The sequence below is a fragment of the Dreissena polymorpha genome, chromosome 4 (assembly GCF_020536995.1).
Source record: "Dreissena polymorpha isolate Duluth1 chromosome 4, UMN_Dpol_1.0, whole genome shotgun sequence".
In the NCBI taxonomy this organism is placed as follows: Eukaryota; Metazoa; Mollusca; class Bivalvia; order Myida; family Dreissenidae; genus Dreissena; species Dreissena polymorpha.
The window spans coordinates 43,658,357-43,946,714 of NC_068358.1; the positions used below are offsets into that span (position 1 = coordinate 43,658,357).

The following is a 288,358-nucleotide window of genomic DNA, read 5'->3' on the forward strand; positions in this document are numbered from 1 at the left end:
CTGGTCCTGCCTGTACACATACACACCAAATCCATGCAAATATAATTATTGAACAAGCAGAAGTGCACCTGCATGCAGGGAAGCGGACAACGAGCGAGGCATGGTATTGTTATGCGCATGGGGGGTTAGAGGGATAGGGTTTGGGTTAGGGTTAGCCTTAACCCTTACACTAACCATAACCCAGGGTTATCTCCCCTATACCATGCCTTGCTCGTTGTAATTGTCCTCTTCCCCTGCATTGCATGAGTATATATGATGAAACTTCAGCAAAAATTGCTCATTCCTTATTCAACCATAACGATTTTCAGAGTTAACCTCAACATGCTTCTTCGTTAATTAAATCTTTCAGAGAAAATATTTCCGTGATAAATTCTATGTGAACATGAACACATCGACCTACGACATGAATAGATACTTCCTTTAAACAATCTCATCCCGTCAACAGTTTCCTTAATATCTCAAAATATTTACTTTCCTTGTACCTAAAGACATTTTAAAGAGCTATTGGAAATACGCCGACTACCGTAAATTGTATTGAAATATTACACCGTCAATAGTTTTCAATAAATTTCACCCACCTAGCGCGGTTTACTGCATTCAACCAAGTCAATCTACAATTTGATGATATTGTTCGACACAAGGCGGGGTAGTTCGATATTCGCCGGTCGATCCGAGACACTAAAGATTAGCACATACGCCCGTGGACATTATAATGGACCTCGCAGACGATTGAAAAGTACTCACGTGCAGTTATATGATCGATTGTGTATGGGGACTAGGGGGTTGTTTAAGTGGTTTCGCATGGAATTTAATGAAGATCCGGTCGGTTGCTAGGAAACTCAATACTGTCCTGGAATTACTTGTGGGATCGCGAAATTTGGGTGCAAGTTGTGACATCTCAAGATATCACCATGGAGATGCCGAGGCTAGATCTGACCAAGTACGTAGTTTGTAGAATTGCGTTTAGCTTAGCCTATAGTGTGTCCACGGCATTTTTTTATATCATGTTAATATTTCTTGTTGTTTTATATTGAAAAATAAAATTCTTAAAAACTGCGATATTAGACCATTCATTTAATGAAAAATTTACAGCATGCGATTTACTTTTATTGTTGTAAGAAAGTCCACTGTCAAGCGCACAGAAGTTTGTAACATTAAGGCTACATAATTATGCTTATAATAAACATTTATGACATTGTGTTTCAATCGACCTGTAAATATAATACTAAATATCTTCACTTTTCTGAAATTTGACTAAAATTCTAATCATTTAACTGTGTCTTGTTTGAAATTTACCATATTATGTGAATTAACATTTTATTCGCAAAAAAACACTAATCTGACCGTTTAAGATACGTATTGACCGGTTTAATAACTGGTTGGCTTCCCTATAAATCCACGTTTAAGAATTTATTTAAATTATTCTAGTATGAACATAGCTTACTTTCTAAAATGACCATGCAATATTGACCCTTTTGACCACTTGAATGTTTTCTACACTAACGGTTTTAAGTTGTTACGGCTCACTATGGTTATGTTGTATGTACAGAATGAGTCAAAACTAAATTCAACAATAAGGTTTCATAAACATGTTGCTTTTTTTAAATCTAGGATACGGAACGAGAATTAAATAACGCATAATTTACTTTTTTAGTTTGAACTTTAAATGGAAAAGAATCCGTTCATAGTTAGGATAACAAACTCCTAATTATTAACCGGCTAATAATACATACATGTATTCATGTAAAATGGAGATCAGTTACTTGACTTGTGGTGTTAACAGCGATCTATTAGTAAAACGTTTGATCAAATATTGAGATCATGTTATCATTTCTACTATTCAAATCGATCGATCGCTTAAATTGAACATAATTAGATAATCGTGGCCTCGGCGAATGACAGTGGGAGACATGTATTCAATATCTTGTGACGGATCTGTCAAAAATAAAGTTCGAGAGGATTCAGCATTATAAATATACATTTATAAATATGTTCATATGAAATTGTAAAACTAAGTTTCTATAGCAACTATATGACTTTCTGTAACTATGGAGGTGGTTGATACAAAACTCACATATTGTGAACTAAATAATCATACACGAACTGAGGATGCAGGATCAACCCCGTTCAGGCTTTTACACGCGGACTGGTAAGAATCTAAACGCACCTTAATGAACGTTATTTTGGCAAATATCTCAAGTTATTGAAATACCTTTGCACAAATCATAAGGTCATAAAAGACTGTTTTTCTTGCAGTTTGTGACGATATCTTAAGATAAACGAATAAATCATTGAATACGTCTGAAATGGGTTCCAACATTTTACGTTGCGTGCTGCATTACTTTATACATGAGATCGAATTTTTGGTCAAGAACACAGGCTTATTAAAAAAAAGTAATTCTGATGTATTTCACATCGCCATAGCAGCGTAAAAACTGTATTTATGCACTAGTTGAAATTCTTAAAAAAACAATGTTTTAAAAAGTTATTTTAAATAAAGCACCATTGACCGCTGTGTTTATATCCATACATGTTTAATTGGGAACCCCAAAATGTCACGTGATCCTGCACCCTGGAACTGGACTACCATTTTAGAATTGTCCGGTTTTTAAACCTTGAATAATTATGTAGAATCAGTAAAACTATAATGGATTAGTTATTAACTATGGCGTACCATTTGGGTCGAAAGTCAACAAGACCTACTAGGTAAAAAGAGAAATGTACGTCGACGTACAATATGTACGTCGACGTACAAAAATTGTACTTCGACGTACAAATATGAAATACACTTCGACGCATATATTTGTACGTCGAAGTACAATTTGTACTTCGACGTACATTTTTGTACGTCGACGTACAAATTTACTGAACAGCCATTCAAAACACTTGTCTCTTGAGCCGCTTTTCCTTCAGATTTATTCATAATAAATGTTTAAAATCTCTTTTTAATTGATGATAAAGTGAATAAAAATATCAAAATTGAAAAAAATATAATAAAAATAAGTATCTACTTGACGGTATTTATTCTCAAATCTGTTTAAGTAATAAATATTATACACTTATTAGACAGCCGGCCGATGTCTGATCTATATGTCATAACTTGACGCTCAAAGGGATAGGGATCACCAGAGCAGGTTGCTAATACACAGTGTAGACTTCCGCTGTTTTATTGTGGTAACACGATTGTTTAGAAAGCATAGGCCAAATAATATGGAATCAAATTTTGAAATAAAAATCGTATAAAGAGTCTGAAAATCGCGCAGTGAATGTTTAACATGCGGTTCAAAGCAACAGATGTAAGGGGTCTTCTGATTAGCTTACACTCTTGGGTCGGTAAAACTTGTACGTCGACGTACACTTTTGTACGTCGAAGTACAAAATAATGTACGTCGACGTACATATTGTACGTCGACGTACATTTCTCTTTTTACATAGTAAGTCTTGTTGACTTTTGACCCAAATGGTACGTCAAAATAAACTACATTTATCTCAAATTCTGTTCAAACAATTATCGACTTCTTGCAAAACATGTTAAGCTTCGTACATCTACCGGTATTGTTTTTTTTAAACATGATTTACGCCTTATACATGTTAATGTTAAACTGACCTTTTACAAAATATCATGAACAATATAGCGTCTTAGAAACAAAGTCGGTTTCCGACCTTACAGAACATAATGAACAGTATCAAACCAGACATGAACATCGTTGTACCTAACAACAACCGAGAGCTGTCAGTATCTGTCCCATAGCATCATCAATCTTACCCGCCCTTACAAAACATCATGAAACATAACTGCAATTACAAAACATCATGAAACGTAACTGCCCTTACAAAACATCATGAAACATAACTGCTCTTACAAAACATCACGAAACATAACTGCCCTTACAAAACATCATGAAACATAACTGCCATTACAAAATTTTATAAATCATAACTGGCCTTACAAAACATCATGAAACATAACTGCCATAACACAATATCATAAATTATACATGGCCTTACAAAACATCATGAAACATAACTTCCATTACAAAATATCATAAATCATACCTTGCCTTACAAAACATCATGAAACATAACTGCCATTACAAAACATCATAAATCATACATGGCCTTACAAAACATCACGGAACATTACTGCGCTTACAAAACATCATGAAACATAACTGCCCTTACAAAACATCATGAAACATAACTGCCCTGACAAAACATCATGAAACATAACTTACCTTACAAAACATCATGAAATATAACTGCCCTTACAAAACATTATGAAACATAACTGCCCTTACAAAACATCATGAAACATAACTTATCTTACAAAACATCATGAAACATAACTGCCCATACAAAACATCAGGAAACATAACTGCCCTTACAATACATCATAAATCAAACCTGGTCTAACAAAACATCAGGAAACATAACTGCCCTTACAAAACATCATGAAACATAACTGCCCTTACAAAACATCATAAATCATATCTGCCCTTACAAAACATCATTAGTGATGCATGTTCCTTTAAAGCATCATGAATGCTACATGCCCCATAAAAACATCGTTTACAATACAAGTCCCTCACAGAAACTTCATGATCCATTTATGCCATATGCACACCATTTTGATCAATACCCGTCCCTAACAAAAGATCACGAAACATACAAGTCCCTTTCAAAACATCATTGGCAATACCTGCTCCTTATAAAACATTTAGAGCAATACATGTTCCTTAGTAGTTACAAAACATGAGCCAATGCAGTCCCTTTAAAAACATAAAGATTTATACCTGTCCCTTATAAAATATGAACCATTCAAGTGCCTTATAAAACGTCGTGAACCATTCAAGTCCCTTATAAAACACCATGAACCATACATATCCGTTATAAAACACCATGAACCATACCTGTCCATTATAAAACATCATGAACCTTACATGTCCCTTATAGAACATCCTGAACCATTCACGTCCCATATAAAACACCATGAACCATACATGTCCCTTATAAACATCATGGACCATACATGTCCCTTACATCTGGATATATATGGAATGATTTTCTTGTGATGGCAGAGATTGTATGTAAGAGCATGGAAGGACAACTCTGCGTGGAGGTTGATAAGTTACAAAACCTCATATGTTGTCTGTAAGATTGGCTGATGTATTTTAGATGATAAAGGGTGAAATACCAGTTATGCGACCAAAAAGCATTTCAATAAATGTTGTTGAATGGCTGTTAAAAAGTCCACAGTGAAATTTTGAATATATTGAACATTTGATCTGACAATGCATAAATATTAGTGATTTTGTCATTGACAGGGTCGTCAGTTGATTTAACAAGCACTTAAAATTACAGCGGCTGTTTTACATACGTCTTTTCAGCAGAAACACTGATATGATGAGCTTACATTCATTTACATACAAAGTTATGTTTCAATTGACTGCATTAGATATAATGCAATATGCGAATTACTGAAATGGTTAATTTGAATGCTTCCAGCGGTATTGCTTTTCTTATATGCATCTGGTTTTCTTTGGAAGACACAGACTCGTTCTCATCTTTTGATATCGCTTGGTTGATGTTTGGTGTGCTGGTTATGTAAGTGTTATCGCTTGGTTGTATTTTGTGTCGGCAGTTGTTCCACACGTACATGTTGGTAACAAAGTTTTATCTGGCTTTCCTTTTTGGAGTGAATATTAGTGAGCTTTTAAGTTTATAAACGAACTGCACTCCTGTCATATCTTGACATCTTTGGCACTGCACCGGGTCATATAATTTTTTCATCAACATGTTGAATGTAAAGTCGAATTTCTCCACCAATACGAATTTTTTTAAGAAACCCTGGCGGATATGTCATTCGGGGGACATTGGTTGATATCATTTTCGGTGCAAACACTTTTTCACTGTCATACCTTTAAAGAAATTTGTAAATAAAGTGCTAAATAGGGGACAAATCCCTGCATCGTCGACTTCAAATAGCCATATTTCAATAAATACTGAATAACAATAACCAGGATTTTTCTAACATACATGATAATACCTCCTTTGCATATACCAAAAGATATTTTAATTTAAAAAAAGCCTTTAAACAATTATGGCACTGGATTTACTTACCCTACTGAAATTCAGCCAAATTTATCGGAAACTTTTCCAAGCAGGTCGTACTTTTCACATCAGATCGGGTTTCCGGGGTTGATGAAGGGAAATTTTACTATATGGAGGTCTGCTTGCGTTGTTCCACAAAACGCGTGGCAAATGTAGGTGTTGTTCCTTAATGTAACAATACGATATATAATCATTATCCGAAATGCATATTGGAATTCTAGACAAAACCCATGTTTATGTCTTTGAAAATCGTCTGAATTGTGTACACAACAGAATAACGGACCAAGCAAATGCAGCAAATGCAGAATAGCATAAGTGTGAGGTCTTAAAACTGAAAAGATAAATAGATAGCATGAAACCAGTGTTCAAAAGGTAATCGAACTTCCCAGTTTAAAGAGAGAAAGTTGAAATGGCTATATCGATCCGATATACAAATATTGCACATGTTAAATGATAAGGCCTTTATTAATATTTCTTATTACATAATATTGAACGCTTACGACCAGCGACGAAGATCAATACTATTTATGGTTTTAAACATTAAAAAGAACGTCGTAAATTTGCATTATGATAAGTTGTAATTTTAGATTATTACATTACAAATGCAGTGTGGTAAGTTAAGCTTGTGGTGGGCTTTCCCTCCTCACCCAGCCATTGGCCCAGTGAATTAATCTGTGAATAAAATACTAAATTAATCAATCAGTCGATTGATCTCTCAATTATAGTTCGTTACTGTTAAAACACATTTCAAATTAATTGTGTTTTTATTTTGATTAGATACTTTTATTAATGTGAAACAACATGAAGACCTACATGTTAAAACGCATTCAATTAAACCGGTCTCTAAAAATAGTTTTAAGAAGTGATTATGTGGAGAACTCAATGCTAATCTCTCTCGGTTAGGGTTGCATTGGATTAATCTTTCGACCCGTCGAAATGCTGCATTAATCTTACTAGTCAGCTAAACTGGGCTTCTATTTGCGATAATCTCCTCCATACACATATCCGATACAAAATGAACAGTGAAAGAAGATTAAAAATCCGTGAATGTTAGCTTAAAGCGCTGCCGTTTGGTAGAATGACGAATTCAACGATTTGCGCTGTTCATTCGTGTAGGTCCAATAGTTGCTCTGGAATTGCTATCAGTTAGTGAACGCGTCGGATAGACATGGAAATGACCCCGAGGTTTGTTGATCTTTGGATTTATAGAGTAAAAGTGTTAATATATACATAACAATTCTTTTACAAGGTCGTCTTGGTGCTGCCGTGTTTGTTGTTACTTGTATGAATGTGATATATTATAATTTCGCACTGTGTAAATGACAATTACCATCGCGTTCCCACGGACAATTGTTCGTTTATTCGCTAATTTCAACACAGGCGGCAGTTGTTCCTACTTTGTTTTGATACCCCGGACATTCGCTTCGACGAAATTTTGACAACCGGACAATGGTTCCTTCGTTATTGTGACAGCCCGGAAATTGTTTTTTATATTGTATTTATCCCCGGACATTTGCTCCTACAATAAGTTGCACAACTTAACAACACCATAGTCGATCAAAGGTTATCACATATAGTTAGCCGATAATTCAATCCACATAACTCGTTAACAAAAAGCCAATTCAAAATGAGCAGATAAATGTGAACTAAAATAAAATGACTAATTTACAAACTGACGGACAGTTAATCGATCCTTTAATTTTAACTTAGCAAACTGTGAACAAATTATGTATGTGCAGTAATGGACCACTTCTTTAAATTCACTTCCAACATGGAACTTCTAATGGACAAATGCGGACAGTCTGGGCCATGCTTCGATGGTCGCTCGTACACTTTGAACACGCGTCTTATTCTACAGTACGATGGTTATTCTATAGGAGTCGCTCCGAGTCTTGCAAGGATAAACATTACATTTAGCTGAAAAGAGACTATCTACAGTCTTATACTCGGATTGAGTATAGCCAGATTGAAATACAAATTTTACGCCTTTAACTTGATGTTAAATTCAAAATCTACAATAGCTCGAACACCTACGATAGCTCGAACACCTACGATAGCTCGAACACCTACGATAGCTCGATAAATCTCATAATCTAAGGAAAATAACGTAATCCATCGAAAGGATATGAACACCTTTATTTCGAGCCTTCATTAACGTGTCGATTCCTAAACATATACAATATTGACATTGGGTGTCTGGTACCAATACACCGTACTGTGGAGTCAGTGGCCACATGCACGGTATATCGAGGGCGTGAAGTTATTGTAAATGCATGCACATTGGGGGTCTTTGGACCATGAACATAGACTACAGTTGTTGATTATGTCCTTAAACATCGTTCAAAACGAGGTTAATGTACAGGTGGTATTCAGGGAGTATACAAACACACTTGTAAAGCACATATCTTAACACTTCTATTCTGTATATTCAAGGTTTGGAAATGGTTGGTGAATATAGATCAGGGTTTCTCTCAAATCTTATCACACGTGTGTTTGCAGATCGACGATCACGGGGAAGATGCTGGATCGCGGACGCCAGAGTGTGAGCAGCAACCGCGGCCGGATGTCCGTCGCCTCCTCGTACTCGGTCGGCTCCATGGACCTCACATACAGGGACTACTTGTAAGTAATAATGTGACACGATGTGTTCACAATTTTGACAAAGTTTTACATTATGCACATCCTCTATGTATATGGTGGTATTAGGATGGATCCTGTTGTTGTTTTTTTAGTTTTAACGTAGCACCGTTTCTAGTAAGCCAACAATAGAAAAAGGGACTGAATCGTATTTATTCCGCACCGAATAATAATACAAGATTGATGGATAGCTTTCATAATATGTCATTACACTCAAATAAGACAACAGCCAAACAACACGGCGTATATTTATTATGAGTTAACGTTAACCATCCTGTCTCAACTTTAATACCCGTAACCATTTAGCACCGTGGTCATAGCTTTGTTACCAATAACCATTTACTACGTGGTCACAGCTTTGTTACCAGTTAACGTCAACCATCCTGGTCACAACGTTGGTACCAATAAATGTTAACAGCTGAGGGCGCAGGTTTGTTACCAATACATTCATGTTTTAGATCTACAATTTTTGGTGCATTTAAATCGATACCGGTCAATCCGTTCTAAACAATTTTCGCTTTTATGCCATGTCATTAACACTTGAGGTATAATATATTGTGGTGTTTTAATGCTGAAATATAGATAAGACACCTGTAAAGACTTAATGTAGATCATTTCCTTAGAGGAGGATATTATAGTGCATGCTCGTTCAGACGGTGCAATCCAAAATTATGGTTATAAACGTGCGTGTAAACGTTTTGAACTTCGATTGGACCGTCCGAACGTGTGACTGCGATTGTAGTATAATACCCGTTCATAAGTAAACTATTGAACCTCACCTATTTTTGACGCTTTTATCTAGACGACCGGATTGGGTCCGACATATACGAAATAGGCAGAAGAGTATATGGACCGAGTCTGCTTAGTATGGACCGCGCGCGCAAAATATTGACGTATGCCGTCACCACACTAAGTTTCTATGTGCGATAGCGCTATATTTTCTTTCTGTTGACACTGACGATTGTTTAGTATTGCCCAAATTATTTGTTATCAATTATTATTGAAATATTTTTAAAACCATGTTTTATTTCAAATGCGAATACGTTCTGTCCCATAGACTTCCAAAGATATACATTGTTTTGCAACGTATAACAGTGCTGTTTAAATCGTAGATAACTTATTGGTTGATTATTGGTTGATTAACCAAATCATGATGTTTGCCAAATTGGTACAATGTAGTAAATGGAACAAAAAACACCACTTCTGGCCTTTGACATACAAGGACCAGCTAGGCAGGTTTTGGTCCATATACAGTTTTGGGACTGCCTGCCCTGTCACTATGTTGTCATTGGACCTTCAGCTGACTTGTATATACAAATGTATCTCTTAATTACGATATCCACGGGAAATGACACTACAGGACATATCCATAGGCGCTCGTTGTCAATGACAATGTTTTATTTATTTATTTATTTTTATTTTTTTTATATTTTGTTTTTAGTTACCAGTTGTTTATTATAATGCATACACATACTAAATCAATAAAAACCTTCCGACAAAACGTCTTCTTAAAAAAGATAGTTCGACTATGTACATAGATATTTATGTACATAGTCGAACTATCTTTTTTTAAGAAAATAAAACAATAAAAAATAAATGTATAAATAAAACATTGTTATTGACATCGAGCGCCTATGGACATATCTCCGGAAATCACAGGAGTTCTATTTAAATAGGAGGGTTTCATTACATCAGAGGTTTAACCTTATATATATTTTATGTATTATTAACACTGCCGTTTTGTAATTCTGTTGTTCAATAACGTTTCCAGTGGCCCTCCAAATTACACGCCGTTTGACGAAAGCATGGTCGAGTTAGATTTCATCAAAGTTCGGACAAAAATGCACGTCAAACGAATGAATTCGTTAAAACACCAGTACGTGGATTGGTTCTCACGAAAATGCCAGACTTTCCTGGATGGAATAAAACTCACTCAAATATTATCTCAGAAACTTGTACCAGAAGTTATTTTGACAATGCAAGACTTCAAGAAAGTCCACGCGATGTCACGTCGATTTCCTAGAAACGGGACTCCTCGAGATTCCAATCCCGCGAAATTGGATGATTTTTTCATGTTCTGGATGGCGATGACCGATCTCAAAGAAGAAACGGACTCGCTCTACGAGGCTTTGTGCAAATACTGTGATAGCATTACTCGACTTAGACATCCTTTTATTAAAGAGGAGGTAGACCTTTATAAACAGAAGCTTGATGAAGCGTATTCGGAGGAGTACGATTTTTCGGATGTTAAAAATGAGCGCGACAATTTGTTCACGTATAAAGTGGCTTCTTTTGACCATAGATTCCATGGATTATTGAATTACATACCTTATCTCATGACTATGTCTGTGCGAATGTTAGCTTTGTTCGGTAAAATTCACTTAGAAAAGGAATAATAGCTTCTTTGACATGTTTTTTGGTGGCTAATATTTCGCCGCAGGAACATTGATTTACCGTCAATACACCCCTTAATACGGTATAATTTTGGTCGATTAATAAGTTAAGATTTATGCTTTATCATTCACCAAGGCCACAGTATTTTAGCACGATGTTGATACTAAGGATCAGGGACATAGATTTAATGAGTTGATAGATAGCCAAGTAAGTAAAAGATTGTTTGTTGAACCTGAGAACTTTTAAGTGGATAAAAGTGAATTAATTCATTAGGAAGAGGCCTTAACCGTAAAAGATATTTTTCACTAACCCAACCAACCCATATTTGCTGTGCCCAAACTTAACTTTTTGTATTCTAAGTTGAATTTCGATCATTTTTGCTAGATCTGCATTTTATTTTGCGAAATTTCACATCAAAGGGATGTGTTCACAGATTTACATCAAAGGGATGTGTTCACAGATTTGGTCATGTTTTGAACACATGTGGAAGTAACGTACCCTGGATAATATTTTTTTTATGGAGCCCACTGTATTCAAATAAATATATAAATTCATGTTTAATGAGAAACAAATTGACAAAGAGCCATGAAAAAATTCCCCACCTTCTGATATTGAAATCATGATTTTTTTTCATGGCTCTTTGTCAATTTGTTTCCCATTAAACATGATTTTATATATTTATTTGAATATATTGGGCTCCTAAAAAATACTATCCTGGGTACGTTACTTCCACCTGTGAGGCTGTGGTTTTGAAGTTTGTTTTAAATTGATAAATGTAAACATCGGAACTTAAGAGCTCCAGTATAAAACAAAAATAAAATTAAACAAAGAAAAAAAGTAGTCCAAATCTGGTCTCGAACCACTGACCCTTGGAGCTAACGTCTAGCGCTGAAACCACTCGGCCATTCGTGCCGGTTTGGTACATTATGTATTTTATACGTTACATAAGCAATCCTCGTAATGTCACATAATATAACGATAACAGCAAACTTTCCTTACTATTCAATCGTTTCGCGTTTGTAACGCTTTATAATTTTCAGGTTTATAAATCATAAAAAGATATATATATAATGGATATTATAGATCATATTAAATGTTTAGTATTACTGTTTCCTTTCAATAAAACAACAACACTTAACTACAACGAAATTTTGCAAATCTGAAACATTTTATTCAATTTTGTCAATTTATCAAAACGTGAACACGTCCCTTTACATATGAATATTTATTCATGCTGATAATAGCCATATTGTTCTGGCGTTTCCTGTCGTCCTTTTGTCGCTTTTGCGGGTGTACGTGATTACGAAAAAGACGTATGTATGCGTGGATTACGTTGGATGTTAATGTTTTATATCTACGGTAATTCAGTTTTAATTTTGTTTAAACATTAGACATAATTATTCGTTAGGATCTTCAATTCGCCAATCGGCCCACTGACGAAAAAGACGAAAAATATTATCTGACGAATAATAATGGTTGCACAGTATTTGGCATGTCCTGTCGCTCTTTTGTCGTTCTAGTGGGTATATTTGGCATGTCGGCGACCTTCTTTAAACCCACCAACACGCTTGAGCGCTATGACAGAAATCAGCAACTACAAGAAAGAATGTTGAATATGGCCATCACGTTTTCTTCTTAAAGTATGAAATTACTTGTCTAGTGTGTAAATGGTAAAGAACGAAAACGTTTAACCAACCTGCATATTTATTTGGAGTTTTTAGTGGATAAACCTTTTTTGTTTGACCAAGACAACTTACGTGGCCTAGATTTCTGATTGTAAGTATGCATAAATGTATCTATTAAGTAGTTACCGTAACAGTATCATTTAATTTTGTTAACAACAATTGCATGCTTGCATGTGTATAGATTCAATAGATGATTGAATAACATTCCGTGTCTAATGTCAGTGGGAATCTTGACGTTATTGGTGAAAACTGTTTCTATTGAGAAACATTAAGCAAATAACTATACTAGCCAGGACGGTCTTGTATGCCAAATAAAATATTGCCATTGGTATTTTACAGATAATTGCCGTATAAATATTGCTTCATTTTAATAGACAACGTTGACTACAACTAATACAAACTTCTATTATCGTACTTTGAATCATCGCAAATAAGCTATTATGTATTGCAAGGGCATGTTTAACGTTTTCTGTATATAGTCCGTAGAGCTATGATGCCTTACATGGTGCGGATGCCTGTAGTATTAACCGTTACAGTATCTGTTTTAATTAAAATACGAACTTGAATGAACAGTGTCGATTCGTCGTTTTAATAATGTCAATAAACTGGCTATAAAGCATTTTGGGTGAAAAGTATACAGGATGCAATTAGAAATAAGCATCCTTTATTATGACATTAAACAAAATCTTAATATTCGGGCGATATTTATTGCTGATGTAAACTTCATAATGTATAACACTAGTATACACCAAATACTAAAATAAGCAATCTTTTAGCAAACATTCAATGACCCAGAATCATGAAAATTTTGGCTGTGAATGTGTCCGTGTACGTAATAAATCGCTCAATTCGAAATTCGTCATGGGTACACATACGGACAACTGCCCTGCGTATTTTAAGTGGACTGATGTGTTATTTCATTACGAACACAGGGGGCGGATCATCGACACGGCTTAATGTTCATGCTATGTTTCTTTATGTCCTTTCTCTGTGGTCGGTTTTGGTCGAATTTCCATGTGCACGTGATACCCGGGTGCAGAAACACACTTGTCAAACTCTTATGTGCATAAAAGACAGTTTTTATTGCAGTTTGTGTCGATATCTTAAGGTATAAGAATAAATCATCGAATACATCTAAATTCGGTGACAAAATTTCACGTTGCGTGAAGCATAATCGTGAAGAATACATGGACTTTTTAAACAAGAACACAGGCTTATTAAATAAAGTAATTCTGATGTATTTCACATTGCCATAAGCAACATAAAAATCTGTCTTTTATGCACTAGTTGAAATTCTTAAGAAAAATTGTTTTAAAAAGTTTAATTGGGAACCCAACAAAGTAACCTGATCCTGCACCCTGGATACGTGTGTGTAACCTGATCCTGCACCCTGGATACGTGTTTGTAACCTGATCCTGCACCCTGGATACGTGTTTGTAACCTGATCCTGCACCCTGGATACGTGTTTGTAACCTGATCCTGCACCCTGGATACGTGTTTGTAACCTGATCCTGCACCCTGGATACGTGTTTGTAACCTGATCCTGCACCCTGGATACGTGTTTGTAACGTGATCCTGCACCCTGGATACGTGTTTGTAACGTGATCCTGCACTCTGGATACGTGTTTGTAACGTGATCCTGCACCCTGGATACGTGTTTGTAACGTGATCCTGCACTCTGGATACGTGTTTGTAACGTGATCCTGCACCCTGGATACGTGTTTGTAACCTGATCCGTTGCCCGCATGATGCTTTTTCAAATGCGCATATCCATCCTAGTGCAAAATATTTAGCATTGTTTTCAGTACATTAATTGATCTCCGTCACTATTTTTTTGTTTTTTAAATATTTTGAAAATGACCAATCCTAACATCAGTGATTAGGCCACTAAATTGGTAGGATCATGTTTTTTTGCGATTTTACCTAGGTTGAACGTGTTTGGCTTTGCTTTCGACGCATTCGCACACGTTGTCCCGGTATACATATAAAATACGTTGTTCGTTTTTTATTCTGGATTATATAGTTGCATGCTGGACACAAACTTACTGTTTATGTCTGCTTTCTAATCTTTCTGACCTTAAATTGTGGCCTTACAGTTGTCCTAGTTGACGACACTCAGCCTTATTATGCTTATATCATATATCATTTCTGGTAAGATATTTTAACATCAATCCATGGTTTGACCTTTGATTTCGGTTTTGACATTGACCTTAAACCTCTTAATGCCCCCCCCCCTTCTCGAAGAAAAAACACCGACATAAACAAACACAGACACAAACTAACATAAAAAACAACAGCAAAAAACGTAAACGCTTCTTATGTAAACAATGTAAACATCGCAAAAAATATTTCTTGTATCGTAAATATTTAAAAGCAGTCGTTACAAACCGTTTATTCTTCGACAACGATTACTGTCGATGTATGTTATAACGTATACGTTATTCGTTGTGATAAACATATTTCATGTTTGTAGACGTTTGTGTTCTGCGCATATACGTGTTGACATATATTAATACCAAGGCAACCACATGTGATGTTGGCGATGTACATTGTGCAAGTCAAATAAAATGTCTGTCTGTCTGTCATATTTTTACCTAGTGAACATGTAAAGTAACTTGACCATGCGGCGCCCCGAAAGTTCCATAAGAACACCACAGCCAAACGTTGGATTGGTTTACAATAGTGTTTTTTTTTACAAGTACATGTATTCATTAAATTATTACCTGCATTTGTTTTAATTTAAATATATATTTATCGATATCAGTTGACTGTCAGACAAGGTAACGTTCTCAAGAACGCTTTTCATGAGAACGCGATTAATGTCATTCTATGGCGACTTTTCCATACCATATTATTCAACCTATCCTTCGCTGTAAAACGTATATTTGAAGGAATTGCTAAATCGTAAACATGGATAACGCTGAGGGTGCAAACAAATTCGAAATTATGTCAGAAGGAGCTAGAATGTCACACATGTTCAGGACGAGGAACGTTAGTCGATTAATGACGCGCTTATATGAGGTATTTGCCGAGTTGTGTTCAAGCATCTCCAAACACGTACAGGAAAGTGACGGTGGAATCTCTGGGGACATGTCCTTGTATGTCCCACCGGGCCCAGTGGAATCTCGGGGACATGTCCTTGTATGTCCCACCGGGCCCAGTGGAATCTCGGGGACATGTCCTTGTTTGTCCCACCGGGCCCATGTTTCTCGGGGGACATGTCCTTGTATGTCCCACCGGGCCAATGCTTCTCGGAGGACATGTCCTTGTATGTCCCACCGGGCCCAGTGGAATCTCAGGGGACATGTCCTTGTATGTCTCAACGGGCCTAGTGGAATCTCGGGGGACATGTCCTTGTATGTCCCACCGGGCCCAGTGGAATCTCAGGGGACATGTCCTTGTATGTCCCACCGGGCAAAGTGGAATCTCGGGGGACATGTCCTTGTATGTCCCACAGGGCTCATTGGAATCTCGGGGGACATGGCCTTGTATGTCCCACCGGGCGGGCCCAGTGGAATCTCGGGGGACATGTCCTTGTATGTCCCACCGGGCCCATGTTTCTCGGTGGACATGTCCTTGTATGTCCCACCGTCCCACCGGACCGACCGGAATATCGGGGAACATGTCCTAGTATGTCCAACCGGGCCCAGTGGAATCTCGGGGGACATGTCCTTGTATATCCCATCGGGCCCAGTCGAATCTCGGAGTACATGTCCTTGTATATCCCTGCGGGCCCAGTCGAATCTCGGGGGACATGTCCTTTTATGTCCCACAGGGCCGAGTGGAATCTCGGGGGACATGTCCTTGTATGTCCCACAGGGCTCATTGGAATCTCGGAGAACATGCCCTTGTATGACCCACAGGGCTCATTGGAATCTCGGGGTACATGCCCTTGTATGTCCCACAGGGCTCATTGGAATCTCGGGGGACATATCCTTGTATGTCCCACAGGGCTCATTGGAATCTCGGGGGACATAACCTTGTATGTCCCACAGGGCTCACTGGAATCTCGGGACATGTCCTTGTATGTCCCACAGGGCTCATTGGAATCTCGGGGGACATGTCCATGTATGTCCCACAGGGCTCATTGGAATCTCGGGGGAAATGTCCTTGTATGTCCCACAGGGTTCACTGGAATCTCGGGGGACATATCCTTGTATGTCCCACAGGGCTCACTGGAATCTCGGGGGACATGTCCTTGTATGTCCCACAGGGCTCATTGGAATCTCGGGGGACATGTCCTTGTATGTCCCACAGGGCTCATTGGAATCTCGGGGGACATATCCTTGTATGTCCCACAGGGCTCAATGGAATCTCAGGGGAAATGTCCTTGTATGTCCCACAGGGCTCATTGGAATCTCGGGGAACATATCCTTGTATGTCCCACAGGGCTCACTGGAATCTCGGGGGACATGTCCTTGTATGTCCCACAGGGCTCATTGGAATCTCGGGGGACATATTCTTGTATGTCCCACAGGGCTCACTGGAATCTCGGGGGACATGTCCTTGTATGTCCCACAGGGCTCATTGGAATCTCGGGGGACATGTCCTTGTATGTCCCACAGGGCTCATTGGAATCTCGGGGGACATATCCTTGTATGTCCCACAGGGCTCAATGGAATCTCGGGGGACATGTCCTTGTATGTCCCACAGGGCTCATTGGAATCTCGGGGGACATATCCTTGTATGTCCCACAGGGCTCACTGGAATCTCGGGGGACATGTCCTTGTATGTCCCACAGGGCTCATTGGAATCTCGGGGGACATATTCTTGTATGCCCCACAGGGCTCACTTGAATATCGGGGGACATGTCCCTGTATGCCCCACAGGGCTCATTGGAATCTCGGGTGACATATCCTTGTATGTCCCACAGGGCTCATTGGAATCTCGGGGGACATGCCCTTTAATGTCCCACCGGGCCAATGGTTAGTCTTCATATTAATACCGTTTTAAAAAGAGAATGATTAAAACGTAGAGAATGGTGTTAGGAACATTGGGAATGATGTTCCTAATGATACCCAACCCTCAATAAGGCACGAATTATCAAAGAAACAGATTACACGGTCAGCATGTTAAGCATTTAAAATCCATTCATGAGCCACACAAAAACACGGAATTTCAAAGAGGATAATGCCAGGATTACTCAGCAGTCAGCACCTACGAATATTACAAGCGCGCTAGTGAAGGCTCGTACAGCGTTCTAAGCGATTCAAGTCCATTCTATGAAGTACCGGAAAGAAAGCCTACATGTGCAGATGAAGGCCGACAGTTTGTCGCAAGTCTAATAATTGTACAGAAGGCTGATAGAGGCAATATTTTCATCTGAAATTAAAAGCGCCGTCGTCCAACTTTGGGAACGGAGGTGCACGTGATATTGGCTATACTTAATTGGTTCAGTCCGCCAATGTGTTTGGTCCAAGTATACAGAAAGAGACAGCGATGGTCCGCCGATGTGTTTGGTCCGTGTATACAGAAAGAGACAGCGAGGGTCCGCCGATGTGTTTGGTCCATGTATACAGAAAGAGACAGCGAGGGTCCGCCGATGTGTTTGGTCCGTGTATACAGAAAGAGACAGTGAAGGACCGCCGATGCGTTTTGCCCGTGTATACAGAAAAAGACAGCGAGGAAGCAAGATATCGAGTAGTTATCTTGGCTCAGTCACATCAGCACTCCACAGGTATGCTCAACAGAGAAGAACTTGTGAATTGTGAGAACCAATAGTTATCCTGAAAATCCTGTATAAACATGTTAAACGTGGGTTTTGTTTGATCGTGCATAATACCGGTAATCGTTGTTTGTGGTCACTAAAATACTAATCAATTAACAAATTGTATACAAATGGCGAATTTCGGAAAGTGTGAGGACATTATTTTTTAAGTAAAACGAGTTTTATCCCACTTTTACAGCGAATTCGGTTGATTAAAGCCCCGTTTATTAAATTTCATCTATAATCAACGACACGTGCTACGTTGTTAGGCTACGTGTAAACAAATGTAGTTCCTTGTATAAAACAACTGAATGTTACATTCATGTTATAAAACTTGTAGATTTGCAATTCAATATGAATACAATTGTAATTAATAACGCACGACTCTTTGTCACAGAACGATATTCTGAGTTTAAAATATGATTATTTGATCAGCGGTTATTTTTGGAACGCGGAGTAAAAAATACCTTGGTTACACTGCAGTCATTATAAAAAAAAAACACGAAAATACGACAAACACTCATGAAAACTAATTTTGTTTAAATAAAAAAGGTTTAATGAACAAAACGTGGGATAAATAGAATAATAGGTTAATGTTGATTATAGATCAGGTTTATCATGCTCGGCACGAAAACGTGTTTTCTAAGCTTCGCATGATAAACCTGATCTATAATCAACACTAACCTATTATTCTCTACATAATCTTAACAGGTTGACGGCAACGTTATATATCAAAAGTTATTTCAACTAACAGATTTCGCGATTTTTGACGTGCGTAATGAAATGGTTTCAATAGATACATTTTAACATCGGTACTTAAGAGCTGCAGTATGATGTGAGTATAGAATTTTAAAAAGTGTGCCACTCATGGTCTCGAACCGCTGACCTTTTGATTTAACAGTTAACGCTTAAACCAATCTAAAATTCGGAATTATTAAGTAACACTTAGCTAAATATAAGTAATACTATTTTGTCACAAAATATAACCAAAAAAGGCCTGAGAGGCCGAAAGTCACTCACCTGTGATACAAAGGAACTGATCTGTTCAGCCCAATATATCATTAAAGAAATGTTCTTACCAAGTTTCATGAAAAGTGAACTATCAATGTAGCATAGAGAGCTAACAAGGATTTATTATAGCCATAAACACATGGAGACTTTTCTAACGCAACACTTTTCAAACTTGAATAGCACAGATATGAGTTAAGATTTTTATTTAAAATTTTATATGTGATCCATTGACTACATTCTGAGCAAGCTCACTATAAAAGCATTCGTCCTTGACAATCGGACGCTTTAATTAGCACGTGGGGTATGTATGGTTTAATCTTTTTTGGCAGTGGAAATGGTGAAACGCAATATTATTCTAATTTCATCATTTTAGGTGGGTTCTTATATCAGTATAACATAAAACTAGTTTAAACAAGGAACCGTCGGAGACAGGTGATGCTGCCCAAAGTGTTTTTTTGTCACAATATTGCACTATATATTCAGATAAAAGGAAACGTCTTGAGGGGCATTACTTTGGACACAATAATACGATGGATGGTTTAGCAACTTAAAAATTTCAAAGGGCCATAACTCTCTAAATAAATCTTCTAACCAGAATCCACAAATAACATGCGCATCTCCTCAAGGTAGTTAAGCTTCCCATAAAGCTTCATTGAATTCCAGTCAGTAGTTGGGGGACAAGAATTGCACTATATGTACAGTTTATAGAAAATTTCAAAGGGCCATAACTCTGTGAAAAATCATCCGACCAGAACCGGCTGATAATATGCACATCTCCTCTTGGTAGTGAAGCTTCCCATAAAGTTTAATTGAATTTCGGTCATTAATTGCTGGGAAATAGCCCGGACAAAAATTGTGCACGGACGGACACGCACGGACAGACGAAGCGGCGACTATAAGCTCCCCCCCCCAAAAAAAAAAATTTTGGGGGAGCATAAAAATGTATGTCGTATATAAATATTCAGAAGCGCAATCGCGCATTTTGGCAAGTTGTAGGTAACCTGCATGTGTATTGGAGACTTTTCTAACGCAACACTTTTCAAACTTGAATATATAACTAATAAGTGAAGATTTTGATTTAAAATTGTATATGTTATCATTTGACTACATTAGGTGCAAGCTTAATACGGTAAAATCATTCATTCGAGACGATCGGACGCTTTATTACATGGGGTAGGTAGCATGCAATTTGCCAAAATGCGCCGTAACGCTCTGAATATTCATATGAGCCATACATTAAAAAATAATGTGTTTTTTTTTGTGTAAGTACCCACCTAAAATGATGAACTTGAAATAAAGTAAGAATATTATTGTGTTTCACCATTTCCACGTGCAAAAGATGAAACTATACACATTGCACGTGCTAAAGCGTCCAATCGTGTCGGATAAATGATTTTAAAGTGAGCTTAGTCAAAATAAACTAAAATGATCACATTTGACATTTTAAATCAAAATCTCAACTCATAACGGAGATAATCAAGTTTGAAAAGTGTTGCGTTAGAAAAGTCTCCCAGTGTAAGAATAAATTGCCCGGGCCGGCCCTGGTGGCCATGTTTTTCAACAGACCAGAACCATTTTCGAACTCATCTAAGATATAATTTGAACAAATGATCTGACCAAGTTTCATGGATATGGTACTATAAATGTTACTTTTAGAGTGTTAAAAAGGTTTTACTATAGCCATATGAGGAAAATACCCCGCCCTCTGGCGGCCATGTTTTTCAACCAACCGGAACCATTGTCGAACTCGTCCAAAATATCATTGGGACAATTCAAAGACCTATAGAATACATGGATGAAAATATTGTACAATGTCGGTACAGTTTTAAGCTGTTTTACCTTACTGTACACACCTGCCGTCAAACGTGTTTTACTTTCATACAGCATTTCACCATGTTTATAACATACTATATAACATACAAACAAGTATATTAGAATCTAAAACATTTACAACAAAAACTTCCCTTAATTGGACATCAAAATGACAATTAAAGAATTAATTTGCCGGCCGCGGCCACTGATCACACAATTAAAATCAATCAACAACATAAACTGATAATTTAAGTTAGGATCCCTTCTTTTAATTAATTCCCAAGATAAAGAAAAAACAAACAAAACATATTTTACAGTTTGTAATTGATCCGACCATGTTTTTTTTTTCTTTTGCCAAATCCTAGTCCAGGAAACTTAAAGCTTTTATTAATTATGAACAGAAAAAAAACTGGATATTACAAACAAAACTTTAATATCCTATAACTCATGAATTAGATCTAAATAGAAATAAAAAGTGGATAATTAAAAAATTGAAACATCTACAGAATCAAAATTGAAATAAGTCGGACTGAAACCGTTTTTGGATCGAACGACATAGCATTTATTATACTGTAATGTTGTTTTTATCAGAAACCTCGATCTTTGTGTCCACATATATATACATCCGATTTTAAATAATATTATTATTCCCCGCCATAGGCGAAGGGATATTGTTTCGGTGTTGTCCGTCCGTCTTTCCGTCCGGAGCCATATCTTGGAAGTGCTTTGGCGGATTTCATTGAAACTTGATAAGAGTATATATATGGATAAGAGGATGATGCACGCCAAATGGCATTGTATACCATCTGTAAATAACGGAGTTATGGCCCTTTGTATCTTGAACAATGCTTTTTAATATTAGCTTAGAGCTTGATCTCCATTAAAACATGAATCAGAGCCATGAAATTTGCCATAGTTGCTCTCAATCATCTGGGGGTGCTTCACATTCAACACCCACAATCCTAGAGGCTAAAGTCAAGGTCACACATTGAGGTCAAAGTTCACACATTTGATGAATTATTCATTATTTAGTCATTCCTATACTATGCCATGAAACTTGCCATAGTTGTTCTCAATCTTCTGGGGGTGCTTCACATTCAACACCCATAATCCTAGGGACTAAGGTCAAGGTCACACATTGAGGTCAAAGTTCACACATTTGATGAATTATTCATTATTTAGTCATTCCTATACTCTTCTGGGGGTGCTTCACATTCAACACCCATAATCCTAGGGGCTAAGGTCAAGGTCACATATTGAGGTCAAAGTTCACACATTTGATGAATTATTCATTATTTAGTAATTCCTATACTATGCCATGAAACTTGCCATAGTTGTTCTCAATCTTCTGGGGGTGCTTCACATTCAACACCCATAATCCTAGGGGCTAAGGTCAAGGTCACACATTGAGGTAAAAGTTCACACATTTGATGAATTATTCATTATTAAGTCATTCCTATACTATGCCATGAAACATGCCATAGTTGTTCTCAATATTCTGGGGGTGCTTCACATTCAACACCCATAATCCTAGGGGCTAAGGTCAAGGTCACACATTGAGGTCAACGTGCATTGTCCATCCGTCTAAAAAAACTGTTGTGTCCGGATGAATATTGGCGGGGGATATCAATTCAATGAATTTGCTTGTTTTATATGTTAGAAATAAAAATGTATACAAGAATATTTTATCAGCAAAAGCCTTTCAAGTAAACTATTCAACCGCATTCTCGCCGCGATTTGGAAATTCTTATAGCGCTATTTCTTCAATCATCGCGGCATAATAAATTCTTATTCAAGCTAAATAAAATCGAGAATTTATTAAAGCATAATTACTAATGTTTCTATGAAACTTTATTTTATAAAAATCAGATCATTATTGACCAAGTTAAAGCCACATTTCTATTGCGCCGTAACATTTTCGCATAACTTTGCTCGATAATCGTAGCCATTGCTACTGACGCATTGCTATCTTATCGGTTTCTTGATCACACGACCCCCCCCCACGAGATAGAAAGATAAAGCGTGAAGTTTCCAATCTTTGTATTTTATAAGTCTATGGACAAATCTTCTGACAAAGTTTCATGATGATCGGAAATAAATGTGGCTTCTAGAGTGTTTACAAGGTTTTACTATAGCCATATAAGGAAAAATGCCCCGCCCCCTGGCGGCCATATTTTTCAACTAAATTTCATGAAAATCAGACAATAAATGTGGCCACTATATGGTTAACGAGGTTTTACTATAGACATATATAGTATAGCCTCTTAAGGAAAAATGCCCTGCCGCCTAGCGGCCATTTTTTTGCAATCAAATTGAACCATTTTTGGAACTCAACCAAGATATCAATAAGCACAAATCTACTGACCGAATTTCATGAAGATCGGACAATAAATGTTGCCTATATATTAATATCTGAATATTAACAAGGCAAATATTGACACCGCACGACGCAAAACAAACAAAAGGTGTTTACAAAAGCTCAATATGAGCACATTGTGCTCAGGTGAGCTCAAACAACAGAAGCATTCAAAATTGTCCACTCTTTTCGCATGTGTAATGCTTTATAATTTTATAAATTTTTAATGTGAATAATTTGTCTAGGAAAATGTTTTTTTAGCATGAGTTTACGTAATAATTGTTATTTTGCTCCCTGATTTTCCATGTTCTTTTTTACATTCTGTGACAATAAGTTGAACAAGAGCTCCGCATAACGGGTGCCACGCTTGGCTGCGAAAGCTTGTCAGAATTATTTTTTTTATTTTTTTAGAGGTCACAGTGACCTTGACCTTTGACCTAGTGACCCAAAAATGGGTGTGGCATGTAAAAATCATCAAGATGCATCTACATATGAAGTTTCAAAGTTGTGGTTGGAAGGACTTATATTTTAGAGCCAATGTTAAAAACCTTTACAAACCTTGACACGGACGGCGGACACGACGAGCTGGCTATGACAATACCTCGGGTTTTCTCCGAAAACAGCCGAGCTAAAAATTGACAGTTCCAAAATTCGAAAATCTGTGAATAAGTTCCTTTTTATGTTATCCAGAATGACGTAACTGAAGATCAAAGTGAAGCAACCGTGTTTCAACAGACTGATAATTTTTGATGAGACACATAATTATGAAATGAAACGTTGACCAAGTTCATGAGCAGACGACAACAACACAAACAGGAAACTTGCTTTTTCTATTAATTGTCAGTTTAAATGGATCAAACCAAACACTATTAATTATTTTGTTCTTCTTATATTCACTGTGTGACAAGGCTTTATACCTGGTTACCAATAAAGCTGTTATAGCCTCAAATTTAATGAAATATTTTTATTTAGTATATTCCCATATCATTTTAAACAATTACATTCAAAAGATCATATACAGGGAGTTTGTATTAGAGATTGTTGAAATTTAATTGTATGCAACAAAAATCTATAAATTGATCTGTGTATGCAATAATTGACTTTTAATAAAAAATCACAAACATAGTATATTATTCTTCTTCAATTTCAACAGTAGTCAAATGGACACTTAATTGCAACAACAATTCATACTTCAGCTCAATTTGCTACAATGATTTGTGAATAAAATCTATACCCACAGCAATGTTAACAAGTTTCAATAAATAAGTTGCATGCCACTATGTGAACTTAAAAATAAATGTTCCCTTCACATTCCATAGAGGAGATATAAAGGTCCATAGCTTGTGAGTAAAAGGTAACAAATGAAATAAACAATCATTATGCACAAGTCAACTACATTTTATATTATTGTTACCCATAACAATCAAAACTGTTCATAAAGTCAACATGCAACAATTAAAAGGGCTGTGTTTAAAAGGAATTGCCTCTAGCATAAGCATATTATATTATTTATATGCCACATAGACACATAGACAAAACATCACAAGGGGAATTGATCTAAGTTTAAAATCGTTTTTGTTTTAATTCAAGAACAAATTTATTATGATTAACCTCAATCATGAAAGCAAATTTCACGAATATTTGCAGAATACTTCAGTATCATTGTTTCAAAGGTCTGTTCCTGGATAATTCATACACAACAAATAAATAAATAGTCGAAAATAAACGCTTTAATCTCTATGCACATTTACATATAACTATATCAATAAAACCTGTTAGGAAAAGCTCGATGTTGGTAAACAAGCATTTTCCATCAATACGCTCTCAAACATAAAGCATCAAACAGGTTCATAGTAAGAAATGGGATAAGGTGAATAACAGTATCAGAACAAGAGCTTGTCACAGTAGTGCCAAATCCCCGCCTAAATGTGTTTGCTTGTATGACAACATTTGTTTTAGAGAGTAGAATAATATTTGTAAAAACAAATAAAGGGATTCAGTATGCTACGGACAAAAATTTACTTTGAAATGAAATAAAGGGATATAATTCAAACACTAAGGTAGATAGAGTTATGGTTCTTAGTCACTGCACTTCTCCTACTTGCCTTCTGTTAAAGTTTGAAGTTTGAAGTAAATCCCTTCAGTAGATTTAGACTTATGCTCCTGACAAAAATTTACATTAAAATTATATAAAAGGGGAGATAATTCAAAAACTAAGGTAGATAGAGTTATGGTTCTTGTTCACTGCACTTCTCCTAGTTGCCATATGTTTATATTTCAAGTTTCAAGTAAATCCCTTTCGTACATTTAGAGTTATGCTCCGGACAAAATTTACTTTAAAGTTATATAAAAGGGGAGATAATTAAAATATTAAGGTAGATAGAGTTATGGTTCTTAGTCACTGCACTTTTCCTACTTGCCATCTGTTTATATTTCAAGTTTCAAGTAAATCCCTTCAGTAGATTAAGAGTTATGCTCCGGACAAAAATTTACTTTAAAATTATATAAAAGGGGAGATAATTAAAAAACTAAGGTAGATAGAGTTATGGTTCTTGGTCACTGCACTTCTCCTAGTTGCCATCTGTTTATATTTCAAGTTTCAAGTAAATCCCTTCAGTAGATTTAGAGTTACGCTCCGGACAAAAATGTACTTTAAAATTATATAAAAGGGGAGATAATTAAAAAACTAAGGTAGATAGAGTTGTGGTTCTTGGTCACTGCACTTCTCCTAGTTGCCATCTGTTTATATTTTAAGTTTCAAGTAAATCCCTTAGTAGATTTAGAGTTATGCTCCGGACAAAAATTTACTTTAAAATCATATAAAAGGGGAGATAATTCAAAAACTAAGGTAGATAGAGTTGTGGTTCTTGGTCACTGCACTTCTCCTAGTTGCCATCTGTTTATATTTTAAGTTTCAAGTAAATCCCTTCAGTAGATTTAGAGTTATGCTCCGGACAAAAATTTACTTTAAAATCATATAAAAGGGGAGAAAATTCAAACACTAAGGTAGATAGAGTTGTGGTTCTTGGTCACTGCACTTTTTCTAGTTGCCATATGTTTATATTTCAAGTTTCAAGAAAATCCCTTTAGTATATTAAGAGCTATGCTCCGGACAAAACTTTACTTTAAAGTTAAATAACAGGGGAGATAATTCAAAAACTAAGGTAGATAGAGTTATGGTTCTTGGTCACTGCACTTCTCCTAGTTGCCATCTGTTTATATTCTAAGTTTAAAGTAAATCCATTTAATAGATTTGGAGTTATGCTCCGGACAAAGTTTCAGCCGGACGGACAGACGGACAGGACCACTTACTATATCCCCTCCGAATTTTTTTTCCGCGGGGATAAAAACAATTTCATTATTGTGAGACTTAAAAAAGAACCCATACATGTACTACAATACATTTCCAAGCAAACATTCAAATGCTCTCAAGAACCCTTGCTCAAACTCAGACTCAGAAAATCGAGTCACAGATCTCCGAGCATTTTCACAAATGTCTGTCCTTTCAGTGTCTGTGAGATTAAAAATGGTCTTTATGGCATCAGCATACGATGTGGAATCCGTTGCTAGAAAACCAGTTGGTTTGCCGTCATACAGTGTCAGTATATCCATTCTGGGTCCGGCAGAATTGTGGGCGAGTGTCAATGTGCCTGCTGCCATCAGCTCCACCACTCCTGTAAGTTCAGAGTAAATTGATAAAAGGTGCAACAGAAATAATGGTGAAAACCAAATGTTTTTTAATTTTCCTTGGGAGCAGAGAAGCAGTTCCATATTTTGTAAAAATAGTGACTCTAGTCTTATCTTACCCATACACATCCCCAAGGTAGATTGTAGATAGATGATGAAGTTGTATTAAAAATATTAATTATATATTTTTTAACAGCAATCCAAGACTGAAGTTGCCTATGTGCCAATGTCATTCACCAATTCATGGCCCCAGAGTTCTCTTTTAAAATTTACTAAATTATCAGGAAATTATACATTTTTAATGTATCGTCATATAGAATAACAGGTTATTGCCCTTTCATTTTGCATTATATCAGGTGAAGCTTAGAACAAACTAATGGCAAGGCTTTGTGAAGCCATTTTTTCATGCCGAGTCTGATACATTACAAAATAATAAGGCTGTAACATGTTTATCATACCTGTATGCCAGCATGTTTTAAGAAATAATGAAATATTATTGCTACAATGTTTCATTTTTGGCAGGAATAGAGCAGTATAGCACAGTAGGCAGTACTAGGCAATCATGAACATGAATGAACACACCATGACTAAGAATGTTTTGAGAAATATTTAACAAAAGCCTATTCATATTATAGTTGTAAGGTGTATTTCACAAAGCGGTGTACCTATGCCAAAGTGTTCATCCCTCATCGTGTGCAGTCCTATGAGTGCCTGGGACATGAGAGTCTTCAGCTCCTCAAATGAGACGTTCAGTTTGAACTCCACCCGCTCTGAGATGTGCAGCTCCTCTGCAAAGGCCTTGAGTTCTTCGACTCTTTCAGCATCCTTGCTGTCACGACAACCGCCAACCAACTGCAACTTGTACCTCGATCTATCAGTTGCATTCACGTGGCTTAGAAACTCATGGAAACTTTTCAGTTGTAGTTTGTGATCTTTTTCTGGACGGAACTGTGCTATGGACAAAATAGTTTTCACTGACTTGTTTCGATGTTTCAACAGATCTATTTTTATGAACTCAGAAATATCACAGGGTGGATAGACAAGGACGGTCTTATCAGCAACCTTCCACAGGGTCTTGATGTGTCCATAGGTCCATGAGGAATTCACCATGACAATGTCACTTCTTGCACCAACCAAGCCATACATTGAAGCAAACATCTTGTAATACAGAATCTTCAAGTTAGTTAGCAAAACACTTCTTGAAACAACAGACATGTTGTTAAATGACTCCTCCCTCTGTGATACGCGTTCCAGCATATCTGTGCTTATTGTTGGATAATGCACATAGCAACCGATTTTACATCCACCAAAGTATTTAAATAATGGAAGGGTAAAAGCATATCCCATGGTATCAATGTATACATCTGGCACGTAAGAAGTTAAGGCCTCCCAGCCCAATTTTAAAGATCCGAAACTTTGTCCGAGCAAAGTGAACATTGGATACTTGTGTGCTTCCACCCAGTTTCGACTTCTAAGGAAAATGAAGTCCACAGGCTTTGGAAGAGAAATGTTGAAGCGTTGTTGAGCTTTGAAGAGTATTTCAGCTTCTGTTGCATCACAGTCCCCAGAATACACTAAACAGCGAATATCTGGGTATCTAAAATGTGAAGCATGAATTGCCTTTAACATTGATACTGGAAGTAGAATACAAACGTATTGCATTCCAAGAAAGTGTTTTGAAATACTTAAAGAAAATAAATAAATAATCTTGATTTTCAATGCTTGACATTTTAAATTGATAAAAAGCAAGTTTAAACCTAAAATTTAAAACACTGATATTCCCATGACATGTGTTTGGACCAAAATAAAACCACAATACATTCTATAGTGAACAAAAAAGCAAAGGGAAAAATTAAGCCAAAACTGGTTGCAGCCAAAACGTCTTCCTTTTTTGATCATCTACACATTAACATAATTCAGCTGTTCAATGTTGAACAAAACCCACCAAACAGTTTGAAGTACATTGTAAACAAGAGGGCCATGATGGCCCTGTATCGCTCCACTGTTTTTTCTTTGCGAAAAAAACGTGCAATGCGCATGGGTTGAAATGTACTCAAGCATGTGACTTTCTCTATCTATCCCTCGTCCCACTGGGGGTTTAAAGTTGGAAGGGTGAGCATTTTTATATATGGAAAAAGTTACCGTGTTAACTAAACAGACTTAAAAGCCCAGGAATTGTTGACAGGTCCTTTGCTTATAACGTAGGTACATTTATCTCTCCAAAAGATATTGTTGTTCTTTCTATTTCACATATTTTTAGATGCTGAAGATCAAATCTACGCATTTGATTTGAAACAGATTCACAAGACCCATAGGAATCAAAATGCCTTAACCCTTTACCAAACAACACATTTTGGACTTGCCCAATTTGAGAGATTATTTCTTTATATTTATAAATGTATTTACTTAAGTAATACATTTGACTTCTAAGATCAATTCATAACTTATATTAAGAAAATTATAAAATGGTCAGAAATATATATGGATTGTTGAGCAATTGACAATCATATCCACAATTCATGAGTCACAAATGGAACAATGAATCATTAGTTATTAAAAAGCAGCATATACGATAGTTAAGAACATTGCACTTCATTAATTTCAACACCTTCTCTTAGCTCTTAGATACAAAGTTTGAGTTTACCGTGCAGTATCATATATTGACTTCTTGAAATAATTATGTTCATGGAAGTTGTGTTTTTAAAATCAATAATATATTATTAAACTGGTTTAAACACTACAAAAAAGACATGAAATTAACATGTCATCCAAAATATTTTCATCCGGATATATGGTCACTTTCGACATATTTAAATAAAACCCAACTTTTTTCAGTTTGTAAGAAAAACATTCATAACACATGTTCTTACTTCAATGCCTTTGTAAGCAGTCACCATCTGACCTAAAATGGCACTAAATGACAGGGTTTTATCTCATGTTTACAAGATGTTGATGTTGTTGTTGGTCACAGCCAAACGGCTGCAGTAATCTCCACTGGTAAACGTCATATGTTCAGTTTTGTGACCCCCGGGGCCGGGTCATATTTGATCCCTGGGGAATAATTTGAACAAATTTGGAAGAGGACTATTTGATATCACTACATACCAGATTTAGTAGCCCTAGGCTCTATGATTAAGAACAAGACGATTTTTAAAGTTTGCACACAATAGGCCTTATTTTAGCATATGTTCATTTTTGTGACCCCTGGGGCAAGGTCAAATTTGTTCCCAGGGGCATAATTTGAACAAACTAAGTAGAGAACTATTATATGTCACTACCTACCGAATTTGGTAGAAATAGGCCCAATGGTTATGGACAAGAAGATTTTTATAGTTTGCACAAAATGGGCCCAATATAAGCATATGTTCAATTTTGTGACCCCTGGGGAACGGTCAAATTTGATCCCAGGGGCTTAATTTGAACAAACTTGGTAGAGGACTATAAGATGTCATTACATACCAAATTTGGTAGCCCTATGCCATACGGTTATGGACAAGAAGATTTTTAAAGTTTGCACAAAATAGGCCTTATATAAGCAAATTTTCGATTTTTTGACCCCCCAGGACAGGGTCAAATTTGACCCCAGGGGTATAATTTGAACAAACTTGGTAGAGGACTATTAGATGTCACTACATACCAAATTTGGTAGCCCTAAGCCCAAAGGTTATGGACGTAAAGATTTTTAAAGTTTTCACAAAAAAAGGCCTTATATAAGCAAATGTTCAATATTTTAACCCCCAAGGCAGGGTCAAATTTGACCCCAGAGGCATAATTTGAACAAACTTGGTAGAGGACTATAATCACTTATGTAATATAATAATGTCACTACATAGCAAATTTGGTAGCCCTAGGCCCAATGGTTATAGACGAGAAGATTTTTAAAGTTTGCACAAAATAGGCCGTATATAAGCAAATTTTCAATTTTTTAACCCCCCTGGGGCAGGGTCAAATTTGACCCCAGGGGCATAATTTGAACAAACTTGGTAGAGGACTATAAGATGTCACTACAAACCAAATTTGGTAGCCCTTGGCCCAATGGTTATGGACAGTTAGATTTTTAAAGTTTTCACAAAAAAGGCCTTATATAAGCAAATGAGCAATTTTTTGAGCCCCGGGGCAGGGTCAAATTTGACCCCAGGGGCATAATTTGACCAAACTTGGTGAAGGACTATAAGATGTCACTACATACCAAATTTGGTAGCCCTAGGCCCAATGGTTATGGACAAGAAGATTTTTAAATGTTGCACAAAATAGGCCTTATATAAGCAAATTTTCAATTTTTTACCCCCCCCCCCCCCCGGGGCAGGGTCAAATTTGACCCCAGGGGCGTAATTTGAGCAAACTTGGTAGAGGACTATAAGATGTCACTACATAGCAAATTTGGTAGCCCTAGGCCCAATGGTTATGGACAAGAAGATTTTTAAAGTTTGCACAAAATAGGCCTTATATAAGCAAATTTTCGATTTTTTAACCCCCTGGGGCAGGGTCAAATTTTACCCCAGGGGCATTATTTGAACAAACTTGGTAGAGGACTATAAGATGTCACTACATAGCAAAATTGGTAGCCCTAGGCCCAATGGTTATGGACAAGAAGATTTTTAAAGTTTGCACAAAATAGGCCTTATATAAGCAAATTTTCAATTTTTTAACCCCCGGGGCAGGGTCAAATTTGACCCCAGGGGCATAATTTGAGCAAACTTGGTAAAGGACTATAAGATGTCACTACATAGCAAATTTGGTAGCCCAAGGCCCAATGGTTATGGACAAGAAGATTTTTAAAGTTTGCACAAAATAGGCCTTATATAAGCAAATTTTCGATTTTTTAACCCCCAGGGGCAGGGTCAAATTTTACCCCAGGGGCATAATTTGAACAAACTTGGTAGAGGACTATAAGATGTCACTACATAGCAAATTTGGTAGCCCTAGGCCCAATGGTTATGGACAAGAAGATTTTTAAAGTTTGCAAAAAATAGGCCTTATATAAGCAAATTTTCAATTTTTTAACCCCCGGGGCAGGGTCAAATTTGACCCCAGGGGCATAATTTAAACAAACTTGGTAGAGGACTATAAGATGTCACTACATACTAAATTTGGTAGCCCTAGGCCCAATGGTTATGGACAAGAAGATTTTTAAAGTTTGCACATAATATGCCTTATATAAGCAAAGTTTCAATTTTTTTACCCCCGGGGCTGGGTCAAATTTGACCCCAGGGGCATAATTTGAACAAATTCGAAAGAGGTTCACCACATGAACATTCCTGAGAAATTTTATCAGAATTGGACCAGTAGTTTAGGAGGGGAAGAAAAAGTTAACGCACGCCGGAGACAGGACCATGACATAAGCCCCGCTGGCTTTCGGCCAGTGGAGCTAAAAATCACAAAGATAAAATTGGTATAATAAGTTTTCTGCTTCCTGATTCAAGTACATGTAGTAAAGTAATTTAAAAAGGCAAACTAAGTGTAACAAGAGGGCCATGATGGCCCTGAATCGCTCACCTGACTAACCAAATACAATCCCAACCCAGATTTCAACAAGATAAACATTCTGACCAAATTTCATAAAGATTGGATGAAAACTGTGACCTCTATTGCCTATACAAGGTTTTTCTATTATTTGACCTAGTGACCTAGTTTTTGACCTAGTGACCTAGTTTTTGACATAGTGACCTAGTTTTTGACCCTTGATGACCCAAATACAATCCCAACCAAGATTTCATCAAGATAAACATTCTGACCAAATTTTATTAAGATTGGATGAAAACTGTGACCTCTACTGTCTACTAAGGGTGTCATGTTTACAGATTTTTCTAAACGTTTAAACGAAATGAAATAAAAGAAACTATACCGTTTAAAGGGTATCCCTATGTCCTTTTTAAAAGCATCAGTACCATCGCATTTCCAAGCCGAAAATAGTATTTTATTTACGGAAGTTATATTCAGTGCATATCCCATTCGCGCAATGACGTCATATTAAAACCATAAAATATTATAAAACAGAGCATCCGAATCACCACATGTGTATTCGTCATTCTATAAAAACAATTTAAAGAACGTCGAAAATAATGTAAAATCAATGAAAAATACGGTTTCCAAAAACGACACTCCGAAACAAATGCACGTATTTTGCATATGAAATACAATACGTATATTGTTTGACCGCAGAAAATGAAAAACCAGTTAACTAGCAAAAACGTAATCAATATATAATTTGGTTAAAATATTGCTTTTCAACATGCTACCGCAGTGTTTGACTTGGCTAATCAATCTCTTAAAATATTTCAAGATGAAGAATATGCACTGTTTCGTTGCCAAGTTGTAAGATTTTCGGAAAGTAGCGAAGATTTTCCGTTAGTTTCCGTTCATGTCTGTGCCATCCGCTTACCAATCAGAAATAAATTATTGCTGAATTCGGTAGCCCAGATTTACCGCAAGTACCCGGTTTCGCAGTTTGTCATCGATATACTTCGTACGGCTAGTCGGCTACGTTATGAGCACCCCAATATTTATTATATTGATATTGACTGTCGTTTAAACGTTTACTGTTTTGGTAAACGTTTTTCAGCAAAACACAAAACGCGACCGTTTAAACGTTTTAACGTGACACCCTTACTAACACAAACAAATTGTTGACGGTTTTTCTATTATTTGACACTAGTGACCTAGTTTTTGACCTCAGATGACCCAAATACAATGCCAACCCATATTTTATCAAGATAAACATTCTGACCAAATTTCATAAAGATTGGATGAAAACTGCGACCTCTATTGTCTTCACAAGGTTTTTCTTTTATTTGACCTAGTTTTTGACCTAGTGACCTAGTTTTTGACCCCCAGATGACCAAAATACAATCCCAACCCAGATTTCATCAAGATAAACATTCTGACCAAATTTCATAAAGATTGGATGAAAACTGTGACCTCTACTGTCTACACAAGCTTGTTCTATTATTTGACCTAGTTTTTGACCTAGTGACCTAGTTTTTGACCCCAGATGACCCAAATACAATCCCAACCCAGATTTCATCAAGATAAACATTCTGACCAAATTTCATAAAGATTGGATGAAAACTACGACCTCTATTGTCTACACAAGGTTTTTCTATAATTTGACCTATTATGTGACCTAGTTTTTGACCTAGTGACCTAGTTTTTGACCCCAGATGATCCAAATACAATCCCAACGCAGATTTCATCAAGATAAACATTCTGACCAAATTTCATAAAGATGGGATGAAAACTGTGACCTCTACTGTCTACACAAACAAATTGTTGACGGACGGACGGACGAACACACGCACACACATACGGACACCGGACATCACACGGTCACATAAGCTCACCATGTCATTTCGTGACAGGTGAGCTAAAAAGTAACAGACAAAACTATGTCACTTGTGAAAATATGATTTTCTAATAGTCATTAATTATGAAAAGGGGACCTGAAAGGCCAAAAGTTGCTAACCTAAGAACAAAAGAAACTGTACTTTTCAGCTTTTTGATGTATCAGTAGCCGTTTTAGGAATCAGCCAAGCTTTAATTAGAACAAACATTCTGAGCAAGTTTCATGAAGATTGGGCAAAAATATATTACTTTTCAGTGTTCACAAGGTTACATTATAGCCATATAAGGAAAACTGCTTAACCTTCTGATGGTCATGCTGATAAAACCAGGAATTATTTGAACAAACTTGGAAGAGGACCACCATGAAATGTTACACCCATAATACCTCAGCCTTGGGGGCTAATTTTTACCCAAGGTACATGATTTTAACAATCTTGGTAGAGGATCATCATGCTAAATATCAAACCTTTTGACCTTACAGTTTCAGGGGCATGATGTGAACAAACTAGGTTGAAGACCACTCAATGACGTCACACCACTGAGCCTAGTGGCTTCAAGGGAGATTTTTTTTAATGTATTATTGAAAATCTGTTTTTAACTATGCTGACATACATGTGCAACCGACAAGAAAAATTTGAACAACTTTGAATGAGGGTCTTTGTCTGCAAAGAATCATTAATGTGAAGTTTCGCCAAATCTGTTTAAAGGTTTAGGAGGGGAAGTTGTTACAAGAAATTTCTACACATGCACCCACTGACAGACAACTTACAACACGGTATCCTCAAAGCTCTCCATGAGCACCATGCGCTCATGTGAGCTTAAAATGCACCAAAATCAACAAATATCCACTTGTATGAGACCTACTTGTTCTGTATGGCACAAATGGCGACCCATAGAACCCGTTCCCCACCTCCTCCTGCGTTGCAATACGGATGGAAAAACCCAACCACTATGTGCCTCCCCCACCCACGACTTCTCTGTAATAAAAACAATTAACAATACGCAATGGTTGTCCTGCACTAATAGATACTTTATACACAATGATAATACTATTGCCAATTTTCTTACGATAAAAACTTCATTTCACCAACCGTAAGAGGTATCCCAACAGACAGAGAGAGTCCAGACTCACAAAGTAATGATATCAGTTTTTATAATAAAATTTTCAAATATTCTGGCACAATTTAAATATTCACTGTTACCGATATGAACAATGTACATGTAAATATGTTTATAGTCATTTATTTAGGGCTTTCCCTGGATCAAAAATTGCTCTACCCAAATATAGCATTTTACTTCAGAATTCGAATACTGTTAATTATGATTTTTTTTTCAATGCCAAATGAAAGTTTCTTCAGCTAAATTTTCTTACTTGTAGCCATTGGCCAATGTAATGAATGGCAGAGTTAGCCCTGATTAATCTACCATGTAAGCGAGTATATATGATCTTACTAAAAAACATAAACAGATATAAGTTTGATGAATTAAAAACTGAAATAAATATTCAGAAAGTGTTACCAGAAAACAAATTAGAATTAGAGTTGTATACGTTTAAAAAAAAAATTCTCTGGTACAGTAGAAAACCCAACCAAAGCATGTACACTTATTGGAAATCCCCACCATTTTGTGGAATTGTGTACAACACACATAGACAAACATACCATAGTTAAACTGTTGGTTTTACATTAACCATTGTTTATACGAATTTAATTGAAGTGATCAAAATTTGATAAATGGAAAAAATTATAAAACATTTTAATATTCCTTCCTAAAATTCATATATTTTTTTTAGATTCAGTAAATATAATGTTTGCATAGAATATATTGATATCCCTGAAATCAATTATGATCTCTTTTATAAATGTTTTCAACACAATAATTTAGTTAGGCAATCTATAGAAGATTTACTTATACTGTTTAAATAAAGATATTTACCATATGACCCTCAAACTTTTTTTTAAATTAACAAATGTTTTTTCTAAACGCACTCATAACTAAGAAATGCATACTATGGCACAACTTTTATCTACATGTAAGTTTGATGAAAGCAAGATTTTTTTTCAATACATGGGATTTCTATACAAAATAAAGAAGTAAAGCAATATAGGAATCTGTTGATAGTACTACACATTTAGCTCACTGCAAAGCAATATAGGAATCTGTTTATAGAACTATACCTTAAGCTCACTGGCTCTTTTCTTTATCAGCTGTCTAAGCACAACTACCAACACAAAGGTAACAATGATGAAGAAAACACAGATGGCTATCAGGTACAGAAACATCTCTGAGAGAAAACTGAAATACAAATGAAAACAAGAATTCTATACATATTTGGCAGTGTCAAGAAATAAATGCACTCCTGCAAGTTTTACTTAAATTTTTCCATGAAGATCCATTGCATAGTGCAATTGTATTTAACATAACAAATGATTGATCTTTACTGCATACATAGACCTTTACCATTTTTATCCATTATAGTGCTTTTCCCAGGCCCATTTTGCGTGGCACTGCGCCACGCCACCTTTCATAAACGCCACTCTGCCCTTTTCAAAGGCAAAAGCCACCATGCGCCCTTATTGATAACATCTTAATTGACCCTTAACCAAACTTCTAAGCCACTAGTATCAGAGTATGGCCGCGAAGATTCGCGCAGTTGTGATTAGTCATGCGTGAATAACCCTGTGTCAATATTAATCGATAATTTCAATGGCTTATGGACAGTTACTTTGGAGATGAAAACCTTGTTGTTATCCTCCTTGAAATTGTGCATTTCATGTATCATACAGTATCAAAACATTTATTTATACAGGTAATTGACCTTGACCTTTCACCACTCAAAATGTGCAGCTCCATGAGATACACATGCATGCCAAATATGAAGTTGCTATCTTCACTATTGCTAAAGTTATAGCAAAATGTTAAAGTTGGGGCAAACAAACACACTAACAAACCAACAGACAGGGCAAAAACAATATGACCCCCACTATAGTGGGTGGGGGACATAAAAACACACACAAACAAGTTGTATCTTTATCGTTATGGTTTGTTAGATAATTAATTATTGAAACAATTATTGTACCATATACTAATTAAACAAAATGGGAATTGCGCATTAGCCATATTAGGAAGTCATAAAATGGAAGTTATTCTTATACGGTATTTATTATATAAAATTATCAGATAATGATTATCTGATAATACCCTTTAAGAACGAGTTCCATTTTTAAAAGCTAATTCTGCAAATTCTGGCAAATATTTACAATAAAAGTGGTTAAGAATTTTACAAACACTAACACAGTCACTGGACATTATTCTGAAGAAATAAATGCATGTTAACAAATGTAACAATTTAAAGATTACATGAAACAGATGTCCGATCCCACTGAAAATGCATAGATAACCTGACCAGTGGTTTCCACAGGCCATTGAATGGTCCCACACCAGGGCGCTTGAATTTCGAAATCAAAGTCCGTGGGGCGCCTGAACAATGTATTTTTGCAGTTTCTGCAACTAGCCATTCTAAAGATCGAAGCAATAATGACTTCCCCGAACCGTTTGAAAGCGATTTCCGATCCTCTGTCAATAACATGTATCATTTTACCCAACTAAAGCCTGCTTTAAGGTGTAGCGTCATTGTATATTAAGACAATCAATATTGACCAATGAGAGCGCACGCTTTATGAGCAACAGCACTGATAGGCATGCAACACTTGTAGTTCAATCATGCAGACAACTAGTGACCTACATATAATTGCCACAGAAATCTTGGCCACTTAATTTGAAGAATGATGATGGCAACCGATTACAGCAATCCTTATGGAAATTACGCATTTCATGCATTATACTGTCAAAATATTGTTTTGACTTTTAAAGCGTTTTAACAAATAATCGTTGATTTCATTACGCATCTTATAATGCTTTGTTGAAATCTCCAATGAGCATAAATGAATATGTAATCCGAATCCCATTCCTGAATGTTAATGTTAACGCTATTGTAATCCAAAACACACTTCCGAATGTAAATGTTAACGCGAGGTTGACAAATTCTAGCTTCAAATAAACAGTAATTTATGTCCTGTTGATTTTTTGCCTCAATAGAAAAGGCATAAAATTATGCTGCATGTTCAACGTTGTGTCATTTGCATGGAAAGCGTGGGTGTATTGATTGTTGTTTAAAATCGCGCACATCACGTCACTTCACGTATAAAATTGTAGTTCAAATTGTTTATAGTGTACTGTGATAGAGACTTCACATCCGAGAAGTGAGAGTTCTAGATTGCAATAGGCATAAGGCCAACAAAACTTGAAAAATTTAATTCACTGAACATATTTATAGAAACTAAAAGATTAATTAAACTTGTTTATAACTTCTATTTACAACTTAACATGTTTCTGTTTTATGAGTCAATCTTCTTTTGAGCAACATTGACACAAAAAAGTGCTCAAGAATTGAAAAAACAAAAACAATTGTAATTCCTTCAAATAACATTTTGGAATATATGTTACTTTTAAAAGATTTGATAAAATTAGCATCCAATGGGGACAGGGTTTACCCACTGAGCATGTGTATATTGTCATGTCACCTGTTTTTGCGATGTACACGCACAAATTGGTCCATGCAACATTTTCTGGGAATCGTGAAGCAGTAAAATAATTTTTTTAATATAAATCAAATACATGAAAGTCTTGTGTTTACACTGTTGTGTTTACAGTGGTCTGCAGTTTATGTGCAATTTTAATGAAGAGAACAGAAAAATAAGATTGGAATAGGCATACATTTGGATAATTTCAGTTGAAGAAAGATTTTAAAATACAATTATACTGGCTTTTCTCTTATTTTAGTCTTTTCAGAAGTTTTCTGTATTTATTAAAGCGTAGTGATGTTAGTAAAACAAAAGAGCTCATGCGTGTGACTTTATCAAGAGAGACGCATTCTTAATGTTAACAAAGTGATCAGAATTAGGCTATGATCAAATTAAGGGAATTGTATGATATAATCATTTGCTGCTTTTCCAAATTATAATTGGATATGTACGAGGCCCGAAGACATTTCATAAGGATTGCATCTTTGGACTACATGGCATTTCTGTAATGCTAACTTAAAGGTTTCCAAAATATATACATATATATAGATTCAGAACTTACATGTAAATATGTCAATACATGCATTATAAAGGATCGTTATCTATCACTTAAACTAGCTCTTCTTGAATGCTCTGAGCTTTTATGGGTACATATGTACAGCTCATCGTTCCTCTTGATTAAACCAAATTCAATGTCAAAATAATAAGTCTCAAGTTTGTCTATAAATTCGATGTCAATCAACCTAAAACAGCGTAACAAACACAATACCTGTAACCATCGATATCAATTTGCGTTTTTTGTGTGGATAAATGCTCAAAACTAAAAGTTTATAAAAAACCGTTATAAAACCTAAAGACGAAGCTTTGAATTGACGAATTCCATCTATCTTAGGAAGGTTCTGTGGAAAGTTGGTGTATTACGATTGGTTGATTAGACATGAGTCCTCGTGGGGGACTCCAGAGATAATCGATAGAGTATTTTCTAATTCAGAATTTTCGGCTTTTTCCATTGCAACACTTTTCACATGTTCATGAACCGTTAAAGTATCTGAAACTTTGGATCAATATCATTATTATGCGAGCACACCAAATCCTTTAAGTTGTTTTATTTTGCGCATTAGTGATATATATACTCAAACCCGGTTAAGTTGCGGGTCGGGTTGAGTCGCGGTATTTCATTAGCGCCCTCTGGATTTTGTTTATTAACAATCCTGCGTGACCTACTTGTCAAATCTGACAGAAAACATGTCTCCCTACCGATTGGAATCGATTTTTGGTAATTAAATGTCGTAAAACTCAGACTTTAACAATATTTGAATTTGTATAGTTCAGTTAATTGTGGTAACGAAAAAAATACGACATTGCCTAAAAATAACTGTGCTATTTATTTAATTTGATGTTTTAAATTCCATATATTTAAATTGTTATATACTTTATTGATTGTTACTTGTCAGAGTATGTCAGAACTTTGATAATTCATGTTTAATTTAAAATTGGTGCTGTTTAACCTATTTACCGCGAATCTACCGGGAGAAAAAATAAACAACAATGGCGGACAGTGGTGTTGGATTTGTTTCTACGGCAGTCAATATTGAAGGATTTTCGCCATAAAAGGCTTTTGTCCAATAAAGTTAAGTTAAATATGATTGTCCTTTAAATCTTTTATCTGATATATGAAGATCGTTTCTAGACGCAAGTGAATTTTCTTCAAGTACCGCGAGTCAACCGTGTTGCAGTATATATGATATGTTTGTGTTTATTTATGCCAGAAAATAGTTTATGTTGCTAATATTACTGATTAAAGTACCACCCAGATTTTGGGCGGGGGACTTGACATGGAAAATGACGTAACCAGTTGCAACTCCCAGCGACCCGGAGGGTCAATAGCTGGGAGTTGGAGTATTGCATCTATCACTAAAACCAGCGATTTCCGAAAAGTCCATCCGAAATGAGATAAAATTTATGAATGCGTGGGATTGCGTTCGACAATGCGCATCTAATTAAATAACTGCATCATTGTATGTTACAACACATGAACGCTAAGCTTAGAGACATTTACATCTAGGACCTGTCTGTTTACCTCAAATATTCAAAAATAAGGAATGCCAACTCCATGACGGAAGTGACTGTACAATTTCAACATTTGACGTATTATTTGAACGGAACCGTCATATTAGAAAAGTATTTACGAGCACAATAATGTATAATTAATAGAAAAAAAACTGAAAAAAGGTGCTTATATTTAATTTTAACAAATGTTAGATAAGTTTTTTATCCGTTCTTTAATTTTTGATCATTAAATTATTGTATATGTTCGGAATTGATATATAAACACCCCTTTAATTTTTAACCAAAGATAACCAATATTCGTGACAATTAATACAACGAAATTGGCGACAGCGTTATCATTCTCTTGGCAATTTTAGATTTTTTATAGTTTTATAGGTAGATATCTATCTATATATACTGTCTAACTCTCCTTTCGGGTATTATCGGCAGGTGCGCAGTCAGTGCAGGTAAAAGTGTTAAAAGTGAGAATGTTAAAAGTATGTTAGATTTATTAAAAGGTGAAGTGATTTAAGGTTAAAAACTGATAAAAACATGTCTCCCAGAGTTCAAGGGGCAGAGCGGGAAGGCAGGGACTGCTTAAACCCTTCAAGATCAGGATGTAAAACTGTAGTGGCGGGGAGGTTGTTCCACATCACAAAAGCACTTGGAAAAAGTGAAAACTTATAATAATTTGCAGTAGTATGTATCTGTCTGTAGGAGAGGGGATGCATGTGACGAGTGAATCTGGTGGGTCGCTCGATATATGATGGTAGGGGCACAGCCACTAAACCTTGATCAATTTTGAAAAACATTATTAATGTAGTGTTATTTCGTCTTTCTTGTAGGGTCTGCCAACCAAGTTCCTGTTGCATAGAGGTGACACTGTCATATGGGGAATAGTTATGTTTGACCCAGCGGACTGCTCGTCGCTGAACATTTTCAATTTTTTGTATATTATGTAATGTGTAAGGGCTCCATACAGAAGAAGCATATTTAGCCTGTGGTCTAATCATGGTCTTGTATGCGAGCTGGCGAATGTTGGAATTTCTCGTCTGTATGTTCCTGCGGAGAAAACCAAAAGATTTATTAGCGTTATTTGTAATTCTATTTATATGGGTGTTCCAGGAAAGGTCTTTTGAAATGTCCACACCTAAATATTTTGCATTGTCAACAGTTTCTAATATTTGTCCATGGAGCCTGTAATTAAAAAAGAATTTTGCTTTATTTTGGTTATGCTTAAAACTTAACATTTACTTGGGTTGAACTCCATGTCCCAAAGATGTTCCCATTTCATTAGATTATCTAGATCTTCTTGTAGAGTGTGGCAGTCATGCATATTGTTGATTGTTAGGTATACGACAGTGTCATCTGCAAATAAGCGAACTTGAGAGGTAATAGACTTAGGTAAGTCGTTTATGTAGAGAAGAAATAGTAACGGACCAAGCACAGACCCTTGTGGTACCCCGGATGTCACTGGTACCTCGGATGATAGTTCTCCATCTAGAGCAACCCGTTGAGTGCAACCTATAAGGAATGATTTGATCCATGAAAAAGTATCTGTATCCACACCATGTTCCTGTAATTTGAAAAGCAGTTTAAGATGGTTCACTTTGTCGAACGCTTTGCTGAAATCAAGCAATATTAGATCAGTTTGTTTTCCAGATGTCATATTTCGTGCCAGGTCATCAATGAGTTGTAGAAGTTGTGTTTCGCAGGAACGCTTTTCTCTGAAACCATGCTGTATGTCATTAAGTATGTTATATTTATTGAAATGAGCTGAAAGATTAGAAGCAACTATATGTTCTAAGGATTTACATAAAATACAGGTAAGAGAGATAGGTCTGTAATTTGCTGGGTCTTCTTTGTTCCCTTTCTTGAACAGCGGTATTACATTTGCAGATGTCCATACTTTTGGGAGAATTCCGGTGTCCAAGGATTTCTGAAAAAGGAGTGTTATTATTGGAGAAATTTCTGAACTTAATTCTTTTAGAATAAGAGGTTTGATGTTGTCTGGACCTGCTGCCTTGTCTGGTTTAAGATTGGATAGCAGCTTCTGCACCCCATTGACACTGACTGTGATCTTTGGCAGTGTTGGAAATTTTCTGAAAGATGAAGATGAAATTTCATTAAGATTTCTGAAAAAGGAGAGGCATGATTGAGAAAGGGTAAGGGGGGAGATAGGTGTGAAAACGGATTGGAACTGTTGGTTCAACACATTGGCCTTTTCTTGATTCACTGAAGTTGATTTTCCTGAAACATTGTCAAAAAGAGTAGAAATACCTTGAGCGTCTTGATTGGAGTTTTTTAAGAGACTATACAGTTTCTTCGGATTAAAGTTGGATCTGTTTTCTTGGATGTCAGGGTCTTCAATGCCTAAAATAGACTCGATATATTTATTATAAGCAATTTTGGTATTTCGTTTGATAAGGTTTTTTTAATATTTAGGAACATATTTCTGGTCTTATGTCTTCCATTGTTTTTGAGTCTGAAATAAATTTCATCTCTTTTTCTCATTAGTCGTTTTATTGGTTGGGTAATCCATGGTAATGATCTTCTTGTACCTATAGTTTTTGAGGGAATAAATTGTTTAATACCAGTTGATATCTCATCTGAAAAAATTGACCAAAGTTCTTCTACCGAGGTACTTTCACCTTTTTCAAGCAGCCTGTCACTCACTCCTTTCATGTGGGTTTTGAAGGAAAACCAGTCTGCTTTTCTATACAGCGGTACAACCCTGGGTTTCTGTTTTGTTAATTTTGGTTTTAGATCTGAAATAACAGATACAATATCATGGTCTGAAATGCCTGGAAGAGTCTTTACAGAGTTAACAAGAGTATGATTAGAGGTCAGGAAAAGGTCCAAGATGTTGTTTCCTCTTGTGTTTTCAGTCACCATTTGAGTAAGGTTCAAATCTGCAAGCAAATCAATAAAATCATAATAAAGTTTTACATTACTACATCCAGGTTTAATTGTGGGTCTGTGTTCTGTATCCCAGGAGAACTTGGGGTAACTAAAATCTCTGAGTATCCAAAAATTTCCTCTCAGGTTGGCGGTTAGCTCTAGGGATTTCCTAAATTCTTCCAGATATATCTGCAGAATAATCAATATACGAACTAACAAAGGTAATGTAACTGGTTGATATGTTTGGTTTCTTAGATTGTCGACACCGTTAATTTCGGACAGGTTCGGACAATTATACTGTTTTATTTTGTGTCATTCTTTTGTGTCAGGGTTTTATTTTTGGTAACAGTGTTTGTATAGAACGTCCATACATTGCTTTTAATCAGTTTCATCAGTATCCATTTACCAGTACAAATCCCTTTCTTATGAACCTGTTAATTATAATTGATGACATAAATAAATGGGGCAATTTCATGCAGGCTTGGGGAAATTGGAAAAAATCTGCTGGTCATCCGGACAGGCATTTCAGAAAATTTGCCGGTCGGGAATTATTTTAGCTGGACCGAAAAAAACAACAAGTTGTGTTGTCAACACAACTATCATGTCTATCTATGTACATGTACAAACCTTTTATTTTAGCTCACCAAGCCACTGCCAGTGCTTTATCCTAATAAGATAACAGTTTTTCGGTGTTTAACTAATCAATTCGTCCCGATAAGTCTTGACAATCTTCTTTAATTTCCATAGAAATGTAAAAACGACATAGTGGATGATGATCATCCAATGAAATATGTAAAAGGGTATCGAATTGGTCAAACTATATTTAAATGACCAATGATATCCATTTAGGCTTTATAACAAAGTAAACTAAAGCAAGAAGAAGTATCAAACAAAAAATTAAGGTTAATGGACACTAACTTGTACATGTACATTTTTACAATGTAAAATGATAACATTTTTGGAGACCTATGACGAGTGCATGTTATATATATATCACAAGAACATTGTTTATATATAATAAACAAACTTTTTAAAGCCATGCTTCATGTAGAAATTAATATTTTAATGTCCTTAACTTCTCAAAAAATATGTCAAAGCTATCAAGAACTTTTTTGTTAGCACGCAATTGCCAATTTTGCGAAACATTTTGCCGGTCACCAGGACTGGCATTCTTCTTAAAGGGATCTTTTCACGCTTTGGTAAATTGACAAAATTGAAAAAAGTTGTTACAGATTCGTAAGTTTTCGTTTTAGTTATGATATTTGTGAGGAAACAGTAATACTGAACATTAACCATGCTCTAATATAGCCATTATATGCATCTTTTGACGATTTTAAAACCTAAAAATTATAAAGCGTTGCAACGCGAAACGATTGAATAATTTGGAGAGTTCTGTTTTTGTCGTTAAATTTTGTGAAACTACGAAGATTGCTTATATAAGGTATAAAATACGCCAAGCATGTGTACTCGGCGGAATAGCTCAGTTGGCTAAAGCGTTTTTACTTCAGGACTCTGGCAGGACTCCAGGGGTCACTGGTTCGAAACCTGCTCCGGGCAATGTTCTTTTCCTTTTTTTATTTTTTTTCTTGATTTTTTACTGAAGCTTCTACGATCCAATGTTTACATTTATCAATATAAAGCATTTAATGAATAAGTTTAAAAAATGCCAAAATCTGTGAAAAGGCCCCTTTAAACCTGCCGGACCAAACGGAAATCTGCCGGTCAGGACCGGCAGACCGGCAATTTCGCCAAGCCTGTTAATGACTGTCTACTGAACACATAGTTAAGTTTTGTAGGTTCTTGTTGAGTTGTTGGTTCTTTTGGAGTCAATGTTATAGAAATCGTATGAAAAAAGTGTTGACAAAGTCACCATTGTTTTGCTGATCAAATATGCAACAAAAACAGGTAAATATTGTAATTCATTATTACTTGATACGTTGTTATAAAATATTTCCTCCTTTATGTTTTGTTCATAACCTCCCCTGCATTGACAGTTTTCAGGCTATTTAATAATTTATAGCATGCAAGTCTTGGAATTGGAACAGCCAATCAGAATCTATGGATCAAGAAGACATCATGTTTTCAATGTGGCGGTTTGACACAATCGATTATTTTCATGTGTACAGATGATAAACCTTTTGAAAAAGAAACAAATTTGCAATGTAATATTTTTATGAAAATTACCCTCGACTCAAGCGGAATATAGCCTATAGTCATACAATAATCATGCGAGTCAGGTTATATAGCGGTATATCTTTTATGCCCCTGGCTTTTGTTGACAAACAAATCTGGGCCATCTAATTGTTAAATCTGCCAGAAAACAACTCTCGCTGTCATTATAAAGGATTCTTGGTTATTAAAGGTATTCAAACTCAGACTCTGACGCTATTTGAATTTTAAGAGTTAAATTAAATTTTTAAAGAAAAAATTGTACAGTGCTTGAAAATCACTGAGATATTTATTTTATTTGATGTCTAAAATTCTGTATATTTAAATTGTTATATACTTTATTATTTTTTACTTTGAATGGTATGTCAGATCTTTCTTCTGTTAAAATTCAAGGCTTTTCATCATAGAAAGTAAATTATCCAATAAAGTTTAAGTCAAATATGTTTGTCTGTTAAATCACTTATCTAATCAATATGAAGATATTGCTGTATATACTCAAACCAGGTATTCTCGCAGGTCTGCTTTTCTTGTGGTTTTGTAGTTATGCCCCCAGCCTTTTGTTAACAAACAAACATTTACCACTTTCATGTTAAATCTGCAAGAAAACATCTCTAGATGCCAATATCCATCAATCTAGGCAATTTTATGTCTAAAATGATAGAAAACATAATTTTAAGCCGAAATCTACAAAAAATCCATCTAGAAATGAAATTTCCCATTCAACTTCTTCACTTATTTTTCCTGGGGTTTCACACATCTTTTTATGGCCCCGAAGGAGGGCATATAGTGATCGCACTGTCCATCTGTCTGTCTGTCCGTTACACTTTGCGTTAAGGTTTCGAAAAATGCTCATAACTTCTATGTCGCTTCAGATGTACATGTACCATTCATATTTGGTATGCATGTGTATATGGACAAGGCCTTTCCATACGCACACAAATTTTGACCCCTTTGACCTTGACCTTGAACTTAGGGTCCGCGTTTAGGTTTCGAAATATGCGTTTAGGTTTTGAAAAATGCTCATAACTTCTATCAAAGCGTTTATTGGGGGTATATGTCGTCCTATGGCGAATGGCAGAGTAAGCCCTGTATAAAGGCCCTAGATGTCGCAGATGAAAAGTGGATAGTATGTCCCCCCTACCGACCGGTTGGTAAGGTGTTTGAACATCAATCTTTGAGCGTTCTTGTGATATCTTATACTGGTTCCCTGATGAAAGGGACTCAAAACTGGTTCAATATGTCTTGGGCTTTCAATGCAATTGAGCTAAAATACATACAGTGGGTTTCAACTATAAGGGCCATTTTTATTTCACTATTTTAAAGTATGTTCGAAGAACAAAAGCATGTTATTTATTTATTCATTTTATTTTTCACTATTTCAAATTATGTTCAATTTACAAAATTATGTTTGTATGGTGTGCATTTGTCTTTATTTCAGTTTATCACATGATATTTCACATTCCACAGCTAATGTAAATTTAATAGCAGTGATTTTTTATACCCAAGTCCTGCACAACTGACGCAAACATTTTCCTTAAGCACATAAATATAATTTAAGCCGATCTGTGGAATGCACAAATTTAAATTAAATGCATTTTTTATATCTCACAAATAATACGAGTTTGAAATGTATTTAAACAAATTGATTTTCTTTATAAATTTCAGACTGTACACTTGTTTAAAAAAATATACTTTTGTAGCATAATACCTGGCTGTAATTGCTGGGTTCTAACAATTGTTCTCAGTGCTCCAGGTAGGATTTGAAAAGGGCAGAGGGGGCTATTTTGTCAAAAGGGCACTTCAAGGCGTGCAGGCATATCTGGAATGCTCCCTGTTGCATATTCATTTTTAGCTCATATATTTTTTGAAAAAAAATTATGAGCTATTGTGTTCACCTTGGCGTCGGCATTGGCGTCCCGTTAATTTTTGAGTTTAGGTCAACTTTTCTCAGAAAGTATCAATGCTATTGCATTCAAACTTGGTACACTTACTAACTATCATGAGGGGACTGGGCAGGCAAAGTAAGATAACTCTGGCATGCATTTTGACAGAATTATGTGCCCTTTTTATACTTAGAAAATTGAAAATTTTGGTTAAGTTTTGTGATAAGTTCCATTTTATTCCTTAAGTATCAAAGCTATTGCTTTCATACTTGCAACACTTACTAACTATCAGAAGGGGACTGTGCAGGCAAAGTTATGTAACTCTGACTGGCATTTTGACAGAATTATGTGCCCTTTTTATACTTAGAAAATTGAAAATTTGGTTAAGTTTTGTGTTTAGGTCGACTTTATTTCTACAGTTTCAAAGCTATTGCTTTCAAACTTCAAATACTTTCATACTATCATGAGGGTACTGTACCTGGCAAGTTGATTTTGCTAAAATTGCCATAACTTCTTTATTTATGATAAGATTTGATTGAAACTATACACCCCCACCCCACCCCCCAATTTTTTTTTTTTTAAACGGTTAAAAAACACAAATATTAACAAATATTTATTTTATTATTTTATTTTTGAAATACCGTCCAACCATCGCACCCAAGTATCCCCCCCCCCTCCCCCCGGAATTTTTTTTGCATTTTTTTTCCCGCATTTTTGGAGGATAATGTAATAAATGTCCACACCCTACACTATACACCCCTCTTCACTCAACCCCTCCCTCCTTTGTGATTGAAATTGAGAGTCCCTTCACCTTTAAAAAGAAAATAGATGAGCGGTCTGCATCCGCAAGGTGGTGCTCTTGTTATGTTATTAGTAATTGTTATAATATATCATTCCCATTATTTAACCATGCAAATAAAATGTCTACAATGAGGAATAAATAAATAACAATGTAATAGTTATTTATAAATTATCATGTAAAAAAAATAAATATATATATTTTTTAAATAAAAGGGCAGGGGGGGCCTTGGAAGGCCAGGGTGGGGCTTCACAGGGCAGGGCGGAGCGCCCTTCCATTAAGGCCTAGCTGGAGCACTGGTTCTGTTTGGTGTTAAAAATTATAATAGTTAAAGCCTGCCTACCTTAACAGAGTACTAGTAAATAATTGATCTTAATTCTTTTTTCATTCGGTCTAAACAACGACAACAACGAAATTTTAGAAACAAACAGTGATATTGAAATGTCTTGCTGTAAAGCATGGAACATTTTTATACACAGTTTATCATTTATCTGAAAATAAGGCTAATTGTCAAATATAAACATAAAAGTTCAAGATGACATTATTACAATAAAAAAATACATATCAAATGTACCTGAAATAAATGATAATAAATTAACTGTAGCATTTGCTTTATCAGTGTTTTATTGTATAACAATAGAAATATCTGTTGGCCTGCAACTGTTAAATATGGCCATTACTATAAGGCCATAAGGGTCCATTTAACAGAAAATTGTGGCATGTTAAACTGACAACAATTTCCCTGCTTAAGTGTGCTTTACACATGTCTAAATTAAAAACTTGGAAACACACGATTAGTGATTTGTATGATTACTGATATAAATTGATAATAATGACAAATGTATGCAGTCATGTATTAAAGTCAGACTCTGTTGAAGAAATATTATTTTCACAAATTATATAAAGATAGAGTAACAAAGGCATGAAAAAACTGTAAGAGAATCATTAACCATCAATTTAAAAAATGTTATTCTCAAACAAAGTCTTTCAGTATCATACCAGTAAGTAGTATTAGCAAATGTACAATATCCAGCTATCATTCAATATCACTATGAAAGTGCAATAAAAACATGCTTATACATTTGCATTAAGCTTCAGATATCTGTATTTGCAAATTGCTAAAAGAGTTGCTATTTACCTGTTGATGTGACAGAAAGATTAACTACCGGTAATATTCCAACCATATGTTACAGAAGGGATTCAAATTGCTTGGTCAGAGAGACTCTTAGGGCATGAACACATATTGCTTGGTTGTTGTAAATTAGCTGTAAATCATAACACTAGCAGCTACATTAACAAACAAATTACTTTTTGATACTGATTTATATAAACAGACTTCATTAATGCTCCAGAAAATTGTCAGACATTCTTTCGGAATGTTTTGACCAGCTTTCAAAACTTGCTGGACCGTAATCTGTATTTGCTGGACCAAGAAAATCTTACGTACATGTATATAATTATATGTACATGTTAGTGTTCATGTCAATTAAGATAACATAAAATATAACAATACTACATAATTCATCAATAAATTGGAATAATATATCTATTGTTTATTTTAATCAAAATCAAACTATGATCTCATAATTGAGTATAGAAACATTAACAAAGACATAATCTTAAGCATGTTTACTGTTATAGTTGCACACATTGATAACTTTGTAAATTAAAGAGGCCTTTTCACAGATTTTGGCATGTTTTGAAGTTTGTCATTAAATGCTTTATATTGATAAATGTAAACATTAAATTTTAAAAGCTCCAGTAAAAAATCAAAAATAAAATTTAAGAAAGGAAAAAAAAAGTAGCCTGCAGCAGGGCTCGAACCAGTGACCCCCGGAATCCTGAAGTAAAAACGCATTAGCCAACTGAGCTATCCTGCCAAGCATAGATAGGATGCGTATTTTATACGTTATATTAGCAATCTTCGTAGTTTCACAAATTTAAATGACAACAACAGAACTCTACAAATTATTCAATCATTTCGCGTTGCAACGCTTTATAATTTTTAGGTTTTTAAACCGTCAAAAGATGCATTTAATGGCTATATTAGAAGATGGCAAATGTTCAGTAATACTGTTTCCTCACAAATATCATAACTAAACAGAAAATTTGCGAATCTGAAAGAACTTTTTTCAATTTTGTCAATTTACCAACCGTGAAAAGATCCCTTTAATTTTTTAATAAATTTTATGATTTTATGACTTATGCTTAAAACTTATTAAGTTAATTGTTATCCACCACCAACAATTTTTAATGCTTGATATACAACACCATTTTCCTTAATCAAATGCACTTGCTGCTCCTATAGTAACCAGAGTCTACAAGAGTTGTATGCCCCAAGAATCTGCATATGTCTTTGAACACTATCAATACACCCACATCACCTGACCACATTTTGACCTTGATATCAAGTTACTTTAGGACTCAGACTAATTCAAAGGTCCGAAGTCTTGGTAATTTCAAGATGACAGATTTCGTCTAGCACCAATAATGTTTCCTACAAAATTAGATTCCTGCATGGATGATGTAGTTGATTAATATCAACTCACCCACATCACCTGACCTCACTTTGACCTTGACATTGGCCTCCATTTGAATTGAAACTAATTTTCATGGTCTTCCATTGATTCCCCTCGCTACAAAATTGATTGATTTTCTCATCACCTGATCTCACTTTGACCTTGACATTGACCTACTTTTGGACTTAAACTTAGTCAGATAATCTAACATCGATACCGCTCTTAGTCAGATAATCTAACATCGTTACCGCTCTTAGTCAGATAATCTAACATCGATACCGCTCTTAGTCATATAATCTAACATCGATACCGCTCTTAGTCAGATAATCTAACATAGATACCGCTCTTAGTCAGATAATCTAACATCGATACCGCTCTTAGTCAGATAATCTAACATCGATACCGCTCTTAGTCAGATAATCTAACATCGATACCGCTCTTAGTCAGATAATCTAACATCGATACCGCTCTTAGTCAGATAATCTAACATCGATACCGCTCTTAGTCAGATAATCTAACATCGATACTGCTCTTAGTTAGATAATCTAACATCGATACCGCTCTCATTTTAGTCAGATAATGTAACATCGATACCGCTCTAAGTCAGATAATCTAACATCGATACCGCTCTTAGTCAGATAATCTAACATGGATACCGCTCTTAGTCAGATAATCTAACATCAATACCGCTCTTAGTCAGATAATCTAACATAGATACCGCTCTTAGTAAGATAATCTAACATTGATACCGCTCTTAGTCAGATAATCTAACATCAATACTGCTCTTAGTCAGATAATCTAACATCGATACCGCTCTTAGTCAGATAATCTAACATCGATACCGCTCTTAGTCAGATAATCTAACATCGATACCGCTCTTAGTCAGATAATCTAACATCGATACCGCTCTTAGTCAGATATTCTAACATCGATACTGCTCTTAGTCAGATAATCTAACATTGATACCACTCTAAGTCAGATAATCTAACATCAATACCGCTCTTAGTCAGATAATCTAACATCGATACCGCTCTTAGTCAGATAATCTAACATCGATACCGCTCTTAGTCAGATAATCTAACATCGATACCGCTCTTAGTCAGATAATCTAACAACGATACTGCACTTAGTCAGATGATCTAACATCGATACCGCTCTCAACTTAGTCAGATAATCTAACATTGATACCGCTCTCAACTTAGTCAGATAATCTAACATCGATACCGCTCTCAACACATATATGATAAAGGAATGGATGTTATCTATAGTCAGATAATCTAACAGCGATACCGCTCTTAACACATATATGATAAAGGAATGGATGTTATCTATGAAAATTCAAAAACTCATAAACCCACACGACCTGACCTTAATAATAATATGTTGACCATGATGTTAAGCTTCTTTGGACTTAGACTTATTCAGATGGGCCTATGAATTAATAGTGACAATGTTTCCACTGTGGGCATTTGCTGCATTTGTTAAATGCAGGATCTTATTTTAAACTTTGGATTAAATTTGTTTACTTGTAACACTTGGGATTAATTAAGGTTACTTAAATGGTAACATTTAATTTCTTAACCAAAGAACCAAACACTATTGTTTGCCTTTATCCTATGGCCATGCATTTGCTGTGTGATAGAACTATGAAGCCATTTTATGCTTCATTTTCTATTGCTTTTCCATGAATATTATTGGTGGATATTTCTGACAGACAATGCAGCCATACAGCTGGTTTTCTGTATAGCTCCTTAATAAATATTCACCTGATTAAAGGCTTTAACAGAAATGTGAGCTGTATAAGGATTTGCCAAGATTTTATGGTGACATTCTTCATTGCCAGTTCTTAACATTGATGGGAGGAGTTTTTTGAGGTTATGTGATGTTAGAGTTTTGATTTGATGTTCTGAATTTTAATTTATAGTGAATTGAATTCGGAGTGCTGTTTATACCTTTTTAAACTTGCTTTTGATTAAACTGAACATGGACAGAAAAAAGAAAGCTATGAGTATGGAGACAACAGCTTTGTTGAAGGTAGTTACAAGTACTTTGTGATTTTGATTTGTATTGTTTTAATATTGTTCTTTTGTTTATAAGCATGTGTATACCAGTTGTTGTACTTATGAGATTATTCCAATCAATTCATTTACATCTTTATGTACACACAAGTAATGCATTATTGAGTGAAGTTGGGTAATATTTACAACTTGAAATGGCTATGCAGGTTCTCATATGAAATTTAGAAAGAAACATCAAGATGTAAAAAACAAATGAGAAAACCTTGATGCATTGCTGGGTATTTCCCAATAAGATGTAACAATTTTGTTTTCATTTCATGCAACTTGACCTCTTCTGCAAAAACAACTATGGTTAAACATGTCAGTATTTGCTGTATGCGGTGACTTAATTTGTCCATTAATCATTTCAGTCATGTAATGTACAGTGAACTATTGATTCTATTTAATTTTTTTCTGTTTATATTTCCTCTTCACTGTTTTTGTTCATTGTAGGAGCAAATTTAATTTTAGTTTTGTGTTGATCCATTTTTAGGCAAGATTCAGTTTGTGCTTTTCACTGTTTTGATTTGATAAAAAACAAGTAACTTTAAATACTGTTTAGCCTTTTAACTTTTTTTAAAAATTTCATGAGATTGATGTTTTCTTTATGTAAATAGCAATATTCAGGGGTTCCCTATTACATGCACCTCAATACTAAATACAGAACGGCCATTTTTGGAATTATTTGCAGGAAAGGTAAATCTAAATAAAGCCATTCCAATCTGTAGGAACACTCATTGATTTATATTTTAGAATAAGTGAATCTTTAGTACATGTATTTAGGCTTTGAATTGGTGAGGAAAAATACATATTTATTGATAACATGTATTTAGTTTATAAAAATGCTGTAAACAGACATTGGTTGAGATGGCAACAAATAGGAAATTGTAAGATATAAATAGCACTGACCTTGCTACTATTGTGTTTGTCACGCTCATGTTCTACCGAGTCGCTAATTGCTACCAATGGATGCATTATGTATTAGCAATGGGCTTAAAAATGACCAATGCTGTTATTTTACCAAAAAAGTTTTAGATAATCATGCCAGAGTAGCTATTAAAAAGTTATTTTATTAAATAAAGGACTAATGCAATTTTATCATTAACACAAATTCACTTAACAATTGCTCATAACAATAAAATAAGGACAGTTCTTGATACTTTATTGGTTTTTGCATGATTCAGATTTTTGTTTCAACTTTTTTATGTAACAGAACCAATCACAATTTATCATGACAAAGAAACATTGCAATAATGTACACAAGCATCCCCTTTGATTTTGCGGAGGCACTGGGGTAAAGACCTTTTTAATAGATGACAATACGATTCCATTTTTGTTTAAACTCATGTCTCCAATATAAATGTCTGCATAACTTCAGACCTTAAAGGGACTGTCAACCACGAGGACGAAGAAAAGAGAAGTTGTAAAATACAGTATTATTTTACAATTATTAGCTTATATTGTATTGATTAAAATATCACGACAGGTATATTGCATTACTTGAAAAAAGTTCATATTTTCAGTATATTCGGTAATAAAATTTTGTGATGTGAAATCGAAAGTACATCGCGAAAATAGGTGACATAACGATATACACACTATAAATAACGCATGAAGATTGATCATTAACCAGGTTTTTAACCAGGTTTTCCGAAGGAAAAAACTGGTTATTAGATTGGCAAATGCGGGCGGGCTGGCTGGCTGGCTGGCGGGCTGGCCAGCTTGTCCGGGCCAGAACTATGTCGTTCATTGTCAGATTTTAAAATCATTTGGCACATTTGTTCACCATCATTGGACGGTGTGTCGCGCGAAATAATTACGTCGATATCTCCAAGGTCAAGGTCACACTTTGAGTTCAAAGGTCAAAAATGGCCATAAATGAGCTTGTCCTGGCCATAACTATGTCATTCATTGTGAGATTTTAAAATCATTTGGCACATTTGTTCACCATCATGGCACGGTGTGTCGCACGAAAGAATCACGTCAATATCTCCAATGTCAAGGTCGCCACGACTAAAAATAGATTTTTTTTAAAACAAACTTACAAAGGGGGTTAATTTTGTTTGTTCATTTCAAAAGTTCAGTTTGAGTTTTCTCCCTTTATCAGATTTTTTTTTCACAATGAAAACCTGGTTTTGTGACAATTTTGTCCCTTTGTTTTATATATAAAATATATACAATTCACTTCGCATGCACAATTTGCATTCCTGGGTTTACCACATGACGATGATAATCAATCTACTGGCGTTATATTAGTTAACTGGTAGTTACCTGGTAGACATACCCAGTAAAATGTATTACCGAATATACTGAAAATATGAAAACTTAACAACTTTTTTCAAGTAATGTAATATACCGGACGTGATATTTTAATCAATATAAACTAATAATTGAAAAAAAATACGGTATTTTACAACTTTTCTTTTCTTCGTTGTCGCGGTTGACAGTCCCTTTAAACAATTACATAATGACAAAGTTTGGAAATTAAATCACAGGGGTAAACCAGTGTGAGAATTCAAGTGCATGTGTATTCCAGATTAGGAATTCTGGCTCAGTGGCACCTCTGATTTTGTTTCATCAAAATCTTGACCTTTGTTATTGTAATACTCAGGTTATAAGGGGATTATTGTGGTAAAACAAGTTTTGGTAAAAACAAGGATGGGATTGCAACTTGTATGATAAGTTTCTGTAACAAGAATTATTATTTACATTAGTGTCAGGACAATTCATCTTATGTCAGGACAGTGGACCAACCTTCCAAAAAGCATTACTGTCCCTTTAAAATCAGAACGTACATGTATTGCATGTATGCTACTGCTGTTTTGTTTATGACAAAGCTCTTGTTGGTAGAATAAAGTATCACTAATTAATATAAGCTGCGCTGATTATTGAAAAAATCGTTCACTTAGTGATGCAAGCATGAAACTTGGCATACATAACCTTTAGGTACCCCTTTCTTCAAAAAGCACGTTAGCCACTTGAAAAATCAAAATGGCGGCATTTTTTAAAGATGGCCGCAAATACTCTGTTTTTAGCAAGAAGTACTAGTACGGTCAATATATGAAATAATACCTTCATCCACCAAAACATTGCTTAAAGGGTATTTTAACTGATTCTGGTAGGGTAGAAGGTCTTTTAACACATATCAAAAGTTTTCCACAATCGGACCTCCGGAATTTTTTTTTTTTAAAGATGGCCGCCAAGATGGCCGCCAATTACCTATTAATGATCATAACTATGTAACTATACAATCAAATTTGATGAATGTGTTGTCTATACCTAAGTTTCAAGGGGCAAAGAACACATAAAGATCATCAGACATTGTTTAAGTTTACAATAGTACACACAAATCCAACATGGCGTCCAAAATGGCCACCAAGATGGCCATCAAAACCTATAAATGATCAGGACTATGTAAATATCCACTCAAATTTGATTATTTTTGTGGTTATACATTGGTTTAAAGGGGCAAAAACACATTAAGATCATCATACATTGTTTAAGTTTATTATATTACACACAAATCCAACATGGCGTCCAAAATGGACGCCAAAATGGCCACCAAAACATATTAATGGTCATAACTATCTAACTATCCACTCAAATTTGATGAATTTGGTGTCTATACCTAGGTTTCAAGGGGCAAAGAACACATTAAGATCATCAGACATTGTTTTAAGTTTACAATAGTACACACAAATCCAAAATGGCGTCTAAAATGGCCGCCAAGATGGCCGCCAAACCCTATTAATGATCATAACTATGTAAATACATGTATCCACTCAAATTTGATTATTTTGGTGGCTATACATAGGTTTAAAGGGGCAAAGAGCACATAAGAGATCATCAGACATAGTTTAAGTTTATTATATTAAACACAAATGTCCAAGAACAGGTCCTTATGTATTCCGATGAAAAAAAGTATTTTCAATGGTCCAAAAAGTGGTCAGAGACCCCAAATGTAAGAGGATTTAGCATATTCAATGCATTTATTATTTTCACTGTTTGTAAAGCATGTACAGACTATGCTAATAATGTAGCAAGTGGCAGACTCCTATATAAGTATGTCAAGATAATTTAATAAATATTTAGTAAATAATTTATTAAAGTAAAACAATACTGTACATGTACAACTTTTCCTGAAACAAATGTAAAGTTAATAAATTTTAATTATTAATTTCTTGAAAATAATGTATTGTAAGAAAAAAATTATATGTATGAATTGTATGGTGTTATTCTCATGTCTTTTATTGAATGTAAAAGATAACTGGGTAAGGCTTTAATAAGTAAGATGTTATTGATGCCTTCCAATGCTTCTTGACAGAGTGTACTGGAGCCTGTGCTATTCATGATGGTAAGTAACAATGCCATGGGTACAGAGTTCTGGATTTTGTTTTGTTTTTATGCTCCTTGAAATTAAATTTCGGTGGAGCATATAGTTGCCAGTTTGTCCTTACTTACTTACTTACTTACTTACTTTCTTACTTCCGTCACACTTTTGCTACCGTTTCTCATAGCGCCTTCAATACTTAACCAATCGCTTTTATATTTGGCATGTAGGTACCTTGCATGGACCTCTACCTTTTGATGAGGTTTGAGGTCACTGGGGTCAAGGTCAAGGTCACCAATGCTAATAATAGACTTCCTTCTGTCACACTTTTGCTACCGTTTCTCATAGCGCCTTCAATACTTTACCAATCGCTTTCATATTTGGCATGTAGGTACCTTGCATGGACCTCTACCTTTTGATGAGGTTTGAGGTCACTGGGGTCAAGGTCACCGATGCTAATAATAGACTTCCTTCCGTCACACTTTTGCTACCGTTTCTCATAGCGCCTTCAATACTTTACCAATCGCTTTCATACTTGGCATGTAGGTACCTTGCATGGACCTCTACCTTTTGACAAGGTTTGAGGTCACTGGGGTCAAGGTCACCGAGGCTAATAATACACTTCCTTCCGTCACACTTTTGCTACCGTTTCTCATAGCGCCTTCAATACTTTACCAATCGCTTTCATATTTGGCATGTAGGTACCTTGCATGGACCTCTGCCTTTTGATGAGGTTTGAGGTCACTGGGGTCAAGGTCACAGAGGCTAATAATAGACTTCCTTCCTTCACACTTTTGCTACCGTTTCTCATAGCGCCTTCAATACTTTACCAATCGCTGTCATATTTGGCATGTAGGTACCTTGCATGGACCTCTACCTTTTGATGAGGTTTGAGGTCACTGGGTCAAGGTCACCGAGGCTAATTATAGATTTTTTAGGTGTTTATTAACACATACATTGACAAAGCGCATCATCGGGGAGCATCCATCAGTTTTACTGATATTCTTGTTTTGTTTAATTTACTCCCTTGTACATACCCTTATATCAGGTCATGGATTTTGTTCTCTGAAATATACTTTTACACATGAAAATACATGTACATTTCAAAACTTAAAGAATTTGTCTTTTGCCAGCCAGAAGTACCTCTCAGCCATGTTTCAAATATGCATATGACAGTATGTGCAAATTTCTATGTTGTCTATAGGGTCAGTATTATATGAAGGCTATTGTCATTATCTCACATCACTATGTGCCACACGTTCCATGTTTTGATGCCAAAATTAAAGTTTAATTCCATCCATATAATCCTAAGGTGTCAAGATCAGTTGTTTTAAGAAATTTGGACTCAAAACATATGAGTGAATTAGCACAATAATAATGAAAGTATTAGTATTTTCATTCCTTTTTCTATTTTATCAAAAACAAACACAAAACTCAGAAAAAATTACATATTTATTGAGCATTTTAAAAGCTGCCATTTTGTACTATTGTGATAGTATGACAAAAAGTAAACAGTCTGTGTTTTGAAATAACGGTATATAAAACAATAGAATCAATCATACCAAACAAACAAACACTAAAGCAAAAGGCGTACACTGAAATATCATCAAGTTAGTATTACTAGTCATGGAAGGAATTTGAACAGCATACATATCAAAAGTATTTGTGGAGTTACAAGGTTCAATGTTTGTCTGACCAAGTATATTAATACATTTGGATGTTTTGTTATTCTTTGCATGTTCAGTATGGCTTTTTTAAGTTCATTAAAAAAACGTTCTGCGATAATTTTTGATAAATTGTTGTGTATTCACAATTCTTTTTGTGCTCATATATATGAACGATACACTTTGACGGCAATGTGTATGTAGACTGTAAAATCATTTCTTGGTTAATTTAAAGATTTAAGCATAATTTTTTTTTCAAAACTTTCTTGTTGGTCACTTTGCCTCAGCCTTTATTTAGTATTGACATACCATATTGCTTTTGTTTTCTTAAGAAAAAGATGTGAAATGGAAATTTACATATTTTTTCAGAAAATAGTGTTCCATCAATCTTATTTCGTACAATTTTCAGTGGTTAGGTAGAACCATTATTATATAAATATTGATAGACACATGCATGTGCATTGTTTAAGGTATTATTGTTCATTTTTACCTGAGAAATATAAATACACTCAATTTCGTCTTAAAAATTCAAACATGACAATGTAAATGTAATAAAATTCAGATTTCTTTCACGTGAAGTGCAGGTAACTGTGTATCAGTAGAGGGTGATATAAGTAGTCTCCCTTTTATTTATGTTGCATTGTACAATCACAACCAATATGCTTCAATTGAAGACAGAGAATGATGCACTCTATGACAACTAAGTGTAATACTGTTGTATCTCAGTTTTAGCTTGGCTGCTTTCGGAGAAAACCTGAGGTATTGTCATAGCCAGCTAGTCGTCCACCGTCTGGCATCTACCGTCTGCCGTCCGCCGTGCTGAAACCTTAACATTGGCTCTAAAGTCAAAGTTCTTCCACCTACAACTTTGAAACTTCATATGTAGATGCACCTTGATGAGTTCTACACGCTACACCCATTTTTGGTTCACTAGGTCAAAAAAAAAATTCTGATAATCTTTCATTTATTCAAAACTGCACGCTTAGCCGAGCGTTGGCACCCGTAATGCGGTGCTCTTGTTTCTGCAAAATATTTATTTACAAGTTGCAATACTGCATGTTATGTCATTAGTATCAATAATTTTTAAAATGTTTTGTTATAACGTTTTATCCATGATTAATGGCGCTGTTTATTTTAGTTAGAGAAAAAATTGCAGTTACAAGTTTACCCTACTCATAATGATAATTATTTACTTTCAACATAATACAATAATTACACCCCCATTGCCATTGGTAATGCATTATAGGAGTCATATAGGGGGCTATATAGGAGTCACTTTGTCGGTCTGTCTGTCGGTCGGTCTGTCCCGAAATTTCATCCGATCTTCACAAAACTTGGTCACAAGTTGTATCTAGATGATGTCTAGGTCAAGTTTGAATATTGGTCATGCCTGGTCAAAAACTAGGTCACGGGGTCACTTCGTGCGTTTTAAACCGAAAGATTGTCCAGGCCATAACTATCTCATTTATCTTTAAATTTTAAAATGACTTGGTACATTTGTTCACCATCATGGGAAGGTGTGTGGTGCGAAAAAAGTATGTCAATATCTCCAAGGTAAGGTCACACTTGGAGTTCAAAGGTCAAATGCTTGTCCGGGCCATAACTTTGTCATTAATGGTGAGATTTTAAAATCATTTGTCAAATTTGTTCACCATCATTGGACGGTGTGTCGCGTGAAAGAATTACGTCAATATCTCCAAGGTCAAGGTCACACTTCAAGTTCAAAGGTAAAAAATGGCCTTAAATGAGCTTGTCTGGGCCATAACGATGTCGTTCATTGTGAGATTTAAAAGTCATTTTGAACATTTGTTCACCATCATTGGACGGTGCGTTGCGCGAAAGAATTACGTCGATATCTCCAAGGTAAAGGTCACACTTTGAGTTCAAAGGTCAAAAATGGCCATAAATGATCTTGTCCGGGCCATTAATATGTCATTCATTGTGAGATTTTAAAATTACTCGGTACATTTGTTCACAATCATTGGACGATATTTCATGCGAAAGAATTAGATTGATATCTCCAAGGTCAAGGGCACACGGAGTTCAATAGTAAAAAATGGCCATAAATGAGCTTGTCCTGGCCATAACTATGTCGTTCATTGTGAGATTTTAAAATGACTCTGTACATTTATTTTGTTCACAGCGATTGGACGGCGTGTCATGCGAACGAATTCAAGAGTTCAAAGGTCAAAACGGCCAAAAATGATAATGACAGAATAATTCTTAAAAATCGCCATAAATTAGATTCTTTTGTTTTGTGAAGACAGCATGCAAAATAGTCTGTGTCAATGCGGCATGTGGGGTCAACGTCACTTCTGTGACAAAGCTCTAGTCGAAAATTGCAGGGCAACTTGTTGAAAAGTTAAGAATTTTCTAACAAATTGTGCTAAAGTTAAGTTTTATCTTAAAAACTCGTTCTTTCATTTTGGTGAAATCATGTTTTGGTAATAACTTGTTCTTGAATAATTTTTTTTTGCAGGTTTTTGCATTTCATTTAGTGCTTTACATCCTGTTTCAGTACACTTAATTTATTATAATTTAATTCTGTAGTTGAACTTGAACGTACGCCTTTTCACTCTAGCTAGTACGAGTATAATTATTAATTTGAAAACAAAACTCAACACAAAAGGCAATATGACCTAATTAATGAAGATTAAAGGAGAGAGGTTATAACTGTTAAATTATTTTGCATGCAACAAATCCACATTTTCTACCTTCAGATCTCTATATTATCTTCTTTGGATATTGAGTTAAAACTTTACATTGTAATCAGGATCTTAAAATCATGCCAATAGTCTTTGTCCATCGTCAGTTGCCTAGAGGTTTGCACCTTCTAAGCTTTTAAGCTTGGTCAGAAAGACAATTATATCTAAGACTATATATCTAGGCCATAGTTAGAATCTTAGTCTTACAGGTAAATCAAAGTACTGACAGTACTGGTGTGATGATGCTTTTGAAGAGGATGGATATAAAAGCATAAACTTAAGTTTTTCTACATCACCACAATTGTGTATGTGCAGGGTTCGAAAATATTTTGTACAAAAATTTTGGGTCGGAAAAAATTATGCTAAAAAAATTGGGGTACGAACAAAATATTGGGTATGAAAAATAATTTGGCTACAAAAAAAATATTGGGTATGAAAAAAAATGTGGGTACGAAAAAAAATTTGAGAACAAACAAAATTGGGTACGAAAATAAAAATTGGATACTAACAATTTTGAGTACGAAAAAAAAATTGGGGGTACGGGAAGTAGTACCTGTGCGGACCTTGACCCATTAATCGAAAATGGAAGGCGGGTTACATTCTCGATCAAATAAAATAAACAACTACATTTAGGGTTTTCGCAGTGTCACAGCGTTTAAAGTGCCACCTGGCAGTTTCGGGTCTGGTTCCTGTCCCGAACCTCTCGATAAATTTGAAAGAGGACGGGAACCAAGCTGCCTTTACCTTTATCAATGATAATCAGCGAGGTATGCAGATTGAGAAAATTTAGCTAACTCAATCGGACTGGCTCGGTCTACATAGGTCGCCATTGTGAAGAATTTTTTCATGGTGTGATAACTTCGACAAGCTGCTTCACTGAAGCAGCATCATCAAAAACTAGAACACCAGATTGGTGGGAATTTCCTCTTTACCAGTGACAGTCTGTTACTGTCTTTAGAAGTCAAAGTTATTACTCATTCTTGCTGACCATTGTCAGTGAATTTATTTTACCATTCCAGGATTGGTTAAAACAAGTAACAACAAAACCTTATAAACAATTTAAATGTTTCATTTGAGATCTTATTCTGATGCAACTAAATCGGTCTGTTTGTTTTGACCATATCAAGGCCATGTACAAAAACTGAGTCATTTGAAGTGCCAAACTAGGTCAGGATGTGGTATCTTCAAATTAGATTATTGAACTAATAAGATGCCAGTATGTACATGTAAGTGTCATCCCTTTAAAACATATATTTAAGGTCAATAATTTTCTCATAACTGGTGTGATTATATTACAATTTTGCTACTTCCACTGATATTTTGGTGCCTGAGAAAAGTCTCATCATGAGAACAACTGTTTTTATTATTATAAAAACAATATTTAACTGAGACTTAAGTGTATGGCAATAATTAAATAGAAACTTGTTAACATATATTTCAAGTTTTGAAAAAAGAATATCTTTAGCTGTCAATACGTCCCTTCACAGCTTCTATTAATATGTGCAGCCATTGAAATTACAAAATTAATGCTGGTTGAATGCATTGAAACGTTACAAAATTGGCTGGTGAAAAAGTGGATTATACAAAACATTATAAAACAATGCTGACACATGCATGTATATGACTTAGAATATTTCTGTGATGTTATCAGATTGTTCCCGCAATAACATAAATTAGATTTTGGACTGGTAGTCCTCCATTATTGGGCGTGTTTTTTTTTTGTAATATGAGCGTGCATTATTATAATTTATTAATGTACAGCACATGCAAAGTGGGAATTAAGTTTTTTTGGTTTATATCTATTTCCTAACTTTAGCTGCTTTTGTGCAAAGTCATTCAAGAACATGTAGTCAGATTTCAGTTGTTGTTGAGTAATCCAATACAAACAGGGACAGATCAGATCTACTTTAAGAAAGACTTGTAAAGGGAACTATGTAATATGCTTCTATAATAGCACTTAATTCACTACAACAACACTTCTGTAATGATATTTTTAGCATGTTTATTTGGTTAATTTATTCGGTAGCATGTTTAATTTCAGCATCTTTTTGTGATGTGACTACCCTTTGTAAATTTTATTTCTTCGGGGTGTGCTACTGACTTAATTTTCATTTGGGATGCAGCTTGATAAAATGTACCAACGCAGTCCATATACACATTTTTATAAGGAGATACAATTAACAATACTTGCTTTTATACTGTCACTTTGAAGGATTAGTGTTTGCTGGATTTAAAATAGTGAATGTAAAATCTGTGTTAATTGGTACATTTTATATTGCTCCTTAAATAGTGGAATCATAAACAAAGTATATAATTATAATAATATTAAGAAGGAATATTATTTTATAGAAATTTAACGAAGAAAAGATATTCAGTGAAAAATGTTCATTGGAATTAGTATTTTTTAGCTTGGCGTCTTCGGAGAGGTATTGTCATAGCCAGCTTGTTGTGTAGTCCGCCGTCCGACATCCGCTGTCGGCGTCGTGCTAAAACCTGAACATTTTGTTAAGGTTTTGAACATTGGCTCTAAAATCAAATTGCTTCGACCTAAAACTTTGAAACTTCATTTGTAGATGCACCTTGATGAGTTCTACATACCACATCCATTTTTGGGTCACTAGGTCAAAGGTCACTGTGACCTTAAAATTTTTGTTTACAAGCTTTCTTTTCAAAACTGCCCCCGTAGCCGAGCGTGGCACCCGTTATGCGGTGCTCTTGTTTTTACCTAAATTGTTATCAACACAGTTAAAAGCTTTACACCTATATAAGACTTCATGTTGTTAAAATTGCCATAGAGTAAAATTCATCAAAGCACACTATTATTACATTTACATCTCTTAAATTGACCTTTCGTGTACCTAGTAAAGAAACAAAGCTTGTGATGAAAAATGTTGCTGTTAGATATTTGGCGTAATACAGCATTTTGTTCTCAATCAGCTGGATGCATCTAAAATAAAACTGTCTAAGAATATTCTGAATCATTGAGACAATTAAACTCCCTAATAGGCTTGACAGCTCAGCAAATAACTTTGACATAAGTACCTGTTTGAGTCATTAAGATGCCCATGTCTAAGCACTATAGTACTTATGCTATAAAACACTATAGAACTTACCTAAGCAAGTTGCTTGGGGTAGATTCCATCGTCTACAGTGTGTACAAGCGCAGAAATACTCTCCGCAAGATATAAAGGAACGTCCTGTCAAGAGGGTTGTTTACTGCACACACTTTCGTCATGATTACGTCATTCGCGCGTTCTTCGGTAAAGAGGGCAATAGGGCAAAACGGTCGGGATGGTCCACTGACAGTCCGGTCAATTTTACCATATTCCTCCCCATTTTATAGCCCTCCTCTTCACCCCACCAAGACAGTCTGCCACACCCCTATACCACGTTTCCAAGACCACACAATATGATCTCATACTTACAGAAACATTCCTGGCTAGTTTTTTCCTTTGCATTACCCACTCACCATGTGACCTTTGTATTTTATTTATTTATCACCATGTGACCTTTGTATTTTATTTATTTATTTTTAAACCCAGAGCACTCATTTGATAATTTGACCAACCGTTTCCTTAAGCATAGACCACATCACTGAATCCTGACACATTCTATTATCGACGCCCCTTGGCCAGTGTTTAACAGACATCCGACCGCCTCAATCACTAGTTAAAGGGCGCGCGCAACCGCGTCACCCTCATATGGTTCGATCCCCAACTCGCCAACAGACTATTTCCAGTATCCGACCCCTACAGGTTATAAAGACGCCTGCCGTTCTCAGCAGTAGTGCGCAATATCTCCCTGAGGGTCTCCTTTCGGATCTGGGCCACCGTATTTGCAACTTCACCCACGTACGCCGGAGTATTGTCTTTCTTACTTCGGACTCGCAAGTAAGGAGAATCGGTCTCAACTAGGAGTCGGTCGGCCGGAATCCCTCGCACAGCTGACTTTTGCACCTCATCAAAACGCGCAGCCAGACCTGAGATGCTAAAGTAGCAACGGGGAAATGCAGCGGACCAACTCAGAACCTGATCGAGAGTTCCCGTGAAGCAGTGGAGGTGTATCCGCTGAGTCGGACTAACGTTCTTCTGCATGAGTCGGAGGGCAAGGGCACTAGCCTCACAAGAGTACGTGTCCTGCCCCCGAATATGCAAAATAACTGGTCGCCTAGGGCAAGCCAGCTCCAACAGCCCTACAAACATCTCCTCCTGCCTACCCCACTCTCTTTCAGGCACGGTTCTGTCTAAACCGATCTCTCCAAGCGCTACCACCCCATCCTTCCTCAACTCTCTCTCCACCTGTCCTACCACCCCTTTAACGTCCCTTAGAGGCGCCTTAGGATGTACCCCGACAGCCGACCCGAAACCAGTGACACTGGGATATTCCCTTGGGTAGTTGGGTGGATCGCAGAAAACTGCAACTCCCCCATTTACCCGCACTGGTACCTCAGGCATTGGCCCCACGGTATGCCCCACCAACGCCTCAATAGAACCAACCTTGGTCGTCTTACAACTGCGGTCCAAGTGAAAGTGGCTGTCGAACGCGGTGAGTTCAGCATTCCTAACCGAAATCCACTCTTGAACCACAGGTGCAATTTCAAAGTCATCACCCAATTCACACTCATTCCCTAGAGACCCGGGCTCTGGGACCGACTCTGCCACTTGAGCCAACGCCATCACCTGGGCCCCTTTTTCTACACAAGTGACTGGCTCGGGTCTCTGAATCAAATCCATCTCTGGACTCGACACAGTCGCCTGAGCCTCCATGACCACACTCCGATCTGATCCAGCTCCCTGCACCAACTCAGTTGCCTGAGTCGACCCAGTAGCCTGGGCCGCCACACAACAATCTGGTCCGGATCTCTGCATCAACTCAGTTGCCTGAGTCGACCCAGTCACCTGGACCACGCCGCGCCGCCTGACAAACCTTTGGGCAAAGAAATCGTCTCTTACCTCTTGGCTGCATAGCTTCAGCAACGCGGCCAACACTCTCCAGTGGAAGAGGAGCGCTCGCGAGTTTACCCGTGCAACGTGGAATATAGGGGGAATGTAAAACATAAACCTGCGAGAGACCCTTTCTAACCAGACCTGGTCCTTGTCGTTCAGGCAGGACTGCTCCGAAATTGATAACCTCTGGCGGCCCACGAAAAGCATAGCCTCATCAAAGCTCTGGAGACCCAGACTATTGATGACGCATATTACCCCTCTAAACCGCACATGGTCCTTTTCCGGATTCTCCCATGCCTCCCGACGAAACACAGGCGGAAAATGCCGGGCCTCAACATGGTGTCTTATCGATCTTGCCCTTAATCCACACACGGGACAACCCTGGGTCTTTTTCCTCTTAAAACCCACATCATCCTGCTGGGACCGGGATCTATCCCTGGTCCCAACCCCTCCATTAAACTCTGCCCCTCTATCAAGAGGCCTGGACCGTCTCTCACACCGGTCCATACCTCTTATCATCCTACCTTGAAGTGACATTGCCCCTGCGGGCTCTGCCATTTCATCTATAGGCCGTGCAAAACCGGGTTCCCCCACAATTTCCTGGTCAAGGTTAGCCGCCAAAGGAGCATCAACCTCCATGTCTTCCTCATCAGAGATGATGATGACCCCTTCTTCGGGGCCAACCTTGCACGCAGCCTCCACCAACCTCACTGGCGACACAAGGAAGTCCAGTGCTGATGGCTGCGAGGCCATGAAGGCCTCCCCTTCAGGCTCGGCCTTGACCTCCACCAACCTCACTGGCGACTCAGGGACAACCAGCGATGTCGAATCGGAGACAAATGCCTCCTCCTCAGGTTCGACCTTCACCCTCCCACACTCCGACCCTACTGGCAACACAAGTGTGTCCAGCGAGGAAGGATTGGGCACGAGTGACTCTACCCCAGGTTCAACCTTGACCCCCTCCGATCCCAACTGTGCTGGCAACGCAGGGAAGTCCAGCGCTGTCAGGATCGGAGCCGGCTTTGGTCTCGATCTGGACAACTCTACAGTACCCCGGGGCCTCCCGCTCAGTGAAGCCCCAGGGGTCCTCCGTTGTTTTTCAGGACCGGCCAACACCCTCTTAATGAACGAATCACTAAGAATTTGATGGCCGTACTTCCTGACCTCGGATACAAACCCTAGGCGCCCTCTCCTCCTGGCCAAACTTACTTGGCCTTCCACCGCCCTTTCTACCCTACCATGGTCCAAGGGCAACATCGTCCCCAGCTCAATGACGAGGTCCCGCCCCGAACTCCAAAGCGTACCCCGACCGCTGGCCTCCTCGACCTCAATAAATATGTCACGCCCATCCATGCGACAAACCACACGTGGCGTTCTGCAAAACACCACATATTTATAATATAATGTGCCTGAGCTTCACAAGCTACCGGCATATACGATAAGTATAGACCTAACCTGTCCTACAACTTAGACATGTATACAGATCTATTTCTTCACCCTGTTCCTCCGTGACTCCCACACACTTTCCGTGGTACCACTCCTCACACACATCGCAAGCAATCATAAAGGAACCATCATCAATCCCCCTACACATACAGTATACTTGCTCATCTTGCACATCTTTCGCAAGACCGCAACTCTCTCGCTCTCGAACCACCCAGGCAGGAAGGTTGTTCAATTTACAACTTTTCAATCGGTCATGATTCACATTAACCCTCTTCCCTCGTAATCGGACCTGGTAAAGGAAATCGGTGAATTTTTTCACTACAACCCCCGGCCCAGTCCATTGTGGCGACAACTTCTTAGCTTTGCCTTTCTTTCCCGACACATTAAGCACATATACCATGTCACCAACCCGGTAGGAGTTTTGACATAACCTCACATCATGATCCCGCTTCATGTGAGCCTGATATCCGCTTAAACACTTGCGAGCGGTTTCATGGACTGACACCATACTTTGTTCTAGATTGTGGACATACTCAGTCACAGGCTGTGCCTCATGAGGTGGTAATGGGTAAACCAACTCAGCAGGAGTATAAACCTCTCTCCCTAGCATCATACGGTTAGCGGTGAAACCAGTACTCCTACACACTGATGAACGCATTGCCGCCGCGATTTGCGGTAGATTTTCGTCCCAAGTATTTTCTCGGGAACCTACATAGCAACGGACTGCATCCATGAGTGTGCGATTGTACCTTTCCACTTGACCATTGGTGCTTGGTCGATAGGCAGTTGTTCGCGTCTTATGAATGTGCAATAATTTACACATTTGCGTGAACAGAATGCTCTCAAAGTTGGTACCCCGATCAGTCATTATTTCCATAGGTACCCCATACCTACAGAACACTTGATTTACCACTGCCTCTGCAGTAACCTCAGCGGTCTGCGAAGGCAACGGTATACATTCTACCCATTTAGTGAACTGATCCACCACCATCATCACATACCGGTTTCCCTTTTTCGTTAAGGGCAAAGGACCTAGAAAGTCAATGTGCACCCTCTCCATTGGGAGTCCAGAATGAAACTTTATCATCTCGCCCTTAGCCTTACGGTTAGGTTTTTTGCTTACAGAGCAACGCGGGCAACTGGATACGTACTTGATTATGTCCTTTGACATGCGGTACCAGAAATACTTGGCCTTAACCCTTTCAATAGTACGCTGTTCGCCCTGATGTCCTGACAGAGGAATATCATGGTTCAGCACCAGGATCTCATGGCGCAATTCCCGTGGAACCAATAACTGCTGACGATCTGACTTTGGGTCGATTCGCCAAAGCAGATCCGCCTCCAATTTAAAACATTGGCGATTAATCCAATAAAACTTGGAAGGCTGCGTTTGCTAGAAACAACTCTCCATCAGGAGGCTCGGTACCATGCAATAACCACTTCCGGATAAACCGGAAGTCGTCATCCGCCCACTGATGTTCTTTAAGTAGAGCGTCCCGGTCCTGGACTGGGGCGGCTCTATCAGTACTCTCGACACCAGAGTCTTCTCCGGTTCTTACCTCCTGGATTATGACCGGTGCTAGAGAAACAACGTTATCCACCTCGCGAATAAACCCACCCCATTGTTCTTCTGCCCTAGTACATTTCGGACAACCACCACATGGCAAAACCTCAAGGGTTACACCATGCTCATAATGGTCTCCTCCATCAACCAGCAATCGTGACAATGCATCAGCATTTGCATGTTTCTTGCCAGCACGGTGGACTATGTCCATATCATACTGGCTCAACTCCTCCATCCAGCGAGCTATCTGCCCTTGTGGCTCCTTGAAATTCAATAACCAAGTAAGGCTACTGTGGTCCGTGCGAACCGTGAAACGTTTGCCCAGCAAGTAGTGGCGGAACTGTCGAGTAAACCTCACTACCGCTAGCAATTCTTTCCGCGTGGTACAATACCGCCTCTGTTCTTTAGTCAGCGCATATGACCCATAACAAACAACCCTAGGAGCCCCTGCCTGTATTTGACTGAGAACCGCACCAATTGCTTTATCAGAAGCATCGGTGTCAAGTACAAAAGGGTCATTCCGATTAGGAAGTCCTAAAACCGGGGCGGACATTAGGGCCTCCTTCAAATCAAGGAAGGCCGTATCTTGGTCATCCCCCCACTGATAGTCTTTAACTATTTCATACAGCGCCCTCGACCGTCCGGCATAATCCGATATGAACATTCGGTGGTAATTTACCAATCCCAAGAAACGTTCTACATCTTTAGAGCAGGTTGGAACTGGCCAGTCTACCACCACCCTAACGTCATTTGAGGACAACCCCAAACCCTCTGGTCCTACAGTACGCCCCAAGAACTCCACCTTATGCTGAAACAGCTCACACTTCGCGGGTTTTAATTTCAGTTGGTATTGGCGTAATCTGACGAATACCCCCCGTATTGTAAGCATATGTTCAGCGAATGTCTTGTTCATAGCAAGGATGTCGTCAAGAAAGGCTAGAACACTGTTCCAGTTCAAACCCTGCAGTACTAAGCCTACAACCCGAGAAAATGTCGCCGGTGCATTACATAGACCGAATGCCATCCGGACAAACTCAAATAGCCCATACTTAGTTGTGAAAGCAGTTTTCTTTCTGTCTGACTCCTTGATCTTAATCTGCCAATAAGCAGAATTAGCATCCAGCTTTGAAAACCACTTCTGGCCAGCTAACATGTCTATACAGTCTTCAATCAGGGGCAAAGGATACACGTCCTTCACCGTGACTGAGTTCAACCCCCTGTAATCTACACACCACCTAACGGACCCATCACGCTTTCTAACTAACACAGGCGCGGAGCACCATTCTGAGTTAGACGGCTGGATCACCCCCGCCTCTAACATCTTTTTAAGATGGTTCTCTTCCTCCGTTACAAAGGCGACAGGGGTCCTACGCATTTTCTGCCTAATGGGTTTGGCTTCCCCCGTGTCTATGCAATGCTCAACAGCAGTAAAATTGCCAAGATCATACTCGTTTTTAGCGAATACATCCTCAAACTCACGTAAGAACCCAGCCACCTGCACCTGTTCTTCATCGCTCAAGTTTAATTTCGAACGTTCATAAAGGTCTCTGAGATGGTCTGGCACCGTGATATCTTTATCACATTTTGCCGCCTCTCGTACCACCTTTACTGAGGTCAGTTCCTCGGGCAATGGTCTCACTAAACGTACCTCTTCTGCCTTTCCAACCAATTTCCCTTGCTTGAGCCTTACATGGTGACCCGACATGTTCACCATTGGTAGCCGTAGCACAGCCTCACTAACATGGACCGACATAGGCACTATCACATCACCACACTCAGCCTCCACTGCAAAGGTGCCGATTGGTTTTCCCAAAGAGCACTTTACCATGGCCACCGAGTTGGGTGGTATGACAACAGTTCGAGCGACAGTCACATTTGCCACTCTTGCCTCCACTAACTCTCCTTCTTGAGCCATGGGAACTACCTGGCCATTTAAACACATGGTGGCCCCTACGATATCGATAGTGGCTCCATGCTTTTTCAAGAAATCCAGCCCGAGCAACATGCAATCTTCAATAGGGGCTACATAAACCCTCTCTTGAAAAACCATATCACCCAGTTGGATGGTTACTGGTCCCACAATGGAACCATTCATCTGCAGACCTCTCCCTGCAGTCTTCATGTACACATGTTCCAACACCGGAACCTTTTCCGACAACTGAGCCACTACCCGGTCCGAAACCAAGGTAACCTCAGCCGCCGTATCTACTACAGCCTGTACTGCAAGGCCGTTCAGCCTCACTTTAACCCGGAACATCGAATCAGACCTTATCTGTCTGATTATGACCGGTGGGCCCCTATCATTGTGGATCAGGTCTGGACCCTCTACACTGACCCCTTGCCGTTTAAATCGGCAAAAGACACCTTCCTACCTTCTCTAGGGGTATCACCGACTTTATCACTTGCCTGTTTGGGACAATCTCTGGCCATGTGACCAAGCTCGTTACAACGGTAACAGCGGTCACCCCTAGCCGGGGACGGTGTCCTGCTCCTAAGTTTAGGACAGTCCCTTTTGAAATGCCCTGCCTCGTTGCAATTAAAACATTGGCGTCTGGCTGGGGATGGAGATTGACTTCTGGTGGGTCTTGCCAACAGTTGGTCAAGTTTACCCATCAGGATGTCCATTTTCTCCTCCAACTTGACCACCCTTTCAACCAGTCTATTCTGAGAGGCCACCTTCACCTCAGCAACCTCTACCTGCCCCTCACATTCCACTTTTCGCACCAACTTTGGTCTTCCATACATTAACCCGTGAGTATGGATAGCCCATTTAAGTTTGTCAATTGCCTGTTCTATTGACACAGGCCGCTGATTTATAACTTGTTCCCCAGCCTCTCTCTCCTTAGCTCCCATGCAGAATTTCAAAATCGCTTCCTGCACCATATACTCCTCTGGCAAACCCCTAAAGGCTTTGCCAGCAAGGGTCAAAACCCTGTCCGCCCAATCATCCACAGACTCCTCCTCTCCCTGTCGCGCACCCGAAAAGGTTACCCTTGCCGTTTCCGGCAATTCCCGGTAACCAAACCTCCTCTCGAGCTTGTCAACTACCTCTATGTAGCCCAGCTCCACCTCCCTGTCCATCACTAAGGCATAGTACTCACTTGCCTTATCGGTGAGACAGAGACACAAGAAATCCCGCTTCTCAAAGTCATCCCATTCGAAAATACCCGCGTATTTTTCAAATTTGGTCAGGAAAGCATGCCAGCTTCCCCGGCCATCATAGACCAGTGCTTTAGGTAAGGACTGGATTCTAGATTTTTGTTGACCTAAAAGCATAGCTCTCTGGCCAACAGGTGGTGCAACCGTGTTATTTGTAGCACCGCGCACCGCATGTGTAGCATGTCGCGAAACACAACGTGGGGTTGCTACGCTCCTGCACACCTGCGGTGTAGGTACCACCTGTGGCGCGGCAACATACCCTGACTGTACAGGCGAGGTCATATATGTCATATGTGGCATGGTCTACAGGGTCAATTAATTGACCCTGAGATCCAACCAACATATATTGCAGCTGACCCGCTTGTGATACCGGCACATGTGTCATGATCTGATACTGACCAGGCTGTGCCCCATGCCCCATGGCATGGAACTGAACAGGGTACGTCCCATGTGCCTGGGGCATTTGAGCCATAGCCTGGTATGAACCAGACTGCACACTATGGTTCATCGGAATATATTGTGTCGAAGTCACAGACCTATACTGTACAGGTTGCTCTAATGACCTCTGCTGACACCCTATTGCCGCACTGGGCTGAGTTGCGGCCTGGTAGTGAACAGACTTAGGCTCCATTGGCATTGGCGATGGTGTCACAGTCAGATATTGTACAGACTGTTCCACTGACCCCTGATTAAACCCTACCTCCGTCCTTTCCTGTATCACTTTTGACCTTGCCCCCTGATCCCCCTTCTTAGCATCAGATGATTTGATATATGATGCAGGAGGTCCACTGAGGGACGCACTATCAATCGCTGCCGTCACCCTCTCTATTACTCCCAAACCCAAATTGGTATCCGGCACAACGACTAGCTCACTAGCTGCCTCTAACCCCTCACCTTCATCCTCACCCTCATTCACAATTTCCAACTCATTTACGGTCCCTGACTCAGATTTGCTAAATCTTATCATATTCCACATTTGACTTGATGGTCGTATATACGGGAGTTTGACCAAAGCATCAGGTGTAATGCTACCGTGAAATTCCCGGTACGATACAATTGATTGGGCCACCCTGGCGCCGATACCCGGAACCGTTTGTAGTTCCGTTACCGGCGCCGTGTCAATATCCACTAGTTGAACACGATTCATTTTTTTGATTTATGTAATTAAAATAATGTGTGAAAGAAATAGCGGACAAATATTGCAACGCCGATTTTAATTTTATGGGTAAACAGCACACACAATGCACGTATATTATAATGAAATATAGGTCACACAAATTGAAATGTGCAAGCAGACAAAAACAATCACGGGAATATTACACATTCAAATACCCCGTAAACTTGAAATAACATTGCATTTGAAAAACACACAAACACAATGATGGCATACAATTTAATAATTCAAGCACGAATTTCAATAAAAGTAACAAGTATTGAATCTCACATGTAGTGAAATTATGTTTCAATTATACCCAACAAGAAAAGCAAAAAATTCACAAGTTATTAATTTATAACTTGTAAAAATGTGATTTAATCACAAATCAATGCATAATAATTTCTAATGATAAAATATCTGTATGAGTATATCAATACTCAAGAAAAATTTAAGAAATTCACCAGTTATTACCTTATAACTAGTGAAATTGTAATTGAGTCACAGATCAATGTTTCTAATGTTTGCTGATAAAATATCTATTTGAGTATATAGATACACCCAAAGAGAACAAGTCAGAAATTCACCAGTTATTACTCGATAACTATAGTGAAATTGTGATATAATAACAAATCAAATTTTACTGATATCTATTTGAGTATATAAATACACCCAAAGAGAGAAAAAGTTAGAAATTCACCAATTAATACTTGATAAATAGTGAATTGTTTTCACTACAATACAGTTACACAAACAAATTCAATGAAACAATCAAATTCAATACGAAGAACACTCAAATCCATCATCACTTATAGCGGAATTATTAATGATGAAAATGTGAAATTATCAGAATTAAATTGAGTAGTAGAAATACTCTACTGAAACGTTATGCTGATTACCTAAAAATGTGGCGATTCGCCTGACGATAGACAATAGACAAAACAATCACAATTCAAATGTACAGCCAGCTTAATATAGATGGCTTATATATCTGAAACAAGTTACAGATGCGACAGAGCAATGTAAATAAACACTGCTCTAAATATAAACGTGTGATGATTTAAATAGAATTCACAATTCAACACATTAAACATAAACAACCTAAAAATAGACGTCACAGATGAGCTGTTAAACGGTTCAGCGAACCGCAATATGACGTTAATAGATAAACCTAAAATTTAGGCAATAAGCTGACAAAATCCGACGAAATCGGTTTAGTTTAATGAAAAGTACTTTAAGTATATTAAAGAAATATTGTATTCACTAAAAGTGAACAAAACAACGATAGGAAACTTAAATTTAAATGAAACTTTATTTATTTTCAAGATGGCTGACTTTGAACGCTGACGGTTAAAAATAGCCGATTGTTTATAAGTGAAAATACTGCAAGTTTGGTGCTCGCAGCGCCAATTATAGTACTTATGCTATAAAACACTATAGAACTTACCTAAGCAAGTTGCTTGGGGTAGATTCCATCGTCTACAGTGTGTACAAGCGCAGAAATACTCTCCGCAAGATATAAAGGAACGTCCTGTCAAGAGGGTTGTTTACTGCACACACTTTCGTCATGATTACGTCATTCGCGCGTTCTTCGGTAAAGAGGGCAATAGGGCAAAACGGTCGGGATGGTCCACTGACAGTCCGGTCAATTTTACCATAGCACTGATCATATATTGTCATAAGATTGTCAGTATGTAATTATGCAGTGACCCAATTATTAAACACACAGTGTTCAAAAGACTATACATAATTTTGTCTGATTGGTGACTGTGAATTCAAACATTCTGTTTACTTTCAATCAGATATGGATAATACAGCCTATCAGGTGGGTATCCGGTTATCCATATATAGAAAGTAATTTATTGATCAAGGATGTGTGTTTTTATTGGTAAAGGATGTGGTTTTAATGGGTACATATGTAAGTCGGAGTTGTAGAAATCTTTTTTTAACTGCACAAATATTTGGTTTATCTTGTGAAATAGGACTTCATTTTGTTCAGTGATTGGTTGAAGTCTACTGTAAACTGATTTTCTTAAGGATTTTATTATTTTGGTATGTACTAAGAATGTTTAGTAGGTGAAAAGAATTGCTTGTTGTTTACTGATTAAAAACTTATAACTTAATTTATCTTGTTAACTGTGAACCTATTTTTTTAAGTCCAAGCTAACTTTTCACAATATAAACAAGCAAACATGTTTAAAAACAAAAACAAATAACAAATCAATGTTTGAAGCCACAATTATAGAGATTGGATTTATTGTCATACTTATAACAGAAATGCACACACAATTCTTATTAAACATTTTTATCTACTTGTTAATTATTATACTATGATATGGATTACTATAGAATACAAAATTCATCAGGACACTATCAACAGGCAGGTAACCAGGAATTATCATATTGATAAAATATTAACTCACAAAATGGTAGTTTTTCCTCATTATGTGCACATGATTTTGTGGGTTATATAAAGACAAGTATACACATGGTTTGTAAGGAATAATAAATTGTTTGTTAACAATTGTTGAGGCGAAAATTAAGGTGTCTGACAATTATAATTTTATTGAAATAAAAGCAATAAATCAATGTTAAATAATTTTAATGTGATTTATTCTTCTTTTTCTGCCTAAAAGAATTAATACTATGAATATGCTATATGCAGATATAGGTTAATCTGTTATTTTTTTAGAAACGTGTTGCATCCCAAGTAAGGTGGCATAATACACTGGAAAATTGTAAATTTTGGCCTGATCAGGCAAAAAAACACTGTTGCCTTTTATTTCACTACAATACATATCTTTAATCATAATTGCATAAATGCCTGATAAAATCCAAAAGTAGCTGATAAATCGCTGCTAAGATGTTAACGACAACACAGGGCATGCTCAATTGTTGATAATTTCGTCCATTAGGAGGCAATAAAGAGATTTACGATGGTACGTTGTTTTCTTCAAGCAGAACTTGCACTTGCATAGCGAGTTTTAGAGTAAAGTTATAGAACCAACATAGTTTTTTTATGAATGCTGGGACAAATGTCTCCAATTGGGACAGCAGGACAAACAGACCCAAAGCATAAATCTGGCCCAAATCAGAATGATCGCATTTTGATTATTTAATGCGAAACTAAGGTTTTATTTTGTTAGGGCAGAAATTGTATAGTGCTCCAATAAATTTTGTAATTTGATTAATTTTTGTTCAACATTCCGTTGGTTCATTGTGTAAAAATGGAACACATACATGCAATGTGACAAGTAAATGTGAGTGTTATTGTGCATGTTATTATAAGACACTTACTTCATGTGTATTAAAATGTAGCAACATACACATATACTAGTAATAAAGCTATTTTATATAATAAAATTAGGACATTTTTAGTGAATTCTTTAATTTCGTTTATTGGTTAAGTTCGAAGTCGTCAACATGAATTAATAGCACAATATATAAATTGTGTTAGCGTTTGGTTATTCAAGATTACAGATTTTTTCTACAAACAGTGAAAATAACCTAAAGCTTACAAATTAATTGTAAAACTTTATATTTATTTACAACATGAATTTAGTTCTTTATAGAACACATTTGTTACCTTCCAAAGCAAAATACTGTAAGATTAATACATAACTGTTTTGCTAGCAATATTTTACACAGTTGTTTCCATTGAGATATAAAGTAGTCAAAGTTCAATTGTCTCAAACTTGGAAGTGAAAACTGTGTTAAGTTCCATGCCTTTAATGTTAATGTGCTTGCCTTAATTTTTTTATGCTCCCCCCAAAATTTATTTTGGGGGGAGCATATAGTCGCCGCTTCGTCTGTCCGTCCGTGTGTCCGTCCGTGCACAATTTTTGTCCGGGCTATTTCTCAGCAACTAATGACCGGAATTCAATGAAACTTCATGGTAAGCTTCACTACCAAGATGAGATGTGCATATTAACAGCCGGTTCTTGTCAGATGATTTTTCACAGAGTTATGGCCCTTTGAAATTTTTGAAAATTCCCATTAACTGTACATATAGTGCAATTCTTGTCCGGGCTTTTTCTTAGCAACTAATGTCCGGAATTCAATGAAACTTTATGGGAAGCTTCACTACCAAGAAGAGATGTGCATATTATCAGCGGGTTCTGGTTGGATGATTTTTCACAGAGTTATGGCCCTTTGAAATTTTCTATAAAAAAATTTTTTTCCCCCCCAACTACTGTGCCCTCAAGACGTTTCCTTTTATCTGAATATATAGTGCAATATTGTGACAAAAAAACACTTTGGGGAGCATCACCCGTCTCCGACGGTTGTTTGTTTACATATGTAAATGAGTTGCGGTCTGGAAAACCCGGGTTCAGAATAGAACACACAGTAATCTGGGACAACACTTTGTGATTAGACTGTAATTTGTTTTAGAAGAGACTTTTTTAATATATTAGATACTTAAAAACAGAAAGTGTTGTCACGTATTTGTTAACCAATCATCAAGTGATTTTATTTGTTGCTAACAATATTTAGTGGTGACAAATATGTATATGGAAGTAATATTGTGCAGTAAAGACTGAAGCTTGTTTTTTATCCTTGCGTGTTTGACATAAAAAAGGTATGTGCCAAAAATGTTAATTTATCAAGTGTCAGTTGTTAAAAAATATAGCATTGTTATTATCATCTTATGTGGCATCATGTTTATAACCCAAAGGCATGCCTTGAACAAAATGTGATACGTCTCTGAAATTACTTTGCTGCTATTGCATTTTTAGACTGCATTTGCAATAAATGATGTTGATACTTATTTATACCATTTAAGTCTTAGCATATCCTTTTGCTACATTGAGTCTTTTATATCTTTTGGAGGTGGTGGAAGTGAAATATTTTGTGAAATGTGATGTAGCTTTCTTTAAAAAAAAGCACATCAATTAATTTGTTGCAATTATGTTGTGTTTTGAATGTTATTGGATCAAACTACTTCTACATTTTTAAAGCTATTGGAATATGTCATCCTCATGAAGTGTAGATGTCCTGTGATCAACGTGTTCCACATCTTCTTGAGATGTACATGCACTTGAAGTTGCACGATTTTATTGGGGAAGCATACAATGTTTTTGAAGCATACTAATTATACATGTCTCAAGTGATTAAATTCAATGAATTTTTTATAATGTGTTAACATCATGAAGTTAAGATATGCAAGACACCTTTTTCATGCCCGGTGATCCACACTTTCAAAACAGAGTTGTGTACCCTTTAACATAACAATTTTGTGATATAAGCCTAAAATGTTTTAAGTTGTGGAGGGAACTTCTACTTTTCTCAATTGATTCAATGGAAACTTATACTATGTCTCCTCATTATGAGGTGAACATGTTAAAGGTACTGTAGTGAATTGATTCAATGGAAACTTATACTAAGTCTCCTCATTATGAGGTGAACATGTTAAAGGTACTGTAGTGAATTGATTCAATGGAAACTTATACTATGTCTCCTCATTATGAGGTGAACATGTTAAAGGTACTGTAGTGAATTGATTCAATGGAAACTTATACTATGTCTCCTCATTATGAGGTGAACATGTTAAAGGTACTGTAGTGAATTGATTCAATGGAAACTTATACTATGTCTCCTCATTATGAGGTGAACATGTTAAAGGTACTGTAGTGAATTGATTCAATGGAAACTTATACTATGTCTCCTCATTATGAGGTGAACATGTTAAAGGTACTGTAGTGAATTGATTCAATGGAAACTTATACTATGTCTCCTCATTATGAGGTGAACATGTTAAAGGTACTGTAGTGAATTGATTCAATGGAAACTTATACTATGTCTCCTCATTATGAGGTGAACATGTTAAAGGTACTGTAGTGAATTGATTCAATGGAAACTTATACTATGTCTCCTCATTATGAGGTGAACATGTTAAAGGTACTGTAGTGAATTGATTCAATGGAAACTTATACTATGTCTCCTCATTATGAGGTGAACATGTTAAAGGTACTGTAGTGAATTGATTCAATGGAAACTTATACTATGTCTCCTCATTATGAGGTGAACATGTTAAAGGTACTGTAGTGAATTGATTCAATGGAAACTTATACTATGTCTCCTCATTATGAGGTGAACATGTTAAAGGTACTGTAGTGAATTGATTCAATGGAAACTTATACTATGTCATCACCATGAGGTGAACATGTTAAAGGTACTGTAGTGAATTGATTCAATGGAAACTTGTACTATGTCTCCTCATTATGAGGTGAACATGTTAAAGGTACTGTAGTGAATTGATTCAATGGAAACTTATACTATGTCTCCTCATTATGAGGTGAACATGTTAAAGGTACTGTAGTGAATTGATTCAATGGAAACTTATACTATGTCTCCTCATTATGAGGTGAACATGTTAAAGGTACTGTAGTGAATTGATTCAATGGAAACTTATACTATGTCTCCTCATTATGAGGTGAACATGTTAAAGGTACTGTAGTGAATTGATTCAATGGAAACTTATACTATGTCTCCTCATTATGAGGTGAACATGTTAAAGGTACTGTAGTGAATTGATTCAATGGAAACTTATACTATGTCTCCTCATTATGAGGTGAACATGTTAAAGGTACTGTAGTGAATTGATTCAATGGAAACTTATACTATGTCTCCTCATTATGAGGTGAACATGTTAAAGGTACTGTAGTGAATTGATTCAATGGAAACTTATACTATGTCTCCTCATTATGAGGTGAACATGTTAAAGGTACTGTAGTGAATTGATTCAATGGAAACTTATACTATGTCTCCTCATTATGAGGTGAACATGTTAAAGGTACTGTAGTGAATTGATTCAATGGAAACTTATACTATGTCTCCTCATTATGAGGTGAACATGTTAAAGGTACTGTAGTGAATTGATTCAATGGAAACTTATACTATGTCTCCTCATTATGAGGTGAACATGTTAAAGGTACTGTAGTGAATTGATTCAATGGAAACTTATACTATGTCTCCTCATTATGAGGTGAACATGTTAAAGGTACTGTAGTGAATTGATTCAATGGAAACTTATACTATGTCTCCTCATTATGAGGTGAACATGTTAAAGGTACTGTAGTGAATTGATTCAATGGAAACTTATACTATGTCTCCTCATTATGAGGTGAACATGTTAAAGGTACTGTAGTGAATTGATTCAATGGAAACTTATACTATGTCTCCTCATTATGAGGTGAACATGTTAAAGGTACTGTAGTGAATTGATTCAATGGAAACTTATACTATGTCTCCTCATTATGAGGTGAACATGTTAAAGGTACTGTAGTGAATTGATTCAATGGAAACTTATTCTATGTCTCCTCATTATGAGGTGAACATGTTAAAGGTACTGTAGTGAATTGATTCAATGGAAACTTATACTATGTCTCCTCATTATGAGGTGAACATGTTAAAGGTACTGTAGTGAATTGATTCAATGGAAACTTATACTATGTCTCCTCATTATGAGGTGAACATGTTAAAGGTACTGTAGTGAATTGATTCAATGGAAACTTATACTATGTCTCCTCATTATGAGATGAACATGTTAAAGGTACTGTAGTGAATTGATTCAATGGAAACTTATACTATGTCTCCTCATTATGAGGTGAACATGTTAAAGGTACTGTAGTGAATTGATTCAATGGAAACTTATACTATGTCTCCTCATTATGAGGTGAACATGTTAAAGGTACTGTAGTGAATTGATTCAATGGAAACTTATACTATGTCTCCTCATTATGAGGTGAACATGTTAAAGGTACTGTAGTGAATTGATTCAATGGAAACTTATACTATGTCTCCTCATTATGAGGTGAACATGTTAAAGGTACTGTAGTGGCCCTCATGATCTTAAGTTATATGCCATTGAATTTCGCCATTTTTATTGCTGGAACATAAAATGTTATTTAGTTTGTAGAGAAAATACTTCTACATTTCTCAAGAGATTAAATGTGTAATCTATATTTGTCCAGCCCAGTGATTGATATGTCCCTGAGTTATATGCCCCTACACTTGGCAATTGTTACCGCATAAGTGAAAAGTTAAGGGAGCAAACCAATTCTTTATTTCTTTGAAGTAAAACTTGAAATGTGTCATCTTTCTGAAGTGTTGATGTGTGAGACATTTCTCAGACTCATAAGCAGTATTGCACAGTCATGTTCTTGGGTTATGCGCACTTGAACTTTTACATGTCTTAAATGTTTGTAAAAGAGAATTTTGTGGGAATTATTCAATGTTCATGAACTAGTACTGTAAAAAAAGTTCTGCGTTCAATAAAAAGGTTTTATATTTGTTTGATTTAAATAGCAAAAAATAAGTTGTTTCTAGTTACCTTACCCACTCTTATTATTTGTGCCAACCCAAAACCTTTCTATATATATATATAAGTGTTCAATATTTTTGGGAGAAGTCTTAGTGTGTTTTACACTTGTTTACCATACTTATTTACTATTTTGCAGGCAGATAGAGAGGAGATGGAGCGTTCTGCGGTGATTGATGTGGTGGGGATGACGTGTCAGTCATGTGTGAAGAACATTGAGACCAACATCTCCAATATGAAGGGGGTCATCTCCATCAAGGTCTGACACAATACTTAATTGTTTGGATTCTAAAAGAAGTTTTCAGTCAGTTTAAATTAAATGAAACGTTTTGGTACTTGGATGGGGAGTCCCTTATAAGTACTGTGGCTGTATTGATGAAGGGGTAGATAGACCACACGAATAACGTAAAGACCAAGCCCCTTAACTGTAATGAGGCTGTGCTGGGGAAGGGATAGATAGACCATAGCAATAATATAATGACCAAGCCCCTTAACTGTAATGAGGCTGTGCTGGGGAAGGGGTAGATAGACCATAGCAATAATATAATGACCAAGTCCCTTAAGTGTAATGTGGCTGTGCTGGGGAAGGGGTAGATAGACCATAGCAATAATATAATATAATGACCAAGTCCCTTAAGTGTAATGAGGCTATGCTGGGGAAGGGGTAGATAGACCATAGCAATAATATAATGACCAAGTCCCTTAAGTGTAATGAGGCTGTGCTGGGGAAGGGGTAGATAGACCATAGCAATACTATAATGACCAAGTCCCTTAAGTGTAATGAGGCTGTGCTGGGGAAAGGTTAGATAGACCATAGCAATAATATACCGTATTTTACCATGTATAGCGCGCTCCCATGTATAACGCGCATGCGATTTTTTAAAGCCAAAATGGAGAAAAAAAAGAATTCAAGATCAAAAACCTGAAAATTGGGCCGAAAATGGCCGCCATTCTTATATTGCGCAATCATTTAATCTGAGTTTTTCGGGTGCTTAATGTTTTGTTTTAAAGTAGGGAGCGTTTATACGATCAGGAGCATGGGTTGCAAAGCACTATATTTTCGACAATTTTTAAGATTATTCTCTCGAGAACACCGTATATGTCCTTATTGTCGCGCACTGCGCGTGTTTTTTCAAGACCCCTGCGCGTTAAATTCGAACCACTATTACCTATTCCTCACATTTGAACAGCGTTACATTTTCATTACCTGCCGCTAACAACATCGTATGACATAGTCTTCTGCGACCCGCAACATAGCAATGTCCAATTTTACGCAAATCGTCCGTGGATCCCATTTTATTTTTCATCGACTTAAATATTTCCCCATTAAGAGATGCTCCCGATTTAATCCAGTTTGACCCGGTATTTCGCGCCGTCACTGCGTCTAGTTGATCGGTATTTTTAGTGAGTCAAACAATACACCCGAACGCTCAATTCCATACAGTTGGTGTTATCGGCGTAAAGCCATTAGCCAAATATCATTTGTTTGTCTCTATTGAAAGAAACTAAAATGAGTCTATATCTCTATTGTTGGTTTGTAACCTACGTAGTATACTCGCACGGTAGCATATTAATGCAGAGATCGGAAAATCATTGATAAATGTATTCGTCGTTTCAATGCTTAGGGCCGAGAAATTTCGGCAAATCGGAACTCAACTAACGTATAACACTTGCTCAATTAACCGTTTAACTCCACCTTCGTTCTCTGCAAAAGGTTCGAAGGCAGAGCTTTGCACGTGCTATTATTTAATTGGACGATTGCCATTGAGGAACAAACACACGATTAGTTTGGCATGTTGATTGCTAGACAAAGGAAGCCAATTTTGTCGGCGAGAAACTTGTCGCTTTATTGCTTCAGACAGGAAGCGGCTTTCCTTTGATGACGTCAAACTGTCAATTCACATAGAGTGCAAATTTTCGGAATTGCTAACAGTAAAATTTGGATTAAATTATCAAAATAAAGCAAAAGCGAAGTTGAGAAATATGATTGAAATAATTAGCGTCAGTTCAAATAAGACGTTTTGCATTGTAAATCAACGAGTTTTCATGACAACAAAATCTTAAACAAACAATACCGCGACGACGCGGGGATTGATATACCTCGATTTTTTTTAAATGAACAATCAATGAAGAAGTGTGAAAACACCAACAATGACATTTTTTCATCTTTTAATTTTTGTCAAAACTGTTACTACCCTGTTCATGCCTACCCTTTCCCGCTTTTTGTTGTTTCGACAACGGCCCCTTCAGTCTATAACATTATAGGGTGTAGTTTTCTACAATAAAAAAAATGGCGGCAATTGTGAAGATTTACGATTACGAAATGGATTTTTTGCAATTTAGCAACCAGGAAAGCGTTGTGTCAATGTATTACGCGCACTGAATTTTTATTTTGAAATTTGAAGGTAAAAAACTGCGCGCTATGCATGGTAAAATACGGTAATGACCAAGTCCCTTAAGTGTAATGTGGCTGTGCTGGGGAAGGGGTAGATAGACCATAGCAATAATATAATGACCAAGTACCTTAACTGTAATTAGGCTGTGCTGGGGAAGGGGTAGATAGACCATAGCAATAATATAATGACCAAGTCCCTTAAGTGTAATGTGGCTGTGCTGGGGAAGGGGTAGATAGACCAAAGCAATAATATAATGACCAAGTCCCTTAAGTGTAATGAGGCTGTGCTGGGGAAAGGTTAGATAGACCATAGCAATAATATAATGACCAAGTCCCTTAACTGTAATGAGGCTGTGCTGGGGAAGGGGAAGATAGACCATAGCAATAATATAATGACCAAGTCCCTTAACTGTAATGAGGCTGTGCTTGGGAAGGGGTAGATAGACCATAGCAATAATATAATGACCAAGCCCCTTAAGTGTAATGAGGCTGTGCTGGGGAAGGGGTAGATAGACCATAGCAATAATATAATGACCAAGTCCCTTAAGTGTGATGTGGCTGTGCTGGGGAAAGGTTAGATAGACCATAGCAATAATATAATGACCAACCCCCTTAACTGTAATGAGGCTGTACTGGGGAAGGGGTATATAGACCATAGCAATAATATAAGGACCAAGCCCCTTAAGTGTAATGTGGCTGTGCTGGGGAAGGGGTAGAGAGACCATAGCAATAATATAATTACCAAGCCCCTTAAGTGTAATAAGGCTGTGCTGGGGAAAGGTTAGATAGACCATAGCAATAATATAATGACCAAGTCCCTTAACTGTAATGAGGCTGTGCTGGGGAAGGGGTAGAGAGACCATAGCAATAATATAATGACCAAGTCCCTTAAGTGTAATGTGGCTGTGCTGGGAAAGGGATAGATAGACCAAAGCAATAATATAATTACTAAGTCCCTTAAGTGTAATGTGGCTGTGCTGGGGAAGGGATAGATAGACCAAAGCAATAATATAATGACCAAGTCCCTTAACTGTAATGAGGCTGTGCTGGGGAAGGGGTAGATAGACCATAGCAATAACATAATGACCAAGTCCCTTAAGTGTAATGAGGCTGTGCTGGGGAAGGGGTAGATAGACCATAGCAATAATATAATGACTAAGTCCCTTAAGTGTAATGTGGCTGTGCTGGGGAAGGGGTAGATAGACCAAAGCAATAATATAATGACCAAGTCCCTTAACTGTAATGAGGCTGTGCTGGGGAAGGGGTAGATAGACCATAGCAATAATATAATGACTAAGTCCCTTAAGTGTAATGTGGCTGTGCTGGGGAAGGGTTAGATAGACCATAGCAATAATATAATGACCAAGTCCCTTAACTGTAAAATGTGGCTGTGCTGGGGAAGGGGTAGATAGACCATAGCAATAATATAATGACTAAGTCCCTTAAGTGTAATGAGGCTGTGCTGGGAAAGGATAGATAGACCATAGCAATAATATAATGACCAAGTCCCTTAACTGTAATGAGGCTGTGCTGGGGAAAGGTTAGATAGACCATAGCAATAATATAATGACCAAGTCCCTTAACTGTAATGAGGCTGTGCTGGGGAAAGGTTAGATAGACCAAAGCAATAATATAATGACCAAGCCCCTTAACTGTAATGAGGCTATGCTGGGGAAGGGATAGATAGACCATAGCAATAATATAATGACCAAGTACCTTAACTGTAATTAGGCTGTGCTGGGGAAGGGGTAGATAGACCATAGCAATAATATAATGACCAAGTCCCTTAAGTGTAATGAGGCTGTGCTGGGGAAGGGATAGATAGACCATAGCAATAATATAAAGACCAAGTCCCTTAAGTGTAATGTGGCTGTGCTGGGGAAGGGGTAGATAGACCATAGCAATAATATAATGACCAAGTCCCTTAAGTGTAATAAGGCTGTGCTGGGGAAAGGTTAGATAGACCATAGCAATAATATAATGACCAAGTCCCTTAACTGTAATGAGGCTATGCTGGGGAAGGGGTAGATAGACCATAGCAATAATATAATGACCAAGCCCCTTAAAGGGGCCTTTTCACAGATTTTTGCATTTTTTAATTCATTCATTAAATGCTTTATATTGATAAATGTAAACATTGGATCGTAAAGGCTTCAGTAAAAAATCAAGAATAAAATTAAAAAAAGGAAAAGAACATTGCCCGGAGCAGGTTTCGAACCTGTGACCCCTGGAGTCCTGCCGGAGTCCTGAAGTAAAAACGCTTTAGCCTACTGAGCTATTCCGCCGAGTACACATACTTGACGTATTTTATACCTTATATAAGCAATCTTCGTTGTTTCACAAAATTTAACGACAAAAACAGAACTCTCCAAATTATTCAATCGTTTCGCGTTGCAACGCTTTATAATTTTTAGGTTTTAAAATCGTCAAAAGATGCATATAATGGCTATATTAGACCATGGTAAATGTTCAGTATTACTGTTTCCTCACAAATATCATAACTAAAACGAAAATTTGCGAATCTGAAACAACTTTTTTCAATTTTGTCAATTTACCAAAGCGTGAAAAGATCCCTTTAACTGTAATGAGGCTGTACGGGAAGGGGTAGATAGACCATAGCAATAATATAATGACCAAGCCCCTTAAGTGTAATGTGGCTGTGGCTGGGGAAGGGGTAGATAGACCATAGCAATAATATAATGACCAAGTCCCTTAAGTGTAATGTGGCTGTGCTGGGGTAGGGGTAGATAGACCATAGCAATAAGGCGATGATATTCCCTCACAAGTAATACTGCTGCATTGGAGTTGGAACCTTCACTATTTTTTCAATTTTATGCTCTGGTTAAAATAAATGTGCAACAACTTAATTGTACTGTTTGAATTGTGATGGGGACACACTATTTTAAGCCAGGATATGCACTTAACGCTAGCATACAGGCTTGATCTTTGTATTCACTGTGCACAGCATGTTTTGAAGTGATTGAAGTTAGATTAATGTCCAAAGACAAAAAAATAAAGTTATTGTCTAAAAACCAACCATAAGTATAAAACCAATTCTATAGCAAATATTGATTTAACATCAAAAACAGTATATAACATACTATTTCACATACATTTAAGATCGATAGGAAGTTCCAATACTGACTGTGCAATCACTTTTTTTGTCCACATAGATAAATCAGTATTTAAGATCATTTAAGTTTCACACAAAGACATAAGTCATCACATTTTCTAAAGAAATTTTGTTACAAATTCATTGGGCAACATTATCTTTTATCAACTATCATGCCTGAGTTCTGACAAAGAAATATTTCACATAAGGGCCCAATACTGATTTTATCTTTCTGAATAAAAATACCTTAATAAGCTTGTTGCAAATATGATAATTCATTAGTGAACTATGTGCTTCATCATCTAGCTAAATTGTTATCTTGGCAAACAAGATCCCATGGTATTTTCTATCAGTTGTGGATTTAAAGTAACAAGGTAATATGCAGCATTTCATATTACTTATGAAGTGAAAAATATATATAAGAATGTTACAAGTTGCTTTTGAGTTGGTGCATTGCTATATACCAGCGATTTTTTTCCTTCTTAATTAAGAAGCGGAAAATGGCATTTTCCCAATTAGAAAAAAACTACAAATTTTCCAATTGCTGTAAAAAAATCCCAATTGAAGGTTTCTAAAAAATATTTTTTTTTTTAAATAAATAAAATGCAACATTCATTTAGTTTCCCTATGCAGATCCATGGCTTGAGCCTAAATAAATATAATATTGACAGCATGTAGTTTTCAATTTTAAAGTATTTTGGAGCGAAAAATCAATAACACCAATTTCCCAATATGAATCTGCTCAACACACAATTTCCCAATTTTGCGCGTTTTTGCGCACAATTTCTCAATTGGACTGGTACCGGTAGTTTTCCCAATTGGGGAAAAAAAAATCGCTGGCTACATAATGAGGTCTATTAATGTTAATACAATCAGGTTTGGCTAGTTTTATCATGACACGATTGATAAATTATATGCATAATTTCCACACAACATTTCAATAATATCAGTACCAAAAAATGGAATTAGATTACTATACAACAAGCTGCACATGCCAATTTAATTGTGAGACTTCAAATTCCAGAAGCATCATGCTATGTTCGAAGTATTTAACATGTTGATGAATATATGTCTGCTTTAATGACAGTCATAATTTGTATTTTACTTATCATTGCTTTTAGTCTAAAAATGAAGTGTATCAAGAGATTTGCCGCCACGAATAGCAGTAAGGATTTATTGAATGAGAAATCACTGATTGCGCGACCCAGAGCCACCATGGCCCTCTTGTTTTCTTTTCCAAATAAACTGGTTAATGATAAATCAGTTTAAATTTGTTACAATCATGTGTCCAGAAGCAGACATATGTACCTTGAATACAATTTTCTTTGACAGCCATAGGTACACAGTTGTAAACTACTGTACAGGTTTCAATGAAGGCTCTTAAATCTCAAACCTTCAATCTTTTTTCACCCAATTTTGCATAACCATTTAATTGCTGATTTCACTCTTATCTTTGGATTGTGGTGTAATTGTGTGCATAGGTAGCTTAGATGCAGGCATTGCGTTTCAAGTTAATTTAACCAAATGTATTAGTATAAAGTTAAAAATCTAGTTTCTCGGTATGGTCAAATTTCCTGTTTATATTTATAAATTTGAAGCTTTCAGTTTACATATATTATATATCTGCTACATATATTCAACATTAAATATGTCTTTATCAGGTGACGTAGAGAAAATGTTCACTATACATAAAAGCAGAAGAACAGTCTAGCACGCTGTCATGCGACAGCTCTGAGTCATGAAAAGAGTGGACCATTATAAGATCACTATGTTCTTAATAAAGATATATAATGTGTTTACCTGTAAGAAGATGACACACACAAAATCCCTGAAAGTGTAGCTTTAATAATCTCTTGCAAATTTCTGTGTTACCAAAGTCCCCTGTTATGTTTTTGGTCTTCTTCAATCTTGTATACATAATCAGTGAACCTGACAAGGATCCATCTTCATTAACAATCATAGTTGGCCCTCTAAGTGGTTGGCAGTAGAGAACATCTATGTATTGTGACAGGTCAGGGAAGTAGGCTGACATATTGTGTGCCACAACATCAGATTTTGTTTGATGTCCTTTCATTATTAAAGTCTGAAGAAAGTGCTTGGTAAACTTATTTTGTGATCTAAAATGTCAAACAAAGGTGGATATAGAAGACTCCCGGTATGCCCAGCTTATTTTTCTTTAACCATATGTTTATAATTTGTACTAACTTTTGCTGTTGATAAACATGGTGGCTTTTGTTTACATAGTTGGGCGTTTTTATGAGAACATTAAATAAGGACTTTGGGGCACATTTTCCTGCAATGATGAAGATAGCCAAAATGCATTTTGTTACTTGCATTTAAGTCATGTATGTAATTAACAGTAATTAAATAATTTATATAATATTTTGAAATATATACATATTGGAAATGTGTGTCAGGTGTATGCACATAGTTAATTCTATATTTTTTTAGGGAGGGGGGTGGGGGGTATTGCTGTTATTTACTTTTTTAACCAGTTAAGGGATAGTAATGTTGACAATGTAGCATATCAATAAAACATAAAGTTGATTATGTTGTTGAACTGGATATAGTGTTCATGGGTTTGCTACCTAGTACTTAAGATCTCCCCTAAGTCATAAAGTACTGGTTCTACCCAGGAAACTGACTTGAGATTTCAGTACATCTTTTGCTTTAAACCAAGCTTTTATGAATAGATTTCAATGAATATAAAGCCACTGGTCCCTGTATTTTAAACATGCAGCATCTATTATAATTATCTGTAAACACACCAGAATCTGAACATTATATAAATTGATCACTTTTCGATCGTGTTCTTTATGCTGTGCATCAAACTGTAATTTTGAGCATTATATACATATTGTGACATTGTGAACATTTACTGTTTCCTAATCTTGATGACATTTTGGACGAACTTGACTTCTTTCAAGTACAGTCATGGCCTATGTTAGATAATCCATTTGAACACATGTTGACAAAGTCAATTGTGAGACATTGATCAGCAGTCAATATACATATACACATAACCATGTCCATTTTTATTTTCTGTACATAGGAAAATCATATATGTTTGCAAGATTAATAAAAATGTTTTATGAAGCACATGATGTTTGGAGATAATATGGTATTAAACGTTTTCTTTTAAATTATTTTTTATCAATGAACTTTATTTTAAACGTAATATTTATAAATAATTCTTCCAAACATTTTTTGTCCAATATTGTGCATATGAATTCACATCTCATGTCTGGCTAATTTGATTTGCATATTTACAATATGTTATGTTTGAGCAGTGAAATTCTGTTATTGCTGTACACATAGCCTTAGGCGGTTTAACCTTCTAGTTATTGTTGTTATTCAAATGTTGGGAATCAATTGTTGAATTGATATAAATATTTTTGCCATTTAAATAATATAAAAATTCTTAAAGGTAGTTTCTTTCAGTCTGGGCGGTATAATTTTGTCAGCCATTAAACAAAATTGCAGTGTTCTCTTAAAAACAGAAAACAACAAAAGAAAACAGGTAACCTTGGTGTGAGGATATTTAAAGTGAAATGAGTGTTCTTATTTAACTAAAGGTCATTATGATAGCTGAATAGTGGACTTTTATTTTCCGACTTAAGTTAAATAAACAAACCTGAAATCTGGTTGTTACTGTAATCAAAGAAGCTTTTTGATAGTATACGTAGGTTAGGTAGTAGTTACATTCCTTAAATGCACTGGGGAAATTATGAAAACTAGCACACAATGGTAGTGGCAATAGCTTAATAAGATCTTGTTTTGAAGCAACTTCACATTTTGAGTTACAATATAGTTTTATTCAGTGAGAAACAGTGTAATTATAAAAGTCTGCACTAATAAAATTAAAACAATCAGCATCAGTTGTTGCTTTTGCTAAGTTGTATAAATTTTATTTCATTAAAAAGGAAATGCAGGGGTAATTAATTAAGATAGATATAACATCTGCTGACCTTTCCCGTGCCTGCGCCTTCGTTATTATGAAAAAGTCTGCATGGTGCTCCTTTAGCCCCCTCGATATTCTATTTAACTGATAATATAACATTAGTATTAGATTGTTGTTTAAAATGGCATCTATAATCATATTTCAACACATGTATGTTGTGTTTATATCTGCAGGTATTCCTAGAAGCCAATGAGGCCCATGTGAGGTACAGCCCCACCGAGACCTCACCACCCATTATAGCAGATAATATTGAGAACCTTGGCTTTAACACAAAGGTCAAGGCCGTGACGCCAGTGTCAGATCCTGTAGAAGTCACACCAGCCCCTCTGCCTCTTATTGATGTGGTTGTTCACATAGATGGGATGACATGCAACTCGTGCGTTAAGAATATTGAGGGTGTTATTTCCAAAGTGGATGGTGTTGCTGGCATCAAGGTCAGCTTGGATAAGAAGGAGGGAGCCGTCTCGTTCAATCCTCTCAAACTGACCTCGGCCGAGATTGCTGACAAGATTAGCGACATGGGATTTGATGCCTATGTGGTTGGAGGGAAGTCCAATGCACTGATTGCAAAAATCACAGTCAATGGTATGACCTGTCAGAATTGCGTCAACACCATCGAGTCCTTCGTTAGCAAGAAGCAAGGTGTTCAGTTCATCAGAGTATCGTTGGAAGACAAGGAAGCGTTCATCATCTACAGCCCAGACATAACAAACCCCCTGACACTGCGGGACATCATCACTGACATGGGTTTTGAGGCCACCCTGCCGCGGGAAAACTCCGTTGAGGTGGAATTCGATAAACTGGCCAAGGCGTCCTTGAGGTCTAAGAGTAAGGAAGTGGTAGTGGACATTCAGGGGATGGTCTGCCAATCCTGTGTCAACCATATTGAGACCGCTATTGCTGGGAAGCCTGGTGTTTCAAGTATCAAGGTGTCGCTGGAGGAAAGCAACGGCAGAGTTTGCTATGATCCGCATCTCACAACGGCTGAGGACGTGGCCAAAATGATTGATGATATGGGCTTCGATGCCAAAGTTTTGAATGATAAAGATGTGTCCACCAGTAACCAGCTCCAAATGACCACTGACACAGTTGTTATCAGCATTAAAGGAATGACCTGTCAGTCATGTGTGAAGAACATCGAAGGAAATCTGTCCAAGAATCCTGCAGTAAAGAGTATCTCTGTTTCCCTCAGCAATGAGACTGGGACCATTGTGTACTATCAGGGCATGACATCCCCCAAGAGGCTGGCAGACGCCATAGATGACATGGGGTTTGAGGCTTCCCTGAAAGGTGAGCAACCCTCAAAACTCTTCAACTAAGGGTCATTGATTGATTGCTATAGAATTTATTCCATTTTTGTGATGTCAATAATGAACTTGCATTCATTAACTATAAATAAACTACTGGTTATCTTGATTGTTTCCACAATTTGGAAATACACCATTTAAACAATATGGAAAATCGCATGTGAACAAAACTCTAAAGCTTACAGAGTTACATGACTTTGAATATTAAAGACTTGAGATTTCATCTTTATTTACAGTATATAGTAAAAAGTCTTTGAAATAGACCACCTGTCTGAGGCAGGACTAGGGATGTTGATTTGCAAGTGCTCAAGATCTTTACCTGTCTTTCTGACATGGCAAGTCAACATAAAGTGATCTGAACTTTACGAATAATTATATAGATGTTGCTTGGGAAGCTTTAAAAAAAATTCTTTGTAATGTTTTAATATAATTATAGAAATTCATATTTTGCAGGAATTAATAAAATAGGCATTTTGAAAATGATTGTTGTTATTGGCAATTGCCTTTAACTGACTCTTGAAGAAATTACAGCAGCTGTCTCAAAGTTACCTTACTGCTTAACTATTCATAAAACTATTGTTTGTTTGTGTTCTACTGAAGTGACATCATGTGATTTGCCCTGCTGACATCAATTCAGTGTGTTCTAATTAATAGCACAAGTTGTTTTACATGAGTGGGTTTCTTAGTGAGAATTAGAATGATCAGGTCTCTAATAATCATTATAATTTTTTTGAAAGATCAATTTTTTGCTAAATGAAACACCTTGGCTTTATTTGAATACTAGTATGAAATTTGTTAAAATGAATACAAATCAATCAATAAAGTTAAAAGCCAAACAAAAAAAATTACTGTTTAGTAATAATTTGATGAATGTATCTGGTCCTATATGTTATATTCCATCAATTTTAGAATGTGTTAACTTACTTAAACTTAATCATAAGTCAGCCCATTCTTTAATGATCACTCCATAAACTGGGTCACAGAAAAAAATATGTTAAAATAAAAAGATTTTGTGTATGAGTAAACAAACTAAATGCAGACAAATATTAGATGATTTTTCACTTCAAAAAATGGTTTGTACATGTTGTACCAATATAAATTCAAAATATGCTTAACAATGGGTAATTGTCATTGTATGCAAAGAATTCTAAATACGCAAGCATAGCATTACAAGATTCACACATGTTCAGTGAGAGTAGCCCTGTCCAGTTTAGACATCAAGTACAGGAATATTCCACATTTTACTTTATGATTACATGAGCATTGTGCATCTGTGTGTGTTTTTCCAGAAAATGCAAACGTTTATGTATTCTTAAAAACATTAATCATCAATATTGGCCAGCATTGCTTTAAAAAATGTAAGACAGTTGTGTTTATTTTGCATTATGTAATTAGTTGTTATGCCCCCGGATCGAATGATCGGGGGCATATTGTTTTAGGCTTGTCTGTCTGTCATTCTGTCCCAAAACTTTAACCTTGGTTAAAGTTTTGCGATAACTTTTGCAATATTGAAGATAGCAACTTGATATTTGGCATGCATGTGTATCTCATGAAGCTGCACATTTTGAGTGGTGAAAGGTCAAGGTCATCCTTCAAGGTCAAAAGTAAAAAAATGCAATCCAAGGGAAGTAATAAGCTTTAAAAGGGAGATAATTTCTAAACCTGCCAAATGATACTGTAATTACTCTATGTTTTCGGACACTTAAAAATAAATAATTTTTTTTGTGTCCGAAAACTTAGAAACGAAAAATATTCACTATATACAGGTGTCCGAAAACTTAGAAAATTTAAGTGTCCGAAAAAAGCGTCAATTGTATCAATGACTACCTGTAATAGCACGTGCTTATAAAATACCATGCCGTATAGTATAAATTACAGTTATATATTTTTGCACTGCATTTTAAATAATTTAAAATGCTTTATTTATTTGACAGAAAGTTACTGCAAGGTTGTACTTTGACCAACGAGTTCAAAGATGAGCATGAGATGAGTACCGATACTCGCTAGTATGAACCTGTAATTAACGCATTAAAAAAGCAAACTATGAATTCTTTGTTTGTTCATTTCCGATAATTGTTGTCTAACTCCTTCCATTGTTCGTAAAACTTGCAATAGGGTGCATCACACTTTGAAGCGTTTAGTATTTGTCACAGTTTTTTTACTGAGAAGGGATGGTACAATTTCAGTAGATAATTGAACTGTTAATTGGCACTACCCATGATAATTGTCATAACGCTTATTATACTATTTGGTAAAATAACGCTGTAAAATATACTGTCCGAAAACTTAGAGACATTAATTATGGACGAAAACTCGTGTGTCCGAAAATTAAGAGTCACGAAAAATAATTATTTTTGCTAAAAAAAGGGGTGTCCGAAAACTTAGAGTGTTTGAAAACAAAGAGTAATTACGGTATATTGAAATTTTATTTCAAAGCGGCGCAATAGGGGGCATTGTGTTACTGACAAACACATCTCTTGTTGGTCATTATTCTAGAAGGTAAATGTCCCCACAAATGACCGAATTTTTGTGACATGTTGCAATTTAGCATGTATTGTCATAACCACTTCATAAGTCATAAGGCTATATTTTTAAAGGATTTTTAATAAGAAAAAATCTCAACTTATGACTTAGTTTTTACATTAACCACTCAAGAAGTCACATTCGTTAATGGTTTTTACATTAACCACTCAAGAAGTCACATTCGTTAATGAAACTTAGTCAGGATTAACATCTTGAAACTATCAAGGCCATGTTTGAATCTGAGTCATCGGTCAAGTCTTCGACAACTGTAAACTTAGGTGACGGCTTTTGGGCCAGTTGGGTCAAAGTCACAGTAACTTAAAGTAGCTAAAGAGTTTCTTTTGAATTACTCTAGTTTGAATTGAGATATTTTAATGTGAAGGTAGCTTATATGCTAATCTAGGGCAGGATTGTATTTTGGGCCAGTTGGGTCAAGGTCATTGGCAGTAAAAATAGATCAGTTTCAATGAAAGTGCTTTGCCATTTAAAGGAAGTGACTAAATGCAGATATATCAAAGGATCAGACAAGTAAAGGTCAATGTTACCAAATGTAGAAATAATCCACTTACTTTGCTTTGATTTACTGCCCTTAAATTTGGGGCCAGTCAGGTCAAGGTGAAGGTCACTGTTACTAAAAATAATAAATATAGAGTTGTGTTGATGGTTTTTCATTGAAGTTTGAAAGTAGGTAGCTTCTATGCATAATTTGCTAGCCTTGGGATTTCATTTACTTGGATTAAAATACATTTACGGTATTGATAGCGAATGGAAATCTAGCATGGTATTGTGACATTTCTTGTAGTAATCTTAATTCTCAGGTTTCATTTTGCATATCTCTTGCTTTCTAGCTTTTACAAATATGTCTTTACAGTCATTATATCAGATGACTGAATGTGGAAGAATATTTTAGCGCATTGCTGTCTTGGGGCAGCATTTGTTTGTGGAAATGTGCATGACTTCAATGGAGGATTTGCCTTGATCAGCTCAGCAATAAATTGTTCATTCTTAGATGATCCTCGTGAAAAGTTGCGCTCCGGGGTCCTCCATCAGAGCAACTCCTTTGGTTCTATCAAGACAGACAGCATGAAAGGGACCGTACGGTACAAGCCAGGAACCAATGAAGACGAGGAGTATGACAAGTGCTTTCTCAAGGTCAACGGTATGACTTGTGCATCCTGTGTGAACACCATTGAGAAGAACCTGGCAAAGTTGGAGGGTGAGCAGAAGCATGTATTTCTTTTCCATACCAAATATCATGCAGTTGCTTTATGTCAGTTTGCTCATACAAAAGCCTCAAAAAGGTTTTAGAAAATTTTGCTATTTGGAATATCAATGCAACTATAGGCATGGTGTGCTTATGTTATATTATATCTTATAGAAACTGTTATGCATACCCACTTGTTTTGATAAGCCCTTTTGGGTTATTATACCCCAATTACAATTGGTAATGGGGCTATATAGAAGTCACTTTGTCTGTCGGTCGGTCGGTCTGTCTGTCTCGAAAATTTCATCCAATCTTCACCAAACTTGGTCAGAAGTTGTATTTCGATGATGTTTAGGTCAAGATTGAATATTGGTCATGACGGGTAAAAAACTAGGTCACGGGGTCACTTAGTGCATTTTAAACCCAAAGTTTGTCCGGACCATAAATATGTCATTTATCGTTAGATTTTAAAATGACTTGGTACATTTGTTCACCATCATGAGACAGTGTGTCATGCAAAAGAAGTACGTCGATATCTCCAAGGTCAAGGTCACACTTGGAGTTGCCCGTAAATGAGCTTGTCCGGGGCCATAACTTTGTCATTTATTGTGAGACCTTAAAATCATTTGGTACATTTGTTCACCATCATTTGACGGTGTGTCATGCAAAAGAATTACGCTGATATCTCCAAGATCAAGGTCACACTTTGAGTTCAACGGTCGAAAATGGCCATAAATGATCTTGTCCGGACCATAGCTATGTCATTGATTGTGAGATTTTAAAATTACTTGGTACATTTGTTCACAATCATTGAACGGTGTGTCTTGCAAAAGAATTACGTCAATATCTCCAAGGTCAAGGTCACACTTTGAGTTCAAAAGTCAAAAATGGCCATAAATGAGCTTGTCCGGGCCATAACTATGTCATTCATTGTGAGATTTTAAAATGACTATGTACATTAATTTTGTTCACAGTCATGGAACGATGTGTCATGCAAAAGAGTTCAAAGGTCAAAATGGTCATAAATGATTATGGCATAATAATTCTTAAAAATCGCCAAAAATTACTTTCTCTTGTTTTGTGAAGACAGCATGCAAAATAGTCTGTGTCAATGCAGCATGTGGGGGTATACGTCATGTCCGTGACAAAGCTCTAGTTCTTAATAGAAAATTTTATTCACTGTAGTATTCAAGTAAGAATTCTCAACCACCTCTTAGGTTGGTTTCTGTGCAATAGATCACTACAGATCTGCATTTTTTTTGACAAAGGTAGTTTTTTCTAATGATTTCATGACATCAATTTGATTAAGCAACTTTGTGCTATCGTTAACTTCTGAAATACAAAGCTATTTTGAAAATAGCTCACTAATAAGACTTCAGCTCACTAATAAGACTTCAGAAATTCTGAATTTCCAATAAAAAATGATTCTGGGGAGTATTTTGATGGAAAAATGTATATTAATGATGATGAGAATGGGGTCTTATTTTATCCCCAAAACTGGATGAACGCATTCCATAGAGGATATTTGTTGGATTCGATGGAATATCAATTTTATTATATGAGTGAACATATAAAATAAAATGTAAAATTTGTATTTTTTATTATCACGAGTGAATTAAAATCAATATTCCATTAAATCCAACATATTTTCTTTTTATTTTATGCTTTTTTCACTGTTTATTCACATTGTAAAAGAGTTAAACTGGATAATTTTGCTGGATTTATGATATCATTTCGTTGAAAAAATGACTTCATTTCACAGTCAAATATTGATATTTTTATGTCCCCCACTATAGTAGTGGGGGACATTGTTTTTGCCCTGTCTGTTGGTTGGTCTGTTGGTTGGTTGGTTTGCGCCAACTTTAACGTTTTGCAATAACTTTTGCTATATTGAAGATAGCAACTTTATATTGGCATGCATGCGTATCTCATGAAGCTGCACATTTTGAGTGGTGAAAGGTCAAGGTCAAGGTCATCCTTCAAGGTCAGAGGTCAAATATATGTGGCCAAAATCGCTCATTTTATAAATACTTTTGCAATATTGATGATAGCAACTTGATATTTGGCATGCATGTGTATCTCATGGAGCTGCACATTTTGAGTGGTGAAAGGTCAAGGTCAAGGTCATCCTTCAAGGTCAGAGGTCAAATATATGTGGCCCAAATCGCTTATTTTATGAAAACTTTTGCAATATTGAAGATAGCAACTTGATATTTGGCATGCATGTGTATCTCATGGAGCTGCACATTTTGAGTGGTGAAAGGTCAAGGTCAAGGTCATCCTTCAAAGTCAGAGGTCAAATATATGTGGCCCAAATCGCTTATTTTATGAATACTTTTGCAATATGAAAGATAGCAACTTGATATTTGGCATGCATGTGTATCTAATGGAGCTGCACATTTTGAGTGGTGAAAGGTCAAGGTCATCCTTCAAGGTCAAATATTTGGGTCAAAATTGCTCATGTACATGTAATGTCCCTTCTGCAATATTGAAGCTAGCAATTTTATATTTGAAATGCGTGTGTATCTCAAGGAGCTCATATTTTGAGTGGTGAAGGGTCAAGGTCAAGGTCATCCTTCAAGGTCAAACGTCATATAGGGGGACATAGTGTTTCACAAACACATCTTGTTCACTGTTATTTTTCACAGTTTAAAACAGTAAAATATCAGTTAAATTTCACTGATATTTCTCTATAAACCACAGAAATCATAAAATAAATGTCATTATTATTCAACTTAAAGCTTGATTGTCAAATTTCATCATTCCATTGACAGGAGTAAAGAAGGTTCTGGTGTCCTTAATGGCCCAGAAGGCAGAGGTGATATATGACCCTGCGTACGTGCTGCCCAGTCAGATCGCCAACAAGGTCACCAACCTGGGCTTCAACTCCACCGTGATGGAGGTGGACGGGGCTGGCCATGGGGTCATTGACCTCACTGTGAGTGCTTGCAGTCTCTGCTTCACACAAACATTTGCAATGGTTTCATGCTATAATGAAATGTTATGTAAGTGCGTATTATGGCTTGGCACTAAAACTGAATATTTAGATGACTTTTTTTGCATAGTTGTATGCTATATTTGAGTTTCAAATAGAAATACAGATGCTAAAAAGTTGAATTCTTCTGTAAGTATTTGGCACTGTCAATGCAAACCATCATGGTCTATTTCAATGTTATACCCTTGTTTTTAAAACAATCCTAAGATCCCCTTAATGAAAGTCTAACCTCCTAACATTGCAATTTTCCAGATCACCGGAATGACTTGTGCGTCGTGTGTGTATCTGATCGAGTCCAACCTGCAGAAAGTGAAGGGTGTGACCAGCGCTTCAGTTGCCCTGGCAACCAGCAAGGGAAAGTTCACATATAACCCGGACATTATCGGGCCTAGACACATCATTGAGGCTATTAAGGTTAGGGCTAAAAAAGTTTTTTATTTTCACTAATAACGCCAAAGTATATGAAGTAGGTTTGTGAGCATTTTTTCTTAATATTTTTTTGCTTTTGGCATCTATTAATGCCAAGAGAAATATGGTAATTTGCCTGTCTATTCCTTGTCATTATTCCATCCATACAGGGTTAACCCTTGGCGATCATTGTTAAGAAAGGAATTTTGGCCTCCATGAGTTACGGCGCTTTTCTGCTTTTCCAATCTAAAATATATAGTCCACTGAAGCTTTGTCTTTTTATTCTCTCCGTTAGTACTTGATGAGTTTTTCTGAAACGTTTACAGTTCAATGGCATCGATGTGTATATGATTGTAAAAAAACAGATTTTGATTTGCTTGGGTGTTTTGTAGGCTTATTCTGGATCTTCATAACTTTGTAAAACAACCATGAAATCTATAGGTACAAACAACACTGATAGAGAATACATGGTTGGTGCGGAGAGGTTTAGAAAAAGAAAATAAAGCTCGCCCTAATTTTCTTTTTTGGGCCAAACAGGATAAACTTTCTCCATCTCAGCACCTATCATGTATTTGAATTATCCTGCTTCATGTTCACGTATGCCGTTGTCACATTTTATTGACAAATGATTAACAGACATAACAAAATAATTATTCTGGTCAGGCCTCCTACATGTACACAACATTCCTGACGACCAAATACCTACCGATTGTGTCACGTAAAAAATAGTTCCACATTAAACTTTTCCTTTTAATACTTTCCTATTAAAAAAATGAGAAGAAATACAAAACGAATCGAGAAAGTGATATTTTTCTCAGTAGAAATAGAAAATAATGCAACAGCAAAACAAAAACTCAATTTTATATGCACTTCCATTTTCTATTCTTTTATCCCTTTAGTGAAAACCATTTTATGTTCTTCCATCCCTTTATAGAGTGTATTTAAAACAACACTATATTTTTGTATTGCATTTGGATTGAATGCTAGCTACTCTGACCCAAAACACAATTTACAAAATCATAATCCTGTTGGAGCGAGTTATTTTATTCTAATTGAAGTTAACAATTATGCATGACAAACACACAATCCGAAATACATTTTGGATTGGTTTGATGCTTTAAAAATATTGACTGTTAAAAACCACCACGTCCAAATTGTTGTCCCTAAAATCCAGAGTCTTACTTTAACTAGTTTGTTTCTTCAGAGAACTTACGTCACACTCGATACGTCATAAATTGTGTAATCAAGTAAATGAAAATGAAAAAATACTGAAAGCTATAAACTAAATAGGATGAGATATAATATAACGATAAAATTCATGATGCGTCTCAATACATTTTAAAGGTCAAATATTAGAACATGTTAATCGGCTCGTAGAAATACGTACTTTGGTAGATCGTGGTCATGCGAGGTACTGTCGGAAATCAACTAGTTTATTCAACCATGCTTTATTAGTTCAATGTTTGTTACAGAGGCAGGATAAAACCAATTTATGTACCATTGTATGTTTCTTTCACATCGTTTTAGTTGACATGGTATATGATTTTGAAATGTTTAAATACAATTTGATGTAATGCTTTATACATTATTTCAATATTACATAAGGGAGTACTAGTATCATGTGGTGTACTGAATGACACATTCCAGCTATCCTAGACTTGTACATTAATGCAGCTACCAAAACATATATATCTGTAACATGTATTTGCATTTTTTCAACAACCACAACACACATGTTATAACTTTAAAATGAAATTCATCATGACTCATGTGTTTTGTAACTGTAGGATCTTGGTTTCACGGCTGAGAGGTCATCTGGTGATGAAGATAGTGCAGCTAGATATGACCATCGAGATGAAATTAAGAGGTAACATCACCATTTGGTACTGGGCTGTAAGACCTCAACTGCCAGAAAAAACTATGGTTTACATAATAACATACCTACATCATATTCTGATAACAATTATTGAAATTTATTTTCCAAGAATTTGTTAAAATTAGTGCATACTTCTTTATTATCCCCAGCCATAGGCGGAGGGATATTGTTTTGGCGTTGTCCGTCCGCCCGTCTTTCCGTCCGTCCAGAGCCATATCTTGGAAGTGCTTTGGCGGATTTCATTGAAACTTGGTATGAGTATATGTATGGATAAGAGGATGATGCACGCCAAATGGCATTGTACTCCATCTGTTAATAACGGAGTTATGGCCCTTTGTATCTTGAAAAAATGCTTTTTTGAGTGTCAAATATAACACTTTTGTGTCCAGAAGCATATTGGCGGGGGATATCAATTCAATGAATTTGCTTGTTTAGACTAATATTTGTTTATGACAAAAGGTCATGGTGCCTTTAGCCACACAGCAATTTAGTGGAAACTTAAGTCTATGTCTTAAAATCATACAAATCCGGTAGTATTCAACAAAGTCTTTAAAATTGATGGCTTTAATCCAGTAAATAATCTACAGTTGTATGAACTATTGACTTTGACAAGGACAATTAGAGTTGAATATTTGTCTTAAATATCCCTCAACTTTGATTATGCACAAGGAGCTTTGTGAACCGATGCCCTGTATGTTGAGTATATATTCCTGTGTCACAGGTGGAGGACATCATTCCTAGGTGCCCTGTATGTTGAGTATATATTCCTGTGTCACAGTTGGAGAACATCATTCCTAGGTGCCCTGTATGTTGAGTATATATTCCTGTGTCACAGTTGGAGGACATCATTCCTAGGTGCCCTGTATGTTGAGTATATATTCCTGTGTCACAGGTGGAGGACATCATTCCTAGGTGCCCTGTATGTTGAGTATATATTCCTGTGTCACAGGTGGAGGACATCATTCCTAGGTGCCCTGTATGTTGAGTATATATTCCTGTGTCACAGGTGGAGGACATCATTCCTGTGGTCCCTGATATTCGGCGTACCTTCAATGGCTGTGATGATGTACTTCATGTTTGCACCCGCACAGGAGATGAACATGGTTCATGAGGGTCACAATGGAACCAACCAATCAGAAACCTCCACCATGAGAATGTTCAGTATGATGCATATGCAGATCATCATATTCCCAGGCCTCTCTGTGGAAAACCTCCTCATGTTCATTCTTGCAACACCTGTTCAGGTAAGTGTGAATGCATCACTCTTTGTAGCTCACCTATTATGAGCTTTTGATATTGTCTTTTGTCTGTAGTTTGTTGGCATCTTCAACAATTGCCTTGATGCTGCTGCATTTATTTCAGATTCTTAGTGAAATTTGGTTAGAACATTTATCGTTCAGAATATTTTTCTAAATAAATCACAGCCTCATTAAAAAATGAGTTACTTTTTTGGGTCAAAACCAGGGCACAAGGTTAAATAAAAGAGAAAAGCTTGCAAATACTCTAGAAGCCAAATTTATTGTACCTTTTTCTAGACACTTGGTCATAACATTTGTTCCAATTAAATCTCAGCTGAGTTCAAAACTGTGTCTGGACCCAGTTTGTAATTAATTAAAGTTGGGTCAAATTATATGCCACATAGTCAAATTGAAGAAAAGCTTGTGAACACTCTAAAGGACAAACATTTATTTCCAAATGAAATGTTGGCCAAATTTTAAGCTGGGTCATGTAAAAGCTAGGTCACTATGAAAGAAAAAGCTTGTGAACCCAAAGGCCACATTAATTTAATTGTCCACCTGTCATGAAACTTGGTCAGAATATTTGTCCCAATTTGTCATAGATTAGTTCAAACTGGGTCATGTTGCATCATAAACTTGTTTTAATAGTAAAATGACAGAAAAAGCTTTTGGATACTCTTGGAGTCTTGTTTATTTGCACAATTTTTTTTAAAACTTGAATTGAATATTTATTGTATTGATTTCTCAGACAAGCGAACAGTCCAATGAAAAAATAAGCCGCCATGAGGCAGGGTAGCTTTCCATATGTGGCTTAAGTAAATCTGTTTTAATACTACACGTGAAGAAGTCACCTTTTTACCAATTTTTTATACACTCATAATTAAAATTGCTCAGAATTTTGCAAATTTTATATATTTGAAATGTGCTGAATAAGGATTGTTGGTTTTCATAAAACATTGCAGAAAAGTGTTAGAGTAATTTTTCTTGTAAGGCCATTATGAAACCTTGTGAACACTTAATGCTTAGAACAGTCAAGTTCCTTGCGGGCTAGGCTCGAGCCGTTGGCCCACATGTTGTGTACTAAGAATAATTATTACGCAAAACACAGTTTATTAACATTCAATTCCCTCTTGCAGCTATAATTAAATCAAGTATAGTTTTAAGTATAGTTACACAAAAATCGAAACTTTGATATCATATTACATTAAAATTTAGCCTAAAGTTTAAAAGTTATGTTTCTATGATGTAAAAAAGAATAAGCAATGCTATTACCTTATTGGGCACTTATTTCTCCAGGATTTACAGCAATTAAGTATTATTTTTAGTTTTTTTTTTATAAAAGCACACGGCTGCACACTCTGATGGATTACATTCAAATCTTGGGACAAAAACCTCGGACAAAGAGAATGATGTAGCAATAAATATGTTCCTCTTCTTTTAGTTTACTGTATCACTAAACACATTTTCGTTTTGGTCAAATTACAGTTTATTGGTGGGAGAATCTTCTACATCCAAGCCTACAAATCCCTGAAGCACCGTGCGGCCAACATGGATGTGCTTGTTGTGCTTGCAACCACGATCTCCTACCTGTACTCAGTGGCTGTGGTGCTGGCAGCTATAGGTCTCCGTGAACCCACGAGCCCCATGACCTTCTTTGAGACCACACCCATGCTTATGGTGTTTATTTCCCTGGGCAGATGGCTGGAACATATTGCCAAGGTAAGCTTCTTCTTTATTGCTTTGTATTCTTTAATTTTAAGTCTTTAATTTTATGCTTTGATATTCATCAAAAAGTTCAAAATATGCTTGTCCAATTGATAGTGTCTGAGTTTTCAAACATATTTTGTTCAGGCAAAAGTTGCAATATCTGCATATCACTTGTCCTGGTACATGTATTCATTTGAAACTTCTTACTTGTTTAGGGTCATTGTGTGAGGTCTCTTACCAAGTTCCTTAATGCAATTTATCAGCATTATTTTGTTGGTACTTCAGGTTTACATTTGTGTGCAACCATTCATATCTTATTATCTTACATTTGCGTGCAACTATTCTATACATACATGTACTACAGATATTAAAATAATAAGATATTGTTCAGGATTTTTATGAACATTGATTGACAAAGGCCTATTAATGTTACTATCTTTTTAGCAGAGTTATGCCCCATTTGTACTTGTCAAGTAGGTTAAGGTTTGTATGCAAGATGAAATTCAGCCATAGATCTGCATGCAACAAGTATAAATCTCTATAATCACTACAAATGTTCTATATAAACTTCGCACATGACTGTATTCATGCCAATGTTTGTACTTATAAATCTGTACACAACCTTTAAATACATAATGTGTTCTATACAGCCCATGTGCTCAAAAACCAACCAATTAATACAGATAATTATACCCCCCCTCAAATGGAGTTGTATATAAAATTATTTTATACATTTATTATAATTTACTTGTATTTGTTCACATAATGGACTATTTTATCAAGCAATTCTTTTGGCATGATAGGACTTAAAATAACTTTAACATACGTTCTGATACATGGTGCCCTGATTTTAGCATGTTTAATTGTAAATTATTTCCATGAATGCTGACTACATGATATGACCAAGTAAACATGTACACTATTCAGGGTGTATTACTGCTGACTATGTGATATGACCCAGTACACATGTACACTATTCAGGGTGTATAACTGCTGACTATGTGATATGACCACGTACACATGTACACTATTCAGGGTGTATTACTGCTGACTACGTGATATGACCCAATACACATGTACACTATTCAGGGTGAATTGCTGCTGACTATGTGATATTGACCAAGTACATGTGTACACTATTCAGGGTGTATTACTGCTGACTACGTGATATGACCAAGTACACATGTACACTATTCAGGGTGTATTACTGCTGACTATGTGATATGACCAAGTACATGTGTACACTATTCAGGGTGTATTACTGCTGACTACGTGATATGACCCAGTACACATGTACAATATCAGGGTGTATTACTGCTGAAAAACGTGATATGACCCAGTACACATGTACACTATTCAGGGTGTATTACTGCAGTGCTGCTAGTGATATGACCAAGTACACATGCACACTATTCAGGGTATTCTGCAGTGCTGCTAGTGATATGACCAAGTACACATGTACACTATTCAGGGTTGTATTACTGCAGTGCTGCCTAGTGATATGACCAAGTACACATGTACACTATTTCAGGGTGTATTACTGCAGTGCTGCTAGTGATATGACCAAGTATGCTGCTAGTGATATGACCAAGTACACATGTACACTATTCAGGGTGTATTACTGCAGTGCTGCTAGTGATATGACCAAGTACACATGTACACTATTCAGGGTGTATTACTGCAGTGCTGCTAGTGATATGACCAAGTACACATGTACACTATTCAGGGTGTATTACTTCAGTGCTGCTAGTGATATGACCCAGTGCATATGTACACTATTCAGGGTGGTATTACTGCAGTGCTGCCAGTGATATGACCAAGTACACATGTACACTATTCAGGGTGTATAACTGCAGTGCTGCTAGTGATATGACCAAGTACGCGTGTACACTATTCAGAGTGTATTACTGCTGACTACGTAATATGACCAAGGACACATGTACACTATTCAGGGTGTATTACTGCAGTGCTGCTAGTGATATGACCAAGTACACATGTACACTATTCAGGGTGTATTACTGCAGTGCTGCTAGTGATATGACCAAGGACACATGTACACTATTCAGGGTGTATTACTGCAGTGCTGCTAGTGATATGACCAAGAACATGTGTACACTATTCAGGGTGTATGACTGCAGTGCTGCCAGTGATATGACCAAGTACACATGTACACTATTCAGGGTGTATTACTTCAGTGCTGCCAGTGATATGACTCAGTACATGTGTACACTATTCAGGGTGTATTACTGCAGTGCTGCTAGTGATGTTACCAAGTACACATGTACACTTTTCAGGGTGTATTACTGCAGTGCTGCCAGTGATATGACCAAGTACACATGTACACTATTCAGGGTGTATTACTGCAGTGCTGCTAGTGATATGACCAAGTACACATGTACACTATTCAGGGTGTATTACTGCAGTGCTGCTAGTGATATGACCAAGTACACATGTACACTATTCAGGGTGTATTACTGCAGTGCTGCTAGTGATATGACCAAGTACGCGTGTACACTATTCAGAGTGTATTACTGCTGACTACGTAATATGACCAAGGACACATGTACACTATTCAGGGTGTATTACTGCAGTGCTGCTAGTGATATGACCAAGTACACATGTACACTATTCAGGGTGTATTACTGCAGTGCTGCTAGTGATATGACCAAGAACATGTGAATACTATTCAGGGTGTATTACTGCAGTGCTGCTAGTGATATGACCAAGTACACATGTACACTATTCAGGGTGTATTACTGCAGTGCTGCTAGTGATATGACCAAGTACACATGTACACTATTCAGGGTGTATTACTGCAGTGCTGCTAGTGATATGACCAAGTACACATGTACACTATTCAGGGTGTATTACTGCAGTACTGCTAGTGATATGACCAAGTACGCGTGTACACTATTCAGAGTGAATTACTGCTGACTATGTGATATGCCCAAGTACACATGTACACTATTCAGGGTGTATTACTTCAGTGCTGCTAGTGATATGACCAAGTACGCATGTACACTATTCAGAGTGTATTACTGCAGTGCTGCCAGTGATATGACCAAGTACACATGTACACTATTCAAGGTGTATTACTGCAGTGCTGCTAGTGATATGACCAAGAACATGTGTACACTATTCAGGGTGTATTACTGCAGTGCTGCTAGTGATATGTCCAAGTACACATGTACACTATTCAGGGTGTATTACTGCTGACTACATGATATGACCAAGTACACATGTACACTATTCAGGGTGTATTACTGCTGACTATGTGATATGACCCAGTACACATGTACACTATTCAGGGTGTATTACTGCTGACTATGTGATATGACCATGTACACATGTACACTATTCAGGGTGTATTACTGCTGACTACGTGATATGACCCAATACACATGTACACTATTCTGGGTGAATTGCTGCTGACTAAGTGATATGACCAAGTACATGTGTACACTATTCAGGGTGTATTACTGCTGACTACGTGATATGACCCAGTACACATGTACACTATTCAGGGTGAATTGCTGCTGACTATGTGATATGACCAAGTACACATGTACACTATTCAGGGTGAATTGCTGCTGACTATGTGATATGACCAAGTACGCGTGTACACTATTCAGAGTGTATTACTGCTGACTATGTGATATGCCCAAGTACACATGTACACTATTCAGGGTGTATTACTGCTGACTACGTGATATGCCCAAGTACACATGTACACTATTCAGGGTGTATTCTGCAGTGCTGCTAGTGATATGACCAAGTACATGTGTACACTATTCAGGGTGTATTACTGCAGTGCTGCCAGTGATATGACCAAGTACATGTGTACACTATTCAGGGTGTATTACTGCAGTGCTGCTAGTGATATGACCAAGTACATGTGTACACTTTTCAGGGTGTATTACTGCAGTGCTGCTAGTGATATGACCAAGTACACATGTACACTATTCAGGGTGTATTACTGCAGTGCTGCTAGTGATATGACCAAGTACACATGTACACTATTCAGGGTGTATTACTGCAGTGCTGCCAGTGATATGACCAAGTACACATGTACACTATTCAGGGTGTATTACTGCAGTGCTGCTAGTGATATGACCAAGTACACATTACACTATTCAGGGTGTATTACTGCAGTGCTGCCAGTGATATGACCAAGTACAAGGGGTACACTATGCAGGGGTGTAATTACTGCAAGTGCGGCCAGTGATATGACCAAGTACAAGTGGTTACCTAGTCAGGGTGTGATTACTGCAAGGTGGCTGGCTAGTGATATGGAACCCAGGTGCATGGTACCGTACACTTCAGGTGTATTACTGCAGTTGCTGCTTGTTGATATGACCAAGTACACATGTACACTAGTCAGGGTGTATTACGGCAGCGCTGTCTAAATGATATGACCCAAGTACACATGTACACTAGTCAAGTGGTGTATTACGCAGATGCTGCTAATGATATGACCACGGAAACACATGTACACAGTATTCAGGTGGTGTAATTACTGCAGTGCTGCTAGTGATGATGACCGAAGTAAACATGGTATCACTATTCAGGGTGTATTACTGCAGTGCTGCTAGTGATATGACCAAGTACACATGTACACTATTCAGGGTGTATTACTGCAGTGCTGCTAGTGATATGACCAAGTACACATGGTACACTATTCAGGGTGTATTACTGCAGTGCTGCTAGTGATATGACCAAGTACCAGTGTACACTATTCAGGGCTGTATTACTGCAGTGCTGCTAGTGATATGACCAAGTACCATGTACACTATTCAGGGTGTATTACTGCAGTGCTGCTAGTGATATGACCAAGTACACATGTACACTATTCAGGGTGTATTACTGCAGTGCTGCTAGTGATATGACCAAGTTCACATGTACACTATTCAGGGTGTATTACTGCAGTGCTGCTAGTGATATGACCAAGTACACATGTACACTATTCAGGGTGTATTACTGCAGTGCTGCTAGTGATATGACCAAGTACACATGTACACTATTCAGGGTGTATTACTGCAGTGCTGCTAGTGATATGACCAAGTACACATGTACACTATTCAGGGTGTATTACTGCAGTGCTGCTAGTGATATGACCAAGTACACATGTACACTATTCAGGGTGTATTACTGCAGTGCTGCTAGTGATATGACCCAGTACACGTGTACACTATTCAGGGTGTATTACTGCAGTGCTGCTAGTGATATGACCAAGTACACATGTACACTATTCAGGGTGTATTACTTCAGTGCTGCTAGTGATATGACCAAGTACATATGTACACTATTCAGGATGTATTACTGCAGTGCTGCTAGTGATATGACCCAGTACACGTGTACACTATTCAGGGCAAGACGTCGGAGGCGCTGGCCAAACTGCTGTCCCTGCAGGCCAATGAGGCGGTGCTGGTAGAGCTGGACAAGGCGGGAGCCATCATCAGTGAGATGACCACACCAGTGGATCTCGTCCACAGGGGCGACATACTCAAGGTGATTTAATATGCAACAATTATAGATTCATTTTACACATATCACCAGTGGCCATTGACTTCAAACTTTTTAAATTGTTTCCTTTTCAACAAATCTGATTTTAATATTTTCCACTTCCTTCTTGCACCGAGACTATACTTCCATCAACTGCAAAAAGCCCTGATAGCTTTTACTTAGATGACTAAGATAAGATCCGGAAGTGTAACTTAATTTCAGGTTCATAGATCTACTTAAATTTGCAGTTTAAAAGTTGTATTAGCCATATTAGGGATTTAATGAAATCCATAATTTTGGAACTTGAAATCTACTCAAAAGATTATAATGTTCTTTCTTATATTGTATACAAGATTACAATTTTATTCATAATAATGAATCATGTAATGTTTCTAAATCAGTTAAAGAACTTTTATCTGCAAATGATAAAGAAAATGTGTGAATCCCAAAAGATCCAAATGTTGCCCAAATGATTTTTTACCAAATAAAGTGAGTAAGAATCATGCTTAATGTCCGAGATTAGAATCAGAAAATGTTTTACAACCACCCAACCAACTTCCTTGCAATGTTGCCAGGTTGTTCCTGGAGAGAAGGTGCCAGTTGATGGAAAGGTCGTGCAGGGGTCATCAACTTGTGATGAGTCTCTCATCACTGGAGAATCCATGCCTGTCCAGAAAGAGATTGGTGAGAATCAACGTGCAGATTTTCATCGGTTGATAAGGAAAATAAGACGGGATTTATGGCTAAAGCATTTTGATGTTTTATTATGCCCCCCTTCGAAGAATAGGGGGTATATTGCTTTGCTCATGTCGGTCGGTCGGTCGGTCGGTAGGTCGGTCGGTCGGTCCGTCCACCAGGTGGTTGTCGTATGATAAGTCAAGAACGCATACGCCTAGGATCATGAAACTTCATAGGTAGATTGATCATGACTCGCAGATGACCCCTATTGATTTTGAGGTCACTAGGTCAAAGGTCAAGGTCACGGTGACCCGAAATAGTAAAATGGTTTTCGGATGATAACTCAAGAACGCATACGCCTAGGATCATGAAACTTCATGGGTAGATTGATCATGAGTCGCAGATGACCCCTATTGATTTTGAGGTCACTAGGTCAAAGGTCAAGGTCACGGTCGCCCGAAATAGTAAAATGGTTTCCGGATGATAACTCAAGAATGCATACACCTAGGATCATGAAACTTCATGGGTAGATTGATCAAGACTCGCAGATGACCCCTATTGATTTTGAGGTCACTAGGTCAAAGGTCAAGGTCACGGTGACCCGAAATAGTAAAATGGTTTTCGGATGATAACTCAAGAACGCATATGCCTAGGATCATAAACTTCATAGGTAGATTGATCATGACTCGCAGATGACCCCTATTGATTTTGAGGTCACAAGGTCAAAGGTCAAGGTCACGGTGACCCGAAATAGTAAAATGATTTTTGGATGATAACTCAAGAACGCTTTTGCCTAGGATCATGACACTTCATAGGTACATTGATCGTGACTCGCAGATGACCCCTATTGATTTTCAGGTTACTAGTTTATTCTGTTTTCACACTGTCCAGTAAAGAGACTTACAAATTGAATTTTTGACACATGTTAATTCATAATGATGTATAAGCCTTTGTTTCTGTGCCAGTAAATACTATGTTTATGGAAATGACGTGAGAATTCAACATTTAAAAAACCAATGTAATATGATATTTAATATTATATGGCAACAGGACAGTTGTGATTTGCTGGGTCAATTCTATTTAGCTTGACCATCCAAGCGGTTGATAGCTTTGACAAACTGGTGGTCTGAAACATTGAGAAAATGTCACGATTCACTGACAATAAATCAAACATGTAATTCTTGCTACGCAACTTGCATTTAATTTTGTCAATTCAAATTATACATAAAAATATAAAATTAATTTTTAATCTGCTTGTTAATTGAAAAACAGCAACACAGTTTGTATGTATAAAACAATGTTAATACATAAATAGGATCAAGCATAACAAAATATCAACTTAGATTTAGTTTCCTTTACTGTACAGGATTTGTAAAGTTACGTTAATATTTGTGTATTGAACAAAAATAACAACAGTGTAAAGAAAAGTTAATTTGGGGATTTTCTATCCAAACCCTGAGAGTTCAGATTTCCTCAAATGCCAAGTAAAGATTGTAAATTTCAACCCACTCGTCTGATTAGTTTTCAGAGGCACATATAATTAACTTTTAGGCTTAGTGTGTCATTTGTACATGCATTACTGTATTAACTCCAAATCAACTAGTACAAGTGGTAGGCCAGTATTACATGGACTGGTGTTCACTGTTTACACAGTTTCACAACCCCATCTGATACTGGTCAGTATCTTGGCAAGCGGCCAAAGTTGGGAGTGGAATTAATCATGGTCTATTACATAACTGACTTCTGTGTGTGGTAAACACATGATACTGGTCATGTGGTCAAGTTGCACTTATATACATTTGCCCAACACACAACACTAGCCTTGGCTATTTTTAATCAGATTGCATTGCTATCTATGGTGGTCATTGACTAGGGGAGTTAACTGCTATAAATAACATGTTTCATTACCATTAATAAATAAAACATAACAAATTGTGTGCACGTTTCACATATTGTCAAATAAGTCAAAATGTGTGAAAGGAATCCAAAAAATCAAAGACTCAATCATATAATGGATATAATTGATTAGTATAGGTCCTGATTGGTTTTTGCACTATTAATTGGATACATTTCACAGGTCATTGACTTAAGTGACAAAAAACATATTCACATAATGGCTGTCACTACAACGGAGAGCCCATATGGGGGGCATGCATGTTTTACAAACAGCCCTTGTTGCAATTGACAGAAAATTGGAAATTCTTGGGAAGCTATTTATGGTCTCCCTTTACTGGCAAAATATTCTCAGTTTTATTCCTAAAGCAAACAACTATTCTCTATATATTTTGTCCCCCCTTTCAAAGAAAAGGGGGTATATAGTTTTGGCACTGTCCGTCTGTCTGTCTGTCTGTCAGTCTGTCAGTCGGTCACACTTTTCGTGTCCCCTCTCTAATTCAAATAGTTTTCATCCGATCTTTACCAAACTTGGTCAGAAGTTGTATCTAGACAATATTTAGGTCAAGTTCGAATATGGGTCATGCCGAGTCAAAAACAAGGTCACGGGGTCACTTAGTGCATTTCAAGGATTTAGTATTTAGGTTTCGAAAAATGCTCATAGCTTCTATCAAAGCGTTAATAGGGGGCATATGTCATCCTATGGTGACAGCTCTTGTTGAATTTAATTATATATTGTTGTATACCCATATTGTGTTTTTCAAATGTTTAAACCAATTTTACAAATTCATTTATCATTATTCAAAGCATATCATGGTATCAAGAAAATGTTCACAGTAATCAGAATGCAGTATCAACAGGGTTTTCAGGGGTTTGCACACGGTCTGGACAAAATGTCAACACACTGTAAAGAACTTTATTTTTGCAAATATCTCAAGGTATTGAAATACATTTGCATAAAAGACATTTTTTTTTGCAGTTTGTGCTGATTTCTTTAGGTAGAAGAATAAATCCTTGAATACGTCTGAAATTGATGACAAAATTTCACGTGGCGTGAAGCATAGCCGTGTAGTATTAAAATAATTTTTTAACAAGAACACAGGCGTATTTAATATGCAGCATAAAAATCTGTCTTTTATGCACTAGGTGTAATTCTAGAGAAATATTGTTTTAAAATGTCATTTTTAAAAATGATTGTGGGACCATAGTTTCCTTATGTGGACGCAATCATGTGGTTGATTGCCTGCAGGTGATTCACTGATTGGAGGCTCCATTAACCAGAACGGCATGCTGCTCATGGAGGCCACACATGTTGGCTCTGAGACGACACTCTCCCAGATTGTGAAACTTGTAGAGGAGGCACAGACCTCCAAGGTGACATATAACTTAGTTAGAATTTCACTTCAGTCACATACTTGCAGACTTTATATGTTTATAGTCCCTGTTACTTGGGATATACTGGAATCACTATGAATGTTTGTCAGTCTGTCGGTAGACTCAAATTTGTCTGCAGGTTTTCTTTTACTTTTTGAACGTATATTGTTCAAAATTGAAGAAATTGTTCCTTTTTATATGTAGTGATGCATGTGCTACATTAACTATTACAAAATTTATATGATACATTATTTTGTGTTTCTCTGAAAAAAAATTGCAAAAATTGCCATCTGTAAAACTGTCTACATATTACTACATGCTGCACCTTTGGGTATTGATCACTACTGTGATAAGTTCTAGCCAAGGAGTCTTTTGTGTAAGTCTAGCTGTAAAATACTAGTAATAAAATCCACGTGTTATGTTATGGACTTTCATATCAGTTCAACAATGAGAACCTGAACTAAGGAATAACATAATTGTATGGAATTTCATACAAGTCCAGCTACATGTATGAGATTTGAACCAATTACCAACATTATATTATGGTATTTCATATTATTCTAGCTATGAGAACAGTGAACCAAAGTTGAACATGTAGTATGGACATTCATATTAGTCTATATGTGAGAACGGAAACCAAAGATCAACTTAATTTTATGGACTAATCAGTTTATTAAAAAAGTGCAAAGAGAGGAGTTGACAGTACATTTGCTTGTATAGAATATATTTATTGTCTCAATTCAGCACATTCTGTTGTTGGGTCCAGGCTGTTATACAATTTCTTTCATATATTAATTTTTTTTTAATGAAATGTTACTTGAAAAGATTTAGTTTTTGGCTCAATGGTGAGCTTTTGTGATCACCATTTTCTGTCATGCGGTGTGTCAGGTGCGACTTGAATCGTCAACATTTGCCTTGTTTACACTCTACAGGCATCATTTATTGCCTTATCTTCATGAGACATGTGTTCTAATGATATCTTGGGCTGCAAATAACAGATCTGTTCCTTTGTATCTCAGGTGAGAGACTTTGGGCCTTTCAGGCCCTCTTGTTTAAGGTGTTTTGCAACAAATTAATTTGTTAAGATTTTAACAACATTAATGGCAACTTTTAAGCCAGTCAGAACCAATATACTAGATGTATTTTTTCGTCTTACATTTTGATGACACAAAGGTTAAGGTTGTATAGGTTCATTTATTACCGTAATTACTCTATGTTTTCGGACACTTAAAAATAATAATTTTTGTTCGTGTCCGAAAACTTAGATACGAAAAATATTCACAAAATACAGGTGTCCAAAAACTTAGAGTCGAAAATTGAAGTGTCCAAAAATAGCTTTAATTGTATCAAGGACTACCGGTAATAGCACGCGCTTGTAAAATACCATGCTTTAAAGTATAGATTACAGTTATATATGTTTGCACTGCATTTTAAATAATTTTAAATGCTTAATTTATTTGACAGAAAGTTACTACAAGGTTGTACTTTGACCAACGAGTTCAAAGATAAGCAAGTGATGTACCGATACTCGCTATTATGAATCTGTAATTAACGCAATAAAAAATTCAAACTATGAATTCTTTGTTTGTTCCTTTCCGACAGTTGTTGTCTAACACCTTCCATTGTTCGTAAAACTTGCAAAAGGGTGCATCACATTTTGAAGCGTTTAGTATTTGTCACAGTTATTTTACTGAGAAGTGGTAGTACCATTACAGTAGATAATTTAACTGTTAATTGGCGCTTCCCCTGGCAATTGTCATAGCGCTTATGCAATCGGGCGAAACCATTGAATAATACCGGTTTACAAGGTTATTTACCCAATTACGCAAATGTAATGGTCCGTTGCCCTCAGGCATGCACCTGCCATGTTTTATGATGTTAATCTGGTTGTAAAACCCCATGACCGAAGTGTCATTAGATATCAAAAACAGGATAGAAATTGTGTAAAATAGCGCTGTGAAATATACTGTCCGAAAACTTAGAGGCATTAATTATGGACGAAAACTCGTGTGTCCGAAAATTAAGAGTCACGAAAAATAATTATTTTTGCTAAAAAAAGGGGTGTCCGAAAACTTAGAGTGTCCGAAAACATAGAGTAATTACGGTAGTTGTTATGCTCTTGTGTGTTGCAGGCCCCCATTCAAGCACTAGCAGATACCATTGCGGGCTACTTTGTTCCTATGGTGGTGGTCCTGTCTGTCCTCACCTGTGTTGTCTGGATAGCAATCGGCTATGGCAATATTCTCCTCGTGGAGCCTGGCTTCATGGTATGCTTCGATAGCTATTTGTAGTAAAGTTAGGTAACAATCAGTTTTAAAGATTCAATACAAATTCTGCAAGTAAATATACAAAATAATTTTAAAATTGTTAACTAGTGATTGCCTAAAAAATGAGTTATCATGATGGTATCTTAGAAAAGAATATCTGGAATAATTAAATCATGTGTAAGAATGATATAGGAACGATAATCCTGTATGCCCATCCAAAGGTGCGTCTCTCTGCTGCAGGAGGGTGGTGAATACACCAAGGCAGAGATCATCTTCCAGAAGGCCTTCCAGTTTGCCATCACCGTTCTGAGCATTGCCTGCCCCTGCGCCCTGGGGCTGGCCACACCCACTGCTGTCATGGTGGGCACGGGGATAGGGGCCACCAATGGGATCCTCATCAAGGGAGGGGAACCCCTGGAGATCACACACAAGGTGAGCCATCTTAAGGGCTGGGGCACTGGCAATCTGCAGAATCTGTTAAGTCGGGAAGATATGGGATTTTGACAATATGTTACAAGTAATGGATTTCAAATAACATTATTAGAACTTATCCATAAGGAAAAAGTGAAAGTGCAAATGTCATGATTTTGACATAAATGCAATAAATGACCTTTTGTGCTGAGAATACGTAGTAAACTACGTAGTAAACTGAATATGGTTATCTTAAAGTTGCTGGGAGTTCACAAATGACTTTGAGAAATCCGTAGTTCAACTCATCCCAATAAAGTGTTTTAAAATAGTATTTAGTTGTCAAATAGCGATCATGTGTACTAAAATTGCAATGAAACCAATACATTTTGTAAAAGAATTAAAATGAACATTGTTTTTGTGTTGACGTAGGGGTGTATTCCATGCCTAACAATTTGAGCTTGTTGCTGGTACATGTTTTAAAAGGCATCAACACTTCGGAGTTCAACAAATAATAATAAGTGTTAAAACACTTGTTGGATCAGAATTCCCCTTCATAATACAAGTAAAAACTTTGAGGCAACCATAGGGGTAAAGATGGGAATAACTGTCCACTTACAAATATATGCAACTTCTCTTAGGCGAATATAAGGTAACAACGTTTAGCTGTATATTATAATGGCTACAAAGGGAAATAGTGCCCCCAGCGTATAGATGTATTATAAATGCAATTTTGGTATTATTTAAATATTTTTATTTCAAATGCTGTTTTAATTGACAGTCCCACTTTCTAGCCCACCTTCTTTGATCAATCTTTCATAAACAATACGTTAAAGTGTATAAATTTGTTTAAAAGACATTTGCCCCAAAAATAGAGCTCTAGCTATCTTGCTATCCTCAACACATTTCGAATCAGATCTTGTGGATCAATTCTGTTTGAGTTTTGTAAAAAATATTAAATGCATTTTAGTTCACTATTTACAGTAAAAAACTATATCCTCTTTCAAATACATAGCTTTTTTGTAAGAAAAACAAACCAGAACATAAACTTACAGTTGTATGGTGTTTTTGCCACTTTTATTTGTATTTGACAGTTTGTATATGATTGTTTAATATGTTTTTTTTATCTTAATGTTCATATAAGGCATTTTCAATTCACCCTATGTGTCCCCCCCCCTACCCCAGGTGAAGGCGGTGGTGTTTGACAAGACCGGTACTGTGACCCACGGTGTTGCCAGGGTTGCCCGGGTTGCCATGTTTGTGGAGGAGAAGGTGTGCAGCTTCATTGAGCTCATTGCCATCGCTGGGTCTGCAGAGGCCAGCTCTGAACACCCCATCGCCTCTGCCATTGTTAAATATGCCAAAGAGGTAGAGCAATTGTGAAATATGCCAAAGAGGTAGACAAATTGTGAAATATGCCAAGAGGTAGGCAAATTGTGAAATATGCCAAAGAGGTAGGTACATGTACATTGTAAAATATGCCAAAGAGGTAGGAATATCATGAAATATGCCAAATAGGTAGGCACATTGTGAAATATGCCAAAGAGGTAGGCACATTGTGAAATATGCCAAAGAGGTAGGAACATTGTGAAATATGCCAAAGAGGTAGGAGCATTGTGAAATATGCCAAAGAGGTAGGCATATTGTGCAATATCCCAAAGAATTAGGAACATTATGAAATATGTCAAAGGTAGGCATACAGTGGACATAGAAAGTGGCTCACGTCTTGATTTCTCAAGTATTTTGTAACAAGAGTAGCTTAAGCTTTTTTTTTGTATTGCAATAAAGTGTGCAAAAACTTTATATTAAAAAATAGCAATAAATGAGAAATAAAAAACATAAATATTTTGTACAACACCTTTAACTTTCAAAACGTTGTGTTAATGAATTTAATAAGCAGCATAAGCCACTGAGTCTAAAATCATACTTAAGCATATTTGATAATTACAGGCCAGAAGATTAAGGAGCTCATGTGAAGTTTTTTCCTGACTAATTTGTATTTAGCTATTTGTCTTGGTTTACCATCCAGACAAAATGGATAGTATTGAAGTATTGTCCTTGTTCATTCCAGAAGTAGTAAATGCCTTTCTGTGATGTGTACTATTATTAAGTATACTAAAAGTTGGGACTTCAAATCTGAAGCAGCAAGCCTTTTCCCCAAAAACTGAATTCTAGTTTAATTATAGACCTTTTTCTTTAAATGTGTAAGTACTCTTCTAACACCAGCGCTTGTTCCTTGTTTGATTTTCACATCAAAGTGTTATTGAAAAGCCAGACATGACAGATGACTCCAGCTAAGAATTCTGTGCTGTTCAATTACTTGTAATTGCAGTCCAGATTGGTATTCAAACTCGCCTTCATAATTCTAATGTACCTGAACGGTTTTACATCCATAAAGCAATCACAAATGACCATTTGTTCAGGACAAGATTATATACTGTTATTATGGTATATTTCAATAAGAAAAAGAAGATAAAATACAATGTTGCAAAGACTGGAATTCCTGACTTTAAAACGATCTGATTATTATGTAATAAAATAACATATTTTGACATTTGTCTTTTTTTAGACAAAAATGTGTTATCTGGACTTCAATCACTTTATCCAATAACTTTACGAGATTATAATTGTAATCTGTAATCATATATTGTTGCTTCCTGACAGACTCTGAAGGCTGATACCCTTGGGCGAACAGGAGACTTCCAGGCAGTCCCGGGCTGTGGACTCAAGTGCAGTGTAACCAATGTGGAGTCCCTGCTCACTGACCTTGACCTTGAGGCCTTGAACAACCGCAAGAACACGCAGGGCAGCCTCAGGGTCAAGATAGACAACGTCATGTATGATACCACCATGGAAAATCTCGACATCCAAGGTTGGTTCCATCAGCTTGGTTATTGGTTGAAGAGTGGTTTTTTTTTATTTGTTTTATCAGGCTTTATTTTTTGTGCTATGTAATTGCAATTATAAGTATTTGATGATTGTGTTATGTAATGCAAAGTAATGAAATATTGAACATTATTGGAGAAATACTTCCCTATTCTCTCAGTTGCCTGACTAGAGATTACTTCTCTGAAAATTTCAATTTGAATGTGAATGTCTTGTCAGCTTTCTTCTTTCATCAAATAGAAGTGAACATAAATAGCAGTATATTTTAAAAATATAGTTTTGACACCAAAGTTCTTATTATATCTAAGAATACATGGTAATACTTTACATTTAAGGATGTTTCAAATACGTTTCCTCTTTTATCCATTTATCCCACCTCTTCACTTCTTCACAGATGCCAATAAGATTTATAGTTAAATTGGGGGACTTCTGTTATAAAGATCATTACTGTTTTGTAATTGTTTGATGGTTCTGAATTGTTGTCGACAAAGAATATTAAAATTTGTTTGGAAATTGAGACATCTTAAATTTTAATCTTGTGTTTTATAAATTGAAGATTGAAATATTTTCAAATAGGAAAAAATCTAAATTAAAATAACACAATTTCACTCGTGCAACATCTTATGGTTTTTTTTCTTTAAGGGGAATTTTTGTCATATTTTTTCATCAAACAGAACCAAATCTCCTCTGATATTTGGAATGAGAAACCTGTTTATAACAAGATCCTGTCCAATTCTACATTTTTCTGTGGTCAGTGAAAACGTGCCTTCCTAAATATGGAAAATGTAACAATCTGCAACATTTTTGAAGAAAGTATCTTTAATTGGAGTGCCTGTCTCATGATTTCCAGCGTTGAATGTTGGTGCTGCTACTGCCTCCAAGGTGTACACTGTCCTCATTGGCAACCGAGAGTGGATGAGACGTAATGGCCTGACGGTCACTGAGAAAATGGACACTACAATGTCGGGGCATGAAGAACAGGGGCACACTGCTGTACTGTGTGCAATAGATGGTACGCATAGAGACACTCGTCTTGAGTATTTCCATCTTTCTGTGTCTGCTCTCATAGAAAATAATTTTACATGCAGAGTCAGTTTAAAGCCTATAATTCTTATTATATTTTGAGGACTGTGCCTGTATGGAATGGAATTTACAATATTTACAAGATGAAAATGAGCTTGAACTTAAGCTTGTTTAAGTTCTTTTTACGAAATGTGGAGTAATTGACAGGTATAATACCGTATGTGCTGGTTTGCAGGCAACATCATAGCTATGCTGGCGGTGGCAGACACGGTGAAGTCTGAGGCTCACCTGGCCATCAGCACCCTGAAGGAGATGGGACTGCAAGTGATACTGCTGACCGGAGATAACCAGAAGACTGCCCGCGCCATCGCCAGGCAGGTAGGTGATACTGCTGACCGGATATAACCAGAAGACTGCCCGCGCCATCGCCAGACAGTTAGGTGATACTGCTGACCGGAGATAACCAGAAGACTGCCCGCGCCATCGCCAGGCAGGTAGGTGATACTGCTGACCGGAGATAACCAGAAGACTGCCCGCGCCATCGCCAAACAGGTAGGTGATACTGCTGACAGGAGATAACCAGAAGACTGCCCGTGCCATCGTCAGACAGGTAGGTGATACTGCTGACCGGAGATAACCAGAAGACTGCCCGCGCCATCGCCAGACAGGTAGGTGATACTGCTGACTGGAGATAACCAGAAGACTGCCTGCGCCATTGCCAGACAGGTAGGTGATACTGCTGACTGGAGATAACCAGAAGACTGCCCCCACCATCGCAAGACAGGTAGGTGATACTGCTGACTGGGAATAACCAGAAGACTGCCCGCGCCATTGCCAGACAGGTAGGTGATACTGCTGACTGGAGATAACCAGAAGACTGCCCGCGCCATCGCCAGACAGGTAGGTGAAACTGCTGACTGGAGATAACCAGAAGACTGCCTGCGCCATCGCCAGACAGGTAGGTGATACTGCTGACTGGAGATAACCAGAAGACTGCCCAAGCCATCGCCAGACAGGTAGGTGATACTGCTGACTGGAGATAACCAGAAGACTGCAGCGCCATTGCCAGACAGGTAGGTGATACTGCTGACTGAAGATAACCAGAAGACTGCCCGCGCCATCGCCAGACAGGTAGGTGATACTGCTGACCGGAGATAACCAGAAGACTTCCCGCGCCATCGCCAGATAGGTAGGTGATACTGCTGACTGGAGATAACCAGAGCCCGCCCTATCGCCAGACAGGTAGGTGATACTGCTGACAAGAGATAACCAGAAGACAGCCCGCGCCATCGCCAGACAGGTAGGTGATACGGCTCACTGAAGATAACCAGAAGACTGTCGCACCATCGCATGACAGGTAGGTGATACTGCTGACTGGAGATAACCCGAAGACTGCCCGCGCCATCGCCAGACAGGTAGGTGATACTGCTGACTGGAGATAACCAGAAGACTGCCCGCGCCATCGCCAGACAGGTAGGTGATACTGCTGACTGGAGATAACCAGAAGACTGCCCGCACCATCGCCAGACAGGTAGGTGAACCTGCTGACAGGAGATAACCACAAGACTGCCCGCGCCATTGCCAGACAGGTAGGTGATACTGCTGACTGCAGATAACCAGAAGACTGCCCGTGCCATCGCCAGACAGGTAGGTGATACTGCTGTCTGAAGATAACCAGAAGACTGCCCGCGTCATCGCCAGACAGGTAGGTGATACTGCTGACCGGAGATAACCAGAAGACTGCCCGCGCCATCGTCAGACAGGTAGGTGAAACTGCTGACTGGAGATAACCAGAAGACTGCCATTACCGGAAAGGTAGGTTTATAAAAAAATGTGTTTTTATACCCCCACAAACGAAGTTTAGGGGGGTATATAGGAGTGAGCTTGTCTGTCGGTCGGTCTGTCTGTCTGTCGGTCGGTCTGTATTAAGTGTCCGCTCTCTAATTCAAGTTGTTTTTATCCGATCTTCACCAAACTTGGTCAGATGTTGTATCTAGATGATGTCTAGGTCAAGTTCGAATATGGATCATGCCGGGTCAAAAATGAGGTCACGGGGTCACTTAGTGCGTTTTAAACATTGAGCATGGTGTCCGCTCTCTAATTTAAGTAGTTTTCATCAGAGCTTCACCAAACTTGGTCAGAAGTTGTATCTGGATGATGTGTAGGTCAAGTTCGAACATGGGCCATGCCTGGTCAAAAACTAGTTAATTTTTGTTGTCAGTTATTTATGTGGACATGTATTTCATTCATTGTAGTTTATGAAATGTAAACAGCTGTTTTTACACACAGAAGTTTAGAATGACTTTGTTGCAAAGCTTATAAAATAAAATGCCATGAAATTCTGCTTTTCTTCAGGTTGGTATCCAGAAGGTGTTTGCGGAGGTTCTGCCTTCGCACAAGGTCAAGAAGATCAAGCAGCTCCAGAAGCAGGGGTTAAAGGTTGCCATGGTGGGTGACGGGGTCAACGACTCGCCCGCCCTTGCCCAGGCAGACGTGGGTATCGCCATAGGAACTGGAACAGATGTCGCTGTTGAGGCAGCAGATATTGTGCTGATTAAGGTGTAAATCACAGACCTATCATACTTAACATCATTAACATTACAATGCAATCTTTGAAGAAGCATGATTTACTGTTCATTAACAACCTCTAGTATCACTTCATTTCAGTAGTTTCATCCATATCCTTGCTATCTTTCTCATTTTGTCTTTTCAGGTGCATTGATAACTTATTTTTTTAAGTACTTAGTAAAGTTGCACTAATTAAACTTTGTTGTAAGATTTAATGTAAGATTATGCATGTGCAATATTGAATAGCCTACATAAAAATTGTGTTGAGTTATGGCTCATTTTAAGCTCCGCTGTTTTCAGAGAAAACCCAAGGTATTGTCATAGCCAGCTCCTCGTCCGACTTTCGCCGTCTGCCGTCCGCCGTCCGCGTTGTGCTAAAACCTTATCATTTTGTTAAGGTTTTGAAGCTTGGCTCTAAAATCAAAGTGCTTCAACCTACAACTTTGAAACTTCATATGTAGCTGCACCTTGATAAGTTCTACATGCCACACCCATTTTTGGGTCACTAGGTCAAAGGTCAAGGTCACTGTGACCTCTAAAAAAAAAAAAAATCTGACAAGCTTTCATTTAATCAAAACTGCACTCGCAGCCAAGCGTGGCACCCGTTATGCAGTGCTCTTGTTGAACATCGGTAGTGTGATTGTTACAGTCTGCATCTGGGAGTTTTTTTATGCTCCCCCAAAAAATTTGGGGGGGAGCATATAGTCGCCGCTTTGTCTGTCCGTCCGTCGGTGTGTACGTCCATCCGTCCGTGCACAATTTTTGTCCAGGCTATTTCTCAGCAATTAATGACCGGAATTCAATGAAACTTTATGGGAAGCTTCACTACCAAGAGGAGATGTGCATATTATCAGCAGGTTCTGGTCGGATGATTTTTCACAGAGTTATGGCCCTTTGAATTTTCCATTAACTGTACATATAGTGCAATTCTTGTCCGGGCTATTTCTCAGCAATTAATGACCGGTATTCTATGAAACTTTATGGGAAGCTTCACTACCAAGAGGAGATGTGCATATAATCAGCCGGTTCTCGTCAGATGATTTTTCACAGAGATATGGCCCTTTGAAATTTTCCATTGTACATATAGTGCAATTCTTGTCCGAGCTATTTCTCAGCAACTTATTACGGGAATTCAATGAAACTTTATGGGAAGCTTCACTACCAAGAGGAGATGTGCATATTATCAGCCGGTTCTCGTCGGATGATTTTTCACAGAGTTATGGCCCTTTGAAATTTTCCATTGTACATATAGTGCAATTCTTGTCCGAGCTATTTCTCAGCAACTTATTACGGGAATTCAATAACACTTTATGGGAAGCTTCACTACCAACAGGAGATGTGCATATTATCAGCTGGTTATGGTTGGATGATTTTTCACAGAGTTATGGTCCTTTGAAATTTTCTATAAACTGTACATATGGTGCAATTCTTGTCCGGGCTATTTCTCCCCAACTACTGACTGGAATACAATGAAGCTTTATGGGAAGCTTAACTACCTTGAGGAGATGCGCATGTTATTAGTAGGTTCTGGTTAGATGATTTATTTAGAGAGTTATGGCCGTTTGAAATTTTTAAGTTGCTAAACCATCCATTGTATTATTTTGTCCAAAGTTATGCCCCTCAAGACGTTTCCTTTTATCTGAATATATAGTGCAATATTGTGACAAAAAAAAACTTTGGGGAGCATCACCCATCTCCGACGGTTTCTTGTTTCATTTCTGTGACAAGCTCTGGTTATAGCCCCTGTATCAAAAGGTATCATGGAATCACAATAGAGATCCGTCCATCCATCTGTCTGTGGGTCCTTACACTCAAACTTGTCTGCTGCCATTTTTATGTCCTCCACTATAGTAGTGGGGGACATATTGTTTTTGCCCTGTCTGTTGGTCTGTCTGTCTGTCTGTTTGCGCCAACTTTAACATTTTGCAATAACTTTTGCAATATTGAAGATAGCAACTTGATATTTGGCATGCATATGTATCTCATGGAGCTGCACATTTTGAGTGGTGAAAGGTCAAGGTCATCCTTCAAGGTCAAAGGTCAAATATATGGGTCAAAATCGCTAATTTAATTTACACTTTTGCAGTATTTCAATATTTAAGATAGCAACTTGATATTTGGCATGCATGTGTATCTCATGGAGCTGCACATTTTGAGTGGTGAAAGGTCAAGGTCATCCTTCAAGGTCAGAGGTCAAATATATGTGGCCAAAATCGCTTATTTTATGAATACTTTTGCAATATTGAAGATAGCAACTTGATATTTGGCATGCATGTGTATCTCATGGAGCTGCACATTTTGAGTGGTGAAAGGTCAAGGTCAAGGTCATCCTTCAAGGTCAGAGGTCAAATATATGTGGCCCAAATCGCTTATTTTATGAATACTTTTGCAATATGGAAGATAGCAACTTGATATTTGGCATGCATGTGTATCTCATGGAGCTGCACATTTTGAGTGGTGAAAGGTCAAGGTCAAGGTCATCCTTCAAGGTCAAGTATATGGGTCAAAATTGCGCATGTAATATCACTTCTGCAATATTGAAGCTAGCAATTTTATATTTGAAATGCATGTGTATCTCAAGGAGCTGCACATTTTGAGTGGTGAAGGGTCAAGGTCAAGGTCATCCTACGAGGTCAACATCATATACCGGGACATTGTGTTTCTCAAACACATCTTGTTAAAAACTTGTGTTCTACTTTCAACTATGCAGACATTGATCCTTATATTATGAAGTTGTGCATGTGCAATTTTTATTATTGTTATGCCCTTCGAAGAAGAGGGGGTATATTGTTTTGCACATGTCGGTCCGATGGTAGGTTGGTCGGTCCGTCCGTCCACCAGATGGTTTCCGGATAATAACTCAAGAACGCTTAGGCCTAGGATCATGAAACTTCATAGGTACATTGGTCATGACTGGCAGATGACCCCTATTGATTTTCAGGTCACTAGGTCAAAGGTCAAGGTCACAGTGACTCAAAATAGTAAAATGGTTTCCGGATGATAACTCAAGAACGCTTAGGCCTAGGATCATGAAACTTCATAGGTACATTGGTCATGACTGGCAGATGACCCCTATTGATTTTCAGGTCACTAGATCAAAGGTCAAGGTCACAGTGACTTGAAATAGTAAAATGGTTTCCAGATGATAACTCAAGAACGCTTAGGCCTAGGATGATGAAACTTCATAGGTACATTGATCATGACTCGAAGATGACCCCTATTGATTTTCAGGTCACTAGGTCAAAGGTCAGGGTGACAGTGACTCAAAATAGTAAAATGGTTTCCGGATGATAACTCAAGAATGCTTAGGCCTAGGATCATGAAACTTCATAGGTACATTGGTCATGACTGGCAGATGACCCCTATTGATTTTCAGGTCACTAGATCAAAGGTCAAGGTCACAGTGACTCGAAATAGTAAAATGGTTTCCGGATGATAACTCAAGAACGCTTAGGCCTAGGAAGATGAAACTTCATAGGTACATTGGTCATGACTGGCAGATGACCCCTATTGATTTTCAGGTCACTAGGTCAAAGGTCAAGGTCACAGTGACTCGAAACAGTAAATGGTTTCATGATGATAACTCAAGAATGCTTACGCCTAGGATCATGAAACTTCATAGGAACATTGATCATGACTGGCAGATGACCCCTATTGATTTTCAGGTCACTAGGTTAAAGGTCAAGGTCACAGTGACTTGAAACAGTAAAATGGTTTCCAGTTGATAACTCAAGAATGCTTACGCCTAGGATCATGAAACTTCATAGGTACATTGATAATGACTGGCAGATGACCCCTATTGATTTTCAGGTCACTAGGTCAAAGGTCAAGGTCACAGTGACTGGAAATAGTAAAATGGTTTCCGGATGATAACTCAAGAATGCTTAAGCCTAGGAAGATGAAACTTCATAGGTACATTGATCATGACTGGCAGATGACTGCTATTAATTGTCAGGTCACTAGGTCAAAGGTCAAGGTGACAGTGACTCGAAACAGAAAAATGGTTTCCTGATGATAACTCAAGAATAATTAGGCCTAGGATCATGAAACTTCACAGGTACATTGATCATGACTGGCAGATGACCCCTATTGATTTTCAGGTCACTAGGTCAAAGGTCAAGGTCACAGTGACAAAAAACGTATTCACACAATGGCTGCCACTACAACTGACAGCCCATATGGGGGGCATGCATGTTTTACAAACAGCCCTTGTTTGATTAAAATTAACAAATGTATGCTCTTTTTTTTCCATGTAGACATTATATGACTTCATGTATATTAATATAAACTGTAAGCACAAAATCTTTTCTGGAATTCCTGGTTTATATTTCTTATGTATAGTAGTCCTCTACACATTTGCGTAACATTATGCCCCTGAGGTAGACACAAGGGGTCGAAAATTTAGGTACACTAACATGGCATAATAACCTAGTTAATCTTTATCTCTTAAACCACATGGCCAACAGTTGAAGTATTTGGTATGTAATATTGTCTTGGGGGTCATTTTCATAATTTGTTAAAATCATGTCCCTAGTGTCCAAAGTGGCAACAGAAGAAGGTCACATGATTTATGTTAACTTGTATAAAGCATATTAAGCTCCACAGTGTACCATTGGTACATAGCATTGTATAGTGGTCCTCTGCAATCTCAACATGCCCTTTTTTTAAACCCAAGAGGTAATTTGTTGTTGTATCAACTATAGAATAGGACATGCAGGGTCACTGGTAATGCTTCTATTCTACTATAGTTTTAGACTGCAGTTTTTTGCAACCATTATAATAATGTGTGCATGTTTTAGAATGACCTGTTGGATGTGACAGCTGCCATTCAGCTCTCCAAGAAAACCGTGAACCGTATCAGGTTCAACTTCGTAGCGGCCTGTATCTACAATTTCGTGGGAATACCAATAGCTGCCGGTCAGTGGACATATGATGGCTCTATGAATATACTAGCTTTGAATTTGCTAAAATAGTCCTAAAATCAAAACAAATTAGCTTGAAGTTAAAAATGTTTAATGTCTTGCAAAGTAGCAAAATGACAATTACAAAATAACAGAATTTTGTAAGCCAATGATAATTAGCATAGGTGAGAAATGTTGCATGGTAGGCTGTATTTCAACCCAGTCCCCACTATTTTGTCCATGTTATTCCATGTTTTTGTGTGCAGGTGTCTTCGTGCCGGTGGGTCTGACACTGAAGCCCTGGATGGCTTCTGCTGCTATGGCCCTCTCCAGCGTCTCTGTTGTCTGCTCCTCACTTCTCCTCAAGACGTAAGTTCCCTTCTATATCAGGAAGTTTGGTCTGATTTCAGTTTGATAATTTGTAACATTTTAACTAGAAAAAAAGGAGGCAAATCATATTTTTATGAGACTGACTGAATTGAATATATTTAATTTGTCCCTTTTTCAAGTTGCAGTCCTACCCAATTAGGCATCTGTTTTTTACCTTTGTTTACATAACATATAAAAGCTTCTTTGTGAAATTCTTCTATATTTTGCATGCTTTTTTATGTGGGGGCCATATTGTTTTTGCCCTGTCTGTTTGTTGGTTTGTTTGCATCAAACTTAAACATTGGCCATAACTTTTGCAATAGTGAAGATAGCAACTTGATATTTGGCATGCATGTTTATCTCATGGAGCTGCACATTTTGAGTGGTGAAAGGTCAAGGTCATCCTTGAAGGTAAAATATATGGGGGGATATAGTGTTTCTCAAACACATCTTGTTTTATCAAACTTTTACATAATATTACATAATACTTATCTTCTAGTGCTAAGGACATGCTGTCAATGTTTTTGGATTGCATAATTTTTTAGCTCTGCGTTTTCGGAGAAAACCCGAGGTATTGTCATTGCCAGCTGGTCGTGTCGTCCGCGTCATGCTAAAACCTTAGATGTAACATTTTGTCATGGTTTTGAACATTGGCTCTAAAATCAAATTGCTTCCAGCTACAACTTTGAAACTTCATATGTAGATACACCTTGGTGAGTTCTACACGCCACACCCATTTTTGGGTCACTAGGTCAAAGGTCAAGGTCACTGTGACCTTTAACAAAAATTAATCAACAAATACTGACAAGCTTTCATTTATTCAAAACTGCACCCGTAGCTGAGCGTGGCACCCGTTATGCGGTGCTCTTGTTTAAGTGTTATTGCCCTTTCTTTAAAATTACATATGAAAGCTTCTGTGCACAATTCCTACATTTTGTGTGACATAATCTCCACAGTTGTACAGGATAATTATCTGTATGAGCTACATAACAGATTGTTAATGTTTCATGATTTAATTATTTTAAGGAATTGTTGTACTATGATTTAATTTGCATAATGCCAGTGCCTTGTGATTTCAGTATTATATTGTTTGTTTTTGTTAAAAATTGAATGACAAATTCTTACTATACCCTTTTGACAACAATGCACCCATGGCCCAGGCTACACAGTCTGTTACAGCTCCTTGTTACAATTTATGTTTATTCAGTATCTCTTTAAAAACAGCATACATAATAATTTCTGTTAGAATTTCTTTTCTTCACGATTAACGATTCACAAAACATATTTACTTTGATTTCAACATGTTGTACAATGTCTGCCCACATGTTGTACAATGTCTGCCCACATGTTGTACAATGTCTGTCCACATGTTGTACAATGTCTGCCAACATGTTGTACAATATCTGCCCACATGTTGTACAATGTCTGCCCACATGTTGTACAATGTCTGCCCACATGTTGTACAATGTCTGCCCACATGTTGTACAATGTCTGTCCACATGTTGTACAATGTCTGCCAACATGTTGTACAATATCTTCCCACATGTTGTACAATGTCTGCCCACATGTTGTACAATATCTGCCCACATGTTGTACAATGTCTGCCCACATGTTGTACAATGTCTGCCCACATGTTGTACAATGTCTGCCCACATGTTGTTCAATATCTGCCCACATGTTGTACAATGTCTGCCCACCAGGTATCGAAAGCCTTCCCGTGAGAGCCTGGTGACAGAGAGTTACTGGAAGAAGTTTGCCAAGGAGCAGGAAGAGGACAACGTGTCCCTGCACCGCGGTGTGGAATCCATCTCGAGTCGGGAACCAAGCAAGCAGGGCAGCATCCTGTCTCGACTGAGCGGCAAGAAGAAACAGCAGAACCAGGACCACACCAGCCTCCTCGAGGCTGGAGAGCTGTCAGACAGCGAGGAGGAGGTCACCAGGATGTAGGCCTGACCTAGTGGAACTGGGGAGGCATGAGCGGGACCGGTTGACAATAGATGCATGTTTGGTTTTTGCTGGCTCCTTTTGAACGTTACATTTCTTTTCAAAACTATGTCATGTCCCTCTTGTTAAATGTACTAACAGGATGTAAACCATTGATGATTTAGGGTATCTTTTGTAATTGACTTATATATTGTGTGCTACGCCACTTATGAAAAATATGTTTTTCTACAACCAACCATGAAATAAAACTCAAATACTAGTAGTAAACTATCCATAATGTCATGGGCATTGAGGATTAATATTTTCTTGGACAAAAAGCATTACCTGAATTCAATATAATACAGATATAAGAGAATACTTACGTGGAATTCAAAGTTGTCAGGGTCAGCAGTTTACTGTTTCTCTTTTGTAAATTGTATTTTTGTGTTGTTGCTTTTTATTTTCTTGGACAAAAAGTGTTCTTCAAACATATTTTGTTTCCTTAGCTTTATTAGTTGTAAGGATCTTAAACCTGCGAACATGTATATTGACCAAGGTCTAGCACAGTTTGCCTGTGCTCTTGTGTATTTTATTCTTTACAAAAATAATATCATGAATATTTACTTGGTTTCAAGTTTGTATTATTCTAATCTTAAATTTAATGAAATTTTATTTATTGCATAATCAGATACATTGAAATATACTGCAGTCCTCCCTAATTTATAAATATTTTGTTATGATTCAATACTAAGACTTTGTAATTTATAAAAAAAATCTTTAATTTATGTACTTTGAATATTTATAAACATCGTAATATTGAATTTATTTCCTATGTTTACATATTTCGACCAAATTTCTCATATGTTAACGTTTTACAATGACCAACAAAAGTGAAGTTCCATTTATCATGGAGCAAAACACCAGCATCCAGGCTACTTTGAAGAGGAACATTAGGCCTCGCTGTTTTTCAACTCAACTGAATAGCGCTCATAGGGAGCTTTTAGGAGACCATGTTATCCATCTTTCATTCTAACAACTTCTTCTCCTTAACCGCTAGGCAGATTTTAATGAAAATTTACAGAAAGGATCTGTGAGTGACTGTCTTAGGATATATTTTTAATCTTTCCAGACCATTGCATATGTAGGTCACTGGCGCTCAAAATAGAATTTGAAAATGAAAACTTTTAAGGGATCTTTTCACGGTTTGGTAAATTGACAAAATTGAAAAAGTTGTTTCAGATTCGCAAATTTTGGGTTTAGTTATGATATTTGTGAGGAAACAGTATTACTGAACATTTGCCATGGTCTAATATAGCCATTATATGCATCTTTTGACGATTTAAAAACCTAAAAATTATAAAGCGTTGCATCGCGAAAAGATTGAATAATTTGGAGAGTTCTGTTGTTGTCGTTTAGATTTGGGAAACTACGAAGATTGCTTATATAAGGTATAAAATATGCTTTATGTATGCTTGGCAGGATAGCTCAGTTGGTTAATGCGTTTTTACTTCAGGATTCCGGGGGTCACTGGTTTGAGCCCTGCTGCGGGCTACTTTTTTTTTCCTTTTTTAAATTTTATTTTTGATTTTTTACTGGAGCTTTTAAAATTTAATGTTTACATTTATCAATATAAAGCATTTAATTACAAACTTCAAAACATGCCAAAATCAGTGAAAAGGCACCTTTAAAATGTTCTTTGAAACCACAATAGTCAGGGATTTAATATTTGGTATAAACAATTGTCTTGTTGTCATGTATTAAGTGTGTTCAAATCATTCCCATGGGGTCAAAACTGACCATTCCCCAGGAGTCACATGATTTGTTGGGATAAAATAAATTGAAAAAATCTATAAAAGCGATAGGGTCTGAAGTCCAATTTTTTATATGGTGTCCTCTACAAAGGCGGAGAGGTTTGGTATTTGGTATGTATCACAGTACATGGTCCACTACCAAGAAACTGCTGGGCTTAGATGATTGTTATATGGCATGTAAAGCCTTATTATGGACCATTGCGAAGTTAGTTCATACTATTCCCATGGGTCAACTCTTTTGGTTACATAGTCTTGTTTTGAGCTCACCTGATTGCTCAGGTGAGCTTTTGTGACCGGTCTTTGTCCGTCCGTCTGTTAACATTTGCTCGTAAACACTCTAGAGGCCACATTTCTTGTCCCATCTTCATGAAACTTGGTCAGAAGCTTTGTCCCAATGAAATCTTGGCCAAGTTCGAAACTGGGTTGTGCCGGGTCAAAAACTAGGTCACTAGGTAAAAAAAAAGAAAAACCTTGTAAACACTGTAGAAGTCACATTTCATGCCCAATCTTCATGTAACTTTGTCAAAATGTTTGTCTTAATGATATCTTGGTTGAGTTCAAAAGTGGTTCCGATTGATGTCTCGGATGAGTTCGAAAATAGTCGAGATCGGTGAAAAAAACATGGCCGCCAGTGGGCAGGGCATTTTTCTCTATATGTATATAGTGGAAGTTTTCCCTATTTGGCTATAGAGAAACCTTGTAAACACTCTAGAAATCACAATTTTTGCCCAATCATCATGAAAGTTAGTCAAAACATTGGTTTTATTGATATCTAGGACGAGTTTGAAAATGGTCGGGATCGGTGAAAAAACATGGCCGCCAGTGGCGGGGCATTTTTCTCTATATGTATATAGTGAAAACATGTGAACACAGTAGAAGTCACATTTTTGGCCCAATTTTCATGAAATTTGCTCAGAACATTTGTTTCCTTGATACGAGATTTGAGTTCAAAAATTGTTCCGGTCAGTTGAATAACATGGCTGCTGGAAGGGGGGGCAGTTTTCTCATTATGCCCCCCCCCCCACCCCTTTCGAAGAAGAAGGGGTATATTGTTTTGCTCATGTCGGTCCATCCGTCCGCCAGATGGTTTTTGGATGATAACTCAAGAGCGCTTATGCCAAGGATCATGAAACTTCATAGGTACATTGATCATGACGCGCAGATGACCCCTATTGATTTTCAGGTCACTAGGTCAAAGGTCAAGGTCACGATGACCTGAAATAGAAGAAATGGTTTCCAGATGATAACTCAAGAACGCTTAAGCCTAGGATCATGAAACTTCATAGGTACATTGATCATGACTCGCAGATGACCCCTATTGATTTTCAGGTCACTAGGTCAAAGGTCAAGGTCACGATGACCCGAAATAGTAAAATGGTTTCCGGATGATGACTCAAGAACGCTTATGCCTAGGATCATGAAACTTAATAGATACATTGATCATGACTCGCAGATGACCCCTATTGATTTTCAGGTCACTAGGTCAAAGGTCAAGGTGACCCAAAGCAGTAAAATGGTTTCCGGATGATAACTCAAGAACACTTATGCCTAGGATCATGAAACTTCATAGATACATTGATCATGACTCGCAGATAACCCCTATCGATTTTCAGGTCACTAGGTCAAAGGTCAAGGTCACGATGACCCGAAATAGTAAAATGGTTTCCGGATGATAACTCAAGAACGCTTAGGCCTAGGATCATGAAACTTCATATGTACATTGATCATAACTCGTAGATGACCCCTATTGATTTTCAGGTCACTAGGTCAAAGGTCAAGGTCACTGTGACCCGAAATAGTAAAATGGTTTACAGATGATAACTCAAGATCGCTTATGCCTAGGATCATGAAACTTCATAGGTACATTGATCATGACTCAAAGATGACCCCTATTGATTTTCAGGTCACTAGGTCAAGTTCACGGTGACCTGAAATAGTAAAATGGTTTCTGGATGATAACTCAAGAACGCTTATGCCTAGGATCATGAAACTTCATAGGTACAATGATCATGACTCGCAGATGACCCCTATTGATTTTCAGGACACTAGGTCAAAGGTCAAGGTCATGGTGACCTGAAATATTAAAATGGTTTCTGGATGATAACTCAAGAATGCTTATGCCTAGGTTCATGAAACTTCTTAGGTACATTGATCATGACTCACAGATGACCCCTACTGATTATCAGGTCACTAGGTCAAAGGTCAAGGTCACAGTGCCAATAAACGTATTCACACAATGGCTGTCAAGGTCACGGTGACTCAACTTAGAAAAATAATTTCCGGATGATAACTCAAGAATGCTTACGCCTAGAATCATGAAACTTCATAGGTACTATGATCATGACTTGCAGATGAAATAATGTTGAAACTTGACCAGGATGTTTGTCTGGACAATATCTAGGTCAAGTTTGACATTTGGTAAAGATTGAATGAACCGACTCCTCTCAGGTGAGCGAACTAGGGCCATCTTGGCCCTCTTGTTTTGTATATCTATAAAACATAGTAAAAGAACTAGATAAAATAGTTATTACAGATTTTTAATAAAATCAAATGCACAAATACAATAAAATCTGCATACAGCAGGTTAGCTATCAAATGTCTCAGGTGAGCAACATTGGACATTTAGGCCCCCTTGTTGTAAGTCCCCTACCGGTTTCACCGGAGGGGAATTATTGTTTGCACTCCGTCTGTCAGTCAGTCAGTCAGTCTGTCACACTTTTCTGGATCCTGCGATAACTTTAAAAGTTCTTAATATTTTTTCATGAAACTTGAAACATGGATAGATGGCAATATGGGCATTATGCACGTCATTTCATTTTGTTCCTACGTCAAAAATTCTGGTTGCTATGGCAACAAAAAGACTAGAAATAGTGCTGAAAATGGTGGTTTTCTGGATCCTGCAATAACTTTAAAAGCTCTTCATATTTTTTCATGAAACTTGAAACATGGATAGATGGCAATATGGATATTATGCACCTCATTTCATTTTGTTCCTACTTCAAAAATTCTGGTTGCTAAGGCAACAAATAGATATAAAAAAAATCTGACAATGTTTGAGCCGGTAGAGGACATATATTGTTTGGCAATAGTCTTGTTCAAATATGATTTAGCAGAATTTTAACAGCTTCAATTTTTGGATTTTGATAAGAAAATATTGTTAATTGTAGGGAAAATTTTCTGTAGATCTATATCAGTTAAATTATTGGAATGACCCTTTTACATTTATCTGTTATCAAGTTACATTTATCTTTTTTCAATTTTAGATTTTGTGTTTTATATGATATTACAAAATGTATATGTTATGTTAACCAGATTGCTTTCCTTTTAATTATTGAAGCAAATGTTTTGGAATATAGAAGTCTGTAATATTTTGAGCAATAATTAATATACAAATGATTGCTGGTGGTTGAATAATACAAAGTGCCCTGCTTGTTTTTTTTTATAGTTGTACAAATAGCAACAAGTTCACTCCTATATACCCCCTAAACTTCCTTTGTGGGGGTATAATTATGAAAATATATGACAAAATTATAGATGTAAAAATATGAGACTTTAATTTTATAAGTACAATACTTTTATTTCAACAGCACTTGTGACAAATACTGTTTTGTCAATATTGAAATGTCATAACTATTATGCTACTCTTCTTCTTTGTAATTGTTATGAATCTTTTTCCTATGATAGAATTTACCGTAATTTACTGCTCTAAACGATAAGACTTATTGGAAATGCCTTACTTTTCTTTTGAATAGATATATAATAATGTCCATATATTGATCCATAATTGTAACAAAAAGATGTTGATTTAAAATGTTTGTAGTTAAATATACTGTTAAATATTTTGTACAAAGATACAATGTGATATAAAATCGAGAAGAACTGTGCTGTTTCTTAAAATAAAAATCTTTCAAAGTAACAGTAGTTTTGGTTATTGAAGTTAATTGAGATGTAAGCATGTGCATCCCTTTAAGATCGTCTTAAATTATGTGTAAATGTTATCATAAAATAGACATGGGTCACTTCACATGATCTGACTTGGAATAATCACATTCGCATATTCCCATTTTAACAAGGGCTGCTTGTAAAACATGCATGCCTCCATATGGGCTGTCCGTTGTAGTGGCAGCCATTGTGTGAATACGTTTTTTGTCACTGTGACCTTGACCTTTGACCTAGTGACCTGAAAATCGATAGGGGTCATCTGCGAGTCACGATCAATGTACCTATGAAGTGTCATGATCCTAGGCAAAAGCGTTCTTGAGTTATCATCCGAAAATCATTTTACTATTTCGGGTCACCGTGACCTTGACCTTCGACCTTGTGACCTCAAAATCAATAGGGGTCATCTGCCAGTCATGATCAATCTACCTATCAAGTTTCATGATCCTAGGCATATGCGTTCTTGAGTTATCATCCGAAAACCATTTTACTATTTTGGGTCACCGTGACCTTTGACCTAGTGACCTCAAAATCAATAGGGTCATCTGCGAGTCTTGATCAATCTACCCATGAAGTTTCATGATCCTAGGCGTATGCATTCTTGAGTTATCATCCGGAAACCATTTTACTATTTCGGGTCACAGTGACCTTGACCTTTGACCTAGTGACCTGAAAATCAATAGGGGTCATCTGCGAGTCATGATCAATCTACCCATAAAGTTTCATGATCTTAGGCGTATGCATTCTTGAGTTGTCATCCGGAAACCATTTTACTTTTTTGGGTCACCGTGACCTTGACCTTTGACCTAGTGACCTCAAAATCAATAGGGGTCATCTGCAAGTCATGATCAATCTACCCAGGAAGTTTCATGATCCTAGGCGTATGCGTTCTTGAGTTATCATCCGGAAACCATTTTACTATTTCGGGTCACCGTGACCTTGACCTTTGACCTAGTGACCTCAAAATCAATAGGGGTCATCTGCTAGTCATGATCAATCTACCTATGAAGTTTCATGATCCTAGGCTTATGCGTTCTTGAGTTATCATCCGGAAACCATCTGGTGGACAGACCGACATACCGACCGACCGACCGACTGACTTTAGCAAAGCAATATACCCCCTCTTCTTCGAAGGGGGGCATAAAAATGGGGTATGGTAGTGAACACTCCCCTAATATATGTGTCTTCAGTTAATAATGTCACAGACAGGAACGCTGTGTCTACACATGGTTGTTCAGTTAACAATGTCACAAACGGTAATGCCATCTCTACTCATGGTTGTTCAGTTAACAAAGTCACAAACAGTAATGCCATCTCTACACATGTTTGTTCAGTTAACAATGGCACAGACAGTAATGCTGTCTCTTCTCATGTTTGTTCAGATAACAATTTCACAGATAGTAATGCTGTCTCTATTCATGTTTGTTCAGATAACAATTTCACAGACAGTAATGCTGTCTCTACACATGTTTGTTCAGTTAACAATGTCACAGACAGTAATGCTGTCTCTACACATGTTTGTTTAGTTAACAATGTCACAGACAGTAATGCTGTCTCTACACATGTTTGTTCAGTTAACAATGTCACAAACAGTAATGCTGTCTCTACACATGGTTATTCAGTTAACAATGTCACAAACAGTAATGCTGTCTCTACACATGTTTGTTCAGTCAACAATGTCACAAACAGTAATGCTGTCTCTACATATGGTTATTCAGTTAACAATGTCACAGACAGTAGTGCCCTCTCTACACATGTTTGTTCAGTTAACAATGTCACAGACATTTATGCTGTCTCTACACATGTTTGTTCAGTTAACAATGACACAGACAGTAATGCTGTCTCTACACATGTTTGTTTAGTTAACAATGTCACAGACAGTAATGCTGTCACTACACATGTTTGTTTAGTTAACAATATCACAGACAGTAATGCTGTCTCCACACATGTTTGTTCAGTTAACAATGTCACAGACAGTAGTGCTGTCTCTACACATGTTTGTTTAGTTAACAATATCACAGACAGTAATGCTGTCTCTACACATGTTTGTTCAGTTAACAATGTCACAGACAGTAATGCTGTCTTTACACATGTTTATTCAGATAACAATGTCACAGACAGTAATGCTGCCTCTACACATGTTTGTTCAGTTAACAATGTCACAGACAGTAATGCTGTCTTTACACATGTTTATTCAGATAACAATGTCACAGACAGTAATGCTGCCTCTACACATGTTTGTTCAGTTAACAATGTCACAGACAGTAATGCTGTCTCTACACATGTTTGTTTAGTTAACAATGTCACAGACAGTAATGCTGTCTTTACACATGTTTGTTCCGTTAAAAATGTCACAGACAGTAATGCTGTCTTTACACATGTTTGTTCAGATAACAATGTCACAGACAGTAATGCCGTCTCTACACATGTTTGTTCAGTTAACAATGTCACAGACAGTAATGCTGTCTCTACACATGTTTGTTTAGTTAACAATGGCACAGAGAGTAATGCTGTTTTTACACATGTTTGTTTAGTTAACAATGTCGCAGAGAGTAAGGCTTCCTCTACACATGTTTATTCAGTTAAAAATGTCACAGGCAGTAATGCTGTCTTAACACATGTTTGTTTAGTTAAAAATGGCACAGAGAGTAATGCTGTCTTCACACATGTTTGTTAAGTTAACAATGTCACAGAGGGTAATGCTGTCTCAACACATGTTTGTTTATTTAACAATGTCACAGACAGTAATGCTATCTTTACACATGTTTGTTCAGTTAACAATGTCACAGACAGTTATGCTGCCTCTACACATGTTTGTTCAGTTAACAATGTCACAGACAGTAATGCTGTCTCAACACATGTTTGTTTATTTAACAATGTCACAGACAGTAATGCTGTCTTTACACATGTTTGTTCAGTTAACAATGTCACAGACAGTTATGCTTCTCTACACATGTTTGTTCAGTTAACAATGGCACAGACAGTATGCTGTCTCTACACATGTTTGTTTATTTAACAATGTCACAGACAGTAATGCTCCCGCTACTTATGTTTTGAGAAAGACTGCTGTACTGGAACCATTTGTGTGTGTCCTTGAACCTTGATGTTTCATCATCACATGCTGTGATCATGAGGTGGTTTTTTTGTTAAAGCCTTTAAGATTCTTTCAGTGACAGTCTGGACAAAATAAAAAATACACATCAAGCACATGAAAAACTAAATGGCTAACTCTCCCATGCACTTTCAAGTCAGACATATCAAAAACAGCTACATGCCTGATGGCAAAATGTCAAGAATGATTGTAACTATGCAACATATTCACTTGAGCACAAAGTTCTTAAAAAGAGCTTTTGCGATCGTCATGTTTTTTTTTTTTTTTGTTTTTTTTTAGTTTTTTTAGTTTTAACTTGTTACCACTGTAGAGAGCACATTTTCATCCAATCTTGCTGATATTGATCACAATGATCTGTTTATCTTAGGCTGAGCTTGAATCAGTCAAATGTGCGTCCTAAAACTAGTCACAAGAAACTAGTCACAAGGTCAAATTTTAGAAAAACCTTTTTACCACTCTAGAGGCTACATTTTTCCTTGTAATCTTGGTAAGAAGTGTTATCCTGACATTTTCTTGGCTGAGTTGGAATCTAATCAAGTTTTTCCAAACTAGTCACCAGATAAAATCATAGAAACTCTTGTTTCCACCATTGCAGTCACATTTATAACTCAACCTTTACTCATGGTGAGTAGTTTTATCTAGAAAATATCTAGAGTATACCAAATTTCAATCTTCATCAGGTGAGTCCAAAACCAAGGTCACCAGGTCAAATAATTTAGACTTGTTATCCCTTGAAAAAACACATTTATGACTCGGTCTTGATTTGGTGAATGTTTTGACAATATGACTGCATTGTTTGAATCTGGGACAAGTGGGGTGAAAAACTAGATCATCAGGTCAAGTCTTCAATAACTGATGTCTGTGAACTAGGTCAGTGCTTGAGGGCCATGATAGCCTTTTTGTTGGTAAATAATTTGAAAGTTGGATGATGAAATGACAGTCATGACCAGCTGTTTTATGGCCAAATTTAAAATTAATCTTTGAGGTAGGGAGATGGTTGTTACACATGACATGCAGTCTCAATATGGTGAACTTTTGTGATAATTAATTTTAAAATTGCATGACATTTTATAAAGTTAAAGTCAGAACAATCCATTTAATGGCAAAGCTTAATGTTTGACCTATATTTGTTACTTACACCTGTTAGGTAGAGCGACACGTGCTGCATACGACATGCAGTCTCCAAATGAAGGTCATTATTTTGTGTTATTTTAAAATTGCATGATAATTTTAATAGTCACAGTCTGGGGACTGTTTAATGGTTCAATTGACCTTTGCCTTAAGTGCGACCCTAACCTTTGTGTTCATTTGTGTATTTGTTTTAAATGACATGATGAATGATAAAGATTCAGTCTGGACAAGCTGCTTTATGGTAAAATGTTACCTTTGACCTCTTTAGCAAAACTTTGAACATTGAGTTAAGGCGAATTACATGCCACACTTCATCTCATGATGGTGAACATGTGTGGTATTTACTTACGATTGTCTAGACAACCTAGGACACACGCACATACACTAGACCATTGTTAATGCTTAAGAGTGTTCATCGAGCGGGCTAGATAAAAATTAATACTTATGAATGAATACTAAGTAAGTGTTTGTGATAACATTTTTATTGAATCTGAAGCATTATAAAACAGATATGAAAACTGACATTGTTCCAACAATAAACAAGAGTGCCAAACTGTCACAAGATACGCCCGCTTGAATGTTTTAGACCACTTCATAACTTTACCATTTGAGTGGCAAAATGATTTATTAAAAAAAAAATGGAAACAATTAACTTAACCGGTTGGGTGACACCATAATAAATCCTTGAAATGCACTAAGGCCAAAAAAAAAAAAAGTCTTGGTTCAGGGAACCCGACCGACCCTATTTTTTGCCCCCGACCCTAACGATTTTTTTGGTCCATGGAAAAAAATCTGATGAAGAAAATGCTAAAATCTCGTAAAATTTCATTGAAAACAGCCACCAATTAAACCTGGATTGGTTTTCTATATTTTTCTCTTTGTTTCAATGAAAGTGTTCGCAATTTGAACAGTGAACAATAACCGGTCTGCACGTGTATACGAGACATCGCTTGACCTTATTGTTATTGAAGTGCGCATGCTAGCTGGCCAATCAACATTGAGCTCGCTTACACATGAAATGACGTTGTTAAATGAAATGTAACTAGAGCTTTGTCACTGAATGTGACTTATACCCCCATACCACTTTGACGCAGGATAAAAAGTTGTTTAAAAGTTTCGGATGAATACAATTTGAATTAGAGTCCGGACAAAGTGGCGCCGTTGAAAATGCACTAATTGACCCTATGACCTAGTTCTTGACCCGACATGACCCATATTCGAACTTGACCTAGATATCAACTAGATGCAACTACTGACCAAGTTTGGTAAAGATCGGATGAATACAATTTGAATAAGAGTCCGGACAAAGTTTGGTGAAGATCGGATGAATACAATTTGAATTAGAGTCCGGACAAAGTGGCGCCGTTGAAAATGCACTAATTGACCCTATGACCTAGTTTTTGACCCGGCATGACCCATATTCGAACTTGGCCTATATATCAACTAGATGCAACTGCTGACCAAGTTTGGTGAAGATCGGATGAATACAATTTGAAATAGAGTCCGGACAAAGTGGCCCCTTTGAAAATGCACTTATTGACCCTATGACCTAGTTTTTGACCCGGCATGACCCATATTCGAACTTGGCCTAGATATCAACTAGATGCAACTGCTGACCAAGTTTGGTGAAGATCGGATGAATACAATTTGAATTAGAGTCCGGACAAAGTGATGCCTTCCGCCCGCCGCCCGCCCGCCGCCCGCCCGCCCGCCAAGGGGTTTCACATAATACGTCCCCTATTTTTGCCCCCGACCCTAACGATTTTTTTGGTCCATGGAAAAAAATCTGATGAAGAAAATGCTAAAATCACGTAAAATTTCATTGAAAACAGCCACCAATTAAACCTGGGTTGGTTTTCTATATTTTTCTCTTTGTTTCAATGAAAGTGTTCGCAATTTGAACAGTGAACAATAACCGGTCTGCACGTGTATACGAGACATCGCTTGACCTTATTGTTATTGAAGTGCGCATGCTAGCTGGCCAATCAACATTGAGCTCGCTTACACATGAAATGACGTTGTTAAATGAAATGTAACTAGAGCTTTGTCACTGAATGTGACTTATACCCCCATACCACTTTGACGCAGGATAAAAAGTTGTTTAAAAGTTTCGGATGAATACAATTTGAATTAGAGTCCGGACAAAGTGGCGCCGTTGAAAATGCACTAATTGACCCTATGACCTAGTTCTTGACCCGACATGACCCATATTCGAACTTGACCTAGATATCAACTAGATGCAACTACTGACCAAGTTTGGTAAAGATCGGATGAATACAATTTGAATAAGAGTCCGGACAAAGTGGCGCTGTTGAAAATGGACTAATTGACCCTATGACCTAGTTTTTTACCTGGCATGACCCATATTCGAACTTGGCCTAGATATCAACTAGATGCAACTACTGACCAAGTTTGGTGAAGATAAGATTTATACAATTTGAATTAGAGTCCGGACAAAGTAAAATGCACTAATTGACCCTTTGACCTAGTTTTTGACCCAGCATGACCCATATTCGGACTTGACCTAGATATCAACTAGATGCAACTACTGACCAAGTTTGGTGAAGATCGGATGAATACAATTTGAATTAGAGTCCGGACAAAGTGGCGCCGTTGAAAATGCACTAATTGACCCTATGACCTAGTTTTTGACCCGGCATGACCCATATTCGAACTTGGCCTATATATCAACTAGATGCAACTGCTGACCAAGTTTGGTGAAGATCGGATGAATACAATTTGAAATAGAGTCCGGACAAAGTGGCCCCTTTGAAAATGCACTTATTGACCCTATGACCTAGTTTTTGACCCGGCATGACCCATATTCGAACTTGGCCTAGATATCAACTAGATGCAACTGCTGACCAAGTTTGGTGAAGATCGGATGAATACAATTTGAATTAGAGTCCGGACAAAGTGATGCCTTCCGCCCGCCGCCCGCCCGCCCGCCAAGGGGTTTCACATAATACGTCCCGTATTTTATACGGGCGTATAAAAAGTAAATACTGTTCTTATCAATAAGAATGATCAAAGAATACAGGTATAGAGAAGTGTTGATATTATACAGATTTCTAACATTTTGAATATCTACATCATCTTATTTCACAATATCAATCATATGCATTAAACAGATACATATTTATTTTTCAACATTCTATTGACCGGCTGTCAACAAAGTTTTGATCAAAATATAGGAAAATTATGATCATTTTTCTGTATAAAAATGTGCAAATTGTCAAAATTAACCTTTTCTTGCGAAACAGTTTATTTTTCAATAACATATTAGAGCTGTTAAACACATTTTGAAAAAAACCAGACAGCTAAGATTATAAGAGAGGATATTTGTTGGATTCGGTGGAATATAGATTTTATTTCACAAGTGATCATAAAAAATATTATTCTAATTAAAATTGACATTCCACCGAATCCAACAAATTTTCTTTTTATTTAATGCTTCTTTTCACAGTTTATTTACATTGTAAAATAGTTTAACGGGAGAATTTCGCTTGTATAATGACGTCATTTCGTCAAAAAAAAGGTCGTCATTTCACAGTAAAACAGTGATAAAATATTGATAATTTTCACTGTTATTTTTCAGTGTTTGAAAAAGTTAAATATCAGTTTTATTTCACTGATATTTCTCTATAAACCACCGGAAAGCATAAAATAAATGTATGATGATTTAAAAAAATGATTTTTTACCAATTTTACAGGGTATATTTAGCTTACTAGCCTTTTCTTGACCGTTTAGTCTTCATTTATATTGGGGCATCTTTGCCTGAATTGTTAGCAGCTCCATGCCAGGTAAATATTGTTACTTAATGCAGTTAAATATGCTACGTAAATGAAACATATGCTGACAGTACTTAGCTTAAACTGAGCCTGAGCCACTCAGGGCTTTTGTATACTTTGAACACCGAATATTGGAATTCCCGAGCCACTGAATCTGAAAATCTTGAGGTTATAACGAAAGTAGACAGGCTTAAAATAACTTTCACAGAATATACATCTACTCCTTAACTAGAGCTATTATTTTACTTCAGTCAACTCAAAACAGTAAAAACTGAAGCAGGCGCAAGTTGGCAAACAACTTTTTAACATGCACTCTTAACACAAAGGCTAAATTTCAACATACATTACCTGATGATTAATGTTAAAAGCTGAACCAGTTCCAAAAATCCCGACTTTTATCACGTGGTTTAATTTTCCTTAGACAGAACATTCCTATTAAAACTGTTCAATTATTTAATTTATTAGTAACGGCTAGATTTATGTTATTTTGAATGGCATTAAGTTATATTGATAATTTATGTGGGATTGTACTTTAACTTCTAAAGTTTCATAGAAAATTATTAAAAGAATGATAATATATCCTATTCACTAAACCTTATACAGCTTTGACATTAATGAGTAACAGTTTTGCTGAACATGTTCACATTATTTTGCTGAACATTCACATTAATACATTTTCTCAACAGAGACATGCATACTTTGTGACTAAATATAAGTTTGATGAGAGAAAAGCGAGCAAGGAAAGTTTAAGTGTATATATTCTTGATATGCTGTTCACTGTGAAGAAAATTCTTATGAAATAAAAAAAAATATAGGATATATAAGAGTTCTAAAATATAGGATTCTGAGAAGTTTTATAGAAATAAAGGAGTTTGTTGACAGCCTGTATTTAATAATAAAAAATGTACCATTTCATATTGCTGAATTTTATACCAGTATATTTTTTGTCCTATTTGTTTATACATTTATGTAGAAATGTTCATGTAGAAAGACAAAACGTAGCTTCAAAACACATTTTCTATTTAATCAAACAATTAAATCAACTTTAAACAAAAAATCAAATAAATACAACAAGGTTATTGTCAAGCAATATGGTCCCCTACCGGCTCCACCATTGTCAGAAATTCCACCATTTTCAGATTTTTAAAAATTTTTTTTGGTTGCCATAGCAACCACAATTTTTGACATAGGAACAAAATAAAATGACGTGCATAATGTCCATATTGCCATCTATCCATGTTGCAAGTTTCATGAAAAAATATTAAGAACTTTTAAAGTTATCGCAGGATCCAGAAAACCACCATTTTCAGCAGTATTTCTAGACTATTTGTTGCCATAGCAACCAGAATTTTTGACGTAGGAACAAAATGAAATGATGTGCATAATGTCTTTATTGCCATCTATCCATGTTCCAAGTTTCATGAAAAAATATTAAGAAATCGCAGGATCCAGAAAAGTGTGACAGACAGACTCACAGACAGACAGACAGACAGACAGACAGACAGACAGACAGACAGACAGACAGACAGACAGACAGACAGACAGACAGACAGACAGACAGACAGACAGACAGACAGACAGACAGACAGACAGACAGACAGACAGACAGACAGACAGACAGACAGACAGACAGACAGACAGACAGACAGACAGACAGACAGACAGACAGACAGAGCGCAAACCATAAGTCCCCTAGGGGACAACAATCAGTTTTGTATAAGTTAAAAAGACCTTAAAGGAAAAGTATAAATTATTTACCTTGTTACAGTTTTAACTATAAAATTTGAGCAGTATACAGTGACTAGATGAAATCTGCTGTAATACACTCACTAGAGTGAGGCAAGTATGATGAAACACATTACGAGGAGTATTTTAGCTAAACAACATTGTTTTTCTAATGCAGCATTGATTACAATGACAAACTAACAGATAAAAATACTTGGATATTTAAAGATCACCTTATCTAAATATACCATATTTTTTAAAGTCAATCTTAATTCAATACTTGCTAGTTTTAAAAGAAGTAAACAAAATGAATACCAACAATTCATGACTCCTGGTCTAGTGAAATACCAACATACTACATGGATATAAGGAATTCATGCGTTTCACAAACACAAGTCAATGTATAAATCAACCATGGGAATCATTTTAAATGTGCGCACAAAACATGTACAACTTTGTGACTAAGAACTAATACAAATAACAAGAGTGCTATAACACAAACATGGTTTTCCTGTTTTACGTGTAAATCATGAAATTATGTATCACAAAAATGACTTACTGTACAAATACAGTTCAATAATAAAACTGAAAGTCATTATCACACAGGCTTTTCATGTACTTATATCACTTTATGAGAGCAATATAACCTTATCAGATAAAATGTCCCCCCGATCACACATAGCACTGCTCATTTATATCTGTCAGTCACATAGAATGTCCCCCCGATCACACATAGCACTGCTCATTTATATCTGTCAGTCACATAGAATGCCCCCCGATCACACATAGCACTGCTCATCTATATCTGTCAGAGGCTGAATACACATCTTCTGTTCATCAAACAGATTCTTTGCATAGTTGATCTGTTGGGAAACCTGTTGTAGAATAATTAGGAATGTTGTAAGCCATGTCTCAGTAGAACAATACATATTAATAAATACGCCCCTACTGGATAAACAATATACTTTGATAGACACAAGTTATATATGCACTGCTTTTATAAATACATTTTATTTGTATAAACATTCCCATAGCTTAACGCTGTAAGTAACAATACTTTTTAAAAAGGACAAACGTAAGTACTGCATATGATAAAAATTGTACACATCACTTGACATCATATCACCCAATTTTACAGTCTTAGTTATGCTTGCATGGTGTGGAAAAGAGGAAACATGCTAAGTATCATAATAACAAAAGTGTGCTTTTATTGTAATGATGTTTCTGTAATTAAACACACTTTTTCATTTATTCAGATTCTTTTATTCTTAAAAAAGTGAAATAGTTTTTAAAAATAGAATATTTGATCTATATTGATGACAGTTTTTATATTCAGTACATGCATGTAAGAGGTGAACGTTCACTGTATGGACCCTTACCCTCTGTGCAGTGGACTTGCCCTCACACCGTATCTGTGGAGTCTTATTGCTGGAGTGAGGAATACTGCTGCGGTCCTCCTTCCTGTGGATCTCTACATAGAAACGACCTTCTGAAACAGGGAACCAGACACTCCACTACAAGCAACAATGACCTTCTGAAACAGGGAACCAGACACTGCACTACAAGTAACAACGACCTTCTGAAACAGGGAACCAGACACTCCACTACAAGCAACAATGACCTTCTGAAACAGGAAACCAGACACTCCACTACAAGCAACAACGACCTTCTGAAACAGAGAAACTAACACTCCACTACAAGCAACTAACATAATAACAAGAAGCAATTACTGCTAATGGGCACAAACTGCTTATCCACTAAGTGGATTGAATCAAATATTTATCTTTGATAACTGAGTTATGAAATCTGGATAACCAAAATATGATCAACATTTTCCCACCTCTTTTAATGGATGACTACAATTAACAAGAGTATAACCTTTTTCAACAAGCAAATTCGTTGAATTGATATTCCCCCAAATAAACGTTTGGGACAATGCAAATCCCATGATATACAGTAGAATCATAAAGTGTAGGGTTATAATTAATAGGTAATAATTAAGTATTGGATAATTGATTTTATGAATTGCAATTCTCCTAATTGATATCTACACACCCATGAAGTTTCATGTTGAAATCTTGTAGTTTATCTAAGATATAGCCTTGAAAATGTACATCATACAAAAACAAAAAAGGAACTCTTAGTTAAGAATGCCCTGGGTAATGGTTCTTGTGCATGGAACTGCTTCCAATTGTTTTCTACACACACATGAGGTTATTGACAGTTCTGTGCTCTATCAAAAGGCATCATACCGACACCACAAGCCATTAACGCAAATTTTTCTAGTAAAATTCATTTTAATTAGTAATTACTTATCTGATATCATATGCTATTTACTCCAATAGGATCGTAATTTATCCGGAATTTTTCGTCCGAGGAATCCCACACTTTTCAGAAACCCGTCTAGTAGGACAGAGCGGTCACATAGTGCCGTGTAGCCGCACAACCAAAACGGGACATTACCCAGAATCCACTCTTATTCCAATAAAAAATATGAAATATTAGACGAAGAGCGGGTTGGGAGGTGGGACTTACTGATATCAGGTAAGTAATTACTAATTAAAATGAATTTTACTAGAAAAATTTGTTTTAATAGCTTAATAACGTTACCTGATATCATATGCTGAATTTGCAGCTGAGGCGGGAAGGTTCGCGAAAATCTCCCCATCACAGCGGAACCCATATCTCGGGTTCTCAGCTAATCTTCGTTATTACGGTATTAACTTAATTCACGGATAAGCGTAATATACTTATGCCGTAGAAGATACTACCGTTTGTGCAACCACAAGGGGGCCCAACAGATACAAGTTGTTCTGTTGGCACTCCAGAGAACGAAGATAAAAAGATGAAAAAGTAGTCTGATTCCTCCAGAAAGCAGCTTGAAGCACGTCAGAGAGTGGGGTATGATTAATATATGCCCACGAAGCCGACATTGCTCGTAATTCATGCGGTCTAATCTTAAAAAGGGATGAATTCCTTGAAGAAAGAGAAGAGTAAGCCCTTTTTATAGTCGAGGCTACCTAACGGGAAATAGAAGCCGCAGACACATCGCCCCCCCCCCCCCTTTTAAGGGAATGAAGAGTCTCTTACGAGAACCTCCAATAGACTTAACTCTACTAAGATAGAACTTCAAAGACCTGACAGGGCAGAGGAGTCTATCTTCATCTTCATTACCACAAGTTCTAGAAAGGGTTGGGACCTTGAAGGGTTTAGAAGCCATAGAGGGGAGTTGATTTTTAGCAAGGAATCCTGGCTGACACAACAAGGTGACAGAGCCATCGGAGGAATCAAAACGAAGATGGCTTTCTTCGATAGAAAGAGCATGAATTTCACTTCTACGTTTGGATGAAGCCATGGTAAGAAGGAAAACGGTCTTCCAGGTTAGGAACTGTAAAGAAGCCTGATTAAGGGGTTCATAGGGAGCTTTAACAAGTGATCCAAGAACACAAGCCAAATCCCATTTGGGGGTAAGAGAACGAGACACAGGACGTTTAAGTTCCATGGCTCGGATCAGTTCCGAAATGGCTGGGTCAGCACAGACTTGTGATGACTTACGAAAAGCCAAGGTATGCAAAAGCACAGATCTGTATCCTTTGATGGAGCTAAGAGAAAGTTTCTTATCATCAAAGAGATAGATTAGAAAATCTGCTATGCGTCTAGCAGAGGGATTGAGGGGATCAATTTTCCCTCGAACACACCAATTAGAGAAGAGTTTCCAGCGAGCATCATAGACTGCTCTGGTGGACTTTCTCCTTGCAGAGGCAACGAGCGTTGAAGCCCTGACAGAAAAGCGTTTCTTATGCAGGGATTGCTTGATAACGGCCAGACTTGTAAGTGGAACATGGGTGGATCCATGTGAAGTCTGCCTCTCTGAGATAGGAGATCTGACCTGTGCGGGAGTTCCCTGGGAAATTCATACAGGAGACCGAGAAGGTCGTTGAACCAGGATCTCCTGGGCCACCAAGGGGCTATCAGGAGGATCCGGCAAGAGCTCACCCTGATTTTCCCAAAGATTAGGGGAATTAGAATGGGTGGGGGATAAGCGTAAGCGTCCAGTTGATCCCAATCGAACGAAAGCGCGTCTACCGCCCAAGCTGCTGGTTCGTACACTGGACTCAAATACAGAGGAAGTCTGTGGTTGTCTCTGGTCGCAAACAGGTCGAACAGTGGATAACCAAATGTGAGGAATATCTGATTGGCCACTTCCTGATGAAGTGTCCATTCCGATGGAAGTAACTGGTGTTTGCGAGACAAACCGTCCGCCAGGGCGTTGAGACGACCTGGTATGTGTTTGGACAAGAGAGAGACGTTTAGGCTCTTGCAAAGAACAAGAAATTTCATTGTTTCCAGATACAGGGAGTGAGAGTGTGTCCCGCCCTGTTTCTGGATGTAAGCCACCACTGATGTGTTGTCTGTCGATACCATCACACAGGAGTCCCGAAGATGTGATTGGAATTGAGAAACAGCTAGAAAGACTGCTCGCATTTCGAGATTGTTTATGTGCAGGAGAGACTCCTGAGGAGACCACAATCCTGATAATGTCAGGCTGCGGGGTTCCGGGTGAGCGCCCCAACCTTCCATGCTCGCATCCGTTATGAGATGTAAAGACGGTTGCGGGGGAAGAAGCGGTACTCCTGCCAATAGGGTCTCCTCGTCTAGCCACCATTGAAGGTGGGGGACTAAGGACGGAAGGATGGGAATCTGTGTAAGCAGATTGTCTGGAGACCATTTCCATCGAGCTGAGAGATAGTGCTGAAGAGGACGTAGGAAGAGACGTCCCAACTGCACGAAGTCTGCTACAGAGCTCAGGATACCGTTGAGTGAGAGGAAATCTTGAGCTGTGGTTGAGATTGGGACAGCACCCCTCTGACCTTCAAAAGTCTGATATACGTTGCGGTGAGACCCTGACCCGATTGATGTGGGTCAGAAAATTCATTCCCACGAATATGAAATCCTGAGAGGGAATGAGGTCTGACTTGGCTACATTGAGAAGGAGTCCTAAAGAGAGGAGCTCGTTCCAAGAGAACTCTAGGTGTAGCAGAAGCAGTTGACGATAGAGCTGGTGTAAGAGCCAATCGTCGAAATACTGAAGCAGTTGAACCCCGTGTAATCGGAGGTGTGCGCTCACTGCGGCCATGAGTTTGGTGAAAACTCGTGGAGCCGTGGCCAATCCAAAGGGCATCGCCCGAAACTTGTAGACCTGGCCTCGAAAGGAGAAGCGCAGGTACTTCCGGTAGTTGGGATGGATAGGAACATGGAAGTATGCATCTTCCAGGTCCAAGGAAACCCCCCATTGCATGGGTTTGATGGAGCGCCGAATGAAGGCAGGAGTCTCCATCTTGAAAGTAGGTTTGACTAGAAACGTGTTGAACACTTTTAAGTCTATGACTGGTCTCCAGGAGCCGCTTTTCTTTTGAACAAGGAAAAGGCGACTGTAAAATCCTGGAGAACAAGGGTCGTGAACCCTTTCTACCGCCTGTTTTTCCAGGAGTCCGAGAATGGAGTCTGGAAGTTGTGGATGCGGAGATACCAGATCTATTGGGACGCGAGAGAGTGGGGGCCTTTTTTCGATTGAAAAGTGAGGCCTTGTGTGACAAGAGAATGAACCCACCCCGAAGTTATTTGGAGCCATCGATTTGCGAAGTGCATAAGTCTGGCCCCGACTGGTACCTCTGGCATAAGAGGTTGTGGCGGTAGAAAGGGGTATGACCTAGGGCTGACCTTTAGGAGGTCCACCCTTGCTGGAAGAAGGATTAAATGACTTCTGTCCGCATTGGGTTTGCCCTTACTCCAATTTTGTTTTACAGAAGGCTTCCGATAGGAAGTTGTTCTGTTCTGAAAAGGAGGCCTATTTGTGGGCTGACGTGGAGCAGACGGACGCTTAGTAGGGAAACTGTCCCTTTTAGCGTTCTTGGCCTGTGGGGCTCCTGGGGGCTTAGAAGCAGGGCACTTAAAAACCACAGGGCGCTGGCCAGAGTTGCTCCTAGCTAAGGAGGCATGTATCTGATCTTCACGATCAGCAGTAAGTGCCGACTGGATCCTCCCTCCGAAAAGAGACTCTGCGGTTAGTGGAGCAGTTCGAAGGGAGTTTACGCCTGTTTCCAAAAGGAAATTATTGGGCAAGGAAGAGAGGATAAGGTCTCTCCGAAGCCTTAACATCTCAGACATAGACGACACAGCATTGTGAGATAAACACTGCGTAGTACGTGAAAGATGTATCAACAAGGCCCGGAGCTCCTCTGGAATTGAATCAGAGAGCTCCCAAACCAAGTCTAAGGCTGTGGCTGCCATGAGATCTAGCTGGTTAACCAGACCTATGGAACGGCGTTCTCTCAGCTCCCAATTTTCCAACAGGGAAAGAGGGACTGATGTATGGGATGATGAAGGCATTGTAAGTGACAGCTTACTAATGTCAGCATCAGGAACCGGAAGTTTGGAAAGGTCCAAACCGGTAGCAGGGTCGGGTACCGGGGCCTTATAACTTTTCCCGCCGTCCATCTGTTTAGGCTCCGTCAGCTCCTTAGGGGCTTTCCATGGAGTTGGCGAAGGCTTATTGGGTGGTTCAAGTGACTGGAAAACAGCCATTGTGGAAGAGCCAATAGGAAGGCGTAGATCCACTCCGGAAGTAGCCTTACTTATCCTGCCGGGCTCTCGTCTGCGTGCTACCTGTTCTGTAACGGTAACCGCAGATCCTGTGAGAGACAAGGAAGGGCGGGGGCAGAAGTCCTCATCTAAGGTATTGAACATAAGTTCGTATACCTGATTGATGGAGGCCAAATAATAAAGTTCGGCCTCATTAGACTCCGAACCCGCCTCAATCAAACCATCTGCGGGAGCATTGGATTGATTGAAACCGGTGGATATAGGAGAAGGAATAATAGATTCATTCGCTTCTATCATGAGAGAATCGTTTTCCGGCACCATCAAAGATATAGCTGGTGAGTTAGGTCTCTCAGAGATCAAGTCAGTAGACTCACTTTGAATACCAGAGGTCGCTGGTAAAGGATCAGTCGAAAAGGGGACAAAGATTCCCGGCGACTGTTGGATCCACAAAGTATTGGGATTTGATGGTGTAGCGGCAGCCCGGGGTATACTTCTATGCAATGTGGAAGAGACCCGTGGGGCTGAAAACGCAGCCGATGTGGTTAGATTAACCCCTGTACCTTGAGCCTGATATGTATGCAAACTAGTGTTTGAATACAAATTATGCTCAGTGGTTGTAGGAACGGCTGAAGTGTGTGTTGAGGCCAAAATAGAGGCCGACACACGTGGGAGGGTGTCAATAGATTCCTCAGAGAAGGATCGACTAGGGGACCTAGGAGTCCGAGAGCGCCTAATAGAGGAAGGTCTATGTCCCTTATCCCTGCGACGCCGAGACACTGTTCGGCGGCGCTGGGAATGATGTTTCCTGATCGAACGTCTCCCCGAGCGCTGGCGTGATCGCTCTTTACGAGGCAATCTACGCCGAGAAACACTCGGTGAGCGTGAACGACGTCCCCTCCGATAATGATGAGGGCTATTTGAAGTAGACGATGAGTCATACGACGACGAGCCCGAGGTGGAGGAGTAGCCGGAAACATCAGACACTACACGTTTACGTCTGTGACTCACAGTAGAAACGCGGCTGCGTCTACCTTTGTGGAGTACTGACAAGGTAGTGTCAACATCTACGGTGACCGGAACGGTCTGTGGCACAGACCGAAACCCGATGACCGGATCGGTCATTACATGACTGGTGACCGGACCGGTCAATGACCGGTGACCGGTTGACCGGACCGGTTATAGCATGACCGGTGACCGGACCGGTCAGTGACGGGTCATAGCATGACCGGTGACCGGACCGGTCAATGTTGACCGGTGAAGTCTCCGGACCGGTCAACTGGTCATTCCCGATGAACGGACCGGGCAAATTTTGTCCGGTGTCGTCACGGGGTAGGGACCGATGCCTGGCAGCTACTGGTGGCATATGGTCAAGATCGTGTGGTGAAAAGTCCCGACACACGGAACTTTTCCTACGTTGATCTGATGCCGAGTCATTCAACTGGTCATTCCCGATGAACGGACCGGGCAAATTTTGTCCGGTTTCGTCACGGGGTAGGGACCGATGCCTGGCAGCTACTGGTGGAGTATGGTCAAGATCGTGTGGTGAAAAGTCCCGACACACGGAACTTTCCCTACTTTGATATGAACTATTCTTGTTGCGTCCACGACTCTTGAAGGGTCGACGCTTGATGGCCCAGGTATCTGCAGACAAATGCTCACAGAAAGGGCAGCAGTTATCCTGGGTACATCCTGCACACGACAGGCAGCTACCATGGTTGTCCCATGCTGCCTTTGTGTGTCCACATGAGCCACGTGTTTGAGGCATATTTTGCCTTGAACAAACAAACAAATACACAAAACGATACCGAAATACACGGATATATATACGGAGAATGTTTTAACGCAATACAAAAACTTCTCTATTCTGTTAAACAGAAGAATCCAGCGAAACAGAAGCAACAATTAAGTTAATAACAAAATGTCGGCCTTTGTATATCGCCATCCGGAATAAGAGTGAATTCTGGGTAATGTCCCGTTTTGGTTGTGCGGCTACACGGCACTATGTGACCGCTCTGTCCTACTAGACGGGTTTCTGAAAAGTGTGGGATTCCTCGGACGAAAAATTCCGGATAAATTACGATCCTATCGGAGTAAATAGCATATGATATCAGGTAACGTAATTAAGCTATTAAAATACATATAACTGCAAATTGCAAAATTTAATTGGACTAAATATTAATATGTAAAAAATTCTATTAACTAACTAAAATGAGGCTTAATAAGTTAAAAGAAGTTATGTTTTCCCTAAGAAACTGTGTGAAAATTGGCCCACAGCAGTCAGCTTTTACAACCCCCCTGCCCCTCCCCCAGCTAACCTTCCATAGTGTGGCTGGATTAAGAGTATTTAAGAGTCCAACCCCCTTGTCCCTTCCCAGTTGACCGCCAGCTTATCTTTTTCAGAGTGGCTAGAGTAGAAGTAGTCAGTATATTTAAAGCTCTTCCCCTGCCATTCCCCCTCCCCAGTTAATCCCCAGCTTACCTTCCACAGTGTGGCTGGAGTAAGAGAAGACAGTGTGTTCAAGTCCCCCCCTTTCCCCTCCCCAGTTGCCCCCCCCCCCCTCCAGCTTACCTTTCTCAGAGTGGCTCGAGTAGGAGTAGTCAGTGTATTTCAAGTCCCCCACCCCTTGCCCCTGCCCAGTTGACCCCCAGCTGACCTTTCTCAGTGTGGTTCGAGTAGGAGTAGTCAGTGTATTTCAAGTCCCCCACCCCTTGCCCCTGCCCAGTTGACCCCCAGCTGACCTTTCTCAGCGTGGTTCGAGTAGGAGTAGTCAGTGTATTTCAAGTCCCCCACCCCTTGCCCCTGCCCAGTTGACCCCCAGCTGACCTTTCTCAGTGTGGCTCGAGTAGGAGTAGTCAGTGTATTTCAAGTCCCCCACCCCTTGCCCCTGCCCAGTTGACCCCCAGCTTACCTTTCTCAGAGTGGCTCGAGTAGGAGTAGTCAGTGTATTTCAAGTTCCCCACCCCTTGCCCCTCCCCAGTTGACCCCAGCTGACCTTTCTCAGTGTGGCTCGAGTAGGAGTAGTCAGTGTATTTCAAGTCCCCCACCCCTTGCCCCTCCCCAGTTGACCCCAGCTGACCTTTCTCAGTGTGGCTAGAGTAGGAGTAGTCAGTGTATTTCAAGTCCCCCACCCCTTGCCCCTGCCCAGTTGACCCCCAGCTGACCTTTCTCAGTGTGGCTCGAGTAGGAGTAGTCAGTGTATTTCAAGTCCCCCACCCCTTGCCCCTGCCCAGTTGACCCCCAGCTGACCTTTCTCAGTGTGGCTCGAGTAGGAGTAGTCAGTGTATTTCAAGTCCCCCACCCCTTGCCCCTCCCCAGTTGACCCACAGCTGACCTTTCTCAGCGTGGTTCGAGTAGGAGTAGTCAGTGTATTTCAAGTCCCCCACCCCTTGCCCCTCCCCAGTTGACCCACAGCTGACCTTTCTCAGTGTGGTTCGAGTAAGAGTAGTCCGTGTGTTTCATGTCCCCCCCTTTGTCCTTCCCCAGTTGACCCCTAGCTAACCTTCCACAGAGTGGCTGGAGTAAGAGCAGTGTGCTTCAAGTCATCCCCACTCCCTTGCCCCTCCACAGTTGACCTTCCACAGTGTGGCTTGAGTAAGAGTATTCGGTGTGTTTCAAGTCCTACCCTCTGTCTCTCCCTAGTTGACCACTAGCTAAGCTTTCTCAGAGTTGTTGGAGTAAGAGTAGTCAGTGTGTTTCATGTCCCCCCCCCCTGCCTGTCCCTCCCCAGATGACCCCCAGCTAACCTTTCTCAGGGTGGCTCGAGTAGGAGTAGTCAGTATATTTCAAGTCTCCCCCCCTCTTTGTCCTCTCCACAGTTAACACTCTGTTAACCTTCCACAGTATGGCTAGAGTGAGAGCAGTCAGTGTGTTTCATGTCCCCCCTTTGCCCCTCTCCAGTTGACACCAAGCTAACCTTTCTCATTTAGGTTAGAGTAAGAGTAGTCAGTGTGTTTCAATCCCCTGGCCTCTTGTCCCTCCCCAGTTGACCCCCAGCTAACCTTCCACAGAATGGCTGGAGTAAGAGTAGTCAGTGTGTTTCAAGTCCCCCCTGTCCCTCCCCAATTGACCCCCAGCTCACAGAGTGGCTGGAGTAAGAGTAGTCAGTGTGTTTCAAGTCCCCCCTGTCCCTCCCCAGTTGACCCCAGCTAACCTTTCTCAGAGTGGCTGGAGTTAGAGTAGTCAGTGTGCTTCAAATCCCCCCTGTCCCTCCCCAGTTGATCCCCAGCTAACCTTTGTCAGAGTGGCTGGAGTAAGAGTAGTCAGTGTGTTTCAAGTCCTACCCCCTGTCCCTCCCCAGTTGACCCCCAGCTAACTTTTCTCAGTGTGGCTGGAGTAGTCAGTGTGCTTCAAGTCCCTCCATGTCCCTCCCAAGTTGACCCCCAGCTAACCTTTCTCAGTGTCGCTGGAGTAAGAGTAGTCAGTGTGTTTCAAGTCCCCCCCATGTCCCTCCCAAGTTGACCCCCAGCTAACCTTTCTCAGTATGGCTGGAGTAAGTGTAGTCAGTGTGCTTTAAGTCCCCCCATGTCCCTCCCAAGTTGACCCCCAGCTAACCTTTCTCAGTATGTCTGGAGTAAGTGTAGTCAGTGTGCTTCAAGTCCCCCCCATGTCCCTCCCAAGTTGACCCCAGCTAACCTTTCTCAGTATGGCTGGAGTAAGAGTAGTCAGTGTGCTTCAAATCCCCCCCATGTCCCTCCCCAGTTGACCCCCAGCTAACCTTTCTCAGTATGGCTGGAGTAAGTGTAGTCAGTGTGCTTCAAGTCCCCCCCATGTCCCTCCCAAGTTGACACCCAGCTAACCTTTCACAGTATGGCTGGAGTAAGAGTAGTCAGTGTGCTTCAAATCCTCCCTGTCCCTCCCAAGTTGACCCCCAGCTAACCTTTCTCAGTATGTTTGGAGTAAGAGTAGTCAGTGTGCTTCAAGTCCCCCCCATGTCCCTCCCCAGTTGACCCCCAGCTAACCTTTCTCAGTATGGCTGGAGTTAGAGTAGTCAGTGTGCTTCAAGTTCCCCATGTCCCTCCCAAGTTGACCCCCAGCTAACCTTTCTCAGTATGGCTGGAGTAAGAGTAGTCAGTGTGTTTCAAGTCCCCCCATGTCCCTCCCCAGTTGACCCCCAGCTAACCTTTCTCAGTATGGCTGGAGTAAGTGTAGTCAGTGTGTTTCAAGTCCACCCCATGTCCCTCCCCAAATTACCCCCAGCTTACCTTTCTCAGTATGTCTGGAGTAAGTGTAGTCAGTGTGCATCAAATCCCCCCATGTCCCTCCCAAGTTGACCCCCAGCTAATCTTTCTCAGTGTGGCTGGATTAAGAGTAGTCAGTGTGTTTCAAGTCCCCCCCATGTCCCTCCCCAGTTGACCCCCAGCTAACCTTTCTCAGTATGGCTGGAGTAAGAGTAGTCAGTGTGTTTCAAGTCCCCCCCATGTCCCTCCCAAGTTGACCCCCAGCTAACCTTTCTCAGTATGGCTGGAGTAAGAGTAGTCAGTGTGTTTCAAGTTGAGGAGGATGCTGTCTGGATGGGGCTCCAGAGTCTTCAGGATGAACAACTGGTCACTGGTGATCAGCACAAACTTCTCGTCAGCCCCAGATAGCAGGTAATCAAAGGCTATGAACCTGTAGGATAGAAGGGGAAGGGTAACCGGTCATATCTCAATAATGTGATAAAAACCAATCAACAGTTGTAAATTTGAAGTACATGCATTGTTGTTTGTTACAAATTGGACAATGCAGTCACCATCAGTAACATGGAGTAGAAGCCTATACAGTTTAAACAGTAACACTGTTAATGTGATAACTAAATATGCACATGATGAGACCCATACCTTTCTGTGAACCTGTGTTCATTGATCCTGTACAGGAGAGCCTGTGACTCAGCCTGCCTCGGATGGTACATGGGTAGCAGTCCTCCCGGCCCGTGACAGCAGCGGGGAACCCGCATCTGGTCTGGGGTCATGTGGCTGCTCCTCCTACTAACGTCACGCACTGCATTAGACATCCCAGACGCCAGGTCCAGCACCCCAGCCACAGGCTTAGTGACCAGCCCTGTCACACCTTGGTACAGACCCTTTCCAAAACCCTGTAATGCGAGGTGTAAATGATAGGTATACATTGTGTACTGATTGCAATACTTTTGAACAGGGACAACATTGGTTTTAAAGAGTGGTATTTAATCATAAACTGACTCATCAATAAAAAATCTTTGAGCTTAAATTGAACACATTTTTTATTATTTGTATATTTTTTACCTTTAACCATGACTTGTGATATTGACCTTTGATCTGGGAACTTGGTTTTATATGCTAAATTCTGTCATGTATATTACTTCAGTAAAGGTTTTCTTATGATAATTTATTGTTGCTTTTAAGTTATATGAGAATTCATCCATGCTTGACATTAAAATAATCTGCCCAAACAGAAAAAAAATGTATTGAAAACTTTTTTTGTCCGTAACTCAATGACCATAGAATAAGATAGCTATTTTTCTTTTAACATCCCAAACCTCGAGTCCCCCAGTCACTAGTCCCTCAAATGGCTTGGTGATACTGGACACTCCTCCTATCATTCCATGTGCAAACCCCTTCCATCCCGCCTTGAACTGGCCCGAACTGGACTTGGCGCTGGTACGGATCTGCTGCCTCTTCACATTGTGCTTGCTGTCCTGGTGCACTGTACTGAGACCCTCTGACAATGCACCTGTCATCTGTACACATACATTCACAGTGGATAAAGTTAACAATGCCCTGTCATCTGTACACATGCAGTCACAATGGGATAGTGTTAACAATGCCTTGTCACATGTACACATGCAGTCACAATGGGATAGTGTTAACAATGCACCTTTCATCTGTACACATAGAGTAACAATAGATAGTGTAAACAATGCACCTGTCACCTGTACACACACAGTCACAATATAGTATTAACAATGGACCTGTCACCTGTACACATACAGTCACAAGTTGATAGTGTAAACAATCCACCTGTCACATGTACACATACAGTCACAAGAGGATATTAACAATCCACCTGTAATATGTACACAGTCACAAGTTGATAGTGTAAACAATCCACCTGCCACCTGTCTACATACAGTCACAGGAGAATAGTGTTAACAATCCACCTGTTACCTGCACACAAACAGTAACAAGAGGATAGTGTGTACAATCCACTTGTCATATGTACTCAAACAGTCACAAGATGATAGTGTTAACAATCCACCTGTCACCTGTACACAAACAGTCACAAGAATATAATGTTAACAATCCACCTGTCACCTGTACAAAAACAGTCACAAGAGGATATTGTTAACAATCCACCTGTCACCTGTATACAAACAGTCACAAGAGGGTAGTGTTAACAATGCACCTGTCACATGTACACATAGCCACAAGAAGGTAGTGTTAACGATCCGTCCGTAACATGTAAACAAACAGTCACAAGAAGGTAGTGTTAACAATCCACCTGTCACCTGTACACAAAGAGTCACAAGTTGAAAAATTATAACAATCCACCTGCCATATGTACACATAGCCACAAGAGGATAGTGTTAACAATCCACCTGTCACCTGTACACAAACAGTCACAAGAGGATACTGTTAACAATGCACATGTCATCTGTACACATACAGTCACAAGAGGATAGTGTTAACAATCCACCTGCCACCTGTACAAAAACAGTCACAATATAGTTTTACAATGGACGTGTCGCCTGTACACATACAGTCAAAGTTGATAGCGTAAACAATCCACATGTCATCTGTACACAAACAATCACAAGAGGATAGTGTTAACAATCCACCTGTCACCTGTACACAAACAGTAGCAATATAGTTTTAAGAATGGACCTGTCACCTGCACACATACAGTCACAAGTTGATTATGTTAACAATCAACCTGTCATCTGTACACAAACAATCATAAGAGGATAGTGTTAACAATCCACCTGTCACCTGAAAAAATATAGAATATTATGTGAGTTTTGGATGAAGATCAAGTTTATCATGTGAGGCTTAGAACCATGTTAGCGCAAGGCTTGTCTAACACTATCATGGTTTTAGCCGAGCATGATAAACTTGATCTTTATCCAAAACTCACATAATATTCTATTTATCCTATTATTTCCTCCTTTTTTCCATTAATAATTATAAAATATCGCACTTTTTGACGATTTTTATCTTTCCGTAGTTGACAAAAACATATTCTCCAATTTTGGGAAAATCCCAAATCTGATCTAAAAATAGATAGTATAAAGCTAAAGTTTATACGATCTTTGTTATACTATCGATTTTCAACTGGTAATAGGATAAATAACAATCCACCTGTCACCTGTATACAAACAGTCACAATATAGTTTTAACAATGGACCTGTCACCTGTACACATACAGTCACACGTTGCTAGTGTTAACAATCCACCAGTCACCTGTACACAACATTGATAGTGTTAACAATCCACCTGTCACCTGTACACAGACAATCACAAGAGGATAGTTTTTAACAATGAACCTGTCACCTGTACACATAGCCACAAGAGGATAGTGTTAACAATCCACCTGTCATCTGTACACAAACAGTCTCAAGAGGATAGTGTTAACAATCCACCTGTCAACTGCACACAAACAGTCACAGTTTTAACAATGGACCGGTCACCTGTACACACACAGTCACAAGTTGACAGTGTTAACAATGGACCTGTCATCTGTACACATAGCCATAAGAGGATAGTGTTAACAATGAATCTGTCACCTGTACACATAGCCACAAGAGGATAGTGTTAACAATCCACCTGTCATCTGTACACAAACAGTCTCAAGAGGATAGTGTTAACAATCCACCTGTCAACTGCACACAAACAGTCACAGTTTTAACAATGGACCGGTCACCTGTACACACACAGTCACAAGTTGACAGTGTTAACAATGGACCTGTCATCTGTACACATAGCCATAAGAGGATAGTGTTAACAATGAACCTGTCACCTGTACAAATAGCCACAAGAGGATAGTGTTAACAATCCACCTGTCACCTGTACACAAACAGTAACAAGAGTATAGTGTTAATAATCAACCTGTCACAGGTTTTTTTTTCCATTTTTTGGGAAGATAGCCCATGGCTTTGGAATTGGGAATTTTATCGGCATTTGCATGAAATTGGGAAAATAAATTCATAAGCCTTTTTTTCCACACGAAAAGTCCGATGATTAGGGAAATGCTAAATTTGATTTAACTCTTTATAATCATTCAAATTAAAAGAAAAAAATCATATAATACTTTGTTAGATGTAATTGAATTAAAATTGAGATAAAATACACATAAGACTTCTTTCTAAAAAAAAAAAAATAAAAAAAAAATAATTTTTTTTTTGGTTTGTTGGAAATTGGGAATTTTTTGCCACATTTTGGGAAAAAAATATACTTTTTGGGATTGAAAACATAGCCGAATTTCGGTTATAAAATCGGGCCAAAAAAAACCCTGCGTCATCTGTACACATAAAGTCACAATATAGTTTTAACAATAGACCTGTCACCGGTACACAAAGAGTCATGAGTTAATAGTGTTAACAATCCCCCTGTCATCTGTTTACAAAGTCACAAGAGGGTAGTGTGAAGAAAGCAACAAGTCATCTGGAGACATCCAGTCAAGAGAGATAATCTTAACCTATATTATCAATAAATGCATACAAATTTGCCATATACTGGAAATTAATTAACAAGCATTTGTCTGTATTTAAATTTGTAGGCTACACTTCATCACTGTTATGATTGTACGCGCTTATCTAAACCATGTGTGGATAGTAGTAACATAGGGCATAAAATGGCCATAAAAGAGAAGACCCTCAGCTCTTTTTCCCAAAGTAATTGATGATGGAAACAGGATTTTTACGCAGCCAAATGTATGTCTAAGCTGTAAAAACAAAAACAGGGTTGTCTCATATTAAAACAAATTTTTATAGTAAAATTCATTTTAATTAGTAATTACTTACCTGCTATCTAATTGCTTACTTACTCCGAAGGATCGTAATTTATCCGGAAACTTTCTGTCCGAAGAATCCCACACTTTTCATGAACCCGTCAGGTCAGGTCAGAACGGTCACATAGTGCCGTGTAGCCGTATAACCAAAATGGGATATTACCCAGAAATCACTCTTATTCCAATAAACAATATGAAAATATTAGACGAAGAGCGGCGTGGGAGGTGGGACTTACCGATAGCAGGTAAGTAATTACTAATTAAAATGAATTTTACTATAAAAATTTGTTAATTACGTTACCTGCTATCTAATTGCTGACTTTGCAGCTGCGGCGGGAAGGTTCGCGAAAATCTCCCCATCACAGCGGAACCCATATCTCGGGTTCTCAGCTAATCTTCGTTATTACGGTATTAACTTAATTCACGGATAAGCGTAATATATAATTATGCCGTAGAAGATACTACCGTTTGTGCAACCACAAGGGGGCCCAACATATACAAGTTGTCCTGTTGGCACTCCAAAGAACGAAGATAAAAAGATGAAAAAGTGGTCTGATTCCTCCAGAAAGCAGCTTGAAGCACGTCGGAGAGTGGGGTATGATTAATATACGCCCACGAAGCCGACATTGCTCGTAATTCATGCGGTCTAATCTTAAAAAGGGATGAATCCCTTGAAGAAAGAGAAGAGTAAGCCCTTTTTATAGTCGAGGCTACCCATCGGGAAATAGAAGCCGCAGACACACCGCCCACCCCTTTTAAGGGAATGAAGAGTCTCTTGCGAGAACCTCGAATAGACTTAACTCTACTAAGATAGAACTTCAAAGACCTGACAGGGCAGAGGAGTCTATCTTCATCTTCATTTCCACAAGTTCTAGAAAGACTTGGGACCTTGAAGGGTTTAGAAGCCATTGAGGGGAGTTGATTTTTAGCAAGGAATCCTGGCTGACACAACAAAGTGACAGAGCCATCGGAGGAATCAAAACGAAGATGGCTTTCTTCGATAGAAAGAGCATGAATTTCACTTCAACGTTCGGATGAAGCCATGGTAAGAAGGAAAACGGTCTTCCAGGTTAGGAACCGTAAAGAAGCCTGAGTAAGGGGTTCATAGGGAGCTTTAATAAGCGATCCAAGAACACAAGCCAAATCCCATTTGGGGGTAAGAGAACGAGACACAGGACGTTAAAGTGGAACATGTCTGGATCCATGTGAAGTCTGCCTCTCTGAGATAGGAGATCTGACCTGTGCGGGAGTTCCCTGGGAAATTCGCACAGGAGACCGAGAAGGTCGTTGAACCAGGATCTCCTGGGCCACCAAGGGGCTATCAGGAGGATCCGGCAAGAGCTCACACTGATTTTCCCTAAGATTTGGGGAATTAGAATGGGTGGGGGATAAGCGTAAGCGTCCAGTTGATCCCAATCGAAAGAAAGCGCGTCTACCACCCACGCTGCTGGTTCGTACACTGGACTCACATACAGAGGAAGTCTGTGGTTGTCTCTGGTCGCAAACAGGTCGACCAGTGGATAACCGAATGTGAGGAAAATCTGGTTGGCCACTTCCTGATGAAGTGTCCACTCCGATGGAAGTAACTGGTGTTTGCGAGACAAACCGTCTGCCAGGGCGTTGAGACGACCTGGTATGTGTTTGGACAAAAGAGAGACGTTAAGGCTCTTGCAAAGAACAAGTAAGTTCATTGTTTCCAGATACAGGGAGTGAGAGTGTGTACCGCCGTGTTTCTGGATGTAAGCCACGACTGATGTGTTGTCTGTCCATACCATCACACAGGAGTCCCGAAGATGTGATTGGAATTGAGAAACAGCTAGAAAGACTGCTCGCATTTCGAGATTGTTTATGTGCAGGTGAGACTCCTGAGGAGACCACAATCCTGATAATGTCAGGCTGCGGGGTTCCAGGTGAGCGCCCCAACCTTCCATGCTCGCATCCGTTATGAGATGTAAAGAAGGTTGCTGGGGAAGAAGCGGTACTCCTGCCAACAGCGTCTCCTCGTCTAGCCACCATTGATGGTGGGGGACTAAGGATGGAAGGATGGGAATCTGTGTTAGCAGATTGTCTGGAGACCATTTCCATCGAGCTGAGAGATAGTGCTGAAGAGGACGTAGGAAGAGACGTCCCAACTGCAAGAAGTCTGCTACAGAGCTCAGGATACCGTTGAGTGAGAGGAAATCTTGAGCTGTGATATGAGATTGGGACAGCACCCATCTGACCTTTAAAAGGAGGTCTGATACACGTTGCGGTGAGACCCTGACCCGATTGATGTGGGTCAGAAAATTCATTCCCACGAATATGAAATCCTGAGAAGGAATGAGGTCTGACTTGGCTGCATTGAGACGGAGTCCTAAAGACTGGAGCTTCTTCCAAGAGAACTCTAGGTGTAGCAGAAGCAGTCGACAATCGAGCTGGTGTAAGAGCCAATCGTCGAAATACTGAAGCAGTTGAACCCCGTGTAATCGGAGGTGTGCGCTCACTGCGGCCATGAGTTTGGTGAAAACTCGTGGAGCTGTGGCCAATCCAAAGGGCATTGCCCGAAACTGGTAGACCTGGCCTCGAAAGGAGAAGCGCAGGTACTTCCAGTAGTTGGGATGGATAGGAACATGGAAGAATGCAGCTTCCAGGTCCAAGGAAACCCCCCAGTGCATGGGTTTGATGGAGCGCCGAATGAAGGCAGGAGTCTACATCTTGAAAGTAGGTTTGACTAGAAACGTGTTGAACACTTTTAAGTCTATTACTGGTCTCCAGGAGCCGCTTTTCTTTTGAACAAGGAAAAGGCGACTGTAAAATCCTGGAGAACAAGGGTCGTGAACCCTTTCTACCGCCTGTTTTTCCAGGAGTCCGAGAATAGAGTCTGGAAGTTGTGGATGCGGAGATACCAGATCTATTGGGACGCGAGAGAGTGGGGGCCTTTTTTTCGAATTGAAAAGTGAGGCCTTGTGTGACAAGGGAATGAACCCACGCGTCCAAAGTTATTTGGAGCCATTGATTTGCGAAGTGCATAAGTCTGGCCCCGACTGGTACCTCCGGCATCGGAGGTTGTGGCGGTAGAAAGGGGTATGACCTTTGGCTGACCTTTTGGAGGTCCACCCTTGCCGGAAAAAGGATTAAATGACTTCTTGTCCCCATTGGGTTTGCCCTTACTCCAATTTTGGTTTACAGAAAGCTTCCGATAGGAAGTTGTTCTGTTCTGGAAAGGAGGCCTATTTGTGGGCTGACGTGGAGCAGAAGGACGCTTAGTAGGGAAACTGTTCCTTTTAGCGTTCTTGGCCGGTGGGGCTCCTGGGGGCTTAGAAGCAGGGCGCTTAAAAACCACAGGGCGCTGGCCAGAACTGCTCCTAGCTAAGGAGGCATGTATCTGATCTTCACGATCAGCAGTAAGTGCCGACTGTATCCTCCCTCCGAAAAGAGAATCTGCTGTTAGTGGAGCAGTTCGAATGGGAGTTGATGCCTGTTTCCAAAAGGAAATTATTGGGCAAGGAAGAGGATGAGGTCTCTCCGAAGCCTTAACATCTCAGACATAGACGACGCAGCATTGTGTGATAAACACTGCGTAGTACGTGAAAGGTGTATCAACAAGGCACGAAGCTCCTCTGGGATTGAATCAGAGAGCTCCCAAACCAAGTCTAAGGCTGTGGCTGCCATGAGATCTAGCTGGTTAGCCAGACCTTTGGAACGGCGTTCTCTCAGCTCCCAATTTTCCAACAGGGAAAGAGGGACTGCTGTATGGGTAGATGATGACGGCATTGTAAGGGACAGCTTACTAATGTCAGCATCAGGAACCGGAAGTTTGGAAAGGTCCAAACCGGTAGAAGGGTCGGGTACCGGGGCCTTATAACTTTTCCCGCCGTCCATCTGTTTAGGCTCCGTCAGCTCCTTAGGGGCTTTCCATGGAGATGGCGAAGGCTTATTGGCTGGCTCAAGTGACTGGAATACAGCCATTGTGGAAGAGCCAATAGGAAGGCGGAGATCCACTCGGGAAGTCGCCTTACTTATCCTGCCGGGCTCTCGTCTGCGGGCTACCTGTTCTGTAACGGTAACCGCAGATCCTGTGAGAGACAAGGAAGGGCGGGGGCAGAAGTCCTCATCTAAGGTATTGAACATTAGTTCGTAAACCTGATTGATGGAGGCCAAATAATAAAGTTCGGCCTCATTAGACTCTGAACCCGCCTCAATCGAACCGTCTGCGGGAGCATTGGATTGATTGAAACCGGTGGATACAGAAGTAGGAATACTAGATTCATCCGCTTCTATCATGAGAGGATCGTTTTCCGGCACCATCAAAAATATAGCTGGTGAGTTAGGTCTATCAGAGATCAAGTCAGCAGACTCATTTTGAATACCAGCGGTCGCTGGTAAAGGATCAGTCAAAAAAGGGACAAAGATTCCCGGCGACTGTTGGATCCACAAAGTATTGGAATTTGATGGTGTAGCGGCAGCCCGGGGTATACTTCTATGCAATGTGGAAGAGACCCGTGGGGCTGAAAACGCAGCCGAAGTGGTTAGATTAACCCCTGTACCTTGAGCCTGATATGTATGCAAACTAGTGTTTGAATACAAATTATGCTCAGTGGTTGTAGGAACGGCTGAAGTGTGTGTTGAGGCCAAAATAGAGGCCGACACACGTGGAAGGGTGTCAATAGATTCCTCAGAGAAGGATCGACTAGGGGACCTAGGAGTCGAGAGTGCCTAATAGAGGAAGGTCTATGTCCCTTATCCCTGCAATGCCGAGACACTGTTCGGCGGCGCTGGGAATGATGTTTCCTGATCGAATGTCTCCCAGAGCGCTGGCGTGATCGCTCTTTACGAGGCAATCTACGCCGAAAAACACTCGGTGAGCGTGAACGACGTCCACTCCGATGATGATGAGGGCTAGTTGAAGTAGACGATGAGTCATACAACGACGAGCCCGAGTTGGAAGAGTAGCCGGAAACATCAGACACTACGCGTTTACGTCTGTGACTCACAGTAGAAACGTGGCTGCGTCTACCTTTGTGGAGTACTGACAAGGTAGTGTCAACATCTACGGTGACCAGAACGGTCTGTGGCACAGACCGGTACCCGGTGACCGGATCGGTCATTACATGACCGGTGACCAGACCGTCAATGAACGGTGACCGGACCGGTCATAGCATGACCGGTGACCGGACCGGTCAATGACCAGTGACAGGTGGACCGGTGACCGGACCGGTCATAGCATGACCGGTGACCGGACCGGTCAGTGACCGGACCGGTCAGTGACCGGTAACGACACCGGTCATAGCATGACCGGACCGGTCAATGTTGACCGGTGAAGTCTCCGGACCGGTCAACTGGTCGTTCCCGATGAACGGACCGGGCAAATTTTGTCCGGTGTCATCACCGGGCAAGGACTGATGCATGGCATCTCCTGATGGCATGTGGTCAAGGTCGTGTGGGGAAAAGTCACGGCTAACGGAACTTTCCCTACTTTGACCTGAACTACGCATGTTGCGTCTACGACTCTTGAAAGGTCAACGCTTGATGGCCCAGGTATCTACAGACCAATGCTCACAGAAAGGGCAGCAGTTATCCTGGGTACATCCGGCACACGAAAGGCAGCTATCATGGTTGTCCCATGCTGCTCTTATGTGGCCACATGAACCTCGTGTTTGAGGCATATTTTGCCTTGAACAAACAAACAAAAACACAAAACAATACAGAAATAATCGGATATATATACGGAGAATATTTTAACACAATTCAAAAACTTCTCTATTCTGTAAAACAGAAGAATCCAGCGAAACAGAAGCAACAATTAAGTAAATAACAAAAATGTCGGCCTTTGTATAACGCATCCGGAATAAGAGTGATTTCTGGGTAATATCCCGTTTTGGTTATACGGCTACACGGCACTATGTGACCGTTCTGACCTGACCTGACGGGTTCATGAAAAGTGTGGGATTCTTCGGACAGAAAGTTTCCTGATAAATTACGATCCTTCGGAGTAAGTAAGCAATTAGATAGCAGGTAACGAAATTAAGCTATTAAAACAAATGAAATTCTGATGTAGATGTCTATTTGCCACATATCAAGCTCATTGTAAACAAGCAAATTCGTGAATTGATATCCCCCACTCAACACAAACTTAACTTATTGATTGGAAACCACCTATTTGCTGTTTTTATTTTTATTTTGTCTCACATTGAACTAGACCCAATTGGTCTAAAAAGCAACCCAAAGCTAGGTCTTCATGTAAGCTACATATGCACTAAAGTTTTAGTGCCCTGCCTTCATCATTGAGTGAAACTGTTTATCTATTTATAGTAACAGTAACATTGACAAGCAAAGCCTAAATTGTACAACCCTAAGCTAGGTCTCCATTTAAATCTAATACTTACACACTTTTACCATATAAAATCATAGTTAAATTAAAGCTTAAACTGATCAATACAGGGCCACAATGTATGCCACAAAAAAGCTAAAACACTTACCTTAGCTGCTGAGTTTGAGACCCCATGGAAGATTCCCTTAGCAAGCCCCGCCACATTCTGATCATTTACTAGGCCTTGCATGCCCTCTTGGATGTCCTGCAGAAGGCCCATTGGGTTGCCAAGAAAATCCATAGAGCCCAGGATCTGTACAGCGTTAGCAGCCAATTCCTGGGTGTGCAAGGTAAAGGGAATAAAAAGTTGAATATTATTAACATATGAGATTAATGTTTATATGGTGAAATGAAACTGTTGATTGAAATGTTATATTGCATGGCTAACAGCTATGTGGTTGCATTGAATATGTATATATGGTACAGGGAAATCGATAAAATAGAATATCAAATGGCAGTGCAAAAAAGTAAATATGTTGACGATGATACACAATATCCATGTATAATAAAACATGCATGCCCCCCATATGGGCTGTCCGTTGTAGTGGCAGCCATTGTGTGAATATGTTTTTTGTCACTGTGACCTTGACCTTTAACCTAGTGACCTGAAAATCAATAGGAGTCATCTGCGAGTCACGATCAATGTACCTATGAAGTGTCATGATCCTAGGCAAAAGCGTTCTTGAGTTATCATCCAAAAATCATTTTACTATTTCGGGTCACCGTGACCTTGACCTTTGACTTAGTGACCTCAAAATCAATACGGGTCATCTGCGAGTCATGATCAATCTACTCATGAAGTTTCATGATCCTAGGCGTATGCATTCTTGAGTTATCATCAGGAAACCATTTTACTATTTCGGGTCACCGTGACCTTGACCTTTGACCTAGTGACCTCAAAATCAATAGGGGTCATCTGCAAGTCATGATCAATCTACCCATGAAGTTTCATGATCCTAGGCGTATGCGTTCTTGAGTTATCATTCAAAAACCATTTTACTATTTCGGGTCACCGTGACCTTGACCTTTGACCTAGTGACCTCAAAATCAATAGGGGTCATCTGCGAGTCATGATCAATGTACCTAAGAAGTTTCATGATCCTAGGCCCAAGCATTCTTGAGTTATAGTCTGACAACCACCTGGTGGACGGACCGACCGACATGAGCAAAGCAATATACCCCCTCTTCTTCGAAGGGGGGCATAATAATTCTTACACAAGTAAGTATTCAAACATGATATAGATGTAGATCAACACAATAGCTTCATTGAAAAGCACACAGCGACTCATTGTAATTCAACTAATTCTGCCAACTGTTCTCCAAGCTCAGAAATGACAAGGAGTTACACTGAGTCTCAATAGTGATGCATACTTACTTTTGAGTAATGTTTCTTGAGCTCTAACATGTAGAATTCCTTGCTGTCCATAGTGATGCATACTTACGCCTGGACAATGTTTCTTGAGCTCTAACATATAGAAATTCCTTGCTGTCCATAGTGATGCATACTTACATCTGGGCAATGTTTCTTGAGTTCTAACATGTAGAATTCCTTGCTGTCCAAAGTGATGCATACTTACTTTTGAGTAATGTTTCTTGAGCTCTAACATGTAGAATTCCTTGCTGTCCATAGTGATGCATACTTACATCTGGGCAATGTTTCTTGAGTTCTAACATGTAGAATTCCTTGCTGTCCATAGTGATGCATACTTACATTTGGGCAATGTTTCTTGAGTTCTAACATATAGAAATTCCTTGCTGTCCATAGTGATGCATACTTACATCTGGGCAATGTTTCTTGAGTTCTAACATGTAGAATTCCTTGCTGTCCATAGTGATGCATACTTACATCTGGGCAATGTTTCTTGAGTTCTAACATATAGAAATTCCTTGCTGTCCATAGTGATGCATACTTACATCTGGGCAATGTTTCTTGAGTTCTAACATGTAGAATTCCTTGCTGTCCAAAGTGATGCATACTTACTTTTGAGTAATGTTTCTTGAGTTCTAACATGTAGAATTCCTTGCTGTCCATAGTGATGCATACTTACATCTGGGCAATGTTTCTTGAGTTCTAACATGTAGAATTCCTTGCTGTCCAAAGTGATGCATACTTACTTTTGAGTAATGTTTCATGAGCTCTAACATGTAGAATTCCTTGCTGTCCATAGTGATGCATACTTACATCTGGACAATGTTTCTTGAGCTCTAACATATAGAAATTCCTTGCTGTCCATAGTGATGCATACTTACATCTGGGTAATGTTTCTTGAGTTCTAACATGTAGAATTCCTTGCATAGTGATGCATACTTACATCTGAGTAATGTTTCTTGAGCTCTTACAGGAAGAATTCATTGCTGTCGGTAATGAAGCATACTTATATCCGAGTAATGTATCCTCAGCTCTAACATGTAGAATTCCATGCTGTCAATAGTGATGCATACTTACATCTGAGTGATAATTCTTGAGCTCTAACATGAAGAATTTCTTGATGTCCATAGTAATGCATACTTACATCTGAGTAATGTTTCTTGAGCTCTAACATGTAGAATTCCTTGCTGTCAAAAGTGAGGCATACTTACATCTGAGTTATGTTTCTTGAGCTCTAACAGGTAGAATTTCTTGCTCTCCATAGCAATGCATACTTACATCTGAGTGATGTTTCATGAGCTCTAACAGGTTGAATTCCTTGCTGTCCATAGTGATGCATACTTATATCTGAGTAATGTTTCTTGAGCTCTAACATGTAGAACTCTATGCTGTCCATAGTGATGCATACTTACACCTGGGCAATGTTTCATGAGCTCAAACATGTAGAATTTCTTGCTCTCCATAGTGATGCATACTTACATCTGAGTAATGTTTCATTAGCTCTAACATGTAGAATTCCTTGCTGTCCAAAGTGATGCATACTTACATCTGGGCAATGTTTCTTCAGCTCTAACATGTAGAATTCCTTGCTGTCCATAGTGATGCATACTTACATCTGGGCAATGTTTCTTGAGCTCTAACAGGTAGAATTTCTTGCTCTCCATAGTGATGCATACTTACATCTGAGTAATGTTTCATGAGCTCTAACAGGTAGAATTCCTTGCTGTCCAAAGTGATGCATACATACATCTGGACAATGTTTCTTGAGCTATAACAGGCAGAATTACTTGCTGTTCAAAGTGAGGCATACTTACATCTGAGTGATTTTTCTTGAGCTCTAACAGGTAGAATTCCTTGCTGTCCAAGGTGATGCACACTTACATCTGGGCAATGTTTCTTGAGCTCTAACAAGTAGAATTCCATGCTGTTCAAAGTGATGCATACTTACATCTGAGTACTGTTTCTTGAGCTCTAACATGTAGAATTCCTTGCTGTCCAAAGTGATGCATACATACATCTGGACAATGTTTCTTGAGCTCTATCCGGCAGAATTCCTTGCTGTTCAAAGTGATGCATACTTGCATCTGAGTGATGTTTCTTGAGCTCTAACAGGTAGAATTCCTTGCTGTTCAAGGTGATGCATACTTACATCTGAGTATTGTTTCTTGAGTTCTAACATTTAGAATTCTTTGCAGTCAACAGTAATGCATACTTATAAGTAATGTTTCTTGAGATCAAATAGGTAGAATTCCTTGCTCTCCGTAGTGATGAATACTTATATCTGAGTAATGTTTCTTGAGCTCTTACAGGAAGAAATCCTTGCTGTCCAAAGTAATGCATACTTACATCAAGGCAATGTTTCTTAAGCTCTAACATGTAGAATTAATTGCTGTCCATAGTGATGCATACTTACATCTGAGTAATGTTTCTTGAGCTCTATCAGGTAGAATTCCTTGCTGTCAAACTTGTGCTCCTTCTTGAACTCATCTAGGGAACAAGATGCATGCAGAGTTCAGAGTTTCACTTTTAAAAAATAGAGTTTAATGCATGTGTATAAAGTGTAGTCCAAGATTCACATATTCAGTCTGCACAGGCTATTCAACGATGACACTTTCCTCTTACACAGGATTTTTTTTTAGAAAGAGACTTCTTTTAAACAAATTATAAAAGCGCAAAGAATTGGCACTTTCCTGAGGAAATATCCATTCTGCAGATCTATTGCTTCTATTTTGCTGGAAAGATGTTAAATTTGAAGTTAAATGGCCCTGTGGTGCTCAAACGGTGAGAGGTCGCCGTGGTGTAATGGATATGGTGTCCGCCTAGCAACTGGGTGGTCACGGGTTCGATCCCCACCATGGGAGCATTCCCCAAAAGACACCAAGTACTGGTTCTAGGCACAGGAAACGGACTCGAGAGCGTTTATATAAGCCGTAGGCTTTCAATGCAATCCAGCTAAAATAAATAGGTTTAAACTAAAGGGTGTTTGTTTATGATGAAATAATAAACACAACACAACCCTACATCACCTTCATTACAAACACTGTACCTAGTTTGACCTTGGCGTCTTCAAAGTTTGGCAGCTTTTTTATTCCCTTCCTCTTCTTGATGTTGTAGAGCTCAGTGGGCAGGCCGCCCGTGGGGGTGAGGAAGCTGAGGGTGATAAGGGCAGGCTGGATCTTCAACATCCCAAAGTAGTAGCGCTTTGTCTTCGCTGCCATGGAACTTGACAGTGTGCTAAATAATAAGAACATGAACAGTGAAACTGAATTCAAAAGTGTGCTGACATAGGGACATGAACAGTGCCAAAGAACTCCACAGTGTGCTTAACAATAGGGACATGAACAGTGCCATTGAACTCCAACAGTGTGCTTAACAATAGGGACATCAACAGTGCCATTGAACTACACAGTGTACTGAACAATATGGACATAAACAGTGCCATTGAACTCCACAGTGTGCTGAACAATATGGACATGAACAGTGCCATTGAACTCCACAGTGTACTGAACAATATGGACATGAACAGTGCCATTGAACTCCACAGTGTAATGAACAATATGGACATGAACAGTGCTATTGAACTCCACAGTTTCCTGAACAATATGGACATGAACAGTGCCATTGAACTCCACAGTGTGCTGAACAATATGGACATGAACAGTTCCATTGAACTCCACAGTGTGCTGAACAATAGGGGCATGAACAGTGCCATTGAACTCCACAGTGTGCTGAACAATATGGACACAAACAGTACCATTGAACTCCACAGTGTGCTGAACAATAGGGACATGAACAGTGCCATTGAACTCCACTGTGTGCTGAACAATATGGACATGAACAGTGCCACAGAACTCCACAGTGTGCTGAACAATAGGGACATGAACAGTGCCATTGAACTCCACAGTGTACTGAACAATATGGACATGAACAGTGCCATTGAAATCCACAGTGTGCTGAACAATATGGACATGAACAGTGCCATTGAACTCCACAGTGTAATGAACAATATGGACATGAACAGTGCTATTGAACTCCACAGTTTCCTGAACAATATGGACATGAACAGTGCCATTGAACTCCATAGTGTACTGAACAATAGGGACATAAACAGTGCCATTGAACTCCACAGTGTGCTGAACAATATGGACATGAACAGTGCTATTGAACTCCAGTGTCCTGAACAATATGGACATGAACAGTTCCATAGAACTCCACAGTGTGATGAACAATAGGGGCATGAACAATTCCATGGAACTCCACAGTGTGCTGAACAATATGGACATGAACAGTGCCACAGAACTCCACAAGGTGCTTAACAATAGGGACATAAACATTGCCATTGAACTCCACAGTGTGCTGAACAATAGGGACATGAACAGTGCCATCGAACTCCACAGTGTGCTGAACAATAGGGACATTAACAGTGCTATTGTACTCCACAGTGTGCTGAACAATAGGGAAATGAACAGTGCCACAGAACTCCACAGTGTGCTGAACAATAAGGACATGAACAGTGCTATTGAACTCCACAGTATGTTGAACAATATGGCCATAAACAGTGCCATTGAACTCCACAGTGTTCTGAACAATATGGACATGAACAGTGCTGTTGAACTCCACAGTGTGCAGAACAAAAGGGACATCAACAGTGCAACAGAACTCCACAGTGTGCTGGACAATAGGGACATAAACAGTGCTATTGAACTCCACAGTGTGCTGAACAATAGGGACATGAACAGTGCCACAGAACTACACAGTGTGCTGAACAATATGGACACAAACAGTACCATTGAACTCCACAGTGTGCTGAACAATAGGGACATGAACAGTGCCATTGAACTCCACAGTGTGCTCAACAATATTGACATGAACAGTGCTATTGAACTCCACAGTATGTTGAACAATATGGACATGAACAGTGCCATTGAACTCCACAGTGTGCTGAACAATATGGACATGAACAGTGCCATTGAACTCCACAGTGTGCTGAACAATAGGTACATCAACAGTGCCATTGAACTCCACAGTGTGCTCAACAATATGGACATGAACAGTGCCATTGAACTCCACAGTGTGCTGAACAATATGGACATGAAAGTGCCATTGAACTCCACAGTGTGCTGAACAATATGGACATGAACAGAGCCATTGAACTCCACAGTGTGCTGAACAATATGGACATGAACAGTGTCATTGAACTCCACAGTGTGCTGAACAATATGGACATCAACAGTGTCATTGAACTCCACAGTATGCTGAACAATATGGACATGAACAGTGCCATTGAACTCCACAGTGTGCTGAACAATAGGTACATCAACAGTGCCATTGAACTCCACTGTGTGCTGAACAATATGGACATGAACAGTGTCATTGAATTCCACAGTGTGCTGAACAATAGGGACATCAACAGTGCCATTGAACTCCACTGTGTGCTGAACAATATGGACATGAACAGTGCCACAGAATTCTACAGTGTGCTGAACAATAGGGACATGAACAGTGCCATTGAACTCCACAGTGTGCTGAACAATAGGTACATCAACAGTGCCATTGAACTCCACTGTGTGCTGAAAAATATGGACATGAACAGTGTCATTGAATTCCACAGTGTGCTGAACAATAGGGACATCAAAAGTGTCATTGAACTCCACAGTGTGCTGAACAATATGGACATGAACAGTGCCACAGAACTCCACAGTGTGCTTAACAATATGGACATGAACAGTGCCATTGAACTGCACAGTGTGCTGAACAATATGGACATGAACTTGTGGCGGCAGTTGTCTAATGGTAGGACGCTGGCTTAGGGATCGAAAGGTCCCAGGTTCGAATCCCGCCTGGACCACTGTAATTTCCTTGAGCAAGAAATTTATCCCACATCTGCTCCTCTCCACCGAGGTGTATAAATGGGTACCTGTGAGGAAAATAAGCCAATGTGCCGTGGCTGCATACTGCGCCAAGATGTTAACGGACGACTTATGACCCAGTGATCAGGGAAAATGTAAAGCGCCTTTGAACGCACATCTCGAGTATGAAAAGGGCGCTATAAAAATGTGGTATAAAAAAACAACAACAAAAAACAGTGCCATTGAACTCCACAGTGTGCTGAACACTAGGGAAATCAACAGTGCCATTGAACTCCACAGTGTGCTGAACAATATGGACTCAAACAGTACCATTGAACTCCACAGTGTGCTGAACAATATGGACATGAACAGTGCCATTGAACTCCACAGTGTGCTGAACAATATGGACATGAACAGTGCCATTGAACTCCACAGCGTGCTGAACAATAGGGACATGAACAGTGCCATTGAACTCCACAGTGTGCTGAACAATATGGACTCAAACAGTACCATTGAACTCCACAGTGTGCTGAACAATATGGACATGAACAGTGCCATTGAACTCCACAGTGTGCTGAACAATAGGGGCATGAACAGTGCCATTGAACTCCACAGTGTGCTGAACAATATGGACACAAACAGTACCATTGAACTCCACAGTGTGCTGAACAATAGGGACATGAACAGTGCCATTGAACTCCACTGTGTGCTGAACAATATGGACATGAACAGTGCCACAGAACTCCACAGTGTGCTGAACAATAGGGACATGAACAGTGCCATTGAACTCCACAGTGTACTGAACAATATGGACATGAACAGTGCCATTGAAATCCACAGTGTGCTGAACAATATGGACATGAACATTGCAATTGAACTTCACAGTGTACTGAACAATATGGACATGAACAGTGCCATTGAACTCCACAGTGTACTGAACAATATGGACATGAACAGTGCCATTGAACTCCACAGTGTGCTGAACAATATGGACATGAACAGTGCCATTGAACTACAAAGTTTGCTGAACAATAGGTACATCAACAGTGCCATTGAACTCCACTGTGTGCTGACCAATATGGAGATGAACAGTGTCATTGAATTCCACAGTGTGCTGAACAATAGGGACATCAACAGTGTCATTGAACTCCACAGTGTGCTGAACAATATGGACATGAACAGTACCATTGAACTCCACAGTGTGCTGAACAATATGGACATGAACAGTGCCATTGAACTCCACACAGTGTGCTGAACAATATGGACATGAACAGTGTCATTGTACTCCACAGTGTGCTGAGCAATATGGACATGAACAGTGCCATTGAACTCCACAGTGTGCTTAACAATATGGACATGAACAGTGTCATTGAACTCCACAGTGTGCTGAGCAATATGGACATGAACAGTGCTGTTGAACTCCACTGTGTGCTGAACAATAGGGACATGAAATATGCCTGAGGGAGCAATGGGGCAGGAAGTAAAATGTATTACCAGAAAATTGAAAGAAGCTTGAAGTAAATGAATGAAGTAGATACATTAACTTACTGTTCTAAATACCAAGCCCAAATTAAAAGCATATTATCCCAAGTAAAACAGGATTTTTAAAATTACTTTTGTTAGCCGTAAATCAATCATAAATCTTGATTTTGACAAACAGTTTCAAATGTCAAACAATGTTTAAAGACATTGAGGTATGTGAATATCAAGATTTAATTATGCTTCCTTCTAAGCACATACAAACATCAGTCTACCACAAAACTGCTATTGTGCGTACACATTTAGGTCACTGGCTCCTGACTCAATGTCCATAGTGTCCGCTGGTTTCTGGCCAAGGTCACCAAACTGTATGAGTTTCCATAGCAATACTTCATCCAACTGTAGGGTCAACTTCTTTATCTTCACTAACAGATGCTGGAATGATCAGACACAACAAGAATAAAATTGAACAAATAGACCCTCCCCAATAATGCACTTTTTAAATGTATGAGCTAATGGAAAGGGAACAAGAAATGAGGCAATTACTCTATGAAAGATCAATGAAAAATAACAACTAAGTTTCATCAAATTGGAATCATTTGGTTCATTGTTTCTTGTACAAAAACATAAGATTCAGTAGAAAATGAAAGGACAATAAGTCCCATGAAAATCATCCTCACAATTTGCATAAATCCATTTTATTGGGATACTACAAATAATTTTACGAAATTTATATCATTAGTTCCAGAGCTCATTACCAAAATAAAATCAAGGGGCAAAAACTACATGAACAATCCTTGAAGTGGAAAAACATGAAAACATGTGCATGTACACCTTTGAGGAATAATACATTAACAATTTTATTAAAATCAGATCATTTGTGTCCTAAATCTAGCACCAAAACATATTATTATTTAAAATAAATATGCCAACAACATCAGGACACTTCATAATTAGTTCCTTAGATCGCTCATGGCAAAATTCCATGATATTGTTTAAAGGTCACCAACTCTCTGAAAACAATTGGAGTTGAACAAGGTGACACTATGCACAAGTCTTTCCGATAGGATTTGCTGTATATTCAGTTTCACCTGATTTGGATCATTAGTATCTGAGATCTCACACCAGCAATAACTCCCTAAACGACCTGACAATATGCACATTTCCACCCTAAAAGGTTACTGCATATAACGTTTAATCAAAGTTGGATCATTAGGTCCTGAGATCTTGTGCATAAATGGATAATCATTTTACAATGTTATATTTGCCAAGCAGCGTATGAATGCTTCCACCCTTTCAGCAACCATTAAAAACTTGCAGTACGGTCAAACAAGTTCCTTCCAGAATTTAATCAGTAGGTTTTCAATTCAGAATATAAAATGCATTTGTTTATTTTACAAAGACTTTAAAAAACTTGGACAAATGAAAAAAAGGAAAAGGTACAATTAACAAAAAATGTCAACACTAGTACATTATTTCATAAATCATGAAAACTTCCCTTTGAAGTTAAGGTTCAAATAACACAATTTTGTTTTTTCAATGCAGCAAAAAACATAATTGAGCCTTGAACCTTGAATATTTCAGCATTCCATCCCATGTTGGGCAGCTTGTGTGCAGATATCCACAGAGCATGTGTGTTCTCTACAACGTCACTACTGGACACAGGGGTTACAAACAACATGGCGGTCGTGGTCGCCCCTAGCAACTGATTGTCAGCCTGCAAAATGGCATCAAGTTGTAGGTCAAAACTCAACATGTTACAAATTATACATGTAAAACAAGAAAAAGGAAAACAAAACAGCCAACCAGATTTCCAATCTGTTACTCATTAAGTCAATGTTCATAATTTGTGCAAACCAAAGCTGGGCATCAACCGCAAGTGTAAGTTACCAACACCCAATTTTCTAAACAATAGTATTCCCTCATTAAACTCAAGCTATTGAGCACAACAAGTTTTTATTCCATCTTCTCAGTGTTCATAATTTTGTAAAATTTGTACCATTTTAATGTGTGCGTCTACAGACAAACCTGAATATTAGCCACAGTCATTTCCATGGTGACAGCCTTGGCGTTCTCCCGGTAGTTAAGGGTGATGTTCTTGAGGCGTATGTAGAGCAGCTCCTCGGGGGTGCTGTTCACCAGGGAGACACCCAGGCCTCCCTTCAGGTTCATGTCAAACTGAACACATACAACCATACATGTGGACGCTTGTACTGTACACACACAACTTAGGATGTGTTTAACAAATACAAATGCAAGCATATTGCTCCTCAATGTAAATCTGGCATGCATAAATAATTCATATAATTGTGTCTTGACAGCTGCATCTTTATATAATTCTATCTAACAGATATATTGAAATTATTTAAAAATTAAGTTCACAAACACTCAAGTAAACATGAAGGCCAACCTTGTCCTGATTTTTTTAACAAATCAACTCAATGTAAGCAAGTTGTTCAGGTCTAAAAAACAACATGTTTACTGGTATTAAAAAAACAGTTTAGTACATCACCATTAATTAGAAAAATTTCAAGTCAAACTCACTCATGTGTACATACAAATGTGTAAGCGGTTTTTCCTTCTTAATTCATTAGAAAGTGTTTGTTGAATTTAGCTATTTTGAATCCCCACATTTGGTCCTAATGCCTTATGTATATGCTTATTTGTCAATTGTTGATATAAAATGCTGATTTTATTTTCACCACTAATGCTAATTAGTCATTGATGATTCTAGTGGCATCTCTTTTCAAATTGATTTAAGCATTACACATATTTCTTATACATTTCACTATAATTTAAGTCTTTCATTTGCATATAGAACTGTATCATGTACAATAAGATATCAATGAATATAGCAAAAATATTTAATTTTAATTATCTTAATTGTAAAGTATGTTTTGCATCCCAATGACTGAGATAATAATAAATTTGTAACACATTGATTTTTGTACGGATCTACCAAAATCACAACTACCTCTTTTCCAATTTCATCACTTTAAAAATCATCAATTATTTCAAGATTTTATGATGGTTGAAATCCCAGCCCATCTTAAGTCAAATTTCTTACTTCAATATTTCTCTGCTGTAACTTTGACCGCTTCTCATTTGTTTTGTGGTTGAGAGATTCCTCATAAATTTCCCAGTCAATATCATCTTCAGAAATTGTTTTTTGGATCTGCTGCAAAGAAGAGAACACATATGTAAATCATGCACACTGCCAATGGATTATAATATCAGCAGCTCATTTTCCAAGCATTAAATGGACACAAAGTTGTAACAGGCCTATGTAACTGCTTGCAGACTATTTTTCCTAAGTCTGAGTCTATTCATTATTGTTAAGCCTATGAATAGACTTTTGTATGTTACACTCAGTATGTAACCTACCCTATGCTGCACGTCATTGATCTGTAGCACCCGCACTGGCCCATCCATCTGCATGCGTACCATGAGGCAGCCGCTGCCAGGGTTCAACTTCTGTATGCACATCAACATGTTGTCTGGCACCCTGCTGAGGTCATCTGGGGCTGGACCCAGTACTGCTATGGCTCCTGTCACAAAAACATTTGGAAGATGAAATAATATGACAACAAAAAACATTCCTCTTCAGTGTTGATTACCATGCAATTCGAAGATATGGAGTTTGATTCATATAAAAGGGAACAGCTAACATTATTATGTCAGCTAAATATCTCTTGCACGTTAATCATTTCAATGTCAGAGATCACTTCTATATGAAGGCATATTGATATACTAGATAGAAATGATAGAGATTCTGATAAAGTGACTTTAGCTAGGAGACATCATTGTTCAGGGCATTTTAGAAGTTTTAATACACACTAAAACTATCTACTGCTGTACTCTACTTGTGTCATATAATTGATGAAGATATATTTTAGGTTCAAGGGGTGTACAAACCATCATGCAGGCCGTCTGGTCCCCCCGGGCACTGCACACACATGTTGCCTACAGCGGACTGCAACATGCCCTCCTAAAATGTACATTGTGTGTATCACTGATCATCACCTGCTAATATGTCCTTTGCAGCAAAGTTTAAAAAAATAATTTTTTTTTATGCAATGTTTACTTTGTGATTTCATATAAAAAAGGTACAATTATACAGATCATATCATTAAATCTAACAACTCTTTCCTTAATATACACTGTTTCAACTTACTTTGAAAATCCACTTCTGTCTGGCAGTTCTGCCGACATTTTCCTTCTTCAATGCAAGTGCGACTGCTTTCCCCGGGTGAGCTTCGCTATCTGCCACATCAAGGACATACTTCTGGCCTGGCCTCACAGTTTTCCCGGGCTCTAGAGGCTGACAGCGGCCCTCGTTCTCCAACATCCCCTGACTGGTCATACGCCACAGCTGTGACCTCTTGCCCACCTCCTGTAGAGCAATGGTTTACAGTTTTATCCGGAATTTTAACTGGGAATCCGCCACCTCAATACTGTAATACAGGCCAGGTTTAACATAGTGCAATGCAACCTAGCCAAAAATCGGTAACCAACCCTCAATATTCTTTCAATATATATACAAAAATATTAATCGAATAGCGGGGTGGGAGGTGGGACTTACTGATAACAGGTAAGTATTTAAAAATTAAAATGAATTTTACTTAAAAAATTTGTTTTAATGTCATAAATACTGACCTGTTATCTCATGCTGATTTTGCAGCTGCGGTGGGAAGGTTCGTATATATTTTCCCAACACAGTAGAACCCATAAACAGGGTTATCAGCTAATGATAGCAAAACCCTTAACAAGGGTTATCAAGTAATCTTCGTTAAAACGGTATTAATTATGACTTCTCGGACAAAGTAATATGTCTATGTCGTAAAGAAGACAATACCGTTAGTGAAACCACAACAAGCCCAAACATATAAAATTGTATTACTGGCACTTCAGAAAACGAAAATAAAAAGATGACAAGGGTGGTCGGATTCCTCCAGAAAACAGCTTAGAGCACGTCAAAAAGTGGGGTGTGATTAATATATGCCCACAAAAGAGACAGAGCTCTTAATTCATGCGGTCAGATCCTAAAAAGGAATGAATCCTTAGATAGAGATAAGAGTAACTTTCCTTAGTCGAGGTCTAACCCCGAGAAATATAAGCTGCAGACACATCTCCCCCCCCCCTTTTTAGGGAAATGAAGAATGTCTTTTGAGAACCTCGAATGGACTTCCGACTAACACTGCTGAGATAGAACTTCAAAGCCCTGATTGCCCATAGAAGTTTATCCTCATCTTCATGACTACCAGTTTAAGAAAAACTTGGAAACTTGAAGGTAGAAGCCATATAGAGGACTTGATATTAAGCAAGGAATGCTGGCTGACACAACAAAGTGAAGACGACATTAGATCCAACTGGAATTGGTTGTATTCAACAGAAAAAGCATGAATTTCACTTCTCCGTATGGTAAAAGCCATAATAAGAAGGAAAACTGTCTTAAAATTATATTGGAACTGTTAATAAGCCTGATGAAAAAGGTTCATAGGAAGCTCATTAAGCATCCCAACATGTAACACAAGTCAAAACCGCTTAAGAAGGTAAAGGAACGAAAAACATAGTGTTGACGTTCCATAGTTTGGATCAGTTCCAAAATAGGTAAGACAGCACAGAGTTGCGATGACTTACACAAAACAAGGTATACGAAAGCATAATCTCTATCCTTTGATGAAGAAAAGAACAAATTTCTTATCATCAAGAAAAAGAAGAGAAAAACCTCTATGTATCTAGCAGAGTGATTAAGGTAATAACTATGCTCTCGAATACCCAGTCAAAAAAGAATTTCCATAGAACCTTTATACAGTTCTGATGGAATTATCCTTGCACAAGTAACAAGGATTGAAACTCTAACAGAAAACGTTCTTCTGTAGAGATAACTAAAAGTAAATAATGGCCAGACATGTAGTGGCACATGTTTGGATCAGTAAAAATATGTCTCTCTGAGATATGATATTTGACCTGTGAAGAAGTTTCCTGAAAATAATTGTACAGAAGACTTAAAAGGTCGTAGAACCATAATCCCATGGTTCATTAAGTATATTGCATGAAAATATGGGAAAAACTTAGTTATTGCAAAAACTTACCAAGAAGGCAAGATATTCCAGTTTATGTCAATGGACGAATGTATAACAATCGCACACCCTGCTAGATCGATTTCTGTGAACTGCATTATTGACGTTGTTCAGCATACGGGTATATACTGCGATCTACGATCGCATAACGCTTATTACTAGCGTTTGATGATAAACAACATTCTTCGATATACTATGCATCAATTTTTGTACGCCATGCAAATTCACTGCCGCGCATGCGCAATTACATTATTTGAACCCAACGGAAAAATAATTCGACAGAAAGAACTGCAGGACAAAACGTCCAACAGGGCGTTGAGACGACCTGGTATGAGTAAGACGATAGAGAAAATTTGTTGTTCTTGCAAAGAACGAATAAGTTCCTGATTTCCAGATACAAGGAGTGATAATATGATCACCTCCGTGTCTGTAAGTAAACCACGACCGATGTGTAATAGTTGAAACCATCACAAAGGAATCGTGAAAATGTGTTGTAAATGAAAAACAGCTAAAAAGAATTTTCGCTTTTCAAGATGTAGATGTGCAGGTGATATTCATTAGGATACCACATAATTGAGAAAATCAAGATAAGTTGTTCTATGTGATCGTCCCTAACCTTCTCTGCTCACATCTGTATAAGATGTAAGGAAGGTTGTGGTAGAATAAACTATATTCTTGCCAAGATAATCTTCTAGTCTAGACACCACTGGTGGTAAATAATGACAAAAAGATGGAAATCTGTGTCATTGAATAATCCCGAGATTAATACAATTAACTTAAAAAATAAAGCTGAAACAGACGTAAGAAAAGACGTCTCAGCAGAAAGACCAGTGACCGGACCGGTAAATACCGACCGGTGACCGGAACCATTTGTCAAGGATGGGTGGGCAAAGAAATCACCGCAAGCCGAACTTTCCCACTCCAATCACACTTGAAAATTGGTAGAATAGGACAGTGTTTAACACTTATAAGTTTATGACCTATCTACAGAATATAGCCTCTTCTTGAACCAATAACAGGCGCCTTTAAAATCCTGGATAATACAGGTCGTGAAGTCATCGATTTGCGAAGTACGGAAATATGATTGACAGTGGTACCTCCGGAATCGGAGATGTGATGGCAGAAAAAGGTGCAAACCCTAGGAGTAACCTTAAGGGGGTCCACGCTTGCTGGTAGAATGCATGGAAGTCTTAAATTCTGACTTGATTAATCCATTAACTTCAAGACTCCTAACCGGGACGAATTCCGAAAGGAATACAACCAGTTATAGGAAGACGGCCTGTTATGGCCAGACGTGTAATAGAAGAATAACTTTAAGATGAGGTCCCTCCAGATCCTAGCATCTAAGATCTGAGTTCAATAGCTCCCAAGCCATCGACAAGACTGTAGCCGCTATGCGGTCAATCTGATAGGCAATCCTATGTATCAGAACTCTTGTTGATTCCAGTAGCTTGAAAATATGCACTGTCGTAGGAGCAATAGAAAAGCAGAAGTCGATACAAAATGTCGTCTTGCTAATCCTGCTAGCGTCATTAATGTGTCCCAACTGTTCTGTGACACTGACTGCAAAGTCTGTAGCCGACAGGTAAAGGCGGTTAAAACAATTCATCCTTCGGGTCTTGAACATAAATTAATAGAGGTCAAATAGTAATGTTCGACCTCAATGCTAGTCTCCGAGCCCACTTCAGCCGATCTATCTGCAAGACCAGTAGTCTGCATGTAGCCGGTTGAGATAGAAGTAGAAATAACAGATATAGGTATTTCATAATCTTCTAGTATTAGTAGGTCATAACCAGCACCAGAATGGATGGTCAGGAAAATCAACCATAGACCAAGTCAGCGGAGATGATTTGGTAACCGTCGCCAGTAGAACATCAGTATTGAAAAACACAAAAAGTCATGCAGATTGTTGAATCCATAAAATATAGTATTCAATACAATCATAGCCAGGGGTATACAACTAGGTAATGTAGACGATACCCGTGATACTAAAAATTGACAGATGAAAACTAATCCGCTGATGATGAACGACTACTTATTCTGACCGGTGACCAGTGATCGGTGATATGACCGATGAACGGTGACCGATGTCCGGTGATCGGGACCGGTATAATATGACTGCGTCAGAATGGAAATATCTGGTGCAGAAGAATGACCATCCACGAAGTCATCTGATAATGTTAACCGGAAAACAACGGTAGATTATCAGTATTAATAGGCATAAGTGTCCTTGTAGTCGTAGTGGAGAAAAGAACAGCTTATCCCGAAGCCTGAAAGTTAAACGAACTAGTGTTCGTATACAAATACGGCTCGGTGACTGCAACATGTGTGGATGCCATAAGAAAAACCATCACACGTGGAATGGAGACATGATATTCCTAAAGGAATAAAATGGAGAACGTCAATATGACCAGTAGGTTCATTAACGCCTACGTGAGAAGTGGCGACATCCATATAACTGCGATGCCGAAATATTGTTCGGCTACGCTGGAAATATTGTCTTCTACAATATTGTCTCCGTGAGCATTGACGTGATCGCTTACCTGCGTATCAACGCCGAGAACTGCTCAATGAAGGAGAGGTATGTTCGATAACTATCCTGTTGTGCTCAATGAAGTCCAATGATGTCTACCTGAAGGTTGACGACGTCCTCGTTTCCTGCGATGTCGAGATCTGGATCGGCTGCGCTGTCGAGATGTGGATCGGCTGCGATGAGACCGAGATCTTCTAGAATACCGTCTCCGTGAGTGAAAACGTGATCGCTTACGAGAGCCGCGTCGATGCGAACTGCTCGACGAAGAAGAGCGTGTCCGATGTCTACTCCTTGATGAAGACGATGTATTCGACGACAAAAAGGAGAATAATCCAATGATGAAGACCGAGTTCTTCTTCTTGACCTGTGACTGGTGTTATCGGTGGCAGGCTTAACTGATGACTGTTGACCGGTGACCGGACTGGTGATCAATGACCGGACCGGTCGGTGACATGACCGGTGACCAGACCGGACCGGTGATCAATGACCGGACTGGACCGGTGACATGACCGGTGACCGGACCAGTGATCAATGACCGGACCGGACTGGACCGATGACATGACCGGTGACATGACCGGTGATCAATGACCAGTCTGGACCGGTGACATGACCGGTGACCGGACGGGACGGGTGACCGATCAGACGTCGATCAAAGGTCCGTGATCAACGTCCCCGGTGACGTACCGGTCATATCATGACCAGTGTTGTCACCGGATAATGACCGTATGGCGGATGCCAAATGGTCCGTCATTGGTCGATGTCCTTGACCAATGCCATCGGGCAAAGACCGGCTGACGGGTGTCGCCATATGGTCTGATGTTGACCGACTGTCTAAGAGACTTAGCATAGTACAGTCGCCATCGTGCCCGATACCCGGTGACTGATGCTGCAACTATCATCCATGGTCTGCGAAGTCACCGGGTATTTATCCCCTCTTGTTTCTGCGACATTCATGTTGTCGAATATATGAAAAACAAGAGCAAAACATATTCAACCATAAACTGGTCCCAGACCAGATTATCATACGGCACATAAAATCATTATTTGACCATAATGAAAATTATAATAATACTGCCGTAGATCATAAATTAAACAAAAGTATAATTCAAAACAGATGAAAAATAAAATGACGATCAATAAGATTGTCATACGGAACGTTAAAATCATTATTGCACACAATGGCAAATGATAAACAATCTGTCAATAGAAGAACAAGCTTTGCACGATCTTGTAACACATTAGAAGAACATGCTTTGCACGTTCTAGCAATGTATTAGAAGAGCACGTTTTGCACGTGGTCGTTTGACCCTGAAAACACCCAGCATGGTAGAAATAAACCATTGTTCGATAAAAACAAGCATGGCTTACCTTTTACAAATGAAACAAAATCCATTAAATCCACACAAATTAATCTGAATGAGAAATAAAAAGATAAATAACACAATTTATCTATTCAAAACCCCAATCAACTAAGTGAAATAAATCGAAAATCAATATTTTAATTCAGTGCCGTAAAAGACACGTATACACCTGGTCGATCCGGAAAGAATATTGAGGGTTGGTTACCGATTTTTGGCTAGGTTGCATTGCACTATGTTTAACCTGGCCTGTATTAATGTATTGAGGTGGCGGATTCCCAGTTAAAATTCTGGATGAGTTAATTCCCCTTGGAAAGGAGAAGCATGAGATAACAGGTCAGTATTTATGACATTAAAATAAATCATTTTGACATCAAAATTAAACAAAAGGGCCTGAAAGGCCCAAAGTCGCTCACCTGAGATATAAGGGAACTGACTTGCTCTGTGCAGCCCCAAGATATCATAAAAAACAAATGTTCTGACCAAGTGTTATGAAGATTAGACAATAAATGTAACTTTTAGAGTGTTTACAAGTTTTTATTTTAGCCATATAAGGAAAAATGCCCCACTCCCTGGTGGCCATGTTTTTCAACCAACAAGGTTTTTTCTATAGCCATTAATAGCCATATTTGGAAAAATGCCCCGCTCTCTGGCGGCCATGTTTTTCAAACAACTGGACCCATTTTGAAACACTTCCAAGATATTATTGGGACAAATGTTCTGACCAAGTTCCATGATAATTGGACGATAAATGTGGCCTCTAGAGTGTTAAGAAGGTTTTACTATAGCCATATAACTAAAGGAAAAATGCATTGACCTTGACCTTTCACCACTCAAAATGTGCAGCTCCATGAGATGCACATGCATGCAAAACATATGAAGTTGCTATCTTCAATATTGCAAAAATTATGGCAAATGTTAAAGTTGACACAAACAAACCAACAAATCAACAAACAGACAGGTCAAAAACAATATGTATAGACTGGGGGACATAAAAATAATAAATTATAGATAAAAATCTGATTATATCTTGTATTTTGCATGTTATTTATACCGCTTAGCATAAAAGTAAAACTTACCAAAATTCATTGTTACATACCTTTTTTCTAAAGACAACAAAATCGTGTTCACAATCCAAAACTAAATCTGAGCTCTTGGAATAGCTGTAGTCAACATTTCTGAAAATGAAAGGTAAAAATTTGAGTTTAGTTCAGAGAAAATTCATTGAAACTATCTTGTGAAGAAACAATGAAAAGTTCAAAAATAAGAAAGTATAGAGGTTTTAACATAATTGCACAAATCTGTGCAAAATTGAGTTGGAATTGTTTATATATTCTCAGAGAAAGGATGACCCAATAATGAAGCCTCCTATGTAAGAAATGGTTAAACCATTGAATCTCAGAGTTATAAATACCCAAGAATGTAAAATTGTCCAAAAGCCCTGGTACCTATTTATTTTATTTATAAATGTTTTAGCTTGCCCAGCCAGCTTTAACTTTAATTTTTTGCTAATTTAATTTAGGGGTAAAAAGTAAACAAATGCATTTGTTTACTGATGTAACATTTATAAAATTCCTATAATAAAACCAATTTTCATATGATTACAACGGAACACATTATTTCTGTGAACTTTTTATGCCCAAAAAAAGAATAAGGATATGTATATCTTACAGAGTGGTTCACAGCATATAAAACTTCTGTCTTGCACATTTAAACTTAAGGGTAATTACATATTTCAAGTTTCAACTCATTCACTTGAGAAATGTTTGCTTCACAATCCCATCATCAAGATTTTATGCACACAATCCAACCAACGGAAAAACAACACTTAACCAAACAACTAACAGCCTGACTCCAATATATCCCCCGCCAAACTTCGCTTCTAGAGGTACAAAAATATTATTTAATCAAATTGTAATGATTGTAAGACTTGTAGTAAACTGCTTCATAGGTATAAAAAAAATCCGTTGGCATAATACCTCTTGACAGTTGCTGTAGCAGCAATAAAGAGGTAATTTTGGTACACCAGTTGATCGCCTTCACCAAACTTGTTTAGATCATATGTGGCCTTGCCCCCACTGGGGACGGACAGGGTCAGGTAGTGAGGCAAGGTGGGCTCATCTAGCGCGTATGGCACTGCAACAGGGCGATGGGAATAAGATGGGGCATTGTTATAATAAACAAATATTAAAATCAGCTCCAGCTGTTATTTACAGGGCCTCATTCTCAAAAATTGTGTTACAAAAAGAATAGCTTAATTTTACTTGTTTGCGCATAAATTTTGTTTAAACAAGAGCTTTGTAACATACAACACAGCAGTCCCCCACTGTTTAAATGTTGTCAGAGTAACAACAGGATCTCAATAACTTTTATTAACCAAGCTTTGGTACTTTTTTGTTACTGCAGGATGCAAACTTTAAGTTGTCAATGATTAATAACCATAGCAACCATTTATTAGGTCTCATGACAAAAAGAGAAAAAAACACGCAGATTTACCACATATTTGCCCTCTAACAACGTTCCAAGTTTCATCAACTTAGCTAAATAACCCGACATGTTTATTTACACATTCAAAGTCAGTGACCTCAGCTTTAATCAATTTGAAGTTTACTGCTGCATTGTCCTATTGTATAAGTAATTGGTCAATGTCCCTAAATGTGAAGAATGCCAGCAAAGTATTGTATAGACAGGTGTGATCTTCACCTCCAAAGTGCTTGACAAGTTTACATTCTTAATTGATACACAGAAAATAAAAAAATGAAAAAACAATGTGATACTAAAGAAAGAGTAAGGACATTTTTACTATGTACTGTCTTTCAGAGTTCCTTATCGAAATATTATTTTTGAAAGATTCCTTTCCACAGCTTATTTTGTAATGCTCACAAATATTTATTTTTTCAACTCTTCAATACTCATGAAAAATAAATGAGAGCATTTACTTTGTAAATATTTTAGAGAGTTATGGTTCCTGTACTTTGCGATTCTCTTAAAGACATGTGTAAGATTTGTATTATTAAATTAAGATTAATTTGAATACCTCAATACTTGTAGAGTTGTGCTCCACAAAAAGGAACTGTAGACAAAATAAGCAAATCTCAATATCAAATACTAACAAAATAGTTGTGGTTCTTGTGCTTTTCACTTTAACTCAATATCTTGTATCAATGAAAAAGGTTTTATGCAAATTTCTTAAAAATTAATAGTTATGCTCTGCACAAGATTGTTTACTACATGGAAATAACTGTGAACATCCAGATGATAACCTTATAGTTCTCTGCAATTTCCATTTAAGGAAGGCCTAGATTATTTTCATACTTGAATCTTTTATTACTTCCTGTTTTATGATATGCACAAGAAGAAAATTAGTAAAGAAAAATAAAGCAAATGGCAATAATTACTAAACTACTGGTGACAATGTTGTGGTTGTCAACACATCCTCTCAATGTCCTCTTTCAAAGTTTTATTTTAATACATGTATCTTCAATACTAAGTGAGTTATACTAGGCACAAGATCATTGACTACAAGGCATAACTCCTATCAATCCTGAAGTGCGAGTAATGGTCTCATCTCTTCCCTGTAAAGCCCTCAATCCTTTCATAAATCTGTTAAATATATTTCAGTTCTACAGGACAAACTGACGGTCAGATGGACAGATGGAAAGACTGAGGTGTGGACGATGGCATCAAAAACTAACCGAAAGTTACACACATCTATTTTGTAATATGTTTCATTTTTCGTAGCAATCCTACAATTCAATACATTTATGTCCAAAACAAATAGTATCTTACATGAAGTGTTAGGCTTGATGACTGCTCGGAGCCTATCGTCATGGGTCTGTGCTTGGAAGTACTGCAGGGGCATCTGCAGACAACAACATTCAACTAGTCAATTAAGGAATCACTTTGTTATGTAGTCATCTTTATATAGTTCATTCATAGACACAAACTTGGATAAAAGGTCAGACAGGCAAGTGTCAGAGAGAATTTAAATACAATTTGGTGCAATCGTCTTTGTTAATTTCCATTTCATAAACACTCGTTTAGTGATGTACACCAGTTATGCTTTGTGGTTAGACTTTCTAAGAGTCAACCAACAAAGAAATGATTTATTCACAAAGATAACCCTTGGAATATACTTAGAATTACACAATCCCTTTATCATCTCAATTACATTTAATCTAATCTTTTAACAATCTACTACACCAATTACTGCATCATGATATTGTACTGCAAAATACTGAGTAAATTCTATTAATTTGATAAATATATATATGATAAAGCAAAAGTGGAAAAGTGGAAATCTAATCCTATCATGAATAATAGGTGTTCTGTACAAGAAGCCTTGAGTTGTTATGTATGCAGTGGCTACCTCAGAGAAATTGTCGATCCTGAAGGGGGGTGGAGTCTCGTCTGCATCAATGAACACGATGTTGAATGTCTGACCTTGCAGCAACACCTCCACCTTCAGCAGCCTAGAATTTCTCGACTCATCTCTGGGAAATGGAGTACACAAATATCTTTTTGGTGGCAAGTTCTGGTAATTGTGTCAAGCTTGCTTTGGTTAAGGATGGATCAATTATGGCTTGAAGAGTTCACTACCTTGGCTCTCTACATAACCTATTGGACATTCAATTTCTGAGGCCATTTTCTTTCTACAGTGTCTAAACACAAGCATCCATAGATCCTTTGATATTAACAAGAGCACCGCATAACGGGTGCCACGCTCGGCTGCGAAAGCTTGTCAGAATTTATGTATTTATTTATTTTTTTTAGAGGTCACAGTGACCTTGACCTTAGACCTAGTGACCCAAAAATGGGTGTGGCATGTAGAACTCATCAAGGTGCATCTACATATGAAGTTTCAAAGTTGTAGGTGGAAGGACTTTGATTTTAGAGCCAATGTAAAGGTTTAAGCACGACGCCTACGGTGGACGGCTGACGGCGGATGACACAACGAGCTGGCTATGACAAAACGTCGGATTTTCTCCGAAAACAGCCAAGCTTAAAGATGTATTTTATTTGTAAATATTCATGAAACTATTGATACATAGCTTTTTAGATGTCTAATTAAATTAAACAATAAAACTTCACACCCATGCATGGCTAATATATTTATATATTTGTTTTAATTTCACACTAATTTACAACTTTTATCCTACACAAAAGCAATGCAGTGCAATATATAATTCTATTAGCCCTATTTCTTACCTCATATTAATATGAAAAGAACTGACTTCATCGATTTTGAATCCACCCGACCAGTTACATCCCTCAACATCAAGGAGTTTCACACATAACAGCTGATCCAGGTCCGCTCTTGGCCAATGAAAAGGCATGTTACATTGGGTGAAGGAGGTCAGCTGACCCTCCATGTGACTCTGAGCCTGAACGGACAATCATTCAAACAATTATCCAAGTAAATCATTGAATCTAAGGAGTAGCTTAAATGTCACATTTAATACACAGTGCTAAAAATAACATTACACAAACATTGAAATAAGTTTATCAACAACTGATAAGCACATTCAAACACATTTGATTCAATCAATTTTGTTCAGAATACAAAGAAAGCTAACACACAGCAAGATAAATTGAGATTGAAATTATATTGCTGAAATTAAATAATACAAATATTACAATTATTACAAGAAGAATGGATGTCTCAGTAACCCAATATAACATATATAAGGAAGACTATTAATGCCCCATCATACCTCTGCATGTGTCAATGCCTCCGGATTATGCCCCATTTTATCTCTGCAAGTGTAAAATGCCTCTGGCCTATGCCCCATCTTACCTTTGCATGTGTAAAATGCCTCTGGCCTATGCCCCATCTTACCTTTGCATGTGTCAATGCCTCTAGCTTATGCCCCATCTTACCTCTGCATGTGTCAATGCCTCTGACTTATGTGACATCTTACCTCTGCATGTGTCAATGCCTCTGACTTATGTGACATCTTACCTCTGCATGTGTAAAATGCCTCTGGCTTATGTGACATCTTACCTCTGCATGTGTCAATGCCTCTGGCTTATGTGACATCTTACCTCTGCATGTGTCAATGCCTCTGGCTTATGTGACATCTTCCCTCTGCATGTGTCAATGCCTCTGGCTTATGTGACATCTTACCTCTGCATGTGTAAAATGCCTCTGGCTTATGTGACATCATACCTCTGCATGTGTCAATGCCTCTGGCCTATGCTCCATCTTACCTCTGCATGTGTCAATGCCTCTGGCTTATGTGACATCTTACCTCTGCATGTGTCAATGCCTCTGGCTTATGTGACATCTTACCTCTGCATGTGTCAATGCCTCTGGCTTATGTGACATCTTACCTCTGCATGTGTCAATGCCTCTGGCTTATGTGACATCTTACCTTTGCATGTGACAATGCCTCTAGCCTATGCCCCATCTTACCTCTGCATGTTTCAATGCCTCTGTCTTATGTGACATCTTACCTCTGCATGTGTCAATGCCTCTGGCTTATGTGACATCTTACCTTTGCATGTGGCAATGCCTCTAGCCTATGCCCCATCTTACCTCTGCATGTGTCAATGCCTCTAGCCTATGCCCCATCTTACCTCTGCATGTGTCAATGCCTCTAGCCTATGCCCCATCTTACCTTTGCATGTGGCAATGCCTCTAGCCTATGCCCCATCTTACCTCTGCATGTGTCAATGCCTCTAGCCTATGCCCCATCTTACCTCTGCATGTGTCAATGCCTCTGGCTTATGTGACATCTTACCTCTGCATGTGTAAAATGCCTCTGAGCGATGCACAGTTTGTGCTCTGACATGTTGCTGATACAGTATCGAGGGGCGAAAGTCACAATGGTGGTGGCACGGAAATGTCCTTTACCCTGCTTCACTTCAATACCAATATTGTAAATCCTGCAATTATACAAGGATATGCTGTATAATTTTGGCTCAATATTTTTGTTTTCTTTCTGGTGTTTTTTCTTCAGTTTCCGACAGTAGCTACGTCATATCATGAGGGTTTATTGCATACTCAACCCTTTTCAAGGATAGCTGACTTACTAGTACAATAACAAGATACTTTGACCAGCAAATGAAAACTACCCTGCTTAAATGAGATTCATATTTAATTTAACTTTAAGGCATGACAGAATCAATTTTTTTTTCAATGAACTGCATGCAATTGAATACATTTGCATTAAAAAACCTCAACAACAAAAACACAAAATTTAATCCTATTATTAGATAGATTGAGCAATTACAGTAAGAGCGAAATGCACCACTATTAACATTAAGTGGTATCTTGAACTACAAAATTGGGGAAAACAAACATTTTTGGTAGACACATTTTTTTGGAAATTTCAATATTATAATAATTCTGAGGGTGCTATTTTTGTGTGGCCAGTTGTCTTAGGATGGCTGAGTATAAATCCATACTTGGGTGGTTACCTTCTGATATGCCATAATTTTTCAGACCAATTCCGGGACATTGAGTTAAATTGTCCGGGACTTTTGACGATTTTCCGGGACATGTATAAAACGTAGCGATATTTATAGACATATGCATTTTTGGTACGTTTTTTTGTTGTTTCGCATCGTTAATTGCAAAAGTTCAAAAGGCTATCCGAAATACACTTGATCTATTAACGTCAAATTAAACATTACTACTTCCGTTACTAGATACAAGCCACGTGTTTTCAGTGTAAGCGTTCTAAACATAGATGGTGACGTCACTGTGTTATTGTTATTAAGACCGGTGTGTAAAGCGTAGTTGTTGATACGCCTTTATTCATTTATAACATTTATATAATAAAAAATACAACAATACAGTACCGTTAGATCGAACATAAACTGCTTTTAATTTTTTACTCAGCGATGTTGGACTTTAGATGTGTGAACAACTATACTTTGCCCTTACGCAGCGGAAAATAATGACGTAGTAGATTAAAGTCAATTAACAACCACATTAAACAGGGAGGCGGAAAACTACAACGGGCGAGGCATGGTCAGGGGTGATAACCCCAACAAAGGGTTAGGGTAAGGGTTAGGGTTAAGGGTCGGGTAAGGGTTGGGTTTAGGCTAACCCGACCCCTAACACTAACCCAAACCCTAACCCTCTAACCCCCCCCCCCCTTGCGCAATACCATACCATGCCTCGCCCGTTGTAGTTTTCCGCCTCCCCATTAAACAATGTCGCCTTTTCGGTTTGACCGCGAACGTGAGACAATCGATATGATAACAGGACCCCTGTTAATTGATCGATTTTGACACGTAGCGTAGTCTGCCTATTCGGGTAGGCATTGTCATGGAGACGCTGCAGATATACACAGATTCGAGGTGCAGTTAAGCCTAAGATAAGGTACATGTATATATGGATTTTGTAAATTCCGGGACAATTGACAGATTTCCGGGACAGCGGGACAAGTTCTTCATTTCCGGGACTGTCCCGGACAATCCGGGACGTATGGCATGTATGCAAAAAATAGTTTTTTGTGGAGATGGGTTTTGCTCGGATATAGGTAACTCCCAGCTCTTATTTGGCTTTTATCTGGATAGTTAGTCACTTTGCGGAATTGCTTTACATTGCGGAATTGCTTTACATTGCGGATTTGCATATTGCGGAATTGCTTTACATTGCGGAACTTTGCCGATTTGGATAACATTGCGATTACTTTGCGGATTTGGATAAAATTGCGATTAATGTTGCGGATTTGCTCACTATTGCTTATAATAATTTTGCATTGACTGTCAGCTACTTAAATTCAGGAAGGCCACTTGGAGTAATCATTCCTGATTTACATGTAGTTTCGTATCTTTGATGTTGTGGCTCATTCTCTCAAACTAAAATTTTATTTTAACCTAGTCCATATGTTCTAGTCATTTGTTATTGCAAAGGAAAGGTAAAATAAAGAAGTTATAAGAAGTTATAAGTTTATTTTGTGTTATTCGAAATTCATATTCTAAAATAAACACATTTTATGTATTTATTAAAAGACAGAATGTCCTCTTTCTCTCTATACATGTATTTCAGCACAACCAATATCATCATAATTGTTGAACTTTGTAAAAGAAAATTAAACAAATTAAACAAAGGGCAATAACTTCATCAAAACATGTATGAAAGAGTTATGGTTTTTGTACGATGCACTTCCTCTCAAAGATCTCTCTCCATTATATGAAGTTTCATTTGAATCCCTTTAATTAATGATTCTACAATGAAATTATTGTGTGTAATTTGGATTTGCGCAAGAAAAATACTAAGAGAAATAATTCTAAAAGCACTGCAGGGAGTTATAGTTCTGCAATTCCCCACAATGATCTATTAAGATCTATGAAGTGTAATAGCTTCAATTATCATTGAATTATAGAGTGTACAAGAAAAATTTACAAAAGGCATTAAATCTATAAAAGTTATGAAACTTGTAATCTGTACTTCATCTTAAAGCTCTTTATCAATATATGATGCTTCACTTGAAATCGATCTTGGAAAATACTAGAGATGGTGATATGGCCTGTATACCCTGCAATTCCTCTAAATGTCCTCTATCAGTATATTCAGTTTAGTTTATTCCCTTCAATACTTATAAATTTATGCTCATCACACGGACACTTAAGACATGGAAATAACTGTATATATTGCATTAAGAGAATTTCTCCTTAACCAATGCATTTTCTCTTAAAGCCATGCATTACTTCATGAAGGTTCAGTGATATACCCTAAATACTGACAAAGTTAACTTATGCTCCAAACATAAAATCAACAAGAGATGTGTTTGTCAAAAACACAATGCCCCCTAATGCACCGATTTGAAGCCATATATTTGACCTTTGACCTTGAAGGATGACCTTGACCTTTCACCACTCAAAATGTGCAGCTCCATGAGATACACATGCATGCCAAATATCAAGTTGCTATCTTCAATATTGCAAAAGTTAGGACCAAGGTTAAAGTTTTGGGACACACACATACAATGAATGAATGAATGAATGAATTACTGACTGACTGACAGACACCAAAAACAATATGCCCCCGATCATTCGATCCGGGGGCATAAAAATACATAAAACAAACTATCGGCAATATCTTCAAAAATGGTGATAAGAGAGCTGAGGTTTTTCAATTCTGCACTTCCTCTCAATATACACTACCAATCTACAAAATTTAATTAATGTATCTTTTTTAAGAAAATTTACTAATGGGAATAAACACTTTAAAATTTTGGGAAAATACTATGCACTTCCCCCACATTCCCTCTATTGTGATATAAAGTTTTATTTGAATCCCTCCAATACTGGCCGAGTATTGCTCTGAACTGGACAGACTGATTGACACAATTAAGGATAGACTCTGCGATTACTATATGCCTACCTTCAGGGCCTTAATAACTAATTATTTTAGGAAAAAATTCCAACATGGAATATCTACAATAATAAACCTTTCAACATTTTTGGACACAGTCTTAAGCAGATAGAAATAGGAGATAATTTGAAACATAAATCTAAAATTTGCAGCCAAGGAGAGAGTTCAGAGAGCTCACCAATCAGGCCTGTTGGTAGTTCTAGGGGCCACATTCAGCTGACGCACTGTTGGTCTGTCAGCATCGTTCTTCAATGCAAACCCTTTACACCTGCAATGGTAACAGAAATATTTATGAATTATAAGTCAGTCATGGCTTTATATTTTGTGTAACCTATACTCTCAAAGTTCATAGATGAAACACAACCTTTTATTTAAATTGTAGATATCGAATCAGGTTTTTAATTTTGGTAATTTAGTGCATTAATTCATATAAAATCAATAACAAGAAGACAAGAGCTTCAGAAGAAATCGTACTTGTTTAGTCTCTTTAAATGATAAAATGCACAAGAACCTTATTTGCACAGTTATCTAAATTGTTTGTACATAATAACTCTACAAACAGCACAAAACATTAGAAATTGACAACAGTATGTTGCTTACCATACAGGTACTGTGTCAGACCCATGTTTATGCTTGCCCAGTCTCATTTCACATCTGGAAAAACAACAATAGTTTACCACTAATCACCGGCAATGTGAATATTTTGTAACTATTACTGAAAATTATATAAATATATATATAATATATATATATAAAATATAATAAGAAGAAACATTCTGACCAAGTTTTATTGAGAGTTGACTATACGTGTAACTTTTACAGTGCTAACAAAGTTTTACTATAGCAATATAAGGATACATTCCCGAAGCCAGGCGGCCATGTTTTTCAAGCGACTGGAACCATTTTGCTATAGGAACACATTAAAGATATCATAAAAAGAAGTGTTCTGACCAAGTTTCATGAAGATTTGACAATAAATGGGACTTTTAGAGTGTCAACAAGATTTTACTATAGCCATATGGAAAAATTCCCCACTTCCTGGAGGCCATGTTTTTAAAGCAACTGGAACCATTTTAAAACTTGTACAAGATGTCATTGGGACAAATCTTCTGACTAAGTTTCATGATCAGACAATAATTGTGGCCTCTGGAGTGTTAACAAGGTTTTACTAAAGCCATATATAGCCATATTAGGAAAAATGCCCCGCCCCCTGGTGGCCATGTTTTTCAAGCAACTGGAACCATTTTCCAACTTGTCCAAGATATTATTGGGAAAAATCTTCTGACCAAGTTTCATGAAAAACGGACAATAAATGTAGCCTGTAGAAGGTTTAACTATAGCAATGTATAGCCATTTAAGGAAAAATTCCCGCGCCCCCTTGGTGGTCAAGTTTGTCAAGCAACTGGAACCATTTTTGAACTCATTCGAGATATCATTGGCACAAATCTTCTTACCAAATTTCATGAAGATCGAGCTAAAAAGGTGTTTTTTTTTGTTACAGAATATGCATTGATCTTAAATTGCAAAGCAAACTTCCAGATAATGTCACTGTTTTATTGTCAGCATGATGTTTATACACTTTTCTAGTAGAACAAGAGATGAACACAAACAACACAAGCAAATGAACTGTTAAGAAATTTATGATAAACACCTCAAGACAGTAATAGTCATATTGACATTGCTAACTTAAGAATTTCCATACTTATGCAATTTGAAATAAAATACAATTATATTTTACATGTTTTAATGTTAAATATTTTACAGACAGAAACCCAGCATAACATGTTATTTTACATGAACATTATGATTAATCTTTACCCTGCAAAGAAGTTGGATAACTGTAAAATCTATCAATAATCCCGAAGGTTACAAATGTCTGCAAATGGTGGGCCAGCAAAAACTGTGAAAGATAGTCCTTGCCAAAAATGAGTGATTCAACAAAAAAATTAACAGAAACCATTAAATCCTAAAAAAAATATTCAAGTTTATAATATAAAAAGGTCCAAAATATGACTTTTTTGAATGTGAAGTACCTATACAAGTACTGGTCATATTTGAATGTGGAGTACCTATAAAAGTACTGGTCATATTTGAATGTGAAGTACCTATACAAGTACTGGTCATATTTGAATGTGGAGTACTTATAAAAGTACTGGTCATATTTGAATGTGGAGTACCTATAAAAGTACTGGTCATATTTGAATGTGGAGTACCTATAAAAGTACTGGTCATATTTGAATGTGGAGTACCTATAAAAGTACTGGTCATATTTGAATGTGGAGTACCTATAAAAGTACTGGTCATATTTGAATGTGGAGTACCTATAAAAGTACTGGTCATATTTGAATGTGGAGTACCTATAAAAGAACTAGTCATATTTGAAGTACTCACAGATATGGAGAGTTGCTTTCATTGTTGAAGTTAAAGAGCAATGGGGAGACAATCCTTGCCATCTCGTTTTCCTCACCCTGACCTGCGGCCTCGCGGCAGCCATCTTGTCTGAAGACCAGGGGCAGACCAGACTTGTTCACCAGCCAGTACGGAACACTCACTGTCAACTGATACAAGCAAACAAACACACATAGCAACATTGATTCATATTTCATCGCAATCAATACTCAGGCAATTTTGTTTGTATTCCAGTTCCACAAACTTATCTACATGTGAAAATACATTATTTTATGTATGAACAATGTTTTCTATACCATAGCATGATGCAGTCACATTGTCTAAATTGCAGCCAACACATTTCCTGGTCAGTTTAAGATTTAGTTTAAGATAAGATGGCCTAGTTATTTCTGAACATAACACATCAAATTTAAGTACATCACCATAAACATATACATTATGTAGTATATTTTAAAGTACCTTGAAAATAAATTATCAACTAATTTGATACTTTTAATTTGATAATATATTGTTACCAATATCTAAAGAAACACAAACATGTAACAGTTGCAAAAAAATATATACGTGTTTTTAAATCATGAGCTTTTAGTATTGACCAAAAGAAACACATGTAAACAGAGCTTTAACGTTATAATTTCTTCAATAACAATAAATTCCATGTAATCAGGTTTTCAACATTTTAGTTATCAATTTAATAAAATTATTGTGAAATCCCAAATAAGGTATTGGAATAGGCTACCTGCATTAAAGCGCAATACCTCCATCCAAATCATATTTATTGAGCAGAAAATATTTATTGAGCAGAAAATATTTATTATTTTTTAAGAAGAGATGGGAAAGAATACTGTAATGATATTCAAATATTTGTTTTTCATGATCCCATATATTAGAAAATTTGACTTTATACTTAAATTCAAAGATCCGAGTTTACAAACGTCTGTAACATAGTACTGTTCTTGATTGCTACAAATAACACTATTAATCGTATCTTATGTCCTTCCTTGAAAAAGTGGACATGTAAATTCGTTTTAAAAATAGTAATTGATAATTATGTTAGTTTTTTGTCAGTTTATACATTTTATTTTCAAAACAATAACATATTTCCAGTAAGCATATGACTGTAATCTTCATTTATTTCAAAGCAATACTAAATTGCATGCTGCCTTTGTCTTATCAATAGTGCAAATGAAATATATATAAAAAAACACACACAAGAGGATTGCATTGTGAATTACTTTCATGCATTAGTAAGAATCTCAATTTAAGATGTATCTAGAACATATACTTCTAAACGCTAGTTTAAAATAGCCCTCTCGAGTCTTTATAATTTTTTTTTTAGAAACAGTCACTTTGATATTGACTCAACAAAATAGAATCACAAGTTAGGTATCCATGTTAGCTTACTTAACACACCATTTCAGCCTAGTGATCTGTGTCCAAAATAAAGTTTTTGAGCAGAAACCATCTTTTCTATTTATAGTAACAGTACCCTTGACCTTCAGCAGTCTACACCCAAATGAACTCCCATGCGAAGTCTATATTTAACAAGAGGACCTGAAAGGCCCAAAGTCTCACACCTGAGAATCAAAGGAACTAACCTGTTCTGTGCAGCCCTCATTAGAACAGTCTGACCAAGTTCCATGAAGTATGAACTATTTATGTAACTTAAAGAGTGCTAACAAGGTTTTACTATAGCAATATAAGGATAACTTCCTGCCCCAATGTGTCTGTGTTTTTCAACAAACCGGGACTAATAGAATGTTAACAACATTTACTATAGCAATAGTAGGAAAAATGCCCCACCACCCTGGCTGCAATGTTTTTTAACCAACCAAAGCCACTTTTGAACAAGTCCAAGATATTATTGGGACAAATCTTCTGACCAAGTTTCATGAAGATCGGACAATAAATGTGGACTCTATACAAGGTTTTACAATAGCAATATATAGCCATATACTAGTAAGGAAAAATGCCGCAGATCCTGGCGGCCATGTTTATCAAGCAACCGGAACTATTTTCGAATTCCTCCAAGATATCATTGAGACAAATCTTTTGACTATGTTTCATGATGATCAGACAATCAATGTGGCCTCTAGAGTGTCTAGGTTTTACTTTAGCCATATAAGAAAAAATGCCCTGCCCCCTGGCAGCCATGTTTTTCAACCAACCTTAACCATTTTTGAACTCGTCCAAGATATCATTGGTACAAATCTTCTGACCAAATTTCATGAAGACTCGACAATAAATGTGGCCTCTAGAGTGTTAACAAAGAAAATGTTGGTGCCACACGATGCACAAAAGGTGATCACAAACGCTCACCATGAGCACATTGTGCTCAGATGAGCTAAAATTTATTCACACAAAATGTCAGTGCAATACTTCCATCAAATAGTAACAGTGGCTTTAATCTTGACCAAACTGGCCCAAAATGTTACCACAAGAACACAGTGGCAGTATGTCAACAAGCTTAGTTAGGATAGCAAAAGTTTCATTTCAATTGGTCAATTTAAACTAAAGTCATTGACTGATTAAATTGAAAATCAATTCAAATAGCTTTGCAAATGAGGATGACAACAACATCAGTGATACCTTGAGTGATCCGCCCACATGGCAGAGCACACAGATGTTCAGCTCCAGCAGTCTGTTGTCACAATCATAGAGTCGTAGTGTGGCACGGTAGCTGCGGTCTGCAGGCGGTATCTCCAGCTCCTTGCATTGCGGGAAATTCTCCAGGTGTACACCAAACAACAACTTCACATTCATGTTTGCCTGCAGAAAATGAAATGCATGGAACCATTGGTGACAACATTATTTTACTGATTCCCGCACCCGAAAACTTCATCTTAGCTGCTAAATATATCATACAATTTTATGCTAATTATACTATTGGAGGTAATACAATGTGAACAAGAGGGCCAAGATGGCCCTAGTTCGCTCACCAGAGAGGAGTCGGTACATTCAATCTTTACCAAACGTCAAACTTGACCTAGATATTGTCCAGACAAACATCCTGGTCAAGTTTCATCATTATTGAACCAAAACTCTGGCATATGGAGTGATTTTGTTTTTGTAAGATTTGACCTGGTGACCTATATTTTGAGTTGACCCCCTTACCAAACATCAAACTTTGCTTACAAAAATAAATATGACCAAGATTCATAAAATCTGAATCAAAATTGTGACCTCTAGAGTGTTTACAAGGATTTTGTATAATATAATGAAAATTTGGACAATCTAAAGGCAATAATTATGGCATTAATAATGTGACATATATAAAACCAATCTTTTCACCAAGTTTCATGATGATTGGGCAAAAAATGTGACTTCTAGAGTGTTCACAAGCTTTCACAAACTCAACTCTCATATCAAGGAAACAAATGTTCTGACCAAATTTCATGAAAATTGGGCCATAAATGTGACTTCTAGAGTGTTCACATGTTTTCACTATATACATATAGAGAAAAATGCCCCGCCCACTGGCGGCCATGTTTATTACCGATCTGGACCATTTTCAAACTCATCCGAGATATCAAAACTGCCCCTCCCCCCCTGGCAGCCATGTTATTCAACTGACCGGAACCATTTTCGAACTCAACTCTCATATATAAAACCAATCTTTTCACCAAGTTTCATGATGATTGGGCAAAAAATGTGACTTCTAGAGTGTTCACAAGCTTTCACAAACTCAACTCTCATATCAAGGAAACAAATGTTCTGACCAAAATTCATGAAAATTGGGCAAAAAATGTGACTTCTGCAGAGTGTTCACATGTTTTCACTATATACATATAGAGAAAAATGCCCCGCCCACTGGCAGCCATGTTTTTTCACCGATCTGGACCATTTTCAAACTCTTCCGAGATATCAATAAAATATCAAGTGTTTACAAGGTTTCTCTTTAGCCAAATAAGGAAAACTGCCCCACTGGCGGCCATGTTTTTCAACGGACCGGAACCACTTTTGAACTCAACCAACATATCATAAAGACAAGCATTTTGACAAAGTTACATGAAGATTGGGCATGAAATGTGAAGTCTACAGTGTTTACAAGTTTTTTCTTTTTTTTGACCTAGTGACCTAGTTTTTGACCCGGCACAACCCAGTTTCAAACTCGACCGAGATTTTATTGGGACAAAGCTTCTGACCAAGTTTCATGAAGATCGGACAATAAATGTGGCTTCTAGAGTGTTTACGAACAAATGTGGACGGACGACAGACGGACGGACTACGGACAAAGACTGGTCACAAAAGCTCACCTGAGCAATCAGGTGAGCTAAAAATTAGTAAATTCTGTGATTTAAAAGCAAATAATGAATTTTACAATTATTAGTCAGAAGACATACAAAGTATATGTAGATTTACACTGGCATTTACATTGACATACTCATTGACAAGAACACTGACACTAACATTGACATTAACAATACAACGATGACCTACTGCAGGAATCTGTATCTGCTTTCCAGGCTTCACATGTCCACGCAGATCTGTCCCTTTGAAGTAGAACTCCATATCGATCGGTAGCAGATTGTGGACAGTCAAAGGGGGCATAATCATAACCAAGTGTCCAGGCAGGGGGTGTAACTCATCTTGGGAGGACTCTGGGTAGTTCTCATGGCACACTGCTACAGCAAACCTGTTAAGGTATGCAAATATAGATGCACTATAATCTCAATGAACATGCAAATAAGTAGTCCTTTATTTAGAAATAACCACTTTTACCATAAGTCTTTGATCTTATTACCTCAAAAACAAACTACAAGAAAAAATAACAAGGCCTTATTTCAATAATGCAATAGTTATAAAAACATGTTTAACTGTTCACATAACCAACTTGTTTCATGTTTTCTTAATTTATTTATTATTGTTTATTACAATGAAATTGGGCAAATTAAACATTATTTATATGATTATAAATAACAGTGTACCCATTGTTAATAAGTGCATGTTTAACTGCTTTCTAAAATTTACATTTTGAAGTGCTAGGGAATTAAATAGCTGTATAATAAACTCAATAAACCAATTATTAAGTTTATTGGAAAAGTTTGGCATATTTTTTGGAAATGTTGGTCAGATTTTTTGGAAAAAATGTTACTTTTTGCCCTTTTTTAACTTTTTGCAATCGGGAACAGCCTGTAAGAGGCTGTAATTTAGTGCAAAAAAAATCACTGGTAATGGACACAATTGTCAAAATAGATTAATTTTCCGATTAATGCAATACCAGACATAACCCATTGTTTATTAAAAATTAGAAGAACCAGAATGTGCGTAACCTTTCTTACCTATAGATAGCATCTTCACTCTGACAAAACCTGGTATCGGAGATCACCTCCCCTTTCTTCCGAACCTGCTGCCAGTTGATTGGCTCAACACAGAAGTTCACTGGCCAATCAAGCGGACGCAACCAGAGACGGGAACTGATGAAGTGGATCGGAATCGGTTTCTTCTGGTTTGACTGAATTATAAAGTTCTCAAAGCGACCTGAAAATTGGAAACGAGCAATAATCAAGAAAAGGGACCTTACAAGAAAACAGTGTAATAAATGAAGAAAATTGAATAAATCACTTCGTTTCTGCATCTAAAATCAAGTGTGAAGGACCTCAACAAATTTGAGGTACGCACTCCAAGTATCTTCACTACCAGTACTTTTGCAAATGAATTAACAGATGGATTGATGGACAGAGGGACGGACAACCTGAAGTGCCCTAATAAGACATCTCTAGTCCGTTACATAACCAATATAAGACTTCTTCAGAGATTATGCCCCACCAGGTATGACTGGGTTATCCATCCTGAGCTCTATGGGTTCACTGAGTTGGTTGGACAGCATGAGGGCTGATCTCAGTGTGATCACCTTCCGGGCTGTACCCTCATGGGCAATGTCGAATACCACACGGGTGTGAGGACGCTTGCCCTGTAAATACACCAGAGACTTTCCTTTATATCTGCAAATATGGTACCAATTTCTGTAAACCTTTGGTTATTATGAGCTAAGCAATAGAAAACCTTACAAATATATGAACTTACAGTATTCATTCAACTTAATACACCCGAGGGTTTAGACAATATTTCAATATGTAATTGTTAAAAAGAAACACAAGTTTCTAGTTGAAGACAAGCCCATCAAGTGAATGTACCCAAAAATTATTTCTTTTGAATGACTACATACAGAACATTTGTTTGTTCATACAGATGCACTGAGACCAAAGTTCAAGACTTTTTTCAAAACTCAACAAATGTGGAAAACATGAATGGGGATACCCAAATGTGCTAATACACATGCTGGTTAATATGTTTGTAAATTTTCAGCGCTGTAGCTTCAATACTTATTTGGTAACAAGTGAAGAGAATTGTGTTTTACTTAAAAAAAGGGCCATAAATCTGGTTATGTAAAAAAATACATGCACCTCAAGAATTGTATCTGTTTTAAGCAGGTAGTGTTCACTAGGTTGTACAAGAAAACATCCGGCAGCCATGTATTCACAAAACAACAGTCATTTTTAATTAGTCAAAATATCATAACAAAAATTGTTTTGTAAATATTCTAAGCAATTTTCATATGTGATTTATAGAGTATTTACTTTGGTTTGCTATAGCCAGATAAGAAAAACTTCCTGGCATAAAGGTAGAAATGTTATTCAGTGGACTAGAATCATATTTCACTTTGAAGAGAAATCATTGAAACAAATCTTCAAAGTGTGCATTACAGTGTTGTCTTAACTGACACTTGACATTACCAGAAGTAGGCTATTGCAGTAAAGCTTGATAACCTTAACTTTGTTTAGGTAGAATAGTAAGGATTAGAGCTTATTGTGAATACTCTTCTTGCCCAGTGTGTGTTCTGTGTTCTTCAATGATATTGTATTTTTACTGGCAAACACACAGTGGATCAAAAACAATAAATAGCATGCAATAAACACCTGATTTAAGGAATTTCTGAGCTTTCATTCGACAGAAAAAAAATTGATTTCTATAAGGTTGTTTTGCAATAACAATATACTATATAATTGGCACGTTATGAAAAAGGCCCTTCCTCTATGTGACTTCGCCACACAACTTTTTGGGGACACATGTCATGAACACCATAATTTTTGCATACAACATGTTATTTTGAAATGATGAAACATTTTGCTCATTGACTATAAGGAAATAGATCTTACTGTTACATCAAAATCTACTATTTACATAATAAAAGGACTATGCCCAAACTTCAAGTGTAAAATTTACTTGGACCTTGAAGCACCCAACATGCTGTTTCACACAAAACAATGTCTGCATATTATTATAATTTGTGCAAATTTATTTTTAAATCCCATAATGAATTACAAATTAATTGGAAAAAAAAAGAATCTGCACACACTTGCCTCTACTGTGACCATAAACTTTGAGCAAGCCACAAGAATTGTGTATGAAACAGGCTGTCATAATATCATGATCATTTTTGTCATAATATCATGATCATTTTTTGGATTAATTTTGGAAACCTATCATGCACAACAAAGTTATGTACTTTCACTTTATGCATATTAGGAATATGCAAAAACGGCTTTTGTCCACTTTGCCATTGATCTTGAAGCGAGTGACATATTTGTTGCATGTAACATATTTTATTGATATGATCAATCTTTTTAGCAACTTTATTTCAAAATCCCATTTTGCATAACAAAGTAATTGGTGGGACATGAACATGTGCCTTCACTATATACATACATGTATATCGAATTTGAAAAAGCTCTAAGAATCCATTTTGACCTTGACCTTAATGGGAGTGACATAGTTGTTGCATTCAACGCGTGATCTTGAAATGATGATCAATTGTGTCTATTATTTTGAAATCCTATCATGCACAACAAAGTTATGGGCCTGCCACAAACATGCACTTTCACTATGTACATGCAGTCGAAACCAGATGGCTCGAACTCACTTGGCTCGATTTTCCGGTTGGTTGGCTCAAACTGTCATCAAAGCATCAATTTTTTATTGCTATATATTCATATAAAAGTTTGGCCGATGGCTCGAATTCGCGAGGCTTGAATTATCGGATGGCTCAAACTGCTTTCACAGTCCTGGTTACAATTTTCACATGTTCTTTGTGAAGTTTATAAGAAATCGGATGGCTCGAACTGCGGATGGCTCGAACTTTTGTTGCCGGTCCTGAAGAGTTCGAGCCATCGGGTTTCGACTGTATAAGGAATCAGCAAAAACTCCAAGTGTCCATGTGATTTAAACCTTGAAGCTAGCAACATAGTCTTTTAATGCAACACATTATCTTGATGTTCTTTTGTTCGGATGGCTCGAACTCGCTTCCGGTCATACAAACTGTTAATCGATTAGAACCCGCATGATTAAAGGCACTCAATAATTGATTTAACACTAGTTGCAAACATGTGAAAATAAATGTGGCCTCTAGAGTGTTAACAAGGTTTTACTATAGCCATATAAGGAAAAATGCCCCGCCCTCCTGGCTGCCATGTTTTTCAACCAACCGGCATCATTTTTGAACACCTCCCAGATATTATTGGGATGAATCTTCTGACCAAGTTTCAAGAAGATTGGACAATAAATGTGGACTCTAGAGTGTAAAAAAGATTTTACTATAGCCATATATAGCCATATAAGGAAAAATGCCCTGCGCCTTGGCAGCCATGTTTTTCAAGCAAACGTAACCATTTTTTAACTCATCCAAGCAAACGTTACCATTTTCCAACTCATCCAAGATATCATTGAGACCAATCTTCTGACCAAATTTCATGAAGATTGGACAATAAATGTGGCCTCTAGAGTGTTAACAAGGTTTTACTAAAGCCATATATAGCCATATAAGGAAAAATGCCCCGCCCCCTGGTGGCCATATTTTTAAAGCAACCAAAACCATTTTCGAACTCATCCAAGATATCATTGGGACAAATCTTCTGACCAAGTTTCATGTAGATCAGAAAATAAATGTGGCCTCTAGAGTGTTAACAAGGTTTTACTATAGCCATATAAGGAAAAATGCCCTGCCCCTGGCGGCCATGTTTTTCAACCAACCGGCATCATTTTTGAACTCGTCCAAGATATTATTGGGATGAATTTTCTGACCAAGTTTCATGAAGATCGGACTATAAATGTGGCCTCTAGAGTGTTAACAAGATTTTACTAAAGCCATATATAGCCATATAAGGAAAAATGCCCCGCCCCCTGGTGGCCATGTTTTTAAAGCAACCAAAACCATTTTGGACCTCATCCAAGATATCACTGGGACAAATCTTCTGACCAAGTTTCATGTAGATCGGAAAATAAATGTGGCCTCTAGAGTATTAACAAGGTTTTACTATATTCATTTAAGGAAAAAAGCCCCGCCCCCTGGCGGCCATGTTTTTCAACCAACCGGCATCATTTTTGAACTCGTCCAAGATATTATTGGGATGAATCTTCTGACCAAGTTCCATGAAGATCGGACTATGAATGTGGCCTCTAGAGTGTTAACAAGATTTTACTAAAGCCATATATAGCCATATTAGGAAAAACATGTAGAGAACTTTCTTTAGAGAACCCACCCCTTTGAAGATGGTCTGTTTTCCAATGTCGGAGATGGCATGTCTGTAGAAGGTGCCAACCTTGTCTACAGAGAGTGGGGTTAGCTTCTGCCAGCCATCCACTCTCACAATCACTTGATGCACTCGCAGACTCTCATGTTTCTAAAAATAAACATTATCTTTAAATGAGGTACTCATTTGTACATAAACCTATGTAATACAGTAGAGTCCACTTAAGCATATTACATGTTCAACAATAGGTATTGTGCATTACTTGGCATGGATAAAAGCATACAAGTCATTCATCATCATTTTATCATAAAAGTGGCCTCTAGAGTGGTAACAAGGTTTTTCTAAGATTTCACCCGATTACTTAGTTTTGGGACACACGATATCCAGATTTGAACTCGGCCTAGACATTGGGATAAACATTTCGGCTAAGTTTTATCAATGTTGAGCCATAGATGATTTTGTGGCCTGGTTTTAGGACCCACTTGATCCAGATTCTAACTAAGTCTCTTTTACCACAACAAATGTTGTGATCAAGTTTCATCAAGATAGAGAAATAAACATGGCCTCTATAGTGCCAAGGATGGTTTTCTTAATCTGACCTGTTGACCTAGTTCTACGAAGCACAGGACCCTGATTCAAACTCAGCCTACATATTGTCAAGGTAAATGCCGAACAAGTTTCATCAAGCTAAAATTTGATGATGAACAATACCGGACATAAGTTGACAACAATAGCTCACCATTTCATTTCATTACACTTGATGCTCAGGAGAGGCAAAATATGTGTGGTGTGGAAGATACTACACAAACTAAAAAAGAGTTTGGAAAGTGCTAAGTTACTAATACCCACACAAAAAATAGAAATTTACCAGATACACTGTTCAAAATAAGGCAGACAAAATAAAAAGGGTTGTCTCTGTACTCACTTTGTGTCTGATCTTGTCCTTGCGCTGGAAATCAAAAGGCACAACCTCGCCTGGGGGCACGAGGACCCAGTCCTGGCGCCCAGGGCCAGGGGCCTCACCCTCTGTGGCCACATGGGAGGGGCTGACTGTGACAGGCTGGAAGTACACCAGGCAGCCTGTCAGGTTACGTATGGCGTATGGACGGAGGAGCTGACGTCTACGCACACCACAGGGGGACTCCATGTATTTCTGGCAGCTGCAAATTGAACAAGGGCTGTTTGTATAACATGCATGCCCTCCATATGGGCTGTCAGTTGTAGTGGCAGCCATTGTGTGAATACGTTTTTTGTCACTGTGACCTTGACCTTTGACCTAGTGACTTGAAAATCAATAGGGGTCATCTGCCAGTCATGATCAATGTACCTATGAAGTCTCATGATCCTAGGCCTAATTATTCTTGAGTTATCATCAGGAAACGATTTAACTATTTTGAGTCACTGTGAAATTGACCTTTGACCTAGTGACCTGAAAATTAATAGGGGTCATCTGCCAGTCATGATCAATGTACCTATGAAGTTTCATGATCCTAGGCATAAGCATTCTTGAGTTATCATACGGAAACCATTTTACTATTTTGAGTCACTGTGACCTTGACCTAGTGACCTGAAAATCAATAGGGGTCATCTGCCAGTCATGATCAATGTTCCTATGAAGTTTCATGATCCTAGGCGAAAGCGTTCTTTAGTTATCATCCGGAAATCATTTTACTGTTTCGAGTCACTCTGACCTTGACCTTTGACCTAGTGACCTGAAAATCTATAGGGGTCATCTGCCAATCATGATCAATGTACCTATGAAGTTTCATGATCCTAGGCGTAAGCATTCTTGCGTAATCATCCGGAAACCATTTTACTGTTTCAAGTCACTGTGACCTTGACCTTTGACCTAGTGACCTGAAAATCGACAGGGGTCATCTGCCAGTCATGATCAATGTACCTATGAAGTTTCATGATCCTAGGCATAAGCATTCTTGAGTAATCATCCGGAAACCATTTTACTGTTTCGAGTCACTGTGACCTTGACCTTTGACCTAGTGACCTGAAAATCAATAAGGGTCATCTGCTAGTCATGATCAATGTACCTATGAAGTTTCATGATCCTAGGCCTAAGCATTCTTGAGTTATCATCCGGAAACCATTTTACTATTTCGAATCACTGTGACCTTGACCTTTGACCTAGTGACCTGAAAATCAATAGGGGTCATCTGCCAGTCATGATCAATGTACCTATGAAGTTTCATGATCCTAGGCCTAAGCATTCTTGAGTTATCATCCGTAAACCATTTTACTATTTTGAGTCACTGTGACCTTGACCTTTGACCTAGTGACCTGAAAATCAATAGGGGTCATCTGCCAGTCATGATCAATGTACCTATGAAGTTTCATGATCCTAGGCCTAAGCATTCTTGAGTTATCATCCGGAAACCATTTTACTATTTCGAGTCACTGTGACCTTGACCTTTGACCTGAAAATCAATAGGGGTCATCTGCCAGTCATGATCAATGTACCTATGAAATTTCATGATCCTAGGCCTAAGCGTTCTTGAGTTATCATCCGGACACCATCTGGTGGACGGACCGACATGTGCAAAACAATATATCCCCTCTTTTTCGAAGGGGGGCATAAATATAAGATCTGTTGTTTTTTTCCCTTACCATGGTAGGTACCCCTTTTCAATGCAGAAAAATTCATTCAAAGCAGGCATTTTTGCCGTAAAAGATATCCTTTCCCTGATTTTTTACTCTCATCAAAAGCACACACAAAATAATGTTTACCCTCATATAAAAACAAAGGATTTCATATCCAAAAGGGCCTTGTAGTTTCATTAACACTTGTAATACAAATGGATAATGATATTTTTTTCTTCTACTGTTCAGCAACAGTTGCTGATGGAGATCGATTTACATCACATGGAAAAAGCAGCAAACAAGTATTCTGTTCAAGTTTGCAAGTCAAAGCTGAACACAGTTCCAATTAAATTATGTAATACTTATTTGTTCTCTATTAATCTTTTTCCTGGATAGATGATTTGTCATACAAAATTCATGATATGTTAATGTAATTTTCCAAGTAGCATGTAGTCATTTTTTATGCCCCCTTTCGAAGAAAAGGGGGCATATAGTGATCGGACTGTCCGTCTGTCCGTCTATCTGTCTGTCTGTCCGTCTTTCTGTCACACTTTGCGTTTAGGTTTCGAAAAATGCTCATAACTTCTATGTCCCTTGAGATATAACCTTCATATTTGGTATGCATGTGTATATGGACAAGGCCTTTCCATACGCACAAAAAAATTTACCCTGTGACCTTGACCTTGAACTTAGGGTCCGCGTTTAGGTTTCGAAATCTGCGTTTAGGTTTCAAAATCTGCGTTTAGGTTTCAAAAAATGCTCATAACTTCTATGTCCCTTGAGATATAACCTTCATATTTGGTATGCATGTGTATATGGACAAGGCATTTCCATACGCACACAACTTTTTATCCCTGTGACCTTGACCTTAGGGTCCGCGTTTAGGTTTCAAAATCTGCGTTTAGGTTTCGAAAAATGCTCATAACTTCTTTGTCCCTTGAGATATAACCTTCATATTTGGTATGCATGTGTATATGGACAAGGCCTTTCCATACGCACACAACTTTTTACCCCTGTGACCTTGACCTTGAACTTAGGGTCCGCGTTTAGGTTTCAAAATCTGCGTTTAGGTTTCGAAAAATGCTCATAACTTCTATGTCCCTTGAGATATAACCTTCATATTTGGTATGCATGTGTATATGGACAAGGCCTTTCCATAAGCACAACAATTTTGACCCATCTGACCTTGACCTTGAAGTTAGGGTCCGCGTTTAGGTTTCGAAATCTGCGTTTAGGTTTTGAAAAATGCTCATAACTTCTATGTCCCTTGAGATATAACCTTCATATTTGGTATGCATGTGTATATGGACAAGGCCTTTCCATACGCACACAAATTTTGACCCCTGTGACCTTGACCTTGAACTTAGGGTCCGCGTTTAAGTTTCGAAATCTGCGTTAAGGTTTCGAAAAAAGCTCATAACTTCTATCAAGCGTTCATAGGGGGCATAAGTCATCCTATGGTGACAGCTCTTGTTTATAATTCTATTTATAATGCTTCATTTTTTCCAATTTCAAGGTTTATCTTGCTATTTTCCCAATTTCATGGTTTATCACGCTAATTTTCCCAATTCAAATGGCACAGGCTGTCACAAATAAAAACAAAAAAAATCACTGGACACTCTGAAACTTGTTTATTGGTCATTAATATGAATATAAACAGTGCCAAAGACCACATTGTAGAATATTATTTATGCATTTAAAAAAATGTTTAATACATGTTTTTTTTATGCCCCTGGTAGGTGGCATATAGCATTTGAACTGTCTGTCTGTGCGTCCATCCGTCTGAAAACTTTAACATTGGCCATAACTTTTGCAATACTGAAGATAGCAAGTTGATATTTGGCATGCATGTGTATCTCATGGAGCTGCAAATTTTGAGTGGTGAAAGGTCAATGTCAAGGTCATCCTTCAAGGTCAAAGGTCAAAAAAACAAATCCAAGGGAAGTAACAAGCTTTAAAGGGAGATAATTTATATTTATCATTTGGCAGGTACAGATCATTTGTACAAGGGAAGTGATATTTTGTATTATATCCCTTTAAAAATATTGCTTCCCTTGTAAAAATTATCTGTACCTGCCAAATGTTAGATTAAAAAAATACTAATAAATAAAAGTGGCGCAGTAGGGGGCATTGTGTCCGACAAACACATCTCTTGTTTCAATTATTGTGAGCACATCCAAATATTCTAAGATAAACACAAAAAGCCATTCTTCCCATATATGAATGTGCTACCTTTCTGCATGCTTATAGTAGTCCTTTGACCATTTGTCCTTGGTCATATTGTAGAGCTGTAGAAGCTGAGACGTTATACTGATGTCCAGCACATCCGATGCTGAAATAGGCACAATGCTACAGCAGCAACTTATTTAACACCAAACATATAACTTTTTCAATATATGATACCTCAATTGTTGCTGGGGTGACAGACTATCTATAAGATAACTTCATTGTAAAACTTGAAACATTCATGCAAGCTTTTTTTCCATAAATTATAAGAAGTATTATTCATTTCCAGCTACAAATGAAACTAAAAAGCTAAAGGTTTCATAATATGTTAAATAAGTTACCATAAATAAGAGGGCCAAGATGGCCCTAGTTCGCTCACCTGAAAAGAGTGTGTTCATTGAATTTTTACCAAATGTATTGGGCTGTTTGTAAAACATGCATGCCTGCATATGGGCTGTCAGTTGTAATGGCAGCCATTGTGTGAATATGAATATATTAGTCATTGTGACTTTGACTTTTGACCTTGGTTTCTTGAGTTGTCATCAGGACACTATTTTACAGTGTTGAGTCATTGTTATTAAGACGTTTGACCTAGTGACTTGAACATTATGTTGGTCATCTGCCAGTCATGATCAATGTAACTATGAAGATCATGAATCTAGACGTAAGCATTGTCAGTAAATATCAAGAAACAATTTTATTGTTTTGAGTCGCTGTGATGTTGATCTTTGATGTAGTGATTTGAAATTCAAAAGGGGTATTTTTATAATCATGATCAATGTACCTATGAAGTCTTTATCCTACTTTAGTTCATATTTTCTAAGCAAGAGAACATAAATGAGTGATCAAGCGAATCGAATGCCTTTTCAAAGTCTGCAAAGAATATTAGACCAGGATTATTTGAATTGTTGAAATAGTTTATGCATTCTTGGATAAGACCAACGTTTTCACCAATGTAACGTCCTTTTATGAAACCAGATTGAGATTTTGAAATGATTGATGGTAATATTTTTTTAATTCTGTTTGCTATACTTTTAGTTGCAATTTTATAATCATTGTTTAGTAAACTAATTGGGCGCCAGTTCGATAAGGATTCTAAGTTTTTTCCAGGTTTTGGAATGAGTGATATTATACCTTGTTTTTGAAGCGTAGTTAAGTTTTCATTATTATATGAATAGTTTAGTGAATTAATTAAATGTGTTTTGATATCATTCCAAAATATTTTATAAAACTCAATGGTGATACCATCAGAACCTGGACTTTTGTTATTTTGCATTTCTTTTAGTGCTAATCCACATTCATATTCATTTAGTAATCCGTCACACAAAAGTTTTTCTTCTTGATTTAAAGCGTGTTGTGTATTTTTAAAAAGGGTGTTATTTTCAACATTTTTTCGTTTATAGAGGGTTTCGAAAAATAAACGTTGTTCTTTTAGTATTTCAGTTCTGTTTGTTATATCTTTGCCATTGACTACTAATTTGTGTACAGTTTTTTAATCACTTCTACGTTTTTCAATGTTTGCGAAGTATTTTGTATTTTTTTCATTGTGTTCAACATGCTGTGCACGCGCTCTTAGTAGTATTCCATTGAGTTGTGTATGATAGATTCCATCTAATATTTGTTTTTTTAATGTTATTTCATTTTCAATGTCGGTGGTATCATTTGTGTTTGTTTGGTGCAATTGTTTTTCAAGTGTTTCAATGGTTTTGATGGTTTCAGTTTCAAGTTTATGTGTTTCTTTTTGTTTAAATGATGTGTATCTAATTGTTGTGTTACATATATTTCCTTTAATTACTTCCCATAAGTTGTTTGGGTTTGCATCTTTATTATTTTGAACTGTATTTAATATTTCCTGTTTTATTTGTGTTTGATATTGTGTATCTAATAAGATGCTGTTGTTAATTTTAAAGTATCCTGGGCCTCTTTCAGGTTGTATATTGTGCAGTTTAAGTTTAACTAGAGAGTGGTCAGTCATAAATCCTGGTTTTATGTTACATGTGTCAATAATGTTGCAAAGAGACTCAGACATTAAAAAATAGTCTAATCTACAAAATATTGTTGGTTTTGTGTTTGAGTGCCAGGTGAATTTGCTTTCGTTTGGATATACTGTGCGCCAGATGTCTATCATATTGTAGTTTTCAATTATGTTATTTAAAATGATTCTATTTTTAGGATGGGTATAAAGGTTTCCTTTCTTTTTATCTAATAATGGGTTCAGGACAGTATTGAAATCACCACCGATTATAATGTTTTTATCTTGGTTATTAATTATAAAGGATTGTAATGTTTCGTAAAATGTGGAAACATCTATGTTAGGTTAATGTTAATTGTGTTTCATGTATTTTGATATCTATACTTGCTAGTCTGCCAATTATTATTTCGTTAAAATTATCGACTGTGATCCCTATATTGTTTTGAATTAGAACGGCAATGCCTTGTTTATTAGTATGTTGTCCACTGAGATAGATATCTCCGTCCCATTCATCTTTTAAGGTTTGTGCTAAAGTATGTGTCAAGTGACATTCTTGTAGTAGGCATACACTATATTTTTTTTCGTCTAACCATTTGAATATTTTTATTCGTTTATTTGTGTTATTAAGCCCTTTTACATTCAGAGTACATATTTTAATCATTTAAAGAGGTGGAGGGTGATCTAAATGATAGTTTGTGTGTGATTGTCCAGTTAGTTTCTATTTTTAAATATGTCCAGTTGCTTTCCATTATAAGACATAAGATGTACATACATACAAACAGAAAAAGAAAACAAAAAATATGGAAACATGAAGATGAATGTTCCATAGAAATAAAGAAGTATGAAAAATAATGACAAAAGTGAGAGAGAAAAAAACAATAAACAACTAGTCCCAAATAGAGACACAAAAAGCGCACTTCCGTACACTGGAAATACACAAAAATGAAATAGATATAATTAATAATAAAGAATAAAACAGAACATATGCAATTCAGTGTAAAGTTAACACAGGAAATTTCATATTCGAATATTAATGTTTTATTGCTTAGCTATTGTATAATTTCTTATAATATTTAGAAGTAGATGTTAAAAGTTAATCAGTTAACATTTGAATTATTTTATTTTTTAAAAGGGTACATGAATAATATTTAAGAGTTTATAAGCGAGGTCGTTTTACATTTCATGTGCACACAACAATTACATAGTAATACTCATATCTTGTAACAATATATTTTTATAATATGATAAATGAATCTGGTTAAACAAAAGTTGGTTATATGCATTGGACAATGACATATACAACATCAAGGATTATAGTCATATTCAACAGCAGTTTTTATCAAGAAGCTGGTAAATAGTTTTTTAGAGAAATAATTAGAATCAGGCAAACATAGGATAAACATAATCATAAGCATAAAATTTATAATAAAATAGGTTTTTGCTTTTTATAGAGATGGTTGTTTACATGTGGATTACGGTCTTATACTGAAAGCGTTAAATTGCAAGTAAACAATGTAGATACTATTAATTATTTGCATAAATTTATTTTTATAAATGCCTGAATTAGTTTTTGTGAGAAATATAATAATATACATTCTCTTGACAAAGCCTAAGTGTGACAACCATGCTACTTTTATTTCCTATATGAATTTTATAAGCCATTTATTATTTCTGGTGTTTGATGTAAATTTTATTAATATAAACTTTCAGTGGAAATCAATAATTTCACAAGAAAAGACGTTTCTTTACTAAATGTGTAGTTAGTATACTTTAGAAAAAGGATTGAATACTCTGGCCAATAATGTTGAATCATACAGTGAAATTTAATTTGGCATCTCACTTTCATAGAACACTTTAAACAAGGGACAAAATTGTCACAAAACCAGGTTTTCATTGTGAAAAAAAATCTGATAAAGGGAGACAACTCAAACTGAACTTTTGAAATGAACAAACAAAATTAACCCCCTTTGTAAGTTTGTTTTAAAATAAATCTATTTTTAGTCGTGGCGACCTTGACATTGGAGATATTGACGTGATTCTTTCGTGCGACACACCGTCCCATGATGGTGAACAAATGTGCCAAATGATTTTAAAATCTCATAATGAATGACATAGTTATAGCCCAGACAAGCTCATTTATGGCTATTTTTTACCTTTGAACTCAAAGTGTGACCTTGACCTTGGAGATATTGACGTAATTTTTTCACCCGACACACCGTCTAATGATGGTTAACAAATGTGCCAAATGATTTTAAAATCTCACAATGAACGACAAAGTTATGGCCCGGACAAGCTTGTTCCGCCCGCCCGCCAGCCCGCCAGCATTCGCCAATCTAATAACCAGTTTTTTCCTTCGGAAATCCTGGTTAAAAAGCTTCATGTGAAAGCGAAAATGAAGCAATTGTATATAAAAATGATGACAGAATTGCTAGTTGAATAGTGTTAAATGAAGATATAAGAGATGATCTTAGCTTTACCACTTCCAATACCTTCAAACTTTAGTTTTTATCACAGTAAACCCTTAAATGAAATCTTTTTTTGTGTGAAGGTATATAAGTGCATACATTATTTTTCAAAAGGGACACTGAATGACTTGGTATTACAATAAGGATTTAAAATAAACAGTTTTATATTAATAAATATTGTTATTTTACACACACACATACACATAAAGACCTTAAAATAGCACTTTCATTAAGGGAAACTTATTGTCTAATAACATGAGTAACAAATGATATAATCCTGACTTCAAACAGTAAATGCTTTGATGAAAATCTGATCATCATTGTTTGTATACTCAGTTTCAGCAAACAGACACACAAACACATGCATATAAATAAACATAAAGTTTGCACTAAAAAATACATCATATGCATAAAGGATTTTGTAAGGATAGCAATTAAGATCATAATGTCAAATTCGTTTGCATATTCAATTTCAGAAAAAACAAGATGTGTTTGTGAAACACTATGTCCCCCTATATGACGTTTGACCTTGAAGGATGGCCTTGACCTTGACCCTTCACCACTCAAAATGTGCAGCTCCTTGAGATACACACGCATTTCAAATATAAAATTGCTAGCTTCAATATTGCAGAAGTGACATTACATGAGCAATTTTGACCCATATATTTGACCTTGAAGGATGAACGTGACCTAGACCTTTCACCATTCAAAATGTGCAGCTCCATGAGATACACATGCATGCCAAATATCAAGTTGCTATCTTCAATATTGTAAAAGTATTCATAAAATAAGCAATTTGGGCCACATATATTTGACTTCTGACCTTGAAGGATGACCTTGGCCTTGACCTTTCACCACTCAAAATGTGCAGCTCCATGAGATACACATGCATGCCAAATATCAAGTTGCTCTCTTCAATATTGCAAAAGTATTAATAAAATAAGCGATTTGGGCCACATATATTTTACCTCTGACCTTGAAAGATGACCTTGACCTTTCACCACTCAAAATGTGCAGCATGAACACATGAACACAGGCATATACACAAAAGAGAGTTAGCACACAAAAAACAACAGACACATGCATACAGGACATTATTAGGATATCAAAGTGTTGTCAAGAACACTCTGCATGATATGTCAAAACAGGGAATTTATAAAAACACAAATCAGGTTTATTATATACAAACAACTTGAACACAAGCATATATACATACAGAGAGTAAGCACACAAAAAACAACATCATATGCATAAAGAACAATATTAGGATATCAAAATGTTGTCAAGAACACTCAGTATGATATGTAAAAAAACAGGCAATTTATAAAAACACATATCAAGTTTATTTTATACATTATTTTGTTTGATTTTCTGTGACAATATAATCTACAACTATGAACATATTTTGGGAATTATTTGAACATTCTTAACATAAAACTCACTTTTTATTTTAAATTAGTTAACAGGAATATCAGGAGTAATATGGATAATCAGTTCATGTTGGTTCAGCATCTTTAACTATAATATATTTCTATACTATAATTATTATTTAAATGACTGCGGTTAAGTTTTGTTTTGACAAGACGTCAAGAGAAAAGTAAAATAGACAGGTAATATTCCCACTGATCCGAATTAAAAAACAAAACAAGCTCAGAGCCTGGTATAACGAAGATAAAAACATAAGTCAACATCAAGATAAAACAAACCTTTGTAAGTGAATAGTATTTTGCCAACAAAGATGTCATAAACGTTAAATATTAAGGCCTTTAAGTGAAACTTTATTTGCATGTATACATGATATTTTTATTAGAAAGGGGCGTAACTGTGTTAGCAGAGGAAAGCTCTTAAGCACGTGCATAGCATGATAGGTAGCTATACTTGAAATGAAAGCCACAGTATGTTATGTATCGATATTATATTTAAACATTATTGTATATTATTTAAATTATGATATATTATTTGCCAAATATATCTGTTATTTTACACGCAATTAATTAGTAATAACTTACTAACTTTTTCTGTGTCGTTTAATGTGTATTATTTCAGATAAAATATATATTTATTTTGGAAGTAATAATTAGGATGGATACTTTTGATAGTCATGCAGCATGGGACCACATTTCATACGATGACCGATACACACATAGTTTGCATAGGTCCTTGCTACATACGATAACGCAGTAATTACTATGTGTGACTAGTGAGATGCTACTTTGTTTCTTGCACTGGTGACAGACTAGGAATAGGATTTCTTCGGCCACGGTTTTTCTAGCCAGGTTTTAAACTCGGAATGTTTTATTTGAGTACCTTGTTGATTTCCCTTTGAAAAGCTCAAATATTTTTCCTTCAAAGGACCACGACCTTTCGACACTGCTAGGTTGTTTCAGGCGCACGGACGCCAGCACCTCTGCGTTCAGTTTGGTAAGGTCTTCGTTCACATAGATGCCTAATCCCTTAAATAGCTTCGCTTTTTGTAGAATGTCAATTTTAGTTTGTCGCCGTACAAATTTCACAATTACAGGCCAATTTGAGTTCGGTTTGAATTTTCCGAGCCTGTGGGCGATGTCTATATCATAAGGCACCATGGAGATGCCTAGATGCGTATGCACAAGGTTGATTATTTGGTTTGTCACCGATTGACGGTCCTGGTCATCTGGAACACCAGCCATTCTTAGGTTGTTTCGACGGCTTTACTGTTCGGAGTTGTTCTCAAACTCATCGTGGTTTAAAGACTCACTGCCCTTCTTATTTTCTAATGCCGCATTTTGTAATTTCAGATCCTCAATTATTTTGCTTTTGGTGGCACAGTCCATTTTGAGACATTCAATTTCTCGTTTTTTGCTCAAAAGCGTCACTTTCAAGTATTTCTATGCGGCGAATGACATTGCCTAGGAGTTTTTCCTTTAACTGTTCCACGGTTTCTTTAATGATTTCTTTTATGAATGTTGAGTCTCCTTTTGTAAGGACATGCGATAATTTATCGCTTATTTCGTCAAGGTGTTGTTCAATTGTTATTCCACATGTTTCGTGATTTACGTTTTGCGCACTTGTGACGAATGTCGTCATTGTTTTCTGTTTTTTGGGGTCTGGTTTCGTTGTATTCTTTGTATTCTTAGTTTGATTGCTACTTTTTGTTGTTTTTGTTGTTGTTTCCCCTTTTTCAAACACTGACGTCTCTAGCAAGCTAGTGTTTATAGAGGTTTCACTCGCTGTCGACGAAAGTGCCCGTTTACCGGTATTCATTTTACTCTGAATTGTAAGATTGTACTTATACAATCTGAATTGTACTTATTGTAAGGCTTGAAGTTGAGGCTTATAGAAAAACGGTATATGTGGCGGCTTGTACAACTTCCATCGCACTGTTAAATTGGGCTTCTCAATTAATATTTCTGCTTCAAGCGTGACGATTGATTTGCTGCGTAGAGCGTGACGGGTTAACGGTACTGTAAAGCCGCTCAAAACCGCTCAAACTACCGTCACTTGGAGAAAAAAATACCCCACCCGGCGTATTTAGCAATGAAAACTTAGCAGTTTGTCAAAATACTTATTTTGTTTCACATTTTTTTTATACGTACATTTATATTGAAGTTTAGTCCTTCATATTCACTTATTCCACACTTTTCACACTTCAAATCACACTGATTGCATACGTTTATTAAAAGTTTCTACATTTTGTTTAATAATGTTTACACCGGAAACCGGTCACACAATATATACATTGTTAATGTCTTCTTTAAACACAGCCTGTTGACCAGAGCTCACACACCAACAAATTACAGCAAAATGTTATTCCTGATCCCATACATTAACTTCATAAACAATCAATGTGTGTACCCTTCAGCATGACTCATTCCTTCCTCTCTCTCATAATCAATGTTAGGCATCAATGGGTTAATATCAAATTGAGTTGTGTGTGTTTGTTCTTGTGTACTTGTAGATTTTAGAGCACATATGAACTGTAGTGTCCTAGTCTGATAACAAAATAATAATTGTATAGTGTTTTCATAGTTGACATGTTAAGATTTTAAATTACAAAACAAACAAATGAATTACATACCATCTTGCATCGTTTCAAGGTCAGCCCACTGTTAGTCTGTCTGGATATTGTCAATTTAGTGCTTTGTGTTTAATTACCAAAACAAAAAAAAACTTTAAATCACAAACATCTTAAAAAAAGATGCAATGATTATAATGAACACATGTCAGATGGATAACAAAGTTATAAGATGTTCAAAACATCTACATGATAAATTCCATTTTTGATTGATTTAATAAGAAAATTCTATCAACTTGACCATTATATTGTTTCATGATCCTAGGCGTAAGCTTTCTTGAGTTATCATCCAAAAACCATTTTACTGTGTCAAGTAACCGTGACCTTGACCTAGTGACCTGAAAGTCAATACGGGTCATCTGCAAGTCATGATCAATGTACCTATGAAGTTTCATGATCCTAGGCATAGGCCTTCTTGAGTTATCATCTGGGAACCATGTTTCTAAGTTGAAACACCATGACCTTGACCTTTGACCTAGTGACCTGAAAATCTATAGGGGGCATCTGCGAGTCATGATCAATGTACCTATGAAGTTTCATCATCCTAGGCATAAGCGTTCTTGAGTAAAACAATTTTACTATTTTGGGTCACTTCAATGGTTTCATGATCCATGAAACGCGTAAGCGTTCTTGAGTTATCATCCGGAAACCATTTTTTTAAGTTGAGTAACCCTGACCTTGACCTTTGACCTAGTGACCTGAAAATCAGTGAACTTTCATGATCTTAGGCATAAGCGTTCTTGAGCTTTCATCCGGACACCATTTTACTGTTTTGGGTCACCGTGACCTTGACCTTTGATCTAGTGACCTGAAAATCAATAGGGGTCATCTGTGAGTCACGATCAATGTACCTATGAAGTTTCAAGATCCTAGGCATAAGCATTCTTGAGTTATCATCCAGAAACCATTTTACTATTTCAAGTCACCATGACCTTGACCTTTGACCTAGTTACCTCAAAATCAATAGGGGTCATCTGCGAGTCATGATCAATGTACCTATGAAGTTTCATGATCCTAGGCGTAATCATTCTTGAGTTATCATCCAGAAACCATTTTACTATTTCGGGTCGCCGTGACCTTGACCTTTGACCTAGTGACCTCAAAATCATTAGGGGTCATCTGCGAGTCATGATCAATGTACCTATGAAGTTTCATGATTCTAGGCCTAAGCGTTCTTGACTTATCATTCGGAAACCATCTGGTGGACAGACATACGGACCGACATGAGCAAAACAATATACCCCCTCTTCTTCGAAGGGGGGCAGGGGGGCATAAAAATGTTACTTCCATAGTGTTTGATCACAAGGTTTGACAGAAACCATTTTTTAACTCAACTCTTGTATCAAAGAAACAAATGTTCTGACCAAATTTCATGAAAATTGGGCCAAAAATGTGACTTCTAGAGTGTTAACGTTTTCACTATATACATATAGAGAAAAATGCCCCGCCCACTGGCGGCCATGTTTTTTCACCGATCTGAACCATTGTCGAACTCGTCCAAGATATCAATAAAACCAATGTTTAGACCAACGTTCATGATGATTGGGCAAAAATTGTGACTTCTAGAGTGTTTACAAGGTTTCTCTATAGCCAAATAGGGAAAACTGCCACTATATACATATAAAGAAAAATGCCCCGCCCACTGGCGGCCATGTTTTTTCACCGATCTGGACCATTTTCGAACTCGTCCGAGATATCAATAAAACCAATGTTTTGACCAACTTTCATGATAATTGGACAAAAATTGTGACTTCTAGAGTGTTTACAAGGTTTCTCTATAGTCATATAGGGAAAACTGCCACTATATACATATAGAGAAAAATGCCCCGCCCACTGGCGGCCATGTTTTTTCACCGATCTGGACCATTTTCGAAACTCGTCTGAGATATCAATTAAATCAATGTTTTGACCACCTTTCATGATGATTGGGCAAAAATTGTGACTTCTAGAGTGTTTACAAGGTTTCTCTATAGCCAAAATAAGGAAAACTGCCCCGCCCACTGGCGGCCATGTTTTTCAACAGACCGGAACCACATTTGAACTCAATCAAGATATCATTAAGACAAACATTTTGAGAAAGTGACATGAAGATTGAACATAAAATGTGACTTCTACAGTGTTTACAAGGTTTTTCTTTTTTTTTGATGACCTAGTTTTTGACCCGGCACAACCCAGTTTCAAACTGGGCCGTGATTTTATTGGGGCAAAGCTTCTGACCAAGTTTCATGAAGATGGGACAAGAAATGTGGCCTCTAGAGTGTTTACGAGCAAATGTTAACAGACGAACGGACGGACGGACGGACGGATGTACAACGGACAAAGACCGGTCAGAAAAGCTCACCTGAGCAATCAGGTGAGATCAAAAGCTTCCATTCCATAAATAAGCCATTTGCATCGCAAACAGAAACATATTGTTTAAGAGGATTGCAAAATAAGAATATGCAACTGATAACAACGCCTTTTCAACCTGCACCCATAAAAAGAGTTGTACTTACATTTGATTTCTAAAATATCACATCAATACATACATCATAATGATACCAATGAAATAAGTTCAACAATACTTAAATAACACAATTATTATGGTAATATTTTCCTTATAAAAGTTCAATTGAAATATTACACAGTATGCTAAAGACCTTACCTGATATTTCCAGTGCCAATTTCTTATCTGGATACTGATAATTTCGCCACTGGGCCTGACATCTGTGTCACCAAATACAAAGTGTTATATCATAAGTCACAAATCAACAGAAACAGTACTATGCATCAAAGACTTAATTGGTTTTGCCACTGTACATTCTATGTAAAGCAATAGTTGCCAACATGGCTATTAACTGGTGTTGAAAAAACAACAACAATCTTACTGACAAGGGTATACATTTGGAAAGCTCTCTATATGTTATCACTGAATCTATTGTAAAACACACATAGCAAATCAGTCCAGTCTGTGCCTTAAATGTCCAAAGTAATTAACCAGCAGATAATTGAGGCAAATCTGATATGGCAAATCCTACATGCTAGATTTGATCTGGACCAATTTAAAATGATACATAGTGTAACTTTCACCCATTCCACACCCTCCTTCAAGCCAGCACCCTACTATTCTGTACTCACTTCCACTGCTCCAGGAACGGCTCCCAGCCAGCTAGGGTTCGGTTGTAGTAGTCACCAGAGATCCCAAACTTGGCAAAACCCTCATTGCCCGGCTCATACTTCACATTTAAACCTGCACAATGAAAACAGGGCTTCAAATATTTTGCATTAAAAGATCGATTTCAACATTCATTTTTTTTAGAGGTTCTTAAAACATAAGCATATGAACTTGCAAATATGTTTTAGGGCTACATCAATTATTTCAAACTAAATTTTCGAAAAAAAAAGTCTTCAAATAAGAACATCTAAATAAATTTTATTTACATAAGGTAACTAAAATTTTACAATATACAATTCTTAAAGAAAGATTAAGTAAGTCCCATATTAATTATTAACAAACAAAATATCAAAACACCTTTATTACTAAACAAGCCACTATATCAAACAATTATCAGATAATACACACCATTAAAGTTGAGCTCAAATAGAGGCACATCTGCATCCTGGCAGTCATCAATCAGGCACAGGCTAAGGGTCTTCATTATGATCTGTAATATAGTTTCGAAGTATATAGTAGGTCAGAGTTTATTCCTTCTTTATTTGACCTTACTTCCCCCAAAACTGTATGGTGTAGACCTTTGTATTGTGCATGCACCCTGCTGTGGTCAATGCATTGCTGCAGGTGCAGATAGTTCACTGTTTTTGTTGAACAACTGACAAATTGAGAACAGCATCAATGTCTCAAAAGAGTGTTAAATCTTGCAATTGCGGACAATTGTTCTTTTACTTTTCATTGAAAATTGACATAGAATTTAAATGGTAATTTCTTTGATGACTAGAGCTTTGTCACAGACGTGACGTAAACCCCCACATGCCGCATTGACACAGACTATTTTGCATGCTGTCTTCACAAAACAAGAGAATCTAAATGGTGATTTTTAAGAATTATTATGCCATTATTATTTATGGCCATTTTGACCTTTGAACTCTTGAATTCTTTCATATGACACGCTGTCCAATGACTGTGAACAAAATTAATGTACAGAGTCATTTTAAAATCTCACAATGAATGACATAGTAATGGCCCGGACAAGCTCATTTATGGCCATTTTTCACTTTTGAACTCCAAGTGTGACCTTGACCTTGAAGATATCAACATAATTCTTTCGCATGACACATTGTCCAATGATTGTGAACAAATGTACCAAGTAATTTTGAAATCTCACTATGAATGACATAGTTATGGCCCAGACAAGATCATGTATGGCCATTTTTGACCTTTGAACTCACAGTGTGGCCTTGACCTTGGAGATATCGACGTAATTCTTTCGCGCGACACTATCCAATAATGGTGAACAAATGTGCCAAATGATTTCAAAATCTCACAATGAATGACATAGTTATGGCCCGGACAGGCTCATTTATGGCCATTTTTGACCTTTGAACTCAAAGTTTGACCTTGACCTTGGAGATATCAACGTAATTCTTTCGAGCGACACACCGGCCAATAATGGTGAACAAATGTGCCAAATGATTTTAAAATCTCACAATGAACAACATAGTTATGGCCTGGACAAGCTCATTTATGGCCATTTTTGACCTTTGAACTTAAAGTGTGACCTTGACCTTGGAGATATCAACGTAATTCTTTCGTGCGACACACTGTCCAATGATGGCGAGCAAATGTGCCAAATGATTTTAAAATCTCACAATGAATGACATAGTTATTGCCCGGACAAGCTCATTTATGGCCATTTTTGACCTTTGAACTCAAAGTGTGACCTTGACCTTGGAGATATCGAAAAAATTCTTTCGCGTGACATACCATCCAATGATGGTGAACAAATTTGCCAAAGGATTTTAAAATCTCAAAATAAATGATAAAGTTATGGCCCGGACATGCATTTGACCTTTCTTTAAACTCAAAGTGTGACCTTGACCTTGGAGATATCGACGAAATTCTTTCGCCCGACACACCGTCCAATGATGGTGAACAAATTTGCCAAATGATTTTTAAATCTCACAATAAATGATAAAGTTATGGCTCGGACATGCATTTGACCTTTGAACTCCAAGTGTGACCTTGACCTTTGAGATGTCGACATTCTTTTTTCACAAGACACACCGTCCCATGATGGTGAACAAATGTACCAAGTTATTTTAAAATCTAACGATAAATGACATAGTTATGGTCCGGACAAACTTTTGGTTTAAAACACACTAAGTGACCCTGTGACCTAGTTTTTGACACAGCATGACCAATATTCAAACTTGACCTATACATCATCTAGATACAACTTGTGACCAAGTTTGGTGAAGATCGGATGAAATTTCGGGACAGACAGACAGACCGACCAACCGACAAAGTGACTCCTATATAGCCCCAATTACCAATGGTAATGGGGGTATAAATATATCGTTCCTTTGTTAGTTAAAAATGTCTATTGACAAAGCATTCCCAGTTTACACCAAGTGTTTTTAAATGAAAAAGGAGGATCACAATGGAAGCAAACAAAACTTTACGAAAATAAACATGGTGATTTTAATCCATGCAATAATTTTGGTGAGTAGAACAAGAACCAGTAGCGGTTTGAGACTTATATAAGATATCAAACAGAAGCCTTTTTTTACGTTGATAGGTGTATTGAAATTACTCAAGGTGTATGGAAAATACACCCCATGCACGTCAGCGTGGCTCTAAGCAAATCAGATTAGGTAATTTTTGTAGGAGGTGAGATATTCAAGAATTGCTTTAATTTTGAGTCCATCTTGACATAAACTGCCTCTATTTACATCATTCTTCATGCAGAACATTATCACCAGTGGTAACTGTATACTTTCAGAGTCATTTTTTCTTTTGTTCTAAATCTAGTATTTATTCTTAAATTTATGAATTGGTTGGAGAATACAGGCCTCAATACGACCCAGCATATTAGAGTTGTGGTCCCTACACTCAATGCAGATGGTGACTACTTTATGCAACAAGTACCTCAACTGTTGTGATCTTAGTCTCAGTCTTTTTCTTATGCTCCGGTTTGGCATTCTGCAGCAGCCAGTTAGCAGCCTCATTCACATTGTTCTTGTTGTCTACAAGAGCTTTCACACAGTCCCCATGGCTGAACCCCATCTCTCTCAGTCTCTCAACATGATGATCTGTGGAAGAAAATTCAAATCAAATAAACAAGTACTTTTTGCAAATAGGATTTTGTGACAAAAAAAGTTATCATATGCTTATTATACTGTACATCCAATGAAATAAAGGGATTTCTCTAAAACAGATAGAGGGCTCTTTTTTTTGCACCACCTTTTTTAAGACTGATCCCCCCCCCCCCCCCCCAATTTTTAGCCTCAACTTAAAAAGAAAATGTCTGTCCGTCTTTTATTTGTCAATGACCTTGTACAAGCAGACATGTTTTAATCACCAATTGATGATTTTGTAGAGTTACATAACATGAGGTATTACTTGCTTAAGGTAACATTTGAGCACATCATTAAAAAAAATACATATTGTTTATACATATCATATTGTATTACACTTGTCTAGAAAATGAGTTATAAAAACTGCCTTACCAGCTAAATTTTCGCACTTGTTAAATAAAATACAGTTTTAAATTACAAATTGTGTAAAATACTATATTTCCTCAACACAAATATTTTAATTTAATGACTTGCTATTACAAAACAGTTTGAAAAAAACATATTTTATTGATATAAAGGCACATAAATAATCATGTTCTTAAAAATGATGATTGATAACTCAACTGTAAAAAAAACGTTGAGCAAAATAAAACAGTACAAATAAAACAAACCAGAAACAAAACTTTCTGTGGACTGCTTGGCCTTAAATTGTTTTGGCAGAGTCTCCCAAATAGCAAGGAAAAGCTTCATGTCTTGATATGACAGGCGCACATTCATTGGGTTGTCCATAAGCACCTGAAAACATAAACAAAATACAGCTTGCAATTTTGTTTCAGCACTATCATATAAGACAAAAGAAAGATTTACCAACCTGTAAGACAATATTTCAAATGAGTTTTGTCTTTTAAGTGTGTGTTTTAGTCAAAATCTTCCCGGCAACAACTAAATTGTAAATATCCTTTAAACCTACATAATTGGAGCAGCAAGTATATAACATTGCAATCAAGATTGCAACGTCATATTACTCTTGAGGTTTATATTTGAAATAAAATGAGAAACAAGTCTTAACTAAATAACTATACCTCTAGAAGCAACTGTCCTTGTTTGAAGACTCGAGTGTCCATGATGCCGAGTTGTGTGGGGGAGTCTCGGCGTATAGGCATCACTCTGGAGTTCTTCTCTATAGTCACCTGCAGAAAAGTGGACCAAATTCTTGCGTAATAACATTGTTTGTTGTCCATGATTTGATTATTTGCCAGTCTACAATGGAGAGAGGAGACTGACCTGAAATGAGACAGGGTCTACAATGGAGAGAGGAGACTGACCTGAAATGTGACAGGGTCTACAATGGAAAGAGGAGACTGACCTGAAATGTGACAGGGTCTACAATATAGAGAGGAGACTGACCTGAAAAGTGACAGGGTCTACAAAGGAGAAAGGAGACTGACCTGTAATGTGACAGGGTCTACAATGGAGAGAGAAGACTGACGTGAAATGTGACAGGGTCTACAATTGAAAGAGGAGACTGACCTGAAATGTGACAGGGTCTACAATGGAGAGAGGAGACTGACCTGAAATGTGACATGGTCTACAATGGAGATAGGAGACTGACCTAAAATGTGACAGGGTTTACAATGGAGAGAGGAGAGTAACCTAAAATGTGACATGGTCTATAATGGAGAGAGGAGACTGACCTGAAATGTGACAGTCTACAATGGAAAGTGGAGACTGACCTGAAATGTGACAGGGTCTACAATGGAAAGAGGAGACTGACCTGAAATGTGACAGGGTCTACAATGGAGAGAGGAGACTGACCTCAATTGTGACAGGGTCTGCAATGGAGAGAGGAGACTGACCTGAAATGTGACATGGTCTACAATTGAGAGAGGAGACTGGCCTGAAATGTGACAGGGTCTACAATTGAGAGAGGAGACTAACCTGAAATGTGACAGGGTCTACAATGGAGAGGAGACTGACCTGAAATGTGACAGGGTCTACAATGGAAAGAGGAGACTGACCTGAAATGTGACATGGTCTACAATGGAGAGAGGAGACTGACCTGAAATGTGACAGGGTCTGCAATGGAGAGAGGAGACTGACCTGAAATGTGACATGGTCTACAATGGAGAGAGGAGACTGACCTGAAATGTGACAGGGTCTACAATAGAGAGAGGAGACTTACCTGAAATGTGACAGGGTCTACAATGAAGAGAGGAGACTGACCTGAAATGTGACAGGATCTACAATGGAGAGAGGAGACTGACCTGAAATGTGACATGGTCTACAATGGAGAGAGGAGACTGACCTGAAATGTGACAGGGTCTATAATGGAGAGAGGAGACTGACCTGAAATGTGACAGGGTCTACAATGGAGAGAGGAGTCTGACCTGAAATGTGACAGGGTCTACAATGAAGAGAGGAGACTGACCGGAAATGTGACAGGGTCTACAATGACTGGACGAGACTGACCTGAAATGTGACGGGGTCTACAATGGAGAGTGCGGTCTCCTCCTCTGCCTGCAGATTACATGAGAACACCTCGAGGCTTCTGAGGGTGCAGGACAACATCTTGTCTGTTGACTGGGGCTGGTAGGACACTACGGCTGTACTCTGACAACAGTTGTAGTTAAATATCAACTTAGCCAAAATTATTCTTGAACTAGTCCATTTATCCAATTAAAATATTTAGGGGTAAATCTTTAATTCAACTCAATGACTAAATAGAGGATATTTGTTGGATTCGGTGGATTATCAATTTTAATTCACGAGTGATCATACAATTTTTTATTTTTTTTCTATGATCACGAGTGAATCTAAATCGATATTCCACCGAATCAAACAAATTTTCTTTTTATTTTATGCTTTTTTCCCAGTTTATATACATTGTTAAAGAGTTTAACTAAAGAATTTTGCTGAGATAATGACATCATTTTGTCAAAAAAATGACGTCATTTCACAGTAAACAGTGAAAATTATCAATAATTTTCACTGTTTATTTTCAGTTTGAAACAGTGAAATTATCAGTTTTAATTCACTGATATTTCTCTATAAACCACCGGAAAGCATATAACAAATTCCCTTTAACATCAGTTACACTAAATAATATCCTAATATTGTTCCAAAATAACTGATTACTTAATTATCTGCTTCTTTTTAAACCATTTTTTCAGACTAAACTATTTTTGACAAAAACAACAATTTTTTATGAAACCCAATAATCAACTGATAACATACCCTTAGGATGACAGCATTAGTGTCCAGGGAGGCTAAGTTTTCAACCACAACAAACTCAGTATCTGTGATGTTCAGCTTCAAATGAAATGGGGGCTCTTCCTGTGATTACAACAATTCATTTCAAATAAGGTCAAAATCACTGTATATATTGGGTTTTCACTGCACTATGAACCTTGCAACAATTGTTTGTAACAATTTCTTTTTATAAAAATAATGATTAGATGCTTAAAACCTAAAAAACTTTGTTAATGTTATTCAAATGAAGAATATAACTAAATTCTTAATATCACTCCTCAAGAAAACTATGAAAAAGGCTTATACAACCAGAAATATGTAATTGTGTAATTACATTTGGTGTTCAATTTCAATTCTGAATACCAATAAAATGCCCAAATAATCATTCACAAGAATGAAAGTAAATTTGAGCAAACATTGGTTCCAACATGGAATGTATAATGCCATTTGTATAATGCTTACATGTGTAGAGGAAAGTATTGAATTCAAGTACCTGATTCCAATTTAAAGGCCTTTTTAAGAAATAACAAACATGTGTAAAATACTACAACTAAGATGTGTAACCCAGACGGAAATAATATGACAGGAAAAACGAAGCTTGCTAAAGCAGCATTGTGGCTGACTTTAAGCAGTACACTGTATGTGGTGTACCTACCAGTGCCAACCAGAGCATTCTGGCCAGCTATAGGGGCATGTGGTCTACCAACCTGTACATTCTGGGAGGTGACATTGCTACTTGCTCCAGACACAGGACTGGCTGGCTGGGAACCGAGACTTGAGGCTAGCGACCCGCCAGGAGTTGGAGCTGTTGGAATGCTGCTGGATAAGTTGTCTGAAAACAAATCCTAGCATTTTCAATTCGGTGCTCTACAAACTAAGCTAGCCAAAAAAATATCGACAAATCTAAAATACTTTTATACTGAGATAAAAAGGGGTATTAAAACTATTATCATAAGGTAAATGAGAGGCAAATTGGAAATTTGAATATAAAAGGCATATCATATATGCAGTATAAGGCTGTAGAATGACATATAGAATAAACAAAACAAATGACTGATTGACTTTTTAATCTTTCTTAGCATGACTTATGCACAATTTGCAAATTATGATATCTTACTCGTTTCATTACATTTCACACTTCAATTTAACCAATTAATAGCATCATGGCTTCAGGACTTATCTACATTTTGAAGAGTATTTGCTTTTTCAAGATGGCATTTTCTGCTTTATGCAGGGATAAATAATTTAATTTCCACAATAGTTTGCCCAAATGTGCAACTATCTCTAGTACTTTGATAGCCAAATATACGTCATTATTATTTAATACTAAATTTTAACAAAGCACAATCAGACAATATTATAAACTTGCTGTCATACTCAATGCATTATATTCTTTTACTAGCCTTAATCTTTGGGTTTGAGCCTTAATCCTTGGGTTTGAGGCGTAATCTCTGGGTTTGAGCCTTAATCTTTGGGTTTGAGCCTTAATCTTTGGGTTTGAGCCTTTCTCTGTGCGTTTTTTTAAATATACTGATAAACTTTGGAAAAAACTGTTTCAAGCTTTTTTATAAAGCTAGCTACTTAGTCGGACTTCCAAATTTTGAAATTGACCAGTATCTACTCGCCCCAGGAAAACAGACAAACCCTTCTTTCTCTCCCTGGTTTTAATATTTATATATGTTTATAGCTACTTGCAAAATAATTGGCTGCTACACAAATCAACCTTTAAAGAATGGGTCCTCCAGTTTGGTGGCGATGAACTCCTTAACTTCTATGAGCCACTGAAAGCTGCACATCACTTTCATGTTGTTGATGACCACGCTCAATGTACGGCCCTCGGGGGTAGTGCAATGATGAAGATCCAGCTGCAGGCCACAACGTGGACCAGTCTTCAGAGGCTGGAGAATCCTTTCAAACACACTGGACCTCTGATTGGTGGCAACATCTGAACACATAGGAATTTACTGATTCAAATATGCCACAAATTTTTCAACTAATTTCGCACAACAAAAAAAGAGTTCCCATTATTTTGATTTATATCCCAAAATACTGCTTTAGACTCAGCTGTAGAGTTTTGACAATTAATAATGTTTTGTCCTATGACGAAGTATAATCCTTTTCTCTCAAAGGAAAAAAAAAGATTTTTGAGCACATATCTGTATTAAAACCAAAAACAGTAAAGTTAAAAATAATAACGATTTTGATTGTGAAAATAATAATTTTGGCAAAAGCCAAATGTTCTTACTTCTAAATCTTGTGTCACTAATGAGAATTTCCTGAGATACAAGATCAGTCTCCTTAGACTGGTCAGAGAACGACTCATATGAAAGGCAAGAGCGAATGAAGTTCAGCTTGGCCAGACTCGTGTCTGACTCAGTGGGGTCACTGAGATCAAGGTTGTGAGAGGTCACGAGCTCCAAGGTCACATTGTGAAGGTCAACTGCCATGGAGATCACTGTCCAAACTTTTCCACTCAGAACAGTCTGTAAAAATATGCAAAGGCTGCGATTTAGTCCCTGATAAAAGTTTCATCTGTTAATGAAGAGTGAAAAAGTCCAAACAAATTAGTCCATGTAATTGTTGTACATGAAATATGTAGATATCATTATTTTTAACTGATTTAAATGTGTTTCTTAAATATGTTATATGAACAAGTTAAGTAAACATCAACTTGTAGCTCTGGCAATACACTATGTCACCTGTATCTGAGGGTCTTGCATGTGTGTCAGAAGTTCCTTTTTGAAGTTTTCAAATTTCTCTCCGAGGTTATGGTCCAGGAGTCCTCTAATCAGCTTGTACTGGGCCAGATCTAGACAGCAGTGGACTGAGGATAGCATACCCTGGAGTCAGATGGGGAAATAAGTGTTACACAAACTGGGCAAGATCTAGACAGCAGTGGTCTGAGGCTAGCATGCCCTGTAGTCAGATAGGGAAACAAGTGTTACACACACTGGGCAAGATCTAGACAGCAGTGGACTGAGAATAGCATGCCCTGGAGACAGATGGGGAAATAAGTGTTACACAAACTGGGCAAGATCTAGACAGCAGTGGACTGAGAATAGCATGCCCTGGAGTCAGATAGGGAAACAAGTGTTACACAAACTGGGCAAGATCTAGACAGCAGTGGACTGAGAATAGCATGCCCTGGAGTCAGATGGGGAAACAAGTGTTACACACACTGGGCAAGATCTAGACAGCAGTGGACTGAGAATAGCATGCCCTGGAGTCAGATAGGGAAACAAGTGTTACACAAACTGGGAAAGATCTAGACAGCAGTAAACTGAGAATAGCATGCCTTGGAGTCAGATGGGGAAACAAGTGTTACACACACTGGGCAAGATCTAGACAGCAGTGGACTGAGAATAGCATGCCCTCGAGTTAGATAGGGAAACCAGTGTTACACAAACTGGGCAAGATCTAGACAACAGTGGACTGAGGATAGCATGCCCTGCAGTCAGATAGGGAAACAAGTGTTACACAAACTGGGCAAGATCTAGACAGCAGTGGACTGAGGATAGCATGCCCTGGAGTCAGATAGGGAAACAAGTGTTACACAAACTGGGCAAGATCTAGACAGCAGTGGACTGAGAATAGCATGCCCTGAAGTCAGATAGGGAAACAAGTGTTACACAAACTGGGCAAGATCTAGACAGCAGTGGACTGAGAATAGCATTCCCTGGAGGCAGATAGGAAAACAAGTGTTACACAAACTTGGCAAGATCTAGACAGCAGTGGACCGAGGATAGCATGCCCTGGTGTCAGATAGGGAAATAAGTGTTACGCAAACTGGGCAAGATCTAGACAGCAGTGGATGGAGGATAGCATGCCCTGGAGTCAGATAGGGAAACAAGTGTTACACAAACTGGGAAAGATCTAGACAGCAGTGGACCAAGGATAGCATGTCCTGGAGTCAGATAGGGAAACAAGTGTTACACAAACTGGGCAAGATCTAGACAGCAGTGGACTGAGAATAGCATGCCCTGGAGTCAAATAGGGAAACAAGTGTTACACAAACTGGGCACGATCTAGACAGCAGTGGATGGAGGATAGCATACCCTGAAGTCAGATAGGGAAACTATGTTACACAAACTGGGTAAGATCTAGACAGAAATGGACTGAGGATAGTATACCCTGGAGTCAGATAGGGAAATAAGTGTTACACACACTGGGCAAGATCTAGACAGCAGTGGACTGAGGATAGCATGCCCTGAAGTCAGATAGGGAAACAAGTGTTACACACACTGGGCAAGATCTAGACAGCAGTGGACTGAGAATAGCATACCCTGAAGTCAGATAGGGAAACAAGTGTTACACAAACAATAAAAATGGATTTGATTTTCATTTTTCATAATCATTTTCAACATAAAGCTAACTAACAACATGATTATATATGAAGTTACATAAGAGATTTAGGCACATGTGAACATAATGTATATATATATATATATATATATATATATATATATATATATATATATATATATATATATATATATATATATATATATATATATATATATATATATATATATATATATATATATACTTTTAATGTACATAAAGTTATCAAGGTATATTTTAAAAATAATATTGGTATTTGTTTTAACCCTTGTGTTAATAATTTTATATTTAGCAACTAGAAAATAAATGTGTGTGAAGATGAGAGAAATGCATTTTACAGGGTTCGAAAGCACTTGGTAAGAATGGAATAAATACTTTACTGTATGTTTAGCAAGAATGTATTATACTTATTGAATTGACTTACTAGCTGTGTGTGAACTTAATATGTACAACTAATGATTACCAAAACATTTTTATTTGACAAATTTCAATATGGTTGTGTGTGCTTTTTTGTAAGATGTCCATGAGACATAGTTCTGAAAGAAATATATATGTTGGGCTTACATACTGGTACAATACCATGCTTCAACACAGAGGTTACATGATAAATGCAATCTTAGTATTACAAGTTGAATCTAACAAGAGATGTGTTTGTCAGAAACACAATGCACCCTACTGCGCCACTTGATTTTTTTAAATCATTTGGCAGGTACAGATAATTATCTCCCTTTACAGCTTATTACTTCCCTTGAATTTGTTTTTTTGAACCTTTGACTAACAAGGATGACCTTGACCTATCACCTCTCAAAATGTGCAGCTCCATGAGATACACATGCATGCCAAATATCAAGTTGCTATCTTCAATATTGCAAAAGTTATGACCAAGGATACAGTTTTGGGACAGACGCACACACACACACACACAGACACACATACAATGACAGACAGGCAAAACACAATATACCCCTGATCTTTCCATCCGTGGGCATACAAATCCAACATATCAGTAGCATCACATAATGCTACATATCAGTAAAACACATGCAACTACTGATAGTCATTATAGCGAAAGAGAGTGGAGAAGCAGCATTAAAGTTAGTCCCTTACCTTCACTCTGATATCTGGTACATCATGACTGCGGTCCCCATCAAGGTTACGCTCAATCTTCAAGCTCAATAGACATTTCTCTTTCAACAAAGGGCTACTCTGAAATAGGGAAATGACACATAATTAACAAGAGATGTGTTCGTCAGAAACACAATGCCCCCTATTGCGCCGCTTTGAATTTATTATTATTTTTTTGACCTTTGACCTTGAAGGATGACCTTGACCTTGAACTATCACCACTCAAAATGTGCAGATTCATGAGATACACATGCATGCCAAATATCAAGCAGCTTTCTTCAATGTTAAAAAAGTTATGGCCAATGTTAAAGTTTTCGACATTTGACCTTGAAGGATGACCTTGACCTTCACTTTTCACCACTCAAAATGTTCAGCTCCATGAGATACACATGCATGCAAAATATCAAGTTGCTATCTTCAATAGTGAAAAAGTTATGGCCAATGTTCAAGTTTTTGGACGGACGGACAGACGCCATATATTAGACATTTGACATTGAAGGATGACCTTCACCTTTCACCACTCAAAATGTGCAGCTCCGTGAGATGCACATGCATGCCAAATATCAAGTTGCTATCTTCAATATTGAAAAAGTTATGGCCAATGTTAAAGTTTTCTGACGGACAGACGCCATATATTTGACATTTGACCTTGAAGGATGACCTAAACCTTCACCTTTCACCACTCAAAATGTTCAGCTACATGAGATACACATGCATGCCAAATATCAAGTTGCTATCTTCAATAGTGAAAAAGTTATGGCCAATGTTAAAGTTTTTTTCGGACAGACGGACAGACTGACATACACACATACACACATACTGACATACTGGCGGACAGTTCAACTGCTATATGCCTCCCTACCGGGTGCATAAAAAGTCAAACCTTTCAAGTAATAGATTTCTGGTCATTTCATTACTAAGTAATTTAAAAACTAAGTGGAGCTACAAACACTAAGGTTACAGATAAGCCAGTCATTAAAATGTCACAAGACCACACGCTTTGCATCCATACATATATATCCTTTTCAATAGGATTAGCAAATATTAAGCGCTCTATATCAACACATAACCAAGAAGTTTGACCATATTGAAACAATATTAATACCTTTCTTTGTATAACACAGGAAGGGAATTCGAGATCCTGTCTCAGATTGTTTCCATGGTAATGCTGCTTCTCCACTCTCTCAGCAGAGAACAAGTCCATCTCTGACAATGTCACCTCCATCACATCTAGCAAACATGGACCACTCATGGTGATATCTTCAACAGAACTCAACTTGGTGGGCATTTCCCCCATAACTGCATTATTGCAGTTTTCTGCAAAAGTATTTCCCCCACTGCTTGCATTCATTGATTGGCTAAAGAAGTCCTGCATTAGGAAGACATTTAAGCCAGAGGCAGATGCTGGTGCCATTGTGTCTTTTGATTTTGGTATTGAGTCTGACCTTGAAACAAGAGATGTCCTTGACTTTTGCCTAGCAAGGTCAACAGTTGGGGTTAACGGATCAACACTTGAACCTATGTCAACAGTGCTTATATCCGCATCATTTTCATGATTTCTAAAGTCATCATCTAGACTTCCATACACACTCTGCTGCATGGGATCCATATTCTTATGAATTAGGGAGTACTGTGTGTCTGTCAGGGACATGCTTCTGGCAGGTCCAATACTGGCAACACTCATAGAACGCTGGGTCGTATTCAAACTACTCATGCTTGTCGCAGACTCAGATCCAACATCTTCAGAAGACATTTTGTTCTGATCCTCCTCAGTAAATGTTCCTTTGTCACCCGCAAGTCGGAAGCAGTTCTTCACTGACAACTTTCCCAGGTCGGCTACCAGCACATCCGTGGTGCGGGAACTATGAGGGATGAGGATGATGGGGGAACCGGCCTCAATGTCCAGCAACAGACGGGCCTGGTGGAACGCTGACTCATTGATCTGAATTGCAGGGAATAGTCAAGACATGGAAGCAATATATTATGTTCAAACAAGGGACAAAATTGTCACAAAACCAGGTTTTCAATGTGAAAAAAGTCAGATAAAGGTAGACAACTAAAACTGAACTGATTTAATCGGTTCAGTTTTAGTTGTCTCCCTTTATCTGATAATTGTTTATAATTAACCCCATTTGTATCAAAATATATTTTTAGTCGTGGTGACCTTACCCTTGGAATTATTGACGTAATTCTTTCGTGCCACACACCGTCCCATGATGGTGAACAAATGTGCCAAATGATTTTAAAATCTCACAATGAATGACATAGATATGGCCCGAACAAGCTCATTTATGGCCATTTTTGACCTTTGAACTCAATGTGTGACCTTGACCTTGGAGATATCGACGTAATTCTTTTGCGCGACACACCGTCTAATGATGGTGAACAAATGTGCCAAATGATTTTAAAATCTGACAATGAACGACAAAGTTATGGCCCGGACAAGCTCATTTATAGCCATTTGTGACCTTTGAACTCAAATTGTGACCTTGACCTTGGAGATATTGACATAATTCTTTCACGCGATACACCATCTAATGATGGTGAACAAATGTGCCAAATGATTTTAAAATCTCACAATGATTGACAAAGTTATGGCCCGGACAAGCTTGTTCCGCCCGCCAGCCCGCCAGCCTGCCCGCCGACATTCGCCAATCTAATAACCAGTTTTTTCCTTCGGAAAACCTGGTTAAAAATCATACTTAACCATTCAATAAGAGTTTCACACATTGGAATATTTGTCACTGATTTTGTGCTTTTTTATATACAAAACCAATAGAAACAAGAGCTGTCTCCATAGGATGACATATGCCCCCGATAAACACTTTGATAGAAATTATGAGCATTTTTCGAAACCTTAACGCATTTTTCGAAACCTAAACGCCGACCCTAAGTTCAAGGTCAAGGTCAAAAGGGTACAAAATTTTGTGCGTATGAAACCTTGTCCATATACACATGCATACCAAATATGAATGTTACATCTGAAGGGACATGGAAGTTATGAGCATTTTTCGAAACTTAAACGCAAAGTGTGACGGACAGACGGACAGACAGACGGATGGACAGACTGACAGTGCGATCACTTTATGCCCTCCTTAAAAATTGACGTATAACAAGAATAATCAAGAAGTTAAGGGAATCTGGGTAGGGGCGTGGTGTATTGTTTGGGTGGAATCCATTGTGGTATTCAGGTAAGTGTTGTTTTGTCAAAGTAATAATAAAATGTGATCATAAATAAAGAAGTTATGGCAATTAAAGCAAAATGTTCAATTATCGAAGTGTAAAAGGGGCCATAATTCTGTCAAAATGCTTGATACAGTTGTCTGCTCTTGTTTATAGGTTGGGGTCATGTTGGTAAAGAAGTATGCAAAATATTAAAGCAATATGTCAAAGGATATAGGAAAAAACTAAAAGGATATAGGAAATTTAATTTGGGGTAGTACGCAAACTTTAACATAGATTTATCAATAATATGCATATTCTAAGTATAAAAGGGGCAATAATTCTGTCAAAATGCTTGATACAGTTGTCTGCTCTTGTTTATAGGATGGGGTCATGTTGGTAAAGAAGTATGCAAAATATTAAAGCAATATGTCAAAGGATATAGGAAATATTTGGGGTAGTATGCAAACTTTAACAAATCTAAGTATAAAAGAGGCAATAATTCTGTCAAAATGCTTGATACAGTTGTCTGCTCTTGTTTATAGGTTGGGGTCATGATGGTTAACAAGTATGCAAAATATGAAAACAATATGTCAAGGGACATTGAAAATAATTGGGGTAGTACGCAAACTTTAACATTTGCTGCATATTCTAAGTGGAAAAGGGGCCATAATTATGACAAAATGCTTGATAGAGTTGTCTGCTCTTGTTTATAGTTTGGGGTCATGTTGGTAAACAAGTATGCAAAATATGAAAGCAATATGTCAAGGGACAAAGAAAATATTTGGGGTAGTACAAAAACTTTAACATTTGCACGCTAATGCTAATGCAGACGCTAACGCCGACGTGAGTAGGATAGCTCCACTATATATATTTTATATATAATAGTCGAGCTAAAAATCAGAAAAAAAAAAAAAAATTGGTGGGGGGTGGAAGGGGGGGGATGGGGGGTGAGAGGGGGGTATAATGTGGGGTGTGGTAATTTATTACATGAGGGAGAGGGGGGTATAATGTGGGGTGTGGTAATTTATTAGATGATGTATAAAAAAATAAAAAATAAATTGGGGGGGGGTGAGGTTCGGGGGGAGGGGGGTGAGAGGGGGGGAATAATGTGGGGTGTGGTAATTTATTAGATGATGTTTAACAAAAAAAAATTGGGGGGGGGGGGGAGGTTGGGGGGGGGGGGGGGGAAAGGGATTCTGGGTAGGGGCGTGGGTTATTGTTTGGTTGGAATCCATTGTGGTATTCAGGTAAGTGTTGTTTTGTCAAAGTAATAACAAAATGTGATCACAAATAAAGAAGTTATGGCAATTTAAGCAAAATGTTCAATTATATAAGTGTAAAAGGGGCCATAAGTATGTCAAAATGCTTGATACAGTGGTATGCTCTTGTTTATAAGTTGGGGTCATGTTGGTAAACAAGTATGCAAAATATAAAAGAAATATGTCAAAGGATATAGGAAATATAATTTGGGGTAGTGCGCAAACTTTAACATAGATTTATCAATAATATGCATATTCTAAGTATAACAGGGGCAATAATTCTGTCAAAATGCTTGATACAGTTGTCTGCTCTTGTTTATAGGTTGGGGTCATGATGGTAAACAAGTATGCAAAATATGAAAGCAATATGTCAAGGGACATTAAAAATAGATGGGGTAGTACGCAAACATTAACATTTGCTGCATATTGTAAGTGGAAAAGGGGCCATAATTATGACAAAATGCTTGATAGAAATGTCTGCTCTTGTTTATAGGTTGGGGTCATGATGGTTAACAAGTATGCAAAATATGAAAGCAATATGTCAAGGGACATTGAAAATAGTTGGGGTAGTATGCAAACTTTAACATTTGCTGCATATTGTAAGTGGAAAAGGGGCCATAATTATAACAAAATGCTTGATAGAGTTGTCTGCTCTTGTTTATAGGTTGGGGTCATGTTCGTAAACAAGTATGCAAAATATGAAAGAAATATGTCAAAGGATATAGGAAATATAATTTGAGGTAGTACGCAAACTTTAACATAGATTTATCAATAATATGCATATTCTAAGTATAAAAGGGGCAATAATTCTGTCAAAATGCTTGATACAGTTGTCTGCTCTTGTTTATAGGTTGGGGTCATGATGGTTAACAAGTATGCAAAATATGATAGAAATATGTCAAGGGACATTGAAAATAGTTGGGGTAGTACGCAAACTTTAACATTTGCTGCATATTTTAAGTGGAAAAGTGGCCATAATTATGACAAAATGCTTGATATAATTGTCTGCTCTTGTTTATAGGTTGGGGTTATGATGGTTAACAAGTATGCAAAATATGAAAGCAATATGTCAAGGGACATTGAAAATAGTTGGGGTAGTACGCAAACTTTAACATTTGCACGCTAACGCTAACGCCGATGCCGGGGTGAGTAGGATAGCTTCACTATATATATTTTATATATATATATATATATATATATATAAGTGTCCTTGAAATTCTTTAACTAGTTGAAAGGTTTACATGTGTAGGCTTGCCAAGCTGCCTACGCCTGTCTGCCAAGAGTCAAATAATTTCAAAGACACTAACCTAATTTACTATTCATCCTTCCATATATTATATACTTCTGTTTAAAACAAAAATTAATGTTCGTTACAAATAATAGAGTTACTACCTAAGACGCATTTTCTAAACTGAATCTAATCTTGCATAGTAATATCAAATCTACTTTTGATCAAAATAAGCCTAAAAAGTCCATGAAGAAGCAGTGAAACAACAAAAACAATTGATTTTCTTTGCATTCAATAAAATTGTAATAGCATTTCCATACGCTTACTGTTTCGTGTCTTAAAATGTCAATTAATTTTATGTTTTGCTTGTTGTAAATGCTAAAATTAAATTATTAAATGATAAATGTCTTGAATAGCAATAGATTCAATAACATACAGAATTTCCTTCCAAAAAATCATTTTGTCACAGGATTAAAGGAAATGATACATATGCTTCTGAAAAATAACTTGTAAACCTTTTTGCCAGCTGAGGCAGCCCTCATTCTCCCAAGTACGTCCTGCAGCTGCAAGAAGTGTTGAGCAAACCCCAACATCTCCTGGGTAAACTTGTGTGTGTGAGTGTAGCGTACGGAGGACATGCCCACCTTCAGTCTGATGTCGTAGTCACGCTTGCACCACGGATCTGGCAAACCATACCTTTGCAACGATCACCAAACAAGCAATGAATAATGAAGTAAATATGCATCATTCATTATTTCAAAACAGCAACATAAATACATATGAAAGGATGACAAAAATCAACAAATGATATATTACACATCAGAAAATCTGTTATGGGAAGTAACAATGACCTACTTGAAGAAGTCAAACTCCAGTGCCTGGTCTCCTACAGTCAGAAACCTCTCTTTGTAGAGGGCACCACTGGGTGAAAGGTCAAGGACATTGACCTTGCCTAGTTGACCTGTCAATTTAAAATGTAACATAGACTAGCATACTTTAGCACCCTGAGAGAAAGATCAAGGGCACTGACCTTACCTAGTTGACCTGTCAATGAGCTATGTTACATAAGTTAGCATCTGTTAACACCCTGTGAAATAGGTCAAGGACACTGACCTTGCCTAGTTGACCTGTCAATGAGTAATGTAACATTGGCAATCTTATATTAGCACCCTGGTGTATAGGTCAAGGACACTGACTTTGCCTAGTTGACCTGTCAATGAACGATACAACATAGGTGTTCATATGCCAGCACCCTAGGAGATATTTTAAGGGCACTGACCTTGCCTAGTTAACCTGTCAACCAGTATTGTATCATAGGCCATCTTATGTAAGAACCCTTGTTGACAGGTCAAGGACACTGACCTTGCCTAATTGACCTGCCAATGAGTGATGTAACATGGGCATATGTTATCACCCAGATTGATAGGTCAAAGGCACTGATCTTGCCTTGTAGACCAGTTAATTAGTTATGTAACAGGCTATTATATGTTAGCAGCCATGTTTATAGGTCAAAAACACTGACCTTACACAGTTGACCTGCCAATGTGTAACCAACCAAAGATTATATTATGTTATGCCTTATTATATGAATTAGACTTAGAGAACAAATATCTCACTTTATTGGAATGGAAGAATATTGTAAACAACAATATATGAGATAAACAATTCAAAACAGAGGTGACAAAGGACACTGGACGCATACAAATTGCTTACGGAGTATTTTCTGAAATTTTACAAAACATGATATATTTATGCTTACATTTGAAATTCTAGTAAGCTTATAACATGAAATCAATAAGTGAAGTATAGCGATTAAAACTGCTAAAGTGCTCATTTATAACAGAATATGTTAATTTTGAAGTAGAAACAAAGATAAACCATGCATTAAATCCCCATCTTTCCTATGTTAAACTCACACAACTTTACAACACAAAATAATCAACAATCAGACAAATTTTTGCCCAGACCTTTTGCATCCATGTTTCCATCCTTCATGGTGACCTTGGCATTGAGCTTGGACGCGCTGACCTCGGCCAGAATGTACTCCTCCTTGTTCAACACAACAGCCAGCTGCTCCATCTTCACTGAGATCTCAGAGTTCACTATCGCCTGCACATAATCATCTGTAAATACACAACCATGTGTAAGTATTTATCTGCTAATTCAGCATTTTTTTTTAAATATTTAGTATTCATAAAAGGCACCTCCCCAATTGAGGAAAAATTACAACATTCCAAATTTCTGTCTGAAAAATATGCCAAAATGAAGGAAAATTACTTTAATTTTGTTCCAAAAGCACATTATCTGCACCTGAACAAACAAATCCGCACTGAAACTGAAAATTTACAAAAAGGCATGTAAAAGAATATTAACATGGGTTTGTGCAATTAATTACCTAGCAATTAAAAGACCAATAATTCCCAATCTGAAGATTTCACAAGGTCAATTTTCCTAATTTCAAGTTTCTTTTGCACTAATGATTCTCAATTGGTGTGGTACTGAAACTTTTCCCAATTGGAAAAAAAGATCATTGTAATGCATAACAAAACTGTCATATTAAATGTGTAGAAAATAGAGCAAAAGGCAAACAGAAACGGGAAGCTAAGATTCTAATAATCATACTTCATCATGACCTGAACATTACCATTGGTTAAGATCATGTTCATCATGGACTGAACATTTCCATCGTATTATGATCTTGTTTATCTTGGACTGAACATTACCATTGTGTTCATCTTGGACTGAACATTACCATCATGTTCATTATGGACTGAACATTACCATCATGTTCATCATGGAATGAACATTACCATGATGTTCATCATGAACTGAACATTACCATCATGTTCATCATGGACTGAACATTACCATGATGTTCATCATGAACTGAACATTACCATCATGTTCATCATGGACTGAACATTACCATCATGTTAAATATCATGTTTATCATGGACTGAACATTACCATCATGTTAAAGATTTTGTTCATCATGGACTTAACAATACCATAATGTTAAGATCCTAATTATCATGGACTGAATATAACCATCGTGTTAAGATCGTGTTCATGGACTGAATATTACCATCATGTTAAATTTGTTTTTATCATGGACTGAACAAAACCATCATGTTTAGATCTTGTTTCATCATGGACTTAACATAACCATCGTGTTAAAATCACGTTTGTCATGGACTGAACAATACAATCATTTTAAGCTCATGTCTATCATGGACTTGACATTACCACTGAGTTAAGATTTGTTCATCATGGACTGAATATAATCATTCGGAAGAATTAAGCAAAGGAGCTGAATAGCTGCATGAAATTCTGACAATTTATATCTGTTAAAAAAGGTTAAAACCAACAGTTGTTCAAGGTGACCTGACCAGAATCAGCTGATAGATGGCTATTTCTGTACTCACCAGGGTTGAGAGGCTGTGTGGAGGAGTCCGGTTCCCGGCCTGCAAGCACGTCAATGTCCTGCACCTTGGCTCCCAGCCCCAGGAAGTCAAGAAGCACCACCCACGTCTGCAGGTTTACCTTCACCTCCAGGCATGACAGATCTACGTCTACGAACCTGTGGGATGTCATCATGGTGAAAAATGATACAGATCCACATGCAGCAAAAAATCATGAATATGTGAAATGAGGAAGAACGATATGACATGAATGGTTAAATGAGGAGTTCAACCACTTTATATATATCCACAGGCAATGAGCCTGTGGAGGGATAACATGGGAATGGGGCAAAATCATAGGGTATTGGGATGCTTTTTATCAGATCTTGTGATTTTTTTAAATATGAAACACAGTTTTGTCTGATTATTTATTTTATGTATTTCATAATATATTATATATTCCCAAATTTTAATGTATGGGTCATGTTGTTGTGTTCCTTGACAAAAACCTACATTGAAAACTGGTGTATTTTTAAACAATATAAAAATAAGTAAATATCAATAATTATGATAACACATCCCCAAAAACAAAATCAAGCAAATGTCAAAAAAATATCTACTGGATGTGACTGGATGAGAAGTATATATCTTTTTGCATCATATGTCTGGATCACAACAATGTTATGGCTAAATTGTAATTAGCTATTTTAATAGTTACCGTTTAGTTTGGTTGTATTTTTCAGTGTATTCTTTAGACTCCATGTCGACAAGTAGCAGAGAAATGTGAACCAGCCTCTCCTCATACAACTCATCATGGCTCTGTGACCGAGACAGGCACAGTGGGGGTGTAAGTGAACTTGGCCTAGAAACAGTGACATTCAATATGTGAACATACATGTAGTTACATTATCATCACAAAGAGGGCAGACCTGAATAGAAGTCTGCAGCCAACATCCCTCTTCCTATTATACAATTTGTGGAGCAAGAAATCATGAAAATGTTGATTTTTTCTTGTTCACAATCTAATGTCCACGCATTTTCATTCATAAATGTTTCCTTAAATGCTAGCTATCACAAAGACAAACAAATGTAAAACAAACTTTTAAGAGAGGGGAGTACTTTCACATTATCTAATGTAAAACTGCTGTCAGCAACTTTTAAGATGTTTCTGAAACCATTTTGAAACTTGGTTAAAATATCTACTAGAGTGTTAACAAGGTTTTACTATAGCAAAACATTGTATAAGGAAAACTTACCCCCCCCCCCCCCCACCCCCTGGCAGTCATATTTTTCAACGAACGGGAACCATTTTCAAACTAAACTCAGAACTGATATAATTACAACAGATGTTCTGACCAAGTTTTATGAAGATTGGACTTAAAATGTGCCTTCTAAAGTGTTGGCAAAGTTTTAATGTAACCATATAAGGAAAAATGCCCCATGGAAGCCATATTTTGTTACAAACCATAATCATTTTCGAACTCATACGAGCTATCATAACAACAAATGTTCTGACAAGTTTCATAAAGATTGGACCATAAATGTGACTTCTGGACAGTTAACAGGGTTTTACAATGGCCATATTTTTCAATGGACGGGAACCATCTTCCAACTTAGCACAGATATAATTAGAACAAATGTTCCGACCAAGTTTCATGAAGATTGGTCTAAAAATGTGACTTCTAGAGTGCTAACAAGGTTTCACATAAATCATATACGGGAAAATGCCCTGCCTCCTGGCTGCAATATTTTTTGACAAACCATAACCATTTTTTAACTCAGCTGAGCTATGGTAAGAACAAATGTTCTGACCAAGTTTCATAAAGATTGGACCATATATGTGACTTCTAGTGAGTAAACAAGGTTTTACAATAGCCATATCAGGAATAATGCCCTCCCCCTGGCAGCCATATTTTGCAACAGACCCAAACCATTTTCGAACTAATCCAAGATATAATTAGAACAAATGTTCCAACCAAGTTTCATTAAGATTCAACAATAAATATGACTTCTCGAGTGTTAACAAGGTTTGAATATAGCCATATTTGGAAAAATGCCCCACCGCCTGGGGCATAGTATTTCAACCAACCGGAACCGTTTTTAAACTTATAAAGATATCATTCGGACAAATATTCTGACCAATTTTCATAAAGATCGGACAAGTAATGTGGCCTCTAGAGTGTTAACAAGGCAAATGTTGAAGACGCATGAAGGATGTAGGACAAAAGAAAATCCCAAAAGCTAACCATGAGCATGTTGTGTTCAGGTAAGCTTAAAAAAAATGTACCTTTGCCTTGATCCTGAATCAGACGCCAGTCTTCGTGGTCCAAACACAGCAATAATTGGCTTGCTAATGATTGGCTTGCTAATGATTGGCTTGTTCATGCCTGACATGTTGCTATGGAAACTGCTTGGCAGAGAGCCAGGCATAGCAGGAATAGGGGCCACAATGGCATTATCAGGACACGAGTGTGAAAGGAACTGATGAACTTTCATGTTTGCTGAATCCTCTCTCTGGGGCCCTTTAGACATCACAATGATTCTGTGTGGAGAATCTGGTGGCTGGAGAAGATCTTCAACCATTATCGACTTCAGTGACAATTCCAGATTGGTTGTTGCCGGATTGTCCTTGGTTAGATCAAGCAGAAAGCGGTTCAGTCGAAGGTCAACCAGGCCTTGTTCCCCTTCCGCAAAGTTGCCACGCAGTTCCACATTGAACCGGGGCACTTCAAACCGTACCTTCTTGGTGATAAAGGATGTTTTATCCAATGAGGTACTTGATTTCAATGTTGAGCTGGAATCTTCTTTAAGATCAACGATCTTGTCTTCTTTATCAGCAGCAGGCGTTGAAATATTGGTTTCCAAGTTAGAACCAATCTGTTTAAGGCTAGATAAATAATCAGACGTCTGTAGAATTTGTTCATAGACATTCTTTTGAAGAACAATTTTTAAGGGGGTTTGAATTTTGGCTCGAATGTCCATGATTGGTTGGGAAATAGAAACTGAAGATGGTATAACAATATCATCAGGCATAAATGATTCAGAGTCAAAGTCATGTTTGCCAACCAGATTTATCTGGGCAGAAGAATTATTAAAAATATGGTCAACCGTCACCTGAAGGGTTGTATCATACATAATTGGTGTGTCAGTGTCACTGTTAATATTCAAGGCTCTATAATCCATGGAATCACTGAACTTTGATATGTCAGACTGCAAAGTTTGATTAACATCTACAGAGTACAAATTCATTCTTCGAAATTCCAGAAATATTCTTTCCTTCTGGTCATCCTCTTTATCAATATTCTCCTCCGACAGGACTTCTTCAGTGAACTGTATCTGACCTTGGTCACTACGGTTACTGAGTGTTATCTGACCCAGGTGGGCAATCAGCACCTGCGAACTTGTGGCACTCTTGGGAACAACAATCACAGGGGAATCAAAAGAGGCATCCAGGAGTATTTTGTACTTTAATTGCTCCCCATCTTCCGTTGTGGTAGCATTTTCCAGGAATTCCATCTCTGTCTTGTCAGCAGACATATTGGATTTCATTTTTGTATACATATCGATGCTAGAGGTGCTACCAAATGGTCCCGTCTGATTGAGATCAGAATGCTTAGCAATCATGCCCTTAGCTACCTCGCTGGCAACACTTTTAATGGATTTTGCCACAGACAACTTATATTCCTTGAACTCTGAGACACAGAGTGACAACTCTTTTATGAACCTTGGTGAATGTGTATAACAAAGGGAGGCTACTCTTAAATTAACTGCTATTGCATTGTCTTCTTCTAAGAGTTCTCTGGATTGTTCAAACATTGGAGACGAACACATTGAAGCAAATTTGCGCAGTGGTTTACTGAATTGAAAGGAGAATGCCTTTAAGGTATCACCATTGGTATCATTGAAGACGGACTCGTTGGCTGTTTTGTACATATCTGGGGATACAAAGTCCTGCCCGTGCTGCTGGAAGTCCTGGCCCACACAGAAGACTTTCTGATGGCGTTTGGCATCTGGAGTGATGTCAAACACATGAAACCCCCCTAGCCAGCCTGTCATTGACAGACGAGTGTCTGAAAAAGATGATAACATACATGTTTAAATTAAATTTTTATATAAACTCTGTTAATACTTTATATAAGTATATGACTGTATACATGATCTCAATGGAATTTTGCAAAATCTTTGACAAACTTGAATTTGAACATTTGCGTGAACATAGTTTGCACTATACTCTTATTAAATTCCAAGGGAACCCTGTCCTAGTTTATTGTTTCTAAAAGGGATGTTAGCTTGTAATCCACACCCTCCATATCACATGGAAACAAACAATAGGTTCAATTATCACCAAGGTATCATTATTTTAATGTTTTTTTGTATTGTATTTTGCGTTCTAATTTTCATTTGAAAGTATTTCTGCAAATGTCTTTCTTTTAAACTAATTCTGGACTGGGGTTTTTAGACTAAGAATGTGATGGTGACGACAGTCTCAAGTGATATACTGACGGACAGTGGTGTCAGGTCTATAACACTCACCTATGGAAGCCTGTACCCGGGCAGAGGACATGGTAACAGTGGCAACCTTTCTGGCCAACTTCTTCTCCCCATCCTCCACTATCCTCATCAGCAGCACAGACAGCCGGTTGAAATCAGCAGTCAACTCCAAGTGAGGGGTAGCATTCGCCTGTCAGTGGGAAACAAATTTAGTTGATGACATTTTTAATATCTTTAAATTTTGATAAAAACAAGTAACTGTTAGTGGCATAAACAAATAAAAGGGATTACGAAAGCTATTGACAAATTAAAACATCGATGTCAAGAAAATAAATTTTAGCCCAGAAGAATGACATTATCTGAGTACCAGTAAGTTTTTTAAAATTAGTTTATTTTAGCTTGATTAAATTGAAAGCCTCAGGCTTATTAAAACACATTTTTATAGTAAAATTCATTTTAATTAGTAATTACTTACCTGATATCATATGCTTACTTATTCCGATAGGATCGTAATTTATCCGGAATTTTTCGTCCGAGGAATCCCACACTTTTCAGAAACCCGTCAGGTAGGACAGAGCGGTCACATAGTGCTGGTAGCCGCACAACCAAAACGGGACATTACCCAGAATCCACTCTTATTCCAATAAAAAATATGAAATATTAGACGAAGAGCGGGGTGGGAGGTGGGACTTACGGATATCAGGTAAGTAATTACTAATTAAAATGAATTTTACTAGAAAAATTTGTTTTAATAGCTTAATTACGTTACCTGATATCATATGCTGAATTTGCAGCTGCGGCGGGAAGGTTCGCGAAAATCTCCCCATCACAGCGGAACCCATATCTCGGGTTCTCAGCTAATCTTCGTTATTACGGTATTACTTAATTCACGGATAAGCATAATATACCTATGCCGTAGAAGATACTACCGTTTGTGCAACCACAAGGGGGCCCAACAAATACAAGTTGTCCTGTTGGCACTCCAGAGAACGAAGATAAAAAGATGAAAAAGTAGTCTGATTCCTCCAGAAAGCAGCTTGAAGCACGTCAGAGAGTGGGGTATGATTAATATATGCCCACGAAGCCAACATTGCTCGTAATTCATGCGGTCTAATCTTAAAAAGGGATGAATCCCTTGAAGAAAGAGAAGAGTAAGCCCTTTTTATAGTCGAGGCTACCCAACGGGAAATAGAAGCCGCAGACACATCGCCCCCCCCCCCCCTTTTAAGGGAATGAAGAGTCTCTTACGAGAACCTCGAATAGACTTAACTCTACTAAGATAGAACTTCAAAGACCTGACAGGGCAGAGGAGTCTATCTTCATCTTCATTACCACAAGTTCTAGAAAGACTTGGGACCTTGAAGGGTTTAGAAGCCATAGAGGGAAGTTGATTTTTAGCAAGGAATCCTGGCTGACACAACAAGGTGACAGAGCCATCGGAGGAATCAAAACGAAGATGGCTTTCTTCGATAGAAAGAGCATGAATTTCACTTCTACGTTTGGATGAAGCCATGGTAAGAAGGAAAACGGTCTTCCAGGTTAGGAACTGTAAAGAAGCCTGATTAAGGGGTTCATAGGGAGCTTTAATTAGCGATCCAAGAACACAAGCCAAAACCCATTTGGGGGTAAGAGAACGAGACACAGGACGTTTAAGTTCCATGGCTCGGATCAGTTCCGAAATGGCTGGGTCAGCACAGACTTGTGATGACTTATGAAAGGCCAAGGTATGCGAAAGCACAGATCTGTATCCTTTGATGGAGCTAAGAGAAAGTTTCTTATCATCAAAGAGATAGATTAGAAAATCCGCTATGCGTCTAGCAGAGGGATTGAGGGGATCAATTTTCCCTCGAACACACCAATTAGAGAAGAGTTTCCAGCGAGCATCATAGACTGCTCTGTTGGACTTTCTCCTTGCAGAGGCAACGAGTGTTGAAGCCCTGACAGAAAAGCGTTTCTTCTGCAGGGATTGCCTGATAACGGCCAGACGTGTAAGTGGAACATGTCTGGATCCATGTGAAGTCTGCCTCTCTGAGAAAGGAGATCTGACCTGTGTGGGAGTTCCCTGGGAAATTCGCACAGGAGACCGAGAAGGTCGTTGAACCAGGATCTCCTGGGCCACCAAGGGGCTATCAGGAGGATCCGGCAAGAGCTCACCCTGATTTTCCCTAAGATTTGGGGAATTAGAATGGGTGGGGGATAAGCGTAAGCGTCCAGTTGATCCCAATCGAACGAAAGCGCGTCTACCGCCCACGCTGCTGGTTCGTACACTGGACTCACATACAGAGGAAGTCTGTGGTTGTCTCTGGTCGCAAACAGGTCGACCAGTGGATAACCGAATGTGAGGAATATCTGATTGGCCACTTCCTGATGAAGTGTCCACTCCGATGGAAGTAACTGGTGTTTGCGAGACAAACCGTCCGCCAGGGCGTTGAGACGACCTGGTATGTGTTTGGACAAGAGAGAGCATTTTGGCTCTTGCAAAGAACAAGTAATTTCATTGTTTCTAGATACAGGGAGTGAGAGTGTGTCCCGCCCTGTTTCTGGATGTAAGCCACAACTGATGTGTTGTCTGTCGATACCATCACACAGGAGTCCCGAAGATGTGATTGGAATTGAGAAACAGCTAGAAAGACTGCTCGCATTTCGAGATTGTTTATGTGCAGGAGAGACTCCTGAGGAGACCACAATCCTGATAATGTCAGGCTGCGGGGTTCCAGGTGAGCGCCCCAACCTTCCATGCTCGCATCCGTTAAGAGATGTAAAGACGGTTGCGGGGGAAGAAGCGGTACTCCTGCCAACAGGGTCTCCTCGTCTAGCCACCATTGAAGGTGGGGGACTAAGGATGGAAGGATGGGAATCTGTGTAAGCAGATTGTCTGGAGACCATTTCCATCGAGCTGAGAGATAGTGCTGAAGAGGACGTAGGAAGAGACGTCCCAACTGCACGAAGTCTGCTACAGAGCTCAGGATACCGTTGAGTGAGAGGAAATCTTGAGCTGTGATATGAGATTGGGACAGCACCCATCTGACCTTCAAAAGGAGGTCTGATATACGTTGCGGTGAGACCCTGACCCGATTGATGTGGGTCAGAAAATTCATTCCCAAGAATATGAAATCCTGAGAGGGAAGAGGTCTGACTTGGCTACATTGAGGAGTCCTAAAGAGAGGAGCTCCTTCCAAGAGAACTCTAGGTGTAGCAGAAGCAGTTGACGATCGAGCTGGTGTAAGAGCCAATCGTCGAAATACTGAAGTAGTTGAACCCTGTGTAATCGGAGGTGTGCGCTCACTGAGGCCATGAGTTTGGTGAAAACTCGTGGAGCCGTGGCCAATCCAAAGGGCATCGCCCGAAACTGGTAGACCTGGCCTCGAAAGGAGAAGCGCAGGTACTTCCGGTAGTTGGGATGGATAGGAACATGGAAGTATGCATCTTCCAGGTCCAAGGAAACCCCCCATTGCATGGGTTTGATGGAGCGCCGAATGAAGGCAGGAGTCTCCATCTTGAAAGTAGGTTTGACTAGAAACGTGTTGAACACTTTTAAGTCTATGACTGGTCTCCAGGAGCCGCTTTTCTTTTGAACAAGGAAAAGGCGACTGTAAAATCCTGGAGAACAAGGGTCATGAACCCTTTCTACCGCCTGTTTTTCCAGGAGTCCGAGAATGGAGTCTGGAAGTTGTGGATGCGGAGATACCAGATCTATTGGGACGTGAGAGAGTGGGGGCCTTTTTTTGAATTGAAAAGTGAGGCCTTGTGTGACAAGAGAATGAACCCACGCGTCCGAAGTTATTTGGAGCCATCGATTTGCGAAGTGCATAAGTCTGGCCCCGACTGGTACCTCCGGCATCAGAGGTTGTGGCGGTAGAAAGGGGTATGACCTAGGGCTGACCTTTAGGAGGTCCACCCTTGCCGGAAGAAGGATTGAATGACTTCTTGTCCGCATTGGGTTTGCCCTTACTCCAATTTTGTTTTACATAAGGCTTCCGATTGGAAGTTGTTCTGTCTGAAAAGGAGGCCTATTTGTGGGCTGACGTGGAGCAGACGGACGTTTAGTAGGGAAACTGTCCCTTTTAGCGTTCTTGGCCTGTGGAGCTCCTGGGGGCTAGAAGCAGGGCGCTTAAAAACCACAGGGCGCTGGCCAGAGTTGCTCCTAGCTAAGGAGGCATGTATCTGATCTTCACGATCAGCAGTAAGTGCCGACTGTATCCTCCCTCCGAAAAGAGACTCTGCTGTTAGTGGAGCAGTTCGAAGGGAGTTTACGCCTGTTTCCAAAAGGAAATTATTGGGCAAGGAAGAGAGGATGAGATCTCTCCGAAGCCTTAACATATCAGACATAGACGACGCAGCATTGTGAGATAAACACTGCGTAGTACGTGAAAGATGTATCAACAAGGCCCGGAGCTCCTCTGGTATTGAATCAGAGAGCTCCCAAACCAAGTCTAAGGCTGTGGCTGCCATGAGATCTAGCTGGTTAGCCAGACCTATGGAACGGCGTTCTCTCAGCTCCCAATTTTCCAACAGGGAAAGAGGGACTGATGTATGGGTAGATGATGAAGGCATTGTAAGTGACAGCTTACTAATGTCAGCATCAGGAACCGGAAGTTTGGAAAGGTCCAAACCGGTAGCAGGGTCGGGTACCGGGGCCTTATAACTTTTCCCGCCGTCCATCTGTTTAGGCTCCGTCAGCTCCTTAGGGGCTTTCCATGGAGATGGCGAAGGCTTATTGGCTGGTTCAAGTGACTGGAAAACAGCCATTGTGGAAGAGCCAATAGGAAGGCGTAGATCCACTCGGGAAGTAGCCTTACTTATCCTGCCGGGCTCTCGTCTGCGTGCTACCTGTTCTGTAACGGTAACTGCAGATCCTGTGAGAGCCAAGGAAGGGCGGGGGCAGAAGTCCTCATCTAAGGTATTGAACATAAGTTCGTATACCTGATTGATGGAGGCCAAATAATAAAGTTCGGCCTCATTAGACTCCGAACCCGCCTCAATCGAACCATCTGCGGGAGCATTGGATTGATTGAAACCGGTGGATATAGGAGAAGGAATAATAGATTCATTCGCTTCTATCATGAGAGAACCGTTTTCCGGCACCATCAAAGATATAGCTGGTGAGTTAGGTCTCTCAGAGATCAAGTCAGCAGACTCACTTTGAATACCAGAGGTCGCTGGTAAAGGATCAGTCGAACAAGGGACAAAGATTCCCGGCGACTGTTGGATCCACAAAGTATTGGGATTTGATGGTGTAGCGGCAGCCCGGGGTATACTTCTATGCAATGTGGCCCCATGGGGCTGAAAACGCAGCCGAAGTGGTTAGATTAACCCCTGTACCTTGAGCCTGATATGTATGCAAACTAGTGTTTGAATACAAATTATGCTCAGTGGTTGTAGGAACGGCTGAAGTGTGTGTTGAGGCCAAAATAGAGGCCGACACACGTGGAAGGGTGTCAATAGATTCCTCAGAGAAGGATCGACTAGGGGACCTAGGAGTCCGAGAGCGCCTAATAGAGGAAGGTCTATGTCCCGTATCCCTGCGACGCTGAGACACTGTTCGGCGGCGCTGGGAATGATGTTTCCTGATCGAACGTCTCCCCGAGCGCTGGCGTGATCGCTCTTTACGAGGCAATCTACGCCGAGAAATACTCAGTGAGCGTGAACGACGTCCCCTCCGGTAATGATGAGGGCTATTTGAAGTAGACGATGAGTCATACGACGACGAGCCCGAGGTGGAGGAATAGTCGGAAACATCAGATACTACACGTTTACGTCTGTGACTCACAGTAGAAACGCGGCTGCGTCTACCTTTGTGGAGTACTGACAAGGTAGTGTCAACATCTACGGTGACCGGAACGGTCTGTGGCACAGACCGAAGCCTGGTGACTGGATCGGTCATTACATGACCGGTGACCGGACCGGTCAATGACCGGTGACCGGACCGGTCACAGAATGACCGGTGACCGGACCGGTCAATGACCGTTGAACGGTGACCGGACCGGTCATAGCATGACCGGTGACCGGACCGGTCAGTGACCGGACCGGTCAGTGACCGGACCGGTCAGTGACCGGTTGACCGGTGACCGGTCATAGCATGACCGGTGACCGGACCGGTCAATGTTGACCGGTGACCGGTGAAGTCTCCGGACCGGTCAAATGGTCATTCCCGATGAACGGACCGGGCAAATTTTGTCCGGTGTCGTCACGGGGTAGGGACCGATGCCTGGCAGCTACTGGTGGCATATGGTCAAGATCCTGTGGTGAAAAGTCCCGACACACGGAACTTTTCCTACGTTGATCTGATGCCGAGTCATTCAACCGGTCATTCCCGATGAACGGACCGGGCAAATTTTGTCCGGTGTTGTCACGGGGTAGGGACCGATGCCTGGCAGCTACTGGTGGAGTATGGTCAAGATCGTGTGGTGAAAAGTCCCGACACACGGAACTTTCCCTACTTTGATCTGAACTATTCTTGTTGCGTCCACGACTCTTGAAGGGTCGACGCTTGATGGCCCAGGTATCTGCAGACCAATGCTCACAGAAAGGGCAGCAGTTATCCTGGGTACATCCTGCACACGACAGGCAGCTACCATGGTTGTCCCATGCTGCCCTTATGTGTCCACATGAGCCACGTGTTTGAGGCCTTGAACAAAAAAACAAATACACAAAACGATACAGAAATACACGGATATATATACGGAGAATGTTTTAACGCAATACAAAAACTTCTCTATTCTGTTAAACAGAAGAATCCAGCGAAACAGAAGCAACAATTAAGTTTATAACAAAATGTCGGCCTTTGTATATCACCATCCGGAATAAGAGTGAATTCTGGGTAATGTCCCGTTTTGGTTGTGCGGCTACACGGCACTATGTGACCGCTCTGTCCTACCCGACGGGTTTCTGAAAAGTGTGGGATTCCTCGGACGAAAAATTCCTGATAAATTACGATCCTATCGGAATAAGTAAGCATATAATATCAGGTAACGTAATTAAGCTATTAAAATGCTTTTGAGTCCTTTTCCTGGGCCTAGAACCAGTTTATGGTGTCTTTTGGGGACATCTAAAGAACACTGCTACAATGGGGATTGAACCCGTGACCTCCCGTTTGCTAGGCAGACACCTACTCCATTTCACCACGTTGACCTCAATAAAAATAAATAAAAAAAGATGATGAATTCAATAAATACTTAAACAAAACGGTGGAAGCCTTGTCAATATTGATTAATTGGTCCAAGTCTGAATTGTCTTAGTCTAATTAATATAAGAATTAATATTCAATGTCAAAGACGTCAGATGATTTGAGTGTGATGAGCATTGAATGGAAAATATCAAAGCTGTTTAGCAATAAATATGTTTACTAGTTAAACTATTCAGTCTTAAGTCCCGAATTATATCAATGTCAAGGTAAAAATGAGGTAAGGAAATGTGGGTGATTTGATAGTTTTGATAGACATGTCATTCAGAATTAACCTCATATCGAGGACAGAGAGGAAACAAGAGATTGCCAAGCAATATTGTCCCCTATCGGTGAAACTCCACCATTGTCAGATTTTTTATTTTATTTTTTGCCATAGCAACCAGAATTCTTGACGTAGAAACAAAATGAAATAACGTGCATAATCTCCATATTGCCATCTATCCATGTTTCACGTTTCACCGTTAGGGGACAATTACCAAACAGGCCAATCTCTTTTTTTTTCATAATCATGCAACAAATGATTCTTTGTGACAAAAGTACCTCAATCCATGTAAACCCCTACCTGTTTTTTGAATGGTTGTCCAACATTTGGTTGCGAGACACCAGTATTATCAGAGCCTACAGCTTTGTGAACAGCCGATGATGACCTTGGAGTAATACGCTTCAGAAAACTCAAAATCTCCACCACAGTTTCTTGATTTGCTGAAAACAAACAACAAACACAGTGACCAGCTGTGAGAAATGGTTAGTGTGACAAATGTATAACATTGCTTTTTGTCAAAAACTTAACTATCCTGCCATTTGTATAAGATATAAAAGATAAGTTCTTATTCTAAAGCTTCCCAAATTTAGAAGATGGAAGATATAACAGACGTCCTTACTTCAGAATAGATTATATGATCTAATGAAACAATGTAGTGTTTTCTACAAAGATATTAGAATTATTTTTTTTTATAACATATGTAAATCTGGAAACTGTCCAAAAATGCAATTTTATGTTGGTACTTATATACCCAGTGAAAGATTTGAAGCTGCTTTGAAACAAACCATATTGAGCTCACCAATAATGTCCAAGTTGTTAAACTGAAAGTCCACAACATGAAGTGCTCCATCGTCCTTTTTGCTGGGTGAGTTAGCAGCTAACATCTCGTACTCCACACATATCAGCGCTTCACTGTCAGGTAGAGGGGAGGTCACCCTGTCTAATACATAACCTCCCTTGTTCACCTTTGGGACTATGTCATCTGCAGAAGACATTTCAAGTTGAACAAGCAAATGTGTTAAATTAAATTTTCCTAGCCACATAAATTTTGATTATGGATGGTTGCAAATCCCTTAATATACGGTTTAAACATGAACAAAAAAGTGTTTGGTTATTGTCTATATGCATTGCAGTTCTCCTCATTGATATCTATACACCCATGAAGTTTCATTTGGAAATCTTGTAGTGTTTCTGAGATACATCATACCAAAACAACTAATGGCAATAACTCTTAGTTCAGAAAGTGCAGGGTTATGGTTCTTGTGCATGGCACTTCTTTCCATTGATTTCTACACACCCATGAATTTCATGTTGAAATGTTGTATTGTATCTGAAATATAGCCACTAATGTGCCTAATACCTTGCACCCATTTGTCAGCTATGTTCATGGGCAAGTAAGGAATGTGTGGATCACAGATAATAAAACAATTATCATGCACATCTACAATTTATGATCATGGCATATTTTAACTTTTAGTTTGATCTGCTAAAACTAGTAGTTCCCTTAACAAACATAAAACACGTCAGACAGATGGACAGACCAACTGAAGACAGAAGGCACGTCAGACAGACGGACAGACCAACTGAAGACAGAAGGTCTTTTGTACAGCCCTTCTGAAATGTTTTTGGAGGGATATCATTAAAAACAAAATTCCCAGCCAACAATACCAGTGTTAATCAAAGCCTGGAAAGCTCTAGCCACCACATCATGAATACCGCCACTGGTTGTCGGCTGGTTGCTAGGCAGGTTGCTAGGGAGGCACTCCATGGGGGAGCCAGGGGGTGAGCGGGGCGATACAGCCATGGGGGAGGTAGCGGCAGAGTCACGTAGGCTGCCAGTGCAGTCCAGGCTATAAACACAAGAAGAAATCATTTAAATTTTCAGAATTGCTTAACTAGTAGATTAAGTTTCTGAATTGTTGAATTGATGGAGGGAAAATTGTACTTCTTTGCCAGGAGAGCTCACATATACAACTCCTTTACACATGGGCAACATTATTTATTAAAGAATAACAGAAATTCTTAAGACAATGCAGCTTTCTATAAATCACTGTAAATGGCAAATGAACTATTTGCAGCTAGGAATAGTACAATGGGAGCGTAAGTCTGATTGGATATACAGCCATGCATCATAATTAACAAGAGTTATTTATTTTCCAACTAACAATGAGGATGGCAAAATAGTAAAAGACCTCAGCGCACAATTTGGACTACTTATACTTTGTCTTGTGGGAAGTATGGTGCTTTGGCTAAGATAAAAGAGGTCAAAAAGGAATAATGGAACAAACATGTTGCTTTGGACTTCATTAAAACACCAAATTAAACTTAACAAACTTTGTTAAGTATTTCAGCCTTGCAACTAACACTTATAACTGTATAACACAATAAGGAAACAATGCTGATGCATGCAAACAAAGTCAGCTCATACTGAGTCTATCTCAACTGTCTTATGTTCAGTTGTTAGCTACTATTAACAGTTACATAGTTAACTGCTTGACACACACAAAACAGACAAGGGACAAAATTGTCACAAAACCAGGTTTTCATTGTGAAAAAAAAATGTGATAAAGGGAGAAAACTCAAACTGAACTTTTGAAATGAACAAACAAAATTAACCCCCTTTGTAAGTTTGTTTTTAAAAAAAATCTATTTTTAGTCGTGGCGACCTTGACATTGGAGATATTGACGTGATTCTTTCGTGCGACACACCGTCCCATGATGGTGAACAAATGTGCCAAATGATTTTAAAATCTCACAATGAATGACATAGTTATGGCCAGGACAAGCTCATTTATGGCCATTTTTGACCTTTGAACTCAAAGTGTGACCTTGACCTTGGAGATATCGATGTAATTATTTCGCGCGACACACCGTCCAATGATGGTGAACAAATGTGCCAAATGATTTTAAAATCTGACAATGAACGACATAGTTATGGCCCGGACAAGCTTGTTCCGCCCGCCCGCCAGCCCGCCAGCCAGCCCGCCAGCCAGCCAGCCAGTCCGCCCGCATTCGCCAATCTAATAACCAGTTTTTTCCATCGGAAAACCTGGTTAAAAAACCTGGTTAAAAACCTGGTTAAAAATGCCAATTGTGTGCAGGTCTATGATCTGCTATACTACTAGTACTCACATAACATTTCTGTGAGATGCCATGAGCAGTTCAAAGTCTTTCCCATACATCTGCAGGGCATCCACCACCAGTAGACTGTGCACACTGAGGGTCATTGACATGCTGTATGGACGCTTTGTCAGACTGGTTTTCACATTAGATACCTGTAACTCTGCTATTGGCCTGTCTGCAGAAAGTTTGACCAAAAAAAACCCTGACATATCCGGAGAACCAGGCACTGATATTCAAATGTAAACATTTGTTTAAACATTTTACTTCGAGGTTGAGCAGACGCAGAAAACAGCAGACTTAAAACAAAAACAATTAGTGTCCAACAAATAATTTTGGTTTAAAAAAATAAGTCATTAAATCATGATCAAAACTGATACATCATAATTATTTTGTCTATTGAACATTTAAGTTTTGTTAAAGACATGATAGTAATGTTTCCAGTGCAGTCATTCTATTGTTGTCCATACAGACCTCTGCTATGTATCTCCAGTGCCACCTTGTTGATGTTGAACTGAGCCCGCAGCAGCTGGGAATCCTCCAACAGCTCCTTCAATTTCATCGACACCTCCTCGTCCTTACCAACTGTCTCCATGGAAATGCTAGGGGCCACTCCCCTTGGGTCAGAGATGTGCAGCCCACTGTGGGACTCAGAGAGTGAGAGGCATGTCTGTGGCTGGTGTTCAGACAAGGGCGGGGTCAGGGATGATAGACAGGAATTGATGATTTGGACCTAAAGCAAACAACAGGGTCCTTGAATATGTAGGTTCTTAAGTATGTATGAGCATCTGCCTTAATTTTGAGATATTTTGCATAGGGCTACCATAATTGACACAATGTACATTGTTATGGGAAAATGTTTCAAATTAAGACCTCACTTCAGACTTTGAAAATTGTACAATTAAAATAAATCTTCTAACTTAATACTCACCAACATATACTACTGTAACATTAGTAATAAAATATGTATTAAGCTAGTTTTTAAATCTATGCTAAAAAAGAGATGTTGGTATAACATGTTTGCCACCCTTAATGCAGCCAAGAGTAAATAGGTGTTGATTGATAACATGATAATTTAATATTTCATGCACCTTTGACCTTGAACTTTGACCTGTTTGATCCCAAAGCGATAGAAGTCTGCCTTCCTTTCTTCATGCCTAAGCACTATACTAATTTACATGGCCCTATGTTAAACTATTCTTTAGATAATGTTTTGAAACTGTTTTCATATTATAAGCCTCTGTGACCCTTACCTTTGACTTCAAAATCTATAGGCATTTTCATTTCACCCCAACTAACCAACATACAAATTTGCATGATAGCAAGTAAAAATCTTCTCTAGATATCAATCAGTAACAAAATGCTCTACATTTCAAGTTACAATCCCCCTGACATTGATCTTTGAAATGCTGACCAATTTGCATACTATGTGATCCCTAAACTGCGTACCTTTTGTTCATTTACATGTAGTGTAAGTGAAGGCATGGTGCCAGATGCAATAATGGTCGGATACAGTGGGTCTGCAGTGTAGATCAGCCGTCTGAAAGAAAAACAATCACTGACAAATAGCATTGTAAATCAAATACTTCAAAAAGTCTTAATACATTCACCAGAAAAATCAACAAACTACAAATGTTTATCACAAAAGATAATTAATATTTACTAATATTTAGTACCAAGTGCATCGATTACTGAATATGTTAACAATATATTGCAAAGCTTCTGATGTTTGCAAACACAATGAAGGTTTTAGATTTGTGTTGGTAACAATTCTACTTATGTCTTACCTTTCTCAAACTTCAGAAAATCTGACCTAGTTACATTTCACACACAAAACCACAAACCCATAGTCAGAACAAAGCAGTCTTATGGCTACTTTGGTACCTCTCAAAGTGCACAGATATGGAAAGCCTGTCCACAAGATGGAGGTGTGTGGTGGTGCGCTGGTTGATCTGCCGCCAGTTGTCCTTCATCCTCCCTGACATTACCTGGAGGTCCGTCAGCTCTAAAGTGTACCTGCATACACATATGGGGTTTTAACCCATTTATGCCTAGCGTCTAGAAAAAAGGCTTTGGCAAACAGCGTAGACCCAGATGAGACGCCGCATGATGCGGCGTCTCATCAGGGTCTGCGCTATTTGCTTAAAAGAATTTCTGTAAGAAATATTCTAAATATAGAAATAAAATGTACTAGACATCCCTAATTTTGGAAATAAATTGATCCAGTTTAGAAGGATGGGAGAGTCCACTAGGCATTAATGGGTTAATTCTGACAAAGATGTGTTTTTACCTGACTTAAAGCTATGTCACCAAAACCTGCAGCAAATAGCCCACAGCTGCTCAATAAAAGCTTAATTTAATGCTTGTGGGGAAAGAATTGTTCAAAACGGCTGCTATCTTTGCAAATACAAAATCAAAAGAGAATTTGTAAGAGATATTTATTTACTGCAGGTATTAAATTGAATGAAAGTGCAATATCACAATATTGCAGCAAAGTAATTAAAACACTGCTGCAGTTTAATTTCTTTAAGCATGGTACCTAGAACACAACTGATGGCAACATTTCACTCACAAGTCATAGAGTTTACTATAGAACTGATGGCAACATTTCACTCACATGTCATAGAGTTTACTATAGAACTGATGGCAACATTTCACTCACATGTCATAGAGTTTACTATAGAACTGATCTTCAGTAAGATCCTGCTGTGACAGCGTGTCAAGTTTCACAATGGATGGTTGTGGGTCCTCCTCTAATTCTGAGGGGGGTGTTGACATCGGCGTGAGAAACTCATCTGAGAAAGAGAAACCATGGTATATATAAATGAGCTCACATGACTGGCAAAACACTTAGTGAAGTAAGCAGTTTGTTTATAACAAGAGCATCACATAACGGGTGCCAACGCTCGGCTGCGGGTGTAGTTTTGAATAAATGAAAGTAGGGATGGCAACGAATACCGATTTTGGTATTCAAATATTCGGTCATTCTTCCGAACGAATATTTGGATATTCGGAAAACATCTGTTGGAAAAAATCAACAAAATCAACAAAATCAACTCTATGAATTCTACTTTCGTTTTAACCGAAAGTTCACCGGAAGTGATTAAATATTGTCACAGCGTTGCCGTCGCTAATTCAAAGTTGATTATTTTTTATTAGATGTTGATCAAATATTAGTGAATATTTGTTAAAAAGCTTGATCGAACAAAGGAATTGGACTTTTTCTTCATTTAAAGGGAGATGGGTAGGGGAATCGGCGAATTGGAAGGTAGGTGGGTTCATTGTTGCGGGAATTAAACCGTAACCGCCACGTCTAGCTTTCATTGTTAATAACGTCAAAAATTTCAAAACGTTCATATAAATTTGATAATTTTGGGTGACTTTTGTTTACTTTGATATTGAGACTGTTTATGGCTAGATGTAAATGTTAAAATTGAATGATAACAACTGTTTTAAACTTTTAATATTGTACATATTGGGCGAAATACCAAAAACATTTCTTTAAGTAAAGTACCTGATTGAATATTGAGTAATTAATTAAAGTTTGGACCTTAAGATATGCAAATACTCATAAGAGGTTGAGTAAATTATTTTCTAAAAGCTTTTTTGATTGGACAACGTGATTGTAACCATACGATACGCATTTACTCAATTTAATTAGAGCAAAAAAACAAACCATTTTTGATTGGAGAACGCGATTTGCGTCAATCAAAAATCTTATTTGTTTTTTACACCAAGTCGGCTTTTCCTTTACTCATTTAATTCTTGATCATTTTAAATGTAATTCGAGTCATTAGATCAAGTGCGGGTCGGTGTTTTAATTGCCGATGCCATTTGCACCTATCATAATTTTGACACAAGGTGACTGTCTTTGGTCAATTAAAGTTTCCTAAAGGTAGGCAATTAGCGGGATTTATGACATATGTACATCACCATAGCGACGCATTATCGCGACTACCGGAATAAACACTATGAAATGAGGAACAACTTTTTTTAACAATGTTTGAAGCAAATTTCACGAATACAAAGTCTTTGAAATTACTCGATTTTTTTATTTTTTTCTTCCGAATATTCGATTCGGAAAATACTATTTGAATATTCGGTGCCGGACCGAATATTCGGATATTCGTTGACATCCCTAAATGAAAGCTTGTCAGAATTTTATATATTTTTTAGAGGTCACAGTGTCCTTGACCTTTGACCTAGTGACCCAAAAATGGGTGTGGCGTGTAGAACTCATCAAGGTGCATCTACATATGAAGTTTCAAAGTTGTAGGTGGAAGCACTTTGATTTTAGAGCCAATGTTTAGGTTTTAGCACGACGCCTACGGGGACGCGGGACATGACGAGCTGGCTATGACAATACCTCAGGTTTTTTCTGAAAACAGCCGAGCTAAAAATGAGTTCCCACTTGCCTCAGAAATTGATATGAATTCAGAAAGTATTGGAGATAAAATAACAACAAATGATTAATAAATAAGAAAGCTTCACAAAATATTTAATAAGGAAAGAATACTCTCATAAATACTAGTATTCCCTCAGCAATTAAATACTTCATAATTATCCTACAGGTTATGCACAACAATCAGGCCACATACCATCGTTATTTAGCAGTGGCACCACTGCTGTCAGGGGTCCCCTTCTTGGTGTTATGGAAGCGCAGGTGTCCCAGGTCCAGGACGATCATGTTCGTGTTGTCACACACAAACTTCTCAGGGAGAATGATCTGGGGAGCAGCAATGTCCATATCTATCTCCCACCTTTTCAACTGTGCACCAGAGGAAAACATACTATTAATATATGTATACTCAAAACAAACAGTAGATTGTGTAAACTCCTCCTTTTGTATGATACATGTATATGGAATACATTGAAATGATCAAGCTGCACAACAGCTGCACAAACTTCTCAACTAATTGGCTGTTTGCATAACTAGTGAACAGCTATCTTTTCCCTTCAAAGATTTGTTTGAAACATATAGAAAGGTTTATAAATGCTTGTACTTCAGTAAGATTAATATGAATTGAAACTGTCTTACTTTTTCTGAACCCTCGAGCAGTAATGTGAATGACTTTTTTATGTCTGCCTGTGTTTGTCTCTTCAAGGTTTCATACTGGAGCCTGGCAGCAGCTATAAAATTCATACAGAGATACAATTTCGCCTATTTACATTTCCTGAAGACAATAATTACATACCATAAATACTAATCGTACTTTAAAAATTTTTGGTAAGAAATTGGACATCAATAGAAAGTATAAAAATCTGCCCATATATGTTATGATTGCAATTATTTAAATCCTAAATGTGGCCTTTAATTGAGTGATGTGAATGTAAAAAGATATCAAAAGCTAACATGGAAACAAGAATGATTTAGAATAGCTCTATAAAACCATGACACTGAAGCCAATATATGACTATTACATTAGATGCTATCTGGGAAATGTTCATCTACTTTTTAACAGAAGAGTGCTAACCTGATATAGACGAGGTGGATTTCTTCATCCTGCTCACATTCTTGGACGAGAATATGTCCCTGACACGACGAAATGCAGGGCAGTTGTACACGATATCCAGGGGCTCTGTGCGGATACTGAATCTGATAGGAAGAGACAATGCATGTGTTTTAATGTACTTCTAGATTCACTATTACATGGTAAAAGCAACTTTCAGATTCGCCCTGTGTACAAGTGATAAAATACTAAAAGTCTCATCAGTGAGAGGTGTCGCCTCACAGGGCATTTCTTGAGACATGGCATTTCTTGTTTGTGACCATCAACTGTATTGATCCAGAAGGCACATACCTGTTGTTTGCCGTTGTGTTCAATGGGTTCTTGTCAAACTTCAACACAAACAGCTTCTTATCCTCGTCCTCTTTCAAGGGTGCGAAGTAGGATTGCCTCTGATAGCCTGCCTGCCTCTTGGGACCAAACCTCTCCTAAACAACCAGTCAACACAAACATAACAATTTTAAATACTTAAATGAGATTAACATTCCAATTTTCAATTTGAATTGACACCACTCAATATGCATGCGATTTTCTACATAAGAAGTACTTTTTTAGGAGCTACAGTATTCACCTTGTTCTGGCATCCCACCAGCACAGGGAACTGTGAGCCCAGAGTGAGCTTGTCCAGCAGTTGCAGGCCGCCCACACTGAGTCCAAATGTGAGGCCGGAGCTCCGAGGGCGGGACTCAAACATCATTTCAATGGAAGAGCACTCAAGCTCCATGATGCTGTAGGCTTCCCTCTCACCTGTGGGTAAGTTCAAATTGTTAACCCTTGAAATTTTAAATTAAAATGTTTGCCATATACTGATAAGAACAAATCTCAATTACCCTCAAAGATGTGTAGGCCTATCACATACCAGTCAGAACCAATCACAATAAACATACACTCTAAGGTTTGTAAGCCTATCACATACCAGTAAGAACCAATCTCAATAAACATACACTCCAAAGTGTGTAGGCCTATCACATACCAGTAAGGACCAATCTCAATAAACATACACTCCAAAGTGTGTAGGCCTATCACATACCAGTAAGGACCAATCTCAATAAACATACACTCCAAGGTGTGTTGGCCTATAACATACCACTAAGAACCAATCTCAATAAACATATACTCTAAGGTTTGTAGGCCTATCACATACCAGTCAGAACCAATCTCAATAAACATACACTCTAAGGTTTGTAGGCCTGTCACATACCAGTCAGAAGCAAACTCAATCTCCATACACTCCACGGTTTGTAAGCCTATCACATACCAGTTAGAATCAATCTCAACAAGGCTATTGTCAAGCAAAATGGTCCCCTACTGGCTCCACCATTGTCAGAAATTCCACCATTTTTATAATTTATTTTTTTTGGTTGCCATAGCAACCACAATTTTTGACGTAGGAACAAAATGAAATGACGTGCATAATGTCCATATTGCCATCTATCCATGTTGCAAGTTTCATGAAAAAAATTAATTAATATTAAAAGTTATCGCAGGATCCAGAAAACCACCATTTTCAGCAGTATTTCTAGTCTATTTGTAGCCATAGCAACCAGAATTTTTGACGTAGGAACAAAATGAAATGACGTGCATAATGTCCATATTGCCATCTATCCATGTTTCAAGTTTCATGAAAAAATATTAAAAACTTTTTAAGTTATCGCAGGATCCAGAAAAGTGTGACAGACTCACAGACTCACGGACAGGACACACAGAGCGCAAACCATAAGTCCCCTCCGGTGAAACCGGTAGGGGACAATAAACATACACTCCAAGGTTTGTAGGCCTATCACATTCCAGTTAGAACCAATCTCAACAAGATATTGCCAAGCAATATGGTCTCCTACCGGTGAAACTCCACCATGATTGTCAGTAAAAAAAATATAATAATTTGTTGCCATAGCAACCAGAATTTTTGATGTAGGAACAAAATGAAATGGCGTGCATAATCTCCATATTGCCATCTATCAATGTTTCAAGTTTCATTAAAAGAAATAAGAAGAACTTTTACAGTTATCGCAGGATCCAGAAAAGTGTGACGGACTGACTGACAGACAGACAGACTGACAGACAGACGGAGTGAAAACAATAAGTCCCCTCCGGTTTCACCAGTAGGGGACAATAATCATAAACTCGAAGGTTTGTAGGCCTATCACATATCAGTATGAAGCAATCTCAATAAACATACACTCCAAGTTTTGTAGGCTTATCACATACCAGTTAGAACCAATCTCAACAAGAGATTGCCAAGCAATATTGTGCCCTACCGGTGAAACTATACCCTTGTCAGTAAATTTTTATTTTGTTTATTATTATATTTGTTGCCATAGCAACCACAATTTTTGACGTAGAAACAAAATGAATTGACGTTCATAATCTCCATATTGCCATCTGTCCATGTTTCAAGTTTCATGAAAAAATATGAAGAACTTTTAAAGTTATCGCAGGATCCAGAAAAGTGTGACGGACAGACTGACACACGGAGCACAAACCATAAGTCCCCTCCATTTTCACCTGTAGGGGACAATAAACATTACACTCCATGGTTTGTAGGCCAATCAAATACCAGTCAGAACCAATCTCAATAAACATACACTCCAAGGTTTGTAGGCCTATCACATACCAGTAAGAACCAATCTCAATAAACATACACTCCAAGGTTTGTAGGCCTGTCACATAAGAGTAAGAACCAATCTCAATAAACATACACTCCAAGGTGTGTTGGCCTATAACATACCAGTAAGAACCAATCTTAACAACACTTTTGTCAAGCAATATGGGCCCCTACAGGTGAAAACTCCACCATTGTCAGAATATATTTTTTTTATTGTTGCCATAGCAACCAGATTTTTTGTCGAAGGAACAAAATTAAATGGCATGCATAATCTCCATATTGCCATCTATCCATGTTTCAAGTTTCATGAAAAAATATGAAGAACTTTTAAAGTTATCGCAGGATCCAGAAAAGTGTGACAGACTGACTGACTGACTGACGGACACACAGAGCGCAAACCATCCCCTCCGATTTCACCGGTAGGGGACAATAAACATACACTCCAAGGTTTGTACGCCTATCACATACCACTAAGAACCAATCTCAATAAACATACACTCCAAGGTTTGTAAGCCTATCACATACCAGTAAGAACCAATCTCAACAAGCAAATTCGTTGAATTGATATCCCCCGCCATTATACTTCTTGACACAAAAGTTGTCTGGACGGATGGACAACGCCAACGTGCATCATCCTCCTATCCATATATATACTCATACAAAGTTTCAATGAAATCCATCCAAGCACTTCCAAGATATGCCTTCTGACACACAAAAAAAGCATTTTTTCAAAGTACAAAGGGCCATAACTCTGTTTTTATCAGATGGTGTACAATGCCATTTGGCGTGCATCATCCTCTTATCCATATATATACGCATACAAAGTTTCAATGAAATCCGCCAAAGCACTTCCAAGATATGGCTCTGGACACAAAAGTGCCGGCCGGACAGACGGAAGGATGGACGGACGGATAACGCCAAAACAATATCCCTCCGCCTATGGCGGGGGATAATAAACATACACTCCCAGGTTTGTAGGCCTATCACATACCAGTAAGAAACCAATCTCAATAAACATACACTCCACGGTTTGTAGGCCAATCAAATACCAGTCAGAACCAATCTCAATAAACATACACTCCAAGGTTTGTAAGCCTATCACATACCAGTAAGAACCAATCTCAATAAACAAACACTCCCAGGTTTGTAGGCCTATCACATACCAGTAAGAACCAATCTTAACTAGAAATGGCGCGGCAGAGGCCGAAGCTTATCCCCATGCCGCATGTATGACCCAGGGGGCGCCCCAGGGTTGATAATGGGGCCATGCATAGTTGAGATTGACCGTATTGTCATAAGATATGTTCAGTATCAATTTGAAGTACAATGTAAATCGGTGTAGAAATGAAGAATTTATAGTAAAAGGCAATTTTTGGTGGGCTTGGTCTATGTGGGCGAGGGCGCCCCAGTGTTGGCAATGGGGCCATGCATAGTTGAGATTGACCGTATTGTCATAAGAGATGTTCAGGTATCAATTTGAAGGAAATCGGTGTAGAAATGAAGAAGTTATAGTAAAAGGCAATTTTGGGTGGGCGTGGTCTATGTGGGCGGGGCGACCCAGCGTTGGTAATGGGGCCATGCATAATTGAGATTGACCGTATTGTCATAAGAGATGTTCAGTATCAATTTGAAGTAAATCGGTGAAGAAATGAAGAAGTTACTGTAAAATAACATAAAACTAGAAATGGTGCAGCAGAGGCCGACGCGTATCCCCACAGCCGCATGTTTGACCCAGGGGCGCCCCAGGGTTGGTAATGGGGCCATGCATAGTTGATATTGACCGTATTGTCATAAGAGAAGTTCAGAATCAATTAGAAGTGAATCAGTGTAGAAATGAAGAAGTTAAGTAAAAGGCAATTTTGGGTGGGTGTGGCCTATGTGGGCGGGGCGCCCCAGGGTTGGTAATGGGGCTATGCATAGTTGAGATTGACCATATTGTCATAAGAATAGTTCAGTATCAATTAGAAGTGAATCGGTGTAGAAATGAAGAAATTATAGTAAAAGGCAATTTTGTGTGGGTTTGGCCTATTTGGGCTGGGCGCCCCAGGGTTGGTAATTGGGCTATGCATAGTTGAGATTGACCGTTTTGTCATAAGAGAAGTACAGTATCAATTAGAAGTGAATCGGTGTAGAAATGAAGAAGTTATAGTAAAAGGCAATTTTGGGTCGGTATGGCCTATGTGGGTGGGGCGCCTCAGGGTTGGTAATGGGGCCATGCATAGTTGAGATTGACCGTATTGTCATGCATAGTTGAGATTGACCGTATTGTCATAAGAGAGGTTCAGTATCAATTTGAAGTAAATCGGTGCAGAAATGAAGAAGTTAATGTAAAATAACATAAAAAATGAGTGAAAATCTCTGACCCGGCCCCGCCCCAACCCCCATAACTTTTGACCCAGGGGTCAGATCAAAATTCCAAATAGTGCAGGGTCGCACATATGCTCATAGCTACCATGTGTGTAAGTTTCAAGGTTATAGTGCTTATAGTGTAGGAGGAGATAGTGGCCAGGACGGACAGACAGACGGACAGACGGACGGACAGCGGAGATAACCACAATATCCCCACGCTTTTCAAAAAGCGTGGGGATAAAAATGAGTGAAAATCTCTAACCTGGCCCCACCCCAACCCCCATAACTTTTGACCCAGGGGTCAGATCAAAAATTCCAAATAGTGCAGGGTCGCACATATGCTCATAGCTACCATGTGTGAAAGTTTCAAGGTTCTAGTGCTTATAGTGTAGCAGAAGATAGTGGCCAGGACAGACGGACAGACTGCGGAGATAACCACAATATCCCCACGCTTTTCAAAAAGCCTGGGGATAATAAACATACACTCAAAGGTTTGTAGCCCCATCACATATCAGTACCAATCTGAATAACCATACACTCCAAGGTTTGTAGGCCAATCACATGCCAGTAAGAACCAATCTCAATAAACAAACACTCCAATTTGTAGGCTGATCACATACCAGCAAGAACCAATCTCAATAAACAAACACTCCCAGGTTTGTAGGCCTATCACATACCAGTAAGAACCAATCTCAATAAACATATATCTCCCTTTTAAAGCTTATTACTTCCCTTGGATTGTATTTTTTTACTTTTGACCTTGAAGGATGACCTTGACCTTTCACCACTCAAAATGTGCAGCTTCATGAGATACACATGCATGCCAAATATCAAGTTGCTATCTTCAATATTGCAAAAGTTATGGCCAATGTTAAAGTTTTCGGACGGACGCACAGACTGACGGACTGACAGACAGACAGTTCAACTGCTATATGCCACCCTACCGGGGGCATAAAAACCTCCTGTACCTGTAACAGACTCAGTGGAGTTCCCACAGATTTTGAAGGCCCCTGTGTTGAGTGTAAAGTTGAGCTTGGCAAACACTGCATCACGTTTCAGCATAGAGCGATCATTCTCACCATCTCCCATTAACTGCATCATGTCTTCAAGCTCCTGATCTGAATGAGAAATAAAAGTCATAAGAGAATTAGTGATCATGGTAGAATAAATGATCATGTGAGAATTAGTGATCATGGTAGAATAAATGATCATGTGAGAATTAGTGATCATGTGAGGATTAGTGATAAAGTAAGAATTAGTGATTATGTAAGAATAAGTGGCCATGTGATAATTAGTGTTCATGTGAGAATTAGTGATCATATGATAGTGAGTGATCATGTGAGAATTAGTGATCATGTGAGCATTAGTGATTATGTAAGAATAAGTGATCATGTGAGAACTAGTGATCATGTGAAAATTAGTGATCATGTGAGAATTAGTGATCATGTGAGAATTAGTGTTCATATGAGAATTAGTGATTATGTGAGAATTAGTGTTCATGTGAGAATTAGTGATCATGTGAGAATAAGCGATTGTGTGAGAATAAGTGATCATGTGAGAATTAATGATCATGTGATAATAAGTGTTCATTGAGAATTTGTGATCATGTGAGAATTAGTGATCATGTGAGAATGTGTGATTATGTGAGAATTAGTGTTCATGTGAGAATAAGTGATCATGTGAAAATTAGTGTTCATGTGACAGTTAGTGATCATGTGAGAATTAGCAATTGTGTGAGAATAAGTGATCATGTGAGAATTAATTATCGTGTTAGCATTACTGATAATGTGAGAATTAATAATCATCATCATGTGAGAATTAGTGATCATGTGAGAATTAGTGATCATGTGAGAAATACAGATCATGCGAGAAATAGAGATCATGTGAGAAATAGAGATCATGCGGTAAATAGTGATCATGATGGTAAGAAATAGAGATAAAGTGAGAATTAGATCATGTGAGCAATAGAGATCATGTGAGAAATAGAGATCATGTGAGAAATAGAGATCATGCTATAAATAGAGATTATGATTGTGAGGAAAAGAGATCATGTGATAAATAGAGATTATGTGAGGAAAAGAGATCATGTTAGAAATTGAGATCATGTGAGAAATTGAGATCATGTGAGGACTAGAAATCATTTGAGAACTGCCCGGCCCAAACCAGAATCATTTTCCAACTTCGCTGATATCTTTAGAAAACAAATCTCTTCAAGTTCATGAAAATTACACTTAAATGACAATTCTAGAGTGGTTACAAGGTTTCACTATAGCCATTTAAAGGAAAACTGCCTTAGCAGCCATTTTTTTGACAAAATGGAACCATTTTCAAACACAGCTGAGACATCATTAGAGCAAAAATAGGTCTACAAATGTGACTTCAAGAGAGTTAACAAGCTTTTTCTTTAATTGACCAAGCAACGCAGTTTTAGACCTAATTACACACTTTGAACTCGGCCAAGATAAATAAATGTTCTGACTAAGTTTCATGAAGATTGAATAATGAATCTGGCTTCAGAGTGTTAACAGGGTATATTGACAACAGACAAGGCACGACAAAAGATAGACAAAATACCATAACAAAAGCTCACCAGAGGATCTGAAAGTAAAAGTACATTGGGGTGTTTCTTTGGCATAATTAAAAAAAAAATACTTTTGCCCAAGGCAACCTTATTCATTTTTCTTTGAAATTGTTTGATTAGTTTAAACCTATTTATTTTAGCTCGATTGCATTGAAAGCCTCAGGCTTATAGAAACACTCTTGAGTCGGTTTCCTGGGCTTATAACCAGTATTTGGTGTCTTTGGGGAAGATCTAGAGAATGCTTCCCGAGTGGGGATCGAATCCGTGACAGCTCGATCGCTAGGAGGACACCTTATCCATAACGCCACGGCGAAATTGTTTGATTAGAAGACAATGTTTTTGAGATATATGCTACATTTTAACTATGTTGCGGAGAAGCACAGCCATGTGCACATTTGGTTAAGGACCTTCCATGGAACTTATTTGAAATAAACAAAATATTGCACATTTATTGTTAATGGAAGCTTTACACCCTGCCCATCTGCCCAACATGGTTTTTGCCACTCAATACGCCACGAAATTTCATTGCAAAAATCTGGATAACAATTAAAGTGTGTATATTTAAGTTTTGCATTAAGGCCTTATAAAATCTGTCATTCAATAATCCTGTGTCTTTACAAAAAACAGTACCTAAATCTATTCGCATCGATTTGGGATGTGGTTCTCCCATGCTGACAGCCGTGTCCTTGTTTTCCACTACACAGGACTCATTTTGAACCCTCTGAAATAGACACAGGCATTAATCAGCTTAATTCAAATCCAATTATGGCATGTGCATTGATCAATTAACATCTGTATTAAAAAATACTGTAATATTTTGGAGTCCTAAGTAGTCTAAACAACTGTATGACAGGATGAAAAGAAGACCAGTTTTGGTCATGTATGAAAATGTTAACAGCTTAAGTACCATACCCAACAACAGGTCTGCATTAAGCACAGTCCAAGCAAAATTCTATTAGACCTGAAGGCATAGGTCCCTCAAAAATGACCCAATCAATCAGGACGAGTTTGAATCAGAGCGATTTAAGTTACAATCATACTTTAATGGCTTGAAATGGACCTAGGACTTTAACAGAAAAAACTATTGAAAAAAGTCTAAGTTAAACTTATGATGGCTTTAGTAATCACTGTCCAACACTTATATTTTTGGTTTGAAAAGTGAAGGACATAATGCAACCTTTGCATCCTGGTTCCCTGCCTGCTGTGTGCTGGCTGCTTGAGCTCTGTACCAGCCACCCCAGCCAGGGAACCAACGCTGTAGCATGGACTTGCTCTCTCCTGCAGGTGAAATAGCCTTGGAGTCTGCCTCTGGGGATGGCATCTGAAGTAGAAAATAGGACAAGTAACAGTACTTACTTAATCACAGCTTATTCTTATTTGTTTAAACATTTCAGATTTCTGGATAGAGATGCATGGATGAAAGCAAAATTTTTTAAACATACTGATAACTATTTATATAGAAGCTTTACTGCAGGCTATGATGGAGAAAAATATAAACAAGCTGGCCATGATGGCCCTTAAGCGCTCATCTTTAGAGTGCACCAACACAAATGGGTGAAGACTTTACCTCACGTCCTAGATTTTGAAAGCCCCTGGCCCAGATTCAACAAGATGTGTTTGTGAAACACTATGTCCTCCAATATATTTGACCTTTGACCTTTAAGGATGAAATTGACCTTTCACCACTCCAAATGTACAGCTCCATGAGATACACATGCATTCCAAATATTAAGTTGCTATCTTCAATATTGCAAAAGTTATGGCAAATGTTAAAGTTTGACGCAAACAAACCAACAAACAGACAGGGCAAAAGCAAAATGTACCCCTTTTATGCATAGACTGGGGGACATAAAAATAGCCTTCATATTGTCAAGATAAATATTATGAACATGTTTCACCAAAACTGAAACAAAAATGTTGCCATATAGTGGAAACAATTTGTTGTTATGTAGATTTAACTGGTTATCTAGTTGTTTATGCCCTTGACCCAAATTCAAATACAGACTAAGTATTGTCTAAATAATTAATCTAATAAAAATTTGATTTAAAAAAAGTAACCTCTAGAAAGGTAACACAGTTTTTCTAAGATGACCTGATGATATATTTTTTGATTGCACATGACTCAGATTCGTACTCAGCCTTATTTTATCTAATTGTTGACAACATACACCACACACCGCACAATAACAGATGCCATAGATTGTGCGATCACAAAATGTCATTTTGAGCAATTCATGCTCAGTACAGCTAAAAACCGTTATCAACATTACTTTTCAATATACTTTTGAACTGGAAACAGTGTAACATGCCCTTTATGAAAAGTTCACAAAGCTGATAATCTTTATACAAAAAAGCACCAATAAGCATTTTTCTAGTATAGCACAAATAAGCATTCTTCAAGTTTACACTTCACCTTCACAAAATTGGCTAAGAAATGAAAGAAACACATATGTATTATTATAAGACTTGTTTTTGTGATACACATATAAAAACCATGTATCTTATGACAAATGCCACCTATTGTCATAATTTTACCTTGGAGAAATTTCCTTTCAATTTTAATTTTCTAAACACCAGCTCTCGCATCAGCTTTAATTCTTCAAAACTGAAGTCCTTCTCAATTCTAGTCTGGTTAGCCTGTAATATGAAATACAATAAAAAGTGTTGTAACATCCTCTGGTCTTTTAAGACCATGCCCAGAGCACTTGCATGCTAATATGTGCTAAATGACTGGTTCAAAGATATAACAAGATGTGTTTGTGAAACACAATGTCCCCCTATATGACGTTTGACCTTGAAGAATGACCTTGACCCTTCACCACTCAAAATGTGCAGCTCCATGAGATACACATGCATTTCAAATATAAAATTGCTAGCTTCAATATTGCAGAAGTGACATTACATGAGCAATTTTGACCCATATATTTGACCTTGAAGGATGACCTTGACCTTGACCTTTCACCACTCAAAATGTGCAGCTCCATGAGATACACATGCATGCCAAATATCAAGTTGCTATCTTCAATATTGCAAAAGTATTCATAAAATAAGCGATTTGGGCCACATATATTTGACCTCTGACCTTGAAGGATGACCTTGACCTTTCACGACTCAAAATGTGCAGCTCCATGAGATACACATGCATGCCAAATATCAAGCTGCTATCTTCAATATTGCAAAAGTACTCATAAAATGAGCGATTTTGGCCACATATATTTGACCTCTGACCTTGAAGGATGACCTTGACCTTTCACCACTCAAAATGTGCAGCTCCATGAGATACACATGCATGCCAAATATCAAGTTGCTATCTTGAATATTGAAATACTGCAAAAGTGTACATTAAATGAGCGATTTTGACCCATATATTTGACATTTGACCTTGAAGGATGACCTTGACCTTTCACCACTCAAAATGTGCAGCTCCATGAGATACATATGCATGCCAAATGTCAAGTTGCTATCTTCAATATTGCAAAAGTTATTGCAAATGTTAAAGTTGGCGCAAACCAACCAACAGACCAACCAACCAACCAACAGACCAACCAACCAACAGACAGGGCAAAAACAATATGTCCCCCACTACTATAGTGGGGGACATAAAAAGTTTCATACAAAACCATTTTTTTGCAACACTATTGTGTGAATGAGCCTTTAAAATACTATGTTCTGAACAAAATAGTGCAAAATTTAGCCCAATGGAACCTAATATGTGCAGACAACAATTCTTTTTAACAAACATTGAGCAATGTAATCAAAAGATTGAGAAACTATCTGTTATTATTTATGTACCTTCATGTTTGCATCTAGAGTATCCTTTTTCAAGTGTGCTGTATACAGTTTTGAGTATAGCACTACATCCCGGCATCTCTGAGACAAATAGGCTGCTGTCATTCGAAGTTTGCTCTCTTTAATACTTGACAATATTGACTGGATGGAAAACCGCCACCAATGACTTGCACTGTGAACATTGGAGAAATTTTAGAACTTTCAAGGGGGATTTAAAATAGTATTTCTCATCAATATAGATATGCATTAAAACTGTTCCAAGTTTCATAAATAAACTTCAGTATCAATTCAATATGGATGGAATGGAAGTACTTCACTGCAGTATCAATTCACTATGGATGGAATGGAGGTACTTCGCAAAATCATCCTTATGACTTTACAATACAAAGCCAAATTTAGTTTAATCTCAGTGCTTTCCACAGGAAGTTTTCAGGCACCCTGGGGCTTATAAGGGTGGATTCGGGAGGCCGAAGTTGATTTTTTTTTATTCAACGTGTCAATTGACGTTCTGTGGTGCGTTATAACTCTAAGAAAAACTGCGGACGTCATTTGGCGAGCTATGACTCCTTCTCAAACCCCCCCCCAGCTATAGTCATTTTTAAAAACATTTTTTAATAATTGTATTAAAACTTTCCCGCAAAGATAGTAAAATCCCGACTCGAACGATTCCCCAATACATCCGTATCAACCCGACTCTATTACTGCATACTAACTACTTTTAAAGTTTCTATTCATTACCCGATGATCCCATTTTTAAAAGCACTTTCTGGTAAATATTGACGCTAAAAGTGCTCAATAATTTCTTTTACAACAAAACGTTGCCATTTTTCTTAAGTATCAAATAAATTTTCGGCATAAGTGACTATTTATAGATTTGATGAAATATTGCCACTGAACATGCATAAATCACTTGACGTGGTGTGTGCTTGTTAATACAACGCTCAATACACCCACGCTTTCTATGCACATGACGGGACATTGTTGATGCTGCATAATTTTCGCGCCCTTTTGATTGAGACAAAGGGTCAACACGCAATAAATTATCACTGTTTATTTGTAGCAAGAATCTGTTAATGTAAAGTTATCATTTACATTCCGAAGTGTGTTTCGGATTAAAAATTTAATTATGCTATTTGAGACTTCAAGAAAACATTAACAGTTGCGTAATGAATACAACAATAATTTGTTCAAACGCTTTACGAATCGAGTAAATGTTTTGACAGTATTATTCATGAAATGCACAACTTCCACAAGGATTACATCCATCATCAGTCTTCTAAGTAACTGGCCAAGATTTTTGTGGCAATAACATGTACCTAACGAGTTGTCTGTATGATTTAATTGCAGGTAGTGCCTGCCTATGAGTGCTGTCGCTCATACAAAGCGTACGCTCTCCTTGGCCAATATTGTTTTTCCAATACAGCGACGCTCCGCCCTTAAGCGAACGTTAGTTGGGTAAAGCGTTAGATGTAGTTGACAGAGGATCGTAAATTGGCTTTCAAAATTTTTGACGAAGTCAAAATCGCTTTGATCTTAAGAAAGGATAGTTGCAGTAACAGCCAAAATATACTGATCGGAAAATTATGGCACCCCTCGGACTCTGATTTTGAAATTCAAGCGCCCCGGTGAGGGACCGTTAAATGGCCTGTGGAAAGCATTGAGATTATCTTAATTCATTTAGGTCAACTATATAGAAAGCCTTAGGTTTCATTACAGGCTATCTAGTCAATTTCCTAGGTAGAACAAGTACTTGGTGTCTTTGAGGAGATGTAAAGAACAAACCAATAGTGGGATTTGAACCTGTGACCCCTCCGTGCTGGGCAGACACTTAACCAGAAGCCAGAAAGAGGCAAATGTATGCTAAATTGCAGTTCACATTATGCAACTTGGTCAGTCATCTCACACAATGACCCCAAACACATGAGTGAAGTTCCTAGAGAATATCTGTATTTATAGAAACAGTCATATGGAGATGTTACATTTTGTTGAGTAGAATAGCTGGCACTATTCAGTGAATAGTCCAGTTAACAAAACTAAATGTTTACAAATTTGTATGTTTTAACCCCGTCAAACTTACTTGTTGTGAACTGGACAAGTGGGACGCCATTTGCGGTACTTTTTGCCTCTCTCATACTTCTCAAACTCCCGTAACAACAGGACCACACTCATATACTGCTCTTCACTGATAGAAAAGACCATGCTGAAATATAGTTAACAAACAGGAATACACAAGCAACTCCGTAAACTTTTACTTTTTAATGAATTCATAATGACCACTTCTTTCATTTTCATGTAAAACAGTGTTTTTTTATTAGATTATCCAATAACATGATCGGTTTCTCATTTCCGGATGAACTAACTCAATATGCAAATAAACTAGGGATGCAAGAGGTCATCAAGAGCACCGCCTTGAGGGTGCAGACCGCTCATCTATTTTTCTATTTAAAGGTGAAGGGACCTATCTCAATACTTCAATCAACAAAAGATGTGTTTGTCAGAAACACAATGCCCCCTACTGCGATGCTTTGATTTTTTTGTTGTTGACCTTTGACCTTGAAGGATGACCTTGACCTTTCACCCCTCAAAATGTGCAGCTCCATGAGATACACATGCATGCCAAATAATAAGTTTCTATCTTCAATAATGCAAAAGTTATGGGCAATGTTTAAGTTTTCAGATGGACGCACAGACTGACAGACTGACGGACAGTTCAACTGCTATGTGCAGCCCTACCAGCGGCGTAAAAAGGAGGGAGGGGTGGGGTGGAGAGGGGTGTATAGTGTGGGGGTGTAGTCATTTATTACATTATCTTCCAAAAATAAGAAAATAAGTGAAAAAAAAATGGGGGGGGGGGGATTCTTGGGTGGGATGGTTGGACGGTCTTTCAAAAATAAAATAACAACAATAGCACCGCCTTGCGGGTGCAGACCGCTCATCTATTTTTCTTTTTAAAGGTGAAGGGACCTATCTCAATTTCAATCACAAATGAGGGAGGGGTGGAGTGGAAGGGGGTGTATAGTGTGGGGGTGTGGTCATTTATTACATTATCTTCCAAAAATGCCAAAAAAATGCAAAAAAAAATTATTATTTTTGGGGGGGGGGGTGGGGGGATTCTTGGGATGGTTGGATGGTATTTCAAAAATAAAATAATACAAAAAAATATTTGTGTTTTTTAACCATGTTTACAAAAAAAATCTTTTTTTTTTTGGAGGGGGGGGGTTGGGGGGGTTGGGGGGGGGTATAGTGTTAGGGTGTGGTGGTCTGATAACGGCCAGACATGAAATATGAAATATCACGCCAATTAAATTGATATATATTGTATAAACCTTTCTTGGAAATATATAAGTACATAATTTTGCTATTTCAAGAGCTTGCTCCAATGTTGTAATCTGTTCTTTTTATGCAGTCAGCATGCTGATTTTTATACGAAACTAATGTGGGTTATTATATTAAACAATAAAACCCAGTTTATTTTAGCAGAAATGTGGACCCTTCAAGGGAGAGTATCTTGGGCAAACTATATGTTGATGAACTAGAGTTCTCTTTCCTGATTAAAAAGAGTTAATGCCCATTCTATAAATAGTTCTGAGATCACTTCCTTCCTGGCATTGGATTCCAAGGCTTCAACCTACAGAAAAAAACTGAAATTTTTTAAAATCTACATTTATCTGCAGAGATATTACTTAGTTATATTACAAAAACATCTCAAAATGTCTGGAAGAGGAAAACCTGCTGGAAGAAAAAGAAAAGCTCAGACAAACCTTCCAGAAAATGAGGAAAAAAAGGCAAAGAGATGAAGCTCCAACTGACCATAATGTGCCAGAATTTATCCACCTGCTGGCTTCTGATAAATCAGAAAATACCAACAAAAGAGGTAAATTTTTTGACTTCCAAACATTGATAGATGAATCAAATATTTTCCCAAACAGTTCTTCAACTCAGGGCTATGAATTAAATAGGCCTGAAATGATAAGGTGTGGTGGGGATTCCTTGGGTATTCATGTCCCTGAACAAATACAAATAAAAATCAAGCAAAATGAATACATTAACATGGCTGTTCTTCTCAAAGGAGCGGTAGAACTTAATAACCAGTTCACAAATGCAATTTTTAGTGTTGATGAAAGTGGAACAATTGTTTCTGCTCCAAGGGCCAATAGCGAAAAAATACCATCCATCGAAAAATGGACAGATGCTTTTTTGATTTATTCCAGGCCCATCCTGATCACACTCGGCATATGCTTAATTATATGTTTACAATAAGGGAGGCCGCTGCCAAATTTGGGGGCACAGGGTGGCGCACATATGACGAGCAGTTCCGTCTGCGTCAGTCCAAGTACTTTTCTCCATGGTCAAAAATCAATGCTGACCTTTGGCTCAGATGTTTTTCAGGCAATATTGGTGCCCAAGCAAAGCGGCCATTTTCCATTCAACCAAATCTATCACCTCCATGCATTGACTTTAACAAAGGCTTCTGTCAATGGAACAACTGCAGGTTCCGACACGTCTGTGCAGTATGTCAAAGCCCAAAGCATGGCTCTTGGTCTTGTTATATGAAGGAACCACATTTGCATCCACAGCAAACTCAACCCCACAAACCCAATAATTCCTTTCGGGGATCTTACAGGGGAGCATTCAGGTTTCAAAGGGGCCAAGGTCAGCGGTTCAGAGCTCCAAAGCAATAATTTCATGCAATTAGCACCCTCACCAATAAACGTTGATATTTTACAGGCTGAATCTTATGATTACGATACTACAGAATCTAAATTTTTAGTAAATGGTTTTAGAAAAGGGTTCTCATTAAAGTATGAAGGCCCTCGTATAGCAACTAGTGCCAAAAATCTTTAATCTGCATTAAAGCTTCCGGATATTGTCTTGGAAAAGATTAATAAAGAGGTGGAACTGTGTCGCGTAGCAGGTCCATTTGAAAGCAGACCTTTACCAAATCTTCGAATATCACCAATTGGTTTGGTACCTAAAAAAACAGGGCAACAAGAGTTTAGACTGATCCATCACCTTTCCTATCCAGCGGGCCGGTCATTAAATGATTATATCGACCCAGCTAAGTGTACTGTGCAATATACTAGTTTCGATACCGCAGTACACATGATTCAGGATCTAGGTTTGTGAAAAGTTTAAAATGGACATCAAAAGTGCATTTCGCCTTTTACCAGTGGAACCAAATGATTTTGACCAGTTAGGTTTTGTATTTAATAACTGCTATTACTTCGATAAATGCCTGCCATTTGGATGTTCCATAAGTTGCAACTTATTTAATCATTTTGCAGATTTACTTACACATATTATTCAAAGGAAAGCAGGCTCTACTTATTTAATTCATTACTTAGATGATTTTTTGGGTGGTGGCAGAAGAAACTCTGGCGAATGTCGACATCAGGCTGTATGCAGAAATTAGGTGTGCCGATAGCAGCAGAAAAAACTGAAGGTCCGGTTACAGTACTTACATTTTTAGGATTAGAACTAGATTCTGACAAGATGGAGATACGTTTGCCACTTCATAAGGTTCAAGAAGTGTTGATTTTACTAAACAACATGCTACAAAAAACAAGATGCACACTTAAAGAGATGCAAAGTTCAATTGGTGTTCTAAATTTTGCATACAGGGCAATAATTCCTGGCAGGCCATTCTGTAGGCGGCTGATTGATTCCATTTGTGGTCTAACAAAACCATATCACCACTTGAGAATTAACAAGGGCATAAAACTTGACTTAATGATGTGGAAACAATTTTTTGTGAATTTTAATGGCATTAGGGTTTTTCACGACAGATTCTGGTCCTACAATTATGATGTAGAATTGTTTACAGACAGTGCAGGAGGCGAAGGCATGGGTTTTGGAGTTTATTTTGCAGGTAAATGGATGTCTGAACGATGGCCAGATGAATGGTTTGAATATGGATATACAACAGACATTACAGTTCTTGAATTATTTCCTATTGTTGTAGCCATTTTCACATGGGGCAAGGAATTGCAGCAAAAGAAAATATGCTTTAGATCAGATAATATGGCAGTGTGCCATATAATAAACAAAATGACTTTCAAATCTGATTTAATTATGGTCTTGCTGCGAAATTTGACATTAAAATGTTTGCAGATGAACATTGTGGTGAAGGCTGAACATGTTCCTGGAGTGAAAAACTCCATAACCGATGCCTTGTCTCGTTTTCAGATGCAAAGATTTTGGACCCTGGTACCAAATGCACATCAAAGCCCATCTATAATGGAACCCCAACTATGGCAAATATTCAACAAACAGCTGTTAGTTTGATAACAACCAGTGTGTCTGACAGCACAAGAACAGCATATACTCTTGCCATTAATCATTTTAATACTTTCAGGCTTACTTATAACCTACCGGATACATGGCCGATACCACTGAACCAATTTATTATGTACATATCATACTGCTTTGAAAAGAATTATGCACCATCAACAATCAAATTGTATATGTCAGGTATTAGCTTTGAGCATAAAATCAGGGGATTCTATAATCCATCTAGCAATTTTGTAGTTGGCAATGAACTATTCATCATCAGTATAGGTGAAGCAATCGCAAGCTTTCTTGGCAGCGACATTAAGTTTATTAAATGCTAAGGCCTATAATTTTGGGGGACAAATTGTTTCCAATTTGCAGTGGCGGAAAATTCTAGGCCGCTCATGATGGGATGGTGTCACTGTCAACAATTATACATTATTTCACAAGTTAACAATATTTTATATAGGTATGGGTGGTTCTCCTCTCCTTAATATGGCTCCTTTTGGAGATAATCAGTTTTGGAGGGAAGCCATCCTATATTTGGCACATTTCACAAAATTTCATTTCAAAGTTTGCATTTAGATGCTTTGGGTCTGCTCGGACAAAGGCGACCTGAAGCGGATTTATGGAGATAAGTATATACATGGAGTATATACGAGGAGTATTATACACAGTATATATGGAGCTATATATATACTCAGGAGTATAAAACATGGAGATTGGACAGTATATATGGAGATATATATATACTGAGGAGTATTGATTTTTTCAATGGAGGTTGGATATAGTATATATGGAGCTATATATATACTAGATTATGCGTGGTACATATGTAAAATAATAATAATAAATTGTAATTACTTTAAGCAAGCGTGACACCATCCTGTCATTGATGTCTAGATTTTTCAAAAATTTCATGTGGCAACTCTTGAAAACCAGTGGAATTCTAACTATCTTTTACTGCGGTCAATAAACTGCCAAAATATTACACTAAATTACCAATACATGTTATTTAACAGTATTCATACAAAAATGAATAAAATGACTGTGTACTTTTAATTTTGTTTTGTGTTTTTTCTAACTATGCATTTATGTCTTAAAATAAATGCCAGACAGATGTATTTATGTGTTTATCTCTATATTGATACCACTGTATAGCAATTGCTGTTCCATGCTGTTCACTGCAAAGGGCTGTAAACAAGGGGTTAGGCATCAAGCAACTGTCAGAGATAATGAGGTACCTGCTGTGGCTTATTGTTATTTCATTGGTCTGTGGTCATTAAATTACATGCAACAAAATGTGTGAAAAGTGGCCAGCACAGGAATTTGGGGCCTGACTCTAAACTGTTATATACAGTTGTTTCTCCCCTAAGTAATTTTCTGTGAAATCAATATTACTACTTAAAATTTTGAGATTATTTAATAAAGGCTTTTCAGATGGCAAAAATACGTTTGTTACACTTCATCCCCAACCAATCATCAACATAATAATCCTCTGTTATTATGGCCATGTTTTTCAAATGTTCACGACTATTTTCAAACTCGTCCGAGGAATCCACATAACCAATGTTTTGACCAAATTTCATGATGATTAGGCAAAAAATGTTACTTCTAGAGTGTTCACAAGCATTTTTACTATATAAATATAAGGAAAAAGACCCCCCCCCTGGCAGCCATGTTTTTTTACCAATCTGAACCATTTTCAAACTCAACCATCGTATCCAGGAAACAAATGTTCAGACCAAATTTCATGAAGATTGGACAAAAAATGTGACTTCTAGAGTGTTCAAATGTTTTCACTATATACATATAGAGAAAACTGCCGCGCCCCCTGGCGGCCATGTTTTTTCACCGATCTGGACCATTTTTGAACTCATCCGAGATATCAATAAAACCAATGTTTTGACCAAGTTTCATGATGATTGGGCAAAAATTGTGACTTCTAGAGTGTTCACAAGGTTTCTATATAGCCATATAAGGAATACTGCCCCACTCCCTGGTGGCCATGTTTT

At 38.0% G+C, this 288,358-nt stretch overlaps 5 protein-coding genes and 2 long non-coding RNA genes across 29 annotated transcripts in view; 3 read left to right on the forward strand and 4 right to left on the reverse strand.

Annotated features, from left to right (window-relative positions):
* Nucleotides 1-607: 607 nt before the first annotated feature.
* On the forward strand, nucleotides 608-13,393 carry LOC127879263 (uncharacterized). Of its 3 annotated transcripts, none has more exons than XM_052426027.1 (3): nucleotides 608-940; nucleotides 8,611-8,733; nucleotides 10,520-13,393. In XM_052426027.1, exons 1-3 carry the CDS (start codon nucleotides 912-914, stop codon nucleotides 11,142-11,144), a joined length of 777 nt encoding a protein of 258 aa, XP_052281987.1. In that variant the 5' UTR covers nucleotides 608-911; the 3' UTR covers nucleotides 11,145-13,393. The 3 variants fall into 3 exon arrangements, with proteins under 3 accessions (XP_052281987.1, XP_052281990.1, XP_052281989.1); XM_052426030.1 differs by lacking the exon at nucleotides 608-940 and adding an exon at nucleotides 1,916-2,149; XM_052426029.1 differs by lacking the exon at nucleotides 608-940 and adding an exon at nucleotides 7,088-7,296.
* A 12,032-nt stretch (nucleotides 13,394-25,425) lies between these two features.
* Nucleotides 25,426-41,482, reverse strand: LOC127879243 (GDP-Man:Man(3)GlcNAc(2)-PP-Dol alpha-1,2-mannosyltransferase-like). The gene is made up of 5 exons (XM_052426001.1): nucleotides 41,405-41,482; nucleotides 36,919-37,036; nucleotides 35,606-35,718; nucleotides 28,066-28,997; nucleotides 25,426-27,387 (listed from the first exon to the last, which is right to left on the reverse strand). Exons 1-5 carry the CDS (start codon nucleotides 41,437-41,439, stop codon nucleotides 27,107-27,109), a joined length of 1,479 nt encoding a protein of 492 aa, XP_052281961.1. The 5' UTR covers nucleotides 41,440-41,482; the 3' UTR covers nucleotides 25,426-27,106.
* A 193-nt stretch (nucleotides 41,483-41,675) lies between these two features.
* Nucleotides 41,676-137,233, forward strand: LOC127879228 (copper-transporting ATPase 1-like). 19 transcript variants are annotated; one of them, XM_052425951.1, is made up of 23 exons: nucleotides 53,528-53,678; nucleotides 83,128-83,247; nucleotides 92,630-93,746; nucleotides 97,296-97,502; nucleotides 100,265-100,428; nucleotides 100,738-100,899; nucleotides 102,681-102,760; nucleotides 103,776-104,013; nucleotides 105,493-105,726; nucleotides 111,082-111,222; nucleotides 111,792-111,900; nucleotides 115,037-115,161; nucleotides 117,294-117,428; nucleotides 117,669-117,860; nucleotides 119,022-119,204; nucleotides 120,501-120,708; nucleotides 121,573-121,734; nucleotides 121,981-122,069; nucleotides 123,455-123,508; nucleotides 124,101-124,304; nucleotides 129,113-129,230; nucleotides 129,481-129,583; nucleotides 131,284-137,233. In XM_052425951.1, the coding sequence occupies exons 1-23, from the start codon at nucleotides 53,628-53,630 to the stop codon at nucleotides 131,528-131,530; spliced, it is 4,443 nt and encodes a 1,480-aa protein (XP_052281911.1). In that variant the 5' UTR covers nucleotides 53,528-53,627; the 3' UTR covers nucleotides 131,531-137,233. The 19 variants fall into 19 exon arrangements, 12 of the variants coding, with proteins under 12 accessions (XP_052281919.1, XP_052281917.1, XP_052281915.1 ...); XR_008048975.1 differs by lacking the exon at nucleotides 123,455-123,508 and having other exon boundaries at nucleotides 53,530-53,678; nucleotides 121,981-122,123; nucleotides 131,284-134,930; nucleotides 135,076-137,233; XR_008048976.1 differs by lacking the exon at nucleotides 123,455-123,508 and having other exon boundaries at nucleotides 53,530-53,678; nucleotides 121,981-122,123; nucleotides 131,284-134,646; nucleotides 134,792-137,233.
* LOC127879233 (uncharacterized) lies at nucleotides 65,454-76,322 on the reverse strand. The gene is made up of 2 exons (XM_052425974.1): nucleotides 76,116-76,322; nucleotides 65,454-68,721 (listed from the first exon to the last, which is right to left on the reverse strand). Exons 1-2 carry the CDS (start codon nucleotides 76,142-76,144, stop codon nucleotides 66,150-66,152), a joined length of 2,601 nt encoding a protein of 866 aa, XP_052281934.1. The 5' UTR covers nucleotides 76,145-76,322; the 3' UTR covers nucleotides 65,454-66,149.
* Nucleotides 80,063-82,490, forward strand: LOC127879273 (uncharacterized). 2 transcript variants are annotated; one of them, XR_008048988.1, is made up of 4 exons: nucleotides 80,063-80,758; nucleotides 80,895-81,929; nucleotides 81,999-82,151; nucleotides 82,221-82,490. It is a non-coding gene; the product is annotated as an uncharacterized LOC127879273 (long non-coding RNA). The 2 variants fall into 2 exon arrangements; XR_008048987.1 differs by lacking the exon at nucleotides 81,999-82,151 and having other exon boundaries at nucleotides 80,895-81,944.
* A 9,757-nt stretch (nucleotides 137,234-146,990) lies between the features above and the next one.
* Nucleotides 146,991-288,358, reverse strand: part of LOC127879268 (intermembrane lipid transfer protein VPS13D-like) — a 168,166-nt gene continuing 26,798 nt past the window's right edge. The window contains 72 exon segments of the mRNA XM_052426038.1: nucleotides 146,991-147,891; nucleotides 148,396-148,505; nucleotides 159,067-159,227; nucleotides 159,437-159,690; nucleotides 160,114-160,314; nucleotides 170,039-170,206; nucleotides 173,712-173,785; nucleotides 174,345-174,532; nucleotides 178,925-179,061; nucleotides 180,197-180,343; nucleotides 180,655-180,804; nucleotides 181,694-181,804; nucleotides 182,011-182,174; nucleotides 182,542-182,614; nucleotides 182,801-183,019; nucleotides 189,700-189,778; nucleotides 190,580-190,736; nucleotides 192,390-192,462; nucleotides 192,970-193,093; nucleotides 193,809-193,984; nucleotides 195,344-195,488; nucleotides 199,112-199,201; nucleotides 199,534-199,587; nucleotides 201,325-201,491; nucleotides 203,932-204,111; nucleotides 205,783-205,978; nucleotides 206,625-206,823; nucleotides 207,112-207,256; nucleotides 210,882-211,022; nucleotides 211,798-212,032; nucleotides 215,697-215,796; nucleotides 226,826-226,887; nucleotides 227,299-227,410; nucleotides 227,744-227,825; nucleotides 230,267-230,430; nucleotides 231,087-231,210; nucleotides 231,498-231,605; nucleotides 232,885-233,025; nucleotides 233,650-233,748; nucleotides 234,372-234,496; nucleotides 235,388-235,609; nucleotides 235,910-236,147; nucleotides 236,364-236,504; nucleotides 239,113-239,211; nucleotides 240,236-241,072; nucleotides 245,298-245,478; nucleotides 245,638-245,743; nucleotides 246,750-246,905; nucleotides 248,208-248,362; nucleotides 248,902-249,045; nucleotides 250,471-252,253; nucleotides 252,717-252,864; nucleotides 260,423-260,562; nucleotides 260,922-261,104; nucleotides 261,791-261,972; nucleotides 263,255-263,420; nucleotides 263,717-263,975; nucleotides 264,692-264,782; nucleotides 265,127-265,258; nucleotides 265,905-266,037; nucleotides 267,841-267,848; nucleotides 267,850-268,010; nucleotides 268,281-268,372; nucleotides 268,717-268,838; nucleotides 269,044-269,177; nucleotides 269,321-269,496; nucleotides 274,672-274,821; nucleotides 276,915-277,005; nucleotides 277,462-277,605; nucleotides 278,820-278,921; nucleotides 280,077-280,245; nucleotides 282,151-282,273. Of these exon segments, the coding sequence (XP_052281998.1) occupies nucleotides 147,796-147,891; nucleotides 148,396-148,505; nucleotides 159,067-159,227; nucleotides 159,437-159,690; nucleotides 160,114-160,314; nucleotides 170,039-170,206; nucleotides 173,712-173,785; nucleotides 174,345-174,532; nucleotides 178,925-179,061; nucleotides 180,197-180,343; nucleotides 180,655-180,804; nucleotides 181,694-181,804; nucleotides 182,011-182,174; nucleotides 182,542-182,614; nucleotides 182,801-183,019; nucleotides 189,700-189,778; nucleotides 190,580-190,736; nucleotides 192,390-192,462; nucleotides 192,970-193,093; nucleotides 193,809-193,984; nucleotides 195,344-195,488; nucleotides 199,112-199,201; nucleotides 199,534-199,587; nucleotides 201,325-201,491; nucleotides 203,932-204,111; nucleotides 205,783-205,978; nucleotides 206,625-206,823; nucleotides 207,112-207,256; nucleotides 210,882-211,022; nucleotides 211,798-212,032; nucleotides 215,697-215,796; nucleotides 226,826-226,887; nucleotides 227,299-227,410; nucleotides 227,744-227,825; nucleotides 230,267-230,430; nucleotides 231,087-231,210; nucleotides 231,498-231,605; nucleotides 232,885-233,025; nucleotides 233,650-233,748; nucleotides 234,372-234,496; nucleotides 235,388-235,609; nucleotides 235,910-236,147; nucleotides 236,364-236,504; nucleotides 239,113-239,211; nucleotides 240,236-241,072; nucleotides 245,298-245,478; nucleotides 245,638-245,743; nucleotides 246,750-246,905; nucleotides 248,208-248,362; nucleotides 248,902-249,045; nucleotides 250,471-252,253; nucleotides 252,717-252,864; nucleotides 260,423-260,562; nucleotides 260,922-261,104; nucleotides 261,791-261,972; nucleotides 263,255-263,420; nucleotides 263,717-263,975; nucleotides 264,692-264,782; nucleotides 265,127-265,258; nucleotides 265,905-266,037; nucleotides 267,841-267,848; nucleotides 267,850-268,010; nucleotides 268,281-268,372; nucleotides 268,717-268,838; nucleotides 269,044-269,177; nucleotides 269,321-269,496; nucleotides 274,672-274,821; nucleotides 276,915-277,005; nucleotides 277,462-277,605; nucleotides 278,820-278,921; nucleotides 280,077-280,245; nucleotides 282,151-282,273 (12,499 nt within the window). The 3' untranslated portion in view covers nucleotides 146,991-147,795.
* On the reverse strand, nucleotides 194,598-195,270 carry LOC127875978 (uncharacterized). 2 transcript variants are annotated; one of them, XR_008047586.1, is made up of 3 exons: nucleotides 195,057-195,270; nucleotides 194,811-194,974; nucleotides 194,598-194,645 (listed from the first exon to the last, which is right to left on the reverse strand). It is a non-coding gene; the product is annotated as an uncharacterized LOC127875978 (long non-coding RNA). The 2 variants fall into 2 exon arrangements; XR_008047585.1 differs by having other exon boundaries at nucleotides 194,598-194,727.

Excerpts from the sequence above, each read along its gene's own strand:
- LOC127879228 (XM_052425951.1), top strand. The coding sequence starts at position 53,628 with ATGGACAGAAAAAAGAAAGCTATGAGTATGGAGACAACAGCTTTGTTG. Across the intron at positions 93,747-97,295 it reads GTTTGAGGCTTCCCTGAAAG|ATGATCCTCGTGAAAAGTTG; the intron begins GTGAGCAACCCT and ends GTTCATTCTTAG. Across the intron at positions 105,727-111,081 it reads GGCTGGAACATATTGCCAAG|GGCAAGACGTCGGAGGCGCT; the intron begins GTAAGCTTCTTC and ends TACACTATTCAG.
- LOC127879243 (XM_052426001.1), bottom strand. The coding sequence starts at position 41,439 with ATGGAGTTGGCATTCCTTATTTTTGAATATTTGAG. Across the intron at positions 37,037-41,404 it reads CTTATTTTTGAATATTTGAG|TTTTCTCTCAGAGATGTTTC; the intron begins GTAAACAGACAG and ends TTTGTATTTCAG. Across the intron at positions 28,998-35,605 it reads ATTTGTGCCATACAGAACAA|ATACCCAGATATTCGCTGTT; the intron begins GTAGGTCTCATA and ends TTCACATTTTAG.
- LOC127879263 (XM_052426027.1), top strand. The coding sequence starts at position 912 with ATGGAGATGCCGAGGCTAGATCTGACCAA. Across the intron at positions 941-8,610 it reads CCGAGGCTAGATCTGACCAA|ATCGACGATCACGGGGAAGA; the intron begins GTACGTAGTTTG and ends GTGTGTTTGCAG. Across the intron at positions 8,734-10,519 it reads CTCACATACAGGGACTACTT|TGGCCCTCCAAATTACACGC; the intron begins GTAAGTAATAAT and ends TAACGTTTCCAG.
- LOC127879233 (XM_052425974.1), bottom strand. The coding sequence starts at position 76,144 with ATGGAATCTACCCCAAGCAACTTGCTTAG. Across the intron at positions 68,722-76,115 it reads ACCCCAAGCAACTTGCTTAG|AACGCCACGTGTGGTTTGTC; the intron begins GTAAGTTCTATA and ends GGTGTTTTGCAG.